The 288,358-nt window shown below is 41.1% G+C and overlaps 3 protein-coding genes across 7 annotated transcripts; 1 reads left to right on the top strand and 2 right to left on the bottom strand.

The window, feature by feature from the left end:
• Window positions 1-29,970: 29,970 nt before the first annotated feature.
• On the bottom strand, window positions 29,971-36,137 carry LOC122904346. Its single transcript, XM_044245049.1, is given in 2 exon segments — window positions 29,971-35,738; window positions 35,796-36,137. Coding segments are annotated over 2 exon segments (5,244 nt in total). The 3' UTR covers window positions 29,971-30,836.
• Window positions 36,138-59,671: 23,534 nt separating this feature from the next.
• Window positions 59,672-67,135, top strand: CCN3 (cellular communication network factor 3). Its single transcript, XM_044245048.1, has 5 exons — window positions 59,672-59,832; window positions 59,964-60,189; window positions 61,292-61,543; window positions 62,527-62,741; window positions 65,622-67,135. Exons 1-5 carry the CDS (start codon window positions 59,761-59,763, stop codon window positions 65,916-65,918), a joined length of 1,062 nt encoding a protein of 353 aa, XP_044100983.1. The 5' UTR covers window positions 59,672-59,760; the 3' UTR covers window positions 65,919-67,135.
• Window positions 67,136-138,385: 71,250 nt separating this feature from the next.
• Window positions 138,386-245,620, bottom strand: ENPP2 (ectonucleotide pyrophosphatase/phosphodiesterase 2). Of its 5 annotated transcripts, none has more exons than XM_044245042.1 (26): window positions 245,357-245,620; window positions 217,873-217,975; window positions 207,717-207,872; window positions 203,008-203,133; window positions 200,945-201,005; window positions 198,855-198,952; window positions 198,556-198,635; window positions 197,399-197,518; window positions 189,083-189,138; window positions 183,450-183,515; window positions 182,723-182,795; window positions 175,997-176,105; window positions 173,111-173,236; window positions 169,483-169,514; window positions 168,450-168,577; window positions 166,264-166,351; window positions 166,010-166,097; window positions 164,699-164,883; window positions 161,929-161,980; window positions 152,424-152,498; window positions 150,965-151,101; window positions 149,766-149,901; window positions 148,631-148,708; window positions 145,473-145,605; window positions 143,568-143,724; window positions 138,386-138,988 (listed from the first exon to the last, which is right to left on the bottom strand). In XM_044245042.1, the coding sequence occupies exons 1-26, from the start codon at window positions 245,603-245,605 to the stop codon at window positions 138,818-138,820; spliced, it is 2,883 nt and encodes a 960-aa protein (XP_044100977.1). In that variant the 5' UTR covers window positions 245,606-245,620; the 3' UTR covers window positions 138,386-138,817. The 5 variants fall into 5 exon arrangements, with proteins under 5 accessions (XP_044100977.1, XP_044100978.1, XP_044100982.1 ...); XM_044245043.1 differs by having other exon boundaries at window positions 164,711-164,883; XM_044245047.1 differs by lacking the exon at window positions 245,357-245,620 and adding an exon at window positions 218,190-218,406.
• Window positions 245,621-288,358: the final 42,738 nt, after the last annotated feature.

Below are 288,358 nucleotides of genomic sequence, written 5' to 3'. Positions count from 1 at the left end.
TTATTATATGGATACAGGGGATTTTGGTTTCTCACTTCTTGTTCTTAACAAGGTATTTTATCTATATACCTATCTTTCTATTTATTCTCTAGTGGATGGACAATTAGTTTCTCTGTAGTTACCTTGTAAACAGTATTACAATAAAAATCCTTAAATAAGTATTTCTTTTACACAAATGAAAGAGAGTTTCTTTAAGGTTTTAAACTAAGTATTTTCAAACTGTATGTCTAAAATAAATGTTTAAAACATTTAAACTAAACTTAGATTTAGAGCGAGCATACATTCAACTTTCCAAATTGCCAACTGAGACACAAATTAAGTTGCATCAAAAGCAGTAACAGTCAGTGTTCAGCAAGAGACACAGAGCAGTAGTTCATGTATATTAAGGAATGTGTTGCAACTAATTGGCTTATGCTCCTGAGGGGTCTGGCGAGTCCAGGCCATCAGTGAGGGAAACCTGAACTTCTTGGGTAGAAGCTAAAGTGCAGTAGACAAGTGAAATTTCTTCTTTTTTTCCCAAGGAAAATCTCAGCTCTACTCTTAAGAACATTTATTTATTTATTTATTTATTTATTTATTTATTTATTTTGAATTTTATCTGATCTTTTCAGTGTTCCAAGGTTCATTGTTTATGCACCACCCCCAGTGCTCCATGCAATAGTGCCCTCTTTAGTACCCACCACCAGGCTCACCGAACCCCCCATCCCCCTCCCCTCCAAAACCCTAGTTTTTTTCTCAGAGTCCACAGTCTCTCATGGTTTGTCTCCCCCTCCGGTTTCCCCCAACTCACTTCTTCTCTCCTTCACCAATGTCCTCTGTGTTATTCCTTATGCTCCACAAGTAAGTGAAACCATATGATAATTGACTCTCTCTGCTTGACTTATTTCACTCAGCATAATCTCCTCCAGTCCCGTCCATGTTGCTACAAAAGTTGGGTATTCATCCTTTCAGATGGGGGCATAATACTCCATTGTACATGTAGATCATATCTTCTTTATCCATTCGTCTGTTGAAGGGCATCTTGGCTCTTTCCACAGTTTGGCAAACTTTTAATTGATTGAACCAGGCCCAGCCCAATTATCTAGGATAATCTTTACTTAAAGTCAACTGATTATGAATATTAATCACACCTACAAAATATCTTCATAGCAACTCCTAGATTTGTGTTTGAGTGAATAAATGGGGTCTACAGCCTAGCCAAGCTGACACAAAAAACTGGCCATCATAACAATGTGAAGTTACTACTGCTCCCTGTTTGTGTTCCTTGCTGGAAATTGCCAGACAAAGAATGTGTATGGGAATGGATCCTAATGCTATTGAACCAGGGTGAAAGGATGTTGCTATCATTCATTGATATAAGCGCACTAAGTAGAGTCCAGATTCTGTGCCTATCTCAAACGTCATGAACTGGCTTAACATTGTGTTTGGTTTGTTCACTCAAACTTGGACCCAAAGTTGACAACACTAAGTAATACTTAAATGCCAGAATGTTCTTGTATGTTGTAGAATAAGGCACCCAAAGACTTAGAATGACTTTGGAAGACTAGAATGGATTTTTTTGAGTACAATCTGCTCACCCAACTTCCAAGACTCTTCCTCCAGTGGGTTCAGAGTACACTCCCTTCCCCGAAGCTATGAGAAATATGTTCCTGAGCTGGCTCTGGCATCTCAGAAGCTCTAGAGGGTGGCTCTTCTCTGCAGCATAGGAATGACAGTAGGAAGTGCCACTGTCTAACAGGGCACTGTTAGACAAATAAAATAAAGATTTTATTTATTTATTTGACAGACAGAGATTACAAGTAGGCAGAGAGGCAGGCAGAGAGAGAGGGGAAGCAGTTACCCCACTGAGCAGAGAGCCGGATGCAGGGCTCAATCCCAGGACCCTGAGATCATGACCTGAGCCGAAGGCAGAAGCTTTAACCCACTGAGCCACCCAGGCACCCCACCTGATATGTTTATAATTTCATTGTATTATATTTTCTATATTGTCTGTGTAGGGTTGGAAATTTCAAGATAAGTGGATGTTTCTTCTCAGCTGGCTTCAGAGACACTGTTGTAGATTTCTATACAGTACCTCTTCAAGGATTCCTGCATGATACAAAGCTTACAAAACCCCAGTTACCTAATTATCTAACATTTAATGTGCACTGTGCATATGTTTGTCTTCAATACACAATGAAGCTATGAGAATTTCAGACAAATTATGTTCTTTTTTCTTTCATACCTCAATGAATATGAGCTATAATGTAAAGAAACTATGAAATACAGTATTATGTTCAGGGTACACAATGAAAGCAAATAATGCTTCAGTTAAAAAAACCAGAGACAAAAGGTTCAGAACTACTTAAAGAGTTGCTTGAATGAGAAGAGGGAGAGGGAGTTGATAGTCACAGGAGCCCCTTGGTAATGAGTGAAGTTTAGCTAAGAGTGAGCTGGTGGGGAAAAAAAAAAAAGTGAAAAAATAAATGCCTGAGATATAAAGATCTCATTTATTGGCACTCAATAGTGCCAATACTTCAAGTATTGGAGTACTTCAAAAACAGACTGCCATGAGAAACCATAGGCAAGGTATTGGGATGGAAGTCTCATTAATAATTTCTTTAAAGTCCTTCAGCTGCAATTATATAGATCCTGGTAATATGAGATGGTGTTTGTCATCCCCTTTTAAAATATGATGTTGCTATTCAGGTCATGGTCACCTTCACGAGCAATAACAATGATTTTGTCTGCATCATCTAAATTTTCTTTTCTTTTATTTTTTTTAAAGATTTTATTTATTTATTTGACAGAGAGAAATTACAAGTAGATGGAGAGGCAGGCAGAGAGAGAGAGAGGGAAGCAGGCTCCCTGCTGAGCAGAGAGCCCGATGCGGGACTCAATCCCAGGACCCTGAGATCATGACCTGAGCCGAAGGCAGCGGCTTAACCCACTGAGCCACCCAGGCGCCCATCTAAATTTTCTTTTAAAGGTTTGTCATCACTCTTCATGGCTCTGCTCCTTTTTCATCAATGGTTACATCTACTCCACTGGGAAATATTCATTCATCTTCACTTTAAGTAGAAACTACTTTGACCATAATCAGCATTGCTCTTAGGTATCAGCAAACCTGCCCTGGGCTTAGCTCTGACCTTCCTCCTGCCAGAAGAGCCAACAGTCCTAGAATTCAAGAGACCATGACCACCCCAGTGTCTCTGTCCCTCCTTTAGATCAAAGTTAGGGAAAGACTGAGGAATTCCCTGCCCAAATGGACACGAGCCCCCTGCTAGGGCCTGCACAAATTGTCTCACGAGGGGTGGCAATGCCATGGTTCTTTGTTAAGGCCAGGGATGGAAGACAGCCCGTAGATGGAGCTTTGAAGTATGGGTTGGAGCATCCACATCCGTGTGTGCAAGATCCCTCACAGTGTGGGTTGCAACTGGTGGGGGGAAGTTTGGATGAGCGGTGGGCTGGACCCTCCTTTTCACTCTGCCACAGGCTCTGTAGTTGTTAGGGGTGGGTCTCCCAATGGTCCTCAAATTATAAAATCTTGCAGCTTTTCAGATTTCTGAAACCATTCACTTGCTTTGAAACTCGGCTCCCCCACCTAATCACTCCCTTTCTCTACTACCTTCTTCAGATCTTTAGGGATGTCTAGAGCCTTCTGCTATTTCAACATGGGGTTAAAGGTTATCCCGTGCTGAGTGTGGCTTTTAATCCATTACATAAGGCATTTCTTTAGTTATTAAAAAATATTATCCTGGACTCAAGTAACACAGTGAAGCTCTCCAGCATCAACATCTATACAGTACCGCTTCAAGGATTCCTGCATAATACAAAGCTTACAAAACCCCAGTTATTTTCTCACAATATTTATTTTCTTATCATGTGCACAATGGGTATATACATGCCCATGGACAAGCGTTATACATTTAATGCATTCATTTTGCTCAATATAGTTTATTACCTCCAGCCTGTCTTTTAAGTATATGAGCTTTTCTAGACAACTATTTTCTTTAGATTTCTTTTACTAATTCTCTTTAAAAGCATTTTTACTTAATAATGGTGTGCACACAATAGATACATACAACAGTTTAAAAAAAGGAGCATGAGACACCAACCTAACAGGACAGCGAAGATATAGGCGTAGTGTTCTCTAAATCCTCCAGTGCAGATTCCAACCCAAACAATATTTGCTAGTGCATGTATGTAGATACACTAGCATGGATTTCAACGAAAGTAATAAGCTTGGGTAAATATTTTATAAGAAGTTAAGAGAGTATTTGGATAGTGAGCATTCACATAATAAGGGAAACCTCTACTTCTCTCTGATGCGTACTTTCTGTGCTGCTGAAAGATTCATGTTTCCAATGCAAATGCTATTCTAATTTAAAAATTTCCCTAGTTAAACCATGATTTTTTTCACAAATATGAAAAAAATCCTAAATCATGAGCATGCCATAACCTGATCTCAACCTAACTTTCTAGCCTATCCTAATCTCTTCTGGAGTTGAAGAAAGTGAAAGGAGTTCATGGCAGGGACTGTTGGGTGTACTACAAAGCAGTGTCCTGAGGTTCAACAGCAAGGTCATATCATATGCAGGGGAGAGTTATTTGCCTTTTGAAGAAAATTCTTAGAGAGTTAGTGGGCCTTGGTAGCGATGGAATACTTGACCATGGGACACCAAAAACCACACCTGAATTTCCCATCAAGAGCTGAGTTCTATAGGAACCATCAAGTCACAAAATCAAATAGTCCCAGGAGCAATTCACTCTAAGATAAAAATGGTAGGTACATCCAGTATTAAGCTCTAGCAAGACCAGAGGGTACAAACAAGCTATCGGATTAAACATAGCAGACCCCCATGTTATCTTGCTGGCTGCGTGCCCCTCCATCAGCCCACACGAATGACCCTATAGGAGAGGGTATCTACAAAACCATCAGTAGTGAAAAGAAACAGCCTGAACTTAGTTAATGAATAGTTCAGCATATGGGTGCAAGCCAAAATTAAATGGTAACTACACTATAGCCACACTCAGAAATGATTTTGAAAGACAGTAGAGAGAAAAATCTTTCAGCTGGGCAGAATCTTAACCAGTAAAACTGGCTTATCCACTTTTAATGGAAAGGTAAGTGACCTACGGTGAGACTACATGTGGAATCAACATCAGTGGCCTGTAAGCCTGGCAAGTTGGTCAGGAGTCTGAAGGAAAAGAAGTTAGAAGGTTGGAGATCAGTCCTTGAAAAGAAGACTTAGAGACAAAAATTTCAGTGTAGAGGGTAAAGAAGCATATATGGGAGTGAGCATTCTGTCTTTGAAATATATTCTCATCATGTTAATAACTTCCAGAAAGTATCCATAAATGAAAAGGCTTTGAACAAACAGGCAGAAAAAAATCGCCTGAGCCAGGTGACATTAGGCAGTTTTTGCCATCAGCCACCCTTGAACTGGCATAATGGCTCCTTGAATAGAGTGTTTACAGCCACAGAAATGAAGCTTAATCATGGGCTCACCCTTACCAATGCCTCTGAATATCTAACCCTTAACGACAGAGCCCAAAAGCATATCCCCCATATAGGCCTACTCCTTGAGGAGACTGCCCCGCCACTTGGTGACAAGAGGATTATATTGGATCCCCGAGAACCCCATGTCTGCTATGTATCTGACTGCTTCTCTCTCATGAGAATAATACCCTCTATTTCTCTTCCTGTTCCCAAATCTCAAAAGCACGCCTTTCTTTGGAAAATGATCCAGGAACCAGTTAAGGCAGAGAATTCAGGACAGACAGTTCCTACCTTTTCTTTTGTGATGCAGAGAAGACCTTACAAGGAGGTGCCTATGAGGCCAAGTTAACGGAAGACCATGGTCTATCCCATGTCAACCAGGCATTGATACCAACCCTGTTGTCCAACAAGTTCAACTTCCAAGTTAAAGCAATAATAATTGCTGACGGCTGACTTTATAACAATCTTCAACTATGATATGAGTATCAACGAGGGAAAAAAAGGAAGTTGACCCAGGCAAAAAAAAAAAAAAAAGATTTGTCTTTTGATGAGAGAGCTATAGATTTTCTTTGTAGAAGTTAAATAGAGTCAGGAGAGCAGCGTGGTTAAAAAGCGTGGACACACAAGCCAGATTGTTAGGGTTCGATCTTATCTCTGCTTCCTAGCTTGTGGCATTCTGCCAGTCACTTAGCTTCTTGGCGTCTCACTCTCCTTTTTTCCTAACATAGAGATAATAATGTACCTATTTCATAAATAATAACAGAAAGAATAAACATGTCCGAGTAGCTCGGTGCTGGCAGATAGTGAACAGTCTGTAAGTTTGCTTGTGATTATTCCCATCTTGAGGACAGTTTGTGGTTATGTTTGCAGGCAAGAGAATGACCAAATGACCTCTTTTTTTTTTTTTTTTTAAGATTTTATTTGTTTATTTGAGAGAGAGAGAAAAAAAGAGCATGAAGGTGGAGGCAGAAGGAGAGGGAGAATCAGACTGCCCACTGAGCAGGGAGCGCAATGCGAGGCTCAGTACCAGAACACTGAACCCATGACCTGAGCTGAAGGCAGATGCGTAACCAACTGAGCCACGCAGGCGCCCCTAAATGACCTCTTATAGTCTCTTTTAATGCAGACGTTCAAAGATTCTGTGGTTTGAAAGTTGCTGAATTTGCCCAGTCCTGAAAGTTTCCCTGGCCCTCCTACCTCACCCTTTTCTTCACTGTCCTCTCCACGGACAGATGCTCTTAGCGGCGTATGGGAACCATCACTGACTCATGCTCTCCTCTGCCGCCATCCCCTACCATCAATCAGCCCATCTGGTCAGGTCACCTTCTCATCAACCCACCTTATTTCTTTTCTTTCTCCCATTCCAAAAAATTTTCCATGCCTCCTCGGGTGTTTGAGGTTTTTCTCGTCTTCCTAGACGGTAGCTCTGGTTTAGTCCAGGGAAGAATAACGTCAAGCATACTCCTAGGATGGAAACTGCAAAGGCTCAAATGTAATGCCAGCATTCCAATTTGGAACCCAGAGGGTCAGGAGTTCCATAGCTGGTGCACACTCAGCACTTTGCTCCCTTGTATTATTGGTGCACATCGGTTTATAAACTCTTTTAAGGACATGGCTTGTGTTTTATTCATCTTTGTATCTTTCCTAGCACATGGCACAATGTTTTGCTCAGTAAAGGGTTAGTAAATGGAAATAAATAAAATAAAATGGATCATAATGTCCTTGGAAATTTATGAATACTTTAATTGCATAGCAATGAGGTTATTTTTGACATTTTCTTTTTGAGTAAATTATTTTTAATATAGAAAAATTATAAATACAACAGAGATGATAATGCTATTATCCAGAGGTAGCCACTGTTTTCACTTCTTTTGCATTTCATTCTAATACTTTGATTTTTTTTTACTTAGCTATTAATATCCTTTTCCGTATGTTATAGTGTTTTTTTTTTAAGATTTTATTTATTTACTTGACAGAGAGAGATCACAAGGAGGCAGAGAGGCAGGCAGAGAGAGAGGAGGAAGCAGGCTCCCCACGGAGCAGAGAGCCCGATGCGGGGCTCAATCCCAGGACCCTGGGACCATGACCTGAGCCGAAGGCAGAAGCTTAACCCACTGAGCCACCCAGGCGCCCCACTATCGTGTTTTTTTAACTGAACTTATTTTCTATTATTATCCTAAGAAATAATATTGGATATATCAGATCCACCTCTTTAATTTGAAAAAGGCTAAATGTCAAAAACCTACTGTGAACCTCCTATTACTGGGCAAATGTTAGATCAAGTCTCTTTTTTCATCTAGAACAAGATGAAAACATCAGTAGTTTTATTTATTCCTTCATTTCTTTACTTATCAACAAATGGTTATAAGACTCCTTCTAAATGCCAGACACAGTTATATGCATTGAGGATATTCTAGTAAGCTACAGAGACAAAAAAGTCTGCCTCATAGACTTTATATACATATACATGTACATATACATTCATACGTATATATGAATATTCATATGTATATGTCTACATATACATTCATACATATATATGAATATTCATATATGTACATGTATATGTAGACATATACATAGACATATACATATCATGGGGTGTGCTAAGCAGTTAAAAAAGCTGCAGAGAACAATAAAGCACGAAAGAAGGATAGAAAGTGCTTGTAGGCATCCATTTTAAATGTCCTGAGAAGGGGCTGTTGAAGAAAAGACTAGAAAAACGTGAGGGGATAAGCCATGCAGATATTTGGGATAAGAGCTTTACTGCGAAACACAAACTAAGTGAAAAGCAGAGCTTGGACTAGAGTACGGTAAGTGAGGGGCCTTGGCTATAAAATTGAAGGAAGACCCCACTCTCACTTCATGCAAATACAGTTGATCTTGAAAAGGCTGGGAGGCAGACTGCCTGCAGAAAATTTCAGAACCAGTGAGGTGCTCAGTGTGCCTGATGCAAAGGGACCCATGTAGACAGCAGCTCACTGGGTCAGAGGTGTAAGGCAACCACAGAGATGCCTTCGGGCCATTGCAAGTGGTTGGCTTTGATCTGAGTAAGATGGGCAGCCACTGTGGGGTGTTGAGCTGAGGAGTACTCTAATTACAACTTAAAAAAAGGAAAAAAGGAATGAGGATATAAAAGAATGAGATAAATCTGCCATTATTTGCAGATGATAAAATTCACATAGAAAACCTGAAAAAAAAGTCAACAGAAAATATGTTGGAAAAATTAGAGATGAGCAGGGTTGCTGGATTTGAGGTCAATATGTGAAACCAACAGTGCTCCTCCATGACAAAAACATCAATTAGAAAATATTGTGAAACAACAACATGTGATTTAAAAGAGCATACAAAGACATCTGTACATTGTCTAGGCACTAAATGAACAAAAATGTCTATAGTTTTTATGGAACACAATTTTAAAGTTTATTAAAAACATAAACAAGATTGGAAAAAGTTGAGTTGAAGCTTAAGTTAAGGATTTAATATTTAACGATATCAGCTGTATCCAAAGAAATCAATAAATTTAATACAAAAAAATCAAGTTTCCTTTACCAGTCATGATCAATTAGAAAATATAATAGAGGGACACCTGGGTGCTCAGTCGGTTAAGTGGCTCCATTCGGCTCAGGTCATGATCCCAGGGTCCTGGGATCTAGTCCCGCATCAGGCTCCTTGCTCGGCAGGCAGCCTGCTTCTCTCTCTGCTTCTGCCTGTCACTCTGTCTGCTTGTGTGCTCTCTCTCTCTGACAAATAAATAAATAAATAAATAAAATCTTAAAAAAAAAAATAGAAATTTAAATACTCTGCAAATAGCAACAAATCCTCTCAACAGCTTTATAAATGTTGATCAAGCTTTCATGGAGAAACATTTTAAACTTCAATACAATATGTAAAAGAACACTTACAAAAGATGGAAGTATACCATATTCATGAATGGGACTAACTAGCATCATAAACATATTACTTTTTCTCAAATTATTTTATAAATCTAATGCTATTCCAATCAAAATTCAACACAGATTTATTCCAAAATTTACATGAGATATACAGATACAAGAATACTTTTCAGTTTTAAAAAGAAAAGGAAAGAGAGAAGTTCATCTTGGTTACACATGATTTACAATAAAGACTTAGAAAGAGTTTGGGTCTAGAACATAAGAACAAGTAAATTAACCAATAAAACATAATAGCAGGTCAAAAAATAGATCTATGTAATATGGGGACGTGATTTCTCATGCTCATGCAGCCTAACTAGGATAAACACCTATAATGTGAAAAGCTGACATAGGTTAATATCTATAATACTGAAAGAATTCTTACAAATATACATTAAAAACTAGTGTGCTGAACTGAAAAATGGGCAAATTTATCAATAGGCAATTCACAATGAATTCAAAAAAGCTAACAAGTATAAGCTGAGATGCCTGAAATAAGAGAAATGTAACACAAAATAACATTCGACTACTTTATACCCACTAATTTGGCAAAAATCAAAAAGAGCGTTGAGGTGTAAGTGCCTGACAGTTAGCTTTTTTGAATGTAATAGAAGTACTGGACATTAAGCCTTTGATCGCTGAGGCACCCCTTTCAAAGATATCTGTCTTGAATGAACACATCTGGATAGAGCCAGGTCCCTCCACCCATTAAGTTCCCATTTTAGAGAGCCCCAAGTGAGTTAGATAACTGACCACTTGAGTGACCCTGTTTCCCTTCTCACGCTTTCTTACTCTTTGTTCTAAATTTACCAGTCAAGAGTGATCCTGTGAAATCCTAGGCACCCTACCCTCAATCGATAAAGAGAGTCCCTGGTCCATGCACACTCTGTCTCTCCCTCTGTGACCTGGCTGTGTGTCTCTGGTTGTGTTGCTGAGGTAGATCCCACAATCATAATAAGCACCACAAGAGCAGGTCCAGCCACAACACTGGCTCTGTTAGGCAAGTGTCCACAGGGACTTGCCTCAGTAGTGGAGGCTCAGATGAGTGCCTCCAGGCATTCCCAGTTCCTGGCATCCCTGTAGATAGGCTGAGACCTACCCAAAACGAGGGTAATGCCACATTTGAAACACACCTGCAGGTGGAATTGGAAGCTAATACAGTCATCTGGAGAGCAATTTGAAGCATTTAATGCAATGAAATATTAATAAATCCTGGTAATCCTCTCTTTTGTATATATCCCAGGGAGAACTGTCCACGGATCCATAAACAGGCTTATCTAAGAATGATCAGCTGAGCACTGTGTATGAACATGGGGGATTGATGACAACCAAGGTGTGCATCTGTGGATGGACAGATAAATAGAAAGTGGTGTGTTCAGTGGCTTACCTAGGCTATCAGAAGCAACACTAAATACAAATATACAAAATACTGTTGATGGGGAAAAAAAACTAAGAATCATAAGATGCAATTTACCTTGTCTTCATGCAAATTCAAAATAATAACATTCGTTTTCCAAAGAACCATACAACTTTAAAAAGACTTCAGCCTATACCCATGCCCATGACAGCAAGAGGAGAACAGAGAGAGAGAGGTGATTAAGGAGAAAATACTGAAAGGAGATAAAATAAGAGGAGGGCATTGTCTCTAATGATAATATTAATTACTAGAAAATAAGATTAACCTGATTTTTTTATACTGGAGCTCTAGAAGAAAGAGAAGAAAAAGGAAGAAAAAGGTTTTAATTAAAAAACTAGATAAAATCAGGGGGAAGTCTAGATTTTGAGAGTCACTTCTCATTCTAACAGTCTGGTTTTCTAGGATACATGAGATCCTTCTGTAGTGTGTAAGCCTTGAGAGACGATTTGTATCATTTTCCATTAATGGGATGAAGCCAAACACCTGCAAATCCAGTAAATTCAGGCAAACTAGGCTCAGGGGAGCTAGTTTCACATTATCTGTCAACAAGGACATCAAAGGGAGGTGGGAAATCAGAATCATCTGTCTCTGGGCTCCAAGCCCTGGCTATGACTCCCCAAACAGCAATTATAATAATTCTCAGTGTTCCTATAACCCTCAGCATCTGTTAATTGTTTAGGGCTTCATATTCTACCCTGGAGGCCTCTTGGTGTTTTCAGTTTAGTTAAGGAGTGAACTAAAATAATAGACAGGTATGTTAAAAAACATTGAGTCAGTGAGCAAATGTTCTGTCCCATGAATCCCCGGGTTGGTGTGCAGATAGCCACAAAAAATTAATTTTTACAGCTGATTTTAATCCAGTGAGGTTTAATTAGGACTCCAAAGAGGAGTTTGTAAAGAGAAGATACCCTGCTCAAAATGAGGAAGACAAAAAAAATCCTTAACAACTGGAACAGGCAACATAAAATTTGCAACCATGGGATACAGTTGGGTTACTATACTGTACACTTTTCTAACAGAATGAGATATTTTGAAAGGTTATAGATGGTATGGAGGGTGTTTATGACTCAGTGAGCCTTTCTGGACTACAGGTCTCTTTCGAGCATGGAGATTCCATGGTCCCATGATGGTGTGTTACGCATGAAGACCACAGACTAAAACAGATACTGCTTCACAGGACTCTGAGTGAAGTTACACTGTCCAACTTTGTAGAGCTCTTCCCATCTCACTGGTGTGGGAGCTACTGGAAAAGCCTCAGGACATGAAAGTCAAAGAATGCAGACCAGAATGGAAAATATTCCTTTGGGAGATGTATCAACTTCAGAACTAGAAATCAATGGTACTGGCTATCTTGAGAGATGGTCACCTACATGTCCCTGTGGGCCTTAGCTGCTAAGTGAAGAGGAATGTGTGACCGGAATTTATTCTCAGTGTGACTGGAATGTGTGACTGGAATTTATTTCTCAGTAGGTGTCCTTCATAGTTTCTTACATACACAGTGTAAACAGTTTACTGCTGTCTTTTTCAGGTGGTAGGTCAGGCATTCTCAACAAATACTCACGTCATCGTCATAAAATCTTTAGTTAGAAACTTTTTGAGGTATTGCTCTGTGTACAATCCAACTTCACTAATACTTGGAATCAGTATTCCATCCAAAGAGAGACAGGCAGCACACAGTAGGTTTGTTTTGAGAAGACATTTCTTTCTCTCCAGATGAGCTATGTGCTCTTCTAGGAACTCCATATTCTTTGGGCGCAGGAAGCAGATACCAAGTAACATTCTTGCCTTTCTTCTCTGAGTTTCCTTAGCATTTATTTCTCTAATCAGCAATCCATAGTCAACCTGCAGATCCATGAGTATGGAAATTACTTACTTTATAATCCTTTGTTGTATAGCAAAAGACCATTCATACCCTAAATAGTTGATAATTTCTGCATATTCAAAACCTCCCCAAAATCATAGCACCTCTTTGAGAGATGGATACTAAGGGTTCTTTTTTTTTTTTTTTAAGATTTTATTTATTTATTTGACGGAGAGAGATCAAAAGTAGGCAGAGAGGCAGGCAGAGAGAGAGGGGGAAGCAGGCTCCCTGCTGAGCAGAGAGCCCGATATGGGACTCGATCCCAGGACCCCGAGATCATGACCTGATCCAAAGGCAGTGGCTTAACCCACTGAGCCACCCAGGCGCCCCAGTACTAAGGGTTCTAATAGCTGTTGCCCTTAAACACAATTCAAGGGTAGCTACCTTTGGTGACAGAAGTTCTCCCCCTACCCTCCAAGATCTCCTTCAAAATCACACCAGGCCTCTTTTACCCATGTCCCCAAGAAGATGAAGGAAAGACAAGAGAATAATCCAGTTGCTTACTTACAAATTCAACAAGCATGGTAGTCCCTGACAGTGTGTCCTATTCTATAATACCCCTTTCCTGGTGGTATTATATAATTGTAAGAATTGGAATCCTGTAGGCATTAATTTCCTGCAAATCTCTACTAGTATGGAGAAAACACAAGACACTCTTCATCAATAATCCCCCTTGCAAAATCTAGTCTAAACAAAATGAAGTAAAATCCCCCATGATTTTATCATCAACAGTCAACATGAAACCATGAAGGCCCTGGTGGGGTAAGAGGGTGTTGAGGAGAAGTGGAAAGGGTACCCACTAGCACTACTTCTGACAGCAGCATGGAAGTGATGGTGAGGCTTGGGGTCTAGGAGAGAGAATACAGCTCACTAGAGATTAAAATCTACATTCTAATACCAAAACAATATGTGTTTACTTACTACCCCCAAACCCAGGTTTGGCAGGAAATTAGGTCCATAAGAATGTACCTATGTTGCTTTTAGTTACATGGATTAGGTGAATCTCTTCATCTTTCTGAGTTATGGTATCTTTTTTTTTTTTTTTTTTAAAGATTTTATTTATTTGTCAGAGAGAGAGAGGGAGAGAGAGCGAGCACAGGCAGACAGAACGGCAGGCAGAGGCAGAGGGAGAAGCAGGCTCCCTGCCGAGCAAGGAGCCCGATGTGGGACTCGATCCCAGGACGCTGGGATCATGACCTGAGCCGAAGGCAGCTGCTTAACCCACTGAGCCACCCAGGCGTCCCTCTGAGTTATGGTATCTTAAACTGCAGTTTAGAGATGATACTGGATCAATATTAGATTGACAATTGAGGCAAATGAGATTTTGGAAGACAGATTTGAAAACTGAAAGGAACACTTACAAATTAAATGAAACAAGATAGTAATGATTAGGACATTTTATATTGTGTCGATTCCAACACAGTCTATTTTAAACTCATAGTTGTATATTTAAAGGCTAACTCGTGTTAGGATTTTGAGAAAAAACATTCTTATTGGAAAAAAATAAAAACAAGAAAAGAAAAAAGAAAACACATATATTAAAATGGAATCAATCTGTCATCAAACAGTTGAAATGTATATGGGGGGAATTGATGGATGCTGGTCTCTATCTTATCTGGGTCAATCTATAAATGGTGTCAGACAGTGCCTGTAAGCCAATACCATAAAATTCAACTTTGTTTCACTTCCATTTCAAATGTAATTCAAGTGCCTTTCAACAGAGATTTACTTTGAAGTTGGCTCTTTCACATCCCATTAAGTTAGTGTATTTTATTTGCGTGAAAATCCAAATTGATCTGATGTTGAGGTCCGGCCACTTAACAAATAGAAGGCAGAAAAGATCTGCTAAAGATAAAAATTGCCCAAGGGGAGACAGACATAATTTTTTAGTTTTTGCTGTAAACAGCACTCTTTTTCCATTATCAGATTGTCATTAGAGTTTCCAAAGAACTGCCTAAGGCCAGACCTGTGTCCAGCTTGGACTCCAACCTTTCACCCAGCTTGACATCATTCTCTGAGCAATGCTCTGCCCTCCCCTCCCCCCCTGCAATTGCATCAGCTACCATAAATGAGGGAAACGTATTAATAACAATGTAGGGAATATTTCCACACAATCGCAACATTTAAGAACTTCCAGGGTAAATTCCAAGAAAAGCTTAGAATTCCAAGCTCCCAAGTAAATCAGCTATCAACAGTGTACTGTCCTTTCAGCTTTGTTAGAATCTAGTTTCTCAACTTCGTTGTTTGGATGTATAATAAGGTAGGAATTTGGTTTGAGAATATATAAAGGAAAACTAGAATTTGTCTATAAAACACACTTATTTTTTTTTCATCTGTATCTCCTTGTTCAGTTTAGCACAAATATTTCCCAATATTCCAAGCTATAGGTCAAGACATGGTTCTAAGATATTGAGAAAAGCCTGGAAAAGAACTGAAATGTATTCTGAGATGATAGAAATAAACATTTATCTAGCGGTTAGCATATGCTAAGCACTTAATTGGATGATTTGTCTACACATGCTCAAATAATCCTCATAATTACTCTCTAAGGTATAAGTAATCCGCCTTTTATGAGGACAAAAAGGACTCAAAGAGTCTATGTCAACTCTCCAAGGTCATGTAGCCATTAAGTGGCAAAGGAGGTGTTTAAAACATTGGCCTTTTTATTTCGTATCTCACATTTCTTCCACCTAGCCCTCTACCTTCAATGACCAATAGTCCAGGTTCAAGGATAGAATGGCCAGAGGTCCCCATTCAGAAAACCAAAAGGAGAAATTGGTAGAAAAAAATATTTTTACAGTTGGTACCTTGAATTCTTTTGAAGAAAGAATTATGTCAGGAAGTTACAATGTCTAGTCACTTAAGCAGGGGAAGGTGAGAACATGATTTGAGTGAGAAGAAGCTTGACTGCTCTGTTTGAGAGGAAAACAGGAATCTGGATTTGGAATAAATAATGAACATGAAAGGGAAAGAACAAAAGAGAGAGGGGAGCTGGATGACATGGCGGTGGTCTATTGCCTATAAAGCAATGTTGTCTATGAGAAATCTCCAGCAGCCAATTGTTCAGAAGATTTTTCATAACAAGAGATTACCTGAGTTGAGTACCACGTTATTTGCAATGTGTCATTACAAAAGCATTTTTTATCTTCCCAAACCTCCAGTAAAATCAACTCCACTCACAACCCTGGTATAAAAAGTGTCTAAAAAGCAAAAGAGATGCATTTCCATGTCTGCATCAGAAGAGATTGGTGAGAGAAGAGGAAGAAGACATTGGGGTCAGAAGGCACAGGGAATTAGAAGTAGAAATGCCCATGCGACTGTAAGAGGTCAGTGTGCATCCCCTGGATGTGGAAGAGGAAATGAGTTAATTTATGTAAATGTCAAGGAAATCACACTCCTGAATTATACCGGACCAGCTAGATTCTATTGTCATGATATCGGTTCCTTCTGCCCACCAGAGTCATGTAGGTAGAGGACATGTTTAGAAAGTTACTGACATCATGCCCTTTCAAATGCTCTGACACATGGCTGAGATTGGAAAATAGGACCAAAATTCCTTTCCCACACTCCTGCCTTTTACATGAAAACAACCGTAAGGAAATTAAGAGAATCTCCTTAGAAAAAAGCTGAGGATCCAAGGTCCAGGAAATTGTTGTGCTGTCCACTACCAATGGCACTATCATTGCATAAGATATTGCCCCCTTTGCAAAAAGTCCTTCAAATCATCCCTTTCTCCTGAATGCCTCGAAGTAGACTCTCTGCATAGTGTTTCTTCTCCTACAGCCTCTAAACACTGTATTTTGGCCACCAAGCTGAAAGAACCCTGATTATAACAATAATAATAGATTGGAAGGAAACAGAAATATCTAATTTTACCTTCCAGTGATTGCAAGAATCCTTTCTCCAATCGCCCCAGTGGGATTGTTATTCATCTTCGTGAACACATCCAATGATAAGGACATTTCTTAAGGAAATTCTACCTTTGGATAACATGAACCATCAGCAAGCATTTCCTCATACTGAGCCTAAATTTCACCTCTGGTGCTAGATTAGTTCAGGTATAGGTATTCTTCCTCTATCTGTCCTTAATTATCTGATGACAACTCTCGTGTCATTATTTAAGCCATATTCGATTAAGCCGTGTTCAGTTCTTTCAATCATTTGCAGATGATTTGTTATACATACCAGGAACCAATTTGGGGTACGTTTCATTTGCCAGTATTGCTCACAAATGTGTCATGTGTAGAAGGGTAACTATGCCCCAGAGGTGTTCTTACCTGAGCAAAATTCAATGATACCTTTATGGCTCTCTTCTGCAAACAGGTCCTTTAATAAAGCAAACTACAATGACTTTAGCTTTTCGTGTCATTATATCAAACTCCAAAGGTACTGAGATCGCCATTGTTCTACTATTCAACCTCGTTTTTTCTTTTCTGATTTTTTTAACCCTGTTTCTTTATATACATTATTTTTTACCCATTTGAAAAGTTTAACATGACTCAATGGATAATATCTTCCATTTACTAATTTTATAAGTACTAGGACCTATGTCATAATACTTCATAATCCTAGGGTAACATAGAAGAGTCAAAGAAATCATGTAGCTACGAGAATTTTACAGATTTTATACAATATTACTCAGGCTCATGGTTCCAACGATAGCATGGGGGTCACAGGGCTTAACTGCAACTCAGAAAAACGTGTACAAAGGTTTTATAGGTCTTATTAGTATAACCTATTGTTAATTCTGAGCTCAATTTTGTCCTCTCTTTACCATGGTTGTTCACTTAAAGTAAAGGCAGGGAAATAAAAACCTACCACTATCTCACCCAGGAACTTTGTCTCTTCCTTGGAGATTCTAGTATGTTTAAATGATCCCAAGGTAACTGAATTTTCTAGATGAGAAGAGATTTTCCTTATCGGAGAGATATTAGGAAGACAAAGTCATAGTATTGTTAAGAAAATAACTAGAAAAAAATAGAAAATGCTATTATCCAAAAATGTTGAAGAATGAACTAGACAGTGGGAGGAGAGAGAAATATGAGCTTCTCTAAGTATGCTTCTAATACTGCTTTAATATTAAATCTTTTTGTAAAGATTAATACCAGACCTCTGAGTCACTAGGCCTCTTTCCACAACACTATACTTCCATTTATATCATCTCAAAACAAGGCCCACCTCTCTGTCATAAATGTTTGAGTAACTTTTACATTATCTCTTCCAAGTAATCATCTAGATTCTGCTTAGAAGATCCCAGGGTAGGAAACTCACAGATTTTAAGTCAGCTCAGCCCATCACTGAAAAATTCATACCTCATTCTCATAGGAAGCTGTTGACTTATTGTTAAATTTAGAAAGTAAAATATAGAATTGTCTCTGGTCCTTATAATCACCATAGAGATTACATGTCCATATTAAGAAAGACTCAGAGTGAATAGGGACGAATGAAAAGAACAGGGGAACCATATATTAAATGACTTTTAAGAATCCTATCTAGAATAAATAACATTAATTATGGAAGAGGAAGAATGGCTTTCTTTATTTTAAACTATATCTCACTGCACTGGAATCCAGGGTCTAAATCTCCACCCACCACATGACACTCAACAAACATTTCATGGAGTGAATGAATGAATGTGAGATCTTCCTGTTAATACATCAGATCATTGAGACTTCACACAACAGGTGGATTTACTCTTCCACACAACAGGTACCATGTTCTCTTTCTTTGTTGGGAATGAGCTATTCTGAGTCCTTTAATAGTTCCTAAGATAATGTATTTTATTAACCCTTTTCATCCCCCAGTTGTAGCACTCACAAAGCAATATTCTAGGTGGGGTCTGGCCAAGGTAGATATGGGGGAGGGGAGGGTAAGGATGGTTGCCATGAAGAGAAGCCAAATCTTTCTGCCATTTGCCTGACTTGCCCTCTCAAAATCTCCTGAGAGTCTTTCATAGTATCATTCTCCACAAGCATTCTCAACATTCTTTTTCTACTCCCAAAGCAGTCACATGAAGACCTTTTATCTTCCACCTCTCCCCTGCCACAATATTGGATGTTCTTTCCATATTCTCACAGAACCATGAGCTCCCCTCATCCCTCAATTCCTTACCCTAATCTCTCCTTTGAGTGTCCTATGATGTAAAGGTACCCAAGGAAATGGGGAAAGCAGTTTCGAATACAGATCTTAATTGTTTGATCATTCATTTTTGACATCTTTTTGAAACTTGGAGAAAAAATATACTGTGAGGCTTCTTATGTATCTCCAAAACGAATTTAGCAAATCAATCCTTTGGAGGCCAACTCTTTTCTCCCCAGTAGAATGAAATACAGCTTCCAGCTTGAGTTATGTATCTAAGAATATAGCTTAACAAGACAAAAACTAAAAGAAAAACACATTCAGCTAAATTTCAAACTACAAAAGCATGGCACCCTCAGTATCGATGGGTAAACTTTATAATGACAGCTTTAATTAGCCTGGAATTTCACCAAGACATAAATTTACTCTTACCTATTTTTAAAAACAAGAATATTGATTTTGGACCAGCAATACATTCCTGTAATATCTGTCTTCAGTAAAAAGCCAAGACAATTCTAGTCCATTTCTTTTTGTCTTGAAAATGTTATGCCAAAATCATCATTTTGTTGGCGGCATACATTCTGATTTATATTCAATGAGAGTTGTAAAAGGCTTTTATAGAGGAGACAGCCGAGTGACATTTTTCTATAAATCACGACCATTTTTACTGCCACAGAGTTCTAGGGCTGAACTTCAAATGTAACCGTGCCGTAAACTCTGTGGATGGGACCACATTCTTGCTGAATGAGAAACATGTTTCCCCTTCCACCGTGAGCAACTGCACATTCCAATCAGTCTCTGGCAAATGAGAGCATCACAGAAACCCAGGGAACCATGCTCAGCTCTAAGGCAGCAGCCCATGAAATGCAGGTCACCCAGGACGCCTTTGAATACAGCTGTGCTTTAAGTTTCATGAGTCACTCAGATCGGTACAGATACTGGGCATTGAGCTGGAATAAATTAGGCATTAAGGACACCAAGAAGGAGGCAAGAGTAGGGGAAGCTAATTTTGTCGCACAGCAGTATTGTGGATCAGAAATAAAACCCTAGAGAAAGGAATCCTTTTTCATTCAAAAGGAGTCCTCCTTGGGATTTCTTCTAGCCACAGAAGTGTCATCGTTGTACATAACTCTCCTGAACACTCCAGTGACCACACCTGATAAAGGTAACTCTCTTTTATAAGAAAGTGGTCGAAAGAGAAAGGTACTGGAAATTAGAAGCTCTAAATTTTCTTGCAATCTGTCCTAGTGAAAAGAACCTGGGTTTGGAAGGCAGAAGGATGGCTTCTTTGATCTTGGAAAAGATATTAAATCTTCACATGCCTAGAGTCCTTATCTAGTTATAATAAGGTGAGGTGGTGGTGGGAGAAAGCCTGCCCTTTCTCCCGTGTTACAAGCATCCTCGAATGCACCGGCACATGGCGCCATCATCTAGCCAGAAACCTAGGTGTTACCCTTGAAGGCTCCGCCTTTCTTAGTCCACATATATTCAACCACAGGCCCTACTGATGCTACAATCTTAAAATAGTTTAAATCTGCTCACCCCTCTCCTATCGCCCCAGGTCACTCCAACCTCCTGAGTTGCTAGTATAGCCTCTTGATTGACCTTCCTCCTCCTAATGTTGTTCTGGACTTATTCTCATCCAAACTGAATTCTGGCCAGAATGCTATCTCTAGGATACCTGCAGCGTGCCTCCTGCAATCTCACAGAATGCTTTTTGTCTGATTTCAGCACGGCTCCCCTGCTTCCTTCTGGTTATGTGCTACCTGCAATGTCCTTCTCCATTTGTATTTGTTAGAATAAGCTAAGATAGCATAGCAAATGTTAAATAGGCAAATAAAACCCATTCCTCTCTTCTGTATCACCTGCCAGATAACAGTCCTGAGGAAGTATCAGTTCTCTTGGGATGATTCTGTTAAAGCTGTTATTCAGGGACCCCATTTGCTTCCATCTTGTGACTCTGACAATTCCTAGGGTCCCCCTCATATTTGTATCCAGCTGGATCGAGGGGACAGATCCTGGTGGACGGTACAGGATGATTAATGGGCCAATCCTGGAAATGACACCTATTGTTTCTACTCCTATCAAACACACCCTGGCCAACAGCAAAGGAGCCTAGTTAAGTGCCCAAGAAGAAAGGGGCATGAATTTTTTGCAGATGACCTGTATATGTCCTTTAAGTTAAAGGAGAGAGAAGACGATTTGTCATCACTCTTGCTTTTTGTTAGAAAAGGTTTCCAAGTGGCAGAAGGGGAAGAGTATTAAGAATGTGGGTTTCTGAGACAGACTAGTTTAAATCTTGGCTCTGCTGCTTACTGGTTGGGTGATTTGGAATAAATCACTTGGCATCCATGAGCCTCAGTCAGGATAATAATATGGCATGGACTTTTTTGCAAGGTCTAAGGAAAATTAAATATTTAAAAGCAATTAGCTCAATACTCATCAAAAAGTGGTTTTACCAAATGGAAGTCATTATTAATAGCTATTGACTGGGAGAAATGGAATTAGGAAGAAAGATGAGAAAGAAAGGCTTTGGGATTAAGTGGATTCTGCTCTCAAATACATTTGGCAAAGTATTTAACATATTCTAGACCTTTGTTTTTTCATTAATGAGAATAAAAATGCCTTATACCGTAAGGAATTATGAGGTTCATATGAGGTTCATAGACTAATGTAGGAATTGAATGAAATATGCACATAAAGTGTTTTATATCATGTTCCACATACAGTAAGTGGTTATGCATGACAATTTTGATTAAAGAAGTAAACTTAGTGTATCAGGAAGAAGAAATGACTTATGTGGTAAAAACATTTTTCTCCTTCCAGAGGGTGGGCATAACTGAAAATTTCAAACTCTCCCCTCTCTCTTTCAACTCCTGTTAAGATTTTTAAATTTTCAAACCACAAAACTCAAGTATGCAAAAAATGTAAGTGTTTTTCCTAGTTTCTGTCCAAAACTCCTATGGCACCTAGAGCAGAAATTGGATTTTGCAATTTCAAGGAAAATTCAGTCACTCTAATTCAAAGTAAACTCAGTCGATGTATAGTTCACACTGAAAAAATAAAATAATAAAATAAAATAAAACGTATGGTTTAACACCTGCCCCATTTGTGGTAGCCTCCAACAATCAAGGGGTCTTCAAAGTTACGTAGCATCCAGAGTAAGACATGGTTCTCGGTCCTCAGTTATCCTTGCTGACTTCCACTGAGGCTTATAAAGCCCCATTCGATTTGGGTTTTCCTTAGACTTCCGTTGTCTTCATTTCTATCATTCATGTTTGGTCCCTGGCTTTTATTGTCTGTTTCACCCACTTCCATACTCCCATCCACTGCTGGTATCTTGATTTTAGGGGTCCCATGGTATGGCTGGATTGTCTAACCCAATTCTCTGTAGCTAAAGCAGGACGGCCTCACCTGTCTCTGTTCTGGCCCCCATGTAGCCATCTCCTCTACTGTTTCCAAGCCACATGGTTCCCAGGCTTCAAAGGAGAAGATCAAAGCCGTGTTCCATTTATTTGAATTTACCTCAAATTGCTTGGGAGGTGTATTTTCCCTCCCTTTATGACTAATCCTAGAAGGAAAAGGGCAGAGCCCCTCAGAGAACCATTAGCATCACACTAATTGGCTTTCCTTCAGAGTATCTCTTTCCTTCCCCAGCTCAGAGAATTGTTTCAAGTTTAAGATATTTCATTAAACTTCACTTTTGAGACTTGAAAGTCATGAATTGTATGTCTGTTTCATTGTGACATTTCTTTCGTGAAAGAAAGAAGGCTTAGGTCACACTTCCAGGATCACTCTATGCCTACATTAGGTAACTTACCTGTCATTGAGAAAAGAGGCATAATGGAGAGTGATATTGTCCTACAGTCACCAAACTCAAGACACTTAAGTGCAATGTTTAACGTCTTCCAGGTCTACTGATTAAGCTTCCCTAACCCTATGAGAAGCCAGTCCCTCTGGGACTCAGATGCATTCCCTTTCGAAGTTATGCTCACTTATTTTCTTCTACACTTTTTTCTCTGAAGTCCCAGAGAGTAAATACTTGAAGCTATGCTGGCCATACAGTCTCTGTCTTGACATCCAAACTGTGCCATCTTAACCTAAAAGCCTAAAAGACAATACAGAAACTAATTGGTATAACTGTGTTCTAATAAAATTTTATTGATGTACACTAAAATCTGATTTTTTTTATTTTCCACATATCACTAAATAGTATTCATTTTTTTAAAAAAATGTTTAAACTATTTACAAACATAAAAACAATTCCTTGCTCCTGGACCATTAATAGTCTACAAAAATAGGGAAAAAGCCAAATTTGGCCCGTGGGCCATAGTTTGCCAGTCTCTGCTCTTCATTATTTCTCTCTTAGTACTTAGCAGACTAGTGACAATTATTTTACATGCTGTAGTGTCTTAAATTCTTAAAAAAATTTGTGTCCTCTTAACTCTTCATGCCTTTCTCGCTAATATATTATTTCTTTGTTGATCTTCTCAACAAAATTTCTTAAATTTTTTTCTACACATTCTTCCACATATTCCTCTCTCAATTATTTTTCCCATCATCCTAATGTAGTTTTCATTCTGCCACCATAAAACAAACAAACAAACAAACAAGCAAACTTCTCTTGCAAAGGTCATCAATTACCTCTATGTTTTCCAATATAATGGTACTTTTCAGTCCACATTTTGTTTAATTTCTTAGCGGTTTTCAACACAGCTGACCACTCCCTCTCTGAAACACTCTCTTCTTACATATGAAAATAGCTGTATGCTTAAATCATTGAAATTACACTGTGTGTAATGCGTCTCTCAACTAACATGTTCCTTCATTAAGATTTAAAGAAGAAAAAAATAAGTCACCAGAGATATACCAGCAAACCAGGAAAAATTCTTTGATTGTCACTGCCTGCTTTCACTTCAGGGAAAGATCCTTGGACCCTGATGTCAGAAACCTTCTCAAATGGCTACACCCAGAAGGGAGAAACTGGTTTATAATTTACTACACTTGTTAACCATTGTTTCTTATTTATCTGAATAGAAATACCTGTAATTTATTACATGATTCCTTGAGCCTAAGGCCTAACTTTGGGGACACACCAGCATCACCACCTCCTGAACTAAGTTGAATCCAACTGACCCATTGTCAGGACTTAGAACTCATTCTATGAGACAGAACAAACAGCTTTTAGGATGTGAATATTCCAGGGGAGTTTTAGAGAAAGAAACTCTAGTGCCTTTGGGCAGTCCACCACAAAATGTTTCCCAGTGACATATTGATTATTTTGAACTAAGTTACTTAAGAAATTTCCATGGCAAGAAGAATACTATGACCTTCCTTTTCTCCAGAAAGAAGGAAGTAAATCTCCCATTTGAAAGATACCACCTCAAACACCGGGAAGAAGAGAGACATTCTCATTGTCAAAGAATTCAGGTCCAAGAATTCTGTATAAGTAAATTTTGTTACTTTTATCAATTTGTAATCCCAGATCAAATCATCTTTAGAACTCCTTACTAATTTTAGCATCTGAAAATGAAAAACATAATTGTCTCATAAATTATCCAAGATTTATACTTCTTTGTCTAAAATGTAGACAATCTGCCTTCCCTGATCATTCTTTTTTTCTCAATTTCATCAGCGGGACTTTGTGCACATGCAATAAAACTTAAGTGTTTTTATCCTATTCAAAGAAAGAAGGAAAGAAAGAAAAAAACACTGTTTTTGCTTATGTGACTTTTAGCCCAACTACCCCACTAGTCATCCCTTCTCAGCCTTTGCAGCTTACTCTCCCACTTATGCCCCAATTTCTGGGTCTTCTTCCCTACTTTCACCCTCTATCAGTGTCCTCAGAGTCTTATCTACAACCCGTATTCCAGCAATTCCAAAAATGTATACCTCTTCTGCCCAGACCACTCCTTTGATCTCCAGACTCCTCTAACCAATTATCTACTTAGTGTGTCCCTGCACATGTCTAAGGGACATCTCAAACTTGACAAGATCAAACTGAATCACTGATTTCTGTCCCCATCTGACTCCTCTTCTTCCTCCAGCCTTCCCCAATATATGGCTCTAATCATCTCTAACCTTGACTTTGCTCTTAGCCCCCCCGCTGGACCTACCATGTGCTATTAAGTCCTATCAACACCACCTCTAAAATTTCTCTTAAATCTACTCAGTCCTTTTCATTTCCAATGTGTAACTCTCATCCAAGCCACCACCTCACTTAACAAAATTTTTGCAATTATTTTTTCCCAGTCTGCCTTCTGTGCCTTGGCCTTGCTACATTCTCTCTACACAGAATTGAGGGTAATCTTTTTAAAACACTAATTAAACCATGACATTCATTTGTTTTAAAGTTTCCTTTGGCTTCTCATTGCCCATGGGAAAAATCCAAACTGCCTCCCCTGATCTGCAGTATCTTGCAAGACCTGCTCTGTCCTCATTTTATGCCTCCTTTCCTTTGATCCCTATCTCCCAGCCACTGTCACCTTCTGTCAGGTAGTCAAGTATAGCAAACTCTTTCTGACCACAGTACCTTTGCATATGATGCCTTCTCTGCTAGGCACATTGTTCCTATGTCTATTTAAATGTTTTCCTTGAGGTTTGAGGTCTTCCATGGATGAGATTCAAAGGAGGCCTTCCTCTCTTGACATTGACTCTACTCTCCAACCTAGCTTAGCTCCTATCACTAGTTATATTAAAAATAAACTAAAAATAGTTTATTTCTATGGATAAAATGTAATAAGTTATCTACTAGTGTTTTCTGTTTACTCTTTGTCTCTCTAAGTTCCACGAGGTCAGAGATCATATTTTTCTTCTTCATGCTTGTGTGTACAACATCACGCATGATACCTGATGCATAGAGAGTAGTTAATGAATGAACATGCGTGCTCATAAAAAAAAAAGGTTCAGTCTTAGAATGTTAAATATGATGAACTGTTAGAGACACTCCATCTAACCTAATTTCCTCATTTTCCAGGTAAATAAACTGAAACCCAGAGCATTGTTAGCAAGTTGAATAAAGTCATAGCTTAAACAGGATTAGGATCCGGTTCTTGCATTTCCAGCCCAGGGCTGTTGGTTCTACATCACAGAGGGCAAGGCTTAGAGATCATAGGAGTAATCTTGGTTCCGTGTTTCATTCCCTTTTCTTTATTAAGGTTAATGTTTTCAACCTTTAAATAAGTTCCTAGAGGAGGGGCACAGTCCTATTAATCTACCTAATGTGGCAAAAAGAGAGATAGCTGCATAAATTTTTCCAGACATTTTGTTTATAGCCCTGAAGTCAGTGTCCAATAGCATGTAAATTGAATTTAACCTATTTTTAATATTTCGAACCATAGTTGGTTCATGTTTTCCATATAAAAACTGCAGTTCCATCTTCGCCTTTTGCATTTCCATCCTCTTTTTCCACCGTCAAGTGGTCTGGCTCTTCCATGAGCGTGGCAGCCAGATGACAGATGCTCTTCCAAATAACCCCAGGAGTGGTTTCTCTCGCTGCACCGGGGCTGGGCCGCCAGCTCAAGAGGATGGAAAGGAGTTAGAAGCTGGGTGCCCCACTTTATAACTCTGGCTCTGCAGCAGATTCCCTGGGTCACTCTGGACAATTTGCTTAAAACACCCTGGCCATGGGACCCTGATGTGTAGAACTCAGAACTCAGAATCAGCTCTTCCCAAAGTTTCCAGCCAGCTCTAGTCTTCTAAATGTAATTTTCTGTGTGTGTTTCTACACATAACATGAGACTTTGTACCCTAAGATGAATGCATCTGGTCTGACTCTCTCCTACTGAGAACTCGTTTTCTTCCTTGATCACGTGACCTTCTTAAGGAATTTTAGGATTCCTAAAAATCTTAGGCACCCCTTAAGGAGCCTCTTCTCAAAATCCAAACCACTTCTAAGAATGTTCATTTCCTTTTCACAGTTTTGCTCCAGCTGCCCCAAGGTGATGTTTGAAGCAAGAAAATGCTTGATGCATAGTGGAAATTGATTACCCAGTAGGCAGCCTCAGCACCTGCTCTGGGCAACATTGAGCTCAACCTTTCTCCCCAGGAATTGCAGTCTCTGAATATTTCTGGGAAATGCCTAACAGATGCCTTTCCGGACCCCTGAGGGCTGTTCTTCCACTACCAATGACAGGTAGATATATGTTTAAGTACCCAAGAAGAATGAACACTTTTTTCTGAAGTATTTCCTTTCTTGCTTAAACTGAAGGCACTAAAATGACATAGTAATATCCTTACCCTTATGTCAAAGGCCACTCGATAGACAGGCTGCAGTAAAATGAAGTCATTCGTTCTTCCATTCACTCATATATTTAACAAAAAAAATTTTTTTTGGTAATTACTGCATGCCAGGCATTGTGTTATGTGCTGAATAAAGTATTAATCAATGCTCTCAGAAAACTTGGTCTCCTACCAATGCTGGACAAATAAACAAGCAACTAAGTTCAAAGTAAAAATTGCTATAATTTCCTTTTACAGACTTCATGGCTGTATTTTTGTTTGCTTGTTTTAGAAGGGTTTTTATTTTTTTTTAATTTTTTATTGTGTTATGTTAGTCCCCATACAGTACATCGCTAGTTTTTGATACAGTGCTCCATGTAATCCATGCTCTCCTTAATACCCATTACCGGTCTGTTTTGAATGATGTATTGGGGGTCAGGGGGTCTGGATGTCATCACGGTATTCTTAGTGTGAAAGCCTAGAAAGGAATTAATCCAGTCATGTGTTCCATGAGAAGTACAAGATGGGTCCAGAGTGAGAAGGTGGAGGAGTGGTGATTTCCCCGTTATGATGTTAGAGAATATCATTACTCCTGGGTGAGGTGTGACCTTCATTTCAGCCTTCAATTTAATACAAAAAAAATGGTTTGGGGTTTAAATAATATTCAATATACATACCATAAAGCTGAGGAATGAGAGATGAAGAAGCAAAAACAATATTTATGGTTAGTTAATTTTTTTGATTAAAAAATGTATTTTTAGGTTCACAACCAACATCTTGAAAGACTCACTTGTGTTTAAGCTATAAAAAATAAATGGAGAAAGTTGAAGTCATGTGGCCATGCCCAGACCGCTCAAATGACAGGAAAACTGACATAGCCGGTTGCTATCTAGTCTACTTTTTCTACTGCTCTGGATTTCGGTGTTATCCATCCAGGGCAGAAGAGTATAACAAATTTAAATAATAGTCAATGATTCTTGGCTCACTCTTGTAGGCTCAATAATGGCACCCCCAAAGTGTTTACATCATGCTTTCCAGAATCTTACAAACATATTATTTTATATATATGACAAAAAGGACTTTGAAGAAATTTTTAAATTAAGATGGGGAGATTATTTTGGGCTATCCAAAAGGGCCAGTGTAATCGCAGTGGTCCTTATAAGAAAGAAGCAGGAAGATCAAAGTCGGTAAGAGAGAACTCACCCAGGGAAGCAGGGTTTGGAGCGATGTGGCCATGGGCCAAGAAATGCTGGCAGCCTCTGGCTGGGCCAGGCAAGGAATAGAGTCTCCTTGAGAGCCCTTAAAACCAAGCAGTCCAGCCTGAAAGATCCCCCCCGGGGCTCCAAGCACCCCGGAATGGACCCCGTTTTAGGAGGAGACCCCCGGACCCAAAAACCAAGCCGAGTCCGCTGATCAGATGCAAACAGCACGAGGTTTATTGAGTAGACACAGGTACCTGCGGGCGGTCAAGTCTTAGGAGGACTCTCGCGCGCCAGCCCTTTGTTCAGGGCCTTTTTATGGGGTACGGGGAAGCGAAAACATACGTACAGAAACAGAAACATAGTTACAAAGTTTTCATTGGCTGGTTTGAATATAAGGCATACTCGGTGTTTGTAGATTGGCTTTGAAGGACCCCAGCGAGCGAAGAGAAAGGTGGGGAGGGGGAGTGAGGAGGGGGAGTTGGATCTTATTACTCAGCAGAGAAACATCCTGCCTACGTGACTAGGTCCACATACTTAGGCGACCCCCCCCCTTGCCTACGTGACTATCTGCGCGTAACAGGCCGTGCGCAGCAAGTGTACCTATTTCCCCCGCAACATGCCGTTGCCCCCCCCCCTAACTCCAGGGCTGTGCTGGGATAAGGGAGGATTGTCCAAGTAGGGGGAAGGGAAGAGGGGTCTCTTCATTCCCCCATTTTCTTTTTGGCCTGAGTAAAACCTTTTACTTTATTAGGGGCCAGTCTCTCGCTGCCCTACTGCATGATATTGTTGGGTTAATACCATGGTTTGGACAAGCGACAATCTATCTTTTATAAATTGGGTTAACCTGTTAATGATGCATGGCCCAAATGTTAGAATTAACATTAAGAGTATTATAGGTCCTATTAAGGAGGTTATTAGGGAAGTAAACCAGGGTGAACGATTCCAAACTCCTTCATACCAAGACTGTTGGGATTCAAAGTCTCTCTTACGCTTATCTAGCCTTTCCTTCAATTTGTCTAGAGTTTCTGTTACTACTCCAGTCTGGTCAGCAAAAAAACAGCATTCTTCTCTAAGAGCAGCACATAGGCCACCCTCTTTTAGGAACAGTAGATCTAAGCCTCTTCTGTTTTGTAGCACCACTTCTGACAGGGAGGTTAGGGATTCCTTGAGGGCTCGAACTGACTGTTCTAAGGCCCTAAGATCTTCATTCATAGCATGATGTAGAAGTAGGTATTGGTCTGTTCGGACCAGGGCGGCTGCCCCAGTACCAACCCCGGCTGCAATGCCTCCTACTCCCAGTAACGTAGCCAGGGTGATTAGGGTGACAGGTTCACGCCTTACTCGGCGAAGATCACTCCATTCATGATAGCTAAGAACCAATTCATCTGAATGGTAGGTTATTCGAGGCCATAGTTGAACTAACACACAATAGTCAGTAGTCTGGTTTAAGGCAGCAGTAGATACACAAGGGGTTAAGCCTGTGCTACATGCCCAATAGGTTCCATTGGGTGGGATCAAATAATAGGAGCCAGCCCATATTTTATGGGTCGAATTACAAAGTGTTTTTTAACATAGTGAGGCGGGGTGCCTATACATAGTCCCGCTCCTGAAACTTGTGAGAGGGTTAGGCTATGATCTTGTCCATAGCATATAGCGCTGGGGACAGTGGAGTTAGTATAGTTGGCAGAGAGGGCTATGCCCTCATAGTATGGAGGGCTTGGGTTAAGACATAGCCAGCAATTGTTTGCTCTTTCAGGACTGGAAAGATTAAGTGCCTGATAGGCCCCTTTTACTAGGTTGATAAGCCTGTCTCCTGTTTCAAGTATTTCCGGGGCCTTTTTGGTTTGTATAGCTGTGGGAGTTGCGGAGGTTAAAAGTGGTGTTGGTCTTGGTGTTGACCTTAATCTTTGGGGAGGCCTTTGAGGTGGTGAGGCGAGAACTGGATTGGGTCCTATGGCGGCCCTTGGGGTTTCTATAAGAAGTTTTATGGTGAACGTTAGGCCGTCATCATAACGTTCTTTATAGAGTCTGAGGCCCCAAGTATATCCCTTTACCCAATTAAGTTGTTTCTTTCCTGCTTCGGTGAAGGCTATTTCAAGTGGGTGACACCATTGATTGTGACAGGCTGGGTTTTGTGTCCATTTGGGGCTGCTCCTGGCGTGAGAATAATTTGCCCTTACGGTGATATAGTCCCAACCTGAGGTGGGCTTCCAATAAGTGTCACCAGTGGTTTCGCAGCCCCAATTGTGACAGAAAAAGTGGGATGCCCCCCTGCATGAGGTCCACTCTCTGGGTCTGTGAAACCCAGGGCATACATAGAAGGTGAGTGTCCTTAACATACTTCGCTGACTCCAGTCCCCACAGCCTCCCCAAGGATCCAACCCGAGTCGTCCCCGTGGGGACGGTTGTGAAGGCGGCTTCTGTAGGTCAAAGTAATTTTCTATATCCCAGTTGGCTGGAGCTCCCATGGCTAACTTACAAATGTCAGGGTATAAGTTAGGCCACCAAGTGAATGGGGCATGCTGCTGAGAGGTGTTCCAAATTATTTGTCCTGTTTGCGACAGGACTTGCCAGGTGAGCTGTTTTACATGGTGAGGGGACCCATGGGAACTCGGAATGCCTATAACAAGAATAGTCAGTGTTATGATCGCACGAGTCTTATCTTTAGCGGATTTTGGGTGCGTTGAACTCGCCATCCCTCCTTGAGATCGGGTGTTTCCGAGTCGTCTGGTCCCAGATGGGCTGGTTTCACATGAGAGGCGTGGATCCAGGCCGCGATGCCGTCGACTTTTAGCGCCGTCGGGGTGGTTAGGAGTACAGTGTAGGGTCCCTTCCATCGGGGTTCAAGGCTCTTGATCTGATGCCTGCGGACCCAGACGAGGTCGCCGATCTGGAATTGATGTGGCACAGTAGGATTTTTTAGCTGTTCCCTATAAGCTGCAGCCAGTGGCTTCCAGACTTCTTTCTGACCGATCTGGAGTGCCTGGAGGTGAGCTTGTAGGGTAGCACGATCAGCAAAAGAAGAAACATAAGAATCAATAGGATTGAAAAGGTTTACAATAGGGGGTGGGGCCCCATACAATATTTCAAAAGGAGTTAATCCTAGGGGCCCGGGGGTATTCCTGGCCCTATATAGGGCCAGGGGCAGGAGGAGGACCCAGTCTCTAGAGCCAGTTGCAAGCGTTAATTTAGTCAAAGTCTCCTTGATTGTTTTATTCATTCTTTCTACTTGTCCTGAGCTCTGGGGTCTATATGCACAATGCAATTTCCAATTAATCCCCAATAACTTGGCCACTTTCTGACTTACCTGGGAGACGAAGGCTGGACCATTGTCGGTGCCTAATATCTGGGGCATTCCATACCTGGGGAAGATTTCTTCAAGTAGTTTTTTGGTGACCACATTCGAAGTCTCGTGCTTGGTGGGGAAGGTTTCTACCCATCCTGAAAAAGTGTCTACGAAAACTAATAAATATCTATAGCCATAGAGTCCAGGTTTTATTTTCGTGAAGTCGATTTCCCAGTGAACACCAGGGCGATGTCCTCGAATGCGCACTCCAGGGGCAGCATAGGTTTTTCTGGTATTTACTTGTGCACAGACTAAGCAATTTTTAATTATGGATCGCAACGCCTTGTCTTGGTTTAGTAACAAGTACGGTTGGTGCTCATTATTTAGGAGGGTTTTCATTTTGTTTTCGCTCAGATGGGTCAGTGAGTGCAAAGATTGGACTATATGGTGAGAATACAGAGTGGGCATAACAATTTTTTCGTCCATGGTATACACCCCTTCTTTTGGGTCCCATGTAGCCCCCATTTTCTTTAGCAGCTCCTGATCCTCAGAACTGTATTCCATAGGTTTAATATTTTCTTGTGGGGGCCATGTGCTCAGGGTAAGAATGGGCCCGGTCTCTTTTTCCCCTAGGGCAGCTTCCTTAGCAGCTTGATCTGCCAGTCGGTTTCCCCTTGCCACTGGGCTATTATCCTTTTGGTGACTCGGGCAATGCATAATGCTCAACTTTTGGGGCAGGAACAAAGCTTTGAGCAGAGCCAATATTTCAGGTTTATTTTTAATTTCTTTTCCTTCGGAGGTGAGGAGCCCTCTCCTCCGATAGATTTCACCATGTACGTGGGCCGTAGCAAAGGCATAGCGACTGTCGGTATAAACGTTCAGTTTCTTACCTTCTGCCATCTGTAGAGCCTGAGTCAGGGCGATGAGCTCTGCCCGCTGAGCTGATGTCCCAGGGGATAGCATCTTGGACCAGATCACCTCTGTCTCATTAGTTATTGCAGCTCCGGCTCTTCGCTCGCCATTGTGCAGGAAGCTACTGCCATCTGTATACCAGGTGTAGTCCGCTCCCTTGAGGGGCTGGTCCGTCAGATCCTTTTGGGTGCCATGGACCTCAGCTAGGATCTGGAGGCAATCATGTGTTTCCGTAACCTCGGGTAAGGGGAGTAGGGTGGCAGGGTTGAGCGCCACCACGGGTCCGAACTGTACACGATCAGTGTCCAGAAGCATGGCCTGATAATGAGTCAGGCGAGCATTGGAAAGCCACCTGTCTGGGGGTTGCTTGACCAAAGCTTCGACCGCATGGGGGGCCAAGATGGTTAGTGATTGGCCCAAAGTTAGTTTGCCCGCGTCTTTGACTAAGATGGCGATGGCAGCCACCATCCGCAGACAGGGTGGCCAACCAGTGGCCACAGGGTCTAGCTTTTTTGACAGGTAGGCCACTGGGCGCTTCCAAGGCCCTAGCCTTTGGGTTAGTACTCCCTTGGCATAGCCCTGTTTTTCATCTACGAACAGTTCGAAGGCCTTAGTCACATCTGGGAGTCCCAGGGCTGGGGATTCTAATAAGGCCTTTTTGATGTCGGAAAAGGCCCGTTGCTGCTCTTCGCCCCAGTGGAACTGAGCCCCCTGCTTAGTGAGGGAGTATAAAGGGGCTGCCATTTCCGCAAACCCAGGGATCCATAAGCGGCAAAATCCAGCAGTTCCCAGGAATTCCCTTAGGTGGCGTGGGGTGGTAGGTGTGGGAATGCGGAGAATAGTCTGCTTTCGTGCCTCAGTGAGCCATCTCTGTCCTTCTCTCAGCTGATATCCCAAGTAGGTGACTTGTTTTTGGCATATTTGGGCCTTTTTGGCTGAGGCCCGATACCCTAATTGTCCCAGTGCCTGTAAGAGGGCTTTAGTGCCGTTCAGGCAATTTTCCTTGGAGTTAGCAGCCAAGAGGAGGTCATCGACATACTGAAGAAGTACCAGGGAAGGATGCTGCACCCGGAAATCAGCTAAGTCTCTGTGCAGCGCCTCATCAAACAGAGTGGGACTGTTCTTGAAACCCTGGGGAAGCCGGGTCCAAGTTAACTGTCCTGAGAGCCCTAGATCTGGGTCCCTCCACTCAAAGGCGAAGAGTGGCTGGCTCACTGGATGTAGCCTTAAACAGAAAAAGGCATCCTTTAAATCTAGCACCGTATACCATTTATGGGAAGGGGGCAGGGTGCTCAGTAGATTATATGGGTTGGGCACAGAGGGATGTATGTCCTCAACTCTTTTGTTGACTTCTCTTAGATCCTGTACTGGCCGGTAATCTCCTGTGCCAGGTTTTTTTACTGGTAAGAGAGGTGTATTCCAAGGTGACCGGCAGGGAATTAGGATTCCTTGATCAAGAAGCCTCTTAATATGGGGCCTTATGCCTTGGCGGGCTTCCTGTGACATTGGATACTGCTTTATTGACACTGGGGTGGCTGTTGCCTTAAGTTGGATTAAGAGAGGGGGCTGTTGACGAGCCATCCCCATGCCCCCCGTTTCCGCCCAGGCCATAGGGAATTCTCTCAGCCAAGCTTCATTTTGGACCTCTGGGGTCTGTTCAGGTTCATATAGTCTATATTCCTCCTCCAAATGGAGGGTCAAGACCTGTAAGGGTCCTCCATTGGGGCCTGTTATTGCCGCCCCTTCTGGGTTGAAGTGGATTTGGGCCTTTAGTTTGGTTAGAAGGTCTCTCCCCAGTAACGGGTAGGGGCAATCGGGTACGTGTAGAAATGAATGCGTCACCTTACCGGTAGCCAGCTGGACCCTGCGTTCCGTGGTCCATCGATAGTTCTTTCCTCCAGTTGCTCCTTGTACCCAAGCAGTTCGGTTGCTAAGTGGTCCTAGAGTCTGGGTTAGGACTGAATGCTGGGCCCCGGTGTCGACTAGGAAGGTAACTGGCTGCCCCCCGACGCTTAAAGTTATCCTGGGCTCAGGGGGGGGCTCCTGGCCCTGACTTCCCTAGTCTTCCAACGTCAGTAGGGAAGTCAATGGTTTGGGCGTCAAGGGTCCTCTGAGATTCTTGGGGTTCCTGGGACACTCTCGGGCCCAGTGTCCTCTTTCCTTGCAATAGGCACATTGGTCTCTGTCTAATTTGGTCCTTCTTCGTTCTCGCTCTCCCATCCTGACTCCCTCTCTGTCCTGTCCCTGAGTAACTACGGTGGCCAATACCTTAGTCAATTCCCTGCTCCGCTTTTTATCTCTTTCATCCTGTGCCTCTTTCATTCTTAACCATATTCTCTCCTCTTTTTCTTCCGGAGTTTCTCTTTTATTGAACACCTTTTCTGCCTCTTTTAATAAGTCAGAAAGTGTATACCCCTGTAGCCCTTCTAATCTCTGTAATTTGCCCCTAATATCAGGGCTTGACTGCCAGATAAAGGACATTGATACACTAGTTGCTTGCCCTTTATTATCAGGGTCATACGGGGTGTACATTCTATAAGCCTCCTTAAGTCTCTCTAGAAAGGCAGAAGGTGTCTCTTCCTTTCCCTGTATTACTTGCTTAACCTGAGCCAAATTAGTGGGCCGCCTTGCGGCTGCTCGGAGACCCGCTATGAGCAACTGGCGATAGAGACGAAGGTGCTCCCTACCTGCAGAAGTGGCGAAGTCCCAGTTAGGGCGGGTTAAGGGAAAAGCTATGTCGATCTCATTAGGCAACTGGGTTGGTCGCCCGTCATCGCCCGGTACGTTCTTTCGGGCTTTCAGAAGAACTTTCTGCTTTTCCTCCGAGGTCAGCAGGGTCTGCAACAGCTGTTGACAATCATCCCAAGTGGGTTGATGGGTAACTAGAATAGATTTAATCAAGTTAGTCAGGGTGGCGGGGTCCTTAGAGAAGGGAGGGTTATGTTGTTTTCAGTTATAGAGATCAGAAGCAGTAAAGGGCCAGTACTGTGGCCGACCGTTAGGACCTTCCCTCAAGGGGAAAGCTTGGGAGACTTGACTTGGTGGCTGTGCACGTCGGTCCCTGAGTCGCCCCGCAATGGGTGACGCCAGGGAACTAGGCTTTCGCTCTTCTGTTGTGGCCTCCGGGTAGGGAGGGGGTTCTTCCGTTAACAGGTCGATAAGAGGGGACTCAGTGTCTGGAGGCAAAACGGGAGCAGACTGAACAGGCTCGGGAGCAGGCTGAACAGGCTTGGGAGCAGGCTGAACAGGCTTGGGAAGTTTTGGGGATTTATCCTGGAGTGGGGTAAGGGCAGGGTAAAGAGAAGAGGAAGTGGGAGTAGGTGGGGGAGGGGTGGGTTGCGCAGTCTCCCTGGAGGGCGTGGTTTGGGGGTGGGACAGTTGCTTTTTTAGGGGAGGCGGCGCAGTGGGGGTGATAGGGGAGGAGCAGGGTTTGGGAAGGAGAACAAAGGGCTGGACCCAGAGTGGGGGGTCTGAAACCAGAGCCCTCCAGGTGACGATGTAGGGCACCTGATCGGGATGCCCATGGGGTCCGGGGCTGAAAACTTTGGCTTCCACCTGAGAAATAATATCAAGGTTAAAAGTGCCATCGCGTGGCCATCCCACATTGAAAGTGGGCCACTCGGAGGAACAAAGGGTGACCCATTTCTTTTTCTGTATTTCCACCGATTGGTTGTTTGCCCAGTCTCGGACGTCGCTCCAGTGGCTTAGGGTCAGACTTAAAGGAGTAGTCACTGTCTGTTCCATAATTTTAAGAAAAAAAGAGTTATTATTACAGAGACAAAGACTAGACTCAGACACAGAACAAACAAACGCGCTGCGCGATTTTGGCGCCAAACCGAAAGCAAAAACTCAAGCGGAGATTCAGGGGGTCCGGATTCCCCCTCTCCAACTAAGGCCGTGTATCCCTCCGATACTGGCCGAGCTCCAAATGCCCCGCTGCCCCGGGGCATAGATGTCCCGAAGGACTCAAATGTCCCGCCCGGCGGGACTACAAACGCCTCTGGAACGTCTTCCAGGGCTGTGAGGGAGAAGTCCGAGCCCGTCAGCTCCTTCTGGCCCTCACCAAATACAAATGGATCCGATCGAACCCCAAACCAAAACCAAACGCGTGCGCGAAATTACAAGTAACAGATCCAGACACCACTACAGACACAACGCGAAATCACAAGTAACAGGTCTAACTATAACCACAAACACAACGAATATAGCGCTGGCCAGCTTACCTCCTGACAGTGGGTCGGTGGTCCCTGGGTGGGGGTCTCACATCCCGGACGAGCCCCCAATGAAAGATCCCCCCCGGGGCTCCAAGCACCCCGGAATGGACCCCGTTTTAGGAGGAGACCCCCGGACCCAAAAACCAAGCCGAGTCCGCTGATCAGATGCAAACAGCACGAGGTTTATTGAGTAGACACAGGTACCTGCGGGCGGTCAAGTCTTAGGAGGACTCTCGCGCGCCAGCCCTTTGTTCAGGGCCTTTTTATGGGGTACGGGGAAGCGAAAACATACGTACAGAAACAGAAACATAGTTACAAAGTTTTCATTGGCTGGTTTGAATATAAGGCATACTCGGTGTTTGTAGATTGGCTTTGAAGGACCCCAGCGAGCGAAGAGAAAGGTGGGGAGGGGGAGTGAGGAGGGGGAGTTGGATCTTATTACTCAGCAGAGAAACATCCTGCCTACGTGACTAGGTCCACATACTTAGGCGACCCCCCCCCTTGCCTACGTGACTATCTGCGCGTAACAGGCCGTGCGCAGCAAGTGTACCTATTTCCCCCGCAACATGCCGTTGCCCCCCCCCCCTAACTCCAGGGCTGTGCTGGGATAAGGGAGGATTGTCCAAGTAGGGGGAAGGGAAGAGGGGTCTCTTCAAGCCTACACCTTGATTTTAACCCCAGAAGACTTATTTTGAACTTCTGACCTCTAGAACTATAAAAGAATACGTTTGTGTTAAAATATTTCTTTGTGGGGTCCCTGGGTGGCTCAGTGGGTTCAGTGACCAACTCTTGATTTCAGCTCAGATCATGATCTCAGGGTCATAGGATCCTGACTGCAATGGGTTCCCTGCTCAGCAGGGAGTCTGAGATTGTCTCTCTTCCTCTGCCTCTCCCTGCTGCCTGCATGTTCTCTCTCTCCTTAAAATAAATAAATAAGTCTTTAAAATGTATGGAGGAAAATGTTCACCCTCTTTCTCATTTTTCTACTGACTTTTTTATATTTTTCATTCTTGTTTATTGGAGTCTCTTGCATGTTAAGAACATTAACATTTAGTCAAATAGTTTGCAAATATCATTACAATTTGTTTTTTCCTCTTTAGTTCACTGAGATTTTTAAATAGACAATTTTTCTTATTTTTATAATATTAAATATTTTATCAAATCTTTCTTCAGCAACATGCTTTGAAAATGTTGCTCCAAGGTTTCACGTTCATTCTTATTTATTCCCCTCCCCCCCAAATTTGATGGCTTTACTACCTAAGCTTCTAAGGATATAGGGCTGAATTAGGCACAGATCCTATTTTCAAGAAGTATATAGTTTAATGGTGAGACACATCAAGTGGAAACAGCAAGAGATTTTAGGTATTAATATTTACAGTGGTTTGTTGAATCTCACTAAATTAAGTACTCCATAAACATCTCATTTCACCCTCAAGACAATGTCGGCAATATATTGATTCTCATTTTTCATCACCATTTTCCGTTTGCCAGTGATTAAAGGAGCAAGTGTTTCAGATATTGAGATTGACCGGTATGATGTCATAAAAAAATGGGCCACACTGAGAAAGTTGCTGGAGTAAATAGGGTAAGAGAAGAGATCTGTAGTTTGTGGCTTCTGACAAGTCTGTGGGGCAGCTGTTTTGCTCCAAAGGTCAGCATGAGTGCCAGGGGCCACCACATCCATGCATACGGTGGTCTGACTGGTACTCATCTTGTTGGCAGGGAACAACGTCCAGGCCCACAACTCCTCCTTCAACTTCTCAGTCCAATGGCAGGCATGTGTGCGGTTCCATAGCAAGAGGCAGCAGCTCCTTCCATTTCACCATCATTGTCAAGGTTGGAGGCAGTGAAGGATGGATGAACATTCCTTTTTGTTCTCATTTCACCTCACTTTGCATCTGGTTTGTGTTCTTAACTGCCAGTTCTACTAACCAACAATGACTTCAAGCCCAGATGCAGAGGCAATAGACTCCCACTTCTTCCAGAGCACCTACAAACCACATAAAATCAAATCCTCATCACAAATCCCATATTCTACATCACTCATAGTCATTCTGTTTCTCCACTGGAACAGTAAGAATACAATATGTTTGAATCTTAAATAATAAATACAGGTTAGAGATAGCCTTTGGGGAAAGAGCGAAGAAAATGGATTGTCTGTAATTCACCAAGGTCTTCAGCATTATGTTTGTAATAACCTATAAATTTCTTCATAATTTACTTGTTATAATAAACAGTAAAAATTTTGTGTTATACTAAATTATAAAATTATATGTTATTTTAACTTAAAAATTATAAATTTATTAAGCTGGTGGCTGAGGACACAATGATTGTGTCAACCCCTCTTCTTTTTAATGTATTCATCTGTAAAATAATAGGGTCAAATCATAGTTATATGCCTTCTAGATCTAAAAACTCTTGAGTTCCATCAGTACAATCTGTTGACTTATAACATATTGGGGAAATGAAGTATCTGTTTCCAAATATTTGAAGGCCATTATGAAGCTGTACATCTACTCTAACTTATGTTGTTTTTGAGAGCAATGAGTTTTATTCAACAGGAGAAATAATCTCCCACCAGTTAAAATTGCCTATCAAAGGAAAAAGATGACTTTAGAATCAATGTGTTCTTTCTTCCTGGAACAATCTAGGCAAAAGACAATTATTTATTATGGGGACTACTAAGGATCTTATCCTCTTGGGAGAGTGACCAAGCTAGATGGCTTCTAACAACTCCCCAAACTTCAATTGGCTATGTTTTTTTGTATAAATATTTTCCACGTAAACTATTAGCTTAGATGGTTACAAAAGAATAGAACAGTTCCAATTTTTTTTCAATTATGACAGATCTAGCATTACAGTTTATAATAGTTGATCAGAGCATTAGCAATTTCGTGCTTGTTAATTTGAACATGTAGCCAGGAATAAATAGCACACAGTATATGTAATACAATCTTAAAAGTGTTTTATTGGAACAATTCTTAGACCTCATACAAAGAAATGAAAAAATAAGAAATGTAAATGAACGTGATGTCAGACTGATGAAGCAAATCTCTAGAGATCTTTGGAAGTTAGAATGGATTTTAAAATTCATTATGATTGAATTATAAAGTAAATGAAAACCAGCAGGGTTAAACATGAGGTTACTGAGAGCATAAGAAGGAAGTTCTTTGAATATCCATGACAGGGAGCAAGCAAGTTCAGGTTCCCCTCTAGGACAAGGAGGAATTTTCTTCCAGGTTCTTCTCCTTCAGTGTTACCTCTGTATGAGGTACTGTACCAGTCACTTGAAATACAAAGGCCAAGAAAATATAGTATCAATCATGTAGAAGCTCATGCTTTCAAGGGAGGGGCAGGGATAGACACTAAGAGCATGTAATAGTAATACTAAAGTAAAAAAATAAAACCAGCTGAGTGCTTACCATGTGCCAGATACTTTTCTAAGCCCTTTATATATATTAACTCATTTCATTCTTGCACAGTCCCCTTGAGGTAGGTACTGTTAAAATACCTGTTTTATGGATACTAAAAGTGGGGCACAGATGGGTTAAGTAGCTTACTCAGGTCGCACTGCTTATAAATGGCAGAGGCAGGATTCAGACCGAAGCAACTCAAGATCCAGAGTCTGTGCTCCTGACAATCCACCTTATTCCCTCCTCAACGTGATGCTGTCTCGGGGCTAAGAAGTCTAGAGATCACTACTTTAGAGTGATAGAAGGATTAAAATAACTCTCTTGACCTGAAGAAGCTTATACTCCCATAGGAAAGATAAACCAAGTACACAAATAATCACGGTATAGAGCAGGTTGTGGTAAGTGCCATTAAAAAGGTACAAAGTATTGAAGAAGTTAAGAGGAAAAAAAAGTTTTCATTTAGGGCAAGGATCAGAAAAATTCTTCCTGGAAGAGGTGACATCTTGAAGTCTCTTGAGTACTAGGTAGGATCTTTAGAGGAGAGAAGGAATAGAGGATTAAAGACATTCTGACAAGGGAAACAGTGGAGTTAAAATATAGAGTGGGAACCTAAGACATGTTCTCGGTAATGAATTAATCCTGCTGATTGGTTGGAGGAAGTTGAAGATATGGGTGGAAAAGTGGGTTGGGCCACTGTGGAATGACTGCCAGGGAGATAACAACTCAGAACTTTTTGGATAAAACCTTTCATTTACTGAGACCAGGTCACATTTGGACTGATGCTAGTCTATGACCTTTCTAGCATTTGTGTTTAATCAATCTTTCTTTCTTTCTTTCTTTCTCTCTCTCTCTCTCTCCTTCCTTTCTCCCTTCCTTCCTCTTTCTTTCTTCCTTTCTTTCTCTTTCTTTCTTTCTTTTCTCTTTCTTTCTTTCCTTCCTTTCTTTTGTCTCTCTCTTTCTCTTTCTTTCAAGAGCCTAGGGTAGCTAGCTAACAAGACCACTAAACACTTCAATTAAAATCTTATACAATTAAAATGATTATTTTTTTTCCTTAGGACATACATAAAAATATCTCTTTGGTCAAATATTAGAACATGACATTAAAAACGTGCCTGCTTATGGTGTGTAAGATATTAAAATATGTACATAACTGAAAATCGAATGTCATCCTAGAATTTGATTATTCATTAAAAAAATCTTTACTAGAGACAACTATGTATTCACTGAGTAAGAAACTCTGAGAGTTCTGAGGCATATCCAAATCAAAATTCATGCCTTCTAGGTGTTCACGAAGTGGGGTAAAGAGACAAGAATGAGTTGTTAAAAGTACTGAAAGATATAATGGAGAGTTAGGAGGGTGATGAGGATGGTGGAAAAAAGGCTACCTGTCTGGATGTCCTGTGAGCACAAGAGAAATTGGTTGGGTGTCCACAAAGGGAGTTGGGCTTCTTTGCAAAGGGAACAACATGTGTGAAAAGACAAGGAGGAAGGCCTAGCTTATGTGAGGAACCACAAGAAGTAACAGCAGCATAGGATGCAGGAAGGGAAGTGTCAGGAATGTGACTATAGGGGGAAAATGGAGTCAACTGGTGAAAGGCCTAGGCTGGCAAGTAGAAGGCATTGAACTTGTGCTTGAGGCCCTTGAAAGCCAGAAGAAAAGATTGATTTGATCTCAGTTTTTAGGCAGAGAACTGTGCTGGCAATATGGAGGCTAAGTTCAACTGGGAGAAAAAAATGTTAGAAAATCAAGTGAGAAGGTGATTGGAATAGTCCATATCATAAATGACAATGTCTATGATTTTGAAATGAGAATCAACAAACATTTATTTAAAAAGTCAATGTTTAGTAGAGTGCTAAAGATCCAATATGAACTACCCCTCTCAAGAAAATGAATGAGCTTTAGAGCTTTGCTCTAAACCATGAGAAGTCAGGAATCAGGGTGAAGACTCTGGGATGCGGAGCAGGGAAATTCTTGAAGTTTCTAGAGTGGGAGAATGGCCATCCATGGGTACTAGCTGCTAAAAGAAGGAAAACAGAAAGAAGGATGATTTGGGGGTAAGGTCACAGGTTTAGCTCTGTATTTGTGCTTGCCAAATTTTTATTACACAACTGATAAATACTTCTAAAATTAATTAAATTGACTGGCATGGCTGATCATCAGAGTAGACAATCCCTCAGTAGTCTTCAAATACCACTATCACCCCTAAATTATTATTTGACCCGTGGAATAACACATTTCAGTGATAGCAGCTCAAGAGTTCATCTTATTGCAAAATTTCTCCATCAAATGCCCACTAACCACAACTTTTCTCCACTTTATTCGAAAGGTTCTACTTATCTAGAGTTCTTCTTTTCTGAGAATTCAATGTTCTGCAGTTACATTTATAGTCTTTCCTTGCCAAAGTTGACATTGTAATAATGTAAGCAAAAGATGAGGAAAACCAAAACTCAATAATAAGACTGTAGATGTAAAGAGAAGGATAGGTCAAATAATTTCAAAGGTAAGTTCAATTTGCCTTGGGGACCAATGGGAAATATCAGAAAATCTGAAGGGAACAATCTTCTCTGCTTTCAAGGTTTCTAACTTAGATAAGCATGCTGATGATAGAATCACTCATCTAAACAAAAATTAATGTAGAAGCAACTTCAGAGTGGGAAGGAAAATACTTAGTTTTAATTGAGGTCACAATGACCTTGAAATATTTATGGAGCACCCCAGTATCTAAGAGACAGAAAGATAAACAACTGAAACAGAAACTGAGAAATATAAAATGGGACAATTTGGGAGGTAACCAGAAATTATTGGCTTGGGTCAAATCAACCCAGGAGAGTCTAAGAGTGATAGGTCTGAGATACAAATCCTAAGGATACAATAATTGGAAAAATTGCTGCAAACATAGGTATCTGGGAAGAATAAGAAGTGCATAGAGATTAAGGAGGGAAACAAGCATAAGAAAGCCAAGGGAAGGGAAGAGTTTTGAGAAAGAAAGAAAAATAAACATGCTCTGATGCTTTGAAGCATCCATCAATAATGACTAAAAGGATTGTTGAGTTTTAGAAGATTCAGGTTTTCCAGTGGTTTTTGAAAAGACAGCTGCAAAGGAACAGCAAAGTGAGGTTAGTTGAGGCCAGGAGAAAACTGCAGGTAATAAATTGAAAGCTCAAGTAGAGAGGATTCTTTTAATAATTTTGGTTAAGAAAGGAGGTAAGGGGAGAACGGGAATAGTTCAAAGAGGGAACAAGAATCCATTTCCAGAAGAAACACTGCTTGGAAGTCAAAAAGCTTTTGTCTCTTTTTTCCCTTTAAGGTCTGTTTGTAAAGTGCTATTTTTGTGCATATGAAGAAATTTATGAGGATTTCTGTAAAATTTATATGACAGCCAATGCTCATCATTTCAATTAATGTAAATTAATATAAAATATCTTCTCACTGATGTCTACAGGATCAAATTTCCTGGAATCATAAAATTATGTTTATTTTTATTTAGTCAGCATTTATTTATTTATATGAAATTTCTGTAGAGTATTATTAAATTATTAAATTAAATACCTAGAAACACAACAATAACCCAAAGTAATATTTTTTGAGCATTTCCAGCATTCCAGGTACTGTTCTAAGTGTACTTATTTAATTTACCTTTACCTCTTCTTAGAATCCATGAAGTAGGTCCTGTTTTTTTATCTCCATTTCACAGAAGCACACTGGGAGGCTCCCTTCCTTCCTAGCATCGCGTACTTGTGGCGGATTTGGGTTCACAGCCAGCAGCACCAGGGCTCTTGCTTCTAACCATCATACCATCTTGTGTCTTGGTCATAAGTTGTTAAGTATCATTACGTCTAAAGAGACATCTCTGGCGATACTTTCTTGTTCTCTGACTTCTGTCTTCATTAACTTTCAGGAGCTTATTTCTCCCTCCTGACTTCATGTCGAACAATAAAGAAGGATAGCTAAGTCATTCGTGTAATTATACTAGTATTCAGACAAATTTAAACTTGGATATGTTTATCCCTCTGTTTAAGAAGGTTCCTTAGCTACTCTAGCTCAGTCTCCAGCTGGGAAGAGAAGATGGATCCAATTGGCATGAAAAGGTCATGGCCGTTAGACCATTGGGCAGGGTATGTAATTGGGAGATTTTAAAAATGATTTCTGATTGTCAGAGTTAGAACTGAGGTCCAGGGGGAAAGCAAAATTTATTTCACATGAAATCCATTCAAGACATTTGTACAAAAAACACTACGAAGAACAAAACTCTTTCTTTGGACTTGAAATCCAAATGTTGAGAGTGTTTCAATAATACAAATAAAACAAAGGGGGAGCTACTTCTCTCCCAGCTCATATTAAATGCATGGGTCACAGTTTGTAGCATGATTGCACACACATTTTTCCAATTTCCTTATGAGCTACACAGCTAGCAACATAAAATAATATAAAGTTGAACAATAAATGAAAAAAACATGAAGCCAAAATTCTCCAGTGGAACTGAAACAATATACAGAAAAACTGATGTATGGACATTATAATAAGAGAGGGATTTAATGGCTTTCTAAGCTCCCCATAATTCTAAATATATACTGTGCTAAGGAATACGGGTATTCTTATCATCATCCTTAGATACACTACTGCAAGTAATTCATAAACCTGACGTTAAATTAGCAACGAACAAAATCTAATCTACACACACATTAGTTGCTCACTGAGCATTGAGAAACTGGTAAATAAAAAAGAAGATTTAATACTTTTAATTCACAGAACAATATATCTGCTTGGCATGATTTCTCACTAAAATTTTTGGAGACAAAACTAAATGTACTAATTAGAAAAAGGGCAATAACACATGTTACGAGCCTTTAGGTATCATAATGTACATTAGGAGTTTTGCGTGTGCTTTCTCAGTATTCCTCACTACATCTCTCTCTCTCTCTGAAAGTTTCTGTTATCACTCCCAATTTCAAAAGCAAACAGTTGAGGCTCAGAGTTAAATAACTAGTTCAAGCTCACTGAGCTAGCAAGTAGCAGAGCTAAATTGGAACCCAGTTCAGTCTGTTTCCAAAATTCCTTCCACTTCAAACGTTCTCTCTGTGAGTAATAAAAACCATGGTCTCTCAAAATTTGGATATAATGGAAATGTAGAAATTAAATAATGGATTTAAATAGCAAAAAGTTGAATTCAGCTTTATAGTAAGTGAACACTCATGTTCTTGTTTACGTTAAAAAGTGAAATAAACCATAAAAGAAAAACTAATTTGTGTGTAGGAATATCTTTACCCACTGATAGCCCCTGAGAACTGCAGCGTAATTACTAAAAGAGTCACTAATTTTTGAAAGACCACATTGTCCTCGAGTTTGGTTTATACTGAAAAAAATTATTGACTATTTAATGACATAACATCCATTGATTCTTATATTAATGGAATTTCTAGAAAAAATTATTAAAAGAATATTGTATTTCTGTCAGTATATATTTGATATGAAGTGGACAGATTGCATTCTCAATAAAAACTATGTATAAAATAAGATCATATAATCCCAACTTAAATTAGTTTAAACAACATGTGAAATGTATTAGCTCACATATTGCGAAGGTCAGAAACACAACTAGTTTCAGGCAGGACTGAATCCAGGGGCTCAAAAAAATATCACCTTGAACTTCATTCTTAAGCCTCTCTCTGCTTTGACCCTCGGGGTCTCCTTCAGGACTCTCTTAGCCAACCTTCTAGCAGCAATGGTTTCACAGATACCAAACTCACGACTTCACCTCTTATGATTGTGGGGAAAAGTGATGATCTCTCCTCAGTGTTTCCATAGAGGAGAGAAAAAAGTCCCAAATTATTGCATATTTCATTTCAACTCTGGTGAGACTCCCAGACTCCCTAAGATGGGGGGGATGAAATATAGAATACAGGCTTTGACAGTAAGTCTCCGGAGTGGTACCCTGTAACTGGGAATGGACATCTCGCTCAAAACACTTGGACTAAAAAAAAAAAAAGCAAAAACAACCAAACAAAAAACCCAACCCTTGGATTCAGAATTAGGAAAAGCTAGTATCTCAGAGGAAAACTCAGGATACAATTAAGATGGGAAAGGGTGTTTAGTGTCGGTGTTTAGTGTCCTTCAAGTTGAAGGACACTACAAATGTCTAGTAAAAATTGAGAGATTTTTGTACGGGACAATGACATGAGTACAAATAATCTCACAGGCTGAAATAATACCCATAACAACAATAAAAATAATAATTACATTGGGTAATAAGTATTGATGGCCTCCCAAATCAAAAGGTAAGCACTTCATATATTGTACTCAATTGAAACCTCACAACTACCTATGAAGTGGAGGAGGGGTGTTATTATACCTATGAGGAAATTGAGACCCAAAATTTTTAAGTAATTTTTCCAACATAAAAATAGATAGCCAGAATTACCTCTGTAAATTATGGAAGGGTGCCATCTAGAGGACAGAAAATTTGAAGGAAAATTGCTGGATAGAGATCTGTCTAGATTCATTCAACGAATATTTATTGAGCACCTACTACAAATAGGTACTGGGTTGGACACTGGAGTCATTCTGTTGAATGATGAAGAAAAAACAGCTTGTGACTCCAGCCTGCGAATGGTGTTCCCAATCTAGACTTCTCACGGTGCCTCAAACCCACCAAATCTCTCCCGCCTCAGGGCCTTTACACATGCTGCTCTTTCTATTTTCTCTCTACCCATAAGTCTCCCCGATCTTCTCATCCTTAATATGAATGGTCCATCACTATCTAATAACTAAACTCTTTGTGCCCCTGTCAATTTGAAGATTAGTACTACCATAAATTGAAATTTGTCATCCCAGCTGGGCTCTCAATGTTACCTAGGGTCATAAGAAGTCTCTCTACTCAGTCTCTCTCTTTTTGAATTTATAATTTCTAACCTTAACCTGCCTCCTGAAATCTTTGACTCTATGATGTTCTCTTATTCCCAACAATTACCACATCTACCTCTTCATGAGGAAATAAGAATCATGAGATTATTTTTGGTCAAGATTTTATTTATTTATTTTAGAGAAAAAGGTGTGGCAGGGGGGATGAAGAGAGAAAGGGAGAGAATCTCAAGAAGACTCTGTGCCCAACCCCACAACCCTGAGATCATGATGCAAACTGAAACCAAGAGCCAGAGGCTCAACCAACTGAGTTATCCAGGCACCCCCAAAGTCATTAGATTTTTAACCCTAACGTTAGCCCCATTCAATATGGTGCATGCTCAGAATCTTATTTTTACCATAAAGCTTCTCCCTGAATCCACTTAAAAAGATTCAAAGTGGACCAGCCACCCTGGTTCGCACTCTTGAAGAATTTGAATTGAAACTAAAAAATTAAAAAACACAGTTTTGCAGGCTTCCTTTTCAATACAGGAGAAGTAGAAATGTGGGTGATGTGCTATGGCCATCTTCCACCATATATACATGGAGTAGATTCAGCCAATGTGCATAGATACAGAAAGCAGTGACAATTTAGAAACAGAAATGAGAGATAAAAACAAGTTAATGCATAAGTTTCCTAAGACTTTCCATTTGTTGGTTCCAGGCACTTTCTAAATCTCAGCTATATACTTCATTTCCTTGGAGGCATCCCCGTAATCTTGTAATTAGGCTTGTTCTTCAGTTTTGCTTGGTTTCTGTCACTTCTGCTAAAAATCATAAATCCAATGCATTTGCTTTATAATTGTGTGAAACGTTTTCTCTTCTCCCCATCTCTATTGCCAGACGCTGGTCCAGGCCATCCATCATCTCTCAGCTGGTCAGCGGCAGTGGTCTTCTAACTGGTCTCCCGACACACCCTCTTGTTCCACCCAGTCAACTCCTAAGTTGGATTACAATAGTCCCCTTACTTATCTGTGGTTTCACTTTTCATGATTTCAATTCTCCACAGTCAAGAGTCATGGAAGTAGATGACACTCCTTCTGATGTAGCATCAGAAGGTCAATACTAGCCTAATGCTATGTCACAAGGCTTACATCATTCATATCACTTCATCTCATTACAGAGGCATTTTGCCTTCTCACATCATCTTAAGTAGAAGGATGAGTACAGTACAGTGAGATATTTTGAGATATTTGAGAGAAAGGCCACATTTACATAACTTTTATAACAGCATATTGTGACTGTTGTTCTATTCTGTTATTAGTTGTCATTAATTTCTTACTATGTCTAATTTATAAATTAAATTTCACCATAGATATGTACGTATAAGAAAAACACAATATACAGAGGGTTCAGAACTATTAGCAGTTTCAGACATCCACGGGGGTCTGTAAACTTATCCCCTGCAGACAAAGGGACTACTGTATTTGTAGATCATTTCATTTGACTACTTAACTATTACTGATACAGCTCTACCTAAATAGAAGTTATTATCTAAAGTGTAACATGATATCTGGGATTTAAAAAATAGAAGACTCGGCACGGTAATGTAGTGAAAGGAGGTCCCGGATGTAAGGAGCTCTCAGTACAAGAACGAGTAAGCGGATTTGGAACGTACCATTTCAATTTGAAATAAAAGTTTGTAGAGTCCCAAGTAAGATGTAGCCAAGAAAAAGAAAAAGCAACTAGTGATCTATCTGAAGTACTTGGCCATGTGTTGAGGAATTATTTCATGAAATTTAAAGTTTAATTACTAGTAAGTACAAAGAAAAGCAAATTTAAAAATGAAACAATAACTCTAGGAGAAACAAAAGGTTTTACGAGAAAGGAAATGTAGCAGCCTCCTGGGTGCTTCAGGCAGTTAGGATTTGACTCTTGATTTCGGCATGGGTCATGATTTCCAAGTCAAGATTGGGCCCCACATCGGACTCTCCACTCAGCTTGGAGGGAGTGTGATTAAGATTCTTCCTTCTCTCTCTGCCCCCCATTCACATTCTCTCTCTAAAAGAAAATTTTAAAAAGGAAATGTAGGTACGGTACATTGTCACCTGTAACTCATATTACAATAGTCAGATAAGGAAAACAGTATGTATTTTTTTAAATTAAAAAAATAATTTTATAAAAGAGCATTTATTTAAACAGAAATTATGACAACTGGAAAAAGGAAGGAAGAGAGAATTAATGGGAAGAGGTAAGTTGTGGTTGTGATGTAAAAAAGCTAAACCCTCATCTTGCAAAGAAGAAAGTCAGTGAGTGACAGGAAAATCTGGAAATGCAAAAAAAAAAAAAAGCGGCATAAGCTAATATGGAGATATAGTATGGGAAGATACATGGGCAAATATTTGAAGATGAATATGGCTAAAAGATTTTTAAATGTTTGACTATAAAGAATGAAAATTAATGTAAGCATAGGGCAGAAGACTATTGTTCCTTACAATTACATAGTACTTGTTGACATTTTTAGACTAAGTAAAATTTTCATAAATACTAACTTTAAAAAACCATTATATTTTTCACTTAAAAGATGGAAATTTTTAAAAAAATTATTAAAAGAGCTACTTGAATGGAAAAAAAACACAAAGGAAATATCTATGAATGTATTGACTTAAATTTATAAAACTCTGTACATCAAAAATCATGAAAATTAAATTTAAAGGTACAGGAAAAGCTAGAAATTCACTCCTTGTATATGGACAGTTAGCAGTTATTTTATCATTGAACCTTTCTATCCATTTTGGGGGAAAGTTCCCACTTTGGGTAGTACTGATGGGATAGCAGAGGATGAAGGGGCAACCTCTTCACAAAGCTAAAAGAATCTCCTCTCTTTTAGCTATAAGACTGAAATAAACAGGGATGCCTGGGTCGCTCATTGGGTTAAGCCGCTACCTTCGGCTCAGGTCATGATCCCAGGATCCTGGGATCAAATCCCGCATCAGGCTCCTAGCTGGGCAGGGAGCCTGCCTCTCTCTCCGCCTCTGCCTGCTTGTGTGCCTTCTCTCTCTCTCTTTCTGACCAATAAATAAATAAATAATATCTTTAAAAAAAAAAAAGACAAATAAACACAACCAAACCCAACATTTTCACAGTGGAGAAATGTCAGTGGAATCAATATCAGAGCCTTAGCAGTATCCTGGAGAAGGAAAATGCTGGATGCTGATAAATGGAATTGAAATGGGAAGACCTATGAGCTTAGGGGCTACAGATCCCTCCAAGAATAGCTTAGCAACTAAAGGAACTCCTCCTTCCTTGTCTAATAGAGATGTTTTCTCTCCTCCTTAAAGGTAGGCCTCCTTTTTCCCTCAGACTCTAACCTTGCCCATGTGATCTGGCTCTCTTTCTGTCCTAAACTCCCATTCCTCAGAATCCAGAAGAAGGAGGAACAGACTTACAATTACTAAAATTATTGTCAAATGGGTCACCAATTTCAAACAGAATCATGCTAAGGTTCACAGTAGTTAATATCACACCAAAAAAAAATCTATAAGCTTTCTCTTGAGGATATTCTTGCAATGGGTAAGAAGAAGATTAGTATACATTTAATTCTTCTTCTCGTGGTATTCAAGATGGAAGTTTTCAACGTTAACACCATCCTTTGATAATATCCCCTTAGACCATTACACTTGTCATTATCTACTGGAGTTATCATGTGGAATAGCATTTAAAATGGCCTCTTCCTTCCATTGAGAATAAACTCATTATTTTGTGTCATGTTCATATATTTTAAATATTATCTCCAAGTAAACTGCTCCTTGATACAGAGAATTAAAGTTTTGACTATCATCTGATGTATATACATTTGTAATTTAATAATGCTACATTTACTAAATTAAAATTAAAACATTTAAGTGTTAAAAAACAGGGATAAAATAATTGCCAAGCTTTGGGAAAAAATATGGGATGGTTGCTGATAACTTAGGAGGAAGGAAGCATCATTTGAGAGAAGACTGAATTTATGGCTGTGGTTGAGTTTACCAGATATTCTGAATTCAGTTTTCTAACTTAGGTAGATGGGGGTGAATAATGAATATCTAGAATCGGGGCTGAGCTGTGCCAATCAAATTGAAATTTCTTGGTCTAAGGAAAAGGAAGAAATTCTAAGATGGAGAAAAGAGCAATGCAGGAACAGATTAATTATGTTACCATTCACCTCCCCTAACCAAGGAGACAGTCCTCTATCAGTAAGAAGCTAAAACATTAATTTAGAGCATCATGACAAGCTTTTTATTTAAATAGAAGAGACTAGAATAGTAAATATCCAAACACGGGCCATGTAGTAAAGACATACTTTTTGGTGAAACTTATAATTATGGGTGTGAAATTATTTGTATAAACCAGTATGTGTATATGTGAACATGGGTTTATGCATTTTTGTTCATGACATAAATTTTCAGTATACTTCTCCCTAAGTGTCATGGTCAGAAATACGTGAGAGCCATCGTTCAAGTTGGTCTACAGGTGACCTGGCACACATAGGCTAGCACCAGCAAGAGGAGATTCTTCTAAAAGAAGACTCACAGTATCTAGCAGGACACTGGGAAGTCCAGAAAGACAATGGAAAAGAGAATTTTGATTAGTGACAGCATGTTGTCCAGTTAACCTGAAGGAAACATGACTTGAAGGAATGAATGATAGCCATTCCTGATTAGTGATATGAGGATGACAAATGGTCAGGACTGGGTAACAAGAAAAAAGTGATTCACGGTGTTGGCTGGTATTGTTGATTTCAATCAACAGGAAAGGAAAGGAAAAAAGAGTCTGCTAATGGAGGAAGGAGGGAAGAATAGTGGGAAGGAATGATATGCATGACTTAAGTGACTAGCAAATTCAGCAGTAAAGCCTAATGAAAGAGAACCAACTATGTAGAACCACTAAAAGCATCAAAGTTTGGGTCATTTTTTTAAAAAAGATTTTTTTAAACTTTTTATTTTTTATAAACACATATTTTTATCCCCAGGGGTACAGGTCTGTGAATCACCAGGTTTACACACTTCACAGCACTCACCAAAGCACATGCCCTCCCCAATGTCCATAACCCCATCCCCCCTTCTCCCAACCCCCCTCCCCCCAGCAACCCTCAGTTTGTTTTGTGAGATTAAGAGTCACTTATGGTTTGTCTTCCTCCCAATCCCATCTAAAAAAAGATTTTTATTTATTTTGAGAAAGAGATAGCGAGTGCAACTGGTGGGGGCTGGGGGGGTGTTGGTGGGCAGAGGGAGAGGGAGAGAGAATCCTAAACAAACTCCTTGTTGAGCGCAAAGCCTGACACGGGGCTTAATCTCACAACCCTGAGATCATGACCTGAGCTGAAATCAAGAGTCGGACACTTAACCAACTGAGCCACCCAGGTGCCCCAAAGATTTGGGTCATTCTAACTAATCACCCCAAGCACCCAAGGGACTGGCTTTCTGGAAACTGTCCGACATTTAGCCCACTATCCTACACTGCTAGCAGAAGAGTACACTGATACACACTCCTTGAAAGCAAATCATGAATTTGTGTTCAAACCCATAAATTACTTAAACATTTCCTTTGACAATTCTACTTCTACTCATCTCAGAGAAAAAATCTAAGCTATTCACAAGAAGAAGAAGAAAAAAGCAGCCCTGACTTATAACTGTTGCTACCAACTAGGTTGTGAGTTTCCTCTCTGTGATTTACCAACATTTGATAAGGACTCTCCATGACAAGACCACTCTCTCATCATGTGTGACAGAAATTAAAGACACTGTGCAACCACAAAAATGACCAAGGTTTCCTTGATCCAGCTAACCCGGCAACTATCATTTCTTCCTCCAAAATGATTCTATCCAAGCTATGTTCATCCTGCCTTTGCAATAAAGATTACTAAGATAACCAATTGTGAGATTGCTTCTACTTCCTGTTAGCCCCCAATCCAGAACAGAACTCAAGCTCCTTGAATTGTCCTCAAGATCACCTAACCCAATGCCTGGATGTCATAAGAAGTCTCTACTAACTTCTTTCTAAGATGACCCGTGGTTTCCCATAGTGTGTGTTACATGCTAACCCTGTTTAAGATGCAGAAAAGAGAAGTCAGTTCATCAAATGGGATGCCTCATGGAGTTAGGGCTTCATTTTTTGACAGAACCCCATTGAGAAGAGCTGCAGGACTTTCCATCTATCACATTATTTATACTATCAACAATCCCAGAAAGAAAAAACAATTATTACCATTTTTATTTTACAAACAGAGAAAGAAACTGAGGCCCAGACCAGCCAGGTAAACTGTCTAAGATCTCAGAACTGGAACCCAGGTAGTCTGTTGGGAGAGGTGTTTTATCACAGAAGCTATTCAACTTCTACTAAATGCTATCACACATACATAGTCATCTAGGGTCAAAACCTAGAATCATACTTATATAATCACTATCCCATACTTCCACAGCCATCCAGAGCTCCGTGTAAAGGTGATTACCTTTTATCCCCAACCTCCTCTTTCCGTGCCCAGTACCACTCTGCCTGTTCCAGTCATCATCTTTCCTTGCACTGCTATAAAAACAGTGTATCTGCATTACTTATCCCCAGTCACATTCTTTGGTAATCAAGCATAAGTTTTTGAAGAAAATGTTCCTAAATATGGCCCTGACCATGCAGTTCCTTGCTAACAGATAGATGATAAAGAGAGAGAGTGATAGATAGGTAGATAGATAGATTAGATGGATAATATATGAATAGATATTTTTTAAAAAACAAACTAAACTCTACAGTTTGGCATTTATATTCTTCCCAGGGTTGGTGGCTGTGGTCCACTTTTCCAACCTTATTTCCCATTACCTTGCTCTGTTCCAGATAAATTAAGCCACTCTTCATTTCCTGAACAAGTTCTGAATTTTCCTATCCTTATACTTTTCTTCCATTGTCTCTGTTCAACCCACATCTCCAGGTTTCAAAATCCCACCCATGCATTATCCAACTCAATGTTATTTAGCCTTCAGGGCAAGAAGGCTTAGTGAAAAGACAAACAATGAACATGGAATGATTAGTTTTCCCAACACTCACTCCCCAACCTCTACTACTCCCATGTTCTCCCAGGAGTTAATTTCATCTTCCTTTATGCTCCATGTTACTTTTCCTAGATTCATGGACAGAAATGATCACGTTCTGCCTTATGTGGGAATTGGTTTTTTTTTTTTTTATCTCATTTTCCTCCTAGGTAATAAAATCCTTGAAAATATAAAACATCTCATTCATTTTTTATTCATGCCATGAGGTATAAGAAATTATCATGTAATAAATCAGACATAGGAACATTGTCAAGAGAAACACAATTCTGTGGTCACACCTCTCCTAAAAGTCTCTATTATTTGTTGCTGAGAATTCATAAATTGGGTAGGAGAGGCTGTACAAGTTTGTTTGGGCTCTGTGATATTATTTGGGAATAGGGACTTGTCCCAAGAAGAATCGTTTCTTTTTTCAGAAACAGTCATTTAAAATTGCTTAGGACTTTGCCTGTATTCAAGTGGTATCATTTTCCTTCTCTGTGCTCTCCTGGCCACCAGCAATTATGAGTTGGATCCACTGCCATCCAGTCTGGAGCACTCCTGAAATGCTGCTATTGGCTATACGGATGTCCAATCCTTATGCATGTGCCTTTGTCTCTGACACAAATTCCTGGTCCAAAGGATTCTGGTCCATGGAGCAGAACTGGTTATATTCTACCTGGCTGTTATACGCCATAGAGAAGTCACATAGAAAGGATTGCTTAGGGCCACTTGGTTCAGCTGGGGTGGGCATGAGTAATGCTGGTGCCTAGAGCCTGGGAATGTGGCATGTACCTAAAGCTTGACAGACTACAATCCAGTTCAAAACTCTTTTTTTTTTTTTTTTCCTTAAGTGGGCTCCATCCCCAGTGCAGGAGCCCAATGCAGGACTTAAACTCACACCCCTGAGATCAAGACCTCAGCTGAGATCAAGAGTTGGATGCTTAACCAACTAAACCACTTAGGCACCCCCCAGTTCAAAAACTTTTTAAAAAAATTATTTCAGTTTCAAAAAGCCCATTTCCCTATAAGGAGGTCATTTAGCAGTGGGAGAAATTAACTTATTTCTCACATTTTTAGCCGATTTCTGGCTTGAATTTCTTTGTACTTAATCTTCTGGATTTTTGTTTTGTCTAAGAAATACACTAAAAAATAATCTTTAAAAGTGTGGGCGATGAGCAGATGTTTCTGAAGGGGATAACACTCAACATTATATATTTAATATTTCACCTCCTGTCACTGCTTCTTCTCTGTCCCTCCTCAATTCCAGAAAAGCAAGAACAGAAGAGGTCTGTTAGAGAAGCGAGAGGGTGTGATTGAAATTAGCCATAGAACTGTATATCTTGTAGAGCTGACTGGCCTAACATATAATGGGAACTACCTTGTGTTCTACCAACTCCCTGGGACCACAGGAAGGGGACATATGAAGGAAATTTAGAAAAAAGCAACTGAGTCATTAAAGAGCTGTGACGTTGATTTAGGAGGCACATTCCCAGAGCTAAGTACACGTGGCTTCACTAAATAATGACTGAATGAAGATGCAAACTCTATGCGTTTGTGGAGAATGTAATCACTGAGGAGAGAAGAGTGATAGAGTTGTCCTGGAAGTGAAAACATCATAGTCACTGCTTTTTCTTTGTTTCACTTTTAATATGGGGTTCTGTGCTTTACATTTATTTTGCCTGCTACAGAAGTTAGTGCCAGTATATTTTTTAAATCTTTTCTAAAAAGGAGAAAAAATAGGACAACAATGGAAACTTCTATAAAATTTTACCTTTATAAAAGATAAAGAGTTCTCTACATGTACTCGGGATAGGAGTATTGACTAATGAGTAATAAGAATATAAATCAGGGGCACCTGGATGGCTCAGTCAGTCAAGTGTCCAACTCTTAATTTCGGCTCAGGCCACGATGTCAGGGTCATGAGATCGAACCTGTATGGGGTTCCACACTCAGCACGGAGACTGTTTAAGATTCTCTCTCTCCCTCCACCCCTCCCCTTGTTTGCTCTCTCTCAAAATAAATAAAATCTTTAAAATGTATCTATATAAATCAGTTAACAACCTGTCTGATATAGAGAAGGAGCAATAAGTCTCTGGTGTCACATCTGCAGTGAGGGAAAAAGAAGAGAGAAAGAGATGAACTGGAATGAAGAGATGAATCCACCGGTACTTGCACCTCATAACCAAGCGGAGCTGCCATCTTGGTTGGCAGCCAAGACCAGCAATTCATGCAGAATTTCTAAGGTAACATTCCTTGACTTCCTCAGACATCTCGGCTGACACAGGGTTTATTTCCAACAAGAAGACGTCACCAGCCTATATGCCATCCTTTGGACTCAGCACCAAGAAAGACTGGGAGAAGGTCCATGTCGGAAGCAGATGGTGATGGTGGATAGCTGTGGCTAAAGAAAAACATGTCCAGTTCTTTCTTACCTGAACCAGAAACAAGGGACAAAACTCAAAGCGAGGTCTGCAGTATCTCAGAAGGTCCAAGAACAACCGACCACTTGTACATCCCTGGGAGTGTTATGGAAACTATGACGGACTCTCTGTTCTCAAGGGCTCCTGGTCAGGAGAGGGAGATGAGCACAGAAACAGTCACATCATTGTTATTCAGTGAGTTTAGAGATAGAAAGGAAAAGCACTGGTGCCAGGCCAATGGAGAAGACAAAATCTATCCCAGCATGTGGGGTTTGACAGAAGAGACAGCAAGCATGAGCTGATTATCATCAGATGGGTTCACTTTCAATTTCCAGTTGTTGTAATGTAGCTCCTTATCCAGGAGCGTTTACAGCAGACAGTAGAGTGGAAATGTCCTCTTCTGCCTGTCACACATGCGTTCTTCTTAAAGAATCATCCCTTCTTTCCTAGGGAGCTGCTCATCCATCCCATTCCAACTGTGTGGTGTCAGCTAATCCCCATTCCTCATCTTTCTCTCCTTCAATTAACCCAGGGTGAGCTCCTCCAGCTCCTCTCCTGGAACTTTCCAAATTGAGCCAAGGGAGAGGGACACTCTTTCTGTGGTGATCAGGTCACAATGTAAGAGGTTAGGGAGACCTTAAGGTCGACACTTCCTTTACATGGGAGAAGCTGGTTTGCAGTAAGACTGAGTAAAGTTGACACCCAGAAGAGCAATGAAAACAGATAGGGGGATGGAGTCTTGTTGGCTCCCAAGCCCTGGTCCTGGTGGCCTCTGAGGCTTAGTAGCACCTTTCCCATTAGTTATCTGTGAAATACCACAGCATTTCTCCACTCCAGAAGTCCTCTTGCCGAAGCCAGTTCTGATTTGGTTTCCGTTGCGTGCAATCAAGAGGCTCAGGTTAGCTGTGATATCTCGACATTTTCATCCTTAATCTGGAATTCACGTTTCTCCTCTCATCTTCCCTCTTCCCAAGAAAAGTCAACCCAACCCCAGTGCTGCCGATTTCTCCTTATTGTGGCTATTCATACTTTTGAAAACCTGGCCAAGATTCTTGCCTCCCCATTAGCTATGCTTCCAATTGTTCCATGACCACAGGTTTCCCTCAGACAGCTCCCATTTTGAAATGCACTAAAGTGCTGCCTACCAAGAGCCCTCACCAGAGACTCTAACTGAGTAGGTCAAGGGTCAGGCAGAAGAATCTGTTTTGTTTTGTTTTGTTTTTAATACACGCTGGTTGATTCAGATGTTCGGCGGAGTAGAAGCATCACTGGGCCAGATGTCCAGGGAAGCTTGTCCAGAGTATACGAGGGTCCTAGACAGGGTGCAGATTAACTGTTCCATTTCTTTTTTTTTTTTTTTCCAATTTATTTATTTTCAGAAAAACAGTATTCATTATTTTTTCACCACACCCAGTGCTCCATGCAAGCTGTGCCCTCTATAATACCCACCACCTGGTACCCCCAACCTCCCACCCCCCCCGCCACTTCAAACCCCTCAGACTGTTTTTCAGAGTCCATAGTCTCTCATGGTTCATCTCCCCTTCCAATTTACCCAAAAGCACATACCCTCCCAATGTCCATAACCTTCCCCCCTTCTCCCAACCCCCCTCCCCCCAGCAACCCACAGTTTGTTTCGTGAGATTAAGAGTCACTTATGGTTTGTCTCCCTCCCTATCCCATCTTGTTTCATGGATTCTTCTCCTACCCACTTAAGCCCCCATGTTGCATCACCACTCCCTCATATCAGGGAGATCATATGATAGTTGTCTTTCTCCGCTTGACTTATGGAATACTATGCAGCCATCAAAAGAAACGAAATCTTGCCATTTGCGACAACATGGATGGAACTAGAGCGTATCATGCTTAACTGTTCCATTTCTTGTCAAGCTTTGAGTACTGCTGAGTCTGGCTTACCTCAAAGAAAGGAGAATTATCGGAGGCTTGGGAATACATAATAGTAGTTTCAAGGTGCTCCGAGAACTCTCCTCAAGGGATTTGGGATGACTTCAGCCCGAGGAACAGGCATTGCCAGAGCAGGCCTGGTGCCTTCCACCAGCTGCCTTCACTTTCCTTCATGCTGGGCATGGATGATGTAGAGGAAATCTGCTCCCTTTTTCAAGTCCAGAGTTACATCACAAGACTGTATAATTTTTCTTATAAAGTGTCTTTCCAAGGCTGCTCTCCTCAGAGGAGCTGGGCATAGTTATCCCAGAGGCAGCGGCGAAGTTGAAGTAGGGGAGAAATTTTCTTTTACTCCGTCAAGCAATTTCACCTTTGGAGAGATGACGAGGGCTTGGAAGCAGCCCTTTTTTAAAGGCGGATGCCAGGTGGGAGAGAGATGTGATTTGCTGGAGGGGTCGGCCAAGTAAACCAAACCCATACTTCCCCCCTCCCTAATTCACTGAGGTTTGGACAGTAGCTGAGCTGAATCTGTCTCACCAACTCTCAAGGGTTCCTGGGTTTTGACACGCTCTGATTTAGGGCAGGCCTGAAGCAACAGGTGTTTCAAGACTTTCTTCTATCAGGAAGAAAGCTTGTATTTACCTCGAGCTTTATGCTCTGATTTTATTATGTTTTCAATTTATTTTTTCCAAGCCTGCGGAATCGGGAGGAGGAGTAAGGGTTAAGAATCAGTGGAATCTTGGAATGATTCGAATCGAAGGAACTTTCTGCCCCGTTGAGCCAATAGCATCCCTCATCCTAACGGGCTGGGATGCTTTGTTTGCCTTTGTCTTCTCTTTTCTTTTCTTTTCTTGCTTTCCCCCCTCGACTTTCTTTCTTCTCTCCTTCTGCTTCCCTCCCCTCTCCTCCCCTCCACACGTTCAAAGAGCGCCCTAAAGGGTGACAAACTTGCATGTGCTTCCCTTATGACTAACCCGCTGGGCCGCTCGCCAACCCCCCGCGGATGGCCCCAGACTGCAGGCACCCCTCGAGGCGAGCCCCACGTTTGCAGCCCTGCCTGGAAGGGCCGGCTCGCAGCGCGGGGGGGAGTGCCGGTGTCTCGGTCCCGGGGGAAGGCCGAGCGGCTTCCAGGAGGAAACGGGCGTTTCCTTCCCACGCGCTCGAGCGAGCCCCGGGTCCCGGCCGCGCGACTCCACCCTGCCCCTCCCGGCGCTCCGGGAAGAGCCAGTCGCCACACACAGGCACACGCAGGCCCCAGGGCCGCGCCCTAAGGAGAGCGGCACCCACGGCCAATTGCCATGGCAACCCCGGGGTTCGTTCCATTCCCCACCCAGCCGGTCCCCCCTCCTCCTCCCTGCCCTGCAGCCAACCGGCTCGAGCGCGTCCCGCGAGCGCGCTATAAAACCTAAGCCGGTGCCGCCGGGGAGCAGAGGCGGGCGCCCGACCTGCAGCGGGGCCAGCGGGGTGGATCTGGGGCGCCCGGTCTTGTTCCGTCCACGCCGGAGGGGAAAGCCTGACCATGCAGAGCGTGCGGTGTCTGCCCAAGCGGTGCATCGGCCTGGCCTTCCTGCTGCTCCAGGTCCTGGGGCAGGTGAGTGGCGCACCCCTCAGGTGCCTCTGGCTACTTTGCCCTCCAGGGCGGCCCCTGCCCGGGCGCTCGGGTCGCTCAGCCTTCGGTCGTCCCCGCTGAGAGCTTTCTCCTTCTTGTCCCGCTCGCGCCAGGTCGCTGCCACCCAGCGCTGTCCCACCCAGTGCCCGGCCCGGTGTCCCAAGACGCCGCCAACCTGCGCCCCCGGGGTGCGAGCGGTGCTGGACGACTGCTCCTGCTGTCTGGTGTGCGCCCGCCAGCGGGGCGAGAGCTGCTCCCTGCTGGAGCCGTGCGAGGAGAGCCGCGGCCTCTTCTGCGACCGCAGAGCGGACCCCAGCGCGGGAACCGGCATCTGCATGGGTAATCCGGGCCCCTGCGCTCACCGCCCTCGGCTCCCGCCCGAGCCCCCTTTCCTCCCCTTCTCCCCTTCCCAGAGGGTAACAACGGGGATGCTGCTGGGAGTGAAGTTTGTGGAGAGTTTACTGGGCGCGAGGCACGGTCTGCGGAAGGGTGGGGAAGGGGGTGCTTCCAGGTTTGGGGAAGCCGGAGGGGGAAACTGAGGACAAAGTTGAGAAGCATTCATCGCTTGTCTCCTTACAGTGGAATCTAGGTATCCTAGGCGGGGAGCAGAGCAGAGTTTAGGGCCTGTGAAATAATTTCCTTTGGACATTTCCAAGGGGATGCTTGGGGGCAATGAAATCTTGCGTTGACTCACAAGCTCACAGTTTCCCCCACCTGCCGCCCAGCAGGTTTGTTTTCACACCTGAAATGCTCCTATTTGAGCTAAAGCAGCCTTTGGTCTCCTGAGACCACTCTGTCAGCCCAGTCTGGACTGTGAATAAAATAAAGCGCAGGCAACTAACCAATTCGGGCTGGTGGCACTGATTGGGAGGTCATTTTTCCACCTGGTGCACCATTTAGTTGGAGGCTGTCCCCACCTCCCCCCCCCACACCCCCATAAGAGGGCTTGGAATAGGCTTTTACTTTATTCCCTAAGTTAGTGATGATTTATTGTGCTGGAATGCCAAGGAATCCTACCTCTCTTCTCGATTTGACCAGTTAACCTATTTGGAGTGTTCGACGTGCACCTTTTTCTTTCTAATTCTAAGCTGCTGGAGTAGGAGAATTGACTTCATGATTGGGAACAACAGCCGAGGCACCTTGGGACTGTCACTCCTCAGTGGTGCACTCCCTGCCTCATCTGTGGGGGAAAAAAAAAGACAAAAACAAAAACAAAACAAAAAACCAGTGGCAGCATTGGATGGTCTTCAAGGTTTCTTCTAGCTGTGGGAGGCCTCCATGGGGACATATCCCTGCCAGAGAGAGAAGAAACAGATAGCTTAAAAAGAGAAAAAAAGGGGCGCCTGGGTTTGCATGTAGCTTGTATAGCTTCTCCATCACACTCTGTTCTTGATTTTTCTCTCTGCCCTTCCCTCTCTGCCTTGCTTCCCCGATGCTCTAGCGGTAGAAGGAGACAACTGTGTGTTTGATGGGGTCATTTACCAAAGCGGGGAGACCTTTCAGCCAAGCTGCAAATACCAGTGTGCCTGCAGAGATGGACAGATTGGCTGTGTGCCCCGCTGCGGAGAGGACCTGCTCCTGCCCCAGCCCGACTGCCCAGCTCCCAGAAAAGTTGAAGTGCCGGGGGAGTGCTGTGAAAAGTGGATCTGTGACTCAAATGAGAAGGGGGAGTTGGGAGGCCTCGCCCTTCCAGGTAAGAAACTCAGGATACCTGAAAGTCATCACCGCACAAGGGAAAGGCAGGCAGGAAGCATGTGTGCTCTTTTGGATTCTCCATGAGAAACTGGCCTCGGTTTCTGGCCATCCAGTGGTGGATTCCAGATGCCCACGGAGATCAAACACATCACGTGTGTGTGAATCCTTGCCAAGTTATTGAAGTAGGCGCGCGGTTCCTCCGAAAGAGAACCTGCTGCGTTCAGTGGTTCTTTTGAGCAAGGGGACTGATTTTGTCTTACTGCATGACCAGCCTCTCTAAAGAATGCTGCTTTTCCCTGGACAGGTGTCCCAGAGAAATGCCACCTTTCCAGATGCTCTAGGAAGGGTCAAGGAGCTTTGTTTTGCTTCTCTTTGTGCTTTATCTTCTAAAGGAAATGTTTTTTTGGAAAAAAAAAAAAAATTCAAGAGCCAATATCAGCCAGATACTGAATTAGCCAGATTTACATCCTAAATGCCAGATTTAGGATGACAGTATACAGACCTTGGCAGGTTTTCTGAGGTCAGACATTATCAAACATGCCTTGCGGATCAAACATGCCTACACTTCCGTGTAGAAGTGCCCCCAAGCCATACCTATTAAGTGTTGAGAAAGAAATGTTTGTAATCAAAGTCCAAGTGTCTATATCCCATGTTGAGAACATGACAGCTGACCGGATGGTTGTTGATGCCATCCTGTTCTATGTTCTTCAAACTGCTAGGCTTCTTAAAAACAGGGCCTCCTAAGCTAGTTCAGGACAAGTTGGAGAGTCATCCCCTAGACCTTTCTGGAAGGCCCAGAACGTGCCGGCATTGTGGCTCCTCTTTAGGGTTTATAAACAGAGATCCGGTTCTGAGAGCACCCGGGTTTAGTAGGTACAGAATTGAATGAGACCCCCTTTCCAAGGATGATTGAAAGCATTCTTCCACAATCCGCATGTTTTACTCAATATGGCCACCTCTGTTGGTCCCTCCCGTACGTAGCCTACAGGACAGAAGCCACGCTAGGAGTTGCGGTCTCCGACTCCAGCATCAACTGCATTGAACAGACCACAGAGTGGAGCGCATGTTCCAAGAGCTGTGGCATGGGTTTTTCCACCCGGGTCACCAACAGGAACCCACAGTGTGAAATGGTGAAGCAGACTCGGCTCTGCATTGTGCGACCCTGTGAGCAAGAGCCCAAGCAGCCCACAGATAAGGTAAGAACGTGTGGGCAGCCTCCCGACCCAGAGGAAGCAGCTTTGCCTCCTGGGTGTCTTGGGCTCTAGAAAATCTCCCTGACACTAGTCGACACAGAGGCCAGCTCTAGCTGGGAGTGAAGCCCAGAAAAAAGGGGAAGTGGTTCCTGCAGTGAGGGAGTTTACCTTCTTTTATTTTTCCTCTTTCATATATTGAAATATCCAAGCAACTCACAGCAGGTCTAGCGGCAGAGGGAGAAGCTGGCAATAGAAGTGTCCCCAGATGAGAAGGTCTGGCAAATCTCCTCCCATTCCTGGAAAAAACTGGCCTCTTGCTTGCCAAGCTCAGTTGATTTGAAAGTGGTCGCTTCTGACCTCCGTATTTTACACCCCTTAGGCTCCATCTATAGGAAGCACAGGGTAGAAATGGAATCTTCTGCACTCAAGCCTCCGTCCCCAACATCCTACCTGGTCCCTGCTGTGCACCTGATAAACAGTTGTTGATGGATAAATGAATGGGTGTCTGGGAATTATTTTCAGTGCTTCAAAAAGTCTAGAGGGAATAGTACATTTGCCAGCAAAAGGCGATATGTGCCAAATAAAATAGCACATTTCTTTCCTTTTTTGCTGGAAGTGAATCAACTCAGTGTGTTAACACTGACCATAAGGCATGCGGATCAGAAGCTCTGATTGGTTCCTGATGACATCACAGGCTTCCTCCCCGAGCCATAGATCAGAAAATGCAATACCCAAACTGACCATTATATGGAAATTTGTACAACCCTAAAGCCAAAAAGTGTCTAACAATGAATGATTTACATATCTCTACACCATATCACCTAATACCTAAGGGTGCGACTTTGGAGCCAGACAGCCTAACTCCTGGCTTACACTGCAGGAACTAGCTGTGGGATCTGGATGAATTTTCTTAACCTCTAAGCCTCAATTCCTTCCCCCATATAATGAGGCCATTGACAGTACCTACCTCAAAGTTGTCATGGAGGATTAAATAGAATGAATTCACAAAGTGGCTGGGAAGAGATGACTCCATTAGCATTAGGCATCATTTCTGTTTATCGCTCATAGAAGTCTCCGGCAATCATATTAGTTATATGGCTACATGGCTATATGATTTTGGGGGGTCCATCCTAATTTATATTTCTTCCACCAATTTTGAAAGAACACATAGAAACATCCCTAAAATTATATGCTAGAAGCTGACCTTCCCCCCACTTAGGGGAATTGCAATATGCATGGGATGTGTGGTTTCACACATCCCATGTGGGTTCACCCACAAAGCTGCCTCTCTCTGTCTCTCTCTCCCTGTGTCTGTTCCTGTCTCTGCTTCTCTCTCTCTCTCTCTCTCTCTCAACCCCCACCCCCTCACACACACACACACACACACACACACACACACACACAGATGTGGCTGACCTTGTACCTTTGTGAGGACATTGGCAAGAATGTAGGTTACACATTAAATATCAAAAAGGAAGAAACAAAGGACCTTTAACATTGTCAAGGACACACTTCTTTATTAAATAAGGCTTTTCCATGCATGCCTCCAAAACTTTGTTTTTTCTATTGTTTCTTTTGCCAAAATTTTTATTTGTTTGTGTAACTTGCACCCAGTTTTATATTGGGAGATACTATATTTAAGATACATACATTTCATAAAGGTTCCAAAATCTATTTGGAAGCTAGGGAAATAACAGCATAATAATCATTACATCCTATCACCAAGAGATGCTTTAAAATGGGCTAGTGCTTCTCAAAGTGTGGCTCCCTAGACCAGCAGCATCATCTAAGAACCTGTTGGAAAAGCAAATTATTGGGACCCACATCAGACCCATTGAATCAGAAACTCTGGGTGTAATGCCCAACACTTTCTGTTTTAGCAGACCTTCTAGAAGATTCTGATGTAATGTTTGAGAGGCACAGATTTAAGAGAATCCCAAGCCTCATCACTCCACAGCTGTGGGCTGTGCCTAGGAAAGTGAAAAGCAGAAGAGAATTATTGCAAATTTTAGTCGGTGAAGAAATCTGAGTGGGAAATAAACATAGAGTCAGTGTTGTGCTGAATCTGTATGAGGGTTCCTCATCAGCCATTACTAATGGAAACTGAATAAATTCTTCACTTACCCTGTGAAAGGGTAAAGAACTGTACCCTGTCTTCATGGAAAATAACCTTAAATCCCATTATCTTAGATGTTCCTGAGGTTATAGTACAATAGAAGACATGGGCTTGTGTCAGATGTTCAGTAACTTGATGTTTCTGGTGACTTTAGGCCTTTGAGACTCCATTTACTCATCTGTGAAGCTTGTACAGCTGTTCTTTACGTGAATAATTGATCCTTGTAGGACTGAATGTTAGTAACGTTAAGTGAGTTAATGTCTGAAAAGTATTTGAAGTATTTGAAGCATTAGGAGGTGTGCAATGCTGCCAGGTGTATTCCATTTCTTTTTATAATGCCTAAGAATGCATTGGCTATAACATCAAAGTCTGTTTCAGTGCCTTGAAAAAATAGATTTCTTCATATACACTTTACCCTCATGCTTATCGCCACGTCAAAGGATAGTTATGTACCTGTAGGCATGGTTTCCACATTCTAGGCAGGAAGATAGTGAATGCAGGAAGCAATAAAGAACTGTACCTGTCTGAAGGTCAAAGAATTTCCCAGAATCCCTTGGTTTATGTATCATTGGCCAGAACTTGATCACAAAGCCATCGCAAGCACTCAGATATTCTGCTGACCAAATTGTCCTAACACAATAATGTCATGTTAACAAAGAAGAACAATGGATAAGGGTTAGGCAGCTAGAAATTTACTCCATATCCCTAAAATGGTTCTTTGGAGAAATGGTAGCCATTCCATGAATCCGCTTTTTCTTCTTTCTTAGAAAGGAAAGAAGTGTCTCCGCACCACGAAGTCACTCAAAGCCATCCACCTGCAATTCAAGAACTGCACCAGCCTCCACACCTACAAGCCCAGGTTCTGTGGGGTCTGTAGTGATGGCCGATGCTGCACCCCCCACAACACCAAAACCATCCAGGTGGAGTTCCAGTGCTCCCCAGGGCAGATCATCAAGAAACCAGTGATGGTCATCGGGACCTGCACCTGTCACAGCAACTGTCCTCATAACCACGAGGCCTTCCTCCAAGAGTTAAAGCCAAACACCAGCAGAGGGGAAATGTAACATGTAATCCTTGAGAAGCATACCTACAGAGGCAAACTGTAGCTACCCACCATCAAATGAATATAAGAAAAATTAGGAAGAATTATTATTTTACCCCTGAATCCTATGTATTTTCTGTGGTCATATGAGGTCAGTTATATCTGTCTTTTTTTTTTTAATGAAAGATATGATTAACTGTAAACTTGAAATCAAGGTAAGCTCAGGATAGTACTTAGGGATGACTTACTTTTCTGTGGTATTTACTACAAACAAAAATTTGTATAAATTTAAGAAATAAGGTACATGTTTTACTGTGTAGACTATCACATTACACTCATCTTATTTTGTTATACACTAGTGCAATATCAAGAAAATGTCAGTCATGAACATCACAGTGAGGTTCAATATCATACTGAACATGTTGTCATATGAATATTTTGCCATATAGTGAGGTTTGACTTGATGGGGTTTCTGTTGAACTCTCTTTTTGAGTGGCTCAACTCTCAACTTCCGAGTTCAAGATCTGAGGAAATGTGTAGCTCTTCAGTTTGAAAGCCGGAGACTGTTAGTCTTCTGTTGTGTTGCATACTAGGAAACAAGATGTATCTACAGGAGTGGAATATTTGTTAGTTAAGTGGACTGGTGTGGTAAACTTGTTCCATTGGAGACAGTTGACTCCTTTCCAAAGAAAGAAACCAAACAGAAAACTCCCCCTAATACAGAGATGGCCCACCTCTCAGCCCTCATACATTTCTATATGCTGGAGGCCAGTGGGACTCACTGCTTTTTCACTCAGAAGAGGCAGAACACATCAGCAGAGATTTTCTTTACCTTACTGATGAGTAAACTGGGACCCAAAGCACCTGATTACAACCTTTGATGACTTTCAAGTGTGCTGGTCTTAGATTCTGAGAAAGAAGGACAAATCAACATGATTGTGGTGGAAAAATACCACAAATTTTATGGGAGTTCAGAATGATGGTAGACATACCCAGAACTTATCGTTGGGCCCTAATTATGCAAACTCACGAACAAGATATATGTGTATACATATGTGTATCTAATTTTTCAGGCTACAAGATAGGCTGCAAACTTAAATGTATACATTCTTTTGTCACCACATGTGTTCAGCTTTTCTCTTTTAAAGTATTTATATATAAGTTATACATTTTTTAGAAAATATTCTTTTTACTTTCTCTGTTTGTCAGACCTCACTAAATAAACATGATTTTATCAAAGTGTGACTGCCATTACTTATGTGCTTATGAGTTGCTTACTGAAAATATAAATAACAGATGGATCTAGAGAGTATAATGCTAAGTGAAATAAGTCAGACAGAGAAAGACAAATGCCATATAGTTTCACTCATATGGGGAACCTAAGAAACAAAACAAAGGAAAAAAGACAAACGAAAGAAACCAGACTCTTAAATACAGAGAACAAACTGGTGGTTTTCAGTGGGGAGGTGAGTAGGAAGTGCATGAAATAGAGTGAGGGGAATAAGAGTACACTTCTTGAGATGAGTAGTGAGTGATGTATAGAATTGTTGTCTCATTATATTGTATACCTGAAACTAATATAACACTTTATGTTTATTCAACTTCCATATAAAAAAGAAATACAAATAAAATTAAAATTTACAAATTAAATCAGACACCAAGCGACAGCATCTATTGAAAACAAGGTGGATATTTTTAGATGAGCTTACAATTTCTTATCAGGAGGGAAACAAAAGATAGTTCTGAGTTAGATGATCTCTATTGCCAAGGCCTCAGATAATCCCACACTGCTTACTCAAGCCCACATCTTGAGCTCTGATACTTTTTTCTGGACAACCTGCTAGACACATTTATGTATTAAAAATTGAATGTGGACCAAGCAAAACTTGTCTTCCTGGTTTCAAATTGCCCTCCATCCTCCCAATTACCCGGCTTAAACCGCCAGCATTATCTTGATCAACTTACTCTTCACTGTGTGCTTAGAAAACCATATTTCCAGAGGCAATGCAGAGCCCAGCAGTGAATAGGGCTGCCATTTGGGCAATGTGAGGGTCAAAGTTAATATAGGCTTTATATTTAAGTTTCTTGTTCATTCAGTGGGGCTATAGTTCTTCCACATAAAAAAAAAAAAAAAAATCTTGTCCTCTTCTCCCCAACTTCATTTCTACTACCTGTAGCTTCCTGCCTGACCCATATATTTAACAAGTTTGTATTTGTCCCTTATGATAAATTGGAAAGCCAATTTGATTTCTAGATTTTAATCAAAGAACATTATTAAGGACAGTTAACATTTATTGCACACTTATTTGCAGAACACATTATCTTCATTAACAACATCTAATTTGCCCAATGGCCCTGTGAAGAACACTCCTCCCCCATTTTACACATGAGGAAACTTAAACTTTTTTAAACAAAGGGTTAAAAGACACTGGTGGATCGTGAACTCAAATCAAAGTCCTTTTGTTTCTACTTCAAGCTATCACATGAATTCATGCAAAAATAATCTGTGAGGCTGTTCAGTCCAGTATTGTCCACAATGGCAAAATGGGACTATCTGAAGGCCTGACAATATAGATTTGGCTTGATAAATCCAGTACCGCCATTACAATGAAGAAAAAAGCTATCTTTAAAACGAAAATATAAAAAAATACTAACCTACCACAGAAAGAATAGAACTGTGACTGTGGGAAAAGTGATTTGTTTTTGTTCAAAAGTATCTCTGAACACAAATGTAAAGAGAACTAGGAGACAATATAAAGTATGATAGTGTTATGCCAAATTGGGCCTTTTTGTTGTTGTTCGTGATTTCTTTATCTTTTTCTTTTCTTTTTTTTTTTCTAACTTAGAACGTACTACTTTAAAAGCAGGGGGGATAAAAGGATAAGGCTAAATTCAGATATCCCTTCAAGCATACCTCTGCTCATTCATGTTGAGTTGGCTGCCCCTTCCAGCATCTGAAACACTTGCTAATTCATTCATTTTGTTCATTCAAAAACACTTACTGACTGCTTCTGGGTGCCTGGTATTGTTTTAAGCTCTGGGAAAGTAAAACAAACGATAAAATAAACAAGCCACCTCTCCTTCCTGGAATTTACACTCTTTCTCTGTTGGCAGAAGCAGGCAAAAACAAGGAAAGGATCAATGAAAAGAAATATCAAAGAGTGATAAATAAACCCTATGAAGATCATCAAAACAGGGCAATCTAACAGAGAATTTCTTGGTGGCCATTTTAGCTGGAGGTGGTCAAGGAAGCTCTTTCTGAAGAGGTCACATTTCATCCTAGATCTGAATGACCAAGATGAGGAGAAAGAATCTTCTAGACAGAAGTAACAGCTAATGCAAAAAAAAAGAAAAGAAAAGAAAAAGAAAAAAACAAAAACTAGCATCAGGAATAAGCTTGGCGCTTCCTTAGAGAAAATTTGCTGGTCTTGAGTGTGCCAGGGGATGTGGGAATGATGGAAGGCTTTCCCCACCATGTCACAGTATTTTACAACCCATTCTTTAAATTCCATTACATTGAGCATCTTGAGGCCAGCATCTTAATCTTCTTTGTATCTGGCACACAGTAAAACTTCACTATATACCCACTGAACACATGAATGAATAAATGAATGAATTGACAAAATGAATGAATGGACAATACACAGAACATTCTTTGAAATAAATGCTAGGCTTTTAAACAATCATTTTCATGATCACAGTCTCTTGGAGAGCAATCCCCGACTCTCAGGCCCACCCAGACACACACATGAATGCATGCAGTCCTGAAATGACAATTTAAAGACATTTAAAAAATATGATCTGATCTATAAATATCTGTGAAGTCCAGAATGTTCTAGTAAGATGGCAAGGAATGCAACATTTACTGAGCAGGGCTGAGGGCTGCAGAAAGAGTGCAGGTTTGGTACTTGGTCAAGCCTAGATTTGAATACCAGCCCTACTCTTTCCCTGCTATGGGATACTGAGTAATTTGCACATACACTCTGAGCCTCAGTTTCCACACCTGTAAGAGGAGACCATAATATTGATCCACCTTCGTTTGTCCCGAACTGAGAGGGTTGCTGGGACTCGGGACTTTTGGTTGTAAGATCAGACAATCCTAGGAAAACTGGGCCAAAGTGGTTACTCTGTTTATCAGCCACACATTGTTGTAAGATAATATGTGCTCATAAGCACTTCACTGTGCCAGACACATAGTAGGTTGGCAAATGACAGCCCTTATCATAAGAAACATCCAGTAGAGTGAAGCTTTGCCCCGTATTCTCTGCTTGTCATATTCAGAGGTAGATATTACTGACCTCATTTTTACAGGGAAATACCGAGAGTATAAAGGAAGCTAATTGCCTATTAAGGACACAGTAAATGAAGGAGCCAGGGTTCAAACTCAGGGTCCGCCTGAGCTCAGAGCCAAAGATCTTTGCTTTCTTCAGCGCTGCAGCCATGAGGCCAAGTGTATTTTCAGCAACCAAAACAATTCCAACAGTTTTCATTTTTGTGCTATTTTCCCAAACTAGAAATGTTCTCTTTTAGAAACAACATTGCAAAGGAGTGAGATGGCTGAGATCATTCTGTGAATGTGAAATTTTGAAAGCACTTAATTGCTTTTTAGTGATAAGACACACTTCATTGAAAATTATTTGGGAATTTTTCTTCCAACCCATAAGGATGCAGTTCAAGAATGTGGCAAGGACGTCTTTACACAAGGAAATAATTTGTCACATACATATCTGTGCTTGATGAGATTATCAATAGAACTTTTGACAGAGATTTCTAGGCAGGACTGGATTTTTCTTCCAGGATCTTCCTGTAGGTACACATTGTCATGTTTCTGCACAAGTTTCAATCCAAATGCTCAATATCATAAATCAAATTATCAAAACAGTATGTCCTTTTGGCTGTGTGCTATCGAGCTTGGTTTGAAGATTCATTATTGTTGGAAACGTATTCATCTTAACCACACCGCATGGCTCTTGCTGGCAGTGCTATACTGTCTGGACCACAGAGGGTCCACCAAATTCAATTACCACTTCAATAACACTACTGGCACTTTCTGAACTCTGAATAATGATGAATTCTCTGCAGCTATCCAGCTGAGGACTGTGAATTACTGTTTCACTAAGCCAGCTGTTCTGTGGATAATCAGGACGTGTAAAGGGTAAGGATGTCACTGTTGTCCCATTCTTCCTAAAGATGTGTGTCTGTTCTTAGGACAAGAAATTGAAGGTCTGAATTTCAGCCCAGGGAGCACTACAAAAGAAGATATAGTTCCATTCAAATGGCAGAATTTCACACAATGAACTGACCACCGGTTCTACTGGAAGGAGCCTGGAAATAAATGTTTTATAATCCAAGATGAGGATGTTGCTTGGATTTATATTTTATTAGCAAAATCTGAGAAGCAGGCTTTGCCTGTAGCAGAGGTTCATAAGTCTGGAAGAGGTTACAAAGTTCTTTGTGTGGGTTAAATAAAGGTCAGTATGCTCCTAACGGACACAGATTTGTCCTCCTGAAGCAAGGCCACCCGCAAGATCCTTGGAAGACCTTGGCAGAGGAGACATCAGTAAATCCAAGTTCTGGTTCCTCTAAAAATTTCTAAACCTCAGCAGTGAGAATCTTCCCTGACACTTTGCAGAGCATCTCAGCCCCCAGAAGAAAGGGACAAAGACTACAAGGATCCTCTTGGATGGACCCCGTCATCTCCCCAAACTCCATATCCTTGCTCAAGAATCTACTTTTAAGTTCACCTTCTCTGAGAAGACTTCCTGACTGGCACCTCCCCCAGCCCCCAGAACAGAACTGACCATGCCCTCCTTCCTGCTTAACTGCATCTCATAACAATTACTATCACAGCAGCTAAAACACCACACCTCTGTCATTAGTTTTCAAGTCCGTCCCCCCTTTAGACTCTAAGTTCCATGACAGCAGAGACCTTGTCTGATTTTCTCACCACTGCTTCTCATTGCGTGCCTCATATTTTTCTCTCACATTACTCCAAGCAGCTAAGTGTAATGAACACTTACAGCAGAAATCCAGCATTTCAGGCCAAAGTGTCTATGGCATGCCACATTTTTCAATGAAAATTTCAGGTAAATCTTGATCTCTCTTTACTATATCCATGTTTGTTAAATATAAAAAAATAACATTAAAGAATTCTAATTGGTTAGTGTATTCAACTTTTCCTACCCAAATCTTCAGGTGAATCTGATGCCCCAGAATGATGTACAATGTCTACACTGAAGTCACATATCTCCTTGCATACTTCACATAGTCAAATTAGTAGTAACAACAATAATTTCCAATTTCATCTCATTTTAGATGCCATCAATTATAAGATATATTTTTAATTTATGTAACAAAAAGAAATAAAAATTATGCCAATTCACTTAGGACACACCCTCAAATGTGAGATTTATCTTAATTTCATAAACAGTGAAATATTTTAAATGTTGATTTTAGAATATATATAATTTAAAATACAAGATTTTTTAAAGGGACAAAGTAGAGGAAAAAGAGAAATAATATTTACAAGATTATTAAGTACCAGAACATATTGGAAAACACTGAACTTGGAAAAAACCATGCTTTACTTGGGTACCTTCCAGACTTCTATGTACACAAAAGAAGAATATTGAATTCACCAACTTATGTGATCCCATCCATATTGACTTACAGACTACCTATACTATGTGCCATGCACTTATAAATATCATCTTTACAACCTAACATTTCTTCATAACAGTGTTACAAGATGAGTACCATTGTCCTATTTTACAGATCAGATAGGTAAGGCCTCACCCAGGGACATCGGCTGTGACCAGGCAGACAAGGCTGCCTGCAGCATGACATCCCACCAGCTCCCAAGAGCTTGAAATGTCCTTCCTCTTTCTTTCCTCTTTTATTATAATGAGCATTCTGAAGCCTGAACTCATTACAATAAAAGCACTTCTGGTTTCTCGATTAGAAAATAACCATAGACTTCAGATTTATTCTGGTCTCTATAGGCAGTGTGGTAATGAAATGAGCAAAGCAAATATTAATAAACTGTATCTACATAACATCCCTCAAAGTGGTAGAGATATGAAAAAGTCAACCAAGGAAACCATCTATAAAATGACATCGTACCAACCTTACAGCAAAAGTAAACTTGAACAAGAAGAACAAAGCTGGAGGTTTCACAATCCCAGATTTCAAGAGATACTGCAAAGCTATGTAATCCAGAGAGCATTGTACTGACCCCAAAACAGACGCATAGATCAATGGAACAGAATAGAAAACCCAGGATAGAGCAACATTATATAGACAATCTATAACAGAGAAGGCAAGAATATGCAATGGGGAAAAACAATCTTTTTAATAGACAGCGTCAGAAAAACTGGACAACTACATGCAAAAGAATGAAAATGAACCACTTACACCATATACAAAAATAAATTCAAAATGAATTAAAAACCTAAATGGGAGACCTCTTAGAAGAAAACAGAAGCAGTAAGCTCTTTGATATTGGCTTTAGCAATATTTTTCTAGATATGTCTCCTAGGCAAAGGAAACAAAAGCAAAAATAAACTATTGGGACTTCTCCAAAATGAAAAGCTTCTGCATAACAAAGAAAACTATCGACAAAAATGAAAAGGGAACGTACTGAATGGGAAGTTATTTGCAAATGACATATCTGATAAAGGGTTAATATTAAAAATATAGAAAAAAGACTTAACACCAAAAAAAACACAAATTATCCAATTAAGAAAATGGGTAGAAGACCCAAATAACATTTATCCAAGAAAAACAAAGATGAGCAACAGACACATGAAAAGATACTCAAGTTCACTTGTCATCAGAGAAAGCAAATTAAAACCAAAATGAGATATCACCTTACATCTGTCAGGATGACTAGAATCAAAAAGACAAGAGATAAGAAGTGTTGGCCAGGATGCAGAGAAAAAGGAAACCTTGTGCACTGTTGGTAATGCACACTGATGGAAAATAGTATGAAAGTTCCTCAAAAAATTAAAAAATAGAATTTACCATATGATCTAGTAATTCCACTACTGGGTATTTACCCAAAGAAAACAAAAACACTAATCTGAACAGATATATGCATCCCTATGTTTATCACAGCATTATTTATAATAGCCCAGATACAGAAGCAACCCAAATGTTCACTGACAGATAAAGAAGATGTGATATATACACATATACAATGAAGTATTACTCAGCCATGAAAAATGATGAGCTCTTGCCATTTGCAACAACATGGATGGATCTGGAAGATATTATGCTAACTGAAATAAGTCAGACAGAGAAAGACAAATACCATATGCTTTCACTTACATGTGGAATCTAAAAAATACAGCAAATAAACAGATAGCAAACTGTTCTCTCTGTTAAATGCAGAGAAAACCTGGTAGTTGCCAGAGGGGAGGTGGTTCTGGGGAATGAGTGAAACAGATAAAAGAGATTAAGAAGTACAAACTACCAGTAATAGAATGAATGTCGTGGACATGTAAAGTGCAACATAAGAAATGCAGTCAATAATATTGTAATAATGCTATATGGTGATGGATGGTAACTGTACTTATCTTGATGAGCACTGAGTAATATAAGAATTGTTGGATCAATACGTGTACACCTGAAACTAATATAACATTGTACTTTAATTATACTTCAATTTTTAAAGTTTCATTTTATAAATAGCCATAAAAAGAAACTATACTAAATAATCAATGAATTTGACTTTTTTTTAATGGGACCACTTGCTTTGTCAGGCTTCTCAAACAAAGTATCAAGATGTATCCATAAATACAAAGTTTTGTAGACAGAATTGTTGAATTAGATCTTTTTTTTATTTTTTTATTTTTATTTTTTTTTAAGATTTTATTTATTTATTTGACAGACAGAGATCACAAGTAGGCAGAGAGGCAGGCAGAGAGAGACGAGGAAGCAGGCTCCCTGCTGAGCAGAGAGCCCGATGCGGGACTCGATCCCAGGACCCCGGGATCATGACCTGAGCTGAAGGCAGAGGCTTTAACCCACTGAGCCACCCAGGCGCCCTAGATCTTTTTTTTTAAATGGAAGATTTCACTCAATCAATTCCTTTATAACCCAAGTTACTTACTAGGTACCACTCATTCAATATATCGAAAACAATTCATCCACTTGATAGGCCTTCACTGACATTTTTTTAAATCAACCTGCACTACATATCCAAGAAAAATGCATTAATTAGTTAATACTCTTACTTAACTGAAGCTTTGGATTGTCTAAGGTCTGAGCACGTACCTCTTGTCATATTAGATTGGTCATCACAGATTCATTCTTACAATGTTGGACACAGTTTCTTTAACAAAAGAGCTGAACTCCATACCACACCAAGAGGTTGAATGCAACACAGATTTCTCAAACTTGGAGCACAATTAAAGTACAAGTACTATTTTCTAAAAGCCCTGCTGTTTTATGGGCATCTTCTTCTACCAAGACTTTGTATTGATTTACACACTTCTTCAATCCTACATAAGTTAGCTGTGGGTTTATAAGGGCCTCAAATTTCATAAGCTGCACATCATTATCTTCCACTACTCTTTTAGTTTCGTGTCTTTCTCTTCTTTGATGAGTGAATAGCTTGAAAATGTCCACGGAAGATATTTTATTGTATTCTGAGGAGGGGAGTGACATGATTCGACTTCAGTATTCCCTGAACTCTGCAGTCTCACTCTGAAATATATAGTAACAGTCAAGACCCCCTGACTTTTCTATAAGTCTCAGCCCCACCCTGGTTAGCTAGCTGTATATAGCATGTACAGGGGCAGTTAATCCAGAGGCAAATGTGCTTTTATTGGTTATATAGAGTTCCTGTAGACACGTGGCCAAATTTTAAACTACTCATGATTTATGACTTGTATAGTATAAAAGCTTATTTAGGTGTTCTTTGCTATTTCAGATTCCCCTGCTAGTTACATGATTGGGTTTTAAGGGAGAGTTGATACATCACAAATCATGAAGAACCACCTAGAGGAATAGTAAAAAGGTGCTGCTTTATTTCCAAGCTTTTATGTTTGCCTCCCACTCTTCTCTCTCCAACTTACCAGTTTCTTGCTTTCTTTTCTTCAAAAGATTTTTGGAAAGTGCAAGCAGTCCCTAGTCCATAGGTCCTCAGGGATGACAGTGAGTTGTAACATTTGCTCTGTATGCCCACTAATGACCTCTTTTCTAGGCTAACCCTTCAAATTGCCTTTATTGAGTCATCTTGGCATCATCCCTAAACTTAAGAGGTGGAAAGTAAACACAGGAGTAATCTCTACACAAGCACAACTAAGAAAAAACCTTTATCCATCCATAATAGGGTCCACTGAGCAGTCTCATACTCAATCTGAAATTATCATAGCTATTATTATGGGTCATAGGTAATACCTCATGGGCTGTATTTAACTCTCTTCACTCCTCTATGAAACATTAAGCAATAATTCTATACAAGCTGGGTACTCAATATGTACTGGATAAAAAACAAAAGAATAAATTGAGAGGATGAAAGGATCATTAGAGAGATTATATGAGTGGAAATTGATTAGATTAATTAATTGATGAGAAAAATTAATTGATGAGAAAACAGATAAGCAAACAAATAGAACTGAAACTTTATGACTGTCATTCCCTGGCCCTTTTTAAAAAATAGTTTACCATTGTAAAGTTGTTGCTAAAATTCTGGAAAGTTCCATCAGTGATGATCACAGGAATCTGTCCAGTATTCACGCCTGCCCACACCTACTTCTCCATGCTCCCCTTTCTGGTTCACAGCAAACCTCCTTTTAGTTATATGTCTTAGTTTGGACTGTTCCTGTTGATTCTTGTCCCTAGACTTAACCTGGTCCAATTTCTGATGTATGTCATCCAAACATGCTCTCCCTAAATTTGCCCTTTCTGTCTCTTTGACCCTAGCCAGCAAGGTTGGACGGTTATCCCCCAACTTACCCATCAAGGCAAGATGTAGGAATTAGATAGTTTCCTTAAACTAGACTTAACACCAACACAGTTGTAAATGATATTGTTGATTCCCTTTGTCCATGCCTGAATAACAAAAGGCTCTCACATCACTGTGTTTAAAGGTTCTTCTTTGCAACCTGACACCCAATTTTTATAAGGACTAAGGCCATAGTGGCTTTAAAAAGGTACTACTCTCTTCAACTCTAGGTGGGGAGATGTCTGTAAAAGTAATCTGTAAATTCTAAATTCCCATTTGGCATAAGTTATTATTAGGGGTCATTAACTGTCTATGCAACTCTAAGACATTTGGATATTAATTCAAATTTTTCATCATCCAGATGCTTGATATTTGAAAAAGCCCATTTGGCATTCTACTCCCAACTCTCTGGATGGTTAATGGATCAATAAGGAGGAAAAGTCAATGTTTGTCATCTTGTAGACATTTTCCCTATAAAGTTTAAGTACCTTACCTGTGCTGCAAACAGAAAAGGAAATATTAAAGTTAGGCTTTAAAATTTTTGACCATATGCAAAAATGGTCATGTGAGTCATTTAGCTAAAAGAATCAACGACCACTAGCAGACAATACACTTATCTTGGTGGTTTGGGATATGTTTCTGTGCTTTGCGAAAGATCGTATCAAGTTTATTAGAGTGTCACTCCTGTTACAAATATTCTTTATGTGACAGAAGATGATGTGTCACAAATAACACCTCTCTATCTTGATGCAGTTGAACAAGACAATATTTATGAAGCAATCAGTGAAGGTAAGGTCATTCCCAAGAAGGTGATATGTAAAATGCCCTATGATTTTAATGTCTGGAATCCCCAAACTTAATTCTATGAAAACGTGTTGTATCGTAAGGTGAGAATTAATTAACCTGACATTTACTGAGCACATATGAAACTCAAATACAGCAAGATCCTCCTTTCCTATTGCAGAAGACACTCATTGCTAACCTATGTAGGGTACTCAAAGAATTCACTTTTATTTTCTCTCCAGTCTGGAAGGAACTTTCCTGATGCTATAACCAGATTCTGGGCCTCTGACCTGCTTCCATCATGCCAATAGTTCTAACGGCTTCATTTGGTAATCTATGTATGTGAGGGATAACATAAGGGGAAATGTTTTCTCCTAATTATATTACCACAAGTGTCTACAAGATGACTCGGAAACTAATACTTTCTCTTCCTTGAAAGCCACCTTATCTTTCTTCCTTCTACCAAATATTTACCAGGCTATGATGGAAACATGCAAAGGGATAGGTAGAGTAGATCTCAAAAGAAGAGTACAGAGTAATAAAGGAGAGGTTAACTTTGTCCAACTTAGGCATTCCTTTGTGCCTCATTATCAAAGGAAACTTTGAAAAGGTGCTCCAAATGAATTCTTTATATTAACATTATATAACAAGAATATTAATATTCTCTCAAGCCCTCTACTCCAAAGTCCAGTATGGTTTCTTAGATAACTCCACCACTCCCCAATAAAGTCCCTTTAGGGCTACTTAACTTTTACAAACTCAAGTGTCTGACGATTTAGCCCGAGGCTAATAGAAGTTCTACTCAACTCGACCTATTTGACTTATGAGGATAGAACTGGATCTGAGTCCTGTGAATGAGACAAAAAATGAATGTTCTGAGTTTCACCTTTGGTCCTCAAGAGATTCAACTAATATCCTCAGGAGTTAATCTAAGAAGGAAGAGTATCTCAGGGCAAGAATTGATTTTCCTCAAAAACAAAATAAGCTCAAAGCAAAAAGCAAAAAAAAAGTTTATTGTGATACATGAAAACTGATGTATTTCCTTTCAGGATGACTCTGACCTCACCCTTTGTGGAAACAATGACCACGGAATTATTGAGGAAGGAGCCTTGGATTCTTAGGTCTGATATATGCTCTTCCATCCTAATGAGATCGCTCCAACTTTAATTAGGTTGGTTCTCATTCCAAATTCTCCTTAGACACATTATCTCATCCAATTCTCATAACTACTCACTGAGGTACTGATTTTTCTGCCCATTTTACTTGTTAAGATCCCTTAGAGTTCCAGTGCTCTCACATTTTACTTAATGATGCTGGCATTTGAGAGAAAAATATGCAGTCTGTAAGCTCTAAAGAAATAACTTATAATAAGTTCATTTGAACCATCAGTCATGTTTCCCACAAATGATGTAAACTTTTAATTGCCTAACTTTTCCAAAGGAACAGTAAAGAATCCTGCTGGTTTTGTGGCTTATGGCCTTTTCTAGAAAGCTCTTAAACAGTATCCATTAGAGAACTTGGAGAAGACTATCTTCATTAAACGGGTATTGCCCCATGGTCATACACAGGCATATTGGGAATATGCCTATTTCTCTGTATTGTTAGGCATAGCAAAATATGTTCTACAGCACTACTCTTACAGGCTTTACAAATTATAACCATTTTGCAGGTGACAGATCTAGCCAAGAAAAAGAAAGAAGGGTGAGATTTCCTTTCTTCCCAAATAATGCTTCATTTCAATGAATCTTCAATATCAGAAAAGGATAAGTGACACTATTTGGATGAGCTCATTTAAACATGTGCAACTTTTTCCACAAAGATTAATTAGAGCATGTCAGCTACACTGGTGGCAAAGCCATCTTGTTTCTAAATCTACAAGAAGTAATATACAAAGTAGGATTACAACTGCTCAATCTTTAGCATGACATGCATAAAATCAATATTTCAAGCTCTTTTGGGAGTTACAGCCCAACATGCTGCTAATGAATCGTCATAATGACCTCAGCCAGCCCCTCCTGTCCAGTGGGGAAATGAGATTACTCAGCCTGCAAGGAGGGACTCAAAGACTGGGCAGTTCACAGGGACTGTGGACAGGCAGCTGGTTTTCCAGAAGACAAATATCAGATGTACAAGTTTCCTAGATGCCATGCCATTATCAGCCCCAGCCGCTCTGAACTCAGCCAGCCAAACTCAGTCATTTGCAAGACTTTGGGGAGAGCAGAGCCGGGGCATGTTCTGAGACCATCCCGAATGTCTTCTCATTAAGCAAGAGATCTCAATAGCAGGACTTCTGAATATGCCATACAGAAAGAGACCTCAAAATTTCCTATGGGAGATCCTATTTTGCTTCTCACTGAATGGAAGCGATGCTTGTTTAACGTTATCTCTGTGCTTATCATCAATGTTTTATGTTCTAAATTTCCTAACTTTGTGAAAAACTGAAGTTCTCTTTTACAACTTGAATAATCTAGAATCTCCAGAATTTCTCCCATTAGTGTTTTGAAACTCGAGCTCTTCTTGAGAATGCTCTAAGAATAATCTGGAAAAATAATACATATATATGGTTAAATATTGACTAGCACAATGTTTTCAACAGAGGATAATTTTGCTCCCCAGAGGATGTTTGGTAATATCCAAAGACATTTTTGATCTTAATCACGGGGGGGTGGGGAGGGGGGGCTGCTATTGGCATCTAGTGCATAAAGGCCAAAGATTCTTCTCAACACCCTCCAGCACACAAGCATCCCACACAACAAGGAATCATCGATCCCAAAATATCAATAATTCCACTGTTAGAAAGCCTTGCACTGGCATAATGACAAAAGCCTAAGTTTCATCAGTGACAAAAGCTCAAATTCAACCACAGGTTAAAAACTCCCTCAGACCGTGGTACAGGAGGCAAAGAGAAAGGCAGTCTAATCATCTCAATGTTGACTAATATGAAATCTCTTAGAGGAGGTGTTGCAGAAACCGCTTCTGTGAAAAGAGCAAGCAAGCCAAAAAATGCATTTGGCCTTACAGTTGGCCATGAGAACACAGTGTAAAACAGTAAATTCCAGGGATAACTGGAAGAGAGAATTGATACCCGAACAGATTTCTCCCTTGTGACATATGCTAGCTGACTTAAGGACCCCCCCAGCCCCCAAAGTGTTAATTTCCAGAAAAAAACGATAAAGGAGTTATGATAAACATCAGCTGTGAGTTGTTCTCAGGCCACAGTCAAAGAAGGATCTTGAAATATATTTTTCATTCATTTTCTCTCTGTCTCTCCCCTATGTGAGAAACATGGCATGCACAATTGGCGCCTATATTATCCTTTGGCCAATACTTTATCCCAGTTGCCTTAGTAACTGTCAATATTTGTCTGGTATGTCACAGTCCCAGTTGGCTGATGTCTGGTTCCACATTTCCTTGTAAAGTTTAGGGAAGAGAGACACCCAGTGGTCTGAATCAACTGAGCTGCTGAAAACCATCTCCTGCTTCGTTTTATTTTCACTTGAGAGATGTTCATTAATTCTTTTTTTTTTTAACTTTAAAAAAACTTTATTTATTTTCAGAAAAACATTATTCATTATTTTTTCACCACACCCAGTGCTCCATGCAAGCCGTGCCCTCTATAATACCCACCACCTGGTTTTTTGTTTGTTTGTTTTTTTGTTTTGTTTTGTTTTTCAATTTATTTATTTTCAGAAAAACAGTATTCATTATTTTTTCACCACACCCAGTGCTCCATGCAATCCGTGCCCTCTATAATACCCACCACCTGGTACCCCGACCTCCCACCCCCCCCCCCCGCCACTTCAAACCCCTCAGATGTTCATTAATTCTTAAATCTAATCCTCTTTTAATGATCAACAATCCCCACAGTTAAACTTTTGTTTAATTTTTTAAAATTTATTTGATAGAGAGAGAGAGAGCACGAGCAGGCAGGGAGGCAGAGGGAGAAGCAACCTCCTCACTGAGCAGGGAGTCCAATGCGGGGCTTGATCCCGGGACACCGGGATCACGGTCTGAGCCGAAGGCAGAGGCTCAACCCACTGAGCCATCCAGGCGCCTCCCTACAGCTAAACTTATGGAAACAGTAGAAGCACAGAAGTTAGACCACTTACTTGCTTTTTCTATAAAAGACGAAACAGTAAATATTGCAGGCCTTGCGAGGGATGTGGTCCCTGTCGCAGTTACTCAACTCTACCATCGTAGCACAAAAGCAGCCTTAGACAGTGCAGAAACAAAATAAGCGTATCTGTATTACACTGTAATTTTATTTACAAAAGCAGCAGCAGGCCAGATTTGGCCTGAAAGCAATAGTTTACCAGCCCCTGCAAAGGAAGACAGTATTTCCATCCTCTCTCAATCTGTACGAGCAACGGTCCCTTCCACCCCGCCCCCAATTTCAAGACTACTTGAGAGAAACACTGCAAAAAGAAACGACATCAACAGTTCATCAATAACATTGGTACAATTATTTATTGGATGTGTACTATGTGTTGGTCACTGTTCTAAATACCAGGGTAACAGCAACAGATGGGACAGTCACAAGTCCCTACCATTGTGGAGCTTATATTTACAGTCAGTAATATGATCTATGAAATACAATGTCTGGTAAGGGAAAGGACAGTAAAATGGAATGCAGAAAATTCCAAAGGGGAATAGGTAAGAAATATTGTGCAGCAGAAGCGTTACAGAGTGAATTGTATCCCCCAAAACATAGACCAAAGTCCTAACCCCTGGTACCTGTGAACGTGATCTTATTTGGAAAGAAGGTCATCGCACATGTCAGCCGGTTAAGATGATGTCTTTAGAGTGGACCCTGATCCAATCCAATAGGTGTCCTTATAAGGAGACAAAACGCCATGTGAAGACAGAGATCCACTGGAAGGACCCTCAGTGACGACAGAGGAAGATGCTGGGATGATGCAGCCACCAGCCAAGGAATACCAGGGATCACCTACCCTGACCAGAGCGAGGAAGAGGCAGAAAAGGATTCTACCCAGAGATGGAGTAGAGATGACCTCTACTCCTGACGACTGCATTTCAGACACCTAGTCTCCAGAACTGTGAAAGAACACATTTCTGTTGTTTTAAGCCACACATTGTGTGGTAATTTGGTACAATAGCCCAAGAAACTCATACAGGAAGGAAGGGAATTGCCATTGGAAGAAGGGTGGGAAGGAAAAGCTTCAGTGAGAAGATGGAGGAGTGACTCACATGGATAACTGTGGGATGGGAAACCCAGCAGAGGAAACAGCAGTGTGAAGGCCCTGAGGTGGGAGAAAACACAAGGATGCCCTTGTGCCCTTGTGGGCAGAGTGAGCAGTGAGGAGAAAAGGAAGCAGTCACCTCAGAGGGGTAAAGAAGGAAGATAACAGCGGGTCTGTACATCACTGTGTGGAGTTGGGGGCTTATGCTGAGATACGATATTAAAGAATTATGAACAGAAGAGTGTCGCATGCTATGACGCATTTGTGGAAAGGATTGCTCAGGCCGGTCTGTTGAGAGACTATCCTATGAAAGCAAAGGCCTATTGTGAGGATACCACAGGAATCCCGGTGAGAAATACATGCATGTAGTGGAGGAAGAGAGAAATGTAGGGCTTGCTGTTAGAACACGATCTGATGACATATTGGGAGAGAGATATGAGAGAAAATGAGGCTCAAAGATTAGATCAAGGTGTTCACTTCCTGCAAACTGTGGTTGGTACTTATGATGGGAAGATTGGGGTAAGCAATTTTTTTGTGTGGGAGTATGTCGGAAGTTCACTTCTGGATATGTTATGATGGAATGCTATCAGTTAAATAGTATATGAGTCTGAAGGTCAGGGGAAACTTCTAGAATAAAGATATAAATGCAGGTGTAGTTAATACATAAAAGGTGTTTAAAGCCAAGAGACCAGATGAGATAACCAAGAGAATAAGTATAGATGAGTAGAGAAGAACAGGGTTCAAAGGATTGATCCCTAGGGCACTGCAACCTTCACCAACTGGGGAGATGAGGAGGAATCAGTTAAGGACACTTAGGAGAAGCTACTAGAAAGACAAGAGGAGAACCACATGAGATCCTGGAAGACAAGTGAAGAAAGAAAGATGTGATACTATGCACATCTTGGTTCAAGTATAATGAGCATTGAGAGGCTGTATTTAGCTGGATTTATCAGTGTGAAGGTCAAAAATAGGGTGAACATATAATTTATCATCCAAATCAAGGCACTTTGAGAGTGAAAAATTAATCCTGGAGAACAGGCAGAGGCCAGGACTGTCTGTACAAACTGAGACATGAGTCACCCTAGTCATGGAAATATTGACAGGCGCAGTTTCATGGGTGTGATGGGGTGATTGCCTGAATGGATTGGATTCAATAGAGAATGGGTGGAGATAAATCAGAAATAGTGATTCCAGATAACATTTCAGGGAGCTGGCAATAAAATGAAGTAAAGAGAATGATATTGGGCAAAGAGGTTATTTTGTTTTGTATTGTTTTGTTTATACTACGGAAGGATTTATAAAAATTTTGTGTGCTAATGGGAATGAACTAGAGAAGGAGAGAAAAAATTCCCTGAATCAGGGGTTGGAAAGAAGAGAATTGCCAGAGCTCTGGCATCTAAGACATAAGCAGAAGAACTGACCTTAGATATGTAGATAGACATTTTATCCATAATAACAGGAGGCAAGGCAGAGAAAGTAAGCGCCAATTAAGGTAGATGGACAGGTAGTGTGTTAAGAATTTGTTGAACTTCTCTCATTGCCCCAAATTTCCCACTCTGGTAAAAGTGAGAAGGGGGCAATAAGAAGAAGGAGGTAGACATAGGGTTGTGGGCCATAGGATGAGTGGTGGTAGACATAGGATGACATAGGATGAGTGGTTGCTATCCAACTAAGATTGGTTAGATTCAATAAGGGACCATCCTTTGCATTGGGGGTGTGGTCAAGCCAATTCAAAGCAATCCATGAACTACATGTGGGAAAGCACTGTTTCCCAAGAACAACTGGACTGAAGTGGTACTTACAAAGATGAATGAAAGTTAGCAAGACAAGCTTAATAGACCATACGTTCAGGTCCTAGCTCTTCCATTTATTATCTATGTTAAATTTGAACAAGTTCGCAGATCTTCATACCTACCTCACCAATGAACAAGATCATTGTATATACAAATATCAGATACCTTTCTTTTCATAAGGACTTTGAATTCAAAGATGGCCTAATTCTGTTACTTTATAAAGACAATAATTACTATCATCATCAATATTATTATAAATCAACAGAATAGGTGATGTTGAAAATTCAGAAGATACGGAAAACAGTATTATGATTAATTCATAATGAATTAATTAATTCATAATCAAATTAGGAAATTATGTAATGATAATAGTTGTAATATGTTATTTTCATTATTATGCTTCCAAAATATTAGGCCATGGTCTATAACCTGAGTTTATTAATCTCAAATTCCAGTTAATGTTAGAGAAACTTGTGTGAAATGTTCATAAAATATTTGCATTCTGTAAGAAGGCTACATTTTTAGGAAAACAGAGAATATAATCTTTTTTTTTATCATTCTGAGGCCAGGATGAGGGAAATGATTGCCTTTGCTACCAAGAAAATTGTTCTCCTTTAAGCCAGAGGGCTAAAGTATACGACCTCTAAGAATCCTTCTAACTCTAAGCTTCTATATTCAAGTCTACTCAGGTTTATTCAAATCGATGGCTTATCAGTTCTGCACAAATTACTCCCTGGATTGAGCACCGCTGTAACTCAAAGTCACTGGTTCCTTCTTGTCTGCAGATACAAATGAAGTGACCTTTATGTTCATAATCAAAGTTTCTGTTCTTGACCTTGAACTACATCTGCAGAATCCTTCACACACACACACACACACCCAGATTTTTCCCTCAAGCATTTTGAGAATCCTCCAAATTAAATGTTTGTGTATCCCCACGTTCAATCTGTTAGCTATGGAAAACATTTGAAAATCTGCAATATTCTTTCTACCTGGCTCTGATTTCCTTGAGTCAATACTTGTTCATTAAATTGCTTGAGATAGGTTTTCCATTGTCATTGTCAACAACTCTCCTGAAAATATGAATATAATACCCCAAAAAAGCTGTCTCTGCAAGCTCCCAAACTAGTCAGGTTGGAAGTGTCAGACAAGTGCTGGGTCTTGAGCAGGGCTGGGAAGTGGACTTTGTGATTAAGAGTAAGGACTTTGGTGGAAACAAACCTGTATTCAAATCCTACTCTGGCTTTGTGAGCTTGATCAAGACCCTTATTCTCTCTGATCCTCAGTTTATTTTTCTGCCAAAAGAAAATCTAAGAGACCTCTCTCACAGGTTTATTATGAAAATTAAATGTGATAATATATGTAATGTTGGAACCATGATCAAAACATAGCAGCTTTCATCCTCACCTAGGTTTCTGATGTTAGATAGTTCTGGGGAGACAATCTACATTACATCTGCTGCCTCGGGTTGTCTTAAGCACACCCAACATGCACACTCATGAACCAGGCCAAAGCCAATTATAGGCCTCTCTAGGTAGATTTGAGAGTTACTCTGGCCCAGTGTCCTTTCCATGCATTTCATACACTGGCTTCAGAAGGTCTTCATCTTGTTTCGCTTCATACTTTGACCTCTTCCCTTTGCCTGGATACTTTTGGGGACAGTGAAAAACTTTCATCCTGTCCTTAGTCCTATCATCTTTACTACTTTCTAAACATAGTTTGAGTTGTCACCTGTCTCCCCATTGCCTCCTTGCTGGTTTATAGCACAAGCAACTCTTGCCTGAATGACTTAGAAGGGTTTCTGACTCATCTTCCCATTGCTTCTCTAACCCTGCTCAGTCGTTTTCATAACAAAGCATGTGAATAGTCCACTCCTCTGTCCAGTTAGCAGCTTCCCATTGTATTTTAACTATAATCCAAGTTAATTACCATAAGGTAGAGAAAATCATTCAACTTGCTATCTACTGAAATCTATTCTCTTCTAGAGTAATAGATTTGTGGCAGAGATGCAGCTACCCAACCAGCTCATGGTCTTAAGTGTTAGTCATAAAATGGGGCATAACAAATTATCCCCAAACTTAGTGACTTAAAATCATGCCCATTTTTTTTTTATTATTGCAGAGTTTCTGTGAATCAGGAATTCGGGAATAACTCAGCTGCAGTCCAAATTTTGGACAGGGCTACAGCCATCTGAAGGTTTCATTGGGACTGAAAGACTCTATTCCAGTCTTACTAATGTGGTGTTGGTAGAAAGGCTCAGCCCCTACTATCTGATGGCCAGAGAATTTACTTCTTTGCCATGTGGATTTCTTCATAAATGAGTGTCTTCATAATACAGCAGCTTCCCCCAGAACAAATGATCCAAGGAAGACACCAAGCAGGAACCCCCAGTGCCTTTTACAACCTAGTCTCTGAAGACACAAATGATCAATTCCATTCTTGCCCACTCATTGGATGTGATCCTTAAATCAACCACACTCAAAGGGTGGGGAATTCCCCCACAGATATAACAGCACTCTAGACCTCTCTTTCTTGAGTTCCAGACTCATATTTCCAAATGCCTAGTAAGAGCTCTCTCAACATATATTGTAGATGTCTCATACTGAACCTACTTCCAAATAAATTCATTGTCCTTATTATGATTGACCTTTGCCCATGTCTGCTGCTGTCTTTATATTTTTAATCTAGGTTAGCAGTATTTTATCCATGCAGACAGTTAACAGCTTTCACCATCTTCCCACATCCTACGTTCAGTTGGTCGCCAAGTCCATCCAAGGATATCACAAAGTCTCTCTAGAATTATTATCCTGCTCTCCTTCACTACTGCAACATTCTAGATAGGCACCTTATAATTTCTTTACCGGAATGTTACAACAGATTTGTACTACTAATGCCCCTCCAACCCCTCCTCCACACCAATACCAGAGATCTTTCATAAAAAACAAATCTAATCGCTGTCCAGATTAAAGTTTATCTGTGATCTTCCATTGCTAACATACAAACTCAAATTCCCTCATGCGATAAGCATGTTTTTGCATTATTTGACTCCTGTGCTCACCTCCTTCCGATATTTTCTGCAAGAGTTCCACATGTAACCCACGTGAAAGCCTCTACCAGAAAGTGCCTGAGAAGGTGTGGTTTTTTTGTTTGTTTTTTGTTTTTTTTTGTCTCTTCAAGATTTTGTACCATGCCCTTCATCTCCTGGAATCCCCTTCTTCTACTGCTCTATTTAGTAGAAGCATACCTACACTTCAAAGCATAAATCAAAGATCAATTCATCTTTAAATCTCAATAGCATCCTTAATCTACTGTATTTCTGCTCTTTGGATTTCGTACAAATTATTATTAAATTTGTCTCAGTGAGCAGGGGTTTTTATTCAAATGTATGTATCCTCACCATATTTTGATCTTTTGGGAAGCGGGGTCATCAGTTATTCAACTTCTTGACTGTCAAAGAGCAAAAGTCCATATGTGGATGGTATTTTGATCTTTTTGGAAGCGGGGTCATCAGTTATTCAACTTCTTGACTGTCAAAGAGCAAAAGTCCATATGTGGATGGGGAAAGAAGATTTTATTATGTAAAATTGCTTTTTTAAAGGATTTTATTGTTGTAACAATAGAATGTTTTATAGAGAGAGGAAATTTTTTTAGATTTCTGTATAGGCAGTTTTGATTTAAAAATATTGTAACTATTTGCTAACTAACTAGAAGTTAACTAAAAACTTGAAAAATTAAAGAAAATATTATAGTCTTTGCATGTCAGAATTCCCAACACTTCTGTTTGCTGAACTCTGAAATTCTTTTCTTTGCTCTGGCAGAAAATGGCCACCAGGGAGCATCATAGTTACATATACTTTGTACAATTCAAGTGATTTTCTTTAGGGCAAAATCAGTTTTGATAATGAAAAGTTCTTCTAGGTCCCAATTTGTTTCGCTGTTTGTGATTTTTCAAAGAAAATCAGCATGTGAACTTCCTGACCCTTCCCTCCATTCTTCATGCCATTCAGAAATCTCTCCACAAACATATTTGGAATATTTCTAAAGAAGAAAATTCAGCTCCCATTTTTCTCTAACTCTAGCAAACTCGTCATTAAATAAACATCTCCAAATCTCCAACTATGTGCAGTTTACCTATATAGAAAATATGGAAGGTAGAAAAATTTCAACCAACATTTATCAGGGACAAGGCACTGTGCTGAAGTATAAAGACACAAAAAATTAAGAAGTGGTACATATTTTTTTAAAAGATTTTATTTGTTTCTTTGACAGAGAGAGAGAGAGAGAGAGAGATGACAAGTAGGCAGAGAGAGAGGCAGAGAGGGAGGGGGAAGCAGGCTTCCCGCCGAGCAGAGAGCCTGATGTGGGGCTCAATCCCAGAACCCTGAGATCGTGACCAGAGCTGAAGGCAGAGGCTTAACCCACTGAGCCACCCAGGCATCCCGTGAGGTGATACAAAGTTACCTTTAGTAAAAAAGGATCATTTTAAAGAGATCAGTAATATATTAGAAGAATATATATGCAAAGAAGGTAGCAAAGAACTGTGTTGAGTCCATTAGAGTTGGACAAGATGAGGGGAGGGGAAAACCAATTTAGAAATTTAAATGGATAGGCATGAATTCCTACTATTTAAGGCCTATTTCTTTTTTTGAAAAAAAGAAATCAATTCTGCGCAAAAATGTGCTTTTAAAATGAGTGAAGAAAAGGAAATTTCCAAGATTGTCTTTAAAGAATAATAACGGGGTGCCTGGGTGGCTCAGTGGGTTAAAGCCTCTGCCTTCAGCTCAGAGGATCAAGGCCTGCATCGGGCTTTCTACTCCACAGGGGGTCTGCTTCCTCCTCTCTCTCTGCCTGCCTCTCTGCCTACTTGTGATCTCTGTCTGTCAAATAAAATCTTAAAAAAAAAAAAGAAGAATAGCAGAATAGGCTAAACTAATTGAAGGACAAATAAGTAAAGACAAAAGCAAAGGTTGCCTTAAGGATATATTTCCATGCAAATCAGAAACTAGCTTTGGAACAGAAGGAGGGTTCCAGGGATAGAGATAAAATTACCAATAAACTACACTTACCAATGATCATAGAGGATCCCAAGTGGGAATCAACTTTTGCAGTCCAGCAGAAGCAAATATAAATCATCTCTGGAGGGTAGCATCCTTCATTTCCACAAATGCAAAGCAGATTATACTCAAAGGGCGCCAAGTACAGAAGATAAGCCACCATGAATGAAGGCTACCAACAGCAACCAATGATTTAGATCTCCTAAGACTTTGGAGCACAGAACTATCAGGTCCAGAATATAAAATAGCTTAGATATAAATTGTTTGAATAAATTAAAATTTGGTGTGACTCCAATAAAATATGTCTGGATCTGTATGCTGAAAACCATATAAAAAATCGAAAGACTCAACATGGTACAGATGTCAATTATCGCCAAATTGATATAAAGTTTTAATGTAATTGCTATCAAAATCTGTGCAAGATTTTTTTTTGTAGATATAAACAGGATTACTCAAAAAGTTATCTAAGAAAGCAAAGGAAATAAAATAGCTAAAACAATTTTGAGAAACAAGAATATTATTTACTATATAGCTCCAGGAATCAAGACTAGGTGGTACTGGCAGAGGAGTAGGTCTATAGAACTAATTTTTTCCAAAACTGAAAAAGCAATTAAAGGAAGGGAAAATAGCCTTTTTAACAATGGCACTGGGCCGAGTGGACATTCACAGACAAAAAGGATAAACCTTGGTCTAAACCTCACACCTTAAAAACAAAACAAAACCAAAACAAAACAAACAAAAAAAAAACAACTACCACAAAATGGATCACAAACTAAGATGTAAATGTGAAATGATGTAACCTTTAGAAAACTGTACAAGAAAATCCTCAGGATCAAAAGCTAGACTTGACACTAAAAGCATGACCCATAAAAGGAAAAACTGATAAACTGGATTCTTTCCAAATTAAAAACATTTGCTTTTGCAAATGATCCTGTCAGGAGGATGAAAAGACAAGCTATTGTGTGGGATAAAATATTATCAAACCACAAATCTGACCAAGAAGTATTATTTAGAATATATAAGGACACATGGAAAAACTCAACATTAAAAAGCAAGCAATTAAATTAGAAATCAGGCAAAAGACATGAAAAGACATTTCGTCAAAGAGAGTGTACAGTTGGAAAAGAAGCAGATGTTCAACATTAGCCATAAGGGAAATGTAAATTAAAACCACAGAGGGATATTGCTACACTCCCTTCAGAATGACTCATAAAAAGTAGTGACAACACCAAATGCTGGAGACGTGGAGAAAATGGATCACTCAGATATTGCTGTGTGGAAGTGTAAAATGGTACAGTCAATCTGGAAAGCCTTGTAGAATTTTGTCTAAAATATTAAACACGTAACAATCATACAACCTAGTAATTACACTCCTTCTCATTTATCCTAGACGTGTGAAAATATGTTCACATGAAAACTTTCACGTACATGTTCATAGAAGCTTTATACATAGTACTCAAAATAATGAACTATTTATTCAGTGGGATAATACTAATAAATAATGGAACTGTTCTGCATGTTATTGATAGTAGATTCATGATTTTATGTGTTTTTAAAAACTCATAAAACTATACCTCACAAGAAGTGAATTTTAGCATATGCAAAATTTAAAGACTCAACCAAGATAGTGAAGAGAAACCAAGATGAAATGCAGAGTTTAACAAGTAAATCTAACTCTGTTACAGATGAAGGACATCACCCAACTGGAGCAGATGGGGAAGAAATGAGCTGGCCTTAATAACTTTGTAAAAAAACGTATTGGGCTGAGAGGACACAGCTATTAAGAAAAAGAAAAGTGTTCTGACTATATGCTATAAGGTTAAAGACAAAAACTGTATGCAAACATTTTATTCTAGTTGGAAAATTTTTTTTCTTGGAAATATGGATAACCATTCCAAAAGTATTTTATGTGTATGATAGGTATGAACAACTTCATAAATAAGGTGTAGGTAATGAAAGCCAGGTTTCTCACTGTTGGAATGCCACTGGATTGGGGTCAGAGATACAGTGTGACCTCATGTTTGTTCTGATGTGTGTGCTTATATTAGGATCTGTATATTACCTGTATCAGGTACATACAAATAGATAGATACAAAAATAAATATAGATGTAAGTATATACATGGGTTAGTAGAAGCACATATATTTCCCTGATGTTAATAGGGTTTTTAGGAACTCTTTGTAATCTTATTGCCATTTTCCGTAAGCCTAGATTATTTCAAAATAAAAAATTTAAAGAATAAATTACATGAACTTACAATTAAATGTGGGGTGCCTGGCTGGCTTAGTCGGTTGGGCATCGACCCTTCATTTTGGCTCAGGTCATGATCTCAGAGCCATGAGGTGGAGCCCCTGTGGAGCTCCATGTTCAGCTGGGAGTCAATGTGAGATTCTCTCCCTTGCCCTCTGCCTCTCCCCCATGTTCTCCCTCTTTCTCTCTCTCTCTCTAGATAAATAAATCTTTAAAAAGACTTATAATTAAGTGTTATATTAACAATGGAAAATAATGATGAACTACCGATAGAGGCAAGAACATCAGTGAATCTCCAAGAAACTATGCTAAGCAAAAGAAGCTAGACCTAAGAGGACACACTGTATGACTCCAGTTATATGAGCTTCAAGAATGGACAAAAGTATTGGTGATAGAAACCTTACCAGCAAGTGCCCCTAGACTGAGAGAAAATGACTGCAAAAGGATGAGAGGGAACTTCCTAGGATACTCGAAATATCCTGTCTTAACTGGAGTGATGTTTGTATGGGTGTTTACATTTGTAAAATCTCATCAAACTGTATTTTCAAAGGTGAATTATTGTATGTAAGTTATGCCTCAATAAAGTTGCTTCTGAAAAAAAGATTGTAGAATGGAAAATGAATAAAAAAGAAATATTGATAAAATATATGGGGCAGGGGTGCCTGGGTGGCTCAGTAGGTTAAGCCTCTGCCATGATCTCAGGGTCCTGGGATCAAGCCCTGAATTGGGCTCTCTGCACAACAGGGATTCTGCTTCACCACCCCCCAACCCCTGTCTCTCTGCCTGCCTCTCTGCCTACTTGTAATCTCTCTCTCTGTCAAATAAATAAATAATCTTTTTTAAAAAAAAGAATATATGGGGCATAAATAAAATAACATTAACTTGATCAAGAAAAAGATCCAAGAATAAGCTTAGGCTTGTTTAAAGGTTTGAAAATAACTATAACCTTCAAATTGACCCTAAACTTCCAAACACTGAGAATGGAAAATGCTCTAAATTTTCAGGAAGCAAGGGTAAAAGTAGTCTGTTCCCACCCCTCCAGCTAGTTCTGGCCTCCATGTATATTTGACATTAATTTACAACTATTGAAGCTCAAATAAATGGTCAGTACTCATGGCTTTGACACCATGCAGGGGCTTACTTTGAAGTTTGTGCCATTTCCTGTCTTTGTTTGGAAGTACTGGAGGCCAAATACTGCTGCCTTATCCAAAGAGTCTGTGAAACTGACCTGAAATGAGACTGGGCGGTACAAAGAGTTAATCCAAGCACACCCTGGTGTCGCCATCATCCATGCCTCCAACACCAAACAAGTACCCTCAGGGGAGCTGCCAAGTCCAGGAAGCCACTGTCAGGGAAAAAATCTAGCTGAGAAAAGAAAATATGAAGAGAAGACCTGGAAAAAGTTGGCTTTGAGAGCTTTGGCTTGGGCCATTAGCATCATAGGAGTAGAAAGGGGAAGAGAGGAATCTGACATGGAGAAAGGATCCCAGGTTTAAGTGTCAGAGGGGCCAGAAACCTACAAAACACATTCTTTTTTTTTTCTTCTTTTTAAGATTTTATTTGTTTGAGAGAGAGAGAGAGAGAAAGACAGTGGGGGAGGGGGAAGGACTGAGAGAGAGAAAGAGAAGCAGACTTCCTGTTCAGCAAGGAGCCCAACCACACAGGGTGATCCCAGGATCCTGAGATCATGACCTGAGCTGTAGACAGACACTCAACCGACTGAGCTACCCAGGTGCCCCTGGAAAATGCATTATTTAAACTATCCGGGATTTAGTTTCCTCATCTGAAAAAAAAAAAGCATATTTATGCGGAAGGTGAACCCACATTATTTTAGTAACCCTCCCTGGAAGTCTAATGAGTACAGTGAATCTAGGCGAGGGTTTTCATGCCTCCTAATCCAGTGATTGGATTGAAATGATTTCGATCTATACATCTATCTCTAATTGATACACACAAAAACCTGCACATAAATGTTAAGGACACTCTTATTCATAATCACCAAAACTCAGAAGCAACCAGGACGTTCATCAGTTTGTGAATGGATGAAGTGAATGGATGTGATACATCCAGACAAGGGACTCTTATTCAGTGCTATTACTTGGCTAGGGCACCTGGGCGGCTGGGTCGGTTAAGCTTCAGACTCATGATTTCGGCTCAGGTCATGATCTCAGGGTTCTGAGATGGAGCCCTGTATCAGCTCAGCGGGGAGTCTGCTTGAGATTCTCACTCTCCCTCTGCCCCTCCCCCTGCTTATGTTCGCTCTCTTTCTGTCTCTCTCTCTAAAATAAATAATTAGAATTAAAAAAAAAAAAAGAAAGAAAGAAAGAGGAGCGCCTGGGTGGCTCAGTGGGTTAAAGCCTCTGCCTTCGGCTCAGGTCATGGTCCCGGGGTCCTGGGATCAAGCCCCGCATCGGGCTCTCTGCTCTGCAGGGAGCCTGCTTCCTCTCTCTCTGCCTGCCTCTCTGCCTACTTGTGGTCTTTCTCTGTCAAATAAATAAATAAAATCTTTAAAAAAAAATAGAAATAAAAAAATTTTTAAAAAGAAAGAAAGAAAAGAAAAGAAATGGGCTATCAAGCCATGAAAAGACATGGTGGAAATGTAAATATATAATACTAAGTGAGGGAAACCAATCCAAAAAGGCTAAATTCTGTATGATTCCAACTACACAACATCCTGGAAAAGACAAAACTATAGAGATAGTAAAACTATTAGTGTTACCAGAGGTTGGAATCTCTTCCAAGAGATGAATGCCCAGGACATAGAGGATTTTTAGGGCAGTGAAAGTGCTCTGCATGAAACCAGAATGATGGCTACATACCATTATCCATTTGTCCAAACCCAGGCAATGTACAGCACCAAGTTCATCAACTGTAACAAATGTAGTGCCCTGGTGGGGAGTATAGTGGGCAAAATTGTGTGTATGTAGGGCAGAGGGTATATGGGAAATCTTGTACCTTCTCCTCAATTTTACTGTGAACTTAAAACTACTCTAAAACAATAATGCCATATATATTTACATATAGTTTTTAAAAAATTTTTTGGAATAATCACAAACTTACAGAAAAATGGCAAACACAGTAAAATGAATCTTTTTAAGGAAACATTTAAGATTCATTTGCAAGTATGTTCCAGCCTCCCAAGGGTGCACATCCTAGAAACAGGGACATCTATATGACCATAGTGCAACCATCAAAATCAGGAGTGACTGACACCCTCCAACCTTCACACTTCTGGCCTCACTTAACCTTTACCATTTGTCCCAGTGAGATCATCACTACTGAAAAAATTACTTATTGCAATAGTCGTCAAGTCTTTTTGAGAATTCTTCAATTTTAAGTTCTCTGCTTTTTTCTTGACCTCAACTTCTCTGCTTTTTTCTTGGCTTTCATGACCTTGTTTCTTTTGAAGATTACAGGCAAGTTACTTTGTATAATAGTCCTCAATTTGGGTCTATCTAATAATGGATCCTCATGATTAAATTCAAGTTACCCACCTTAGGCAGGGATATCACAAATGTGATGTTGAGATTTTTTTCATTACACTTAATCAAGTAGCACATGATTTCCGTTTGTCCTCCTAGAGATGGTGTGTCCTTTATCTCTTATTTGGAATGGGGTCTTCCAGGCTCCTCTGTTGTAAAGTAATTCTTTTCCCTTGAAATTAATAAATATTTGGGGGGAAAGTGGTTTGAAAACTGTGTAAATGTCCCATTCCTCAGCAAACTCTCATTTTATTCATACACACACACACACACATATGGAATCTGGTTTCTTATTTTACTTGGGTTTATCTATTACCCCCTATTTATGCAAATGTATACATTACCACCCATGAACATCATCCTCCCTGTGTTCCCAGCAGGAAGCACTTCAGACTGCTTCAGCATCCCCTTGCTTGCTTACAAAAGAAGTTCTAGTTCTAGGCTCATGTTGCATTTTCCCTGCCCCAGACTTGGAATCAGCCATTTCTCTGAGGATTCCGGGTTCTTTCTAGTAGAGAACAAATTTTAGAAGCCAAGATCTTGGTGCTAGGTATGCTTCCTACTACAAGGATGTCCCTATTCTCAGGCCCTCTCAATGAACAGAAATGGAGAACAGATACACACACATACACACACACACACACATGCACACTGTATTTCTATATACCTATATATTGAATGCCATGAGTTCACAATTATACTTCACACACACACACACACGCACACTGTATTTCTATATACCTATATATTGAATGCCATGAGTTCACAATTATACTTCAAGTCGAGTTCAACACCATCAAGTTAATTTTGATATTCTTTCTTTCCATATTTGTAACTCCTTTTGACATAATTAATCCCATTTTAGGTAACAAATCTTCCATCTTCTCAGCAACGCTTCCCTCAGATAGATGTCCTCCCATCTACTCAGGCATTAACATTGCCCACTGGAAGCCCTCCTCAATGCATTTGGATTCTGACTTCCCACACTAGACTCTCTCACCCAAGTGGGTGCTCCTCTCACCCGGAGTCCCCATAGTTCACTCCACCTTGGAATGTCCTTCTTACTCTGCCCCATGCATGGATTGACGCCTCCACCCAATCATACTACAGCAGTATCTGTCTGCATGATAGCTTTCTGGGCCAGCCTTTGATAAAGTTCATTCAGATTTCAGCATCCAGCCTGAGGTGGGAATCGGGAGCGAGGGATGAGAGGGGTTTTGGCATTTGTAGCAGTCAACATTTTTAGCATGAAGTCAACCCAAACAAAGTTATGTGAACACCAGCTATAAAAAAAATCATGGTGGATATTGTTGATTCAATTCTCAATCCCAGGCCAAACCATGAGCTTCTCTGCTTTCTTCTTCCTTTAGGGAACACTGGTCACTTGGAAAAATGGGACACAAAATTTATATTTCAATTTGCAATTCAGTTAAAGTAAAATAGCTGCTAAGGAACATATTTACTGTTACCCTTTGCCAGGTTTTGTCAGGAGTCTAAGAGCAGACCACCCACTGCATGTATTGGCCTTTTGCTTCCGGGAAAAAGAGAAAATTCTTAGTATTCTTTTATTATTATTACTGAAATAGAGTTGACATAGAAGGTTATATTAGTTTCTGCTGTCCAATATAGTGATTCAACAATTCCATACACTACATGATACTCAGCATGCTAAGTGTAGTAGCTACTGGTCACTGAACAGCATTATTCCGATATTATTGACTGTGTTCCCTAAGCTTTACTTTTCATCCCTAAGGCTCATTTATTAGTATTCTTTTATTAAAAAGTATACAAAGTCAACTTTGTTTTGTTTTGTTTAGAGAGAGTGCAAGGGGAGGGGGCAGAAGGAGAGGGAGAGAGAGAATCTTAAGTAGGTTCCATCCTCATCACAGAGCCTGACATGGGGCTCGGTACCACCACCCTGAGATCATGACCTGAGCAGAAATCAAGAGTCAGATGCTTAATCAACCGACCCCCCTGGGCGCCCCCAAGTCAACTTTGTATGGATCCTGTTTGTTTGTTTTTCCTAAGTAGAGTCCTGTGTATGGAAATGTAAGAGTGGTGTCTGCCAGCCCCGGGTCATTGGCAAGCCTCTCCTAGACAGCGCACAGCCAGAGAAGTTGTCTGAAGATGCCAGCAAAGATGTCACAAGAACAAAGCAGGCAAGAAGCAGGAGCTGAGAGAAAAGCATAAAGCAAGATGACCAAGGCATGGGGCGGGGGTGGGTGGGAATGGGGGGGATGGACAGCAGACAGTAGATGACACATGTTCCAGGACCATCCAGTCGTCCAACTTGGGCCACTCACTGGGCCAGTCTTCCTCCTTAATAGCTGAGCTGCTCATCCCTATGAGCATTTTGTCAACACACCAGCATTTCTAAGCCTCTTCCAAGTATAGGTCCCTTCACCACGTATAGTCCTTCCATTAGTATGCTTTCTCTATCATCTACTACCTTTAAAAAGGTATTCAGGACTCCCTGTGCCACTTCCTCACCTCCATTCACTTTCCTCAATGCTCGGCCAGCTTCTTCCCCTGCGATCCCCAAAGTTGCCATTGCCAAGATCAACTATTGCCATCCTGAAGCTAAATCCAATAGACAAATATTTATCCTTCTCCACGTGTTAGTCTTTCAGCAGCATCTGGCTCTGTGTAGCACTTCCTCTTTAAGTCTCTCTGCAGTGGGTTAGCCGAGTGTCCCCAACCCTGGTCATCTTACTAACCTCTATGGCTACTTCCTTTAAATGTCTCTGCTTTGACCCACCATCCCCTGCTCTGTGTTCATCAAGTTCCATCCTCTATCCTCTGTGTGATCCTGTGTCTTCCCTCCCCTGCCTATATGAGTACAAATCTACACCTTCCACCTGGGGCTCATTCCTCCTGCCCCGTCTTCTAGAAAACACTGCCAGGGTGGATCTCTGCCTGTTCTCAGCCTGCTTGAAACTGAACCCCTGAGCTTCAAACACAGAACTACCCCTCTTGTACCTCCTCCCTTCTTTCAGGTCACCATCAACTCCATCCCCCAAACCAGGAACCTGGGTTCTTTCTGAACTCACCCCTCTCCCTCCCTGTTCTCACCAAGCCCTCTGAGGCTGCCTGCTAAATATCATTTGAATCCCTCTTCTGTATTTCTGTTATCAGTGATATAAATCATCATGTCTCTCTCAAATCCCTAAAAGAACCTCTCAAGAAACATGAATTTATCCACTTTTGCCTTTTTTTCTAACAGCATAGTCTTTCTAAACCACAATTGGATTATGCTAATCCTCTGCTTAAACTTGCTCAAAAAACCCCAACACTGCAGAATCAAGTGCAAAATCCTTAGCACGATGTTCAAGGCCCTTTGTGATTTGGCACCAACTTAGTTCTTCAGCTTCATTCCTCAGTACTCCATAACTTGTAGGCAGCCTTCGTTTCTTCTAAATTACATCCAGATCCCCCAACAAATCCTGCCTCATGCATGTCCCTGACTTTGGACAGGCAGGGTCCTTAGCCAAGAACATGCGATCCACTCTCCCTCCTTCTAACCAGCCAGTATGGTGAAGACATTCACACCCATGCCGCCTCCTCTGGAAAGCCTGTCTTGACTTCCTGTGCCAGGATGAGTGCCTGCCTCTGCTCACACAACATCTAGACCTTTCCTATCATAACGCACATCAAAATGGTATAGGATTTTTCTTCTCCTTTTTTTTTTTAAGTTTTTTTATTTATTCATTTGACAGACAGAGATCACAAGTAGGCAGAGAAGCAGGCAGAGAGAGAGGAGGAAGCAGACTCCCCTCTGAGCAGAGAGCCCGATGCGGGGCTTGATCCTAGGACCCTGGGATCATGACCTGAGCTGAAGGCAGAGGTTTTAACCCACTCAGCCACCCAGGTGCCTCTTCTTCTTTTTAAAGATATTAAAGTTTATTGACTTCTTCTTTTTAAAGATATAAAAGTTTATTGACTACACTGCAAGAGAGCAGCAGGCTGGACAACAGAAGATCACCGTCCTTCTTATCTTTCTCCCTTTGGAGAAATCACAAAATGATTTCTCTCACTCTGTATCCAACCTATATATGTATTTTATTTTTAGCCAAACAAGGCTCTAAAATAACACTTTAGTTGACAACATTATAAATCTGGAGATTTTCCACAATTTTTTAAATTGGATTTTTAGTATTTCTTTAAACATCAGGCCACACTGTTCCAACCTTCTGAATAGCAACGATTTTTTCTGGAGTTGAGTTGTGGATGCCTCTTTCTATTGAGGATCTGCTCTCCAAAACTCCACAATCCCCACATGACTTTCTTCCCTCACTGACCTTACCTGCCTGGGCTCCACGTAGACATTTGACTGTGTAATCTTCCCAAGAGACTGTGTGCTCCCTAGGAACAGGGATGACATTTTATGTCTTTTTCTGTCCTTAGTGTACCATCATAATCTTTCTTGGTTTGCCCCACTTGCTACCATGAGCCCAACAGAACACTCAGCATCCAATGGACACTGACTAAATGCTTCTGATTGCTTGAACCACCACACCATAGAAGTGACCAGGATGGCTGGCTCTGGGCCACCATACAGACTGGCCAAATAGGCAAAAGGGTGGAGTGGGGCAGGAGGCATGCTGGAGGACCGTAAGAAAGAAAGGTGGCAAGCTAAGACATTCCTGCTACTGGTTTTTTGGGCATCCTACCCAGGTAACATTGGATGTTTGGTGAATGAAAGTTGACCCACAACTTCTAAACACAATCTGGAGAAGGAAAATAAATTTAACTTTCTGAGGAGATGACATTTTTCTTTCTCTTTGCAGAACAGACCAAGTCCAAAGATCAGTTCCTCAAAGAGCTGAAGTTTTGGTTTGTTTTCTTTTCTTTTTTTCCTGTATATATAACTGTTCCATATTGAATCTGTAACAGCAATCCTTCTTATTTCATTGCCAAGTTAGTCCATATTATTGAAGAGTAATACTCAAAGCTTTGGCTTTCTGGGAGGGAGAAAAAAAGCCCCGATTCCTAAGAATAACAGAATAATAGTTGAAGGGGAACAAATGTTATTTCAAAGGGTTTCCACATGACCAGCCATACAGCCCAGGTGAACACATGGTGCTCTACTCCAGCCCTGGAGTGAACAAGCCAGCAGCATCCTTTTATTTGTCTAAGGGGCGGCTCATTCAACCTTGAGCTGCAAATGCACTGAAGCCTTGATTCCAAAATGAAGACTGCTCTTTGTACCCTGTCCCTCAGTCAGCTGGGCCAAGCAAAACTTATTTTTACACTTTTTATTCTTTCTCACACCCAGCACACACACAACCATTTTCTTTCTTTCCCTAGCTGAGAACATTGGCAGTTTCAGATTTATGCCCTATCCTTGCAGAGTAACAGTTCCTTCTTTATTTTCCTTATGCGTTCAGAGATAGAGATTTTGGGTAACTACAACACAGGTATTTCCTCTTTTAGGCAATATTGTATTAATGGCATAAGTTTTGAGGTCAGGGAGAACCACGTTCATACCCTGGTGTCAACATTTCCTGGGTGAGCTAATTCACATCACTGAAGTTCACATCCCTAATTACTTAGGATATATCAGTTTTGTAGAATATTTGCATTAGACAGAATAAGTATGAGAACTATGAAATAGGAAAAATATTTACAATACTATATGACCACAAAAGTTCTCTCATTATTAGTAAAACTAGCATTCATAGTATGTTTTTTAGCTTACAAAGTCCTTTACACACAGCTGATCTAAATGAGATAATAAACAATACCACACACTGATCTTAATAAGGTGATACCATCATAAATCTTATTTTACAGATCAAGAAACCCAAATTGTCAATAGTTAGGTAACTTGTTAAGAGTCATACACTAACGAAGTAACAGAATTAAGACTTGACTTCTGGAACCCATGTAATAGCTTTCATCTTAAAGATAATTTTAAAAGTCAAACAATAAGGGAACCTGGATGGCTTAGTCCATTAAGGCTCTGACCCTTGATTTCTGCTCTGGTCATGATCTCAGGGTTGCACCAGTCTCTAGCACTGGGCGTGGAGCCTGCTTAAGATTCTCTCGCTTTTAAAAGAAATAAAAATTAAAAAAACAAAAGTAAAAAAAGAATCTGACATCGTTACAGAAATTTTGGAAGATTGAGAGAAATTGTCTCAAGTCTTGTACTGTTAAAAATAAATAAATAAATGATTTCTCCCACTGACCTCTCATCCACCACATTTATTTCATAGAATGGAAGATCATTCCGCTACTCTTCCACCACTATCTAGCAAATCCCGCATTGGTAAATTCACGCCATCTTCATACCATTTTCTTCTCCCTAAGGGTATCTATCAACCTCAGAATTTTAAGTTATTTTCATTAAGGACTAAATATTTATTGAGTATGTGATAATAGTGTGATGAAGGTTGGACAAATGTTCTGTGACTCTGGCTTGTGATTTCTTTGTTACCCCAGCAACTGCCAAGATATCATCATCTACACATCTGCAGGCCTGACATTTGTCCATTTCTTCTAATTTGGTAACTTCATGTTACTCGATTGTAGTCACACACATGTTCAAGGCTATTATTTCTCAAAATAAATTCTCTTCTGTAGTCATTCCATTTTTAAATGGCAGAAAACTTAGAGCCTAAGAAGTCCAGCACATCTGAGGTTAACCCTTGAATCTACCACTTACTAATATCGTGACGTGGGCAAATCAGTTAATAGTAGCTATCCCCAGTTTACAAATGCAAATTGGGAGATGATTATATGTAATATTTGATCCTTACTAGGTCAACTTGAAGTTATATTCAATGATAGAATTTCTGTATTTTGAATAAGTCTCAATATGGTCCAGTCTCAACTAAATGTGGTAACCAAAGCAACAGATCAGTTATAAAAACCATTACTAATATAATTGAGTGAATTATATTCATCTCTTAGAGAAAATTTAGTCAACAATGCAAGGCAAATTCTTTTAAGTCCCCTTCCCTCTTTTTTATCCTCCTAAACTATAACTGTTCCAAAAAGGGGTCTCTCCCTTTTTCTCTGTCCCTTCTGCCATTTTGTGAGGTTTTTTTCCTACTTGCTCTTAGCTCTTTGATATGCATGTTGGCCTAGCTTCACTGATAACTTCTTTCAAGTTTAACACTCAGCATGATCTATCCTTCAGATTCTCCATAACAAAGGAGAGTCTGAGGAATTATTCTTTTCCATTTCCTTCCACTCCTCCAGGCCTCTCTTTGTCTCTTCTTATTTTCATAAGAATACTTTAAAAAAAAAAATCAGATTGATCAGGATAAAACAATCTTTGCTAGGCAGGTGAGGGCATAGAATTGAGGAGTTCATACAAAATGTAAGGGGTGGAGAAAGAAAAAGTTGGAGAAAACATATATGCCCAAAGGGAGGGGCTTCCTAAACTTTAATTATCCATTTTAAAGGTAGCAAACTGTGAAATTGCCCTCTCTGTCCCTAATGTCCCATCTTGACTTCTCTTCCTGATCTGTGTTCAGTGTGACCACAGGCACTCATTTCTTCCTATTTTCTCATATTTTAACCTTCTCCTGGCTGCACTGTTCTCCTAAACTGGCCTCTTCCTAGAACCTTAGAATCCTTATTTCCTCAAATTTTCATTTCTCTTTCTTGTTTTATCCAAGACTGAGATGGTCTTAGGCTTTTTTTTTTTTTTTTAGAAAATTGTGGCAAGAACACGTAATATGAGATATATCCTCCTAAATGTTTAAGTGTAGAGCACAATATTGTTATCCATAAGCACAATGATGTACAGCAGAGCTCTGCAACTTATTCATCTTGCATGACTGAAATTTTTATCCATTGAACAAAAACTCTCCATATCTCCCTGCCTTCAGCCCCTGGTGACCACCATTCTCCTTTCTGCTTCTGAGTTTGATTATTTTTAGATACCTCACATAATTTGAAACAACCTAAAGCCATTGATGGATGAATGGATAAAGAAATTGTGGGGTGTGTGTGTGTGTGTGTGTGTGTGGTGGGGGGATTATTCAACTGTAAAAGAGAAGGAAGTCCTGCCATATGCAATAACGTAAGTGAACATTGAGGACATTATGGTAAACGGAATAAGCTAGATTATTTTTGTTCTTATAGTTGGCCTTTGAGTGCAGAAATTTCATGGAGAAGTCTTATTTGTCTTTGCACAACCATACATAGAAGGTACTTAATAGTGTTAAACACATACACAACAGGATGAATGAATTTGATTCTACTAAAATTCCTACCACCAAACCTGTGCTAGATAGTGCCTAATTGATGATAATATTTGTACTCATCAGGGTGCCTGGGTGGCTCAGACATTAAGCATCTGCCTTCAGCTCAGGTCATGATCCCAGGGTCCTGGGTTCGAGCCCCGCATTTGGCTCCCTGCTCAGTAGGAAGCTTGCTTCTCGTTCTCGCATTCCCTCTGTTTGTGTTCCTTCTGTGGCTGTGTTTCTCTCTGTCAAATAAAATAAAATAAAAATATATGTACTCATCAACAGCCAATTCCTTATTAAATGTCCATGGGGCTGTTTCAACCCTTTTATGTACCCTCCATCATATGGCATTTCCCCACCACCATCAACCCTCTTTTAGGGAACCTCTTCCCTCCTCTGAAGTTCCCTGGTGAGAACAATATTTGCATATCAACATTTAAGTTATGATTCAGAATCCCCAGCTATCCACTGGGTTTTCTGCTGATAGAAAATTCTTCCAAATCAAACTATTGTGATTAAGTCCACACTTTTTCCTACTGAATACCTAAAACATATTTTGAACCACATGGAACAGTTTTTAAACTCAATATTTTCTCACAAAAGTCTTCATTCCTCTTCAAGTTACCAGCCTCGAGAAATTGCCTTATGAGAAACCAAAGAAAAAGGAAAGAAAAAATCTATGCAAATATATCAACCAGTTTAGTCTAAAAGTATTTGCTTCTAGAAGCCTACCAACTTCAAAAAACAGGCTCATCCACAGCAAGAAACCTCACACGTTCTTTCTGGGTTTTAGATAGCCTCTAATTTCCTAACAAACTATAGAAGGGTAGAAGTAAAATGGCATTCACAGAGAGGCACAAAGGTATCAACCCTGCAGAGTTATTCCTTTAAACAAATAAAAAGACTGATTGCTTTGGGTGAAAAGTCCCTAGTAATCAAGCAAGTTTCCTGGGGCCATGGCAGAATGGAGGAATTTTTGAGTTGACTCAAGATAGAAAAAGACATTAGGCAGTTTCTGTAGGAAATGTCGAAAGATTTTAAGGATAATTATTTTATCTTGGTCTCTTTGCTAAGTATGTAAGGTCTGGATCTCTCAAAGCAGGAATTGGTGTGGCCAATAAATGTGATTTATAGAAGGAACACTCTTTGGGAAGAACCTCTAAGGAAGCAAGGCAAGAAGAAAGAACGTTGAGATAAAGCCTAGACTTAGCCTTACACGCGGTGGCCCCCGGAGCATAAATTGCATCTCAGAGTTATCTCTCATTAAAGCCAAGGTCAATCTTTTGTACTCCCATATCCATCAGTCACTGAGTCCAGTGGTATGTACCCTTCTGGTCTAGATGGCTTTTCCTTGCCTAGGAAGGGGGCAGGGAGTCGTGAGATGTTTATAGTGCATACTCACAGTAGTTGGGAATGAGAACGAGGAGAACAAAATTAAACTGTATGTATTATCTTCTGCCATATGTGGTCTTGTGTAATCTTCCCAAACCTACTAACCCTTGTTCCACAAGTAAGTAAACTGAAGTTCAGAAGAGTTAGGTAAATAGTCTAAGATTATTTCAGTGGTTGGGGTAACTGAACCGACCTTCTAGAGAGTCCCTGAAGCATCTCTTCTCTAGATTTTAGGATCCAACTCAGTCATTGGCAGACCTCTGAGTAGGCAAAGATGAAAATACCCTTAAGCAGCCAATTTTTTTTCCTAACTCACATCTCAGAGGTAACTGAAATTTCCTGCATTAAAGAGATGGGAGTGCCACAATCCCAAAATATAGGTGAGAACTCTCCTGAATGAATATTCTTATGCTAATATCCTTTAAATTCAAAGTTTACAAAATTAGCTGACTTCCCTGGGAGTTAAGAACTGATTTAATGCCTATCAACAATTATGTTAATTGTTGTTAATTGTTAATTGTCCATTGTTAATTATTAATATAACAATTATATTAAACCCTCAAATGGTTTCTGAGTCTATTCAGGCTGTCATAACAAAATACCATAGACTGGGTAACAAACAACAGAAATTTATTTCTCATGATTCTGGAAGCTGGGAAGTCCAAGATCGAGGCACAGGGAGATTCTATATCTAGTGGGAACCTGCTTCCTGGTTCACAGACATCCTTCTTGCTATGTCCTCACATGCTGAAGGACCCAGGAAGCTCTCTCTGGCCTCTTTTTTAAGGATACTAATCCCATTCATAAAAGCTCCACTCTCATATCTTAATCACCTCCTAAAGGCTCTACTCCAAATACACTGGGGATGAGGTTTCAACATCTGAATATTGAGGAGACATAGTGTTCAGTCTATAGCAATTAGGCAAAGCTTTGTTGACTGATTTCTATCATCCAAGCATTATGCTAAGCCACCACACACAAAGTTTCATTAATTTTCACAGTCATCCTATGAGATAGGTTCTAACATCCCAATTTTATCAATGAAGAAACTAAAGCCCAGAGAGACTTGAGTTTTCTAAAGTAACAAATAGTGGGAATGTCAATTAGCAATAGGAGCAACAAATCCATTGTAAATGGCAACCGCATTGACTGCCTATCTATGTCAGAGTCTGAGCAGAAATGCAGACTTTCTTTGCATTTTCCACTAAGTATCTGGAAAGCAGCACATTTGTTTGCTGCTCTGGGAGGTATTATGGCAGAAGTGACTATCTCTATCAAACCCCTAAATCCTTCTGTTCTTATACTCCTATATTTTTGCTTTCTATCATCAGCCTTGCCCAACTTAGGTTTTTTTATAGATCTAGACTCTACTGAGGTCAGCCAGATGGTTAACACGAACTCCATGATCCATCACTGACGGCAATCATACAGTGTTCCAAAAGGCTAGACGTGAAATTTGCCAGACCCGATGAACATGGATTATATCTAGAACTGGCAGTGTTACTCCTACCATATTCTGTTGGTCAAAGAAGTCCCAGGACACTCTCAGATTCAAGGGGTCAGAAAACTTAATTCCACCCTTTGTTGGGGGGCTTAGATGGCAAGGTCATGTTACATGTGGGAAGGGAGTTGTTGTTTTGCCATTTTGAGAAACTATAATCTGCAACAGTTATTTTTATACTTAAGAAGTTAAGTGACTTGCTAAAGGCCACAGATGTTGTAGGTGATGGAACCATATTTTGAACACAAGCACATAATCCCTACACTCTACTGACCATGCATTGCTCTGGCACTAAATTTACACAGTACACTGCAAACATCGGTTTACTTGCCTCTCTCTTCCAGGAGATGATGAGCTCTTTGAGGGTTGTGTCTAATACCTCTTTACATTCTTCCCAATATCTGGTACAAATCCTGTCACAGAGTGGGTTGGTGAGGTAATAATTGAATCATATAGTATCACTCAATCTCGGTCTCACCAAGCTAAGATGGAGTTCTTTCCTGAGATGACTTGTTTTCTAGCCCATCTGGGTATAATGATGCTAATGAGAAAGGAATTCCAGAAGCAACCAACCAGTCATCCCTTTGCAAGTCACTGTGGAGCACAGATATGACCCCATACTGAAGAGCTTGTAGTATGTTTATTTGTTCTTATTGCAAATGTTGACTGTAAAAATAAAGAGCTAAAAAAAAAAAAAGAGTGGTGCCATTGCTCAGAAAAAAGCAAAAACAAAAAACCAGCTTTGTAAAATTACTCTAGTCCTATGTGTATAAAATTATACCCAACAGTAACATTTACATTTTCACTCAATTCCTGAATTTTAAAAGGTATACTATATGCTACCATAACCTATATGTTCTATACTGTTCAATCTTGCTCAGGGGCCAAAAAGGCTGACCTTTGTCAACAGCATCTTTGAGTTTCCTTTCTGTCCAGTTAGTACTGGCCAATGGGAAGCAGCAATCAGGGAGAAAAGGACAGGAGGAGAATGTTGGGACAGTTAGCCCCCTAGAACTCTTTCCGGGCAGGCCATGGTTAGGCAGGGACCAGGTTCCTCTGTTGAAGCCATCCCACTGTTCCAGACAGTTAGCCTTCTCCTCCAGGTGTAGCCCACTTTCCAGATTCCAGTGTTGGCTCCCACTCCTCGGTCTTCAAGGTAGGGGCCAGGTTAGGGTTCCTGCTGGCTCCAGGCTACTTTACTCTTCTGAGTTGGTTTCCCTTAAATGGACCCTTACCCTCATCATTATTCCATTCACTTAACTCACCTCAATCACCTTATATCAATCTGTTTCCTGTCAAACCTTGACTGATAAAAGTGGTATTAAGAATTTGAAAGTTTTTAAATGCCTTGGAATGTACTTCTGATGAGTTGCTCACTACTTTGGTTAATGTTCTAAATCCATGGGAAATTAAGTGAACAAACATTTACTTAGTTGATACCATGGGCCACGCACAGGATCAAGCTCTGAAAATAGATTCATTGATAAAATACACACACACACACACACACACATACTTTATAACGGCTTTATTGAAATATAATTTATATCCCATTCTGAATTAAATGAAGTGAAATCGCATTGTTTTCTGTACGAAATAAATGCAAATAACTTGAATGCCCATGAATAATAGAATAGAATAACACGGGGCACCTGGGTGGCTCAGTGGGTTAAAGCCTCTGCCTTCGGCTCAGGTCATGATCTCAGGGTCCTGGAATCGAGCCACGCATCGGGCTCTCTGCTCAGAAGGGAGCCTGCTTCCCCCTCTGTCTCTGCCTGCCTCTCTGCCTACTTGTGATCTCTCTCTCTGTCAAATAAAATAAATAAAATCTTTAAAAAAATCTTTAAAAAAAAAGAATAGAATAACACAACAAGTTTTGTAGTACATATTCCAAATTGGGATCTACTAAAAAAAAAAAAATTAATCTACAGCTATTGATATGGAAATATAGCAATGATGTATTTTTAAGTGAGAAAAGATATTTATAATGTGTATATTTCATTTTTTTATTTAAAAAACTGAGCCAAAACAACTCTACACATGCAGTTATGCTCTTTGTGGGTAAAAAACATGGAAAGTACATAGTAAGGTGTTAATATAAATTATCTCTCGGGTAATTAAGATAGAGAAAAAATTTGACATTTGCTTTACATAACTTTGTACTTATGCAGTGAATGTAGTATGAACATTTTCTTGTCATTTTCTGTATATGTGTATTTTTATAGGGAAATGTAATAAGAAATTTTTTAAGGAAAAACAAGACAGAACCCCAAAGCTAGAGCTGCTCCTGAACTCTTTTTTGACCAGAAATAGTGACTATAGTGACGTACATTATCTGCCTCAACATTGTGTGGAAGGTGAACTAGGAATTTGTAAACTGTTCAGTTAAGTAGAGGCAGAATCAGCATGCAAATAAGATTAATGTTGTTTAAAATAGTGTAGCTAATTTTCTTACATGTAAGTATTTCTCCCCATGACCAAAAATTAGATAGTTCTGACTGGTTGATTCTATTTTGCTCCTACCTCTGAAGTAGATGATGCAGCTCCAGGCTTAGCCTCCATTGGGCCGGCCCCCATTTACTACAAAACAAGCACTATAGCCAAAGAATCCCATTTTCAGCATGGCTTAGGCACCAGCTATGCATCCAGTCCTGAAACAATTACTACAGAAACAGAGTGGAGATTATACTCACTGACTTAAGCCAGTCTGGACCCATTCCTGGAGCTGGTGGAGTTAAGCTCTTCCAGTTCACATGGCAACCATGGTTGACTCATAGACGTGGTCATGTCTAAATTGGTCATAGTTAAGCAAAGGACTTTGGTTAAATGGTGGAGAGAAGACTCCCTTTTTCTTTCCCAGATGTAAACAAGAAATCTTTTGGCTTGAGTTGCTGCCAGCACCCAGTTTAAACCATGAGAGGACTTTATAATGAGGTTAAACCCTTGGAAGGTGAAGCAGAATGGGAAGAAACTGATGCCTTGGTTCCATCATTGAGCCCCTGGATCAAACCCAGCCTAAAGAACACACAATCGCTGGACTTCACCATTATTTAAATTAATATATTTTCTTTATGATTACAACTTGAGTTTATGTTTCCGCTATGTGCAAGCAAAAACATCCTAAAAATTACCCACCCCCATACACACACATACCATCTATATATACCCGATCTTTTAAAAATATCAAAGTTGTATTTCTCCCCATAAGGTTGAGGAAGTCTGGCATTTTCTAAAGCACCTTAAAGAACGTGTCCCACTCAGAAGAAGCAACGAAGAAACAAAACCTGGACTGAAGAAGGAAGTGGAAAAGAACCAAAACCTGGACCATAAAGACCATGATGGTTTTTGTTTGTTTGTTTGTTTAGGGCTGACATCCTCAGCGGGCATTACAATAGCTAGGATGTACTCTACACCAGTTTTATATTCACTCACTGCAATCCTGTTTCCTGGCGTCTGGTTTTCTCAGAAGTAGGAAAGGCCACAGACAGAGTTCTTGGTATGTCATAAAACTGCTCGGCAGGCAGGTCCTTGTCTCCACAGCTAATAAACATCACAGCCCTCGCACGCTGTTCTGTGCGAGGGAAAGTCTGTGTTTGTTAAACTCATCTTCTCTTTGGCTTCCCAGGTTACTAAGTCTCACCCCGCGTTTGGTCTGAAAAGCACAGACACCTACCAAGTTCTCCCAGAAGGTTTGGAGGCCACGGCTAGAAGGCTGGAACCTGGAGACGGTTTAGCAACTTCTCGGCAAGCAAGCTCCTTCAGCAGCTTCTAGGTGGAGACAGTTTTGTTTAATGTGATGAGTGGGGTTTCTGGAGTCATACACTCCTGGGTTGGAACAGCCTTTGCTTCTTCCTAGTTCTAGGACCCTGGACACGTTTCTTAACCCGTGCCTACTTCACATGCTCACATGTACGTGGAGATAGTGATTAATACCCAGCTCCTGGGCTTGGAGGGCTTTGGCAAAGCGACCTTCCCAAATCAGTTAACACCGCGTCTAGCAAGTGGTGATTACTTGAGAAATATTGGCTATGAGAAAGTCGGGGAGGGGTGCCAGGGTGGTGCAGTCAGTTAAACAAATGACCTCTTGGTTTTGAGTCATGATCTCAAGGTGGTAAGACAGAGCCCCAGTAGACTCCGTGCTCAGCAGAGTCTGCTTAGAACACTCTCTCTCTCTGCCTTAATCTCCCTCCATGCACACATGCACGTGTTCTCTCTCTCTCTCAATCTCGCTTAAATAAATAAATAAATAAATAAATAAATCTTTAAAAAAAAAAAAAAGGCAGGGGATGCCTGGATGGTTCAGATAGTTAAGCATCTGCCTTCGGCTAAGGTCATGATCCCAGGGTCCTTGGATCGAGTCCTGTATATGGCTCCCTGCTCCTTCAGGAGCCTGCTTCTCTCTCTGCCTCTGTTTCTGCCTCTCTCCTTCTCTATTTGTCTCTCATGAATAAATAAATAAAATCTTTTTAAAAAGGTAGGGAAGTGGAAATAATAATAGAAATCTCCAGCCCCACTGAAATGGTTAAAAGTCTCTGTAAGGCTTTCAGACGAGTAATAGGGAGCAGGGAATACAGATGTTTAAGAAGTATTACCCAGACCTCATAAGAAGACTATACTGACATTATCTTGCCTTATCCTTTGCCAGTTCTCCCACATTATCAATAATGAATTTGCCTTTCAGGCACTTCCCTCCTCCATCAATAAATTGAAATTGTTTTTCCAGTGCGCGTGCGTGTGTGTGCACGCACACACAGGCACACAGAGTCCTCCACTTACTGAAGTATATTTTGTGCATGACAGTGGGTAAAGAGAAAAAAGGAACTATTAATTAAGATCAAACATTGTTTTCCAGTCTAGGTTAGCATTCCTGGAAAATCCATCCATGATACTTTTCAGGCAGGTTAAAAATCTCTGAGCTGGGATCAGATAGTGTGCCAAGAACATGGTTAGACAGAAAGGCTTGGAAAACTGGAAAGGAAGATTTGTTTCCAAATGAAAAGTATAGCAGGGTCACAGTTGGTGTTCTGGCATGAAGAGTTCTGTGGGTAAGACCATGCTCTGGGGAGACATTAATCAGTTTTGAGCTTGGGGCTAGCCAGATCACTATCAGGATACTATTTGGTTCTTTTTTCAAGAAGGACTCTTTCTTCTCTCCTTCCCCAATTTTAAAGAAATAGCTTCATTATGGTGCTTTTGCTTCCATGGTAGTTGGATAAAATTGTCAAATTTGAATCAGTGCAGATGGCCCATCCATGCCCTTTTACTTAGTTTTGCTTTTCCTACCTTAGTTAAGAATTTGATTCCCATGACAAATATCCATAAATCCTATGAATTGGAGGTACCATCCACGTGAAGATAGGCTTCTATTTCATCCAGGAGTTTTTCCAGAAAAAGCGAGACAGCCAGGCAATAGGACTGAGAAACCTTAGTCTTCCAAGGGCATCACAGAAAGAAACTTGGTTTCAGATTTGGTAAAGAAGACGGATCTCACTGCACAGTGGTTTATGCTAGAAACTGACCTGTCCCTCCCTACCTGGCAACCCAAATGTGCCAGCAGTTCTAGGTTTTTGCTTCATCAATATAATATTAAAAAAGAAAAAAAGAGCATGCAATTTAGAATCAAACACAAGAATTTGACTCCTGAGCCTCTGTTTGCTGGCTGTGTAATTTGGGTTGGAAAAGGTTATGTTCTGTCAGTTTCATCAGCTATGAAATAGAAATCGTAAGAATGGCCTCATAGCATTGTAGACATCAAATGAGAGAGTGGAAGTCATTCTTCTTCGCAGAACCAAACAAAATAAGCGCAGCTAACACTGAGATGGTTATGATTATTATGCAGTACACTTCCCATTTCTATTACCAATATCAGCTAAAACAATATTTTCCCTTTGAGAACAGCGCTTTAGCCACATTGTCTTTGTGCACTGTAATGTGAATGAAGAATAAAAGGGGTGAAGAGATGACCAAAGAAGGGCTCTAAGAAACAAAAATGTGAGACTACACCAAAAAAGCAAAAAAAGGGGTGCCTGGGTAGCTCAGTTGGTTGAGTGACAGACTTTTGTTTCAGTCAGGTCATGATCTCAGGGTCTCAAGATAGATCCCTGCATCAGGCTCTGTGCTCAGCACAGAGTCTGCTTGAGATTCTTTCTCCCCACCCTCTTCCTTCCCTGCTGCATCTCCCACTGCTTATGCACATGCACACATGCTCTCTTGCTCTCTCTCTCACTCAAATAAATAAATAAATAAAATTTTTAAAGGGGTTAAAAAAAAAAAAAAACAGGTCACCTCAGAAACTTAACATAAATCTTCCTCTCCAAAACTTTTCCATGCAGCTACTAGGTTAGCTTTCTTTTCCCCAACAGGGAAATAAATATAAAGGGTATGAACTTGCAGTCAATAAAATGAATATTTGTTGAGTGGCTACTAAGTGCCGAGCACTGCCATAGATGTTGGGGATATAACAAACAGACTTGTCAACTGACATTGAAGCTGACAACTCAAGTTGGTGGTTGACACCATCTAGAAAAGATGGCCTGGGACAAAGCCCTGAGGTACTCCCATATTTAAGGATTGGGATATGTAAGAAACTTGAGGAAGAGGGTGAAGACAGGTCTGCAGAGAAGCGAGAGCAGATGAGAATAGATGGGATCCAGAATAGGAGTAGTGATCCCTCTTAGGGAAGAGATGGTTAGCCTCTCTGTTTATAAAAGGAATCACTCCATTTTTCAGCAAGTGCATTTTTGCACTTAACTCTAACCTAACCCAGTTCTTCAATTTAGTTATCAGAATACAGTGTTTCCCAGGAAACAGACTCTGAGATGGAGATCTGCATGTAGGAGGCTTCTTAAGGAGTTTATTAAGATCAATACCTGATAAAGGGAGAGGGTTGGGAGAAGCAAGGTTGGGCAGAGAGGGGTGTCAAGCTGTAATGCATGGTCAGTGACAGCCTCAGCAAACCTCACAGGGAGTCCTAGAGTTCGAATGGCCCTTCAGACTTGTCCCCATTGGGGCTGACAGGGCCACATCCACCAGTCCTTTGATGGGAGCCATCCTGGGGTATGGACTTGGCAAGGTGGCTCTCTACGGATGGGGCCGTCACTGAAGGGGCTGACAGCCAAAGGTGATCTACCAACAGACTCCTAGCATCTCAGGGAACAAATCCTTCATTGATGGAGAATTGGGGGAGACACCCCACAGTGCTCACCCTAGTAGAGTTTCTACTTCCTAGAGGTCCTGATCTCCCCAGAGATACAAAAGGGAAACAACAGGTCCAGCAGATGGCAGCATTATGACTGTGGTTGGCTAGCCTGGATTAAAAGATTTTGTTGGGTCAGTGTTCTTGGATGCAAATGACCCAAACAGACTCTGGTTACCCAAAGCATAAGAGGATTTATGGAAAGGCATGAATTCCTTCAGGAAGTTGATGGGTCACCCCAACAAACAAGCTAAAAAATGGGCAGGAATATTGGGACACCTAGGTAACTCAGGTCATGATCCCAGAGTCCAGGGATGGAGCCCCGCATCGGGCTCCTTGCTCAGTGGGGAGCCTGCTTGTCCCTCTGCCTGCCGCTCCCGCTCACCTTACTTGTGCACTAGCTCTCTCTCTCTCTGTCAAATAAATAAGTTAAGATCTTTAAAAGAAAATGGGTAGAAATAGCAAAGAGTGGGCAAGTGTCTAAAATCTCAACCACATTTCTCCCAGGGAAACAGCCTGGACTCGGGGCCACTTCTGATGCCAGGACACAATACAGGCCACCACTTCCACCCCTGCAGTCAATTCTGACCTCTCCCTGCTCCTCGGAATCACTGCCTCCAAATTCAGAGACCCGGACAGAAGCTTCTGTTTGAGCAAATGTAGTCAAGCGCCCATCTTCTAGCTGCCAGGGCTGAGGAAGGGGAAACATCCAGGCTGTCAGCTTCCTTAGCAGGAGGTGGGGTCCTGCCTCCTACCTCAACTTATGGGAAGTATCATCCAAATCAGAAGGGGATAAGATAGGGAACTGATGTGAAAAAAAATATGCAAAGAACAAAGACCTGACAATCACCTTGGCTCCGCACATGTGAGAAGCGGTAAATGAGTCATGCAGGTGTCAAGGCCTACTACAGAGAAAAGGGAGACAGATAACGGGCTGATAAAACCAAACAACAAAGAGACAGAAACCCTAGACTCCAGGCCATGTCTTGGTGAGAAGGAGTTAACCAGGTTTATGCAGATGCCAAGCCCAGCTGCATAGATGTGGTGTTGACAGCAAACTTCACTCTCGACCAAGTAACGGAAATGCACTCAGGAAGGGAGGTCAAGGCAGGCAGAAGGAGAGGAGAACTGAAGCTCAGAGGGTGAGCAGCCCCCCATGGTCCACCCCCGCCCCCAACACAACACTGGCAACGGCCCTAATTCCAAGTTCTTCTCAATGGTAAGGGGAGGACCGTTAAAACATGGCCACATTTGGCCAAGACCAAGCAGGGGCTGAGTCTTTGAGTTGAAAGTGTTCTGTTCCAGCCAATGAGTGGGGCTGTAGACAGCGACACTAGGAAGGTAAATGACCCAGAAAGAGCCTTGAATAGCTTTCTTCTCTTTACGGCCATCTCTTCCAGAGCCCTCCTTCACATGAAAAGCAAGTAACATTTCTTTACTGCCAACGATGCTAAACCCGGGCTAAGTGATTTTGCAAATATGCTGTCTTTAAAATCTCACAGTGAAGTCTGTGATCCTCATTTCCCCCCATGCAGAGGCTGAATGTCAGAAGTGTTAAATAACTGTCCCAACTCTCACAGATTCAGGATGCAAACCTGGTCTGCCCGAAGACAGGTCATGTTCGTTTTCTATCAGTTGAACTCTCTCTCATCTCTTCCTTTATTCCACATCTTTCATTCCCCACTTGAATTTGATAGCACTTTGTGCTTCTCAGAGTTGTGCTTCTCAGCCTGGAATTTATATTCTTACAATGTTTAAGGTTTTTTTGAAGTTGTGGACTTAGCATAAAGCACCTTCTATAATGATAATTTTATTTGAGGATTTTGCAGGGCTGGGACTGCACGTTGTGGGGACAGTAGAAGATTAATTTAATTGGTTAGCATTTAAAATATTTTCTCCTTAAAATAAACCTGGATTCACTTAAGATATAAATATTTAAGGGGTGCCTGCGTGGCTCAGCTGATTCAGGGTCTGCCTTTGGCTTATGTCATGATCCCTGAGTCTCAGGATCAAAGTCCACATTGGGCTCCCTGCTCAGTGGGGAGTCTGCCCCTCCCCCCACCTGTGCTCCTCTCTCTCTCACATAATAAATAAAATCTTTTTAAAGTTATATAAACATTTAATACAAAATAGATGATGTCAAAGAAATCTCAAGATACCTTGCACTACCTAAAGATCTCTCTAAGAGGAGCGCCTGGGTGGCTCAGTGGGTTAAAGCTTCTGTCTTCAGCTCAGGTCACGGTCTCAGGGTCCTGGGATCGGGCCCCACATCAGGCTCTCTGCTCAGCGGGGAGCCTTCCTCCCCCTTCACTCTCTGCCTGCCTCTCTGCCTACTTGTGATCTCTCTCTGTCAAAATAAATAAAATTAAAAAAAAAAAAAGATCTCTCTGAGATACAGGTCTTTGGAGAGTGATAGAACACCCATCATTTTACTTGTCAAAATTCATTGAGCCCTGGCTATACACCAGCAACTGTACTAGAGCCTATACATACATTTTCTCATTTCATTCTCTCAGTCGTGCTCTGGGGGAGGTTCAGTGGTGTTCTTTGAAATATGTTAATATGTCTTTAGGACATATTAACAGCAACTTCTAAGAAATACTAGCTATGAAGAGAACACCTGGGGAAAACCCAGCTAGGCTGGCTACCACTACCCAGGTCCTCTTGTGTGTCAGTCTTGGGGCTTCATGCTGGAGGTTCCCTAGCTTGGAGAAGGTGAAGCGCTGGTGAACATTAAAAACAGCCACGGCTTGCATGGAGCACTGGGTGTGGTGAAAAAATAATGAATACTGTTTTTCTGAAAATAAATAAATTGGGAAAAAAAAAAAAAGAAGATAGAATATAAGACATTATTTATTAAAAAAAAAAAAAAAAAAACCAGCCAGGGGGCGCCTGGGTGGCTCAGTTGGTTAAGCAACTGCCTTGGGCTCAGGTCATGATCCTGGAGTCCTGTGATGATGGAGTCCCAGATCGAGTCCTGCCACTGGGCTCCCTGCTCAGCGGGGAGTCTGCTTCTCCCTCTGACCCTCCCCCCTCTCATGTTCTCTTTCTCACAAATAAATAAATAAACAAACAGCCAAGGGCCCTGGGGAAACTCCCCAAGACTGAGAGACTTTGGGAACAGTGGAAACTGCTAGAGACAAAAGAATGAGTCAGAGGCCCAGCAGCATAAAGGAGGAATAATTAAATGAAACACAACAAAGGAAAACTTTGACTTGGGGTTGGGAAAATCTCCAAGTACTAAGAACTCTTCAGTGTCCAACTCACAGAGGAGGGAAACAAGGAGTCCCCCAACGCTTGGCTCATGGAACCCCATGGAGCTAAGGCAGCCTCATCCCCGGGGAGCCATCTGGACTGGGTCTGGAAGGGCAAGATGGCCAAGCAGGTCATTTTCAGCTCTTGTTTCTGTGACTCTATGGAACAGGGGTGATTCAAACCGTATGTCTTTAAAACCACTCTTCATCTCAGTGGTTTGGTTGTTTGGGTTCTTTCAAAGTACACGTGACAAAGGCCCTTGTGACAAAACAAAGCACTCTCACAAACAAAGTTTGTTTCAAACCTAACTCCCTGAACTTCTCTTCCCCATGCATGTAAAGTAATGTGCTTTCTTTTAGAACTCGGTCCAGGGTAAACCGGATTGATGTTGTGCTTTATGTAAACCGTGAGGCCAAAGAACAGAAAAATATGAAAGATCCCACACTGGGTAGGATCAAATTTCAGGGCAGCCTGGGGTTCTGAATCTGACAGTGGTACCCAGGGACAAGTGGTTAAAAAAAATAAATAAATAAAAACAAAACACTAGTTGTTGTTAACCTCAAAAGGGCAGGGATGAGCTCTGAGCAAACATGCCTATCTTGCGGGCAGACATTTCATGGATGTTTTGCTCCATCTCTAGTAAAAACAGCCTGGGCTGCAGAATCAGACAGAACTGGGTTCTGACGTACCCTGTCTCACAGAAAAGAGGCTTTGACAAGTGACTTTATCTTCTCTGAGCCTCATTTGTAAAATGAACACCATTGAACCTCCTCCAGAGCATGGCTGAGAGAATGAAATGAGAAAATGTATGTATAGGCTTAAGCATAGTCGGGGGCGTATAGCCGGGGCTCAGTGAATTTTGACAAGTAAAAAGATGGATGTTCTGTCTATCACTCTCCTAAGACTATAGGTTTCTCAGTTTGTGGTAGTTGAGTTGGTTATGAGATCCAAGCCATTACTATAATCATATTCCCTTAGTGAATGGTTTCCCATCTTCCCAAGAAAAACCTGCTGCCATCTTAGTCCAAAGTCGTCTTGGTCTTCGTCTGCTCAGGCTGCTATGGCAGAATATGGTGGACTGTCTCTTAATCAACAATTATTTATTTCTCATAGTTCTAGAGGCTAGACAGTCCAAGATCTTTCTAGCTGGATGGCTAGTTTGATTCCCGCTGAGGGCCCTTCCCCAGTATGCAGATGGCTGTCCTCTGGCTATGTCCCACATGGTGAAGAGAGAGAGAGAGAGAGAGAGAGAGAGAGCTCTCACATGTCTCTTCTTAAAAGGGCACTAATCTCATTCATGAGGGCTTCACCCAAGTTACCTCCCGAAGGTCCCTGCTCTAAATGCCACCAGGAATTAGGACTTGAAGATTTGACTATGGGAATGTGGGGACAGGGGGACACAAACATTCAGTCCATAGTGGAAGGGAATATTAGTGTTTTGCTAGCAGTGCCCCAACTTTAGACCACAAAGAAATTCTGCTCTGTTCATTCTTGGTCCCTAGGATGGTCTTTATAGCTCAGACTTCCTGTCTCAATCCCTTCCTGGATCCTAAGGGATTAACTATTCCCTACCTTTCAGGTGCTATGAGTTAACTTGCCCATTTTATGGATTAACTGAAACAAACATAACACTCTGTAACATGCTCTGCATTTATGTAAGAGGAGATGTGTTACTCACCTGTTCCAATGGGAATGTCATAAGAGTTAAGAAGAAATGTACGTGTAAAAGTTTGTGGTCTTGGCAGCCTGTTTGAGGTCTGCCAAGCAACCTCTTTTCTTGCCATTGCTATGGTTTTCATAAATCTGATCTATAAATTTGAGAATGCATCTAAGTGAGTGAATTGGGGTTTTGCTTTGATGAGGAGAAAGTCAACAGCTCTCAAGTTCTGACTGGAAGGATCCAACACATTTCTTCGTGTCTGCCAGTTTTATAGCTGTGGCAGAAATGGAAAAATGGCCCTGGGTCCCTCACTTAGTGATCAGTCCTAGTCTATGATCTAACTGCTCCTCAGTTCACTGGCAATCACTTGTAAATAAAATCAGTTTTGTTTTGTTTTGTTTCATTTTTAGGGAGTGGGGTATCTAAGGTATATTCCTGCCAACACAAAATATCCCAGTGTCACTTATAATCAGGGAAAACAGAGAATAAAGACTACAAGGAACAGAGTCAAGGCCACAGAACAGTAAGTCCCTATCACTTATATTCATTGGCCTATCACTGAGTCATTTTCTTCACCGCAAAGTCCCAGGCTTCTTAGGTCAAAGAACAAGGAAGTATTTTTACACGAAGATCTCAGTATTGTGGAAGTGCTCATTCCCTTCTATCTCCAGCTACCTTGCACTGATCTGCCTTAAAACTCAGTGCCTAATCTACTCAACCCCATTAGGTATCGATACTCCTAGAACTTATGAGTGTCCTGGGATATTTGTACGCCTAGCTAGAGCTTGGAATGCAAATTACAGAGACAGATTCTGCCTAACTCAAGAAAGGGAATTGACTGCACAGGCATTAGAAACTTTACAGAATCGACAAGAAGTTGAGACAACTGGGAACCAAAGGAAACCTAGCCAAGGTCTTGCCTAGAGATAGTCTGCCTAGAATGCCACCCTTGTATGTGGAATGCTCCTTAGCCACCAAATTCTTGCGATAATGACACTGGACTTGTGAGTTTGCTGTGGTCTGCAGGAACTACTATGAACTGACCATGCTATTTGTGTCATTGCATCAACATTTAAAGTTTGATGTTAGAGAATCTCATTGGTTACATATGGGTCCCAAGTCACCGCCCCAGCAACTAGATGGCCAAGATAAGGAGAGGATGGTCCACCTCTTTGAGTTCTGTAGAACTCAATCTCCTCCCACCTCTCCCAGGACTTTCCCTCAAAGTACAAAGGACATTCTTCGATTCCAGGCAGCCAAAATGACTAATGTTCATCACAGTTCTCCACTTTGCCTAACATCTTCCCAGATTCTTCTTCCCTTCTCAACATTTCCAAAAATATTGCTCCTAACACAATGGCAACCAAATGACAACCAAACGACAACCAAACTCTCACCACCTCCTGATGGGAGGCAGAACATGGCCTCGTCTAGTACTGTCATTAGCTCCAGGTCCAGAATCTTAGGATGATGTCTATTTTTCTTCCTCATATCCTGCCACTTTGACTAAACTAAAACCCAGCCCCCGACACACACAAAATTTTCATACATATAAAGATGGGCTAGAGTGAGAGAGAAGAAAAGGGAAAACAAGTACAACACACGCACACACACACACTCACACGCACATGCACAGGCACACTAAGGAAAGTGATTTGGTTTCAGATTACTTCTCTCATTTTTGTACCTCAGATGAGGCTATAACTGGTGCTACCTGTTGGTTCTTTAGAAAGTAGATTCTGAGATGGCATTTAGTTTCCAAGATGCTTTATTTAGGAGAGCCCTTGGGATCAACACCTATGGAAAAGTGAGGAAGGAAGCTTAGTAAACAAACAAAAGAGTCAAGCTGCAGTGTGAACCCTTTGCAAGACCATGACTAGGCAATGAGTGAATGAGTCATATATAATCAATCTGTTTCAACCTTCCTATCTCTGAAAGTCTTTGAATTCCATTTCTATGACAGTATTGGTATCTTTCTCATGTAGACCCAGATTTCAGTCAACAAAGTGAACAATTAGAACCACTCCCAGATGTTCAGTCTTGTCCAATGAGCCCACAGTAACCAGGAAAGAGACCAATATCAATGAATTCAGCCTGAAATAAAATTATCTTCTCTCCTTAATACGACACCCTCAGAATACATTCCTGCATATACATCTTGGATTTTTTTTGTCCACATAAATTAGTAAATTCTTGTAATACTTTTGGAGTAAAAGATGTCTCCTCTCAGATTTAATTTTTTAAATTTGTTTTTCTATCCCATGTATTTTAGGGGCAAACTTTACAGACAGAAAGTCAATGAGGTCGGTGGAGAGAGGACAAAGGAAGAATTGGCTTTCCCTTGCAAGAGTTAGGGAGTTAGTCACAAAGTCTTCCAGCAAGCTTGGAAAGGGAGGTGCTGTTTCAAGTGAACATGAAGGCTCACTTCAACTATACCAAATTCTCCTACGTATTTCCAATCTAATCTAGGAGTCTCTTCCTATTTCGTTGTGCCAGTTTTAGGAGAAGTCTAATAAAATTTTGAACTGAATTGATTAGAATTTGTCAAATCATAGAATGAAATTGGTTTTTGACCTATCCCAGTCCTAAGCCTCTAAGACATGAGACATTCTTTATTCATAGAAAATTCCTCTCTTGCAAGTTTTTCCCTGAGCCAAGAATGTAGGATTTTGAATTGGTCAGTTTCTTCAAAGCTATCTAGTGTCATTAGAATTAGCTGTCCTGTGATGTTCATTTCCATTTGCCCATCCTGATCTACACTTTGTTTTTTCCCTCCTTGTTCTTTGCCCCAAAAAAGTGACCATGTACTGTATCAACCAGGTGACCTTAACTTTACCACTTCAGGTTCTGAACAATGAAATGCATGTGAGGAAAATTAGATGAAGATAGGGTACACTTTTTTCCCTGACCCCCCTCCACCTGCCAGACCATGAGTTAGCAGTGACTGGATTCTTCTACCAAAGTCCACAGTTCCTATCGGAAAACCTTACAGCTACAGCTGCAGCTATGGTTCTCTCTAAGTTCTAGTAATTGGACCTTGCTCTTTCAGGCATAGGGGGCAGTAAGGGATCTTGTAGCTCAAATCCCTAACCTACTTGTTGATTTTTCTTAGCCCTGCCCACAATATTGTAAATAAGCCTGTTAAATTCTCTTCAAAACTCCCACTAGAGTGTACCATCTCTTTCCTGCTGAGATCCCAAATAACACACAACTCAACCCATAGTTCTCAAATTCCTGTGGGTCCTTATTGCATTTTAGGACATTAAACTACTCACTGTACTGAATTCTTGCCTTAATTGGCAGATTCCCAACTGCATGCCATGAACTTCCAGATTATCATCCCTGAATTTGAACTGAACTTCGATTGCTTTTAATTCTAATTGATTCAGATTGCCCCATATTTTTCACAATTTCCTGAGATATACCTGCATGTACTCAGACCAGTATCTGTAATGGTCAAGTTTCTTGTTTATAAATGACAGAACATAACCCTGAATAACTTAAGCAAAAATAGTAATTTAGTGGAATAAAATTGGTAGCTCTCTGAATGGACAGGAAAGCTAGAAAATGATGTTCCAAAGAAAATAAAATGAGACAAAACAATCAGAACACCATTACCACGACCAATGATATCACTGCCATAGAATTCTCACTGTCATCAGAGATGGCACCAGTGCCCCTGGACTTGAACCCTTCTGCCATTGGCTACTCAACTCCACTGCAGCTGTCCCAATAACCTGTAACTTCATGGACGTTCTTTCACTAGTCCATTGGCCCCAACATTTTCACATCAGCAACAGATCAACCCTGGTCCCCTTCTTGGACTCAGAGCTCTGTTGCCTTTCCTGTCACCTCACTTTTGTCCATTTCTTTCTCTTTAAGACATTCTAACAGAAGACAATTCTTTCTATTCCTTTTCTCTGACAATAGAGTAAAATATAGCCTTCCTGGGTATTTGTAAATCATATGTTCATAAATTCATTATTATTATCTAATTGTTTAGATTTCTTTTTTATATCTATTCAGTATTCAAATGTCAGAACAAATGTCTGTTCCCATACAGAAGTCTTATTCAAATACTTGTGTCACACTAAGGCTTTCAACTTTTTCAGTAGTCTGCAATACTGTTATATCAAGTTGCCTTGGCAGGCAAACACCAAAGCTCAAACCTTAGTTTTTGCTATGTAAAAAATTTGAGGAAGTACCTTCTTGACTTCTTGATTTCAGGAAGAATCACTTAAAATGCCTGAGATAGGTAAAGATACGGTGAGAGGACATTTTTAAATGGAATCATTTGGGGGTATTTACCAAAACACTTCCCCTCCTGATATTCTGTTGTGTCAAAGACATCGCTGTGATTAGATGAGAAACTTAGCACAGAGGTTAAGGAACTTTTAGATACATAGGTGGTAGAGGCTTCAACTTCCATTCCAATGTTCAACATTAACCCCTCTTTGATAGATTATAATTATGTCAATCTAAGTCCACCAAAGCCTTCAAGATGGAGTTCACAATGAAGAAAGGTGGAGCCTGGACTTAAAATTTAGGTTCAAAGCCAAGGTCTACTGCTCATAGGAAGAGCACTGATTTTTGCTGATGTTAAATTCTTCCCGATCCAAGAGTCATTATGAGCAACTGTGAAAATAACATCTTCCCACGAGAATAAACCAAAGAGCCATAACAATTGTAAATTCTTTAGCAGCAGATAACAATGAGGGTTCAGACTGGTCTCTCTTGAAAAATCACTGCAGCAGGTACAATAATCTAGACCAGAAATACCATTCTGCTAAAGCAACTTGAGAGGCAATTAATTTGAATATCAAAAAAATCAAAGAAGGAGCTTCATTTATACCATTAAGCTGGTAAGGCAGATCATCTTTGTTAAATGAAATTTCTACCCATAAAAGATTACCATCACAGTCACTTCTTATTCTTTATGGAGCCCTTTCTGTCTTGGAAGGAGATGCCTGGTATATGTATGATAAGCTGATGTGCATTTGGACTAGTGGATCTGTAAGGCCACCATTGAGCTGACAAGAAGATACACCAAAGCTCAAACCTTAAAGAGCAAAGCCATTGTCTTTTGTGCTTTTTCTATCCTCATTAGGCCTGCCTGCCTAAATCTGTCATATGGACATTATCTGCTGCAAAGACTGAGTTGTCATTTATTCAATGAGTATATTTTAAAGCTTCACCATGTAAGTCCTCATGGTTAAGTATAATAAGCACTAGACTGGGAATGAGTAGACCAAGTTGATTCCCAGGCCTCATAAACATTTAATTATCTGTGCAAATATGGACATACAAATTACTCTCTTTAAACCTAGTTCTCATCTGTAAAACCCATAAAATGGAAAAAGCAAGGCCATTCTTGACTACAACCCAGAGTTACTATGAGGATCAAATGGGATAATGCATGTGACATTACATTGCAAATTGGATTAAACAATGTATAAATGTGAGAGGTGACCTAATTCATCTTCAAATTTTAACTGGTGCATTTGGAATTGGCAACTACTCGTTTGAAATAACATTTCTCAGAGGAGTTTGGTGCCTCTTGATCATCAGTTCCCCAAGGCTTTTATAAAGAGTCACAAGGCTAAACCTTCACCGCCACACTCAGAGTATGAAAAGCCCATTTAGCTGTCATCCCCTGCTCTTGGCAGACTTTCAGGGAATGCCAGCAAAACGTCTGAAATTGGAACGGCAACCCACCAAGTACATCCAAATCTTTCATCAAACTGTGCTTAGTTTAGAAGCAATATTATGTTAACATTACCCCCACCATGGATTATTTCTAATGAAACCAATCTGCCAAGGTGAAATGAGAGCATGTGTTACGGAGAAGCATAATTGGATTGACCTGAAAATTGAGTTTAAAAGTAAATATCCTTTCAATTAAAGATGAGCAGAAAGATTCCAGAAAATATCAGGACTTCTGACTCCTTTAAATTTGTGGCTTATCCCTTAGACCAAAATATAATCAAATCTTTTAAGGTTTCTGAACGTAATTAGAATAGAAATTTATAATTCTGCTTATTGAGTCAGAGTCTCCTGATGGCTAAGCTCTCCTAATTGCAGGCTAGCTAACTTCAAAGGCAGATCCAGCCCTTTCAAGCCAGGCAGTGCCATTCAGGATGTGGAAGATACCAAAGCAGTCTTTAAGTTCAACCTCTGAATGGTCATCATTTCCTTCCTCTCCTTCATTGCTTCATGCTCCTCTACTTCCCTTTGTAGCCACCTCTTTCTAGAGCCCGACATTTTGTAGACACCATAAGGGTTCTAGGAATAGAAAGATGATTAAGACATAAGTCTTCGCATTGATCTGCTTTCATCCAACCACCTCCCATGCTCATTCTTTCAGTCTCAAGGCAAATAGCTCTTCTATGATGCTTACCCTTATTCACCCAGGAAGACATAAAAGTTCCTTCCTTATGATTTAACTGCTCTTTGAACATAAGCCCATTCCAATATTTATGTTGTATTCATTACAATTGTTAACTTATATAGTTCCTTGAAATCAATAATCAAGTCTTTTCATCTTTGTACTACAAGACACCATGTAATATCTGGCACAAAACAGGTATTAAAAATATTTGTTGAATAAATCATTCCCCAATCCAATTACTCCCAAGTTGCCAAACATTTATTTCTACCTCAAGGTGATTTCCAAGTCCTTTTTCTTTACTGCAGTTAGTGCCCAGCTTTGACCCTCCATCACCTCTTACTGTATCTGTTTCAAGTACATTTCTCATATACTCTTCTTACATACCTCAGATCCATGTCTGTCCTACAGAATTATTGAAAGTTGTGTTTCATCTTACTTCATTCAATAAATAGTCTCTTCTAATTAGATAATCTAAAAAAATGGTCTAATTTACAATCTCCAACCTATTTCTGCCCTCTCCTACCAAGTTCCTTGTGATCTAAACAATTTATGCATTTTTGATATCTCTCTGGCCCTGCTCATGTCCCTAAAGCTTAGTGGGCCCTCCTACGCATGTTGAAAACCCAACCTACCTTTAATAATTTAGCCAGAAGATCCCACAAAAACCACCAAGTTCAAGCTAGTAAGAGCCTCATCTTTCAAACTTACTAAAGTAACTCACCACTATCAAATCTAAAAGCAGAGCTGGAACTACTACTGAAGGCTCCTAACTCTAACCCTCTTTACACTGGCCCTGTTGCCTTGCCTATAAACAGGATGTCCAAATCATGTGTGGTTCAATGTCAGAGACAGTTAAAGAGGGCATGATGAACAATCACACTGTTAACAATTACATTCAGACAACAAGTGTAAATCAGGACCTATGGTCAACTTACATCTAAGCCTCCTTAAGCTATGACAAAATTTCATGGTCCCTGTTTAACAATAAACACACACACACACAGGGCATTGTGAATAAGCAGCTTCACTGGTCACTGCACAAGTCATTGTATATCAGGTATTTCTTGGGTTCTAGAGTCTGATATACCCATGTTAGTGTACCCAATGCTATCACTTATTCTGTAAGTCACACAATGAAGACAATGGAGCCTAACAGGACTTTTGGTTCACTCATTCTACAAATATTTGTTGTATGCTTAACAAGTCTGAGATAGTGTTCTGAATACTGGGACAACAATGCTGAGCAAATCACTGCTCTCCATTATGGTCTAGTCAGACAGACAGATATGAAGCCCAGATGAATGCGCTATCCCATGTAAAGATGAATGCTGCAATACTATTCTACCACATAAGAAAAGACTCTGATCGATATTGTGACATCATGAAATGCTTGAGGACATGATGCTTATCTCGCAAGCTAAAGAGTAAATGTTACTGAACTAGACAGAAGAAGAAAGGAAGTTTATTCCAGGGAACAGCATGTGCAAAAGCCCTGTGTCCAGGTAGAACCCAACCTAAACAAGAAACAAAAGAAGGGCCCATGTGACAGAAGTGCACAAAGTGAAGAAGGAAGTGATGGCTGATGGAGCTGGAGAGGGTATCAGGGACCAGTACAAAAGAATGATTCTGTTGGTCATATTAAAGTTCTCTGTTTTTTGGCAAAGAGCAATGAAATATTAAAGACTTTTAAGTAGATAGTTGACATGGGGAAGAGGAAGGAGAAGACTGGTACCCATAATTAGGTTTGCATGTGGAAAGATCATTCTGTTGCATGAATTGTGGGTTGGAAAACGACCACAACGTATGCAGGAAGTCCAAATAGAAAGCAGTTACCGTAACTCCGGGAAGCAGTAAGGGTTAAACAAGCAAAGGATGAAGCAGACAAAGTGCCAAAAGGAAAAAGAAAAGGGGGTAAAATGGACAAGTTTAGTGATGGTGGAATAGATCAAAGATAATGGCAAAATTGACTCAACTTTTTGCCATTCTTTGAAATAGCAAATAATACCAAAAAAGTGGGTTTAGGGAAAGTTTATACATTGTCTTGGATATTGTGTGTCTAAGGTGGCCTTGATATGCAATAGAAATCTGGTCATGGGGATGCCTGGCTGTCTCAGTTGTTTAAGTGTCTGCTTTCACCTTAGGTCATGATCCCAGGGTCGTGGGATCGAGCCTTACATCAGACTTTGTGCTCAGTGGAGAGTCTGCTTCTCCTTCTCCCTCTTCCTCTGCCTGCCTCACCCCAGCTTCCATGCGCTCTAACTCTCTCTCAAATAAATAAATAAAGTCTATTTTTAAAAAAGAAGTTTTGATACACAAGTGTAAGGATCTGAAGTAAGATCTGGATTAGAGACTAAGTGAGAGGTTGTCCCTGATTAAATGCTAATGGCAGTCACATAATCAGAGAAATTCCAGAGAGAAAAGATACACAGAAAAAAAAAAAAAAAAAGGAAGAGAAGGGTACTTCAGATCAAGCCTTGAGAAACTTTAATACTTAATGGCAGGTTAGAAAAGCAACCTGGGTGGCTCAGTCGGTTAAGTGTCTGTCTTTGGCTCAGGTCATGATCCTAGGGTCTTGGGATTGAGCCCCACATTGGACTCCCTGCTCAACGGGGACTCTACTTCTCCTTCTCCGTCTGCCTGCTCCTCTGCCCACCCCACTCATGCTCTCTCTCTCTCTCTCAAATAAATAAGTAAAATCTTTAAAAAAAAAAAAAAAAAGCAACATGCTACAAAGAGAAAGAAGACTCAGCCAAAGATGAAGGAGGCAGTTCAAAAAAGTGTGGCATTTCAGAATGATGGTGAAGGAGAGAGGCCGTGGTATCAAATACTGCTGAGAGGTCAAGAAAATGTGAACTAATGAGCTTCCATTGGAGTAAATAGCATGAAGAGCATTAGTGGACTTAGCGAACTCTGTCGGAGCCGTGAGAGGACAGAAGCCAGGTGCAGAGTACAGAGGAAATGGAGGCCCCAAGTGTAGACAGATTTTTTTTTTTTTGAGAAGTTTGGCTCTGAAAATTGGAAAGGATTAGACTATTGGAAGAAAAATAGTAAGAAGAAGCTGTAAGAGAAGATATGTTTAATATAAAAGAAATTTTAATTTAATTTTATTTTTTTGCAGGCTGGAGAGAGTTAAGCATGCTTAACTATTTATGAAAAGATTTCATTGTGGGGACTCATTGATAGTGTAAGTTCTCTAGGAAGATGGAAGAATGCAGAACTTAAGCACAATGGGAGGGATTGACCTTAAGAGGAGAGATACCTCAATAATATAACTGGAAGTAAAGATGGGTTCTGCTATTGGGCAGGTACAGACAGGTACAGAGTTTAAAGAAATTTCTAATCTGATGGTTCCAATGGCCACTGAAAGTAAAAGAAGAAATCAAAAGCTCAGAGCAAAGAGGCTTGAAACATGGTCAACTGTTGGGGCAGAGTGATGGTGGGTATTCTAGAAAGTCATTAAGAGAGCTGATGGACCAGATGGAGAGCCCATTTGAGGGATGATCATGAATGCTGTGACTCCACTATGTCCCTCCCAGGTGGCTTTCTCCAGGATCACCACACTGCTCGGACACAGACCTGGAAAAGCAGATGTAAGTTAGGATTTTGCCATAGCAATGTGAGACAACGGCGGTGATGAAGAAAGTAGGAAAGGGAGAAGAGCAAGTATGAGGACCGTCACTGAAGCTCTCTTTTTACATGTAGGTGTTACAGGCTACTGAGTAGCCCTTTTCCCAGCATCCCAGAGTTGCAATGAAGGCCAAAAGCTATGGACCTAATTACCATTTGTAAGCCACATTCTAAAGGGAGTGTCCACCACAGGCTGCCAGCAACTGGGGCCAGGTTCTTGTCTCCCTCCCTTTCCCTACTTCTACCACCAGGACTTATTAAGAGGAGATGGAACAGGCCCAGTGACCATGGGACTTCCTTCCTAACTTTTATCACTAACACCAACCTACACAAGGATCTACACACACCTCATCATTTTAAAAAAGAAAAGACTGAACAGGAGAGGCATGCACTTTCTGGAACATGTAGAAATGGTCAGGAAGTTACAGTCTTTGCTCAAGGCCATTAAAAAAAGAAGAAGAAGAAGTAGTGTCATAGAACATGACTGCTCTGCCCCCCCACATGAGTTATCTCCACTTCAGCACATCAGTCACATCAGCACTACATATGACCTGTAACACACGGGTAGCATGAGTTCACATGAAGCAAGGGTTACATAAGGAACTGGGGGTTTTGCTGAATAGTCCCATCCATTGTTGTTGTTTTTCCCTTTCTTGGGCTTGTGTCTCTCTCTCATGCTTCTGAGTCAATAGTTGTGCTTTCTCACTTACCAAACTCAGCAAGGGGAGCAGACATATGGGCCAAGGGTGGAAATGTCTAGCAAGATTCTCTCTTACAGCTGCATTTCATCTGCAGCTCACATTTGCCTAGATGAACCAAGTGACACATGCCCTCCCTATCTTCCTCTTGGCCAGTGTGGTGGGACAGAAGGTGAGGCTGGTCCCCTTTCTGTCTTAAGGGAATTGAAGCTTCACTTTGCAGACAGCAGCATGGTCCTTGGAGGCACAGGAGGTGTTACCTTTGGAAGGCTTACGCTCAATATTTTCTGATGGCCAGTACGTCACCCCACTCCTGGATCTGGGGGACATGGCACCTCTCCCGGGCTCAGAAAAGAGCAAGGGATTACTGCCAATATTTCAGTCCCACTGGTGCGATGAGATCGCACCTTAGTGCAAATCCATCATTGAGCTCCAAAGCAGTGACTTCCTCTGCCTTTTCCAAAACCAACACTCGACTATTTGATGAGTCATCGGTTCCCTGACATTTGTAGAATACGCTTGAACTGCTCCCAGAGGGAGGAAAATTATACTGTGATCACACCACATTCTGGCTCTCCTTTGCCTCCCCTTCTTCTCCAGCCTCTACAAGCAAGGAATCTGTGAGCTTCACAGTGGAAGCCTCTGGAGCTCCTCTGATCTAATTCAACTGAATGAGCTGAGCTGGTCTGTGGGTTTGCAAGAAAGAAAGGAACTAAGGCTATCACCAGCCTCATGCAAGATCTGCACACTCAGGTTTATCCTTATAACTGAGAAATCTCAGGAGGAACGTGATGGGACCAGTTGCTAGATTAGTATCAGTTATGTGTTTGTTCACTATTGCCCTTGAAGGGTGTGGGAGGCCAGGTTAGAGTCAGTCAAAGACCAGTAGCTACTGATGGCACTGGGAGGGAGCTCATAGGAGGATATGACTGTGCCCAGAAAGGTCATAGACAAGATGAATTAATGGAGGTGGTAGTGTGGCAAAAAGAAGTTGAAGCAAGAGCTTTGAGATGAAGGAGTTAATGATGGTAGAGGTGAAAGGGGGCTGTGTCACTACGACTACTTTCTCAGTCTGAGATTGATTCTTATACCTTAATCTGGAGAAGGACAAATGGACAAAATGACCAGCTCCTGTGTGAGTCTGAACTCTTTCAATTATGTGTCAAATTCAAGCCCAAACTAGCTGAAGTAAAAAAGACATTTGTTGGCCCATGAAAAGGTTAGTGGTAATGTTTGGCTTAGGCAGGGAACCAGGTTGTTTCTATTTACCTTGTTCTATGCCCACTATAATACACCATACCTGGAGTGGTCTTTTCTCCAGGAAGAATATCTCGTTCTAGCTTTACATCCTCCTGGGTTCAAGTCTAGTGGGAAAGAGAATCTCTCTGGATGTTCGAACCAAAGTCCCACTGTGTCTCTGGTCCTGATTAGGTCCCATGCCATTCAGAACCACTCACTGTGCCCAGGGATAAACAAATCAAAACTGGTCAGGTCTGAGTAACATGCCCATAAAACTGGAGTGGATCCTTATCACTCAAATTGTGTGAATTCAGAGTGATAAGGGAAGGTGGTATCTGAGGAGGAGATTGGAGTTCTTCTACCCAAAGGGGTAAAGGTGGATCCCAGCGCCAAAGACACTGTAAATCCCCCTCACAGTTTACCGAGTCTTTTTTATAATCTGTATATTCTGATAGCTTCAATGAAGATAAACAAGAGTCAACTAAATAGTCTGACTTATGTGACAGTTTAATTGTGTGTGTGTGTGTGTGTGTGTGTGTGTGTGTTGGCCAATCTTCATGCCAGCTTTATCGCAATTATCTAATAGAATTCTCATAATGCTCCCTTGAGGTAGGTGCTTTATTAACCCCATTTTACAGATAGGAAAGTGAGCTTTGGTGAAGTTAAGCAACTGTTGCAACTTTTCATTGCTAATAAGTGAATGAGTCAATATTTTCAACCAGTCCAACCTAAGCTAGAGATCGTGTTTGAAATTTAAGAATCATAAAATCTGGTCCAGAGTTTTCACAAGGATTTTCTCTTCATAATCCCTGGGGGACAAGATGTCTTGCCCGTAGTCAGGTAGGGAATATGTGTAAAAGAACCTATATAATTTAAAATCACATAAAAGAGCTAGAGTGCCCAGATCACTGCTAAGAATTCTTTGAATTTATTTTGTCTCAAAGTTAAAGGAAGGCAAAAACTTGACTACAAAGACAAAATGTCACTGGGTTCTAGAATTCATTCCATCTTGCTGGATGAGTCAAGTCTCTCCAAGCAGCTGACTAGGGAAGAAGAAATACAAAAGGAATAAAGATCAAGAGGGAAGTGTGAGAAGAGATGGGTATTGAAATGCCCAACCATTGTCAATGTCCCTAGGCAGTGAAAATCTAAAAGCAATTTATGTTATACATGTTTTGTTAAGTAAGGTAATTTGATGTTCTTTCCTCCCTATGAAAATCACTTAAAACTCCTTGTTCTTAGGCATGGATAGCAAGAATACACTGATGCATAATGGAGACTTTTTTAAAATTTAAATTCAAATAGCCAACCGATAGTACATTACTAGTAATGGAGATTATGATCCAAATAGCCCCAGCCAGGGAGGAAGCAGTGGCAAACAACTCACCAAAAAGTGTCAAGATAAATATCATCTCTTTGATAGATTGTGATGGAAACACAAAGATGGGAGTAAATAATCTTGACTTTGGAACAAACTATTGGTGAAAGTTATATAAAGAATTCTACATTTAAATTGAGTTGACAAAAAAGTAAAAAAATAAATAAATAAATTGAGTAGACGAAGATCCAGAGATTAGGGGTGGAGTGGGATGTAAAGTCCAGAAATTCAAAAACAAAATTCTAATCATTGACTTCAGCTAGAGAGATTCTCCAACTTGCTCTCCTTTTATGTTTGAGACAAGGCACATAATTCCAAAAATTAGTGGCATTTTAAGATGAGAACCCTGGTTTTTAAATTCATGATTTAACCTGGGGCTTATCTTACTGCTGATTCATTGAATAGCTGATGAGTCATTGAATCAGACATAATACTAGGTGCTGAATATTCATTATCTTTACTTTTCACAATATCTGAAGATGTACCTATGACCATCCCTATGTTACAGGATGAGCTGGTCATAATGTGAGAAACATATCTGAGAACCAGCACATGGTGGAGTCCAGACTGGAACCCACATCTGATTTCAAAGCCATAGAGTCTTTCCTCATGTCCCTGATTCAGGCTGTTTATGTGAAAGGGGACAGTGGAGAGGCTGGATTCATTTGACCAAGTCTGAAACTGGGTTTTAGCAAAGGAGGGGAACAGGACAAAAAAACTTCAGGTTTCTGGCTGGGGTATTTTCAAGGCCCAGAGAGGATGTCACCAACACAAAGAAGAAACAGAGTTCTCATTTCAGGAAGACGGAAGTTGTAAGTAAGATGGGGGCCTCTATAGATTACCATTAGATCTTCATCTCAGCCCAGTTTTTCACCCATAATGACATTAACTGTCTCAGAAGGTGAAGAGAGAATGAGGTTCATCAGTCACCATCTATCACTTGATGATAAGAGACCCTTCGGAGGCACTATGCAAAGGGCTCTGAATAGATAATGAACGAGACAAGATCTGCCACTTTGGAGATGAGGGAGATAAAGAGATTAAAGTACAACACTGGCTAAAGTTACTGAGAGATGGCAAACAAAGCCCTATGCAAGGAAAGAGATGAAAGATGATTGAAGATTATTACATGAGCTATTTAGGGGACTCCTGGGTGGCTCAGTGGGTTAAAGCCTCTGCCTTCGGCACAGGTCATGATCCCAGGGGCCTGGGATTGAGCCCCGAATCAGGCTCTCTGCTTGGCAGGGAGCCTGCTTCCTCCTCTCCCTCCGCCTGCCTCTCTGCCTACGTGTAATCTCTGTCTGTCAAATAAATAAATAAAATCTTTTAAAAAATGAGCTATTTAAAAAAAAAATAAAATAAAATAAAATAAAATAAAATAAAAAATGAGCTCTTTAAGATGCAATGCCTTTCCAAAGGCAAAGTACTAACAGAAATGTAAAATAATGTAAACTAGCTCCTCATGGTTTGCCCAAAACTTTCCTGGTTTTAGTACTGACAGTCCTTCAATCCAAGGCATCTGGTAACCCTACATGGGGATCAAAGTCAAATGCCTAAAGGCAAGCAAAGTAAATTGATGTAGTAGGGCAAGTTGGAGAAAAACAAGTTGAAACAAAATTAAAATGCAAAACACAATTAAAAATGGAATTGTACACTATCTAGAGTGGAAAGAACAATGGGACAAGTGGTGATCCAAAGCAGCAGTTAGGAACTACCCAGCCAACCACCTGTTTCTATCTGGCTACAACACTTAGAACAGTGGAAAATTTGTCATGGTTGGGAAAAAAGCCAAAGAGCAATATTTCTTGATGCATGAAAATGAAATGAAATTGAAATTTCAGTGTCCACAATAAAGTTTAGTGGGACAAAGCAAAGATCCTTCATTGACGTGGTGCCCATGGCTCCTTTTGCACCTACAATGGCAGAAATGAGTAATTAGAAACTAGATGGCAAAACCTTTTATGGAAAATATTTATGGCCAACCGCTGCTCTAGAGAATGATGGCCTTAAGAGCAGCCAAATGGGCTTCCACTGATTGTTGACAGAAACAATTGCTTTCAGGGACTAACCAAAAAACTCTTAATGTTTTAAGAGAAGTCAAAAAGCTGGATTTTTATGTGAAATCTGTTGATTTTCAAATTTGGCATCTAACTCCTTTTTTTTAAAATACCCCATGGGCACAACAAAGCAATCTGTGCTATGTATCCAGACTTCAGGCTACTATTTTGCAAAGTGTGATGTACACAATGTGTGCTATGCTAACACTTACCCCAAGAGGTAATTCTATGAGTTCCTTAATTTGAAGGCAGATCTATTACCACTGCCTTCATCAATTGCTTTCAATTTCAAATGTGTTTGCCATGCAACTGCTTTACCCAGTAGTGCTTTTGCAGGGTTGTCAAATCTCAACAGCCTGTACAAGCTTTTTCCCATCCTAGATAGAATCAAATCCTCCCTCAACTCTACCCTCAGCCTGCATTTTTGTCTATTTATCCTATTTCTTATGTCTTATTTCTTCAAAGAGTTGTGTCTACTTACTGCCTCCAGTGTACTCTCCCATTTTCTCCTCAACCCAGTGCAATTTGACCATTCTTCAGGCCACTTCACTGAATGTCCTTTCAGGATGGTCAAAGATGACCACCTTATTGCAAAATTCAACAGATGCTTTCAAATTCCCATCTAACTTCTCTCTGGCATTTGATGTCACTGACCACCACCTCCATGTTGAAAGTGTCTTTATCCTTGAGTTTCATAATACCCACTGTTTCCTAACTCTCAGGCTGCTCTTTCCATGCCTTTTTCTTTTTTTTTTTTTTTTTTTTTTTCTGAGCTTGATTTTGTCCCAGTAATATTTATTGAACACCTGGCATGTAGCAAGCATGGTGCTAAGCATTTTCCAAATGTAGCTGGTAGATATCTCACTCCACAGGAAGTAAAACTTTATTTACCTTAAATAAATTTCATTTCTAACCTATGTGTCCAGCTTACATGGCTTACATCATGTTTTCATTTAGTCTTTCTTCAGGTTCCCTTCATCCCACCCAGGGTGATGCCAGAATCTAGTAATGGAAAAATGATATGAGAAGTTCGGTTGATGTGCATATCTTCACTGTGCATGTGTCTAGGTCCCTTGAGGTTTATTGATTTCCTGTTTTCAAGCTCTGGCCAAGACCCCCAGGGTCTAAGATTCCAGCTCCCCAAAAGGATCACAAAGCACATCCTGGAGTGTAACCATAAGCTCAGATCCACAGACTGCTCTCCAGTTCTGAATCCAAGGAAAGGACCCTCCTAAAAGCTATTTCTTTTCACCTATTCAGTGGATTTCTGTTTCACAAAAGACAAGAAATCTATTCATTTCAGACTACTTCAGCTCCTTGCCCCTACTCTGCAAAAAGACCCAAAGCCAAAAAAATACTTCAAGAGGGTATATCTTACTTGGCGGGAAATAGAGATAAAAGTGAAGAAGCAAATTTACAAATTAGGTTTCAATGAGATATCCTACCATAATTCTTATACCAACTCTGAGAAATAGGTATTATTATCAGTGTTTTACAGTGTTTTAACATTCAATCGCTCAATGGCGCACTGATCATCACCACTTGAGGTTTTCTGGGAGGAACTACCTAAATGCGGGAAGGAATTAGAGGGAACAGGGCCCAGTGTCACACAAGAACTGGAGTTTTGCCTGCTCCCAATAGCCAGAGTGCAAAATTTCAAAGGGCAGGGTCATCGTTTCCATTTTTATATTCCAGCCAAAATGGAACATCCCTGCCAAGAGGGGTCAAGGACATGTGCTTCCTAGAAACGCAGCCCAAACAGGAACTCCCGCCGCTCTTGGTGGGCCCTCCGGCAATGTTCTATTTACCCCAACCTACAAACTCAAAACATCTAACACTGGTTCCTCACTGTCCCATACTGTCCCTCTGCTCAAAGTCATGGGAGAATTCCCATTGCCTTAACCACTTCCCACCCACAAGGCAGCCTGGTCCTGACTCAGCAGAGACACAGTGAGAGACAGTTGAAGTGAGAGAAATCCAAACAGGAGGAGTCATCGGGACCTACCGCACCCACCCTCTTCCCAACCACCACAAGGAATCATGGGCACTGGATTTGGGGGCAGTGGCTCTTGGGGCAGTTCTACAAACCCAACTGGCCCCAAATCTTACTTTTGTTCAGAGCTTTTTTTTTTTTTAAAGTTAACTCTCCTAAAAACAATTCCGAATGTTTTTCCTCTTGGGAAACTATGTGGCTGCTTTCCTGGTTTACACTATTTACAATGAGCTCATTTTAGAGGCAGTTTCTGAATCCATCCCCATGCACAGGACCACCATGCTAGCGAGCCGCTGGCAACTTGCTCAATGAAAGCATGAATGGACTAAGGTCTCAATATAAAAAAATAACAAATACCCCAACTTAAAATAGTCTTTCAGGCCTCATTTTAATAGACGCCCTGTCCATTCAGGGACTTTTGTAAATAGCCCCACAATTAATGACATGTGTTTATCGGCAAAGCCACTTACCTGAAATACAGAGTGGTTGATGTTCTCTCTGGGGATAAAGAAAGATTTGACCTCCAGATAAAAATAGAGCAGTGGTACTCAACTAAATTTGCCACCACTCACCCCAAAAGCCTCGCATATAACCTATTTTGAGAAGAGTTCAACTTGAGGTGATACAGAAAGCCAGCTAAGCAAGGAGGTTGCAATGGTTGCCGCTATTAACAAAAAACAGAATTGACCCCTTTCTTGTAATGTTACTGTTGGGAAACAGCATCATAGCACTTAATAGGTATCAGGTGTATTTTACGTGGAATTACAGTTAGAACATACCATGTCATTGTTGCAGATGTATGTCAATAATACTGAAACACTAAATCAGATTCTGTCTCACCTTTGCTTGACATTTCTTCATTTTCCATCCAAATGCCTCAGTGGGCCTCTAAGGATCTAGTCGCCTGGTCCCTACCCACCTCGCCGCTGTGCTCAGGTACATCTATCCCTTTTTGGGTCCTAACACATTCCAAGATCTTTCCCACCCCCAGTCCTCGGCCACACTCTGCTTTCTGGTCCCTGCCCCTCTCACCCTCCAAGTGTTGGCTGCCATGTCATCTACAAGGCTCTTCTCTTCCTACCCCTTGTCCCCCTGCACCTGTCTAATTTCTTCACAGCATATACCACAAGCACAACATCAGGAACCACATCTATATTTTACAATGTTGTCCCCAACAGAAAGTATCAGTACCAGCATGTAGCAAGTGATCAGTACATCATTATTGCCTATCAGATGAAGACTGGGTCATATTCCAATTCATTTCTTTCATACTTTCACCCTCATGCAAACTAAAAAGCTCAATGCAAGCATTCTTCCCCATTGCCATCCTCATTTTTCTCCTTTCTGTAAAATCTCCCCTGAACTCCTCATTTTTCAGTGTTTAGAGACAAGGCATACGAAGGGCTAGAGATATGCGTGGAACATAGTGGGCGCTCAGTAATTACAACAGTCTTTAGTATCTTCATGTTCACTTCTTCCCAGGGATTCCAACAGCTGGTTTCCAATTATGGCTTTCTTCCCTTACTACTGTTGTCGTGGTTCCCATATCCCAGTCAAATCTCTCCTACTTCTGCTGTAATGGGTTTTTTATTTGACACAACGTTCTCCTTCTTAATTTTTAAAGGAAACAAACTTTATAAAAATTAAAACCCCATTTCACTGACCATAAAAGGGACAACTATAAAAATTCACATAATGAAAACAAAGCCATATGTTTTCTTCTTCTCTTTTTTAAAGGGGGATTAGCAACTATTAGAGATATGAGGACACTAATGTGATCCTTTCTCCAAGACACAATCAGAAGGACTGAAAATCTCTCAATGACTTCCTCACTCTGTGTTTCATTACTTAAAGCTGTGTCCATCTACAATCACCCCATCTACCATTACGACCCTTGTCCTATTCTATTATTACTAACACTTTTCACTTGGCATTTATTATTTTCTACCTAAATGGGTTAGTTACACTTTTATAACTATCCTCCATCCCACTATCTTATTTCTCTAGGTTGACCTTAAGCAAAATATATCCTTAAGAGAGTCTCAGTTGAGTTTAATACTTAGAGCTTTGAACGAACTTATCAAAAGAACCTACTCCTCCAAAAGTCAAAATATTTTTGAAAGAGATTGGTGAGAGAGGGTATTCAGAAGGTCTTCTGGTTCCCCTCCCCCTCTGCCCTCCTGATTTCTCAGAGATGCGTACCTAAACTATTTCATCCAGGCCCCTGTAACTAAATATCATGGATGTCCCTTTGAATATTTGCATTCTATTCAGCAAGGTAGAGGGCTCAATACAAAAAAAAAAAAAAAAAAAAAAGGATGCTTTTTGTGCATGAATATACCCGAAGCAAACCCTCTAAGCTATAAGTGAAACAAAGGCCAAATAAACCAGAAAAAAACTGAATGTGTGATTTATTATATTTAAGATTGGTCTATAAGGCTTAAATATGTCTGTCATAATTAACAGTAAATGAATGCAACTTTACAAAATCAGTATTTTGATACAGTACAGGACTACATGTGGCAATTGTGCATTGGAAAATTAATATTTCCTCAATGCAAATATCAAATTTGCAGCACCATTTAGAAGCTTCCACTAAAAATGCAAGCTGCAGTATTTATTACAAGCTCTACTCAGAACACAAGACTACCTAAATCAAGCGTTAGAGAAAAACAGTGGAGTCATTCAGGCGTAACATGTCAGATTTGGTACAGGATTAAAATACTAACATTTTTTTTTTAATGTCCCGGTTTCAAATTAATAAATACAAAAACAATATAAAAATATACACCAGTTGATAAGACTGCACTGCAGGTGATCAGATAGTTAGATCTCACTCTCGTATGTATGCAGGTATGTCTTTAGTGCCAGAATTTCTGGATAGCTGCGGCTTGTCTTTCGGAAGAAATCCAGACTGGTGAGCTGTTCGATGTCCCGCACCCGAGCGGTATGCATCTTCATGAGTTCTTCTACCCATTGTGACTCGTCCTCCGAGCTCTGCAGTGGAAACAGAGGACAATCAGAGCCAGACTTTTCCAGAGCAGGTTCTCCAAACAGTCAATTTGCTGTGAGTCCACAAATGAGCCCTCCATCCTCCTGAACCCAGAACCGGTGTGTCTTGTTCCTTCCTGGCCTCCGCAGCCACTCTACCACATTCCTGCTGGGAATGTGCCACAAATATGTGCCCTTGGCTGTGAATGTTTTCAACAGCAATTAGCTGTACCAGATAAATGAGACATGTGGTGTGAAAGGGCATTTGACTCAATAGGTTTTCAGAACATAAAATTACAAAAACAAAAGGCCCTGGAGGATTCAGCAATGTGTTTCTTTCCCCACTATTGTTAAACCACACAGGTGAGCACAGAGCAAGGGTAATCTGGAATGCTCTTCTGGCTCCTGAGGAAAGCAAAGAGCTGATGCCCCATGCACAAAATCTCACACGTGCTTTCTTAGTCTTTCAGAAGAGCCCACAATATCGAGTACATACGTGGTCTATCAAATGGCAAGGAATTGATATTTTAATAATGAGTTCAACTTAAAGCAGCTCAGTAGCTACATCTGGTGCATTAAAGTCCAAGAAACCAAGGTTGGAATTGTGGCTTTATGACTCTCTAAAGAGGAGACCCTGGCCAAACTACTTAACCTTTCTAGGCTTTCTTCATTGGTTCCCATGGTAAATATACTTACTTCATCAGCTTTTTTGGATAGTGGGAAGAAGAAGAAAAAGGAAGGCGGGGGTGGGGGGGGCAAAGATAAAGTAAGGAAACAGCGTCATAGAAAAAAGGAAGGAAATCTCTTTCTGTCTTAGCAATTTGCCAATATGGCCTCCTTGGCACAAATTCCAATGACGGATGTTCAGATGTACCACACCAAATAATTCATTCATATCTATGATGAAAATAAAAAGTAATTCAGGAGGAGTAGTACTTTGCATTTTATAAATATCTTCTTTCACTTTTGTGAGAAGTCAAGAGAAAGAATGAGATCTGAGAGCCCTGAGAATTCTGGGGAATAAGCCTACCTTCATCAGTAGACCTGAGCAAATAATTTCATTCCCAAATGCCGCCCAGGACTGCAATAGCTCCCAAGAGCCATTCTACAAGTTGAAGGGTGGCTGTGTGTCCCAAGGCTGAGCGTGTTCAAAAATGCCCTCGCCCAACTCCTTCACCGCACGTGTTCTCAATGAATTCGCCACCAGAGCCCGAGAACCTGCAATGGGTTTTCTCGGAAAGCTCCAACCCACACAGACCTGGACATAGAGCTCCAGCAGCTTTTGCCAGTGCTAAAAATGTACCACGAGGGTGTTGGTTCAGGAAGCTGATGCCTGGCCATCCCGGGGAAAATGAAGAAATAGGAAGAAATTGCTTTTCAGGCTGGGGAAGTAAGGATTTTAACCCTCCATGCCCCACCCTCCTAACCCAAGCTAACCAAGTTCTCTGCGATTCACAGGAAGAGACAGGCCTAAATATAACTCTGCCCACAACGGTACTGACCAATCCTCACTGTGACCATATAATTAACGAAGTAGGAGGTCTCCAAATGGATCAGGACCCCCTCAGAGTAAGCAGAGTAAGCGTGAAGCTATATTTTGGGAGAATTTTCATATTCAACTCTTTATTTTTCAGTGGTCTAATTTCTCTTTTGTAAATGCAGTCACTCAAATGTACAAAGGGGTGGAAAGGTTTTTCCTAATTTAAATAGTGGCCAGCTGGGATTATAAGGATTCAAAGAAGAAAAAAAACTGTCTTTTGCTATTTCTTTCCTTGGGAAGTAATTTGCCAATTTCACTTGAAGGGCATTTTCTTCTGGTTCTCACATGCACAAATCTCGCTTGCCACTAGTGGTTAGGAAATACTGGCCATACAACACAGGAAGAAAATATCTTCTGCCTGATGCAAGCTGGCAACCCACAGAAATATTTGCTAGGGGAGACTTTGGTGTGAAAGGCAAAACTAGGAAAATTCAAATTAAAATTCATGTGCACCAAGGGAAAGGAAGGAAATGCTTTCAAAATAAATAATTAAGAAGATAAATGCAAACAAAAAGCCCACCCATCAACTTGCTTATTGTCTTTCTTGCTACAGACATTTACTCTTCACCTGCCTTTTCTCCCTGACTTTCTCCTAAATAAGTTTGTGATTTCAACCCCCGGCAGTTGTAAGGTGACCTTCAAAGCAAGGACAGGCATCTGTGCAGGCAGAATAAGCATAAGACACAGGCTCGCCACGAACTCTACAAGAAATATCTTTAAGTTCTACGCAGAGTCCAGAGCCAGAAAGGGTCGGAAGACCTGGGAGGATGTCTGTGGATTTCATTTGTGCAATTTGGGGTGACTGAAGAATGCCATTGAACTGAGCGTCCCATCACCAAATTCTCCTAATGACAGAGAGACCGGAACATATACTCCCCAGGAATCTGGGTGTACCTTGAGTGGCCCACTATCAGTCTGGAATGTCTTTGTAGTCCTCTGTCTTAAAAAGGCATGGCAATTTAGAATTTCACCCCATAATGTATGGGTTTTTTTTTTTTTTTTTTGCAGAAATTTTCACCTCCCCATAAGTTTGTAGTAAAACTCAAGTCCAAAGACAGTATATCACATTTTGCCGAGGCATTACATCACGCTGGTACACTGCTGGCTACACTTGTGGTTACGAGTAATCAAAATGGAGGACATTGAGCTAACAAATTGACGACTGCCTTTCACTTTCAGTTCCCCCGCTTCTCCACCTCCCATCAAATTACTGATAAGATCTTACTGATCCTTCAGTATTATACTGCTGCCTTCCACCCTCTTTTTGAAATCCCCAAGACCATAACCTCACTTCCTGTTCTATGACCTCAATCCTGTGAATCTTGCCAAAGCACTTTGAGCACCATGCTTGACCCATTCCAACTTCAATTTATTTCCCTAAAGCCTAAAATGTTGCTGTTATGTGTCAGCATTTTTCATGGCTACGTAATGCCTGTGCAACTGGAAGTTTCTAAGGTCCCAAGGTTCTGCTACAGAAATCTGATAATCTTGAAAGAGGATGGGCTTTTGAAGTCAGAAGACTTGAATCTGAAGTTCTGCTCTCCTACTGACTGGCCAGGTAACATTGGATCATACTTTTCCTTTATTACCTAGAGCTTTCAAAACAGTGAATAAAATGGGAGTGGAGGGAAGACCATATACGCCTGCCTGGTAGAGTAAAGAGATGATTAGAAATAATTTATGAGGAGGAACAGCACAGTTCTTGGCTGGCAACACAGACTCAGAAAATGGCGGCAGTGATTACCTCTGCCACTATGGCTACTATTGCTACTATTTTTATTTAAGTTTGATTCCAAACAACTTTTCAAACCTTATGTCCCACCATTACCCTCATTTTCAATATTCTGGTCAAGCTTCATTAGCTTTCTTGGCCATATTTCAAATTTCCATTTTTTCCTGTATTGCTTACTTGGCTTTGGATATATCCACAGCCGCCATCTTTACCCACAGCTGAAGCCATAGTCCAATAGGTACCTTGCCCATGAAGCTGATAATCTGTGGTGAAGCTATTTTTTTAATTCAATTAGCCAACATAGTACCTCATTAACTTTTGATGTGGTTTTCAATGATTCATTAGTTGTGTATAACACCCAGTGCTCATTCTTACAGCTCTTTGCCTTTTGTAGCCGTTTCTGCCCCTGTTTTATTTGCTCTGGCCCACAACAGACCCCTCGAGCAGTAAGTATGTTTAGCAGACTGCTGCTTTTCCCACCACCACAATGTACACAATTTAGGAAGTGAGTAGGATTTGTGACTAAAACCCTTTTCCCCAGATTACATTCCTGCTCCTTCTAGTCTACAAAGCAAAATCATAGGGACTATTCTAAAATCAATCTTGGACTGCAGCTGTTCTGTCACATTAAAGAGATCTGGGGAAGTAATGTGATCGGTCCCCAAGTGTAGGCAGAATGAGCCCAGAGCCAGGAGCCCACAGCATGGCTCTATCCCCTGCCAGGGTGTTCCTCAAGATGCCTTCCTGCCTCTGTGGACAAGTCATCTGTGCTATTTAAGAATGGGGTCACCTGTTACAACTGTTCTCATAACTAGCAGTAGGTGAAAAATCTGATTTATATTGTATTTATGCCTCTGTGTATGTGTCTTTAAAAAAAGTTCCTATTAGAGACACTTTCAAACGTCCACAAAAGTAGAGACTAATATAAAGAACCCCTGTGAATTCTTACCTAGTTTCCACAAGAATCATAATGTTGTTCCTGTCATCCTACCTTTACAAAGTATGTCTCTTGCAAAAGCAAAGACATTTGGGTACTTTGATCAGTGGACAAAATTGAACACATAATTAGAACCACAGAAAATAACACCCTCACACTCCTCCTCCCTACACCCTTACACTGAAGGTTGACAAAGCATTTCAAACACCAAGTTCCCAGGTAATAAGTCAGGTTTTGAGTGGATCCTTTCTTCGTTCTACTTGGTTACACTGTATAGTCCAAAAGGCTCATAGTAAGTGTGTAAGTTTCCCTGGTGGGAATCTACATCAAGAAACAAAGGTGACTCCTTTTAAAGGACTTGGTCTTTTGAACTCACACTGCAGCTCTCGTCATTGTCAGGTCGGTGAGGGAGGATGAAGGAGGAGACGGAGAGGGGGCCGTCACACTTGTCGGCCGGCTGAGTGAAATCCAGGCAGCTGGTGATGATGCTGTAGTAGTGAGTGGGTACGGGAATAGAACTGCCCTCCACGTACCTGGAGAGAGAAGGAAAAATAAAATGATCACTGATGTAGTTTGTCGTAGTAGCTTTCTTTTTAAAATGGTGACCCATGAATATTGCCCAAGTCGTTAAAATTAACTCCCATTCAACAGAATCATTTTTCACTTCTAAGAACTAGCCTTCTTCTGTGTTTTGAACCTAATGCTTTTGCTGCCTGAATCCCCTCTTTCTGTAGACTTGGCAGAGTGAAAGTGATGGTCCAGGCAAAGAGAACACCACGAGCCAAGACGTAGAAGCTGGACAGGATGAACATATCAAGAGAGTAGAAATATGAGGCTGGAAGAGTCAATAAAAAGCCATAATTTGGGGTGCCTGGGGGCTCAATCTGTTAAACATCTGCCTTCAGCTCAGGGCATGATCCGAGGGTCCTGGGATCAAGCCCCACATTGGGCTCCACGCTCTGCCTCTCCTCCCAACTTGTGCGTTCTCTCACTACCTCTCTCTCTCTCTCTCTCAAATAAATAAATAAAACCTTAAAAAAAAAAGAGCCATAATTTGGTGACTTCTGAGGGCTAAGTTGTGGGATTTGGGCATTATGGTTTAAGGAGTAAGATCTCATTGAAGGTTTCTGTGCCAGGAAGAGTCATCACGAGATCCCATGTTTCAGGAAGATAGCTTGCACAAAATTGTGTAAAGTGGACCTGAGGGAGGAGATACTGGAGAAAGGGGAATAACAAGCCCTTTCAAACCACAATGAGATGCTGAACTTGGTACAAAGACCTCATTTACTCAAGGAAATACTAAGGACTGATGAGCTAGTGACGAGCCAAGAAATTAAAAAAAAAAAAAATCTTTTCCAGTAAACTGAAGTACAGAAACTCACAATTCCTTACCTGGCTTTTATTGCCTTAATTTCAATCATTTTCAAAATATATGATTGAAATATGATAACTTAATTTTGGCTAAAAACTGTTACAATGATTAGCAATAAAATAAATGTATAAGTAAGATGAAATTTCTCTTATGGATGATAAGAAAGGGAGTAGGATAACTCCTGTTTTATTAATTATATATATGAAAAAATAGCTTTTTATTCCTAAGTATCTGTAAAGCACAATTAAACCCTCCCATATTTTATGCCACTCTCTGTTTCATGCATGTATAAAATTAAATGACTTCTAAAGAGGGGAGGCTGGGTGGCTCAGTTGGTTAAGCAGCAGACTCCTGATTTCCACTCAGGTCATATCTGAGGATCCTGGAACTGGGCCCCGTGGCGGGCTCCCTGCTCAGTGGAGAGTCTACAACCCCCCCTCCTTCTGCCTCTCTCCCTCCACTCATTCTCCACTCATTCTCTCACTTTCTCTCTCTCTCTCAAATAAATAAATAAAATCTTAAAAAAAAAAAAAAAAGACATGCTGAACCAGAAAATCTAAGGGATTCCAAAAGCCCCCCCCCACAAAAAAATAGAGATAAGGGAAAATGATCATCTTTCCACTGAAGAGTTGTTAAAGAATAAATGACAAATTAAAAAAAAATCTTTTGGTGCATTTCTCTCATGGAATGGAAAAGTCTATGTTTTCACCACAAAACTCCATTCCATTCCAGCCACCATTAACATGTTTCATCAAAGGTCCAAAAGCACCAAAGAAATCATAAGGAGATTCAAAGAGCAAAGTATTTCAGGGGTATCAGCTCTTCTTGAGTGTGTGAATATTTGAAAAAGAGCCTTAAGTGAGCTCTTAGAATTTAAAACTACACCCTGAACAGAAATGACAAACTTACTGTTTGATTTTATCCTGTGTGTCATGTAAGCCATCGTAGTCATAGTCAAAAATTGGTCCACTTATCACATTAACTCCATTTCTTTCTGAAGCATATTTCTTCACCAATACCCTTTGGAAATAATTCCAAATTCCTGTGGGGGGAAAAATTCTGTAATTTATGAACAAAAACTCCTTGCTGTGGTTGAATTCTCTTTAGGATGCATTCTACAAGCCAAAGGTCACAAGCCAAGAGACAGTAGAGCTGTTGCAATTCTTGAAAAGAATTCGCCCTGAAGTATCAGCTGTGTGTGTGTCATTTATGAGCCAGCAAAGGGAAAGGTATGGAGACATTGGTAGGGGAGTTTAGCTCACCTAGCCCAGTAAGTCAGGGAAGGGTTTCTCACTGAAATTGCTCCTGAGTTCTGAAGGATAAGTGGGTGTTTTCTAGGCAAAAGGGTAGAAACACACCAGGCAAGGGGAACCATGTGTACAAAAGAGGAAGTACAGTGTTTGTGAGAAACTGAAAAAAAGGCCTTCATCTACCTTTTCTTCCTTCCTTCCTTCTACAAGCTTATTTCCAAGTTTGTGTCTCTAGCCCTGACCCTTCAAAGGAGCTCCAGATGTGTTATTCAAGCACGCATTTCATGGTCCTCTTGAATACCTAATAATCATGGCTCGCAAAAATTTATCAGAACAGAATTCTTGGTCTTCATTCCCAATCTTGCTTGAACTTCTGGCTTCTCCATCAGTTAATTTCACTCACTCACTCACGTGATCAGGTCCAAATCCTAGGAGTCATTGTCAAGTGGCTCCTTTCACATACACGGGAACAAGCCCTTCCAGGTTTACCTCTGTAATACTCTGCCATCATCCAAACCTGACCACCTCTCACCATCTTCACAGCATCCAACCCATCTCAGCTACTACCTTCTTAGCAAAGAACTACCGCAGAAGACAGCTTCCCAGTTAGAAACCCTTACTTTTCCACATCCCATTACATAACAGCCATTGGGATTATTTTGCACTATAATCAGATTGTTTCACGTTCTTCCCAACTTCCTGTTCCTAACATTCCAGGTGGTATGTTACTGTAATTAGAATAAAGTCCCAACTTTCCACTGTGGCCCCTGCCTATCTGCATAACTTTACGTCCTACTTCTTTTCCCCTTGGGTACATGGCTTTCTTCCTGTCTTCCTATTTGCCGAACTTGCTTCAGACTAAGCTTTTGCATTTGTTCTTCCTTTTGCTGGGAAACCTCCCTGATCTGTGCATGTCTGCTTTGTCCTCCTTCATCATTTCTCATTTTCAACATCACCCCTGGAAAGGACTTCCCTGCTCACCTTAGCTCCAGTTTATAGTATGGTCAGTCGGAAAGATGAAAAGAAGCAGAGTGGGGGAAAAGGAAAAGTGAAAGAAGGAAATGACAAGAGAACAGGAAAGGCACGTAATGTTAGGTATAACTTAACTGCACTCTGCTCTACATGAGGATGGGGACCAACGATTATCACTTCTTATCTCCCCTTATTAAAAAGCACTTGGCTATTTTTCTCATGGTGCTACTACTGTTCTTTATACCTCCTGATACTCTACTCTGAATGAGAAAGAGCAGCCCACCAGAGCCCAAATGCCCCAGATATTTGTAAGAGAAAGGAGGCCAGTGGGAGAGTATTTCAAATGTTAAGCAGAAAAACTGGAAAGGCAGAGAGGGAAAGAAATAACAATGAGAACAGTCAAAAGACCAAACCCACAGACATGTGGCATGTGAAAAAACCATTCCCCTAGGGAAGAACAGGAAGCCCTCTGTGAAAGGCCTCTTGCCATGCCAGCCTCAGGGTGGTACTGTGTGTTTCCTTTATTACACTTGGTCAAAAGAGCATCAGCAAAGAATAAAGAAATCCAGGAAGCCCTGATTTGTGGAAATTAAATGAAGATGCATTCCATGTAATATGATGGCAAATGTATCTATGTGGGTTTCTGAAACATTTCTCAGTGGGGCCTAAGAAAAAACCCAGGAAATCTCCTTTTAAAAGCTTACTTTAATTTTCACTCATAAGCCATGGATTCTACACCCTTGAATAAACCTTCACTTACTAGCTAGGACATCAAATAAACATTTTTTTTCTCTAAATGATGTTGGCCATTTCACTGATGTCAAATTGGTGGAGATTATCACTTTTGATGGCACTCTACAGTCACATGTTTGGATTCTGAAACTTTATTTCAGCCCCAAGGGTCCTGTAACACAGTCAGTGCTCCTTTGCCAAGTAGAAGCTGGTAGACGTGCTTACCTTTCCTATCTTCTCTATAAGCATATAAGTCTCTTCACTAGAAAGGGAGGTAAATGTTATTCCAGAATGTTTTCTCTATCTCTGAATACATGGATGGATGGATGGATAGATGGTTGGATGGATGGATGGATGGGCAATTGAGTGGATTCTTTGTAATCAGAAATAGGAAATGGATTATTCTGGCCATTGGACAATTAAGTCATAAACCTATATAAGCCATAGAGATCATGCAATCAAATCTCATAATTTTATAAATGAGAGGTTAAATGACATTTTTATGATTATATAGCTAAGTGGTCATACTCGGGGGACTAGAACTTGGTTTTGGGGGCAGGGCTTGCTATGCCATTCATAGCATCACTATCATTCACCATCATGTCATATATAAAGAAATTACAAGTGTTCAATGAAACTAGAATAATTTGCAAAGCTCTTTCTGAATTTCACAGTCAACAGTCAGAATACATCATCACCATCAACCCTAAAAGAGAGAAGTGCTAGTAGCTTTTAACAGTCAGTAAATAAATGTAGGTGTTGTTAAATGTCAAGTGGCCTCCATAACAGTTGATTAAGCTTCTGTCTTTAGCTCAGGTTATGATCTCAGGGTCCTGTGATTGAACCCTGCATCTGTCCCCCCACCCCCTCAGTGGGGAGTCTGCTTCTTCCTCTCCCTCTGCCCCTCCCCCCGACTCCTGCTCTCCCTCTCTCACTCTCAAATAAATAAACAAAATCTTTAAAAAAAAGTAAGGTTTTTAAAAAATAGAAAATATAAACACATGAAAGATACTATTATTATCAAAATTAATATAGAGGCAGAAAATGTAAGCAGTAAATTTAGAAATATTTCTTTTCATAAGTAGTAGTTTACTAGGTAAATATCAGACTTACGTTTGAAAGCAGGGTACATCGGAACCATATTGGTTACAAGGAATGCATCATATTTAGCTTCTGGTGAAGAGCTCAGATCTAAACATTAGGCAAACAAACAGTGTCCATCATTTACCAAAATCTACATCAATAAAAAATCAATTTTCTAAAATGGTCTAAACAGCATGAAGTGAATGGCGAATGGATCTACTCCTTATTTCTACTCATTCCCTACTTGATACAGCATTCCCTGCTTCCCCTCCCACCCAATCTCTTTTCTTCACCAAGAGCTCTCTCCCCCAAATTTTTACAATGTTTCTTCTTCCTACAGAGTTTTGGGTCAACTAAGTATTATGTAAAAGAATTCCTTGATTTCACTCGTCTAATTTGGACTTAGAAATGTCATCAAGCGGGGCGCCTGGGTGGCTCAGTGGGTTAAGCCGCTGCCTTCAGCTCAGGTCATGATCTCAGGGTCCTGGGATCGAGTCCCGCATCGGGCTCTCTGCTCAGCGGAAAGCCTGCTTCCCTCTCTCTCTCTCTCTGCCTGCCTCTCCATCTACTTGTGATTTCTCTCTGTCAAATAAATAAATAAAATCTTTAAAAAAAAATGTCATCAAGCTATTCAGAAATAATAAAAACACTTCCCATATTCTTAAGCGATCACCTGTATAGAATTTAAAACATTAAAGTCTTAATGATATACTATTTCACTTTCAGGTTCCCACTTAATGATGTGAAGGCTCATTATTATTTCTTTCCCTCTCTGCCTTCCAGTTTTTCTGCTTAACATTTGAAATACTCTCCCACTGGCCTCCTTTCTCTCTTACAAATATCTGGGGCATTTGGGCTCTGGTGGGCTGCTCTGTCTTTCTCATTCAGAGTAGAGTATCAGGAGGTATAAATAAATCGCATGTAAATAAATATATATATACAATGTATATTCCCTTGTACTTCAAAATGCTCCTAGAGAACAGGATTTGTGAAAGGTGGTCTCTCTTCTGACTGATTTTTGGAAAGATCCCACAGAAGTTCACCTCTTCAATCTCTTCAGTGCCTCTCCAGAAGAAAACATGAAGACCACTGAAATCTTAACAGTCCAAATTCCAGAAAATAATATCCCTCAAGAATGATCAGATCCTGATGTTCTATAACTTACAAGGAGGGAAGAGGAATCCATAGGACATCTGTTTATCATTTTTGTAGGCCAAACAGCTTTGACTGAAACTCGGAGACACACGGAAATCAGGCCGAACGCAGCTGGTCAGGTACTCAGGGACGCCTGAGACCTCTGCCTGCATGGTGAGTCAGAGGTAGTTAGGAATGCCATCACAAAGACTTTGCTAAAGCAATGGGGGACTACAGAAGCCAGGCTGCCATGTCACCACAAGCCAGAACCAAAACCCCTCTAGCTTTCCCTAGAGCTCATACTCTGATATCCTGACTCCAAAACAAAAGCCTCGGTTTCAAATACAGTAAGCCAGGAATTTTCAAACTCCTGTATTATTTAGTGACAGAACTCTTTTATCAAAATCCTAAGTAAAACAACAATATAAAAAGCAGAAATTGCACTGTTGAAAAAAATGGGTAGGATTCCGCTGAAGATAGCTTAAAAAATAAGAATAAAAATATAGACATTTCATCTATACAAAGAGATACTGCACATATAGCTGTACCAGGGGCACAAAAGAACAGGAAGTTGGATTTGCAGCACTGGAAGTATTCACTTTCTAATAAAAAATCAAAAACATGCCTCAACTGCCAAATACATTTTTTTATTCCAGATATAAATTTACCTATCTCATCTTCACCAAAACTGAGACTCCCAACATCTTTATTAAATTAAATCTTTATTAAATATTTTAAATCTTTATTAATTAATCTTATTAATCTTTAATTAAATTAAATCTTTATTAAAAAAGAAGATGTTGGCAGTCAAGGAGGCCGTGCAGGGGTGAGGCCAGGGGTATATGGGAACTCTGTGTCCCGATGCAATTTTGCCGTGAGCTTAAAACTGCTATAATAAATAAATAAATAAATAAATAAAGGCTATTAAAACAAACAGCCAAATCTGGGTGTCTTCAGTAACTACTGGGCAACAGCAAGCAGAGTTAAAGCAATGACAAGCATTAGAATCCTCCTTTGATGTGTCGATAATTGAACATATTCCCATGAAGTTGTTAGAACATTGAATAGAGCCTAATTCAAAATATCTTGCAATAGATTCAATGTCAGATTTCCTTCATCAAGAAAAATTAAAATCTTTTCCAAGACAGATTTCTGTTAAGCAAGCAATCATTACGTGAGTGCAAGGCACATAATCGCAAGACGAATATAAAACCCGATTTTTTCAATGACCTGTTTGGAAATAGTGTATGATGTCCAGAGTGGCATTAGGAATATTTCACTATAACCACTTTCAAAATCAGTGTGATATAAGATATCATATCTCGTCCGATAAAGCACTGCGGGCCGACCGTAGAGGAGGTGTCTCTCTAGGAAAAAGAAAGTAGACTGTGTTAGACACACATTAAACTTTACAACAAATGTGAAAGAAATATTGGAAGAGTCAAGTTGTCCAAAATTTTCTTGCTTACTTATTAATAGTGTGGTTCCTTCTTCTTAATTTAATCAAGTTAGTTTTCCTAACACTTTGTGGTTTATCTGACCACCTAAGCATGGGTCAAAGCTCACTGTTACCAAAAGCATTATGTAAACGCCATATTTGTTTTGAATGCTTTTTTTTTTTTTTTTTAGTTGTAAAGAATTTTAATCTGTAGAGGAAGGAAACATGATAGAGGAAGGAAACATGATAGTAAATATTGAAATGATTCAGCTGAATGCAAAGTCGATAGGATTGATTATTATAGAATTCATTCATTTGACCCCTGAAAAGGCTCATCAAATCAACCAATGATTTAATTAAGAGGAAGGCACTCTTTGATCATTATTTGCAAACTGCAACTCAAATGATGCATTATTTCAGCATAAACGGTGAGTAGTAATGAGCATTTAAAGTAAGCAGCTTTGTCACATGGAGGAGAACTCTTTAGGTAAGAACTTAAAGGAACATGTATATATAAATTAAGTGGGCATTCAGGAGGGTCCTTTAAATACAGAAGAGGGAACATCATCACGGACCAAAGAATTCAGTTAAGACCCAAGAATGGGGACCTCCAAGAGAAAGCTCTCCTCTTGGGAGGGGGGAGGGTCTAAAACCTTACTCTTCTAAGCAGAAGAGAAGGGACTTTATTGTGCAAACCTTTATTCCACACCCATGATAAATGCCTGGAGTGTGAGCTGCCCGTTTTGGATAGGCTAAAGTCAGAACTTCCATAGATTCTTAGAAATTGAATGGACCAAAATGTTTAGAGATTGAGGCTTAGGCAATTCACAATTCCCTAAGTGATCATCAAAAAAATTTTTTATGATTATTTTTATTACAGGAAATCAGTTCTGGCAATCACTTATTAAATTATGTATACATGTTGCTTTAATTAAAGTATTACCATTCTATGCAAGTAACAGAGAAAACTCTTTGTAGAATGTTTTGCAAGACTTTCCCAAGTAGAACTGCTGATTTGAGGCAAAGTGACCCACACTGCTATCGCAAAAGCCTGGCTTCTTCAGCATTGCAGTAAATGGAGAAGCCTTGTTCAAGCTGCCAAATTTGGGGACCCACCCTAAGAATTAGGACATAATAGGATAACCTTATATAAACAAAATATAATGAAGAAATAAGAAGCCAGCAAATCATAACAGTAGTACTTGGGGACAGTTAACCAAGTCAGACTTTCCTTCAAAACTCAAACCAAACCTTTTCTAGGTTCAAAATTTCCATTAACGTTTTCCTTGTTTTCATTTTTGCTGCCTCTGAACTTCCTGGTTTCAGCTGGAAGCAGAAGTATCAAAATTCTTTGAGAAGCTATTCTCTTTTTATCATTCAAGTTTTAATGCTTACCAAACACATTCCTCCAAATTCAAATGCAGGGCTAGCATCCAATCTATCCCATTAAGAGACAACAAAACAGCAGCCATGTTTTTCCTTACAACACCCCTCCTATAATCAGCCACCAACAATAGTCTTGGGCAATCTAGGTTCCACCAAATCTGGCTTCCTCTCCAGTCCTCATTTACTTCTGTGAAGCCTGGTTTATTTATAATACTCTGGTCATTATCATCCTTAGTAATTCTATGCTGATTTGTTTTCTTTCTACCAGGAATGGCTTCTCCAGCAGTCCTGTCACTGATCTCCCTTCAAATTTTTCATTAATGTATTCTCTCTCATCAAACTTTTACTGAGCACCTTTTTTGTGCCAGCCCTTGGGCTATAATCAAGAGATACTGGACCAAGATAATGATGAGAGAGTTCTTACTGATGTAGGAAAGATGTTAGGGCTCAGAGTTGAAGGCCAAGAAAAGATTCTTGAAACACCTTTGGTGCAAAAAGGTGGTTTTATTAAAGCACAGGGGCAGGACCCGTAGGCAGAAAGAGCTGCCCGGGGGTTGTGAAGAGTAGCCCCGGTTATCTACTTTCAAGTTGGGAGAGCTGTTAGGGATAGCATAAGTCTCTAAGGAATTTGAAAGCAAGGTTTCCAGGACCTTGAGGGGGCTAGCTGTTGTTAGGAAAATGTCATTTATCTAATAAAACCTTAGTCATGAGACCCTTCAGATGTGTATCAGTGGGTCATATGCTTGGGGGATGATTGCCAACATGTATCTTGGGGGGTAGAGATAAAGGAAATTTCCAAAGGAATTTTTACATGTTAAAGTAGACTTGCAGGATCCTGGGGGATCAGGCTAAGATTGCCTTTTGCCTTTAGCAAAGTATCAACTTCGAAGCAGCTGTGTTCCTAGAGGAATGTCACTCTGCCTGTTTCAAGGACTTGTCAATGGGCTATAAGTGGTCAGGAAATTTAATTTTTCTTTTGCCTGTTTCCCACAACATTACCTTTGAAAAGCTCACAGTTCAATGGGAGAGACCAACATAGCACAAATAACTCAAGTGCAATAATGTATGAACTTCATCAGAGATATTTACAGGCATGATGGGAACCCAGAGCATCATAACTGCCATGGATGGGGGTGACGTGGCATCAGTACAGTCCTTACAGAAGGTAGAAAGCTAAGCCTGCTTCCCTAGCATAATTGTTAACACTGCCCCTTTCCATACTCAAATGTGGATGACAAATGACACACTCACATAGTCCAGTGCCCCATGGAAGAGAAATGAAGGAGTGAGGGAGAGAGGAAAGGAAAAGTGATACGTTAAGATTCACTTTCTTCTGAAAGATTTCCCCAGTTGAGCATCTCCATCTCTATTCACTCTTCTGCTCTGAATTTAGAGAAATGTGCACTTCAGTTGTGCCTGGGTGGCTCAGCTGGTTAACGGTCTGCCTTTGGCTCAGGTCGTGATCTCAGGGTCCTGGGATCCAGCCCTATGTCAGCTCACTGTTGAGTGTCTCTCCCTCTGCCACTGCCCCTCCCCCAACTTGTGTGCACTCTCTCTCTCTCTCATATAATTAAATAAACTCTTGAAAAAAATTAAAAAAAGAAATGTGCACTTCATCATAGCTCCCAAGCTAAGCACAACTGCTGTTTTGAGCACATAGCTGATCACAAACATATTATGCGACTAATTTCTTAACTATTAACTGATATATACAGCATGAAGGAAAAACAATACAGTGGTTTTGACGGTTTCCTAAAATCTAACCAATTTCCCTGATTAACCCAAAGAATTTACCTGGGTCTTCCTAAAGCATAATTGTTTCATCTAAGAAAGAGGTCAAATAATCTTTGCAGAAAGAAACACAAGTTTTATGGTCCAGAGTCAAAATTTAGATTTTCCTTTTTCAGTTTGTCAGAGTAGAAAAGAACCACTGATTCTTGGTCACAGCCTGACTCTGCTACTCTTTGTAACATCTTGGACAAGCCACCCATTGCATTTCTGTTTAGCAAAGAGCTCCTGCTTGAGCCATAAAACCGTACTTAAGTCTCAGTCTCTGGACACATAAGCTCTTCATCTTGAGACCAGTCATCCCAGAGAGGAGACTGCAAGTCTCCACTTGTGAAATACGTTCCTCTTCATTTCTTGATATGGGTCTAGACTCCATGTCTTCTCAGGCTGGGTTCCTGTTCCATGGGATTCCAGACAGAGTCTTCATTCCATACCCCAGTTCCCTGTTTACAGTAATCTCTGGCATTGTGGGTACATGCTAAGGTTCTCCTCCAGATACCACATTTGGCAAAATAGTGTGAGGCAAATCTTTTTAAGTGGTGTGGACTTCCTCAGGGCTCATTCTTTTGTCTTCCAAAATTTGGTCATCCAGACATTGAGTTTGTATTTCTTTTCCCTCCTCAGCTTCCTGATTCATATTCCCACAGATTAGGAGGCTGACTTGAGAACCACACGAAAATCTCTCTTTTTTAGTCTTTAAAAAAAAAAAAATTCACTCCTACGTAATATGCTGTTGTATTTTACCACATAATCTCTATCCAAGGTCTTTCCTTTTCCTTCATCCTTTCTCTTCCTTTCCCTTGAAGGGCCTGCTATCATTTATCACCATGTCAACCTCCTCTGAGATTTGATTCAATGCCTGTTAATGTCCTGTTCTATCTTATCTTAACCCTTAATATACTATGCTGTAATTCATCAACTGGCTAAATCTCATGATAAAACAATAACTTAATGAGATAAAGATTTTCTCTGTTTTGTTCATCATTGTATCTCTACCTCTAACAATACCAAATGCATAATATCTACCTGGTAAATACCTGTTGAATACATGCATGATTGTATTATTCTTTTTTAAAACACGGTTCTTTATGACTCTCAAGAACTAACTTTTTATATATGACCTGCCTAATAAAACCCTGAAAGATACACTAGCCAGATCAATATCATCTTCATTTTACTAATGAAGGAACTGGAGGCTCATGATTTGTACAAGATAATTCAGCTACAAAGCAGTACCCAGAATCTGTAGGCCTCTATCCTCCTGGTCCATTATTCCTCTTTAGCATTTTGGGTGGCCTCCAAATCGATGCTAACTCCTGGGTTATCTAAGGAGGGCATACTGGAATGAAGATCTGGCTACTCCCAGGCATGAGTTCTACCTGACTCGTGCTTGGCAAGAAGCTAATAAGAATAGCAATGTGCCTTGAGAAAGAGAAACAAACATGGAGGCATCACAATTCTGGACTTCAAGTTATACTACAAAGCTGTAGTAATTAAAACAGTATGGTACTGCCACAAAAACAGACCCACAGAACAAAGGACCAGAATAGAAAACCCAGAAATGAACCCACAACTATATTGTCAATTAATCTTCAACAAAGGTGGGAAGAACGTCCAATGGAAAAAGACAGTCTCTTTAACAAATGGTGTTGGGAAAACTGGACAGCAACTCACAAAAGAATGAAACTGGACCACGTTCTGTCACCATACACAAAAATAAATTTGAAATGGATTAAAGACCTAAATATGAGATAAAAAAACCATTAAAATCCCAGAAGAGAACACAGGCAGTAACCTCTTTGACATCTGCTATTGCAACATTTTTCTAGATATGTCTCCTGAGGCAAGGGAAACAAAAGCAAAAATAAATTATTGGGACTTCTTCAAAATAAAAAGCTCTGCACAACAAAGGAAATAATCAACAAAACTAAAAAGAATGGGAGAAGATATCTGCAAATGATATATCTGATAAAGGGCTAGTATCCAAAATATATAAAGAACTTAACTCCATACCCAAAAAACAAATAATTCCATTTAAAAATGGGAACAAGACATGAATAGACATTTTTCCAAAGAAGACATACAGATAAAAGACACATGAAAAGATATTCAACGTCACTGATCATCAGGGAAATGCAAATCAAAACTACAACGATATATCACCTCATACCTATCAAAGTGGCTAAAATCAACAACACAAGAAACAGGTGTTGGTGAGGAGGTACAGAAAAAGGAACCCTCATGCATTTTTGGTAGGAATGCAAACTGGTACAGCAACTCTGGAAAACATTATTGAGTTTCCTCAACAAGTTAAAAATAGAACTACCCTAAGACCCAACAATTGCACTACTAGGTATTTACCCAAAGAATAGAAAAATAACGATTCAAAGGGATACATGCACCCAATGTTTATAGCAGCATATCTACAATAGCTAAATTATGGACAGAGCCCAAGTGTCCATTGACTGATGAATATATATATATATATAAATGAAATATATATATAAAATGAAATATATATATAATGAAATATATATATATAATAATACATATAAAATGAAACATCACTCAGTCATGAAAAATAATGAAATCTTGCCATTTGCCGCCACATGGATGGAGCTAAAAAGTATTATGCTAAACAAAATAAGTCACCAGAGAAAGATAAATGCCATATGATTTCATTCATATGTGGCATTTGAGGAACAAAACAATGGATCAAAGGGCAAAAAAAAAGAGAAAGGCAAACCAAGAAACAGACTCTTTTTTTTTTTTTTTTTATTTGACAGAGAGAAATCACAAGTAGATGGAGAGGCAGGCAGAGAGAGAGGGAAGCAGGCTCCCCGCTGAGCAGAGAGCCCGATGCGGGACTCGATCCCAGGACCCTGAGATCATGACCTGAGCCAAAGGCAGCGGCTTAACCCACTGAACCACCCAGGTGCCCAAGAAACAGACTCTTAAGTATAGAGAACAGATTGATGGTTAGCAGAGGGGAGGTGGGTGGGAGTTGAGCTGAGTAGGTGATGGGAATTAAGGAGAGAATCTGTGATAAGCACCGGGTGTTGTATCAAGTACTGAAACACCTGAAACTAATATACTATCTGTTAATTAACTGGAATTTAAGTAAATCTATTAATTTTCAAAGAAAGAAGAGCAATTTGTATCAAAGCATTTAGTACTTCAGAAACCACTTCCAGACCCTGAGAAGCACTGAGATTCTCTTGATGTTTTCTCTTTATATCAGCCCTTAGAATGGGAAGTATTTACAGAGAAAAGCACAAGGGCTTTAGTGCCACGTAGAACTGAAGTCAAATCTCATCTCACCTCTTGAAAGCTCTACGATTCCGTTAACTTAACCTCCCAAAGCTTCCTATCTCCCTGGGACATCGCACTGTTTAGAGACAGGTAGGTAAAGCACCTAGCTCACTCTTGATCCAAAAGTGGTTGTAGTTGTAACTGCAGTGATTTTGTAAAAGGCATATCCTTAACTTCAACAGCACCATGAATACTGGTAGGCAGAGGCTATTAAATTTCAGTGTCTGTTCCATCTAATTCATCTTGAATCTTGCTATAAATCATAAAGAATTATACTATTTATTGATTTCTTCCAAATCTTCCACAACCCACACAGAAGGATAAACACACAGAGAACACAAGTGTATCTCCTTTCTCTAGCATAGCTAACATCTCCAGAAATAACAAAAATTAAAAGATCTCAGCATCAAAAAGAGCTACACAGAAGATTCCCTGCTAGTCTAGTCCCTTTTTGCTTTAAAATTCACAAGAGTTATTAGTGTTTCAGTCATTTTTCTATGTAAACTACCTTCTTATTGTATGTGATAAAGGGTCCAATATATTTGGTGTTAAAATGATTTTTAATTCCTTCCTTCATGAAGATGATAGTGAATGTTAATCTAACAAATTATACAACATTTTTATACCAATGTAAATAGAGGAAAGACTAAGGTAATAATAAATAGTATGATTATTCTGAAAGTGAAAATTATACCTGGCTAGGGTGCCCAAATTGCTTGCTGTAAGAAATTTAAAATTTTCCATCTTATTAATTAATTAATTCATTCATCCATCTATTGACTCGATGGCTCAAACAAACAAGTTTTCATTGCACAGCAAATTTGTTAAGACGTGACATACATGTGATTTGGAAACAACAGTAGTCATGCAGTTAAAATCCAGAAATCTCCACAAACCTTAAAATATTAAGGCTTTAGCAAGCAGTTTAGATCACTGCCTTTGAAGGTTATCTATGTTTTTTCCTCTACATTTTAGTGAAAGACGAGATCCTGTAACAGTTTAAATATTTACAGCAAAACACTGCCTGAGATTAATTTAATAGACCTCAAGTATCCCCTGGGTTGTTTCACTACCGTGATGTACAGCTTGTACACATGTATTATGTGTAAGGAAGTTTGTAGCATATGACATTAAAATAGCCACATATGAAGGTTATGAATGGAATGTGCAAAGTACATGATTTCCTATGAAAGAAAAAATTAGCTACCTATAAGTGTATTAAGAAAAAAAACTAGGAATAAAAATAATACAACTTTATATTTGTACGTGACTTTAGGTCTGCAAAATGCTTTAAAAGTCTCAACATATATTCAAAGATATCCAGAAGGGAGAGGTGATATTCTGAACATGACATTGGCATGTGCTCACACACACAGGGATTCAGCCTTGTGAAGATCTCCTCTGGTGGAGGACACATCCAAGATTTCAAGTGGGAGACTAGATTTATGACCCCAGAAACACCATAAAGACTGGAGAGAATTCTGACAAAGAAAATGTCACCTTGTAGCTTCATAAATGACTGAGACAGGACCTGTCAGGAGACAGCTAATGACCAAGAGGCAGAGATACAGGAAGACAAGGGAGAGACTACAGAGACTTACGCATTATCCAGAGTCTAAACAAGGAAATGCTTTGCACATAATAAGATAATGGCATATAATTATTTTTATTCCATGTCATAGTGCTAACGTCTCTCTTGTACCATTAAAGACTATCCAGTTAGGTCAGGAGCAGACCAAAGAGAGAGGCTACCATGATTCTCCCTTAAAATTTTCTGTCACCAGTGTGATGCCCATATGCACGAAACTATCAGTGTCATAGCTGACAGAACCAAATTTTCTCAGAGAAATCAGTTTCCAGTCAGGCTGGCCCTCAACTCACACCTGGGAAGGTTTAGTTCCATGAAAGCATATCAGCTTTAAGCTTCAGGGATGTGAAATTATCTTGAAATAAGACACTTACATTGACTTCTGAGTGGAGCCATGAGGAGGAAAAGTCACTAACTATAGCTCCTTTCAGCCCTGAAAGTCTGTGCTTCACCTGAAGGTACTTCTTTTCATGCTCAGAAATCTGAGACGGCTGTTTATGCTGAGTCGTGAGACCGGTTCTGTCACATGAGCACACTGCCACCAAGATAAATGCAGGATTTTTTCCCCCCCCAAAATGGAAATGACTTAGTATCCTGAATAGCCAGAGCCTGAACCAGCAAAAACACAAGAGTCCATTAAGTTATCATATTTAACTATTTTATGAGTGCCTTCTAGAGGAGAAACATCTAGTATTATTTCTCTGCCTTTGTGACTGAATATTTGAAAAACTCTGATCATAAGACTCTGTACACTTTGACCCTGGCAACGTTTCCATTTTTCTAAGTATAAGGACAGTGTAGTTCACTAGCAGCTAGGTGGCAAACATTTCAAATCACTTTTAGAGTTTGTGAAGGATGTGCAGACCTTCTACCAACTGAATCCTATTTTCAAAGCTGTTTATCCAATTACATACCCAAGAGTCTGTGGGCTCCGTGAGGCAGAAAGGGAAAGAGGAAGAAGATGAAAATCTTCCTCAAAAGGGCAAATAAAGGGGGGGGGTTCCTGGGGGCTCAGTCTGCTAAGTGTCTGACTTCAGCTCAGGTCGTAATCTCAGGGTCCTGGGATGGAGCCTGAGGTGAGCCCCATCTTGGGCTCCCCGCCTTGCCAGAGAGTTTGCCCATCTCTCTCCCTCTGCCCCTCTCCTTTCTTGTGTTTTCTCTGTGCCTCTTTCTCTCAAATAAATAAATAAAATATTTTTTTTTAAAAAAGGGGAAAGTAAGGGGCACCTGGGTGGCTCAGTTGGATTAGTGTCCGACTCTTCATTTCCGCTCAGATCGTGATCTCAGGGTTCTGAGGTCAAGCCCAGAGTGAGGCTCTGTGTTGGGTGTGGAGTCTGCATTAAGATTCTCTCTCTCCCTCTGCCCTCCCCCAAGCTCTCTCACACTCTCTTTAAAAAAAAGAAAGAAAAGAAAAGGGAGTCAAGTAAATAAAATCTACTGGTTTCCTTGTCCTTCACGTAATCAGACTGAAAACAACACATATGATAAACAAGGCCCCACCTAAGCTAATAACCCACATAATGCTCTCAGGAGAATTCCACAATGTGTCTCTCTTCACTGCCTGACTTGGAGCCACTGTGTTTGAGTTCTGTCTGCTTCGTAATATACTTCTTGTCATTCCTTTGCTGTTGTAAGAAGCTATGCCATCTCCTGTAGTAACCTACACTGAAGCCTTCCCCTCCCTTTCTATGTTCTTCTCATTTTCTGGAATTTTGAAACCAGAAGGAAGAGCCTGCGAGGCAGCCTGCATTATTGTTCCTTCTTATTGACTGCCTTTCTGGAAAGGACTACATACGACCACCTATTGGCACGTGTCTTACTGGACAGCATCCCTGTGGAAAGAAGACGTCCCTGCTCCCTTGGTCTCAAGTGCCCTGGTTTTACCAGTCCACCGGGAACCGTCATCACAAACACCTCATAAAAGCAGAAGTACTGAGGATCACTTCATGGGCCTGCTCTTCCTCTCTTCCCTCTTCCGGAAAAAGGGCGTGCCCCAGCGGGCGGGCTGTTCCCTCAGCCTGGATTCCGGAATAAAGCGTACCCACAGCCACACCAGGCCTATGGTCAGCCTCCCGGAGTGCGAGCAAGAAACGCAGCTTTCTTGGTACAAACCACTGAGACTCTCTTCTTTAGTCATAAGCTTGCAAAAGTTGACTAATACACACATGTTATCATTGTATATAGTATTTTTGTACATAAAATAAGAGAAGAATGAGTTAGAGGGCTCAAGAGGATCTTTCTAGAAAGGGGGAGTTCTGATTTGGTTCGTTCTGCATGTCTCTCCCCATGACATATCATTGCCTCTCTGGTACCTCAGCTCTCTCATAGGTACCAGCTGCAATTAGGTATTACTGTGACTTCCAGTCCCTTCATAGACGTCCCCATCAGCACCTTCACTTACGGCCCACCAGATCACAGTGCTGTGCCTGTTTGTTCAGAGAGCCTAGAAGCGACTGAGAAACAAAGCTAACAGCATTTTCCCGGCTATTAAAAACCGGCATGTTGCATACGCAGAATAAACCAATACCCTTTGCCAGATGGATATGAAAATCACGTCACAACCCAAACTTTAATTTTCAAAAATATTATGCTTACACTATGAAATAAATAAGAAGTCTCTTCAATCTCTGAAAACTAAAACCGAAAACTTATCTGATTGTTTTTCCCCCATCAACTCCTCACCTTCTGTAGACCCTTTTATATGAAGGCGTCTGTTGAGTTCATCCAATTTGTTCTTCATGTGTGAAAACCAGAAAAGGAAAGGAGAAAAAAAAAAAAAAAAGCAAATCAGAAATGTCCTGTCTTTCCTGCAGGCTTCTTTCTACTTAGCATCTTGCTAAATTCAAAAGAAGACCCTAAATTCCGTGGATTCTGTGGAGGAATTACTATGGGCATCTCAAACTGACATTTCAGGTTCTACCTCCTAGATCTATGATCACGAGCACCTTCTTTAATCTCTCCATGACTTTGTTTCCTTTCCCTAAAGCTGTGGATAATCATGGAAGCAAGTTCCAAACTACCTGATAAGAATGGTTATCTGGGCAGATATGTAAATTAATTAGAATATTACCTCAATATTTCAGATTAATCCTAGGTACACTAAGGTGATTCCTAAACTAATGAACAAAATCACTTTTTCTAAGATTGGAAAGTAATGGCTCAGCAACTCTATCCTTCGTTATACGTCCTACAGACACTCACGCATACGAGTATGAGAACATGGGCCATAATGTCTACTGCAGCCTTGTTTGGAGGATCTAACAACTGGAAATTACCAAATGTTCTCAAATAGGAAAACGAATAAAATTATGGTATATTTACACAATTAAATATTAACGATTAGAAGTAAAAATGAATGAGCTAAAATTATGTATTAATGTGCATAAATCTCAAAACACGATGAACAAAATAATCCTAAAATGTGTCCTAATTGCAGGACACATTTAATATAGTAGTGTTTACATACAAATGTATAATATACAAAACTACACTACAAATTATTTTAGGGAACTATGTTAGAGATTAATTAATATACTATTTAAGAGATATATATGTATGGAGTAGAAGTACAGAGACCTGCCTGGCAGTTATATATACTATATTCAAGATGCTAATTACATTTAGGGCAGGAACAAAGTGGGATTGGCAGGAAGGATATACACATAGAGCTTCCCCAGAATCTGTGACATTTTCTTTCTCATGAATTGTGTATTGTGGTATTTATTTTATTAATCTGTATACCTTCTCAGGATGTCTGCTTTTTTTTTTTTTTTTTAAAGAAAAAGAATGAAGTCTCTTGGGAAAACCCAGGGACCAAATAAAGACAATCCAGAATTTATCTAAAATGGTTTCAGATAACAAATGCAAAATATCTCTTGTTTTCCAGAAGAAAGGTAATTCAGAAAGCAAGATACAACTACAAGATTCCTCTAAAGTTATATTTGGAATCCAAATCAAAGGCTACTTCCTATTGCCTTTGGCAATGCAACACCTGCAGCTCAGGTCTAAGAAATTGCCTGCCTTATAGTAATTAGCTTTGTTGGTTCTTGTCAGGAGCAAAAGTAGGAAGGAGAGATAAAAGGGGATGGGGGAAGAAGAGAAAACTGAATTCCTCCAGTGGTGAGCTTTTCCCATCCTGTGGCTCCCAGGTCCCTAGGAATCCTGGAAGGTAGGAAATAGTAGGAGGGAATAGGGCAGGCAGGAGAACTATGTTCCATTTTTCCAAGGTCTAATAGACAGTTCACACATTTATCCATAATAAAACCACACATGCAAAAATAACAGATATTTTTTTCTTTTTTCTTTTTCTTTTTCTTTTTTTTTTTTGCTTTGCGTTGGAATCACATCAACTCAGTGTGGTAACACTGATTATTTCTTGCTGTCAAAACACGGATTGGTAACTATAAAGGTCTTTGATCAATATAAAATTCAATAAGCAAATTGTTGCTTAACACTTGCAGTTTGGTGTTCAAAAACTATCCAAACACAATGTGCTGGGTGGTTTTCTATTTGCACCATCCTCCTCCCCAGCCATGCTACACCCACCTCTACCCTGCTCTGCACCCCGGGAGACTGACCTTGCACCAAAAAGCCAGCTTGCCCTCCAGCTCCCTGTCAGCCTCCACCCACACAAGGCACCAGCGGGGCATTAGAGGAGGAACTACAGAGAAACAATTTCCTACCTAAACGGAAATCAGGTACCCTCCTCTTATCTCATGCTTGCACTGAGCAAAGCATTTGTCACAGGTCATGTTCTGTCTTCCTCTGTGCTTCGCTAGCTCCAAAACTGTAAGATTTTCCACTCTGGAGCCATATTTGTCCTTCACAGTAGGGATATAGGAGTGAATAATGCCAGTTCCCCCCCACCAGGTTGCAGTGTACTAGAAGCACCCACCTATCCCGTAACTCCTCCCTATATAGTCCTCTCTCCATGTTCTAGTCCCTTTGTTGTTCAAGGTCAGGATTGATACCCCGCTAACCCCCAGGTGCTATACCATCCCTCACTACCTTGCCTCCACCCAGCCCAGCCTGTGTAAATAACCCTTTCAGTAAACATAATTCACATAATCCCTTTAAATGCTCTTTAAAAACCTTTGTGAATAAGCCATCTGTTTCCTATTGGGACCATGACAGACACATGATCCAGGTTGAAAAAAAGAAAGCATCTTTGGTTGGGAATTGTGACTACAGAACAGCATCATGAATTCTACTTTTCTGCCTTTGTTCTCTCTACACCTATGAGCCCAAAATGGTGGCCACAGGCCATATACGGCTCTTTCAATTTAAAGTAATTAAACAAAATGTAAATTTTTGTTCCAAGAGCTTAAAAACCATATCTGCCCAGTGGCCAGCACAGATTCAGACTATTTACATCATTACAGAAAGTTCTAGTGGACAACACTGCTCTACACCCAGCAAGTTCTTCCATGATAAACATAAAGATGATTTCTACCTTTGGCTCTACCTTATCATCACAGTTACAGCCCAGGTCAAAATCAGATTGAAGGTACATAATCCCTGGGTAGTTAGGCCTGGTAACTTCCTCTGGCATGGTTGGCCTGAAGGTGTTAGTGCGCAGGAGATGATTCAAACTTCCGTGGGTCCCATTATTAGGAGCTGGCTTCAACCCCAGGAGATCTGGTGAGAAGAAAGAAATAAAGCCAGGTGCTTTACAAACATTTTTTCATGAGATTCAGTAAGCGTAGAAAACACTTATATTCCAAGGGTCTGAAAACTCTGAACACAAATCCCAATTAGATAAAGCCAAAATTAGTTGTAGGCACTCTCTTCTTAGTTCCCAAACCATGCTAGCCTGACCATGTCTTGCCACAGCTTTCTGAAATAGCCACAATCATTGCCCGACCATAGAGAGAGACATTCCTAAAAAGAAAAAGGGAAGGAATGGGGCCCTGCCTAGTTATGGCTATGTCTGTGACCTCTACAGGGACTACCAGCGTCAGGGTCAATGCCTTTCTATGGCACTGAGACTTTTTATCCCAGCTTTTGAAATGAGAGACTTATGATCAATAAGTAATCTCGAGCCTGCCCTCTAATGCACTCCACAGAAGTATGGGGAGAAGAGGAGGCTTTGGCCCGGTGCCTTGAAAGGCTGCTGTGAAATGAACAGGCTGATTTCATAGCAAGTGAACAGTTGCCAAGCGGGCACACAGTGACTTGCCTAAGCTGAGAGGCAGGACAGGGGAGTGCTAGCAGCCAAGATGGGAAAAGAACCCAGGAGACCCGACTTTCAGACTCCCCCTCTAACCACCAGACTGGCACTCCCTTACTAAATAGGAAAAGTTGTCCTCAACTCAGTGACTAGAAGCTCAAGGAAGAAAAATAATTAGCATCACATAAATAGCTGGCCAGGATGCGAGCTGGCAACAGTTTAACTGGGCTGCAGCACGAGAAATGGAGGCGGGGAAACTCTGTGAGGAACTCTTCTTGCTTCACCAGGTCTCTGACCAGTGGTGTCAAATTGTAATGTGATGTGAGATCAATCAGAGGCTGCCAACAGCAACACCATGAAAACTCCCCATTAGTCAACTGTTAAAGGAAGACAAAGGAGCCTTAGAAGGGGATGAGATTCTGTCCTTTGAACCAATGGGCATGTTACCACCATTTTTTTTTTTCTTTTTGTTTTTTCTGGCAGGGAGGTGAAGTGGTCCTAGAAAACAGACACCTCAGTTCTTTCTCTGACCTTGAAGAAGTTCATATGATAACTCAGATTGCTTCATTGGCCTTGATTAGATAAGTGACTTACCACACATAACATTGTAAAGTTCAATGTTTTCAAATGGAGGCACTTTAGTCTTGTACTTAAAAGTTGGGCCGTAGCCTACAAAAACAGTCTTCCAAAAGAAAAGAAAATGAACAAAAACAATTAGACATTGCTACTATCTAGTAGCCACCCCTCCCCTGTTCATGAACACTGTATAACTTCATTCATGCCCCTCTTCTCCAGCCAGGCTGAGAATCACCAAAATGCATTTTCAATGCATAGGTCTGTGGTCATACCTGCATGCTGTTAACCTTGTTATCAAATCCATGGTCTCCCTGGAAAAAGCATTTTCCTGATGGTTTCTTATATACATCCAAAGGTTTCCTACATTGAAATAATTGTAGGATTAGCCAGGATTTCTCTTGAAAGCCCTCATAAAAAGCCCATTTAGGCACACAAAATATCCCTCAGAAGCAGATTTTACAGGCATATTTGTCTCTATTTTAATTGTATCATTCTTGCAGTGTTGAAAAGATGATGCTATTTATTTTCCCTAAGTGGCTTTATTTTGACAATTGGCCCCCAACAAATGGGAACCCTGAACAGAAATCAGGTACCTTCCTCTTACCTCATGCTTGCACTGAGCAAAGTTTTTGTCAAAGGTCATGTTCTGTCTGCCTATATGCTTCTCTAGCTCCAAAACTGTAAGATTCTCCACTCTGGAGCCATGTTTGTCCCTCATGATAGAGATATAGGAGTGAACAATGCCAAGGCCATAATAGGCTTGCTATTACAACATGGGATGTTTCATCAATGAATGGAGGTCAGTATTTTATAAAAATATTTGCACACAAATTTACCTATCAGTAGACTACAACTAGAGAGTATAGCTGAGTATAACTGAGTGGTAAACCTAACATATAATAGTAACATGTTTCACCAAAGCCCAGACTCACCTAGAAAACATCTCTATCTAGAAAGAGCAAGTGAAAACATTGCTCTCTAGGCATCAAAACCACTTGACCTTCCTCCCTGACAGGAAGATGCCTTTTGCTTTGTGTCACAAAGCACTTTTCCAAAAACACTTTAATGTTTATTAATACCAATTTTCTCATGGGTCCCATATTTATGGATCCTTGTAAGCATTTACTGGGTCTATTGCATGGAGCTAAAGTGCTTGGTGGGAAACAAATTGAACATTTGGTATCCCAGTCTTAGAAAAAGAACTTTCCACTTGGGATAATGAGATATGTGCATATGATAACACAACAATGCAAGAGTTTGCAATGCAAGAATTAAAAAGATTTACTGATGATTAAAATATCTGGCTTCAGTCTCCTCTAATTTGGTCAATTGCTATCATCTCTTACTTCTGCTCAACTCCCAGTTTTCCATCATTATCAACCTACCAATTGCACCGAAGTTGCTCTCTTTTCCAAGCCCCCCATATGTAAAAGGCCCTGCAGAGGACACACTCAGCCAAGCCCATGTCTTCCACATCTTCCTAACTATTCCATGAAGATGCTCTATATCCATTATAAATGATTTCAATAATTTCTGGAATTCAGATGTCTCTCCTCATAACCCTACTATTTAATTCTTTGTAGCCCCCTGACAATTGCTGTAGGATATTTATGTATTTGTCACATGTGTCCCACCAGGTGTTTCATACTGATGTCATTTTCTGGAGGACCACCATCTTCTCGTCATCTTTGCTCCCTTATAAACTCATTGAAGTTCCTAACGAGAGTGTATATAGTACTTCAATTATTACCACAGACCAGCTCACAAAGCTTTTCTTAAGGAGAAAGTCAGAGCAGGAATGAGCGGAAAAGGGCTTCTGCCAGGTCTGTTTGAGAATGGACAAACTTTTAATGACTAATTCTGCAGAAGTGCTTAGAATTTCCAGATACATCCTATACCAGATTCAAGGGCAAAAAATAGTCTCTTAAATATTGGAAAGTCTTTTATAGTTCAAAAGAAGGCAGACATCTGAAATATTTAAGGCAATATAAAACATGCCCACAGTAACAGAAATTTTAAGATGAACAACATTTTCTAAACTCTTCTACAAATGCTGCTACAGGGTAAGTCTTGTCAACCCAGACCAAATCAGTCCAGTTGTGGTAAGTTAATGTCCCAGGCACACTTTTGACCTGATAGGTAATAAGAATAGAGGCTAGGTTGTAAATTTAAAAAATAAAAGAAGAGAGAAAGAGAGAGAGAGACCACACAGAGATGCACTGAGAGACTTCAAAGAGACACCAAGAGGCTGGGATTCAGAAAACAGAGATGCGTTGGCTCAGCACTTAAGTGTTTATCTAGCATAAAAAGTCTTTGCAAATGGTGGGATTTCCAACAGAGATTTTTTTTTCTTTTTCTTTTATTTTTTCTTCTGAATGCTTGAAGACCTTATAGTACTCCAGTTACCAAAGAGTTGGTTACGAAGATCAAAAACAGTCCCTGCCAATCCCCAAGTTACCTTGCGACGTGCCATCTACGGTCCACCAATAAATGGATGTCTTCAATTCTTCTGTTGTTGGCATAGTGCAAGCGTTTGGGAAGGTGCTGTTTCATGTAAGGCTTAAAGTGCTGATCTGGTTTCTTACACTGAAACAGAAATGCAAATTGGACTTTATATGGAGTATTTTCTAGGAAAAGTCCTACTAGATAGTCTGTCTCTCTCTAGAAAGTCAAAGGAGGTTTTTTAAGTCAAACAAAAGTTTCGTCAGTGAATAAATGGAATTTGTTATCCCCCATCAAATAACACAAGCTGGAAACAATTGGGTTGAAAGGGGATTTGACAGCTTGGTAGATGACACAGAAGGTTATCAGAGGGAGTTAGGAATTTTTTTTTTTTAAGATTTTATTTATTTGACAGGCAGAGATTACAAGTAGGCTGAGAGGCAGGCAGAGAGAGAGGAGGAAGCAGGCTCCCTGCTGAGCAGAGAGCCCGATGCGGGGCTCGATCCCAGGACCCTGGGATCATGACCTGAGCTGAAGGCAGAGGCTTTAACCCACTGAGCCACCCAGGCACCCCAGAGTTAGGAATTTTTTAAGATACATTCTTGACTTGTGAGACTGTCACTAAGAGCAACTCAAACTCTAAAGCCTTTTCCAACTACTTTAAGTCAAGGGATGGGAGGTTGGGGGGAGGAGGACGCTGACCTGGGCCTGTGTGATGACATCCTGTATGGGGCATTAGGGGGGAGGTGATGGAATGGGGTGATGGGCAGATCTGGTTCAGAGAGAGTAAGGATCTGTTTACTCATGAATGAGTATTTTTCAGTTCTAATGGAAAGATCAAATATTCTGTTTGTATCACTGCCAAGACCATTAGGGAGCCTGCAGCTGTCCACAGTTTTGAAGTTTTGAAAACTCTTAGAGAAACAAATATATGGGATCGCCGGGCAGTAAGGAAAATGTTCCTCCTGCCCCACAGGGTAAGGGATCCTAGGAAGTGAGCATGTGGAAGCTACTCTGAGGGCAGAGGCCGGGTGACCTTCAATACTTACTGTGAGGTTAGCAATAATGGCTTTGGGGTCATCTGTTCAAAGAGAGAAGGAGAACAATTTCAAAAGAGATGACAATAATCACTAAGAGAAATAATTTTTACAGCAAGACTAAATTCTTTCTCTTTCTCCCCGCCCCAAAGAGTTATCACTTTAAGATTTGTTTAAAATATATATATAATTGGGGCACCTGGGTGGCTGAGTCAGTTAAGAATCTGACTCTTGGTTTCAGTTCAGGTCATGATCTCAGGGTCCTGAGACCCAGCCCTGCATCAGGCTCCCCACTAAGCAGGGAATCTACTTGTCTCCCTCTCCCTCCCCCTGCTCTCTCTCTCTCTTAAAGAAATGAGTCTCTAAAACACACACACACACACATATATAAAATTGCATGTTGGTATTTTAAAATTTTGGCCAGTGAAATGGAGTGGAAATACTCCAGTGGTAAATTTCCCTGCTAGATCTGGTTCTCCTCTTCTGGAAGGGAGTTCCTCCTCCCAGAGAACAAGGCTAATGGAAGATAAACATCATTAAGTTACCCCCAAATGGTCCCTCCAGATCTTGGCTTTAGTTTATTTGCAATTTGACATCAGGAACCCAACTGGGCATTTGGGGCTTTTAGCATAACTTCCTATTTATCTGCATATCTAGGAAACAAGTTATCAACTTTAAGATGAAACTTTAATCCATTGAGTTATTTTTCTCCACAGAGAGTTTGGTTTCCTCAGTAACACCATGGGTCTAATTCCACAGGTAGTTGTCCCTCTCCAGACACACACACACACACACACACACACACACACACATGAACCTCCTTTATTTTCACTACCAGTGGACAAAAGATATTTTAGTCAGTACTCTGGAAGAGCTAAAAGCAAAACTATGTAAATGATGGCTATGTATAAACTGTGGACAGGATTATATTATCTGAAGGCCCCTTTTCAGGGAGGGAGTGTGGAGAGAAACAGCAGATTGTAGGTTGGTTGGATTTCATTTTGTTTTCAAAAAATCTGCTTTAGTGTGTCATTATAGAAACAGCAGAAAAGGAAAGCAGCATACAGAAGAGATAGCAACTCTCAAGAAGCAATCCTCCCTGAAATTTACATGTCAGTAGAGTAGGTCATGTCTATACCCCAGGGCCTCCTTCATACTAGGCGCTCAATAAACATGTTAATAAATACAAATAAATATTTGTATTTTGTTGAAAATGCATGACTAAGCTTGCCTTGCAGTGTAAGTACACACTTGTCAAAGACCGTTTTCAGAATCTTGGTTCTAAAGCTATGAAATCTGAAGCTAAAATGTGTATCCCATTCTACTTAAATTTCTACTTAAATTGGGGTTCAATTTTAGGTGCACCTTTTTTAAAAAAGATTTTATTTATTTATTTGAGAGAGAACCCAAGCGGGTGCTAGGTGGGCAGAGGGAAGGGAGGAAGCAGACTTCTCACCGAGCAGGGACCCTGATGTGGGATGGGCTCCATCCCAGGACCCCGGATCAGGACCTGAGCTGAAGGCAGATGTTTAACTGACTGAGCCACCCAGGCATTTCTTAGTTGCGTCTTTTAATGGAAAGCAAGTAAGGAATCATGGTAGCAAAATGATTAGCCCAAATTGTGTCCCAATCATGTGCAAGCTTTGCAGACACTTTCTCTCTGGTCTCCCAGCTACTCTGGGAGGCAGTTGCTATTAGAATCTTCACAAATCCAATGGGCATTTAGAAGAGAGGGGCTTGCCCACGGGGACTCTAGCAAACTGAGAATACCATGCTTCAAAGCTCTGCACTCTGTGAGCTCATAAACCACAGTCCTCAAAGGGACCACAGTGGGCAAGTTCACGTTCTTTGATAATGAAGAAAAATAAATAGCATGGGGCAATCTTGTGCTCAGATAAATCCCAGAGAATGACTGGAAAAAACAAATGCCCAAGCCCATGCTTAAGACACCAACCCTTCAGTCCTGAAGTTCTCAGGCCTCTCTTGCTGACAGCTCCCACTTTGCCTGTGGGAAGAGGTCCCCCAGCACAGGCTGGTGCTTGAAGACCGGGAGTCTGGTTTCACATCCAGCTCTGCCACTCCCTAGCTCTCATCCTCCTAGTCGGTGATGTCACCTCTCTCTGGGCCTTGATTTCTACTCTGCAAAATGGGACAGTAACACTTGGCCCACAAGGTTATTAGAAGGATTAAAGAAGACTGCATGTTTAGGTGAAATAGTGATATGACCAAGATGTCATCACTGTAGCGAACATTTATACAACTCTATGTGCTAAACACTAATTCATGTGGCATGCAGATAATCTCTCATTAATCTTTCCAAAAATCCTTACTTTGTAGATGAGGAAACCAAGGCATGGAGTGTATAAGTAGCTCATCCAAGGTCATGGAGGGACCACCTGGCAGAGCTAGGATTTGAACCCGGACATCCCACCACCAATGTCTATACTGTGCACCACCCCCTCTACTAACCCTCACCAAAAGAAATCACATATCTGCAAGTGTTTGTATGGTATGAAATATTTAATTATTGGTGCTTATTATTTCATTGGCCCCAAGAAAATTTTCCTTTTCCCCTAAAATGGCTTTCCCATTACATTTACTGATGTGTGAAGGACTTTTCAAAATAGACAAAGCCTTTCTTGCCTAAGCTCTAATATAGAAGTACTAAATCAAGAGGTACCCTAGTGACTTGTGTCCTGTCTCTGGCCGGGGCCGGCCTGTCTCAAGTAAGCAGAGAAATGGGGAGGACACGGAGGACAGAAAGGGCATGGAGAGAAGCAGCAGAAACACTGATCATTTGTTTATTTTACAACGTTGCCTGGAGCTGACCTTGGAATAGTTCCCTTTCGTGTTGACTCAGGAACGCAGTTCGGGAAAAACTTAATTTTCCAAAGCTTTGCACTTGTGCCAATGGTTTCTTATTCCCAAGGCTAAAACCTCTAAAAGATTTTCTTCCCCCCAAAATGCAGCATGTCTCCAACAAAACTGTGGACTTTTCAGAAGTTACATGGGCACCACCTAAAACACCTTAGTCTATAAATAAAAGTTCTCGTCAGTAGCATATGTAACCTGAATGTGTACAACATAAGGGACCAGATTGTTCCTGTTCATATCTTGTAGAACGGCCACGATTTCCCGAGGGCGTCATCATTCTCCTGCGTTCTGTCAATCACTTTCATAAAGGTGAAGAGTCCCCTTCAGCTGGGCTCCTAGGGGCATCCAGGGTCTGAGTGTGGTTCTGCCAACCCTGTCCTAGACTCCCCAGCTTCAGCGAGAGGGCAAGCCTGCGCCTCTTGTTGAAACAGTCCTCTCCTGTAAAAGCTTATGGTTGTATGCATGTCTCAAATTAAGTGTATTTTCCACATAAAGAAAACAAGAGAAAATATTTACATAATGCTACCATGTGCCAGGACGCACTCTAAGGGATGTGCACAGATTCACTTTCACAATAACTCAAAGCTTCCGATTTTTCAGATGAAAAAAATGAGGCTTAGACCTTACATGACTTATTCAAGGCCACCAAGCTAAGAAGTAGCAAAATTAGGATTTTTACGCAAGTAGTCCAGCTTCAGAGAAAAAGCCTTTACATACTCTACTATATTATCATTCTGACAACATAGTATTTTAAGACTCAACTTACATTTTGCATTATTGTTAAATTTGGGCCGAATTCTTCCTAGAGTTCCGGGCACTAACGTAATGTCATCCACATTAGTCAGATAATTGCTCAAGAACTCCGTTCTGTCGCATGTGACATCTTCCATTCCTAAGGGAGAAAAAAAAGAAGGGTTTTCAGGCCACTGTAAACTTAAAATCCTAACACAGACACTAAAAATATCATCCACGCATCTCCTTAGTTCGTTTGTCACAACTTAATGTGAGGACCCTTCTTAATTTTAAATTTTTTAATGCTTCTTTATATCACTTTTCACCAGGTTTTGATTTTGTCACATCATCTCGCAGTGCTAGAATATTGAAAATGCATCATCTCAACGATCATCTTAAGTCATCCAGCAAAAACAGCAAGACAAAGGAAGTAACTATGATCTTTCTTTTAAGGTACTTACATAGCCATCATGAAAAAGATCTACTCTAAAAAACAAAACAAAACGAAACAAAACACAAAGAATCCTAGATTTCCTCAAACTCTTCCCACTGGGGGTGGTATAAATGACCAGAATATATATATAGTTCTGTATCTCTTTTATAAAATGTAATTTTTCAATTCTCTTTCTCTCCAATATATCTCCTGACTTGAGTACATAATCACCAGTCCTCACTCTGTCTCCGCTGCTGACCTTGGATGTTACTGACAAAACAATACTGGCAAGAAGCGATGAGGAAAAAAAAAAAAAATGTCAGCCCCAATGACCACCCAAACTGAAAAACAAAATATTGCTGAAAACAAGTTGTAAACAATACAATCAGTCAAAACTAAAGGCTAGTGACTAGAATACAAAAGGGTCTAGATAGGGAATTTTTTTAACCAAAAAGTATTCCTCCTTCATACAAGATTTGTTTCCTGTCCCCTTACAAAAAAATGTCTTGATCAATGTTAAAAATAAATAAATAAAAAACAACACAAACTCAAATCTCAGAATAACAGACTAGGGAGGCTGGTCATTTTGAAATTTCTGAGATGACATGGAAATGTGAAGATTTAATATCTTGCTTGGCACAATCTAATAGATAGATATTCTCTAAGAGCAGGGAAATAAGGGATTCTGTAAAGGACATCCTAAGGTTTTGAAATAAAGAAATATAACCCAGAGTGGCACAGACCTGATAAAATCCAAATTATTCCCTCTTGAGAGTCCCAGATCAAGACACCCCCACCTCTTTCTTTAATACAAACTGGAATGAAAAAAGACAAAACCATATTCCAACATAGCATAAAGGGTATAGAACTTGTCTTTTAACATTTAAACTCCCAGAAAGAAAAAGTAAAACAGTGAACAGCTACTGTTTTAGCACACTGTTAATTCAGGAAAAGGATGTCTCCAAATCCATAGAAGTGGAAGACTGGAGAGATCTTCCATTGGTTATATGTCTAGGAAGTAACTTCTGCTGCCCCGGGGTGAACCATCCCTCTTGTTCTCAAAGACCATATGCGAAGGGCTTCTCAAGCATCATCCCCTCTCATCCTTCTGACTAACTCTGTGTAGAAAGTGTCAAGTGTTCTCTTTCTGCATAGGAGAAGGCCACATCTCACGGCTCTTGAGTGGCACAGTGCAATTTGAACTCCATTGAAATCCACTCTTACTCCAAATCCCAGGTTCTGAAACACTAAACCACACTACCTTTCTAGAAAGGGATGCTATGGCTTTCCAAAGCCAACATGATCTACTCAACTCAGAAGCCTGCTCCTGGTAAGACAAGGTTTTAATCTAAGACCTTTAAATGCTCTAGTATATGACTGGGACCCATCCACTTCTTAGACATCAAGCTTCCGCCTGTGAGCAAATGCTCTTGACACGTCTGGGCAACTTAAATTGAATCAGCTGGGTTCCATGTTCCAGATTCTCTGTCTTATCTGTAGCTCTCCACCAAGTCAAATTCATGGAGCATGATTTCAGAGAGGGTTGCATTTAGCCCCTGCCAAAGAGCAAGTTAGTCCCACAACTTTTTAAAAAATTTCTCCTAAATGTTCTAGAATATTCTGGGAAGAAAATTACATACCCAAAGCAGACCTTTGACTAGGGAGACTTGTCTGCCTTTCTTAATATCAAAGAGTCTGCCAATTTTTTCCCCCAAATGCTCTCCTAGAAGGAAACATGAGACCACATTCCAGGGTCACTCTTTCAAACTGAGAATTCTAGAATGCAGGAGGTACTCTCTAGAACTCAAGATGCACAGCTAGGAGATACAAATGCTCTCTGAGGACCTCCTTCCAGCTCTCAAATATCTAATGTTTAGGATGTTTAAAAAAGTGGTCATGAATTTTTCTCCTTTATACAGTGCTTTAGAAAAAATCTGCTTCTTCCTCTCTTTAACAGTTTCTGTAACTGAAGTAGGGCCCTCTGGTTTGGGTTTCAAATTCCCTCAGTGAATACGGGGTTATCATTTGATTTAAACACCTCTTCTTTGCTAAAAACCCTATGTCTCTTCTTCCTTATATTTAGATTCATTTTTTTGGGGGGGCACATAAACTGATAGGATCCTTTGGGGAGAGGTGACTAACAGAGATGAGGTAGTAGGCTCGATATGTCACATTCATGGAGGAAGTGATTAACACCACAAGCAAATCTTTAGTAAGACACACACTTTAGTAAGAGACAGAATTTTGTAGAAAGACTTCCTTTCCTGCAAAGAAAAGGAAGACACAGGAAGTCCCCAGTTTTGATCAAAACGGTTGGATCATCTCATACCTTGAGTCATGGCCTGATTTTTTTCCCTACCCTGAAGAAAGGGGAAGGTGGTGAAGAATGCAATCTGGGATTCTGAGGGCAAGAGTTCCTCCCCCAAACATCATCAGAAACATGATCTATGTGGGTGCCCTATTAGCAAAGAGAAAACAAAGCTTTACCATGGTCTCCAACAAAGATGACATTGACACAGCGATGCAGCTTCAGCTGTTTCAGTCCATCCATTAATTGCCCCACTGTTTTGTCAATTTCCCTCAGAGGATTTGTCATCTGGAAAAAGGAGCAAATTAGTCCCTGCAGGTATTTTTTTATCCTTCCAGTTTCTCTTAGTTCTTCTATCCCTAGAACATTCTGGAAAGAAAACTTTGGGCCCAGAGGCAGAGCTTTGCCTGCCACTCTTAATGGAAGACTGTTCTGAGCACTTTTATTTGTATTATTTCAGGAACATAAAACCTCTCCTCATCCAATCCCTTTCAAAATTCTGTGATACAAAAATATCAGAAATATGAAGGATAATTCTTTTCTTTTTCAGAGATAAGATGACCTTTCTAAAATGTAAAAATGTTATTTAAATCCAAGAATTTTGAGAGTGAGAAGAAAGTCAGATGGATAGTTAAAGCCTCTTGTTCATTAGGTGAAATCACATCAGGTTTTGAACCATGGCGAGAAGATGGAAGCTAAGTGAAATCAAAAGCAGTTCTGAGGTAAAATGGTACCCTTCCACTGGATGCTAAAACAGAATCTTATTACTACAACGGAATCCATCTAATATTTCAAAGAACTGAACTGTCAATGTCTGAGAACAATTGATTCTTGATAGAAGAACCACTTCCAAGAAATAAGCTGCTATTTCTCAATTTAGTCCCTTTCAAGCTGATTTTGAGTTTAAAAAAAAAAAAAAGATTCTATAAAAGTCCTAACTTCACAAGAAGGGAACCACTAAGCTTGTTCTAGATTTCTTATTCAGCCTGAGGAAACGCAAGAACTCAGTTCCCTGAGGAACATTTCCAAAGTCGAAGAAACATAATCCGTCTCTCATATTCTTGCTTCCAGTGGAAGCATCTAAGAGAATGAATGCTCCCGCACAATAAAGGCTTCCCCTCTCATGGCATCTCTGTGCAATGGAAAGGTTTCCAGGAAACACCTCATCAGACAAACACTTGACAGTACTCTGGATGAATGTTACAACTTAGCTTCAGCCAAACACATACACACCGGAAGACTGGTCAGAACAGCGGGGACTGCGTATCATTTCCTTAAATTTCAGACATACAATAATATTATCTTCCATTAGCATCTTCTCAGATGACCCAAGACCTTTCTTCATATCATGTCCTCGGTAAAAATTAGGTGTAAACTTGTTTTTCTTCATGACAGGGGTCAGTGTTTCAAACTCTGTCCCAAAGAGTAAGCCACAAGTGCAAGTCTCAGGATGATACGTGAAAGGAGCATCTGAAGCGTTAATACGTGTGGGACTAACTGGTATTTGCTTCTGAGAAAAGCAAGCTCTCCTCTAAGACCTTCACCTCAACAAAAAAAAATGTGCAATATATATCAGTCCTTGGCGATGACTTGTTCTCACCAGACAACTCAGCTGAAATCTAGGACCTCCTTCCAGGGATTAGCTCAGATAGTCATAAGCAAGACAGTGCCTTGGAGATATCAGAAGGTTTCAAGAGAAGTGACAACCTATAGCCTGTTCTGAATGTACTGAAAAGAACAAATATCACTCATGTATCTATGAGAAAATACACACAATGCCAACTTTCCATTGTTTTCTCTTTCCTTCTGTCTCAGCCGTTCTCTTACCTACACACTAGGACCTTTTCTGAAAGGTACAGGCCATTAATCTAAGACAATTTTCTGTTGAATTCTAATTTACATTGTCTTTGAAGAAGACTCCCCTCACTGCTTTTCTGGATTGTTCTCAAGAACCAAGGCTACAAAGCATCGTAACAGATTCCATGAATAAGTGCAAGTAAATCCAATAGCCTTCCTAACAGCCATTCAGGCCTAAATGTTAATACCCGTTTTAGGGCAACTAATTCTAGAAGGTTCTTTTTTCCTATTTTGCTGAAAGCTCAGGAGGGCCTCACATTAATGTTAACCTCTGAAGTATCAGATTTTTCTGGACTCCAAGCCAAGGATGACGCAACCTGAGTTTTTCTGAAACTTATTCAGCTGATTTTCAAACCAAGGCACTGAAGGAAACCTTTGACTCAGACCTGCCCGCCACAAAGCTTTGGAACAATAGATAAACTTACTTTGTCCTGACGAGTTTCCGCAGCATAATGATCCATCCTATGTAATTTTCTTCTTCTTTTCTTTGGAGGAGCAACTGGTCTTTCCTGTCTCCTCTTAGGGATAACCTTCCTCTTAGGTCTCTTAGCCGGAGTAAGAGGTGAGCCATAACTACTCTCCTGTACTGGCGGATAGAGATGTCTGGACTCAGAAGTCGTCTGTCCCTCTGGGTCAGATAATAAAGCTCACACTTTGCCATCTGGGGTCAGCAGAGCCTTAGTTAGAAAAACTAAGGCTCCTTAAGTGAGAAAAAGTGGGTATGAGGAGTGATTCCAGGAACTCTATAGAGAGAAGCCTCCTCAATCCACCTTGACACAGTCATCAGTCGCTTCACGAGAGCAAGACAGTCTAAGAGAATCTATTTATGTGGGTGACATACTGTTCGGCATTCCATAACTCCTGCCTTGGGGAGAAGCTGGTCCTTCATTATCCAAACTCTCCATTTTTAAAGTACTAGAAGAAAACCAAATAGAACACTAGCCATTTGGTCATTTCAAGGTGACAGCGGGATACATATAGGTGACTCCGGTTCAGAATCCGATGGATATCTGTTCACACCACCGATATATATCAAAACAAGGGTCACCTTCACTGGTGAGGATTAGGAAAAAATATTTTTAAACCAAGGGTGGAGTGGCACATAAATAATAAGCAATCCTCCTTGGTCATGAATGTGTACTTACACAAATAGTGACTTTCAGCAGGAGAGAGAACTTCTCACTGATAATTTAGGTTTTCAGCACAGGGGAACTTTAACCCCAAGATAACCATAAATAAGACTGTCTTTTAAAAAATTATCTTATAAAATTAGGTAAAATATAAAAAGTCATCAAGATCTCTTCATCTTGGTCTTACATATGAAGAAAGAATCAACAGGCTGATACTCTTCCTATCAGAAATCCCCTTGTTGTGGGAAGTGAGGACAGTACTTGGTGTCCTATTTTGAAAATCTAGAGAGCAGTGAAAGTGACACAGAAGCTGAATAAGAAAGATAACTTTTTGGGATTTCCAAACGCTGGAGAAAAACGGGCCCCTGATTTGTTGATGGTGCAAAGGTGAATTAAAGCAGCAAGCCCTAGGGTCTCCCTAATTGAGCCTCTCTCTTGCTGGGACTGCTCCAAGAACCATTCAGTTGCAGGAAGGGGCAGGAGGAGGAACAATGTTAGTGTATCCAAGGAGGAGGCCATCCGCCATGCCAGGTCACTGATTCTAGAGCAAGCGACTGCAAAGGCTTTTCTACCTCATCCTCTCTCCCCCGCAGAGCGATGGAAAGACCCAGCCCCACAGACTCCGGTTTGGTTTGGTTTTTTTTAAAATGCATCTAGTATTCAGGCAGTTCTCCATGAGAAGAGAAGCAAAAGAAAAAGAGGGTTTCCCAGTTCATGGTCACCGAACCCATTTCGTCGGCCCATCAGACACTCGGCCATTCGCAAGACAAGAGATCTCAACATTCCGAAGACTCCGCAAGCGGGCCCGGGTGGTTGCAGCGGGTTAGAGGAGCAGTGGGAGAAATAGAATTTAGTCAAAATGAGTTTCCATCCAAGGATTACATCTCAGGTAGTTTCTTCTTCGAATGTTAGAGGTAGACGAAAGCTAAGTCTTCACTGACCAGCCGTACTTTAGTCTGACTTAGAAGATTTAGCCTGAGGTTATTAGGAGAATGGAAGATAGAGGGGCAAATTTCCCTGCTTTTCAGAAGGATACTTTGCCATCTGAAGGTAGAAACTAGCCAGCCAAAGCTCTGCCTCTAGGCCTGGAACAGCAGCCGAACGAGGAGTCATAGAGAAAGCACAGAATGTCAAGGAGAAAAAGATTGCGCCAATAATCAAAAGCAAGCATGTTTCTGAACATTCACCATTACACTACAAAACCAGGAGCAATACACCATTTCTTGCGGCTATTAGCTCACTGTTTGGTCATCTCATTTAATAGCCTTTGAGAATCGTCCTGAAAAAAGTATACTCAGATAGTAAGCAAATAAAGCACAGATTTTTAACTGCATCATAGCACGTAACATTCTGCCAGACTGAATTTCTTCAGTTCAACTTCAAATATAAGGTATTTTCTCCTTAGATGTAAATGATGACATGTCACTGATTTTATAAATAATATTTTGGCTCATAAAGTCTTTAGTCACATACCACATGTATATAATTGACAGAAACCAATTAGTCGACTACAGAAGAGAGGTTTTGCTGGCTTGTTTTGGTTTCATGTTTTTAAAGTGTAAACAGTTTTGCTTTTCACTCATTAAAAATAAGATTCCTAGAACCAAACGAAAAAGAGTTGAAATCTGAAAATATTCCTTGCCTTACCAGAAGAAAGTGGCCAGGTTTCCAGGTTAACCAGAACTGAAGATACATTCCAAAATATCTAATTAAGAGTGTTTTACCCAGTGCATATATGAGAATATTCCAGCTTACAAGAGGTATTAATATTAGAAAGAACATAGCATGAATATTTCCAAGTCTTAATTCGAAACTTCTAGAGGGGGAAAAAAAAAATCTTTGTATATTTCTGAGCAGCCTTGAGCACAATGCCATCATTAACAACAAATTCAAGCATCCTCTACTGTGTTCAGTTATGACTGCTCAGCACTTAAAAAAAAAATAAGCTTTTCGCTTTATTTCTTGATTAAAACACACACGCACATACACTTTCGAGTATGTTAATTGCAACGGAACTACATGTATGAGAAATCCAGGGATGTCTGTGGGTCACGAATGCTTATTGCTGAGCTGTATAACTTTCAAAGAACTGAGAACTGTGACAGTTCCGCCTGTTCATAATGTAAAAAGCCAACTTTTGACGTAAAGAATATCTTCTGTCTGAATCGAACATGGCTGTTTACCTGACCGCTCTGCTCATCTCCTGGAGGTTCAAAGGGTTCCATGGGAAGAACCCAGGAGCTCTGAGATTCTGCCTCTAAGTCCACTTAAAGGCCAGGTGACCCGAGCCACCCCATATCTCTTTAGGTACCAACCTCCTGCTTTTAAGAGAGTGGTTATACCAACCTCTGGCTTGCCTAACCCATACCATCTTCTAGGGGACATTAGTATCAAAGCAAAGTTTAACTTTTAAATAAGGCACATGGAACGGCTTAGGATTTTTTTTTTAACATTTTAATAAAATGTGGTTCCTTTGGTTCACTTTAGATTAATCTCAAAGAAAGTTATCCTAAAGATAAAACAGCCCTGCTTGCACTGGCAAGAGTAAGATTTGCGTTTCATACAGATGTTTATCTCATTTTATCATTTGTGTTTCATAATCTTGTGACACTCGTTAAACATCAAAGGGAGAGGAAAAAGAGCATCAGACTTATAGAGCTGCAATGATTTAAGGCAAACCAAGAATGCTTTCACATAGCCATTACGTTGCAGTGTTTGAAAGAAATCACCACAGCATTGATGCTCAAACATTCAAAAATATTTGGGTATTTCTGGTGTATGTAGTATTTACTGCCTTTAGCTAGATATGCTGCATTTTGTTCAAAAATATTTAAACCAAGACACACTTCTCTATGTTTCTTACTCAATCTTATGCTGAACACAGTGAACTTAATTATCATCAATGATGCTATTATAGGCTATTAGAGAATGGGAGCCCGTTTCCATCAGCAGAGTTTTTGAAATGATTTCTCCTCCCCAATCAAGTTCAAGCATTGATGTAGACCTCACCACTCTAGTTAGAATGAGATATGGAAACCATTTTAGATTTGCAAATCCCATCCTGTCTTAAAATGATCTACACTGCAACACCAGGAAGGTTTCCATCTCCAGATGACTGAGGGACATCATAAATTACAGCCCTCCTCTTTTTCCCATCTCTGAATTTGAAATTCGACTGGTTAGCGTCTAACAAAGAGATGGTTTTCAACTGAGATTCCTGACTGTTAGAGAAAAGGGCATTACATTGCTCTGCTAAATAGATTCGTTCGGTAGCGCGTTTCCCTTAATTAAGAATCAATTTCATTTGGAGGAGTGATGGATATGTTCACAGTTTTGATTGTGGTGATGGCTTCACAGGTGTCTATATCCCTGTGTCAAAATTTATCAAACAAAAAAGTGTCCAATGCTAGAACAGATGCCAGGTTGACTGTACCTGCTAAGGCTATTAGAGCTACTTAGCTGACCTACCTTCTCTGAAATGCATAATCCTTTCAAGGGAACTGAAATTCAGCTTGAGTGTTTTGTACTGCGGGTTTCAACCTCAGATGCCTTTCCATTCCGAAGCCAGGGATGGCAAATGCCAACCTTTCCTGATCCCCTGCTTTCTGATGCCTTCAGGGATGGCACATACCCCTCGTATGAACACCAACTTTAGGCTAGATTTGAATAGCAAATCAATCGGAACGGAAATTCCTGCTCAAGAAGTAGGTGTGTGTAAGATTTTTTAAAATGTTTTTAATCTTGTAGTTTGAGAAGTAGGTGTGTTTAAGATTTTTTTTAAATGTTTTTAATCTTGTAGTTCTTTGACTATATATAAACCTGCAGATGCAAATACCCAAGAGACTTTGTACAAATCCAGAAATCCAGTCAGTAGCCCGGGGGCCCAGGTTCTCCTCAGGAAGATGATAAGCTACTAACCTCAGGGCCAAAAGGGCCATACTTGTGTCCGGAGAAATCAGGTTGTTCGGAATAGAAGGCATAGACCGAAGGCCTGCGGGGAAATTGGAAGGTTCAGAATCTCTCCCAAACCACAGATAGCAAAGAATATCAAGTATCCCTCCACACTGAGAAAAACTCCTCTCAAATCTAGTTAAGTAATCTCGCAACCACTATTAATCTTAACACAGAAAAGATCTTTTTTGTTTCTTGGGGGGGGGGGATTCTATTCTTTCCACATCTACCACCCCCTCCCCTACCCCCACTGTGCTAACTGCCTGGTACCACCTTCAGGGAGCAAATGTCACAAAGGATTATCTGAACGCATATTCAGGTCTTTGATCCTCAAGATAATAGAGCCCAGTGGAAAGTCACATGGACCACAGGCCCAGTGAGGGAGAACTCAGTCTTACTGCTTCCCGAGTCCTTGGGAGGCTACTGCTGGCTCATTTATCAAAGCCAGGAACCGCCCAGAGCTCTGCTGTAGTGGCCGGGATGAACAGTTGTACTAACCCCTATAATTAAGGGGTCCCCTATGGTCTATGTCACCATATCTTTCTTAGGGAACTAAGGCTCAAGGCTGAGAACCACAAAACTTAGGAATCCCACACCTCGACCGTGCCCATCTAGTCCTCATCCTGTTCTGACCAAGGATGGAAATGTGCTAGAAGGAAGAAAGAGGGCAAGTCAGGGGGACAGCAATAAATACCTTTCGTCGTCTGGTAGGGTGAGCCACTGCAGAATGGTTAATATTCTCCGCTCATGAGGGATGACCCTGGTGTGGGGTGGGGGAGATCATAACAAGCAAACATGAGATGAGGTCGCAGTTCTTTCTACACCCTCCAGCCTGCTTAGTCCTTGCTCTGGTAGCCAGGACAAGGGCTCTCCATCTACCACCACCTGTTTTCACTTCCTTGTTGCAAAAGGCCCTCTTTCAAATTCGTGTTTAAACTTCCAATCCATCTGCAACATACTGTATGGCTCAACCTCTGTCGCATTAGAGAGACCAGAAACTCTGGTTCACAGTCAAATGCGGAACCTGCCCCGTTGATCAGAGACTCTGCTGTAGGTGGAAAGGACCCCAGAAGCATCACCATTGAGTGAGTAAAGCCATCAGCTGTGGCCACAGAGGGACCAGAACATTTATCCCCAGTCAGCATCTTGCTGGGGCTGTGACCACACTTGACCTCTATGCCACTTTGACCTCTCCGGGCCTTAGTTTACTTATTGGTAAAAGAAAGATGACTGTGAAGATAAAATAAGACAAGACAGAGGTACCTGGGTGGCCCAGTCAGTTAAGTGCCCGCCTTCGGCTCAGGTCATGATCTCAGGGTCCTGGGATGGAGCCCGCATGGGGCTTTCTGCTCAGCAGGGAGCCTGCTTCTCCCTCTTCCTCTGCCCCTCCACACCCCATGCACACATGTACACCCTCTCTCTCAAACAAGTAAATAAAGTCTTTTAAAAAATGAGACAACCCAGGCAAAAGGGCACGTCCAGTGCCTACCACATAGTATGTTCCAAAAAATTTTTAATTTTTATTAATGATCATGAGATATCATTCTAACTCTAAAGACCTATATGACTTTCGAAACGTTAATCTGAAACTGCACTCTTCCTCTATAAAATAAGGGGTTAGGAAAGGTAGTCTTGAGATTCTCTTCTAGCTCTATAAAAATCTATCAAGAACAGGCCCATATAATTATGAGACTGACAAAAAGGGTATAATCTTCATCCACAATGACTTTTGTGTTTAAGTCTCATTCCTCTGTTGAAATATAATTACCCGAGATCTGGCACCAGCTTTAAGGGCTCTCTGCTAACAGGACAGCACCGGAGCCGGGGCTGAGTTTCGTTAAGACGTTCATGCGCAGAGCAATGTTTTTATTTATGGGGGAGATTGGTTTGCTGTTTCCTAACAAGGAGCACCATGGGCTTTTCTGCTCCCCCATCTGAGACCGGGAGTTAGAACTTGTTTATGGCAAACTCAAACTATACCCCAAGTTTAACCATGGTTACTCATTCTTGGCTGCGGCCAAGAATGAGCCCTAGCAAAAATGACGTTCCCCAGGGGGTAATGATGTGTCAGTGTGGGTTCGTGGGTTGTAACACACACACACACACACACGACTCTGGTAGGGGACACTATAATGGTGAGCATGTGTCGTGGGGGCCGGCGGTCTATGAGGATTCTCTGTACCATCTGCTCAATTTGCTACGAACCCAAAACTACTCTAAAAAATAAACTCTACTGGAAACTTACTGTGGGATGCTGGTGAGCGATCTACACTTCTACTCTTGGTGGATGTGAACAAGGGCAAGCCACGAGAAAGACACATCTTTCTCCAAGGCAGAAACCTCCAGCTGGCAGGAGCTCTAATCCTGGAGCTCTTCCCCTATGTCCACCCTCTACCAGCCACACTCGCCAACTCCTAGATGGGAGATTTGTCATTCCTCTGGCCCCCTCTCAGACGAGGACTATCCCACCAGCCCAGAAAAAGAGTCCTAATTTAAACAAAATCCAATGCCCTTGAATAAACAGGCCCCTGTTTATTATATCCTATAATGGAATTAGAACTAGGCACAGCAAAGCTGTGTTAATCACTTCAGGTATTTAATTCAGCAGCCTCAGAAATCCCCTGTATCTGGACAAAATAAGTACATATTTAGAATTCTTTCCTAACTTAGAAAAAAGCAAATGCTATTGCCCTTCCATTTTACCTCACTTCCCTACCTACCTACAAGCTGCTTCGTATTGTGTAATTGGTGTTAAAGTCACAAACGTGGACTCTGATGGACTTGCTTGATGCCAGTGGAAAAACACAAGCTAATGGAACTTGTGTGGCACTCACAACACACACCTGCTCACACCTCTGCTAGACGGGGTTTGTCCAGTGGTGAACAAGGAATAAAAGTGTCCACCCCAAGGCCAGAAGGTTTGGGGTTGAATCCTGACTCCAACGTATGTTGGTGATGAGACTTTGCCAAGTTACTTAACCTTTCAGGGCCTCTATAAAATGAGGATAATAATAATTCCTATCTCATAAGTTTGTTGTAAGGATTCACAGAGAGAACACATGTAAATCACTTCGGAGAGTGCCCAGGACACTGAGTTTAGAGAACGTTAGCTTTTGTCCTCATGTACTGGCTTCACTGGTCCACAGAGACGACACACTCATTCGTGACATACTTGTTAAACATATGTGATGTTCAAGGCTTTTGTGTGAATGTGAATAAAGATACAAAATACTCCTACTAAAAAGACCCTTACAGAAGAGTCACAGTCCTCTGTTTAGGAAGACAAGGACGGGATTGTCACTTCTGGGCAGGGGCTGAGTGTGTGTGCGTGGTAAGACCCGGAGAGGGGCACTGTTGAGGACTGAGTATCCTTCCTAAGTATGATCCTGGGCACAACACTTTACTTCTCTCAGCCCCAGTGTCCTAATCTCTCCAATGAGGAGGTGGACAGAGTGGTCTTGAACTTTCCTAGGAGTTCTAGATTATCTCTATGAGATTATCCCAGGAACCAAAAAGACATGGGCCCTAGCCATTAGTGTTTTTTTTTTTTTTTAATATTTTATTCATTTATTTGACACAGAGAGAGATCACAAGTAGGCAGAGCAGCAGGCGGGGGGAGGGGGGAAGCAGGCTCCCCGCAGAGAGCAGAGAGCCTGATCCCAAGACCCTGAGATCATGACCTGCGCTGAAGGCAGAGGCTTAACCCACTGAGCCAACAAGGTGCCCCGCCATTAGTGTTTAAAATCCAACAGAGAGAAAGCACAAACTGACGTGGCAAAGGAAGACTGTGAGCCCAAACAGAAAGGAAAATGGAGCTCATGCTGTTGTCTTCACCATCAGTGTTTGATAGAGAAATTGTCAGGAGACCAAGTACGTCAGACATGGTTGGAAAAGATAAAACTGACTGGGGGGCTCAGTCAGTTAAGCATCTGCCTCTGGCTCAGGTCGTGATCCTGGGGTCCTGGGACTGAGTCTCCCATGGTCTCCCTGCTCGGCAGAGAACCTGCTTCTCCCTCTTCCTGCCGCTGCCCTTGCCTGCTTTCTCTCTCTCACGTGCATGTTCTCTGTCACTCTCAAATAAATAAATTAAATTTTTTTTAAAGTTTGTTTTTTTTTTTTAAAGGAGGAATGGAAAAGGAAGGGCTAGATGAGGTATTTAGTGTTCAAGGGGGACAAATTACCTTAGGACACATATCATCATTGCCCAGTCAATGTCGAAAGAGATGATGTGAATTAGAAAACAAATACCATTTATCGGTTACTTTCTATGTACTAAGTACCCTCTTACTCTCTTTTGATAAGTTAGCCCATGCCATCTTCACAACACTCTATGATGAAGATGTTCTCATTGCCATTTAAAGATGAGGACATTAATATATTGAGAGATTTAACTACTTGTTCACAGTCAGCAGACTATGAACTGGCAAGGTGGGGATTAGAACCAATGTAAATATGAGTACATTCAGGGAATTACTGCCTTTGAACATGAATTCACACACACACACACACACACACACACACACACGCAATGTAATGGGGCATCAGCTGAGGATGACTTTGGAATAAAATGTTATCATGTAGGGACACCTGGGTGGCTCAGTGGGTTAAAGCCTCTGCCTTTGGCTCAGGTCATGATCTCAAGGTCCTGGGATCAAGCCCCGCATCGGGCTCTCTGCTCAGCAGGGAGCCTGCTTTCCCCCCCTCTCTGTCTGTCAAATAAAGAAATAAAATCTTTAAAAAATTTTTAAAAATAAAATGTTATCATGTAAAAAGCAAGAATAATTCTAGGTTGCAGTCCAGAGCCACGTTAAAAAGATGGCCTTCAGAGTCTAAGTCTACAGTCTAAATCTGGTTCTAAATTTAGGAATTTTCAGAATGTGCCATGTGTCGATTCCCCGGATATATATTTCATTAAATAACTGAAAGTAAAACCCTGGCTTGTTTTGTTTTGTTTTGTTTGTTTAGTTATAAAAAAAAAAGCTAAAAAAAAAGAAAGAAAGAAAGGAAAAAACTGACTCCAAGTCACTCCCAGAATACAGAGACAAAAGAACAATAGCCTGGAAAGCAAAGCAAAACTAAAGACATGTTTAGAGCACACAAAAGCTACCTTCTTAGAAGTAGCCTGAAATGGGTGGAGAAAATTACCATTCAAAATCAGAACACTGGGCCTTTTCAATGAAGCTCCGCAACAGTTTCGGGGGGCCAGGGTGGGGACTAGGTATTAATTATGTTATTGGCCTCTTTCCATTCTGCCAAACAAGTATGTTGTGGGGCAGAAGAAATCATTTCTGTAAGCATCTATGACAGTCCAGGGTTAAATTGGTAGATCAACATGTCATTTACGTGTCATTTCTAACATACCCACACTTAATTCTCAACTCAAAAAACCTCTTTAAAAAAAAAATAGGCAGGAAAAGGAGACTTTTACAAGGTCACTGTCTTACCTTCAAATCACCACACCCAATTTCAATTTAGTCCTTCAAATCTGAAAAAGCTACTTTTATTCCCGAATTTGGAGAATATAGACGGTCCCATTCTGAACCTGTGATTGCTTTCAGCACACTACTATTATAGAATAGTCAGATTTTTGTTAAGGCATAAGAGGCAAATATGGAAAGAGCTTTAGGTGGTTAAAAAAAAAAAATGGAAAGAACATCTCAGTGGGAACAAAATCCCCATGAAAGTTGAAACAGATTCCTTTTCTTACTAAGGAGCCTTAAAAATAATCAACATGTTGACACTTTTATTAGGTAAGTTTCATCATAAGACTATTTTATGAACATTAACTACTAATACCCCGTTGCCTCTGTGGGGAGAAGTAGTTCCATTTTTCTTATTAGGGAAATCCTAGTGTTTGGTGGAAAATGGATTGGAAATCCATTTGTCTCCTATCTGGAATTTCCAATCTCTAGTCCTCTACATCAGCTGTCTGAGACCACACTAGACTTTTAATGTTGTCAGCCAAAATAAATATAGCAAGTTATAATATATTGAAAGAAAATGATAATGCAAACCCCTACAATAAATAGTCTAAGAGAAACATACATTCCCCAGGTGGTAAGTTACCAAAATCAACAGGGACAGAAAAATCTTTAGGATGACAAGAAGAAGAGAAAATATTCTTTACATTCTGTTAAGAAATGATGGGGGAAAAAAAGAGAGAGAAGATCTCTAAAAAAAATACTTGGAAGATCATGCTAATTAGAAAATATTTAACAGCTCGAGTTCTTTTAGATTTAACTGAAGTAAAACCAAACTGAGTTCCTATTTCATCAGCTAAATCATGACTGCAATTTTACAAACATTGACAAAATAAAGATAACTTACACCGACCAGAAGAATGTCCCAGCTTTCACCCCTTGCTTGATGGCTGTAATCCATAGCTAATGAGGAAAATATAAGAGGCTTATAAAATGTTCTGAGTTTTGGTCAAAGAAGTTTTTAAAATATATTAGGTCAGATATCTTATACTTTACCCACATCCCACCATAAATTTCACATTATTTGTAATCATTCACTTTTCACATCTGGAAGTCAGAATCATTATTTTCATAAATGCCATTTAATACATTCTCTGCAAAAGCTTTCAAAAACTCTTCTGTGATCCTAGTGGCATTTTTAACTCTTATTTCATCTCAAAAGTCTCTCTGTACCTGTCTTTTCTGATCATTGTTTTGAACATTTCACTTATAGGACGGAATTCTGCTCATCAAAGGACCCAGGAGTGGACCATATGTTTCCTGTACTATTGAAAGCCAACAGAGGAAAACCCCAATGGTACACAGATGCCAGAATCTTGGAACTTAGTTTCGTCTTGTTTTAAACAAGGTGAATGAAAATGACGAAAAGAAAAAAAAAAAAAAGCTATTTTTTATCCTGGATTTTCTCATGTATCTTTTATTTAGCCTTTCAATAAATAGAATTTAAGGAATAAGCTCCTGGGATAAGTTAGGGGAACCAAGCATTTCATTGAGGCTTTTAAAATATTCTTTCCAGCACATGTTGTAGGGCACAGAAGATTCAGTGGTTAAGAACCTGAGCTCTGCAACCAGATCACTGGGTTTTAAGCCTTGCCTCTGTCACTTACCAATGGTGCAGTCCTCCAGTGAGTTCCTTAAGCTCTCTGGGCTTTGGTTTCTTTAAAATGTAGATAGTATTACCAAGCACGTGGGATTATTCTAAGCTTTAATGAGTTAATACTTTTAAAGTCCTTAAAGCAGTGTCTTAGCATTTGGTGACCGCTGGATCGATTTTAATCTTAATTATGATGCAATGGAAAGAAATATAATCCACTTATTCTAGGAACATTAAAAACAGCTTAGGATGGCCAGTGTCCCACTGAACTTAAGTGTGTACAAAGAACCTTCCCTCCACTCCTCAGGAGGCAAGCAGGAAATGTAGCTGCTTTGTTATAAGACCCAAGCAGAAATGGTCTAGGAATTGCAGCAAGCCCCTTTTCAGGTTTCCTTGTATCCAAACTTCCAGAGGGTCTTACAGACTCCAGGGGAAACCTCTGGGGTTTGAGGAAAGGGGAAAATTGGGAGGTGTGGTGTTTCCATGAAGTTCTATGTCTTCAGAAGAGTCTGAGACATCCGGCCTTGGGGAATTCTGCAGATTCCCAAACCCCTGAGGAAGGACTGAAGATCTCCAGCCTGGCAGAATCATAGCTCTTGCAGTTGACAAGTAAGGGATGAGCAGGAGAGCTTGGAGAACTCTCAGACTGGAGGAGGTGTGAGCTGCCTTGGGATCACCAGCATGGGGGAGGTGGTACCCTCATCCCATAGGGATGGGTCATAGCGATAAGGATCTCTGATAGCTCTGACTGCCCTTCCAGACTTTAGTTAAGAGCATCCGTCTGCTTTACAGACAAACTCTGACATGCTGGTCCACAGGCCAACCAGGATTCAAAATTCATTTAGTTTCAACCAGAATTCATTCATTTTTTTTCCCCTTGGTGATCATGTTTTTGAAAGGGTTAGGAAAAAAAAGATGCCCTTTAGTTTATGAATTTTTGAGTTATCTGCAAGCCAACTTATTTTGGGAGTGGAAGAATCCTTGGTCATTATTTCTTAATCTCAAAATCTGGGCAGGGTTCTCTTTTGAATGTCTTCTACACTTGAAGATGCCATCATGCAGATCTCCCATTTTCCATACACGGTAAATTCTTTGTTTCAGCTAACTCTTCAGAGAGGTCAATTAGTACAACATCATGTCCCCAAACAAAGAGCATCGGGAATATTCCAGTTTATTGATCTATATATCTCCGTGTGTTTTCTCATCGATTTCTATAGTAGTCACAGTTTCTTCCACAGTTCCCAGTATCATATTTAAATGTTGATCATAAGAATGTAATCTGCCTCAAATTTCTCTGTCCTTTCTCATTTCCATATGAATTCGTTCATCTAGACCAAGCCTGGTGATACCCAAGGACTCTTCTAGAGTGTAGGTAGTTTGCTGCTGGTCCACGTGGTCTACCAAGTTTCAAACCTTGTGCTCTATCCCACCTCTGGCAAGAGAACACGAGCCCGTCCCCTACCCACCCCAACTGCCTCTGGAAACTGAGAAAATGCAATGTCAGGGAAGTAGAAAGAATTTTGCCATGCACCCTTTTGCTTTGTAGAGTTTGCATTGGTCATTTGAGACTGGGGCAGATCTTCTGGGGGGAGGCATAAGCTGGGCCCATAAGGAAAGGTCATGTCCAGGCCTGGGCACATCCATTCTTTCTCATTGGCAGCAACCCTACCATCAAGATTCAGTCAAAACTAAGTGCTGGGCATCCACCAAGTGACTCAAAACCACATCAGATCCCAGAGAGACCATTTCACACACACACACACACACACACACACACACACACATATATAAAGAGAGAGAGAGAGAGAGAGAGGAGGATAAGGAGGAGTTCAGAAGGACAGAGAGAATTTCAGCCAGACTCCCATCTCAGCTTGAAGCCCTCACCTGCCTTCTGGATCCCACGACCCTGAGATCATGACCTGAGCTAAATCAAAAGTCAGATGCTTAACGAATTGAGTCACCCAGGTGCCCCAACCAGTTTCTTACATTAAATGATCTATTTCCAAACTTACTTTAATTTCAGAGACTCACGCTAGTGTTTTCCTATCCAAACAACTGCATACAAAATCCAGTGCCTTCATATTTACAAAGAAGTTGTACTAGGCATTATCCTGCAGTTGCGAAATATAAGATTAATCTGGGGTTTTCTAACGGAAATTTTTTAATGCAATTTTGCCAAATCATGAGCTCGCACTTTCAAAAGTTATGTTGTAGAATTATGCTGATGTTGGCATTATCTGGGCAACAGGAAGCCCCATGGGTAACCTTTAGCTCAGCAATGCACAAGGAAAAGAGCACCAGAAGGATTTTTGCAATGGTATAAGGAAAGAGCACGGGAAGAGAGAGTGGCAGAAGGGAATATGCTAGAATGTTCCCAAGGGTAAAGTTAGGGTCATATGCCCTTTATACTTTTGTGCACTTCCCCAGATTTTTACAGTGACAATTAACATCTTTGTAATTAGAAAAAAAAAAAAGGTCAACTGTAAGAAGCAAGCAAACCATGAAGACAATTAAATGGTAATTGTTTATTTATATACAATTGTTTACATATCTAATTTTATGTGTGTGTGTGTGTGTGTGTGTGTGTATTTTCTTTTTTTAATTTAATTTAATTTTTTTTTCTGGAGCACCTGGATGGCTCAATTGGTTGAGCGTCTGACTCTTGATTTTGGCCAGGTCATGATCTCAGAGTCCTGGGATTGAATCCATGGCAGGCTCAGTGATCAGCAGGGAGTCTGCTTGAGGATTCTTTCTCCCTCTCCCTCTGCTCATCTCCCCAGCCCCCTAACACTCTGTCTCTCTCAAATAAATAAATAAATCATTTTTAAAAAATTTATTTCTTCTCAAAAAAAAAGGAAGCAAAAACATTCTTCCTGCTTTTTTTTTTTTTAAAGATTTTATTTATTTATTTGACAGAGAAAGATCACAAGTAGGCAGAGAGGCAGGCAGAGAGAGAGAGAGGAGGAGGAAGCAGGCTCCCTGCTGAGCAGAGAGCCCGATGCAGGACTCAATCCCAGGACCCTGAGATCATGACCTGAGCCGAAGGCAGCGGCTTAACCCACTGAGCCACCCAGGCGCCCTCTTCCTGCTTTTTGGTACAAATAATATTGGCCATATTTTCCAAAAGAAAAGTAGGAGCATGGTCAGAAAAGCGCAAAAAGTGAACAAATGAAAGAATATTTAAAATTTTAAAACATTTAAAAACCTCAAACAAAGGGATCCTCGTGGTAATGCAGCCATTCTGTCAGGGTTTAGCAAATGGTGGGAGATTGAAGCATGATATTCTTAAGTTAAATCAGATCATAAGTAGCTCTAAAAGCTCCTTTGTAGGTCATATGTATATATTATATTTCTGAACACAGAAATTAATTCTAGTAATTACAGAGGAAAAAAGTCACTAAAATGTTGTTTTAAAAAAAAAATTGAAACTGAGCTTCTGGGGCTATTAGAGAAAGAGAGAGAGAAGTTTCAAGTTCCTTGTTAATTCAGAGAAAAGGGAATCAGTATTTCTCTGAATTTGAATGAATATAAATTTCCCCCAAGACTGGTAAAATAGCACAACAAAAATAACCTGACAGGACACTGGTTTGGTTTCCCCACCTTTAATGCCAATAATTCTCCATTGCTCTGCTTTATCTAGAGGCAGTTTTCAACATTTATGTCTTAGTTACGACATTTTGAAGAGGGAACAAGTAGGAAAATTTTTGCACCTACTTGATAGGTTATTAGGAATTTTTTTTAAAAAATGCTTTCTCATTGGAATCAGAGGATTTAAATGTGAAATCCAACACATGATCACATTAAATTAAATGTGAATAGGAGAAGGGGAGAAGTTTTGAAAAACAAAATAAGCAAAGAAGTTTTTCAAAGACAGGAGCTACTATTGTAGTGTTTCTGGCAGTTCTTCGCAGGGAAGTTATTACTTTGCATTCAAAAGCACGGAGCCAGGATGAATGGAATTCCGGGAGACCAGAGAGATGGCTGGGGCTGTAGTCTGCTGTAGGAAATCACTTACTGAGATTCAGATCAGAACAAGCTACCATATGAGGACTGGGGTTGCAGCAGAGCAGACTGTGGGCCCGTGTGGCTCTTTGGAAGTGCTCAGGGCCTGAAGACAGTGACTGATAAACTACAAGGAAAAAGTACAGGCAAACATGCCTCAGATATGGTCCAGTTCAAGTTCAATCCAGGACACAGTAGTGGGGCCCCTGAATGCATCAGGCTGTGGATTACAGCTTGAAAATAAAGAGATTGTACCCCCATGGGGTCCAAAGTCTATATTTCAAAAATATATGGTCAAATTTATGACAGAAATAATGTGAAAACCCAAAAGAGGGTCCCTGAGCTTAGCCAGGGCTGGAGGAGCTTAGCGACCACCTGGGGACAGATATTTCAACTGAAATTTGAAAGATAACTAGGAGTCTAGGAGCAAAGCGGCTAAGTGAGCTTAGAGACCCCTCAGTGCAGAGCAAAGTCCAACTTAAGTACCTTAGGATACAGTAAAAAGAGCGGGAGAGAAGCCCAGATTTATAGCAATCTATAGGAAAGAAACAACAGAATAAGTAAAAAGTAAAATTTTCCTGAAAAGACAGCAAAACCTCCCACTAGCAGGATAATGAAATAGGCAGGAAGAGAGGTAAACAGTGACTGGCCCTTTCCATCAAGCTAACCCTTTAGGGCCGGAATTTCACGCCTGCTCTAATGTCATCCTGCTTCTCTTTGCCATCGTTCTAGCATTTTCCCACTACAGTAATTCACGAGGGTGGTCTCCGGACCAACTCACTGCGTGACCGCTGCTGGCAGACGCAGCAGCAGACCAAGCCTCTCGAGGAGTGGTAAGAAAGCACCTGCTCTTCCTGGACACGCCTTGCTCTAGAAACTGTGGCTTCAGAGGACTTGCATTGTTGGAGGTGGGGGGTGTTGGACTTCTCAAATCCCCATCTTTTGTGGAGTTGGAGTCTCGTAGGGAGTCTCATTCATTGTCCACTTTGCTGAGTCTGGATTTAAACCAAACGGGGAATTTCCCACTGAGATATCTTCGGTAATTGCAGGAGTAGAGCGGAGAGATTTTTCAAAGAAATGAACACGCTTAAGGAATTTCAGTAAAAGTATGGAGCGTGCTGTCGTAATCAGAACCGAGTATAATTTTAAAGCAATGACAACAACAAAAAGAATCCCATTAAAATATGTATGAGAACTGTAGCATCATAAAGTGAATGACAACTTTTAGTAGCCCATTGTGAGGACTAACAGATTAAAAGCAGACCTGAGTTGGCTAAAATGGCTATATCTGGGCTACCAAAAAAAAGGGGGGGGAGGGGTGAAATTAAATTAAAGAAATTATTTTTGGAAGCCTAATGTAAGATTCAAATTTTCAGATGCATGATATACGAATGCCTCACCCCATCTATTAAATTTTAAAGTAGGATTAGAGTGGTTCTTATTTACCATTTACTCTGACTCCTTTCTTATTTAGCCAAATGTCTTTCATGGTTTCATCATTCAGTAAAAATAAACTGAGTTTAATTTCATTACCTAAGATTTTTATAAATATTTTCTCAACCCCAGTTATTTTTTTCCACTGGTGATTTTGGGAAATGCAGAAGCCTCTGAGAGGATAGGGTAAATGCCTGAGAAACATTTATTAAGGCTCATCTCTTCTTCTAATATTTCTAGTTTCTTATATTCTTATTCTATAGTTCCTTACAGTTTCTGTCACTATATTCTTTGTATATGCTTAATTTCAATAATAAATAGGTGTTTAAATTATAGCTACTATGTTCCTTGAAATTTTTATGGTGTCCCCTTTGTTCAAGAAGATAGAAGTACAAATCAAGAAGAAGACCGAAGTACAGATTCCACTGTAAGTCGTTGTCAACACTAGGAAAACACTAAACTTGGTCAAATCTGTCAACATTGAGAATCAGGAAAGAGGCAAACAGAATTGAAAATGACTTCATCCCATTGGGCACCTTAGCAGCATTCCCTCTGCTCTGTTTCTGCAGAAGTTAGTGAAGGTGTGGACGGATCTTCTGAGCCACGCCAACCCAGAGAGAAAGTAATGTCAACACTTGGGTAAGGTGATCCAATTTGATAAAATTCCTATTGCTCTCTATCTCCTGTGTGGTTCCTCAGGCAACTTCGTTTCCATGACAAAACGAATATAAAAAACCAATGAGCAATACTTGACAGAACTCTCATGTTAATAATTTTATTTACACATAAAATGTTCCTCTACCGTAAACTTTGTGAAATCCACCCTGTAAACCAATTTCACTAAGCTCACAGCTCAGGTCATCACAGACTTCTGGGAGTCCAGCCTGAACAAAGACAGCAGAATCAGAACCTCTACTATAAAGAAACACTTCTACAGACATACAAGGAGTCTTCCAATACTTTTTTTTTTTTTTAAATGAGAAGCCTATGTTTAGCTTTGCATACGGTTTTGTTAGGCATGCATCTATTTTTGTAATCATGAATGACCTTTAATCAAAGCAATACCATTTTTTTCTGACTTTTTGTTCTCTAGCTTGCCCGCAGATTGGAGCAAAGATTTCTGGGTATGGAACTGTTCAAGGATGGTAGATTCACGGACGTGTGCAGACAATGGCCATCTGCATGTCATGGCCGATACACAGGGTCTCAGCCCTCTGTCCTAACCAGAGATCCAGGAGGTCGTGGCCTCCAGTCAGAGTTGACATAAGGTGGGACCATTTGCTGTCTTTCTTCTACATGTTTTTCATTGGCTGTGTATACTGGGCTGTGTTCCTGTGGGGATCTTGGCCCTTTTACCCTGGGGCGTGTGCCCTTGGTTCAATTCTGCACATTCAACAACCTTGTCTCACGTTGCCCATTTGCTCATATCTGACCAAATCAAGTTGCCTAACCTCGCGTACAGTCATAGGAAAAATATGATGTAGAAAGCCACCTACATCCTTTTTTTACTTTCTGCCTATCCATTAGATCCGAAGTAAACAGGATGAGTTCTTTCAAAGTATTAATTTGCTGGTCCAAAATGAAGATAGGGTTCCACTTACATGTAACTTCCAAGAATTTCAAAAAATGGATTAAACAAAAGAATTCAAGAATTTCCAGTGGGTTCATTGAGCTCCTTCTTATCAGCAAGTTTCTCTGTCTCTGTTCATATGGTACCTGGGCCAAAATTTTGGAGTAGTCCTAATCATTCACTTCTCTTTTTCATCATACCCCTAAATCTAGCAAATCAGTAAGATCTGACTATATATTCCTTTCTCAAAATGCCTCTGAAATTTGCCTTTCTGTCACCATTTCCATCACCAGCATCTAATGAAGACATTTATCCCCTGGCACATTTATAATCATAACCTCACCTACACATACACACACATATATAGAGACATACATGGACAAAGAAATATACACATTATTTACACATATATATAGGTATTCTGTGCACAGATATATATACACAACACTAAAGGGCAGAAACATTGCCAAGTCTGAGGAAATTATATGCATCTTTTATGCAGGTAAAAATTTGGGGATGAAATGGTTCAGTGCACAGACACACACACAAAATGCAGAACTTACTGGTTGACCTCCCCACCATCTGTGATTGAACTTCTCTCGTCCTCGAAGGTGGAAAGTGGCATCAAATACAGGATCATACATTGAATTGCCAACAATTCCATGTGATTCTGGATACAGTCCCTTTGTGTAAAAGAACATTTATTGTTAAACTACCAATATGATAATCTGTACATATGAGTTTTATCATATATTTTCTTATCATAGGAAGTTTTATAGCAATGTTTAATTTCCAAATTTATATAAGATACATGTAGACTCTGTGTGTGTCTGAGAAAACATGAATGTTGTCTTATTAATCATAAGCGATCTGAGAGACTTAACATGATGATAAGAAAGTTAATATTTGGGGTTTTTTAACTGTTGCGATTTAGTAAGATGCCAAGAACTTTTATTGCAATAAGTTAACCTGCAGATTGAAATTTACTTATGTGCCTCCAAAGAAGCTTCTATTTATAAATACACTTTTCCTTTTCCCTAAGTTCTACTTCTACCTCAGAACCCCTCGAATTCATCATAATAACAAAATAAATAAACAAATTGTGTTTTTAAAGAAGAAAACAGGGTAGGGCTGGGAGTATCTGAAAACGAAAACAAAGAGCCCCAAAGTCAATATTTTTATTTGAAAACCCAGAAAATAAACAACAGATCCTGTGGTATCTGACAGAAGCTTAATGTATGTGTTCAAACAGAACGGTACCTGAAAAAAAGTTTTCAGTTTTGAAGTGACCGTGAGGTTCGGTCTCCGACAAAGCTGTAAAAGACACTTACCGTGAACAGCTCAGGCAGACAAGATAGAAAACAGATTTTCTTGGACCACCGAGAAACATGTTTTTTTTTTTTTTAAATCTCCCTTTAAGTCATTTCAGGATGAAATCTACACCCACACCCTTTGAATCTACATCCTTTGAAAAAATACTTAGGAGGCACCCTGGTGGCTCAGGCAGTTAAGTGTGTGCCCTTGGCTCAGGTAATGATCTCGGGGTCCTGGGATGGAGCCCCATATGGGGACCTCCCTCCCTGCTCAGCAGGGAGTCTGTTTTTCTCTCTCCCTCTTCCCTTCCCCACCCCGCTCTTGTGCTCTCTCTCTCTCAAATAAATAAATAAATAAAATTAAAATTTTTTTTAAAAAAGAAAGAAAAGAGAGAAAAAATACTTACAGTGGCCAAAGTGTATAAGTTAGGGAAAGTTTTTGTGGGGTACACGGGTCTCATGTAGGGAGAGTGTGTGCCGCAAGACCCTAGGGACAGAATTTCAGACATTAGGACAAGAGACCCAACAGGAGTCACTTCACGTATGGGACTCCACTTCAGAAACCCCCAAAGACTTGAGTTGCAATCACTTCTGAATTTCAAATAATAGACTACATCTACTTGTCCAGAGCTCTCAAAGGTCATAGCTGAGCATGCACTGGGCAGATCATGGATACTGACGAGAATACAGTATGAAAAGGACTTACGTAGCTTTTCAATGTTAGGCATGACCTTGCTGCCTTTCTTCATATATGATGCACGGAAACCATCCACCGAAAAGATGATTAACGGAGGGCGAACAAACCTTCAAGAATAACATATTAAGCTTTAGAAAACATCCCGCTACAAAGTTTCCATTGTGCCTTCTCATTCTGCACAACTGAGACCAGGAGATTCCAAGATGAAACTTCAAGTGAGGCTATTGGTTAAGGCCTGGGCTGCCAGCCACAGGGCATTTGTGATGACCAAAGTCCAGAGTTAAGTGACCAAGGTCATAAAATGGCCAGGGAAGGGACTGGACTCTAGATTTCCCTTGCTGCCTCTCACACTGCAAACAAGGTTTTTCACACCGTATAAAGTTGTTTTATTTGCCTGGAATAGGTGTTCTCCCATTTGCTACCCATAAAACTCCTATTCATTCCTTAAAACCCACCTCAAGGTTTTCTTTTCTATAACATTAGCTGCTCACACTTCTGAATTCCTTTAAGATATTAATTCATACCTCTTTTTTCATTCACATACATACTACATTACTTTGATGCATAGTTTATGTCTTATCCATCTTTCTATTTCATAGACCTTTAGTAGGGCTTCAATAAATGCTTATCAAATACATGAATGAATGAATGAGTAAATGAGCATGAAATTTATAGCAGTGGTACTCTTGTTCCTAAAACTTATAGAAGAATTCTTTTAGGTTTAATCAGAAAATAACTTTAAAAATAATCAAAATTGATGAAGACCTTTAAAAAGCTCATCAATAAAGGACCAGACAATTCATTTAACTAGAGCAGGATCTGATCAAATAGGTCCTCTGTTATAGTCTGAGGCCAGTCAGACTTGAGAATACTAAACTGCAGGAAAACATTTTTTCCTGATATTTGACTTGAGTTTATTGAAGCCACATAACAAATAAGGCGTATTTCAGATGCGTCACAGATAAAGCACATAGAATGATACTATCGAAGAGTTCATTATAGTTGTGACTATTCTCCATTAACAGGGCTTCTACTGCGAGACTGCTTTGTCCCCCAAAATAACTGAACACATGTTAAACAGTCAGAAACGACGGCCATTCCATTCAGAAAGTCCAAAGAGGTACAAGTGGCTCATTAAAGCCAAAGGAGGAGATGAAAATCAAGACAATATCGAAATACTCGGATTTTGCATCGCAGGCTATGCTGCCGAGAAAAAAAAATCCACTTGAACAAATACATTCATGATAACACACTTGTTGATAATTTATTTTCTGCCAGGCATTTTAAGAGTCCATGAATTTTCAGCAGTTTTCTGGAAGACGTAGTAAGTATCTCACACCGGTCGCCCTTGAGCTGTGGGGGTCACTCAAGCCTGGCTACACCCCAGCGATCAGTAGTTGTCAAGTTCCTGCAGCATCCAGTAGGAGTTACCAGCTTGGATGATATTTTTTAGAAGTTCTGTAGTCCTCCCCAGCCCCCTGCCCAAAAAGGCAGAAGCAGCCTTCCCAGAAAAAAACAAAAACAAAAACAAAAAACAAAAAAAACTCCAAAAAAAAAAAAAAAAAGAACACCAAAAAATAAATAACAAATAACAAATCAATGCCAGAAATGTATCTTTCCTTCTCTGGTGGTATTTACATACACTTTGTAAAATCTTCAGCTACGGTGAAGTATAGAGATATTCAGTCTTTAATATGTGCAGAGGCAATAGAAGAAAAGGTTTTAAAAAGTCCCTACTTTGGGGCTCAGTGGTTAAACCTCTGCCTTCAGCTCAGGTCATGATCCCAGCATCCTGGGATCGAGCCCTGCGTCAGGCTCTCTGCTCAGCAAGGAAACTGCTTCTCCCTTTTCCTCTGCTCCTCCCCCTCTCTCAAATAAATAAATGAAATCTTAAAAAAAAAAAAAAATAAAAGTGCACTACTTTAAGATGTGCATTCTAGCTTTCAATGAATTAATCACTTACAAGTACTTGAGTATAAGTTTACCTGTACAAGATGATCGTAGCTTTTACATTGTTTGTCACCATTTACCTATCTGCATCCTGGGATGTTTTATCAACTAATATGTAAAACTTCATCATGTTTATAAAAGGCACTTACCCTGCAGGGCATTCTGGGGTCTTTATCTCCTCACAGTTGTCATCTACCCAGTGTGTCTCTCCTATAAGGGAAAGTGGGTAAATTCACTTGTGAATCTCATGGTCAATGCCAGCCACAGCCCTAAAGACCGCAACCCCAGGCCCCGTCCGTGTCTTGCTGGATACTCCTTGCTTATGGAACACCATCTAAACAGAAACTCTGAAATAAAGTCCAGTGTTGGTTTGGCTTACTAAAGTACACCCATACATAATGGAAAAGCTAATATTTAATAGCCCCAAGTGGTGTTTATGCGAGCCTTCTGAGTCTAAATGGTTTGTAGATAAAAACACCAGTGGCGTCAGTGAACAAAATTTCATGTTTGTTTCCCTCCAGAAATAAACTCTTTGGTCATTAGATGGAACATTCTTTTCTCCACCACTGAACATCTCAGAGCCATAGAAACTATGGCACAACTTCCCTTCAGTTGCGGGGAAAGGCTTAGAATACTCAGGAATGATAGATTGGAAGATTGCAAGAGAAAGATGATTTGCCACTGGATCAGCGTTCAGCCCGTGAATTTAGGAAAAAAAAAATCAATGCTCTTTCAATTTTCTCTTCCTCCAAGGTCTAAGAGCTTTCCTGAGTTACCCTGTCAAGAATGGAGAACAGAAAAGAGTTCAGGTTTAAAACTAAAGAAACATTAACAACGAGGCTTCCTTAGGAGAAAATGATAATTATCAAAAAGCATTTGCTTTAAATGTCCCCTAAGGCAAATAAACATCACGTATTTTGACCATCAGAAATCGGAAATCGCCCTGGTCAATAAGAATCTGACGCCTGACGGCTGGGTAGGTTAGTAACATGCTCCTTAAACTGGGGAGAGTTTTACCACATATCTAGTAACCCAGGGTTCTTACAAAAGTACTACAACTAGAAGTTTTAACCAGCAAAATCCAATGTTGAATGGTTCAATGACCAGCGACACCTAGGACTTTTTCTGGTCTTTTCTCTTCTAATAGCCTCTGTGGTTTATTGTTACATTTACTACATGGGGAGGGGGAATAAGTGTCTCAGTTGATTTTATGCTTTATCAAAAGTTACAATAACTGTTTGGGCAGGGGAAAGTTTCCAAATTCAGGATTTATGGAATACCTTCCCGCCACAAACTGAACACGAAACACATTCAGAACGGATTTGCTTTTTTCCTGAAATCTTTTCACAGAAACTCTTCTTAAATGTTCCATGGCACAGCTAGGAAGAAGGACTTAATTTTGACAATAAAGTGACTTGCAAAGTTTACATAAAGATTCTCGGATCTTTCCATTAACCTCTGTAATTGGGTGCTATGGTAACTTCAAATCCTTAGAGACAGAAACATCATCTTTTACACTTTTGTTAGTTCACCGACTGGTATTTACTATTAGAATAAAACCATCATAGTCCACAATCGACCATACCAAGAGAACAGATATGCGTGCAGAGCTTTGGGGTACAAAAGGAACTGTGCATGACCCGACCCTCTTTACCAGCTGGTATACACATCTTCAGGCTGCTGCTAGTGCCTCAGTTTATAGCTTACATCCAATGGGTACAAAAGCCATGTTCCCCCCGCCTCAAAGGGTAAGAACGCTATTATTTACCTTCCAGACCTTGCAGTAAATCACACCAAGGTGAGACTTCCCCTAAAACCACATCCTTGCTGGCTGCCCCCTGCCCTGACCTCTTTCTTGCTCCCTTACGTGGTTTTCCCACAGAGCATTCCCTCAATACATTCCACGCATGGAATTCCATCTCAGGCTCTGCTTTCAGACAACCTGATCTAAGTCCAAGACAGGAACTTTAGTAAACTCTTCATTATTAGGATTCTACCACATTCTGGAATTGGGGGCGATTTCCTTGTTATTTCAGATTCGTGAAATGCAGGGAAGCAAAACCAAGAAAAAAGCATGAGAAATTTAAAAACCCAACCCCTTCCCTCCTTCCAAACCCATATCCAAGGTGTTATAGCCCCAAATCCAAGACTCCTTGGAGCATCTCCAGTTTTTAATCTTTTAAAGCTCTAGCCAACCCACGGAAACATGTACCTTTGCAAACCACTTGGTAATTAGTACAGCAGTCTCCCCTGGCCAGGCAGTCTTCCGAGCAGTGACAAGCATTGTCTTCGTTTCTTACTTCTCCGCATCTGTCCTTAGTACACTCCCAGCCGCCCGCTGAAATCGGCACAATAAAACACTGTCACTGCTTCTCACAAACCAAATGAAAGAGGCCACAATTGCTCACAAGTGTTGCCAACAAAAAGAGCTAAAAATCCCACATCATTTAATCTGCTTGTGAAATTAGAGTTGGCCTGAGGCCTAGATGATATTTGGAGGACTTACAAATAGGTTGAATTCCTATTTTTCAAATCAGAGTACGAAGCCAAACATAATTGGGCTCCTTTGGAAAAATGGAACCCTTACCATTTGTACACTGTACTAAAAAAAAAAAAAAAAAAAAAAAAAACAGGAAAATGTATGGTATGTAAGGTTTGTGCTGGGTGTTTCCACCATCTTAGGCAGAGTAATTACAGCTGGGCTCTTTTATTTCCCAAAGTAGCTTTGCTTGACATTAATGAGCTTGAGTTAATTACAAACAATAGTGCAACCAAATCTTCTCCTGCTCTAAGTTGCAGCTGGAGGGTCCAGTTCTAAACAGAGAGCTGTAGAGTTTTGTTTTTTTTTTTTTTTAAGATTTTATTTATTTATTTGACAGAGAGAGATCACAAGTAGGCAGAGAGGCAGGCAGAGAGAGAGGAGGAAGCAGGCTCCCTGCTGAGCAGAGAGCCCGATGCGGGACTCGATCCCAGGACCCTGAGATCATGACCTGAGCCGAAGGCAGCGGCTTAGCCCAGTGAGCCACCCAGGTGCCCAGATGTAGAGTTTAAGGGGATATGAAAAACACTCGCAGTGCCAACCATCAACCAAAATATGGCCTCATCTACAATGAGGGGTCATAGCCCCTCCTCTCCGGAGGCCAGTAGATGGGTTACAGATTTCTGTCTGAACATACTTGATTCAGAGCTCATGGTTTAACTCTATCAACAGTAAATATTTAAGAAAATTAACATTTTCATTTAAAAGATAGTGCTAGGCGCGTACCGGCACGGAGGTTTAAAGACCCTTTAGGGGTCGCCCGTCCACCTCAGGTTGGGGCGGTCGGCCAGTGGGGAGGAGGGTTCCCTTCTCCCAGACTCCGCCACCCACCCCCCCCCCGGGGCCGGGGTTGCTGCGCCACGCCACAGTCCTTGCGCGGCCATCGGGAGGGGGCTACCCGGCGGCCCCGTCGGGTCGTGCGTGTGCGTGTGCCCCGCGTCCCTTGGTGGGGGGGGGGGTAGGTGGGAACCCACTGGGAAAAAAAAAATAAAAATAAAAGAGAGTGCTAGGGGCACCTGGGTGGCTCAGTGGGTTAAAGCCTCTGCCAGGGTCCTGGGATCGAACCCTGCATCAGGCTCTCTGCTCAGGAGGGAGCCTGTTTCCCCCCTCTCTCTTTGCCTGCCTCTCTGCCTACTTGTGATCTCTGTTTGTCAAATAAATAATCAAAAAAATCTTTAAAAAATCTTAAAATATTAAAAAAATAAATAAAAGAGAGTGCTATATTTTTTTGCTTGCATTTTCATCTACTAGACTGGAAGTTCCATAGCAGGAGGGGAAAAGAAAAACACATCTCTCTTCACCGTTATGTCTCCAGTATCTGAGACTGTGCTCCACACATGCTAGGTGTTCCCTGAACATGCATTCCATCTACTTGCAAATTACCATGAAAATAAAACACAACTCTTTAAATTCGGGGTTGATGTACTAAGAAACTTCATAATAAATTCATTTATTCAATACATATTTCTATTATGTTTTCCATGTTCCAGGTGCTGGGGTTGTGGGTCATGAAGAACAAGAAAGACAAGACAAGACATCTTCGTGGAGCTTCTATTCCAATTGGGAAAGACAGACCATAGGCAAGCAGACCAGGAGAAACAAGATAATTTTAGCTCATGTCAAGTGCTATGAAGGAAATAATACAATGGTACTGATAGAGAGTTACAGGGTGGAAACTCTCCTGAGGCTCTAGATTGGTCAAGAAAACCCTCTCTGAGCTAAGGACACTTGAGGTCTTCATCCCTTACTTTATGTTGTAAGTGGAAGGCAATGGTCTTAGGAAGCTATGCTGCTACTTAGTAATATTCTACCAATAGACACTTTGCTAAATGAATAAATGAATAAAGAAGTACTAGTTGCCATGCTAGAAAACCATACAACTATTGTTTAATTTCCCTTCTTTTAGAATTACATTTGTATCCAAGTTTTCTCTGATTTTTTGATATCCCCTCTTCCTCTGCCTTTGCTTCCCAAGCAGATGAAATGCTTGAAATTCCTTTATCCGGGACCTGCTATTCTCAATGGTTAGCAAATTTCCAAGGTTACTTAGACTGATTTTTTTTTCCCCAATTCAAGGATAATTCATATAACACATATACTTTTATTGCTGCTCTAGTTTCATAAGAAAATCCCTTTGTTTATAAAAAAAAATCACTATTAACAAGCTAAACTTATTGATGAACTACTGGCTTTGTGTAAAAATGGAATTTTTAAAAGCCCGGGTTCAGAGTGAACCACAAGCAAGGTAGGAGTCAGTCAGCTGTATAATTCTGAAAACAAACATGGAAATAAACAGAAAAGAAATTAACCTTATGGAATAATAAGAAAATTACCTATTAGATCAGAAAAAGCAATTTTTTAGTGAAAATATGTATTTTAAAAGTGAGAATATGTTGAAAAGGGAGTGCTGAAAGGCTCTTGTGCCTTTTGAGAGGAATATAAACTTTGAGAAGTGTCAATTGTGTATCATATATTTATATTTTTAACATGTACACTTTACTTCAAAATCCCACCCCTAGGAATTTGTCTTAAGGAAAACATACAAAATTCAAATAATCGTGAACCACATTCATTGATACATTCTTCATAATACCAACAATTGGGGAAATCTAAATAATGATCAGTTACTCAAAAAGCAGGTTGCATCTGTTCAATGGAAGACTATTTACACATTCAAAAGGACAGTGTGTAAAGAGATATATGAGTATAGACACATCCCCTTCCAAACATATACATATATACACTCATATAAATACACATACACACACACTCATAGTAGTCAAGGTCAACACTGAAACATTGTGCTTATCTCTGGCAAGTGGCCTGTAGGCCATCTCTGAGGCCTGTAGGATCTCAGGGACTTTTATTTTTTCCTTCAACCTTCTGTTATTGTTTGATATTTGATTCTTCCACATTTGGCATATGTTATCTTGGTACACAGGAAAATAAACTACTTCAAAAATGTTGTTATCATCTGTATTTATTACATCTGGAAAGAGAGGCATGAACGACATTGGGAAAGAGCTAAGGTAGAGTGGGGACATCCACTAAACTTTGCAAAGAGCTCTATGATCAGGAATCTGGACCTCAGAGGACATGTCAGAGGCCAGATGCTCGTGGCGCAAAGGAAACGAACATCGGTTAGGTCCCCATTGCCAAGCAATCATAGGCTGCTGGTTTGAAATAATGTTTCGGAGCCAAAGAGCGCTACTAGAACATCTGTTCCATCCATATGTTCAGTTTACAAGGTTCTCAGCATTTAAGTTTTCAGACCCACGGCTAAGGAACCTGGGAGAAGTTCCAAAGAAAAGTAACAAGAAAAAAATGGCTACATGTTTGGAAAATGTATTATACAGAAAACAGCCTAATAAAACTCTTCTTGTTTGGTGGGGGAAAAGCAAACAAACCAGAACTGGTAAGGGAGTTGGCATCGGTTTTTATATAAATCAAGGGCTATTTCTTTAGTAAAGGAGAATAACGTCTCTGTTTCTAATGATATCATTAGAAATATAAGGCTAATATCAATGATAATATGAGTCAGATTTTTGAAAGAATCATTTAAATCATAAAAGTCCAAAAAACAAGTCATAACTTATCAAGGAAGCTGTGTCTAGAGATCTTAGCACTGTTGACAGTCATCTTTTCAGAGTTTACATACAGTGCTGCCCAGAGGCGTGCTGGATAGCCTACAAGGTTTCTCCAGGGTCCTGCTTAAAGTGTTGGGCTTTGGAAACAGAGCAGGTGGGGTGGCAAATGTCTCCAAACTGCTTCTTCTCAACTCAAGTGTATTCATTCTGAAGTCCATATATTCTACTGATGGTTCCAGTAGAGCAGACATGGCAAGAAAGGCCAGGATGACTGAGAGGAATATTTCGGAGCTACCCTGAGCATGAGACCCCAAGTAGAACTCCATAACAACTTTCCACCTGCACAGAGAATGGGGAATTACATCAGAGCAGGCCAATAGTTACTACATGATAAGACGAAATAACGCAAATGTTGTACACTGAGCGGGGAAGCAAAAATTTAAAAAATTAAAATTAAAACAGAAAATTACAAATAAGAATGCTGTTAGTTTCAGTCCATGTACCCTAGCAGTGAATGTAGGAATTGATAGCAAGATACAGATGATGAAGATTAGGGGGGGAAAAAAGCCTGGCCATAAATATTTCTAAAATCAGTAAATAATGACCGCAGTTGCAAAGAACGTTCTTTGAGTGGGCTTGGTATGCAAACAACAGTCACAATCAATAATCATCCAAGAAACAAAACTAACACACACAGTTTGGTTTGACTAAAGCAAGGTGCAAATGCCAGGGAGAATAACAGTGAGGGCATTTAGCTCTCCAACCAAGTCTCCAGAGGACTCAACATTTACCCACCTGTCTTCAGACAAAGCTCATCGAAGTCATGGCAGCAACTGCTATAGCTCTTACATAGGTTATCACAACGACAGTCAGGGGGCCCAACTTCTTGAAGTTCAAAGCATCTGCCCTTGCATGATCCAGAAGTGTTGGTCCAGGGGGAGTCCGATAACACTGCAAGATATAAGAGGCAACGGCAATGGGATTGGGAAATGGGTCCTGTCATCATGGAGAAGGGGCCGTGGGAAGGAGCACAGCATGGTGACACAGTCAGGCTCTAGCTGAGCAGCCTGGCACCATCACTTTCTAGCTGTGAACCCTGGGCAGGTCGCTGTGGACCCTTGGCAGGTCGCCAAACCTCCTGCCAGTTTCCTCATCTGCAAAGTAGGGGGATTAACAAAAGTAACTGGAGATTATAATGAGAATTCAAGGAAACAATCCAAGCAGAACACTTAGCAGTCTGTCAAACACAGTAAGTGCAATGAATGTTGGCCGATGGTTTTATTTTACTGTTTACAATTATTATTACTACAAATCTGGGAGGGTTGGTGTCTCTGCGGATGTTAACGATGCCAACAGAGAAGAGATCATTGATGTACACACTTAGAAACAAGAGTTCATGTCCCTCTTTGAAAAGCTGTAACTTTTTGTGAGGAGATTTGAGCCTAAATGATCGGAGAACAGTCTGAGCATACGGAACTGAAATAGAAGACTTGTAAGACCTCTTCCAGCCATTAAATAAATCTACACTCATAACTGGAGTTACACAAACATGAACACCATAATCTCAGCTTGTCAAAAATAAATCCTTTTTATTTTCTAAGATATGACTATATACCTAGAAATCTCAGGATCAACTAAAATTTTAGGGAAAAAATAGGTGAGACAAAAATTCTACATGTTTGTATTATATAAGTTCAAAAATTCAATGGAATTTCCATTCCTCATAGTTCTTAAAAGATACAATATTAGGTATAAATTTCATCAGACGTGTAGGACGTATCTGAAGAACACATTAAAACTCTACAAGAAGGTATTTCAAAAGATTTCATTAAATGGAAAGATATACCATCTTGGAGATAAAAATAATATTATAAAAATATCAGTTTTTCCTAAATGAACCTAAAGGTTCAATGCAACCACAATAAAAATATAAAGAGGAGTTTTTTAAACTGGAGAGGATATTAAAAATTTATAAAAAATGAATAAATGAAATGAAAAGTACTTGAAAGTAAGAGTAATTTGGTGAAGACTAGATAGTAAAGTCTATTCTGGAGTTAAATAATTAAAACAGTTTATACCAGGAAATAAGTAGATCAATGCTGAAGGTGGGAATGGGAAATAGAGTCAAATAGATGAGAATTTATTTATGATTAAAGCAATTGGAGAAAGAAAGAGGCATTAATCAGGAGGTAAAAGAAGGATTAATTAGTAAGTAGTGCTGGAATAACTGGCCAACTGGAAAAAATTCAACTCTGTTGTCATCCTAGCTTACAAAATAATTAATTTCTGATGAATGGAAAGCATAAGCAGTGTCCTACCTGTTGCTAGGAATGAAATTTTTTGTAAAATAGAACACATTTTGGTAATGCATATGTATCTTTCACCCAGAAATTCCATTACTAGGAATTCACCTCTCATGTATATTTGTACAAGTTTACCAAGATATATATAAAAGAATCACTGTATCCATTAATGGAATATTGCCCAGCCTTTAAAAAGAATGAGTTAGAGCTGTGTAGGGTACTATGGAAAGATCTATAAAATTATATTAATGTGGTTTTTTTTAAGAGCAAAGCAACAGAACAGTATGATAGTATTAAACATCATATTTTGTGTCATAAATAGAGGTAAAGAGAGCAATAAGGATATAAATAAATATAAAAATAAAAACAGAGCCAGAGAAGGGGGGGCAGAGGCATTGAGGAAAGGTACAGGTGTCAATAACCTTCCTCCCTCCCCCCCCCACCCTCCTCATAAGAAACTCTTTACAGGAATTATATTTGAGCAAAATGACTGAGAAAGAGAGAAGCAGAGGGATTTTTCTTTTCCTTTCTGTAGTTTGAAACTTCTAGGATTTTATCAATTCTTTTGTTTGTTTGCTTATTTCTATCCCTCTTATACATATAACATATATATTTATATCCCTGTGTACATATTTATGTATAAAGTATATATTATATAATATATACTATATAGAAATAGCTTAACAATTGTTATTGATGACATGCTATGTATACTCTTACTTCCTTATTTCTGTGTATGAATTTTTCATTTTTTTACAACTGGCATGTATTACTTTTGAAAACAAGCAAACAGAAGAAGCAGGCAGAGAACAGAAGTTAAATAACATTTCCAGGTTCACTGAAGCCCTTCATCTGAACATCCCGTCCATCCCTCAGTCCTTTGTCCTTTTAAAAGTTGGAGTCACCCAATCCTAGCCTTTATGGCATCAGATCAGTTCAAGTAAAGCAAACAGCTTCACTAGACCATGAGATGTGAAACACTTGTGCATGGTTGATTCTGGGATGTTGAAACACGTACAAACCGCACCAGCTCAGTTTAGGAAATAATGTCGGGTTTCCAATGCAGTGCCGTACCTCTGGTTCAAAAACCACATTTTTCTATTGACTTTGGCCAACCTAGCAACAGTGCATGCTGGGCCATAAGAAACTGCAGGGGGAGGAGAGGTTGAGATGTGCAAAAAGTAGAGAAAGCCCTATAATAAAAACAAAGATAGGAAAAGCGCTTGTAATTGAATTATTCTTTTATTTAGGGGTACCGCTTAGACAGACCCTGTGGCCATTTAATAAATTCTGAGCAGAATTCACTCCCATGAGCTACATACACAAATATGCTCAGCTAGGCTTATCGCTGAGATGATGCTTCGAGGTCCAAAGGCACATGGTTCGTAGTTGCTGACTCGTCCTGTCTTCTCTTCTTTATGGCGTCCACCCCGCATTTGAAATATTCCTCTGGGCATGCCCTTTGCTTTTCCTGCATCACGACCTCTTCCCTGTTGCTCTCTTTACTTTTAAAACATCTGTGTGGAATTTTAGCCATTTTAAGCCTTTCTCCATCCATGTCAGTCACGTGATTTTTACTGCATCCCTACCACATTGATTATTCTCTGACGGTATCCCCCACTTTGTTTTTGAAAATCACTGACTCTCTCTCAGTTGCTCCCCCTCATGATAATCTTTGCCAAGCCTTAAACGGAAGACAGCTTTGTGAAGGAAGTGTTGCTCATGTGTTCATCATGCAAACACACAGATGGTAAAAAGTGTTGGACTCAAGGTTTACCAACAGCTTGCAAGTAAGGCTAAGTTCGGGGGCCAGGACGGAATGGGGACACACAGGCCAAATTCGTTCTTGGCTGGCTTGGACTCTGCTGACAATGGCAGCAAGAGAAATGGGAAGATGAATTGATCCATGTAGTCCTGCCAGCCCAATAATCTGAAGAATTTGAACTTCCGCACCTCTGTGAGTCAAATCAGGTGGTAGAGTAGAGCCACATTCACTTTGCCTTTCCAGGGCCTATCCCATCCCTGCCATCTTCCTAATAAGCTCTGACCCCCATACTCTTTTTTTGGCTTTTTCATTCCATACCCATGTCTCATGTCTTTCCCTCCGCCCCACACCGGCCTAAGGACAGATATTAGGTCTTGGCTTTTTATTGGAAAATGTTAAACCTGATTCCATACAGAAAGATTCTCTGACTTATTATATGTCTAAATTCTAAAATCTGTAAAGCTTTCTTGTATGTGACCTAAACCAGGAGTACATCGATCTGAGCGCTCAGGTTCTATAACTTATTGAATGGGGTGATAAAAACTGCAGGATCAGTTTGATGAGGACTTGTGGTGTCTCATAATTACGGAGACGCCCATAAAAGTTCAGAACCAACAAGGAAGACAAATGACAAAAACAAACACCTAGAAAGGATCAAGTCGAAAATGTGGGGAAAGTATGGAGGTTTAGAATTTCATATGAGACATCTGCCAGTGCTTTTGTGAGATTCAAATTCTATCGCTGCCTTCCTCATTACATATTTAAATAATGCTATTTTGCTTAAAGTTGCAACTCAGTTCCAGAATCTTAAGAAATAACTCTTACAGTCTCTAGAGACCCTTTTCTTAAAATAGGGACTTCAAATTTTAAAACAGGTATATATGTACATAAATGACAGGCATAAAAGTGTTACACGTTCCTTATTTTTCACAGAAGCGTTTCGTGATTTAAAAAACACCAATGTAAAAATGTGATTTATTACACTCAAATTCATAATTCTGATAGACCCAAGTGAAATTGTTTACATTTAGGTAAGTAAAATCTTATTTCTAAAACATTCCATTGGGACGCCTGGGTGACTCAGTCAGTTGAACATCTGACTCTTGTTTTCAACTCAGGTCATGAGCTCGGGGTCATTGGGTTCCACATTGGGCTCCACAGTCAGCAAGAGTGTTTGCTGTGTTTGAGATTCTCTGTCTCCCTCTTCCCTCTACCCCTCCCCTCCACCCACTCTCTAAATAAATAAATAAATAAATAAATAAAGTCTTTCTAAATGGGTAAAACAAAAAATACAATGGGGGTGCCTGGGTGGCTCAGTGGGTTAAAGCCTCTGCCTTTGACTCAGGTCATGATCCCAGGGTCCTGGAATTGAGCCCTGCATCGGGCTCTCTGCTCCATGGGCAGCCTGCTCCCTCCTCTTTCTCTCTGCCTGCCTCTCTGCCTGCTTGTGATCTCTGTCTGTCAAATAAATAAATAAAATCTTTAAAAAAAAAAAACCACAATGTTCCATCTTACCATACATAGGCATCTTACCACACAGAGGCAGTGTCATAGAATTCTGGTGCCATTTATATGGGGAAAAACTACCGATAATATAATAGGCCATTGGGAAAGGACGTAATCCATGACAAGAATGGTGACCTACCCATGAGTTCATCCCTGATGCCCAATCCTATCATCCTCTAATCCCTATCAATCCTCTAAATCCCTCTGCAAAACGGAAATTTTCATATTTGGATGTTGATCAGTGAGGGAAGCAGTACTGAAGTTTGAAAACCTTTCATTTCCTAAAGCTGGAAGACTCTCTTCAAGCTTTGTGTGGTGGCCCTGTGTCCAGGGTCTGAGAGATGGCGCCCTGTCTCTTCCTCCCGTTCTCTGAGGTCTTCAGCCCGAGTGCTTCCTGAAAGTGAGAGGGAAGCCTTACAAGGGGCTGTGGGCAGTGGTTATGCGGCCTCCTGTTTAAGGGCACTGACACAGAATCGGTTCTCCTCTGTCTGCCTGCCGTGTCTGAAGTAGAAACCACAGGGAAAGGAGGCTGTCAACATGGACGACATTCAAGATGCTGACCAACTCTAGCATTTCATGTTCTCTTCGCCTCTTCTGAAGTATATGATTCATCCTTTCTGGTCATACTCTCTCATACATCCATGGCCATGTGTTCCTGATACAACTGACCATATCCCACAGGGAGTAACCCTTACAGACAAGTCTCCATGTCAGTATCTCTGCTTCCTAAAGACATCAGTTCCTATAGATGCCCACTCTGGCGACGCCACTTTTCTCTCCTCCTTGTCAGATTCTGGACCAGCTGTCATGGACAACTTTTTCAGTAAATGGGCCTACCTGGGAAGTTTTCAGACACCTGCACTTTTAAAGAATTTATTAACATAACATTCTCATGTAGAAAGCTCTCATATACTAGAAGAAAACTGATTTATGTGACGTAAATAAAATAGATTAAAAACTTTAGCTCAACTTTTGAACCCCTCGGGTAGCATTTAGGATGGTAGTCAGTAGAGTATGTCTGAATGGTTTGCAAATCTGCCCCCAAACAAGGAAATATTGTTGTCGAAATCACAGGTACTAGCGACTTGAAAAGGTAAAAGTTTAGACACTGGCCTTCAAACATAAGTGAAGATAAATTAAATGTATCTTCGTATACTTAACACCTTATATTCTCATCACCCCTAATACGGCATTTTGTTTTCAAAAAACGTTTTCCGATAAAAAGATAACCTTATCCCTGTTTTCCTGATTGGAAAATCCGAACCCTCAGGCTAATCTGAGCTAAAAAGGGCCTGGTTAAAATTTTAGATCATCTGAATACAACTATAGCACTGTTTTTGTTCACAAAGGATCTTTCCAAATTCTGTACACAGTCTATGACTCTGATGAAGACATGATTTGGAAAGGTTTTTGGTTTGAGAATCTGTGTGGTAACTATGGGGGACTAAGATTTCTGGGTATACCGACAAGATAGAGAATTCTGTGTAGTTTTAAGATAAATGAAAAACCCCTATTCCAGAGCTTCATTTAACAAAACCCTGAATGACCTGTGCCTTCTTTAGACTCTACTCTGCAAAGTTTTATTCCATTTACTTCAATCACCCCATGACTCGAGGTGCCTCGGTGGCTCAGTCGGTTAAGCGACCGACTCTTGATTTCGGCTTAGGTCATGATCTCACTGTTGCGAGATCAAGCCCTGCGTCAGGCTCCATCCTGGGTACAGAGTTTGCTTAAGATTCTCTCTCTCCCTCTTCCACTGTCCCTCCCCTCCTTGCCTTTCTCTGTCTGTCTCTCTCTCAATAAACAAACACCCCTGACTCCACATTTTATTTAACATCAAGTCCCAAAACATGATCTTAAGTCATGACAGGGTCTTCCTTCCAGAATCATGGCTGCTGTATCTGTCTGCTTTGCAGCTTCCTACATGCTGCTCTGCCATCATTGAGACCGTTTTTTTATTGTAGAAGGCGATTCTCAGACTTATTGGACGAACACAAAGCTTCTCGTCGCTCTTACCATGGCTGTCTTCTCTGCGATCCACAAAGACTCACTTTCCTCATAAAGCTGTGAGAGATACTCCTCCTTGTCTATCTGCCCACGAATTTCATTCACACTCACACACTTTTAAGCTTTGGAGTCACTAAAAATGATGACGACTTGGGTCGAGCTTTCGAGTCTCTCTTTGCCAGTTACTCACAAGCTCACAAACTTCCCTGGGCCTTGAAAGTATTAAGTGGCTTGAGTTTCAGAGGATAGCCCATTTCCATCCGGAGACTGAAAGGGAATCTACCACAGATTTCAGTGAAATCGCCTCCACTCCGCACCACAAACATACGCATACACATATGTCTGTGAGTACACACACACACACACACACACCCCTGTATGCATACCAATTCCCTCACAACCTTAAAGGTAAATCAAGCTGGCTACCCCCCAGACATATGCAACAAAGATGTCAAACGATGTGCACTTCCTATTTACGTTTTCTTTGAAAACATATTCCATCCATCCCGTGCCCCTGATTGCCCATTATATTTATCCAAGAGAATTATACTTAGCTCTGCTCGTTTCATATCTCCTAAGAAATCCGCGGATCTCTTACCATCTGGTAGAAGAAATCCCATTCTAGCATTACTTCCGATGGGTCACTAGGCCCTAACAATAAACCAGCCAACAAGTGTGCTAGTTAGTTAATTATAACATTCTGTTTGCACAGCCACAGCCTTGAAACTAACATCCCAGTCCAGAGTACAGCAGTGAGGGTCTGCCCCACTTTCTCACCTATGCCTGAGGACTCTGAGAAACTACATTTATGAAGCAAGAAGGTGCATACTTTTGAATGGGAACTCTTACTCTGGACAGTCTGAAGCTAGCCATAAATTAATACCCTTGGAGTTCCATTTGGTTACACGATCTTGGAGCACTGGGCTTCTCTGGATTTCTCTGGAATGTGAAAGCATTGCTGAAAATTGGCATGGCTGTCTTTCCTTTTTAGTATCTTGTCCTAATACATATATAAAAGTTCGCCCAGTGTTTTCTGATGTGAAGGCCTTGCTTACAGAGTAACCGGCCTCATACATTCTCTGAGGGAGGCCCTTTCAGGACACATAGAATATTTAAAAAGATGAACATGATTAAACTCTCTGCACGATGCACTCATCCTGGTTTCCAAAGTACATCTCTAGGCTTTATTCAGGAGAAATCAACCATTAATTCCCCAAACCCTGGTAAACTACCGAAACAGATAAATTAAAAATAAAAAGTGTTCAGGCATATCAAAACCATAAAAACTCAGACATAAATGTCATCATATCCCCCACTAAGATTCAAAGAGGTATGATTTCCACTAAGATTATTCTAGGAGATACCATAAATTAAATAATCCACAATTTAGTTAAATAGTTCAAGAAGAAAATATGCTGTACTACATTTAAGATCACTTAGATGGACACATTACAATATAGATTACATTATTTTTACAGACATAACATAGACTCAGTAGTTCTTAGAGCTGCTTCTTAGAATGTATGGAGATAATTATGCATAAATATTTACATATTTCCGGATTAATAAATCTGTTTTATACTTTCTAAGTTCTCCAGTAGAGCACACCCAAATTCAAGGATCAATGAAACAGAATGGATAGAATCATGAGCTTTTTAATTTTTTTTTTTTTAATCCAGAAGGAAAATTAGAAATCATCTAGGCCTGCTTCTCGTTATACAGCTAAGGACACAGACATCCCAAGTGACTTGCCCAAGGCCACACAGCAGATTCTAAGGATCCAAGTAGTCAGTCCAGGACCTCACGACTGTTTGCCCAAAAAAATCAACTATGAAAATAATGAGTTACTTCATTTTACACATTCATTAAGAAAACAGCTTGTCCTCTTGGTTTTGGCTGAAGTAATATAGGACTCTGAGGCAGAAAAGAGGTTCCTTCTAGGATGCACTAGAAAGAACCAGCAGTGGGCTCTCAAGGGGCTCGCTTGCCCACAGGATAACACTAAGGCTCCAATCCTCCTGTCAGTCTGCGCAGTTACAGTCAGCGCTAATGGGAGTTATACTTGTCTAGAACAAGAAAAAGAGGTCTTTGAAGACAGCATTTGTTACCAGTAAAAACAGGATTCTCCAGCCCAGTGATCTCCTCTCCTCTTTCTCCCCAACAGAAGACAACTCATTTTGCCCATTTGGCTCCCTGGGGGTGCAATTTTTATGATCTATTTTCTCACTTTGCACCCCAACCACACCCCACTTGGACTCACTAAACTACTCCCCATATTATTCTTTCAATCTTCTGGCATGACTCAAAAAGCAACTTACTTGAGGCGAGGATGACCTAGTATTCCATATATATATTTTTATATATTTATATATATATATAAATATATATATTTATATATATATCATGACTTGGTTAATAAAAGTTCATGCTGGCTCAGTAGAGACAGGTGATCGTCTTTGAGATCAGTCAGGTCAAAAAATACGGAGAAATTCAAAATCCGCAGAAAGGTAGACAAACATGCTGAGATGTCAGAGAAAGTCAAGAAAATATTGCCCCCTAGAGTACCCATTACTTAATATGTAATTTTTATTTATAAAACCATCAGCAGCTCCAATTTCCAGGAAATTAACCAACTCATTACTTAAGACCTGGTCAGTTAAGCCCCCTCGGTCTGCACAAGGAGCTCCTTTATAAGAATTCCCACACTGCTTATGGCACAGTGTATTGTAAAAGGAAACTCTTTCACTTTGGTTCTATTAGTTAAGTCAAGGTACACTATTAAAACTTACCTGCCTTTATGCCAAAAGAGAAAGCTGGTGCAAGTCAATCCTGGGAGCTCTTCAAAGCATCTCCTCTCTCTTATATTTTTCCTATTCTAGGTAAATCATAATCTCATAGTCCTAAATTCTGAAGTCTCAGAAAGACAGTTCACTGCTTTTTCCTCACTGACACCCCCTTTATAATTTTTTTTTTGGTAGATCAGAAGTTTCTGGAGACAAATTCTACATTCTATGTCATGTGACAATAAATCAAGGTTATGTCTCTCCAATATTAAACCAGCACCTGTTCCCACCACTTCGCTCTCAGCCTTGTCTGCTAACCAGAGTTTTAATTTTATCTTAAAATGTGTGAGTTTCAGAGTACAGAGATTGAAATAGCCTGTTATCACGGAGCGAGCCTACATGTTGTCATCAAAACCACATTCTCTCACCTGAATTAAACACAGAGCTATTTTTACTCTGAAGAAATCTAGGACTCAATTAGTTACACTGCAAGGTTAGCTTAAAGATGCATTTCGTTAGCAGCTGACATGGACTACCCCGTGCCTCGTATTTTAAACAGACTGACAGCACGAGCTGACCACACTTACCTGTAGGAGGGCCTTCATCCCAACCTTCTGCCCTCTTGATTCGATGTGCTGTGAATCCTAAGCAGATGTTGACTCCGACAGCAAAAGTGAACAGGGATATGACCTAAAGGAATAAGGAGATTGAGGTGTCAAACCAAGGAGTCAGATGTCAGGAAGGCAACCGGAAGGACTTCAACATCGCCACCTTACCCTATGACTTCCGAAATGCACCACAAAGCGCCGTCTTCAGTTTTAAAACAAAAAGAGAAAAAAAATCCCAAATCAGGAACCAGTTCTCCCCTCCAGTCCTTCCCCAGCGATGCCGTAATCTCTCCTACCTGATAGGGCCGGCCCGGGCTTCTCCTGGCCATGGCCGAGGGTTCTTGGAAAGCCTTCTGCAGCGCGCGTTCTCTTTTGCCTACACTGAATGCACTGCTTTTTGGGGCTCTGAGTCCAGTCTATTAACTACAAGTAATCCCACCTGGGAGGTTGACAGCCGCCTCTGATTTGTCCCGAGCTTGATTTCATCACGATTGGTTCACAAATGGCAGCTCTGAGCCCGAGAGGCTTGAAACATCCCTCTCCTTCTCTCCACCCCCTTATCGGTCCCGCCCCTAACACACACACACACACTTTCATGTGGTTTCCTCTGGTAACATGAGGGTTTCTTATGTTGCTGTGGTTAATAACAGTGCATGTTCATTTTCCTTCCCTCACAAAAACATGGTTTTTAAAAAAGAAACCAAATGTATTTGATCCGATCAAAATGAAACAGAGCTGCAAAAGGGTTTCCACCAGCTTTAAGCTTTTAAGGTTTACAATGTCATTATTCAATGTAGTCAACCTCACGGCTTTATTTTAAAACACACACACACACACACACACACACACGGAAAGTTTTATAATTTATGAACCTAACAACTTTCCCTGTCTTTCCCATTTATTTATTTTCTCTGGCAGTTTAAATGACCCTGTCCCTACTGCCACATTCTCAGCTACTCCCGACTACTCAAATATTTCTCACGATAAAATCTCCCAAGATTGTAACTAAACACCAGAGATAGCATTATTTTTCCTCGTGGTATTGTTAGCGTTTAAAGATGTAACTTTTATCAAAATGCTGGGAATGCCAGCTAAGCAGCAGAGAGTCCTTCTGCCCTGTGAGGAAGGACAAAATAACTTCAGCCTGTCTCTTCTTCCTGAAAAAATACTGTCAGCTTGGTTTATATTTGGAGGGGGAGGGGAGAGAAGGGGAGGACGAAGGGGAAGGGGTACTGGATGGGGAAGCTTTATTAGTGATTGAATTTAGGAAGGAAATCCCAATGGCAGCAAGAAGTTAGCTTTAAAAATTGTTGCCCTGATTATTCCCCAGTTGTGCTGTCCTCTAGCCGCGCCCCCCCCCACCCCGAATGCTGTCCTCTAAGGCCGTTAAAATGTTATAAGTTTCTTTAGGAAGCATTTGGCAACCAGGAGGCTTCTGAAAGAAATCAAGGTCTCTAAATCTGAAAGTTATTTAAATATTGTCTGCTTTTAGGATTCAGAGGAGGGAAGAAGGCTTGCCTTCGGTTTCCCTTGCGCCCGGGAGGGGGGGGGCGGGGCGGGGGGACCATCAATCTCGGCTGAGGGCATGTGTGTACATTAACAAATACAGCACTTAGCATGCAACAGATTGCGAACCGGGCAGTAGCTCTGCTCAAATCAAACACGAGAGCACAAAAGCAAGACCTTGTTTACAGCGGGTTGCACAGTCGGCCTGGGTTTCATTATATATTCTAGAATTCAGTAACAGCTAATTGAGAAAAGGAAAACACACTGCCAAACTTCAAGTTGCCTTTTTAGAATCCGTTCAGCTTTGTACTCTCACAGAGAGGGCAGGCTTGTGAATTTTTCTCCAGAAGTCCCTTGCTTTATTTTCGGTGCCATACTGAAATGATTTGGAGTCGGGTATTGAGCAAGGCTTAGGAACGATGTTCGCCCCGTGTAAGAGTCCTCTACTCCTCAGGTTCGAGTTCAAGGTGCAGCTTTGCTTTTTACAGCAGAAAACGATACACTGAAAAGGAAAAGCTCAAGGCAAACCTGGGATTGCCTCGCATTGTATGCCAGTGGTGTTCCGAATGTTCCCCCAAAACCCTGCTTCCCCTACTCTCTAACCTCTCTGGCCCTTGCCAACAACTTCAGATTCTGTCTGACATTTGATTATAGAAACCCAGCTTGAGGATAATGAAGCCTCCCCTTGAGGGGGGAAAAAAAGACTCAGAAGCTGAGCATCGTCCATTAATTTTTTTTTTTACATACAGTGAAGCTGTGCAGAGAAAAAAGCCTTAAGTGTAATAGTCGATCCATAATTGGCTTCTGTACAGCACTTGTTACCAATTATCTAAGAGGACTGAGCTCAGGCATTATTTCCATCAACCGCTCTGTCAAGGAGTTTTGTCTTCAGGTCGTTGTGCACACGGAACCCATTAAAACACACATATTCCCATGTGCATGTGTGCATGCGCGCGCACACACACACACCATCTAACCATACAGAGTTAAACAGAATTTTATTACAAGATATCATGATGAATTACCTCTCGGGGGATGACCGAAGTCCCCACCTCAGGCATCAGATCGACTACAAAATACAATTACTTTTCATTATCAAAAACAGAAAACCAAAAAAATCTGGAAAAGCGTACCATAGGTCTAGAAATGCAACCAAGTGACTGCAATGTGGTCCCAAACCTTCTGGTAACACAACCCAATTATAAGATTCTGGAATAACGCCCCCCGTGGCTGGGTCAGTAAACAAGGAAGTGTAGAAGAAAGACTCAAATTAACTTCCAGAATGGTTTATCAATCCAGCCATATGTCAGAGAACACTGCCCCCTGGCAGAAAAAAAAAACAAACCCAGAACTATAACAAATCTTGCGACAGACTCAGGCCTTAGTAATCACTCTGTGGTTCTTAAGCTTTATTGGGCATTAGAATCAGGCCAGGATTTGTGGCCTGCTCCCCAAGATTTGGATTCACCCCTCTGGATGTAGGGGGCAAGGCGAAGAAATGAGGATTCTAGAGGTCAGACAAGAACTTTGCAGTAGGTTTTTCTGACACAAGGAATGTCAGAAACACATTGAGAGAACAGGGCATTGTAATAAATTATTCTGAGTTAATAGGTTTATGTCTTGTGTGTTGAATTGCTTGGTCTCCTTCGTAATGTAATTTTCATACATGATGAAAAGCACTCATTCCCTATTAAGTGGACATAAAAGTCGAGAGTTCTTCATGACACACCATGGCTGTTCCTCCATGGGAATCATCTCCAAACTGTAAGCAGCAGAACAGAATTTTATTTACTTTGCTGGTGGCACAAAGCGGCAGTGTGTGTGTTGCCTGATCACGATACAGTAGTTGCATTTATACTAACTAACGCACAGTCTATCTTTCATGAAATGGTTCTGTGAATCCTTGTTCCAGAGCCCTGATGAAGGTAAGAGGGCTTGAGGTTCGTAGTGAGATTCGAAAGATACATAATTGAAGGTTGTCATTCTAACCTCCTGCGGTAATTACAGAATGTTCATGAACTGATTCAGCCTTTATTGACATCCACTTTCTCGTGATGCAGAATTAACTGCATCATGGCATCTTGACTGCAGCTTGACCCTATTCCTGGAATTCCCTTAGAGGTCGGTGTTGGGCAGTTACTGACCACCTGATTTTTCAGCGGCATCTCTTGGCATAAATACAGCACATATGCTCAGAAAGTACAAAAAGAGCAGCCACGTGTCTTCTCCCTATTTTAATTTAAAACTCTCTGAGCTGAGTCTTGCTTTTAAATTCTGCTGTGGTTGCCGCTGTTAGAAAGTTCAGGAGAAAAACAGGATAGCAGTCTTTGCGAAAGGGGTTTACCAATCTAAATTGAGCAAAAAATTATGGTGGCTAATGGAGGAGCGAGTGGGCACAATTGCTCCCACAAGTCGGGACAGCAGATGTGTACAAAGCAGACACCACTTAAGATTCTAAACCACCGATGCAAGGTTTTATGGGTAATCTATGGCCCCAGGGGGTTCTCCAGTGGAGAAATAGCATACATCTATTCAAATGCGAACAGGACTTATGTTATTAGTTATTACACCATTGAAAGCTGAAATCAACACTGGCACATCTTTCAATGACCACAATTTATATAGTAAATCTCTCTGCATGACACTTATTTCCAATGGAATCTAAGCATATGCCCCCCCCAACTGCACACACACCAGAACAATCTCTTTCCTCTAAGAATCTTCATTCATTGCACAAATATTCATTAGTTTCCACTGCATGCCAAGCACTGTTCTGAGCACTAGGAGTATATGGGGAATTGAACCAAGCATAGCCCCCTGAGCCCCCTAAAATCAATCAAACAGACACAGAAATAAAAGCAAAGTTGCACCTGGCTACGTGTAGAAATGCAGAGGTAATTGGCTATGAGAGCATACAATTTCGCATTGATCTAGTTAGGAGGCTCATGGAAGACTTTGTGGGGTATCAGTGGGGTGGGGATGTGCAGGGTAAGTGGGACCAATGAGGTAAGAGAGGAGAAGATACTAGACAGAGCATACAGCATGAGCAAAGCTTCCATGTAGGGTGGAGGGCCAGCGCACCCATGATATGGAAAGACAGCTGGTCGACTAGAGCCGCAAAACACAAATGAGTATGTCGCGCAAGGACGGAGGGGTTAGCAGGGGCCAGCTCGGTGGGGCTTCATCTGTCATGTGGGGTGTTATTGCCTGGCCCTATGAGCAATGGAAAACCATAGAAGGGCTTATGCAGGTGATTTACCCAGATTTGAAGGACAAATCTCTGTACAGTGTAGACGGGAAGTGGAGGGAGTCAAGGGCAGATCCCGTCAATCGGGTGGGAGTGATGGAGCTAGTGACAACTGGCACCAAGCCAGGTCATAGCTATGGGGACGGAGAACACTGGGAGAGTTGGGGAAAGACCCGTCAACGAACTGGGTATAAGGAACGAGGCGCAGGAAGGTGTGAAGCGCGACTCCCGAGCGAATGAAGCTGGAATTGGATGGTGATGACCAAGTACACAGAGAGCTCAGGAAAGTCACTCCTTCAGCGCCAACTGGATTAGAAAACAGACGTGGAGATACGCACCCGCTTGCTAACACTCCAGAATTAGTTCAAATGAAGGGATATGGCTAATAGCTTTAACACTAATAGCTTTAACACCTTTGTCCGTAATTGTAAAAAATCACCTAAGGCAATTGCATTCAAGTTACCTTGGACTTCAAATACTGAAGATACACGCATTCATGGCTGAGGTTCAAAAGGAACTGCTGCCAGGAAACCTCCACTCCGTTGCTAGCTCTAGCTCATAATACAAACATTTTAAAACGTAGAAGTCCGTTTGTCTACTTGTTCTCGGCTACTCTCAAAGCCGCATGCTCGATTTCCAGGTACGCGGAGGAAGGACGTAACAGGTGAGCGAAATGGCTCCCCTGCGTGTGCAGGAGCTCGAGCGAGGTTCTGTGGGTGTGTCGCGCTGTACGGAGCTGCGGAACACGCTGCACGTATGGCCGCGTGTGCGACTGCAGAAAAGCCATCCACCCCCGAGCTAAAGGCTCATCCTTTGCCTTCCCATCTCTCACCCCAGCAGGCTGCGAAGCTGCCGCCCGTTCCACTCGCAGATGAAGAAATGGGAGATCCAAAATTAAGGGACATCTCCAAGCCAGGTCTAGAACCCAGGTCACCTAAGCCAGCTTCCTTCCCTCTCCCACCCTCGCATGACTTCCCTCTGTTACACCACATGAGGGCCTCGACTCTACACATGCAGAATGCAGCCGCCCAGGCAACGGGCTCACCTCCCAAGTTCACTCCTTCTCATGAAAACCTCCTGTAATCCCTCCCTCTCTTGTTCCTTATCATTAGACACCAAGTCTATGGGTTCTAGATATTCTTTCCAGCTATTACCATCCTTTCTCAGAGCTGGCTGAGCGTTACTAATATCTAAATGGTCTTCCCATGTGAATATTTTATTTTATTTTTTTTAATATTTTATTTATTTATTTGACAGAGAGATCACAAGTAGGCAGAGAGGCAGGCAGAGAGAGAGAGAGGAGGAAGCAGGCTCCGTGCTGAGCAGAGAGCCCGATGTGGGACTCGATCCCAGGACCCCGAGATCATGACCTGAGCCGAAGGCAGCGGCTTAACCCACTGAGCCACCCAGGCGCCCCCCATGTGAATATTTTAGATGGCCCCCTCATCTTCATTCTTTGGGACACGCATGGGCAGTTTGTCTCATGCAAATGGCTCTACCTGTTTGCATCTTCTGTCCCCTCCAATCACCCTTTCTTTGAGACCTCTCTTTTTTTATATATAAGATTTATTTATTTATTTGAAAAAGAGAGCATGAGCAGGAGGAGCAGAGGGAGAAGGAGAGAATCTCAAGCGGACTCCATGCTGAGTGCAAAGCTGCAAGGAGCTTTTGACCCTGAGATCACCACGTGAGCTGAAGCCTAGAGTCTGCCGCTTAACCCACTGTACCACCCAGGTGACCCAAGTCGTGGTCATTAATTAAGCCTCTTTTAATTCATTCCCATTTAGTGCCCAGAGAAGCTGGCATAAAATGCAGATCTGCTGATTTTCCTCCCAATCTCAAAATCTGCAGCAGTTCTCCAAGTGCGATCCCTGGGCCAGTAGAGTCGGGGTCACCTGGAAAGGTATTACAAATGCAAACCCTTAGGTCCTACCTCACTTCTACCTAATCAGAAACTCAGGGAGTTGCAGTGGTAGAGCCACCACTCTGTGTTAACAGCCCCCCCCCCGCCATGCGATTCTGCTGCAAGTTTGAGAACCACTGACCTAAAGCATAAAATCCAAAGTCCTTGGCAAGGCAAATAAGATTCTAAATCCAAAATTAAGTTCCCCGGATTGAGATCCCAGCTCTACTACTGTTTAACTGTGAGACCTTACGTTACCTTTGGCGAACTGCTTCTCCACCCTAAGACTCTGTTTTCTCATCTGTATCCAGCTATCCAGCTCATAGGATTCCTAAGAGAATTACCTGGAATAATCTGGGCAAATTGCCTAGCTCAATGCCCGGCACAGAAGAATGTTTAGTAAATGTTAAGTTTTTTTAACTAGGGAAAGATTTGCTGTTCCTCGATTAAGGTATGCCCTCTCACACATCCATTCTTTAATATAGATTGTTGCTTTGGCCTAGAATGCCCTTCTCCACCAAATCTCCCCGGCAAACTCCAACATATTCATGAAAATTCAGGTCAGGGGTCACTCCTCTGAAAAACCCTCCCTGATTTTGCCTCTCCTCTACAGACCAATGGACTCTTCAGCTCTGCTCCCTTATTGCTAATAAATCCCTTTGGAGGCCTCTCTGTCCCTCAGGATCTCTTTGAACTCAGGGACCAGTCATCCTTGTACTCCATAGAGCTTTGCATCTTTCCTGGGATTTAACAGGCAGACAATAAACATTTGTTGAAGGAAGTACTTGGTGTCAAGAACTTTGAATTGGAACTTCAAATGAACTTCAACCAAACTTCAACCCTTGCTCTCTTACTAACTACTACCTGGGTCACTTCAAGCCCATGTTTCTGCATCTAGAAAGCAGAACTCTTGGGTGAATGTAGTGGTTTGTAACATTTTTAAGCATTAAAACCTTATTTTCAAATAAAATCTCAAAATGAATAGGGAACATCTAAATTGGGAGCTGCTCCGCTTTAAGTGGGGGGAGCCAGGATCCTGTCCCACCAGCCACCTCCCCTTCTCCAAGTACAAGCTAATTTCCACACAATTCCTCATGCCATTTTTCAGCTCTGAAGTCCTCTCTTTCCATGGTGCTCACCCGAATCTCAGTCGACTCATAGACTTTCCCAAGGCTATGGGTTATTAACAAAAATAACGTGAGTTCTTACCACACTGAGCTGATGTGAAGACGAACTGATAAGAATGCATAGTAAGCAAGTATGTTTGAAACACTGCTTGAAACATAGAAAATGTACAAATATTAGCTATTATTACATACAGGAGGCTAACGAGTACATCTGTTATCATATTCTCAGCATTCAGCAAAGATCTGAGCACGTAGTAGGTGCTTAGTTGTGACACAGGTTCTTGGAAAATTCCTTTACTTTTTGAGAGATGATATGTAGCTTAAAGTTGGAAATGTTACAAACCAGCCTTGTCACATTCTCTCTGACCTCAAGAGAAAATGAGCAGCTTTTATTTGGCAGAGGGTGGGGTGACCCTGGGGACAGCCTTGAAGGCATGAGTTTGAATTACAATAACAAAGAGCCTCCACTCAGATTGGAAAGCCCCAAGAATTTGAGCTTCAACTCAAGAAATTTGTTTGAACACAAACCTCAAAGGAAGTTTATGCTTGCTACTGGAATGGTATCATCACATGCTTAGCAGCACTATGGTACCCTCTTGGAGAGGAAGCAAAACTGCTCCTTCTGTGATTTCCCCTGCAAGCAAACAAGAGCTAGTAACATCCAACCAACTCAGAACAGAAGGGAATTTCCTCCGCCTGAGAAAAGATTTCTGTGAAAACCTACAGCCAACATCATACTTAATGCTGAAAGACTGAATGCTTTCCCTCCAAGACCCAGAACAAGACAAGAATGCCTTTTCTCACCACTTCTAATCAACACTGCACTCCTCACCAGAGCAATCAGGCAAGAAAACAAACAAAAGGCATTCCACTTGGAAAGGAACAAATAAAATACAGCTATCTCTATTCACAAGACAACATGAACTTGTAGGTAGAAATCTTAATGAATCTATTTTAAAAACTCTTCAAATAGCTAAATTCTGAAAAGTTGCATGATACAAGCTAAATACTTTAAAAAATCACTTGTGTTTCTGTACACTAGCAATGGACAATCTAAAATAAAGTTAAGAAAACAATTGCACTGATAGCAGGATCAGAAGGTATACACTACTATGAATCAATTTAACAAAAGAAGTATTAGATTTGTAAACTGAAAACTAGAGAATGTCACTGTAATACATTGTGGAAGACCTAAATAAATGGGAAGACATCCATGTTCATAGATTGGATGACATTATTGTCAAGATAGCAAGAACATGGAAAAGGTGGTCCACAGCATGGGAGAAAATATTTGCAAGTCATACATCTACTAAGGGGCTAATACCCAGAATATACAAAGAACTCTTGCAACTCAGCAGTTAAAAAAAAACACATAACCCACATTTTTTAATGGACTGGAATAGACATTTCTAGAAAGAAGACATATAAATGGACAATGAGTACAAGAAAAGATGCTCAACAACATTAGTCATTAGGGAAATACAAGTTAAAACAACAATAAAATACCACTTCACACCAACTAGGCTGGCTAAAATTAAAAACATACAATAACAAGTGTTGGAAAGGATGTGACAATAATCGGAACCCTAATATATTATTGATAGGATTGTAAAATAGTGCAGCCACTTTGGAAAACAATTTGGTAGTTCCTCAAAATGTTAAACATGGAGTTCCCATAGGACCCAGCAATTCCACTCCTACGTACACCCTAGAGAACTGAAAACATATGCTCATATAAAACCTTGTAGACAAATGTTCATAGCAGAATTATCAACTCATGAATGGATAACTAATCTAAGTATATCCATACAATTAAATATTACTCAGCAATAGAAGGGAATGAAGTCCCAAAGCACATTATAATATGAATGAACTTTGAAAGAAAATCAGGCAAAAAAAAAACTAAACACAAAGACCACATATTGTATTGTTTCATTTATATAAAACTTCCAGAATAGACAAGCCCATAGAGAAAGAAAGTAGATTAGTGGTTGTCCGGTGATGTCGGAGTGACTGCTTTGGGTATGAAGTTCTGTTTGGGGGTGATGAAAACATTCTAAAATTACACAGTGATGATGTTTGCATATCTCCATGAAAGTAATAAAAACCACTGAAATGTACAGTTCAAAAGGATTGGTTTGGATGGTTTGTGAATTATATCTCAAAAAATGCTGCTTAAAAAAAAGAGAGAGAGAGACAGAGAGAGCTAGTGAGATTATTCCTGCCGTGAAGCAAATTCCAAAGCATCTGGACCCACAGGAAAGGAACATTAACCCTGACCTTCAGCTCTCAGGTCAGTGCCTTCCAAGCTGTGTACAGAGTCACCTCAGTTACCCTCCAAACCTTTCAATTAACAGGGACAAGCATTTGAGTCGTGGTGTGGACCTATTTAAACCAGCCCCTGTGTGTGATGAAACCCTTTGCATTCCTAAAAATAGGAGGATCTCTTTCGGACTACTTCAGTCTCAGTCATAATACTTTAATCAAGTTCCCTGTTTCCTTTTTACTTTAAAATAAAATGAAAACCCAGTTCTCGCCTACAGATCTCAAGGGGTTTGGATCTTAATGGCAACACACTGTAATCAGAGTTTGTGGGACAGTTGTGGGAATTCAAGAACAATGTCTTGGAACAACATGGATGGCCCTTGAGGACGTTATGCTCAGTGAAATAAGTCAGACAGAAAAGACAAACACGGAATGAACTCTCTTAATGGCTGGAATCTAAAAAAAGCTCATACACCCAGAGGCGGGGGACGAGGAGTAGGCAAAATGGGTGAAGGGGGTCAAAAAGTACAAACTTCTAGATACAAAATGCATAAGTCATAGGGATATAATACACAGCATAGTGACAATAATAATACTGTATTGCATATCTGAAAGTCAACAAAAAGGTAGACCTTAAAAGTTCTCATCTCAACAAAAAGAATTCTCTAGCTATGTTTGCTGACAGATATTAACTAAACTTATTGGGGTGATCATTTTGTAATGCATACCAATAGAGAATCATTCTGTTGGACACCTGAAACTATATAATGTTATATGTCAAGGCATTTTTTAAATTTAAAAATTAATTAAATTTTTAACTTTAACAATTAAAAAAAAAAAAGCCCTATGAGAAGAACCAAGGCCCGCTCACTCTTTCTACTTTGTGATCAGGAAAACCAGAAGTCTACTCATAGGCAAGATCACAGAGCTAACATACCTTTGACTGGATCACGGCAAATCAGACAAGGTGGAGGGAAAGGGGAAAGCAAGTATGTATGCATGATACCACACCTGGCATGGACAAGACGCTCCTTAAGTGATAGCTAGTAATTATGTTGTCTGCTCTTTGCCAGACAACATAATAGAGACATTTATATACATATGTATTGCCTTCTTTAACCTTCTTTAAAACTTTCACGGTATTGGTATTGTTAGTATATGAGAAAACAAGCTCAAGTATATCAGGAGACCTGCCCGAGTTCAAGTATCAGTTAAATGGGGGACTCCTCTGTTCTCCATGATTTCCTAATGAGGATTATAAAACTGGGAAAATCTAGAAGGGATGGGAACATTAACTATTTGCTGGGAGAAACATGAGTCTATTCAAAGTAGAGAATCTGATGAATGTTTGATAAGTCTTAATACTTGATAATGTCTCCGGATTCAGAACATATCAGAAGCCAGAGATTAAATTCTATTCTAAGCTGACTTAGTTCTCACCCAAAAAAAAAAAAAAAAAAAAAAAAAAAATTGGTTAGAAGTGAGGAAGTGACTGACCATAACTGTGGGCATCAAACCCATGTCATTTCAAGGGTCCCAGGAGATTAGAGAGAAGGCCCGTCATTGTCAGACAATTGCCCTCAACTTTGAGAATCCAGAGTTTTACAAATTCATATAACATTGATTCAAGGAAGATTTCACAAGCACTCACTACAACATAAGCTAACGGTTATCGCGAGTGTAGGCTATGGCAGGGCTATGGGGATACTGACATAAAAAACATGTTTTGACTGGGAGATGTGGAAGTCAACAGTCTGTTAAGCACACTCTGCTGAGTTCTGTCTCAGAGGTATGCAACGGGTATGTGAGGGGGACACTGAGAGCTGGCTCATTCCATCTCTGCTCCACTCCACTCCCAGGGAGCCCTCTCGTCTTGCAGATTTTTTGTTGGAGTCATTATAGATGCAATTTACATATTCTGCCAATTATATTCCTGAGATTGTCTTTCTGCACAGGATATCTGAACGGCAGAATGGGACACGATCCATCTTCCTGCCCTTTTAGCTTTTCCTCCGATAACAATTTTTGTAAAAGAGAGCTGGGAATTTTTGTTACCTGCAGGTTCTGTGGAAGGCGATGCTTGACCACAGCTCTCAATGACCTCATTATACCTTGGGTTCCTTTCAAAGGCAATTACTCCCCAATCCAGGAGAGAGAAGTTCAGCTGAGCCTGGCACAGCCTGGACTCCCATCTGGATTGGGTTTACTTGGGAGGTCGTTTCAGTACTTGAGAAAGGCTTTAGTAGGATGATGAGGAGTCCATGTTACCCAATCGCCTCATTAATTCACTCACTCATTAGCTTATTTAAACTTTTATTGAGCCCTTAGTATGCATCAGGCATTAAGGACACAAAAGGAACAGGACAAAGCCTCTTCCCGAAGATCCCACACTCCAGTGGGAGAAGAAATGTTATCATAGTGCCAGATAGTTGATAAGTGATAAGGAAAACAAAGCTGAGTAGAGAACAAAAAGGAAAGGGGGCAGCTATTTTCAATTGGATGGTAATGAGGCTTCTCTGCAGAGAGGACATCTGAACAAAAATCTAGATAAAGTGAGGGAAGAACCATTTGATGGACTTAAGTAAGAGATAAAGCAATCCACTCTGGGTAGATCTAAAATATAGGCATAAAATGAGCTGACCTTACACCTCTTCTCCTAGCCTTACAGGTCTCTTATAATACTCTGTAAACAGAGGGCCACTGCAAAGTTGAAATACAATGACCTCAGCTTGCCAATAGAGCATTATGCAAGAGAATGCAGACGTTCTGAACCTTACAGCATCCCACTAAACTTCAGGGGCTCTAATGAGAGATGTTATACAACTTGGTAATTTTTAAAATACTGGGCTGTCAGGCTTAGTTAAGGTCATAACTCAGATGTTCACTAGCTGTGTGGCCTGAGTTAGGATACCTCACTAGACCTCTGCTTCAAATATGTAAAATGGGAGTGAAACCAACACCTCCCTCACAGAGTTGTTGTGGGGATTAAGTAAAAAGGTCCTTGTGACATTAATTGTTAATTATAACAGCTACCATCTATTGAGCACTTAGAATATGCCAGACATGGCTCAGAGATTCTCTCAACAGTCTTGCAAAGTACATATTGATTTCTCTTTTTGACAGAGGCTCATAGAAGTTGAAGGAATTTGCCCAAGTTCATGCAAATTCACTCAAACTCAGGTCTGTCTAACCAGAGTCTAGATTCTAAGAACTTCTATTAACCTTCTAGTTAATATAGAACATAGTCCACTGTGCTTTGATATATTGAGTTTATTACTTAAAAAAAAAAAAGTCATCCAATCTCACATGTAGAGGGCAGTTGAGGGGGTTTTCTCTTGGTATCTTTAAGAGTTCAGATACAGGGGCGCCTGGGTGGCTCAGTCAATTAAGCACTGGACTCTTGATTTCAGCTCAGGTCATGATCTCAGGGTTGTGGGATTGATCCCCGCATCTGGCTCTGTGCTCAGTGGGGAGTCTGCTTGAGATTTTCTCTCTCCCTCTGCCCCTTCCCTGCCACTCTCTCTCTAAAATAAAGAAGTCTTTTTTTTTTTTTTTTTTTTTAAGTTCAGATACAGAACAGACTCTGTAAAGAACAGTTTCTCATTTTGGCACCAACTGCTGGTTGGAACGATTCTACCGATGCTTTCTTTTTGCGTCCCCTGATCAAGGCAGCTGGTTTTGCATGCCTTCAAGGTTTGGAGCTGGCTGAGCTCAGTCACAGCTATGTAGCCGATGGCCTCGGGTCACAGAGCACTTTGCAAAAGATGCCGCTTTCTCCTCTTCCCAGTCTGCTCTCCCTTTCGGCTGCTGCTTCCCCTTCTTCCTGAGAATTGACCAAAATGCTCTAACTCTTATTTTTGCAGTTAATCTCATGTGACCTTACTATTGACAATGACCCAGTTGTTTTACCCAATGACAACACCGTTGATGAGATGCCAGCGCTAAGGCCAAAGATCGCCACTTGACAGAGCTGGGAGCAAACTCTGTGTATTGGTTCCTCTCACTGCACACAATACATTCTAATCATAATAATGGCCCCGAACGCAGTCACCCCTACCGAGAGCAAACCATGGGCCAAACATTTAACATAGGGGTCAGCACGCTTTCGCTCGTTCATCCATTTAGGCAGCAAATACTCTTTTAGGCAGAAAAGGCACCGGCAATTAAGAAAAGAACCCGAAAGCCTGCTCGAGGAGCTTATATTTTGTTGGATGGAAAAGAAATAAAATATACAAATATGTCAATTAGTGTTAAAAGCTCTGAGTAAAGGATAAAACAGGATGGTGGGAAGGATGCGAGACCACAGCCAGCCCTGGAACCGCACAAATAAAGCCATTCAGATTATCCGATTTTACAGATGAAGAGTTTGAGTAATTGCCAAAAGTCATCCAAAAGTCATCCTTGTTAAAACAAGAATCTGCCTACTCTGATAATGACAATAATAGATATAACAATGATTATAATAATTAACCACCTGCGAAGGTCCTATATAATGACCTTATATGATCGCATGACCTTCTATCATTGAATCCTATTTTATGAGCGAAGAACCAAGAACAGCTACACAGGAAGTGGTGGGGAAAGGATTTACACCTCGTCTGAATGGTTCCAAGTCCCTGATCTCTCCACAGCACCTTGCCCTCTCTGTTGTGTTCGTTCTGTCCAAAATTCTCCCTGAACCAAAAGTGTCTTGAGGATGGGGACTGCATCTCCACCACCTCTTGAAAGTTCACCAGCATCGAGCTGAAGCTCCTGCCTCTGGACCGGCCACATTCCCCAGACAGATAGAGAGATGGCTTCCCACACAACCTTGCTTGGCAGTGGGTCCCCGTGTGTAATTAGCATGGCGGGCAATGCTACCCTTGAACCCCAGAGTGCCGGGGGACCTTTAGAGCTCACGGTGCAGCGGCAGCTGGCTAGACACAGCCTAACGTCTTGGAAACACCTGCATTCCCAGGCGGACTTGTGTCCTGCATTGCCTCGTTTGCCTCTTTATTAGACTGGTGTTTGTTTAGGAATGAAAGGAACACACAAGTGGGAGGCACATGGCCTGCATTTTAATGAGGGCCGATCCTATGGAGTCAAGGATGCATTGTGAAGAACTCGAAGGGCATGCCGACTGGCAGCATCACGTCAGCTCCAGCCTGACAAGGCTTTCCTCAGCACCCGAGGTCGTGGTGCTCACAGCTGCGATTTGCGCTTCCACGCGCCGTGTGGCCCACCCCTCGTCGATGACCACACGGGGTGAATGAATGATTTCCTTCATGCAGTTCAAGCTGCTTCATGGCAGTCCAACACAGACAAATGGAAACATTCTGAGAGCAAGTATGATTCTTTTGGTTATAATTTAGGGAAAAGTAGAGAGTTCTCAGAGTCAGGCATGAACCTAGGTTCAATGTTCAGCATTGCCTCTTTCTGTGAAATGGCGGCAGGGTTGGCTGGCACCTTCTCCTTCTGTCCTTCCCCAGCCTGGTCCCCGAGGCTGGAGTTCTCAAGAATTCTCTAGATCCCAGGGGAGCGCTAAGGCTCAACCTTAGAAAATATGGCCACTTTCTTGTCCCTGTCCCCACACACCCAAGACAGGCTGGGGAAACTCCAGACCCATGTTGCTGATGTCCGCACACACGTACGCCTCTTCACTGGAACAAGGCTTCCAGGAGCCTCGGCCGTGTCTTCAGTTACTTCAAATTGACTAGCCAAAGTGTTTGTACACAGCATCAAAAATTTTTCCAGGCTTTTCAAGCCTGCTGGAGACTCCCATCCCTCTCAGGGAACAACTTCATCTGCTCATCTCCTCGACAGATCAAGGCTATTCTAAGACGCTCAATACATCCTACCTACAAATTTTATTCCTAGGGATTCCACACAGAAAATTTGCTTTGGAGGGTGAGAATACTGGTAAAAACTGTTTTTTTTTTTTTCCTTGTTTTTGCCTAAGGATCAAGTTATAGATTGAGGTGTTTCTTGGGAAAATTGCTTGTCTTGTGTTATTTAGGAAGGTCATTCCCTGGCAGGCTGACTACATTTTTAGTCAGTTTAGAGCCACTGGGAGTGGATGGTAAGACTATAAATAATCGGGGGTAATAGTAATAAGGGGTTTAGGATCCAGCGAACTCGGGATGAACATCCTGTAACATCTCACTACACGCCTTCCCAAGGCAAACATGGCCAGCCAAGAACTAAAAGACATGCTCAGACCAAAGACGTCTGTGCCAGTGAAGTTGGAAGAGCATCCTTCCTAACTGTTATCCAGCCCTCAGGGGTAGCTATGCTAGGCAGACTTCCTGGTTGAGGTGTTCTGTCCACCAACCATGGCAAATGTTCCCAACTTTCCCAAACTCTTTTTTAACCCCAAATTTGAAATAATAGTCATTGGAACTAAAAATAACAGATGTTGTGTGGACTACATGCACTCTGCTAATTTCTTCTTAGACACCATCTCATTGAATCTGGGGTAACAATCACACCTTTGGTACTATTATCATCTGTAAATTACGAGGGCAGAAGCAGAGGTACAGAGAATGAAGGGGTGTAAACAGAGCCTGAGTGCTTGAACCACTACCCATCCCATCTTCCTGGTCTCAGAGATGGATGGCCTTTAATTGTTATCAAATCACAACTCATATTCTGCATGGTTACGCCCACTTAAGACAGGTACAATCTAAAATCAGCCTTCGGATCAGCTGTACAAAGAACAGAAGTTTTGGAATTCAGTAGACCTTTGATCGAATTCGAAGAGCTGTGAGAAGCCCCCATCGCTTCACGTCGAAGGCACTCCTAAGAGCTAAGAGACCTTGCCGAATTATTGAAACCCTTGAGGTCTTCATTTTTTCTCATTCTAAAAATGAGAATATCAGTAAGTCCTTCAAAGGGTGGTTTTGAGCAGGTGCGGGCAATCTTTGTCTATAAAAGTCCAGATCATTATATCTTCAGTCTTGCAGGCCACGCAGTGATCCTTCTCATAAGTACCCAACTTGCTCTTACAGCGTGAAAGCACACACAGACTCTCCAGAAACAAAGGGGTTTGGCTGTGTCCCAAGAAAATTTTATTTACCAAAGAGGCAGCAGCCAGATTTGGCCTACGGGCTATAATTTGCCAGCCTCTGGTTTTGAAGATTACACGAGATAATGTATGTGCTCTGCATGATCCCTAGCATACAACAAGTCATCACAAAAGATAGTATAATTATGGTTTCAGCATGAGATGACCAGTGCTTTCAACTTGGGTCAAAAAAATTCCAACCTCAAAATCAAGTAAATTTAACATTGTTAGGAACTTCTGAAGCCTTACTTGGGTAAATGGATAACTTTCATAGACTTTTTTGAAATGTTGAAAAATTACCAACCCTCTACCCCTAACGTTACTTTATAAGTAGGGCTGCTGGAGACCATCATCTTTTAGTATTTGCAATATTGAGGACACGTTCACAGTAAAAAGGTATTCATTGATTATTTAAAATTGAAGTTTAACCAGAGAATCTTGGGGTTTTCTGTTGTTATTGTGGCCTGTTTTGGTTTGCTAGTTTTTTCCCAAATCTGACAAACTTACCTATAGACCTCTATGATTCCACAATTTGGAAGCCACTGGTCTTGTCCCATAACAAGAATAACCCAACACAAGCAACATTTTGTTCCTTCAGGGAGGAAAAGAATTACATTCTTATGGAATTATCCCCAAGGTTCAAAACTAATAAGTCCCCTGGGTAGAAGCCACTGAAACACTATGAGACAACCAGTGCTCTGAGCTCACGGGTGCCAAGAACAAGCTTAGGTCACCCAAGGAAAAAGTGCAATAATCTTGCATTTGTTCCTGCTGATTAAAGTCAAGCAGCTTCTGGAAACTCTGAGGCACCCCTCACGACACTCTGTTGAATTAATATCTGAGCGGTATTAATGATGGAAAAACCCAATTATATCCAACATGTCCAAATTTTGCAACTGGATTTGTCAGCAATCAAACTGTGCACTGAGAAAGCCCGGTTTGTCAGTAAACAAAGCTTCTGAGTGGAGGAGAAATATTCTGCACGCATAAACACAGGCGCCTCAAGTCCTGATAAATATTTGATAATGAAGACGTGGGAGAAGTAGGTGCCTTTAGGCATCAGATATCTTCCAACAAGTAGGATTATAAAATCTTTCTCAGGGGATTTAGAAATAAAAAAGAGGGAGAGAGAGAGAGAAATGTGACTCAGCATGCCACAACCCATGTCTTTTCAAACTTTAAGACAAAAGATGGTATTTGACATGCCCATGAAGGTGAAAGTAACGAAGTATTTAGTATTTAGTATCAAAAGGTCTATGTTTGAGTTTCAGCTCTACCACGTCTAACTGTGTAACCTTGAATCTCTCTGAACCTCCAATTCCTATTCCTAAAACAGAGATATAAGAATTATCATCTCTCATGCTTTGGTCAGGGTCAAAGGAGATTGTGAATATGGAAATGCTTCACTAACTAAGAACAGCAATACATTGTCATCTATCATTCCTGCAAATAACAGCAGAATCTCAGAAATAAATAAATAAATAACAGTGACTGAAGAGCAAAATAATAATAATGAGTGTTACTAGCTGAAACCATGCCGAGGAATTAAGCGCTCATGAAATCTATACTAATTTAAGTCTGTATTAAGCCATAACAAAGTATCACATACCAAATGGCTTGAGTAACGGAAACTTATTAACTCCCAGTGCTGGAGGCTGGAAGTCCAAAATCAAGGTGTGGGCAGGGTGGGTTCCCTCTAAGGGCTGTGAGGGAGGGATCTGTTCCAGGACTCTCTTCTTGGCTTTATAGATGGCCATATTCTCCCTGTGTTTCTTCCCTTCCTCTTCTCTATTTGTATCTCTGTGTCAAATTTCCCCTTTATGTAAGGACACCAGTCCTGTTGGATTAGGATTCACCCTGTTGATCTCACTTTACTTTGATTACCTCTGTGAAGACCCTGTGATGATTAGTCTTATGTGACAATTGGATTGGGCTAAGAGATGACCCAATACTTGGTAAAACATTTCTGGGTATGTCTATGAGGATGTTTTTGGAAGAGATTAGCATTTAGGTCGAATCAAATAAAGATCACCCTCACCAATGCATCACCCAATCCACTGAGGTCCTGAATAGAATAAAAAGGTGGAGGAAGGGCACATTTGCCCTTTTTGCTTAAGCGGGGACATCCATCTTCTTCTTCTGCCCTCAAGCATCTATGCCCCTGATTCTCACACCTTTGGACTTAGACTGGGACTTACACCATCAGCCTCCCATTCTTTGTACTCAAACTAAATTACACCACCAGTTTTCCTGATTCTCCAGCTTGCATACAACAGACCTTGGGACTTTTGGCCTCCATAATCATGTGAGCCATTTCTCACCTCCAAATAAGGTCAAATTCTGAGGTACTCAAGGGTTAGGATTTCACATGGGAGGTAAAGGAAAAACACAATTCAACCCATGAAAACATCTTTCATTTATTTTGTTAAGAAGTACCAAACCGATTCACAGTGTTTCCTAATCAAGGCCTGCTTCTCAGATGAACACATTTCACTCTACAGTGGAGACCTGTTTGCTGAGTGTCTAAGATGATAAATTATTTACTTCAGAATAAGGATCTAAAGCCATGGCCATATACCTTCCCTAGAGAACAAAATATTAGGTAGTGTCCTTCATTTTAGAGAATTATCTTTATCCTGTAACATACATGTTATCATTTTTCCTTATATTTAGCATAGAAATAAAAATTTGTCACACTGATACTCACAGAGATGTTGAAGTTTTTAGATTTCCATCTCAGTTCTTTAAAAAATGTATTTATTGGTTATCTCTCACTTCTGCATCAAGCTTACTAACCGTTACCACATCTCCAAATCAGAAGCTTTCATTAAATCTTTCTAAAACATTAGTAAATATATACTCACATAAAAATTTTAAAATCTTGGGATGCCAGGGTGGGTCAGTTGGTTAAGCCACTGCCTTCAGTTCAGGTCATGATCCCAGGGTCCTGGGGATCGAGTCCCACATCAGGCTTGTTGCTCAGCGGGGAACCTGCTTCTCTCTCTCCCTCTGCCTGCCATTCTGCCTGCCTGTGCTCTCTCTCTCTTCTCTCTCTCTCTGACAAATAAATAAATAAATAAAATCTTTAAAATAAACAAATAAATAAATAAATTTAAATGCCTTATATATTATATATCTATATAGCATGGAATAGGAATGAAGTTTTTTAAAGTAAAATCAGGGGAGCCTGGGTGGCTACATCAGTTGAGTGCTTGACTCTTGATGTGGGCACAGCTCATGATTTCAAGGTCATGATCTCAGGTTTATGAGATCAAGTCCCATGTCAGTGGGCCACTGTGGGGAGTCTGCTGGAGATTCTCTCTCTCCTTCTCCCTCTGCCCCTCCCCCCTGTACCTGTGCTTTCTCTGTCTCTATCTCTAAAATAAGTACGTAAATCTTTATAAAAATTTTTAAAAATTAAAGTAAACTTTTTTTTAAAATTCTTACTTTCTTAGCAACTCAGTATCCTTATTTTAGTCATAAACCATCTTGTCATTAGAGAAATTATAAACATCCCATATAGAACAGATATGTGGGTGCCTGGGGACCTGTCTTGGGGGTAATTATAACATCATTTGTGCTATCAAAAAAGTAGAAACAGCCTGATGTCCACCAAGAGGAGTTTCTTCAACAAGTTATGAGACAGCAGAATGGAACACAATGCACCCATTAAAAATCACGTTTTTGAAAAATATATAGTGTCTTGGGATAATACTCTTGGTATATTATTAAGTGAAAAACAGGCTATGGAAGGATTCGCAGGATTTTAAGACTAAATGTGCATAAAAGCATAGGCGGGTGTTTACCCATGTGTTCATATGCTTATCTCCAGGTACTGAGACTGTAGACAATTTTTTGTTTCTTCTGGATAATTTCCTTATTTAGCTTTTTCCTACAAAATGCATGTATCCCTTATAAAATGAAAATAGGACTTTTTTAACAAGTGGAAATTTCCTTCTGAAAGGTTCTTGCCTTAGACCTAACACCGTTCATACCCCAGGGTTACTGGATGTTTCATAGATGTCAGTACTGGACTTTTAGGGGATAACAGAAGGAGCCCAAGTACGTGTAAAAATCATTAGGTACTCAACACTATAATTCAGCCTAGGATGCTAAAGGAAGCCTTGATGAAGGACTCAGCATTTGATTTAGGTCAAGCCTTGAAGAAAAAAGTATCTTCTCAATGAGGTAAAGAGGTTGGGCAGAGGAGGGGTGTTCCTGACATAGGAAAGGGCAAAAGTAAACAAACACACAGCAAAACGCCGAGTCTCCTCGGAGAGTAACAAATAGTTCAGTATGCTTCGTTTCTAGGGTTTCTAACAGGATGCCAGGGGACTAGGCAGGAATATTAAAGCAGGGGGATGAATGGTCAGAAAATTCATTGTTCCAGCTAAGACCCTTGGACAGTGAATGTGGGAATTCTCAAGAGCTACCAGGAGACAGCAGGCCAGCACTAGGACTGCTTGGGGAAACCAGGACCTACGGGTGCCGCACAAAGGCCCGGATCACCCCGGCCCTTAAATGCCGGGCTGAGATAGTGGAACTTCACACACAGAACCCTGGAATCTCGGAGTTGGAAAGAAATGTCAGTGCCCACCCAGCCCGGCCTCCTCTTAACAATACAGTTGACAAGAATAGTTACCTCGTGCTTATTTTTGTTCACATACCTCGGTGACAAAATGCTTGTTGCCTTGGAAGAGGTCTGTTAGAAAATTTCTCCTTGTATGGAGCTGAAATTTATCTCCCTGTATCTCCCACCCATTTGGCCCAGCTCTGCCATCTCAGAGACACAAGCACAACGCTAATCACCCTTCCACATGAGAGTGAAAGATGGAAAGACATCAGACCCCTCTAAGTCTTCCCTTTGGCAGGCAGAGGTCCTGGGCCACCTTCTTACAGCATTCCCGCAGGTGGTCACTCTGCTTAATGTCTCCTTGAGAGCTTCTGAATCGTTCCACTCTTGTTCTCTTCTCTCTACCATGGGGTTGGGGCCATCATCCTCTCTAGTTTATGGTATCACAACACCTCCCCTCCTCAACCATCCCTCCAGCCCATTGTCCATTCTGCGGCCTGAATGATTTTTCCGAAACTTAAAACTGATCGAGACTGCGCCTTGCTCACAGTGTTAATGATTCCCTTAATGAATCCCTCCCAGGGATCAACTACAGCTGTGCTACAGGAAGGCCCAGCCCCTCCCTCCCCTCTGTCTCTTCTCTCTCATCCCCTTATCTCTCTTCCCCCTGTCTCAGTTCGCCTACTGAAGGCACCGTCTCCTATGTTTCCCTCCATCACTTGCACCTTGAGAACCCCGACTCACCCTAAACATCACTTCCTCTAAAAAGTCTACCCTGATCCCACCAAGTCTGAACTAAATATCCCTTGTTAGGTGGTTCCACAGGGACCTAAGTTTCCCCTATTATCACACTGGATTTGAATCAGCTGCTTATTCTTCTAGTACCTTTGCTATATTCTGAACTCCATGAAAGCAAGTCTGTATTTTTTAGCACCATTATCATCAGCATCTGGTACAATGATTGGTGCATAATAAATGCTTTAAAAATGCTAATGGATGAGGAAGTGGTGATGCAACATGGGGGCTTAAGTGGGTAGGAGAAGAATCAATGAAACAAGATGGGATTGGGAGGGAGACAAACCATAAGTGACTCTTAATCTCACAAAACAAACTGAGGGTTACTGGGGGGAGGAGGGTTGGGAGAAGGGGGGGTGGGGTTATGGACATTGGGGAGGGTATGTGCTTTGGTGAGTGCTGTGAAGTGTGTAAACCTGGCAAGTCACAGACCTGTACCCCTGGGGATAAAAATATATGTTTATAAAAAATAAAAAAAAATGCTAATGGATTAATATGTATCAACCAGAACTAGAAACAATAGTTCCGATATGGTCTGCACAATACAAAGGAGAATGACTATCACCCTCCGTGTTCTATATACTATAACTTTTTAAATAAAACCTAACATTATTTTAGAGGCTACATCTCACTATTGATTCTGTTGTCAAATTCCTAAACCTTAATTGCACAAAGCCATGACTTTTATCTTAAACTTTCCCTCTCTGTCTCTTCCTGCCCCCTGCCTCTCTGCCCCTCCTTTCTTCCCCTCTCATTCTCCCTCTTCCTCTTCCTCTCTCTACTTTTCACTCCCCCACCCCTCTTCCTCTCACACAGATGCACCCAATCCTTTGCAGTTGACTTTTAGGACTCATGCACAATACATTTTATATCGATTTCTGCGTACATCCCCACAATGTAAAAAGCTAAAATAGACCATAACTGATTATTAGTTTTTGGACTCCTACTCCTTATGCCTTTTTCTAAGCAAATGTGATCAGTGTATTATGCCTTTATGGATGTCAGTGATATTGAATAAAAGAGGGGTAAGGACAGAGCCCAGAGCATACCAGCAAAGACATCAACCTATTAATCCAGTAGCCTTTAACAAACACACTCAACCAGGTCATCATTTAGCCCACATGCCTCCTTCTAATCCAGAAGAAGAGGTAAGATCTGGGCCCTTCCTGAGATCAAGGTTTTGAACTGATTGGTGATCATTAGGTATAGCCATATTCCAGGTGCTTTATTTTAGTAAAAATCTCCAAAACCTATTATCCCTCCTTAATACAAAATTGACCATGATCCAGAGAGAAAGTCTCACAACTAGTGAGTGCCAGCGCAGGAATGTGAGCCCAGGTCCTGTGACTCAGGTTCAACACCACACATTACACTGGGATCCTCTCAAAAGAGAAAATATACTTAATTGGATATATGTTAATCACCACCTGCCCTCCCAAATATCTGTCCAATGAATTAACCCTTTGAGTAGAGATGCTTTTTTTTGTTAACCCTTGACTAGAGATTCTTTTTTTTTTAAGATTTTATTTATTTATTTATTTGACAGACAGAGATCACAAGTAGGCAGAGAGGCAGGCAGAGAGAGAGAGGAGGAAGCAGACTCCCTGCTGAGCAGAGAGCCCAATGCGGGACTCGATCCCAGGACCCTGAGATCACGACCTGAGCCGAAGGCAGCGGCTTAACCCACTGAGCCACCCAGGCGCCCCTTGACTAGAGATTCTTAATCTGAGGTTCATGTCAACTCAAAGGAATCCGAGAGTGTGGACTTGCAAGAACTTTCTTAGAGTTTACAGAAAGTGGCCTGTGCTGCATCTTGTCATTTTTGCTAAGAAGAGTCGGGTCCATCCAGATCTCGAAAGTACCACAGTTCTAACAAAAACAACTTGCAGTTTCAGTAATTCTTTATAGAACCCATTCATCACTCACCTCTGTCTAGAGGTTCAGCCGCACATATTTCTCTCTTTGGAAAAGAGAGAAGCTCTTTGGAAAAGAGAGAAAGCTGCATTTTCTGCTCTCTAGTCTCTCCAAACTTCTACCACACTCGAGCCACACTTAACTCATCTGCTGGTCCCTCCCAAGGCCTTGCAGACCTGGTATCAGAAGATACCAGCTTGCATCTTTGGAAGCAGCTTAACAGAAGGCTCTCCTAGAAGCCCACCCATCTTGGCCTTCAGGACCCTCTTGCCATGCCAGGTTCCAGCTGAAAAGGATTCATTCGCCTTCACAAAGCCAAAGCAAACCTGCAAAAGGGTTTTCCTGCAGCTCTTCCCGACCTTGAACAAGGTTAGGATAGATGCAGGGAGTAATCAGAGAAACTCAGAAGTTGAGATGTGGATTGGAGAGTGAGCTGGGAGACTTGAGGGATTATCTCAAATACCCAGAAAGTCTAAACCCTTCCTTTGTTAAAAAGGTGAAGACCATGCCTTTTCCTGATAATCACAGTTGACCTTCGCTCTCCATCCTGTACCATACTGTATTTGTAGATTGTATCTCTCTCATCCTATTCAAGGCCTGAACATAATAGTCATGAAAAGAACTGCCCCAGAATTGAAACAAATTCACTCAGCATCCCAGTCGAGTCTAGGTTATCGGCTCCAAGGACGCTAAGGCAAAAAGCTCTGATCCCTGCCCTTGAGGGGTTCCCAGGCAGGTAGGAAACAGACAGATAAAGAGATACGTGAAAGAGGACTGGTAAATGCACTGACAGAAGGACTAAAGTAAGATCTAGAAGAATATGGGAGGGCCATCTCACCCATTCTGGAGGATGGGGAGCAGATGGTCTGGGTAGTTTCCAAGAGAAAGTTGCTCTCAGCTGATTCTTCAAGGAAAAATATAGACACAGACCCAAGAGAAGGGCAAGGAGGAAAAGTCATGTTTCCTAAATAGTTTAGGAAATTTGCAATTTCCAATTTGCACGTTTGCAAGCAACGTGCGTAAAATGTGGAGAGGAAGTAAAGGATAAGAGATGAGATTGTGGGGCAGGGTAAAAGGCAAGGCCTGGAAACACCTGTGCACACGGACTCAACAGGAAAAAAAGAGGAACCTACTGAAGACTGCAAAAAAGTATGATGATATTTACATTGTAGCAAGATCATTGGACGTAGTGTGGTGGGTAAGATAGGATAGGTAGGATGGGCTCCGGAGCGGGAAACTGTAACCCAGATGGAATCGGGGAGGTACTGACTTCAACTAAGACAAGGCCCAGTAAGATGGAGACACAGGGACGGATGTGAATTGTATGATGTGGTAGAAGAGAGACTTGGTACAGTAGGGACTCGGAGACTGATCGGGTTGAATGAAACAGAGGCGGTCCCTCAGGATGAGATTGGGAGGCCCCATTTGAGTAGGGGCGAATGGAAGAGGAGGAACAGGCCCAGAAGGAGGAGGGAGAAGACAAACTCAGTTTAGAACACCTTGATCTGAAACCCCACACACCAAGTACACCACCACCCCCCACCACCCCCCACCCCCGTCAAAGTGAAGATCTTCCTTATAAAAGATTGCTACTTAGGAGAAAGATCAGACTAAGCCATAGGTTTGTACCTAATGGTTGCAGCCTTGGGAACCAATGAGATTTCCCAAGGGAGGAAAGGGGAAGAGAATGAAGAATTCTAGGGGTGCACCAGCACTGCTGAAGGGGAGACTTTTTGAGGTCTTCAGTTTTCACTCGGAAAGTCAGAGGGGATCCAGGACAGAGTCATGAGATAGAGAGGGGGTGGGGGAGAGGACGACCAACCATTCAAAACCACACAGAGAAGCCCGGAGAAAGCTGAACTTGCTCTAGGGCTCACAGAGGTCTTGGGTGGCCCTGCCCAAGCTTTGCCCCTTCAAAGCCATCCCAGAGGCGGGCCAGCTGACAGGGTGCAAAGCCGTCACTGGGCAGGGAGGGAGTGGAGACAGCCGGTGTCACCCACTCTCAAGAAGTTTGGTGTGGAAGGTGGAGGGCAAAATGGAGATGGCGAGGAGCAGAAGTTCCAGTAACATCTAAGGGACTGAAGAGTGGAGAACCTCCTCCCCTCTGTGGCACTGGCGATAAACACACCAACAAACACCACCGCCGCTTCCCTCTCCGTCCTGCTGAGCTCCTGCTGAGCGCGAGAAAGGCTTTTGTTTTCATTCCCTTTATCAGGGAGAAATGGTTCTGGGCTTAACCTGTTAAAATGAAACCAGAGCGTGGCAGGGCAGCGAAGGCAACCCTTTGACCCAGCGCTCACGCCCGCACACCGGCTGTGCCCACCTGCTCTATCTGCCCTCGGAGATGGCCAAGTCCGGATCAAAAGCACGCCTGCTCCGTGGAGACCCCAGGCTCCCTCAACTCCTATCCCAAATTAGCCGGATCCCTTTGAAAGACCTGTTCAAATCGTTAAGTTCAAAGGGCCCATAGACTGGCTTGCCCGGCTGCGTGCACGCCAATCAAATCTTTCCTTTGTGGAGCCCGGGAGGGGCCCCGGCCCTGCGGAAGGGGCTCCCTCCAGCTGCGAGATGATTCCCTTTCCTCTGGACACAAGTGTGGGATCCCAGAGAACATTACCGAAACAGATGGCTTTAAAAATCCCCATCCTTCCTGCAAAGCCCTTGTGCAACAGGTAATAAACAAAACGCGGAGCGTCCCGCGGCCCCGGGAGCGCACGGCTCACAGCACCCTGAGCCGGGCCGCGGCCCGGGGAGCTCCCCTCCGACACGGGTTCGAGCACTTGGGTGAACGGAGGCTCGTCCACGACCCCTCTCCGCAAGTTCCACCGGCTCGTTTTCCAGAAACGAGATACACAGTGCTTACAAACCCAAACATTCCCTGGCCACGAAAACTCGACACGAGTTAAGCTCTGCATCTTGCGCGCCTGGAAATTGCTCCAGCTGAGTGCACGGGAACGCAGCCCAACAGGGACCGTTTTCCGGCAAATCTGGAGGCCCTTTGCAAGGTTTCCCCGGGCGGACGGAACAGCGGCTTGAACTCGGGAGCCCCAGCAATGGAGGACGGGGAGAGAGAGTGGGGCGCCTACCGTACCCGATCGGCGCGGCGGGTCATGCTGCGGGCGTCTGGGCGCCTGGTCCGGGCCCCCGCGCTGCGGATGCGGCCTCTGCTGCGGGGCCGGCGGACCTGTGAGCTCTGCCCCGGGACGGCTGCCCCGGGCTGCTCTTGTTTGCACTGGGCCGTTTGCTTTTGGGATTTCTCCAATGCAGATGTAGTCAGGGGGCCGCTGTCCCGGGGGACAATGATTCCATTGGAAGCTGGCCTTTGACAAGACTCACACATGACCTTTGACTAAAATGGCTTTGGGGAAGGAAAAGTGTCCGGAGGCTGAAGACGGGGGCATCCAGGGCAGCCGTCCACATTCCCGCCCCCAACAGTGCCAAGTTAATTTTTCATCCCGTAATCTTTCAAGGAGAGTCTCCACGAGGTTTGATTTGCGGTTCTATCTCGTTCGGTGGGATTCTCCCCCTGCTTCCAAAAGGATTTTGCTGCACGAGTTTCCTGCCGTGCTGCTGCTGAGTTCCCCGAATTAGCCTCTCCAGGTGAAACCTGGGTGGGGGGGAGCGGTTTGCTGGAGAAGCGCCTCTAACGGTCTCCGGAATAATACCATTTCCCCCCTCTCCTTTAGAGCATGCTATGGTTTACAAAGCGCTTTTCACAATCCTGCTGTCATCTGGCCTCAAACAATGCCGGGGAGGCTCTCCCACGCCTGCCATTTTACACACAGAGAGAAACAGGAGCTCCAGAGAAATAAGGTCTTTACCCCAATCACCCAACCAGAAAGTGAAATCTCCGTCCTCGGAAGTGGCGGCCTGGCCACTTCCCCAAAGCACCCGCCTCCCTGCGGGGGGCCCAGAGCCGGAGGTCAGTTAGGGCACAAACACACACACTGGAACACATAATTGTAGCATGTACTATAAAGTAGTCGTGGCCTCAACTATTTTCATTTTTGAATTACGAAAGTGTTGGAAATTGCTTTAGTATAATAGCTGTGATATCATATCCATATCATGATACCCACAGATGTCTCAAATTTATTGAGTACATTTTTTTTTAAATTGTCTGGTTCCCCCTGACCCCCTTTAGCAGCTGCTAAAAGGAGGCTAAGGGACCAGCCCGGCCACTTTGAGGTCTGGGTACAAACCAGGGGTTCCTGAGGCTGCTACCAGAGGCCATCACTGGTGATGATCAGAGCCTGTTCCCCCTCTCTTTTCCGGGTCCTTCTAGATGATGAACGGGAATGGGGATGTGGGATTGTGAGCAGAGCCCTGAACAAGGAGTCGGGATCCCACAATTTTATTGTGCAGAGAAGAGCTGTGATGCTGGATGGTCTATAGCGATGGCGTGGAGACAGGTGGTATGGCTCTCATTTTTTTTAGCTTAGGGAAGGGGAAAGCAGGTGATACTCACATTCATTTTGGAAGGATTCTAAGAAGTCAGCCAGGAGGAGAAGAAGGGGAAGGACATCACTTGAGCCAGACACCAACACCTACAAAAGCTGTCCTGGTGCCTTGGGAGACTGAAAATAATTCCTGCAGACACACGCACCAGGTGTGGGAGGCTGAGCCTCGTGAGGAGGGTGTGGGTTTGGACTCTGGCCAGGCACCTGTATCACTCCAGGGTATCTGGACATCATCCCGCCGTGGTGAATGGATAAATACAGCCAGCCTGGGTGACCAGCTCACATCAGGATACAGGAGCCATAGAGGTGTTCCTACAATAAGAAAAAAATCTCTACCAACCCAGCTTGGAAGTTAGGGGCATTAGCGTCATCAGACACATGTGGTTTCCTCTTCCCAGCTACAAGAACAGGAGCAAGCTATTCAACCTCACCGTGCCTCAGTTTTCTCATCAATAAAATGGGGGTTATGGTATCTGCTATGAAAATGAAATGAAATTGGGTAGGGAAAACTCTTCCCTTTTCTTCTGATACACACACTATAAAAAGTAGCTCTTGTTGGATTTTATAGTATTTGGATGTGTGCAGTGCCTCCCGTGGAGAAACGAGGAGAAGCAAGGATCTCCGTCCCTTCCAGTTCACTCATTCCCTTCTCTCCGCCACACTTTGGCCTTCGACTCAGGAAGGTTTGCCCTTTGTTCCCTCCTCTTGTTACCTCTCAGCTCTTCTACACGACTTCCTTAATAATAGTTTCAATCTTTCTCTCACTCCAAACTCGGAGTGTGTTCATTTCCTTGTCCTACACCACGGGCACACCCATCCGCCAGCAGCCCCCCAAACGCAGTTATGCGGTCATGTCCACGCTACCACCATCTGCATGTGGTCCGCAGCCTCGGCTGGGCGCACACACCCACGCTTGTGATCTTTCCAAATGTCCCTGACCATCCCACCTCCCCAGTTACACAAAGTCACTCTTCCCACCTCCTGAGAACTCTGAGCTCACGTCCCCCTGGCTCCCTTTGAGCAAACACCCTCCTCTCCCCAGCGGAACACTGTAGATCTCAGGAGGGAACGTCACTTCCTGTCTCTGCACTAGGAACCGTGTTTCCTGCCCGGGCTCCTTCACTCCCACCTCAGGGGCACCCCTCCTGCTGTGTGCTTTGGAGTCTGCCTCTTCTCATTTCCTCTGGAACATTCTTTGATCCACCATCACCCTATCTTTCAGTTTCTTCTCTACTGACTTCATTAGTTCATTTATTCGGTAAATATTTACAAAACAACCATAACATGCAGTCAGCACCTTTGATTCTGGGCATAAAAGGATAAATAAAACACCATAACCTATAAACACATTCAGGTCTCTTCTATACAATGAACTCCTTTTTCTCCTAATGGGATTTGAATATGTGCCTGTTCCTTATGATGAAAACAACAATGAACATCACACACACACACACACACACACACACACGTCCCCACTGCCTGGAACATACTTCTCATGAATCTTCTTAGGCCAGTTTTTTCTTTTAGAACCCAGCTGAAAGTCACCGCAAAGAGACCACCCTTGACTGGCCGATCTAATGACTGGCCGATCTAATGAACCATCCTCTGCCTCGTGGTTGGCTGTTAATCTTTATTTACTTTCTATCATTTATTTCACATTGTAATGAGACTCCTCTGTTTGCTGGCTTGCCTATTTTCTGTTCCTTCCACGAGTCTGACCCCTGTGGGGTCTGGGGCTCTTATTCACTACTGTATTCCCAGTGTCCAGGATGTACCTGGTGGGTTCTCAGAAAACATCTGTTGAGTGTGAATTCGCAAGTGGCAGGACCATCGTTGCTCTGATCTTTGGTTTTTGTTTTTGTTTCATCTCCATTGTACAGTCTTTTGGTTTCCAGGGCTGACTGCAAACAGAATTCCCTGAGCAGCTTTAGAAATTCTGATTGAAGCACCCTAACACCAGTTACTCCTAGGGTGAGACCCAGCTATCAGTTTTTGTAAGCTTTCCAGGCAATTCCGAGAGCCAACCTTAACACCACTATAAGCTAACCTCTGCCTTAGACACAGGTGTTGATCAATAAAGAAATGAATGGATGAATGAATACTGAAGGAATGGAGTCACTTAGCTCCTGCTTGTCTTGCAATCTCCTTCTTCCCGGTCTTCCCACACAATGGGCTGTTATCCAGGCACATAAACCACCAGATACTCACCGGCGCTCTCATTTCTCCAAGCTGTCGCATGCAGCAATTTCTACCTAGAACACCCAGATGCCATCTTGGCTACCTGCTGCTGGTCTCCCTGGTAAGGTCTAGGTTTGGGTTCAATACTACCCCTTCTCCCAGGTTATCCCAGTGCACCCACAGGGCTCTGAGCCTCCTCTCTCCTTGCATGTATGTCTGTGAGACAAGGCTTGCTTTTGCCTGCTGTTGTGTCAGGACTCTTCTTGGGGGGGGGGGGTGACGGGCCTCCGTGTCTACTCCTGTGTAGCAGACTCCCCAGCCAGAGATGGCTCTCCACGGACACCGTGGAATAAATTCACAGATTAACAGATCACACATAGATGAATTTTTAGAGAGATAAGCCCTAGGCTTACTTTTTATTTTTTGTTTTTGATTTTTGTTTTTTAAGAGCTATATTGAGTTATAAATCATATAACACCACAATTCCTCAATCTAGATCATACAACTCAGTGGTTTTCCAGATATTTACAGAATTCTAGAATATTCTAGAACAATCTCTAGATTCTAGAATTCTAGAGTCTAGATTCTAGAATCTATAGATCTCTATCTATAGGGTCTAGGTTCTAGAGCTCTAGAATAATCCATTCTAGAATTGATATTTCTAGAATATTTTTATTACTTCAGGATGAAACCTCATATCCATTAACAGTCACCACCTCCACCCCTGTTGTCTCCCCAGTTTTGCAATCCCAGGTAACCACTAACCTCTACTTTCTGTCTCTGTAGATTTGCCTACTCTGGACCCTTCATATAAATGGAATCATGTAATAACTGTTTGCGGTGTGTGTGTGTGTGTGTATGTGTGTGTGATTGGCATCTACTTCCACTTCTGAAGACCTTTTTAACCTCAAGCATTCCTTTCACATTGAGTTGCTATGACAGAATACAGACTCTGGAAGAGATCTTAGAGGACAAATCAAGGCAGTATTTCTTAGACCTTACTACACAGCAGTCTGGTCAATTATCCCAGTTCCTGAGCTGGGAGAAAGGAGATATAGAAGCTTAGCTACACCTGCTACCACAGAAGAAAGTAAAAGGGGACAGATCCTGGGATGGCTCAACTGTGCCTCACCAGCCCTGTCTGAGCTCCCCTACTGGGGCAGGACCTTCTGTGCAATAGAGAGTCCACACTAAGGGCCAATGGCCTAGGTCAGACTTGAGTTTTGTGATGCATTAGCTATAACTCTTCATTCCCTGCCTCCTCATCTCTAAAAAAGATGATAAAAACAATTCCTGTCTTAAAGCCACACATCATGGTATTGTTATAAGAGTAAATGAGGGGATGAAGATCAAGTGCATAGCACTGCGCCTGAGACATTATCAGTGCCTCATAAACATTTATGCTGCTGTAGCTCTTGAAATTTGGCCCTAGCTGTTTATATACTGTTCTTCTAAGCAAAATTTAATGTAGAAAGTTGGTTCTAGTGCTTTAAAAAATAATGCAAGTCACTCTTCAAGGAAAGTTTCATACACCATGCATATACCCAATCCCAGATGGTGATCTGCATTCTGCTTGGTGAGAGTGGGGGACAGTGGCAAGATTTAGCTGAAGCTGAAGAGGAATTACAAATAGTGAGGGGGGTTGGGTAGCAGGTTAGGTCCATTCCTGGCATAAGAAGCTGACAGAAATCACCTCGTTCTTCCCACCAAATGTATATCAGCTCCTCTAGCAAGCAGGGGTTATAGGCTCCATGGACCTGAGGGACTACACTCTAGTGATTTCTTTCTTTTCCTTCTACTGTTCTTACATATGGACCTGCCTATGGCATCCTCTGCTAAGCCCTCCTGGGGTGTCTCTTCAATACACCTCAAATCAGCACTTGGTGGCTGACCCTCGGTGGCCAAGCTCATGACCAGACAGACATAATCATCGGTAGCAAGTAGACACAGGCTGTACCGAATTTACTACCAGCTGATCTGACACTTCTCCTTCTGGCTTTAAGGGCAGCTGTCCTTTCATGGAGGCATTAAGGGTCTTAGTAGATCCTTCCCTGATTGCACTGCTTTGCATGGTCTTTCCTTTACATCTGGCCAGCCTCCATTCAGATTCTACTCAACTGTCTCTTTCTTGACTTACCCCCTCTGTGACCTCAGAGTCCTCTGTACGTGCCTGTGGGAGAGCTCTCTAATTCCAGTTATCACCTGGACAAATGACTACGAACAACTACAACCCAAGGACATTTTTTCACTTATCTTTGTGTCCCCCAAGCATAGCCCTGGGCCAAGCACACAACGGACATTCCTTTCATTTTAAAGATATTACCTTGGGAGCCTACTCGGTGCTGATACTTCAAAGTGCCAACATTCACAGACGCATGGAATTTTCACTCTGAAAGAAATTTCAGATTTCCAAGGCCATGAGGCCCGGGAAAGGTCGTGTCTTATCAAGCATCCTGATGCCTGAGTATGGACGATGCTGGAGATAGAATTCAGCTCTCCTGACACCTTGTTCTTGTATGATAGTTTTTCCCCCTTTGGTTAAAATAACGGATTTTTTATGTGTTTAGGAAACCAGAGAAAATATGAATGATTATTTTGTTCATTAATGGTTTTTTGAACTCAAGAATTAGCCCTCAAAGCACCACTGAGTTGGTGACTGAGGATATTAACACAGACCAACCCAAATTGCCATATAGCTAATGCCACTAGGGTCTGACTCTCCGTGCTTCTCACACCCCCGCCCTGCAGGCTCACATCTCACCCACGCCAGGCCAACAGAGGGCCTGTAAAAATTTAACTTGATGTGATTGCACAACCGTGAAAGCCCAAGTTGCTTTTTGAGGTAATGAATGAGATCCTCTAATTGCCTCGTGAAAATGTTTCCAGTGGGAGGAAATATAGAACACGTTGTCACAAACATAAATGTCCCTGTCAGGCTCTGGTGAGGTTATTCTCCTATTAAAAGAGGTAGGGGGCACTGATTTGGGGCCAGCTTGGGAGACAGACAATCTCGTTCTGCTTTTCTTCCTACTCCTTCGTTGAATTTTTATTGTTAAGAGTTGTTTTTGGGGTGATGGATAGATTTATTACTTCAACTGGTGTATGCATATGTGCAAACTCCCCAAATCCCATTCATTAGATACAGGCAGGTTTTTTATATCAGTTATAAACTGAAATAAATTCAACAGTTTTGTTGTTGTTGTTTTAAAAAAACAAAAACAAAAACAAAAAACTTTTTCAGGGCACCTGGGTGGCTCAGTGGGTTAAAGCCTCTGCTTTTGGCTCAGGTCATGATCCCAAGGTCCTGGGATCGAGACCCACATCAGACTCTCTGCTGAGCAGAGTCTGCTTCCCCCTCCCTCTCTGCCTGCCTCTCTGCCTACTTGTGGTCTCTGTCAAATAAATAAAATAAAAATCTTAAAAAAATAAAATAAAAAATAAAAAAACCTTTCTTCACTGAGTTGAAATCATGGTCCAACAAGCCCAGAGTTCTGTGCCTCTCAGGAAGGCAGACTTTTGGTGAGAAAGAGCAAGACTGTAATTCCCACCAACTCCTTAACCTCTGCTGCTCAATTTCTCTTAATGACTCATGATGGCCCTAATTCCAGTGAATGCCTCTACCTGAAATTAGGCCACCATCATCTCTCAGCTGGACCACCAAGAAAGTCTCCTGGAAGACTTTGAAGTCTTCTAACTTACTTTCCAAGATACAGCTAGAGAGATGGTTTGAAAATTCTAACCTAACCACCTAAGACCTCTGCTGAATACCCTGCAGGGTGTTCCATTGTCCTGAAGATAAAAGATCAACTCCTTAAACCAATTTAGCAACAATCTGGTCAAAGTGCTTCCTATAGATAAAGGTGTTGTCAGTAGCTAAGGAGCTCAGTGAGCTGGAGCCCAGTCCGTGTTCCACAGGCTCAGCCAGGAGCCTGGGCACTGTCCCAATGGAGGGCCTATTACTTCCTGCTGTAGATTCGTATCTAATCCCCACATTTGCTTCTATCCTAACCTCGGGCACTGTAATCCCACCACATTAGCATCTCGAAATTTCCCTCTGTCTTGCTTCTGAGCCTTTGCCCATGTTTTCCACCACTTGAACTTCTCTTCATTCTTCTTTTCATCGAGGTAAGTCATATTTTCTTTCTGCTCTCCACTTCAACATACCTTCCCCGACCTTCCTTGGACTGCGTTAGGTGCTCCTAATATGTGTTCTCTAAACACCATGTGTTTTTTCACAACAGAGCGCTCATTCTTTGGTCTTATAATTGCCTATTTATCTGTCTTTCCTTGAGAGCAGAGACTGTATCACAGTATTCTGTAACTCCATTGTCTAGGTGTTCAATAGTTATCTGTTGATCAAAGAAGTGAATGAATAAATGGATGGATGCATAAGTATGTTATGAAAAAAAACCTTGAATTCATGCTTCCAATAAACATCACATTTTGACTAAAAGAGTTCCAAAACTCATTACTTTGTCTTAAATCTATTTTTTTCTGCCTTCACAGAATGCAGTTATGGCTAGAAGAGAGACAAAGGAAAGAAATGCTGGGAGATGAGATTGGGCAAGGTCATCTAGGCTAGGTTGTTAAGTGTTTACCATGGCGGATGGATCTCTAGGAACTGGGAACTCATCTTAGTTCATCCAAAACCACAGCTTCCCCATTTTACAGAGCTTTGGATATTTCCAAATAAAAAGATGGTCTTTATATGGTGTCTTCACTTATGAGTCTGCCCATTCTCCCTCACTTGGCAGCCAAGGCAGTATAGTGGAAGGCTTTGGAAAGTCTTGAATATTCTGGCATTCATCCTGTGTGTGATAGTGAGTTCATGAAGTGTTTGAAGCAGGGAAGTGACATATCCTACTTCTGCTTTGAGTAACTGCTCAAGCAGGGATAAGGGAGATGAGAGCTTGGGGGCAGGGAGCTGAGAGAGAAAGCTACTAGAACCTTCAAGGCAAGAGATGAAGTCCTGAACCAGAGAAAAGACCATGGCAATGGAGATGAGGATGCAAAATAAAGAAATCTTTAGGAGAAAATGTATCGCTTGGATATGCTCTATTATTACAGTTATAAATGAGGGAGAAGAATAACAGATGATTCCCATAGTTTGAGCTTCAGCAACTGGATTCCTGCTGGTGTCATCAACAAAACTCAGGTCAGTGAAGATAGTGAGTTCACTGTCAGATATGTTCGGGTTAAGTGATGGACTATTATACAAAATCAAGGTAGTAACCATCTCTGTATCCCCATTTTCCCACATACCTCATATATGGTAGGTACTCAGAACGTTTCTTGATGTTACAATACATCCTACATACAGAATTCTCAATATCTAACTTCAACTGTGTGTTTCGTCAAATTCCAAGCAGAGACCTATCTGAACGTACTGCTCTATAGTAACACAATATAACATTTATCCATATGACAAGCGAAGAAATTTCAACCCCCTGGAAAGTATGACTAAGAGATTTTACTGCAATAATAATTTTCACTAAGTGGTGGAAGGAGTCAGGAAAGGGGATATTATAGCAACCGCAAATAGGTCCCGGGCTACACTTGGCTTGCAATTTCCCTACAAATTTCAGAGAAGCCATAAAAGATTCAAGTAAAATCTGGTTGGTTGATTAGAAACATGTGAAGGAACCCCGAACAGGCACGTGTTTCACATTTCCTACTCTGAAGTTGGCCAAGTATTAATCATCATCTTCCCTGTGTTATTCCAGAAAACAGAATCGCTCCAGCTGGCCTTTTTGAAGGACAGGACCTGGGTCAGGAGAACATCCACAAATCCGGGACTTCCAGAGGGAAGGAATTAGCAAATAAATGCCATATTGAACTTTCTCCATCTGCCATAATGTTACTCCTTATGTTATCCTCCACACCTCTGCCCTCAGCCCAATCTATGTTCACCTCCATATGACAAACCAAGAGAGACTTTGGGATATAGCCTCTCAATGAGAACACTGTTATTTCATCCTGAATCCCCCTCCCTCCACAGAACACAGATTCCAGAAAGGAACAGGCACAGACTTTGAAGCCAGAAAGTCCCAAATTTGAAACCAAACTCTACCATTTACATTGGGTGATTCACCCAACCTCTTTGAGCCTCAGCCTTTTTCATTTACAAAACAAGGCTAATAAGACCGACTTTGAAGGGTCAAGACCAAACAAGGTAATTTATGTAAAACACATACATGTGTATCTGCAAACATGTTTTTGGAGCCTTCCTGCCCCTTCCTTCTGTATGATGACTTGCCCAAGCAAATGTGAAGTCCAAACTGTCCTTCAACACAGACCTCACTCACGGAAGTCTCAGAGGCATGGTTCCAATGCACACAGCAACTGGAGACCTGATCAGGCTGCTCTGTAGAGAATCCGCTTCATCTAGTCCTCCTGGGACTCACAGAGCAGGTGATATGACAACAAATCTAGCCTCCCTCAGAGGAAAGTGCTGTGAGGGCAAGGAGGATGGATGAGCTCCTATGGGGTCTGAACAGTCAGGTCAGACCTCAGAGATGAGGCCTCATTTGAACTTGGCTTTAAAGGATGAGTACCATTTCCTGGGATAGAATCAGAGATTTCATACAAAAGTGGAAAATAAAGACACTGAAGTCATGATGTGCTCAAGAAGTGATAACTGGTTAGTTATGTCTAGAAGAGAGACAAAGGAAAGAAACGCCAATAGACCAGATGGGCAAGATTCACTAGGTTAGGTGGTTAAGTGTTTACCATGGTAGGCGGGGCTTCTGAACTTAATCCTATAAATAATGCAGGTGCATTAAAGGGATCTGAAATTTTCTCTCTTGCATCTCATTGTATTTTGTTTTTAGCATTTTTCTATTCTCACTATGAAAACCAAGCATATATTAGAAAGCATTCAAACAGTACAGAGGGATATAATAAAAAGTGAATCTCTGTCCTTATCCCACATTACTGTGTCTACTCCTTAGTCTATCTCCTTTCATATAAATACATAAAAATACTCTTAAAATTTGCCTGTAAGCAAATACTTACACACTGCATTGTATGCGCTTATTTCCTGCTTTGTGATGTATTGTGGAGATCTTTATAATTCAGCATATATAATTCCATCTCATTATTTTTTTAAAGATTTTATATATGTATGTATGTATGTATGTATTTAGAGAGTGAGCACAAGCAGGGAAGGAGGAGGGACAGAAGGAAAGGGAGAAAATCTTAAGCAGACTCTGGGCTGAGTGTGGAGGGTGATGCTGGGGTTGACCTTGAGATCATGACCTGGGCCAAAATCAAGAGTCAGACACTCAACCTGGGTGACTGAGCCCGCCAGACTCCCCTAACCTCGTTTTTTGAATAGCAGTATGGTATTCCATACTTTAGTTGTTGCATATCTTTTGTTTAACTCATTCTCAACTGGTAGATATTTAAGTTGTTCCCAATGGTTTCTTATTACCAACAAGGCTGAAATCCATCCTCATATCTTTGGAAGTATGTGAGAATATTCCTGTGTGGGGGGGGAGACACTAAAAGCAAAATTGCTGGATCAAAAGGTATGTGGCTTTTAAAATCTGAGAACTACTTTCAGCTTGCCCACTAGAAAAAGTACCTATTTATACTCCCATCACCGGAGTATGACTGAATCTGTTGCCACATATCCTTGACATTACTCTGTTATCAAACTTCTAAATCTCGGCCACTCTAGTAAGTTAACCTTTCTTAACTTCCTGTTTTGACTGATAATTCTTTCACTGAGTGAAGATGAGCAACGGCTTGTATGTTCATAAACCATTTTTGCTTTTTTTCTCTGGGAATGGGTTTTTATTTTCCTTGCCAATTTTTCTATTAGTTTGTGGTCTTTTCCTTGCTGATTTATAAGAGCTCTTTATATATTGGGAAAATAAGCAAATTGACCATGATTTTATTTATGGCTTCTGGGCCCCATCCAGGTCTTAGAAATGTCTCTTCCACTCCAATATTTTTTTAAAATCCACCCATGTTTTCTTTCATACTTCTAGGACTTCCATTTTATGTTTCCAATTTTGATCAACAAAGAGTTCATTTTGCTACAAGGTATCAGATATGGATTTTGTTTTGTTATTCATTCTCTGTGTCTTTCTTTTAACAGATGATTTTAGCCCCATTTAAATTTATTAACAATAGATGTGCTCATTCTTTGTTGCCTTCTCTTAGTTATGTTTTCTATTTTTAATGCTTCCTTTGTTTTCTAATTTTTACTACATGGTCTGTTTTTATCTTCTTTGATATAGCTGCTTTTTTTTTTTCCTTTTTCTTTCTGGAGAACTATGGGATGGAAGAACAAGATCTGACTGGCACACATATGAAGCCTCACATATGCGAGAAGTGTTTTGCATGTGTCTGCTTATATATAACAAATGGCTCGGACGGGATTGCCACCTACCATCTCTACTGTACTCTCTCCTCTGAGAATTCTTGTAAAGATGGCACGTCTGCAGGATTCTCTCCTGGCTCTGCTTCTTATGACATTTCCCAGGGCAGAACAGGGATTTGGACACTTACCTAGGCTGCCCACAACCCCACATATGCTGTTCCAGACACAACTGTCTCTTCAACAATGTGCTGTCTCTTTCTGGAGACCACTATGGAAAAGTGGATTTACTCTAAGTATCTTCCTTCAATTAAATCCAACTGTTAACTGAGTTCAGCAATTATTTTTCAGAGCTTAGGATTGTGGGTATTTTCCAAGTTATTTGAAGATGAAAACTTTCTTTCCCTTTTTTTCAGTTGCTCTTAGAAGACAGAGTTGGGGCAGAAAGAGCTTTACTGCCCTGTTTTAGCCAGAACTTCTCCAGTGAAGATCATTAGGCAGGAGAGAATATATCGATCTAAATTTAATTATGATTTTAACAGGCACACTAGAGGGGGGAAGAGAAGGGAGACAGGGGAACCAGTTAGAAAGCTAGCATGGACATTGAAAATGGAAGAGGTCAAGCTAACCTGGGCTAAAGTAGTATGGGGAAGAAGACAAGTCTGGGGAAAATCCTGTGGTTCAATCAACAGGAGTTTGTAACTGATTAAAAAGAATGGTTAAAGAAAGGTAAGTTGGTAGATGGCCATGCACTCGTTGAGAGAGGAAATCTAGCAGAGGGAAGAGTTCGTGCTTTCGTATGCCGAAGTTGCTGGGACATTCAGAGGAAGATACAGAGCAGCTGCTGGAACCCAAGGTTTGGAAAGAAGGCAGTGGGTATGGATTTACGTCTCCAGCAGATTGAAAGCTCTGGTGGCTGGAGCCATGAAATAGATTAACTTGCCAAGAAAAACAGGATGAAGTAAGAGGGTGAAGATAGAAACTGGAGAATACCAGTCTTTCAGGGGCTGGTGCAGAAAGCTGCTTCAGCCATGGGTAGAATGGTAGGTAAGAAGAAAACAAGAGATGGTGGCCTTGTGCAAAACAATGGGAGAGGGTGCCCAGAAAGGATGTATGGTCAGCCGTGTCTAATGTTGAGAAGGCTTAGGAGGCAAGCACTAAAAGTCGCCCACAGAATTTGGTCATTGGGGAGAGCAATCTGGGGGACAAGGAAGGCAAGTGGAGGAGAAGATGTAAACTAGTATTAAGTACCTAATACCTTCCAGACAATCCACTGATTTGCACATGTCATTCCAGTTAATTTCCACAAAAATCCCCCAGAAGAGGAAACAGAAGCTAACAAACAGTAAGTAACTCTTGCACCATCCCAAGGAAGCCAAGGAGGCAGCTGGATTTACACCCAAATCCTGCAGTCAAAGCACAATCCTGTCTCCACTATGTTATCTTTCAAGTCAGATTATGGTAAATCAACGAATGCCTGCAGCCTAAAAACATGTAATGTGTTTCAGAGCATCGTTTCCTAGTGACTTCTATTAGAAAATTATTGCTGGACTCCGGCTGTCATGCAAAACACAATCACGGCGCTCAGCACTGTGTCGGTACGAGGCTAGCACACCAGGCTCCCTGCAGAACAGGCAGACTGCCTTGGCTTCCATCCTGGCAATGGTGAGAGCCCAGAAAATGCTAACAGACTACTAGAGGTCACAAAATTAGTATCCAAAGAGAGGCAACAAGGCAAATATCTCTATGTTTTCCCTACCCATTCTTTAGTAGAAATTTCTCCATCCTGAGTTCTGTATAATTTCCAGCTATGTATAGAATGATGAGTACGTAACCTTTCTTGACCTGTGAGCTTATGTTTTAATTCCTCTTTCTCAGGGTATCATCTGTCTTGGATTCTGTCTCTCCTACAAGACATCAGTGCTCTTTGGGGCTTAATACAGTGCCCGACACATAGCAGGGTTTAATGAATGTTTGTTCTCCTGAGGGTTGTGTGTTTGTTCTTTTTTTTTTTTTTGTCCAGGCTGAGGTCACTGCAGGTGGTTCTCTAACCCATTTGCCCGTCTTTTAAAAAAGTATAAAAACATCAAGGCTGGGGCACATCATTGGTGCTCAAGTTCATTGCTCCACTAATCCACAACCAACCAACCAACAAAACTGGCTGGAAGGGGTACCAGCAACTTTTTCTCCTTATGGGAAAAAGATGTTTAATGGACATACTTAATAAGGGGAACATATTTAAGGGTTCTGGAATTCCTCTATGCCATTTCTATCCAGAGCACCTAGCTCCAAAATACACAGAATCCCACATGTAATGACATTTCCCATGGGGCCACAGGTCAGGACCCATATATACAGAATATTCACAGAAACAATTCCCCATGCCAGCTCATCAGAAGGAAAGAATAATTCCTTGCTTTTGGCACTTTGGTGAGTGAGTTTATAAAGCATCCTCTAGCTGATGGGAGAATGATGAAATCCTCACATCTTTTATAGATGTGTTTTGGGGTATACATGTTCTCAAAGGGGAAATTAATAAGAAAAAATGACAACAAACACCATCATTTATTGCTGATGGCAAATGTGCCAGGACTGTGGTTTCATTTATCCAATAATCCTACAAGTTAAGGTCCTTAACCAAAGTCACACACATGTAGTAATCGGCAGAGCCAGGGTTCAATCTGTTTCTTACTAAACCTACAATCTTTATCACAAGACCAAAGACTACTGGCCCCCATTAAAAACAAACCAAAACTAAAAACCAACCAAAGAAACAAAAACCTGAAATACCACAGTGAAACTTTCCTTTCAAGAGCTTGGAGTTGTGACAGATCCTGTCAGTTTTCTTCCTGACCCTCCCTCTCCTTCCCTAATGGAATCCCTCTAAAGGTTGGCCTGTGACTCCCTCAGGAGAAAAAGACTACATTTCCTACCCTCCTTTGCAGCTAGCTATGGCCGTGACTGAATTTTGGCTATTGTGTTATAAGCAGAAGTTGTGTATGTAGTTTCTTGGAAGTATTCTTACATTTTTTTTAAAGATTTTTTTTTTAATTTATTTCACAGAGAGCGATCACAAGTAGGCAGAGAGGCAGGCAAAGAGAGAGAGTGGAGGAAGCAGGTCCCTGCTGAGCAGAGAGCCCGAAGCGGGACTCGATCCCAGGATCCTGAGATCATGACCTGAGCCGAAGGCAGTGGCTTAACCCACTGAACCACCCAGGGGCCCTCTTGGAAGTATTCTTAAATGGAGAGGGCACATCGTTCTTCATCACTTCCCCCCTTCTTATTTGCTAGAATTTACATGTAATCACTGGAGTTCTCACAGCCATTTTGGAGCGGAAGCCATACTCCACAGTTTATAAGAAAGAACTGTCTCTTGGTCACTTGCACCATGAAGTGTTGGCTACCGCCTATGAACATCTTGAATGTGGGGTAGGAAACATTTCTACTTGTTTAAGTACTGCCTTTATTTCCTGTTCCTCCCCCATTGGTTCTAATTCTAACCAATGTAGGAGTCTTATGATATCCTGTTCACTAGGACATCTTTTATTGTTGTTGAATGTGAGTTTGTTAAGTTAAACTGGTATTGGGCATGCGAAGTATTATAGATAAAAGTGATTGAGATACAGTCTTGCTTCCAGAAGGTTTCAATTTGTGGATGGAGAGAGGAGACATGTCCACGACACTACAATAAAAGAAATACCTGGTATGTGAGTTCGTTTTATGCACTGTGTATTTTTAGGTATGCTTGGAAATGTTTTTAATCTAGTTTCCCCACACTGAGAAGGAAGAGAGCACAAAATCATTTTTCTGTTTTGTTTTGTTTTTGATCCTTGCTTGCAAGCAGGTAGTCTATACTTGAGAAACACATTCTTCAAAGGATCCACCACACTTAAATAAAGTTGGAACTTTGTCTGTGTCCTTGTTGGAATCTCAAACCCTGTCCTATCTCCCTTCTTCTGTACAAAAGGAAGATAAATAGTACAAGAAGAGGAGTCCCAAACCCTGTGCTTCCTATCCTTACTGTAAGATAAGGACTAGGGGCCCTTTTCAGTACGTTTGTGCATAGGAGACACACAGGAGGTGCTGGGAGAAATCCTGGAAGGGTGTTCTCAGAACTTGGAGACTAAAAATGCAGGCTCCACTTCCTACCTTCAATTCCCTGTGACCTCAACAGATTGTCTCGCCTTTCTGGGCCACAGGGCCCTTAATTAATAATAATCAATGAATTAATAGTAAGAAGAGGGGTTGACTCAATGGTCTCCAAGGTCCCATTTGGCACATGCTCTGTGACTCTAAGGCTAGAACAAGCCCTAAGTAGGGAGATGGGGGAACCTTGGATTCAGTTGGGTTGAATCTTGATTCTTTCACTGAGAAAGAGAGGGGCAACATCTGCTAACCTCAGGTTCTTCCCTATAAGATAAGGAAGATGAACAAGATAGGCATTTTATAATATCTCCTAGAATTCAACTACTCTAGGAATACTTTATACAAAGTTGTCTTCTTCATGGGAAAAAAAAAAAAAAAACCAAACTGGTAATATTATTAGACTTAAAATCAGTAGGTGGCACTATTTAAAATAACCCCAAACTCTGCTCCATGCACAAAATAAGGATTTTTTTTTTTTTAAGTTGCCACACTATGATAATAACAAAATTGGCTCAGGGATGGAATTTTGCAGTATCTTTCATCATTTCACACAGGCACTTAAAGGTCATGACTAAGGTCAGAAATGAAAATGTCCTCTATGGGAACAGAAGTGACTTTAACAAGCATAGAGGTTCCTGTTGATAAGCATAACGAACAATCTTAATGTCATGTTGTTCCCCTTGATCCCAAGTCAAAATGTTTCCTCTTATCCAAGTCCAAAAAAATGCGTCTCCATCCACTGGAAGAAAATCATGCAGCATCATTTATCTCTTCTCTTAACACCATTGAAATCCTCCTTTATAGTAAATTTCAGCCTAAGGCCAGCAAAGTATGTTTTTTCCTCTTTCAGAGCTTGTACACTGTGTACACATTGCTAGAGCAAGACATTCTACGTCAGCTCTAGGCTGTAACTAAGGACTTAGTAAACAAAACAGGGCTGGTTAACATAGCTTAGTGCCAAAAAAACTGAAAAATTACTATCTTAATCAAACAATAAAATCCTGAGTAAATGGAAAACTTTAACGCTTTGGCTTTTTCAAGTTGGTTTTCATTTTGTTGAGGAACATGGATTTACTTACCTATTAAAGGTAAACTTTCATAAAATAAACACCCCCACGCTACTCCCCCTCCTGTACTGAGGCTGTGAGTTTGAAGTTCATGTAATGGGCTGAACTGTGTCTTCTCAAAATTCACAGGTTCAAGTCTTAACCCTTAGTGCCTTAGAAGGTAACTGTGGAAACAGGACTTTTAAGGCCATAATTAAGCAAAATGAGGTCATGAGGGGGAGCCCTAGTCCAGTCTGACTGGTGTTCTTATAAGAAGAGATCAGGACACAGGCAACACACAGGGAGCTGTGAAGCCAAGAGAAGGGGGCCATTTGCAAGCCAAAGAGAGAGGTTTCAGGGGGGGAAAAAAAAACCAGACAACAAAACAAAAACAACAACAAATAAAAACAAACAAAAAAAACACGGCTGACACCTTGATCTTGGACTACTAGCCTTTAGAACTGTGAGAAAATAAATTTCTGTGGTTTAAGCCACCCAGTCTGTGGTACTTGGTAATGGCGGCCCCAACAAACTAATACACTTTGCATTCTCTATCTCAGATTTAATTACACAAACGGGGAGATGCTAGGGTCTCTCAGAGCTCGGCACACTGCCTGAGTCATCACAGACGCTCCACTTGCTTGTCGAACGAAGTAACTAGCTCGTTTTAAAGCAGAACCCCCCCCCACTCACCTAGACCTTCCATGCTTCCTTCTCTGTGAGGAGACACATGGCAATGAAAGGACCCGCTGTTTCTGCTTTCATCCTCCTCGCCCTTCCCCTCAATCTCTGGCCAGCTCTTGCCCTTGAGTTCTTGCTCTGTCTGTGATGAGAACCAACACTTTCTATATTGTTTTTATTCATGTTTGGGGTTCTCCTGGCTAGACACATGGCTACCCAAAAATCAGGATGTGATCTGAGCCTCTCAAATGGATAAGATGCCAGAGGGGTGAAGGAAACCCAAGAACCAGCATCCAAGGCCTAAGGAAACTGATCCACTTTGAGAGTGGAGGGGCTGATAGGGGGGAAAAAAAATCGTCTGGCTCTCTGGGGCCATATTTGCCCATTCTATGTCTTCTCTTTTGATTTTATCGAGTTGAGAATTTACTTGCACTCTTCCTTCCGGTCCACCCAAATTGGGAGGGCCTCAATTACATTTCTCTTGAGGCATTCTTCCCTTCCCACTTTACATTTCCGCAATTTATGATTACACCTCTACGGGATGTTGGAGTTGTGTGAAAGCAGCGTCAGGATCATTTTCCTCTATGCGAGGAGTGCCTGGCCCCCAAAGGGACTGATAGAGTTGTTGTGGTGGTGGTTGTTTAAATGAATGAACATCTCCAAAATATGTCAACCATTCATCCAACCCATCATCTATTTAGTGCATCATCAGGGCTGGCACTGTGCCAGATATGGAGATCTACAAGTGTCATTGAGGAACTCCAGACCCCATGAAAGTGCCATTAAGTGAAAGGCCCTGATGTGTCACGAAGAGACCTATAATGTGTGTGCAGTGCTAAAGGGAACGCAGCAAAACGAAAAACCAGATGATACAAGGGCAAGGGCTCCCCTCTTGCTCCCCACCTCTCCTAGCTGTCCTTCAGCTTGAATACTCCCCTCATGACAGAGAGCATGGATTCATCTTATAAATGTTTATTAAGTCCAGTTGTCTGAACTTTTAAAAAGCCCAGCTTTTTTTTAATCCCCTTGGGGGAACTCCTAGATGGCACCAGGATTATGTTATCTCTCTGCCTTCCTTACAGTCTTTCTCATTGATTTAGCGCCGACTCCCAGACCACCTAGAGAGATACTTCACTTCTTCACTTGAACTTCTACTTTGGACCATGCATTGCTTGTGTTTTTCACACCTGCTGGGAGATCGCGAGCTTCCTGAAGCAGGCCCCATGAATACTCGTAGAATGTTAGAAACTCGATGAACTTCATGGTCATTTGATCCAACTCCATCTTTCCCGGGGGAGAGAACCCAGAGTTAAGGACACTGACACATGCCCGTATGAACATACAGAGTTAGTGAGAGAACAAAACTAAAATGCAAAGCCAAAATGATTTGAAACAGTTATTAGGAAGCTGAGTGAGAGTCCTGACCTACTTTTTCCAAGGGCCAACATACTGGGGGGCGAGGGGCTGTTTCTTTCCTCTACCATCCTCTCTCTCTTGAACCTGATCCCTATAAAATGAAATAAAGCAATATTTTGTCCCTAATAATCATCCATCTGTGTGGGCACATAGCAAAATGCTATGTCTACAAGCCTAGGGTTGTGTTAACTCTACAGACTTTGAAATCAGATGGTCTTGGTTCCTATCACATATTTTCAACCGCTTTTTGTCGTTCTTGTTAACTTCGGACATCTCCAAGTCTCAGTTTTCTCTCTATAAAATAAAAATGACAGTACCTACCCCTTTTGATCTCTTAACAAGATCAGACTTCCAAAGCACTGGCACTGCTCCGGACAGAGTAAACGCTCCTTACATTTGTAAATGTTACAAAATCACCTTTGATACAATCTTCACTTGATGAACATGACAAGTAGAGATAAAAATGATAAGAAAGCTCACGATGATCATGTAAACCTTTCTTGTGCAGTTATACAATTCAAACCTCAGCATTCATATAGGACTACTGTTCTAAAAACAAATTCTTTTAAAGATTCCTGGGTGGCTCAGTGGGTTAAGCCGCTGCCTTCGGCCCAGGTCGTGATCTCAGGGTCCTGGGATCGAGTCCCACATCGGGCTCTCTGCTCAGCGGGGAGCCTGCTTCCCTCTCTCTCTCTCTCTCTCTCTGCCTGCCTCTCTGTCTACTGTGATCTCTCTCTGTCAAATAAATAAATAAAATCTTTAAAAAAAAAAAAAAAGGATACAAAAATCCTGCCTTTCCAACCAGAAACCACACCACTAGAGAGGTCCTGTCACTAGTTAGACTAGTGCTCTCAGAAAATTCCTCAGGGAGGGTGTTTGTGTTTGCAGGATTGGAGCGCAGGCATTTAAGGTGAAAGCCATTATTTGTCCGTATCTAATGCCCTTTCCACTCAATACAAAAACAGGAATCAATTAATTTCCTTCAGACATTAATCAGGCAAGTCGGCCTGGCAGCACTAGAAGTTTCTAAGGACTTTCTTTTGTAAATGATGTCATTAAGAGCCTTGTGAGTTTCCTTCCTCCCTGGCATGTGTCCTTCTTAAAGAGTAGAACATTCAATTTACTGCTCTTTTTCTTTCCTGATGGGTAAATAAAAATTTATGGTAAAAGTATGGAGAATAACCCCCATTACAGTTTCCCTTCGGCTCTGCCAAAACAAAACAAAACAAAACAAAGCAAAGGTTTGCCGCAGAACTTAAGGAGTACACATACCAGGAAAGGGATTGAGCGAGTTTCTGAGTTAGAGCAGATTGCATTAAAGCTCACTGGATACCTTTTTGCCATGTACCGAGGATCTTGTAAGAAGCTGCTAAATGCTTTTTCTCTCCTCCTTGAAAGTCCAAACAAAACAATCCAGATATGCTTACAGTGGTATCCTAGGAACACAAGGGAGATCAAAGGACATGTGTCTTCCTACCTGGGAGGTGATGTAGAATAAGGAGTCAGAGTAGAGGGAACAAGAAAGGGCATCCTCCCCTCTCTTCCCACCTCTCCATCTCCGCCAGTCAGTGCACTCAACCCGCAAGCACTAGAGACCTACAGCAGGATGTACTCCCGCAACATGGTTGGGACACAGTAGATGAATTTCGTCTTCGGGTGCAATCACCTAAGCAGATCTATCATATATTTGGCAGCTTAAAACGACACGTGGTTGACCCCATGGACCCTCCAACCCGGGCTGGGACTGAAACAAAACTGTGATAAAATTACCCTAATGGTTTGTTAAACACAAAGATGTCCAGATCTTGCCCCTGGAGACTGATTTGGTGGGACAAAGAAATCTGAATTCTTGGGGCACCTGGGTGGCTCACTTGGTTAAGCATCTGCCTTTGGCTCAGGTCATGATTCCCGGGTCCTGGGATTGAGCTCCATATCAGGCTCCCTGCTCAGCGGGGAGCCTGCTTCTCCCTCTCCCTCTGCCTCTTCCCTCCACCCAATCCCCCCGCAACTCATGCGCACGCTCTCTCTCTCTTAGATAAAGAAATAATATCTGTAGAAGAAAAATCTGAATTCTCTGTAAGTGGCCGAGGTAGAATGATGATATAGTTGCTCAGAGCGTACTTACTGAAAGACTTCCCAGGAGAGTGTGTCAGGCACCACGTCCTCCTCTTTCAAACTTCATGAGCCCCAAGTCCTTCCTCCCACTCTCAACCTGTTGTCTCATTGGAAATCAGTAGTTTGACACAGCTAAGGACGTAATAGCTGGAAAAGTCCTCTCCCAGAAATGTTATCTATTTTAAGAGAGAGAGAGGTTGGTTGGTTGGTTTTAAAACAACAACAACAACCAAAAAAAAACCCACCTTCACATAAAGGAAAGGTGGACACCCAAAGTAATGAGGAGCATTTCTTCGCAGGTGAAAGAAGTGGACAGTTTAGGCTTGAGCTGATTAATTAGAGGGACACCTGCTCATAAGTCACCGCAGGTACAGCCCTGTCTCGCAGAACAGATGAACCCAGAAAGCCCATATCTGGTTCGTTGGGTGAGCCCAGGGCTGGTGATCCTATCCGGCGGTCTCATCCACCATAACCCCGAGGGAGACACTGTGCCTGGCATTTCTACCTATGTGTCCTGAAATCTGAAATCTCTCTTTCCTCATTCTCAGAGTTTCTCAGGAGACCTAAGCTCACAGTACAACAGACTCCTATCCCACTTTCTACCCGCCAGAGTTGTGAGTCACACCTGCTTTGTTGGGGATCACCGGTAACCAATTTCTTTCACCACTGTGTTTTATCTGGCACTCTACCAATGCGGAATGTCACTGATCTCTGGAAAGCCCCGGAAAGTGCAGAAGATGATAACCTCCGTTCTCTGTGGCATTTGCCTCCCAGCACCTGCCACGTGGTAAGAAAATGAAGATTGCTCTTCCCGAACCCAAGACACGTAATGCATGTGTCGTTGATGCAGGAGGTTCAAATCTGACTAATTATTTTTGCTGACCAAGGCCATTAAGAGAGTAAGGCATGGCAATTCTGGTGCCAGCGCATCCACTAATGAATCCCCAGACACTGGGCTAAGTATGCAACACCCATGATGCAGTCTGAATTTCCTGGCTGCTCTGCTCTGAGTAGGAGATATTATGCCCATTTAACAGATGAAGAAAGAGGAGTTCAGAGAGATTCAAGTGGCCTTGATGAGGCCTGGAAAGCAGACAGCTGGAACTTGTTCTTCAGACTTTGCATCCTTAAGCACACTGAGAATTCTTTTTTTTTTTTTTTTTAAGATTTTATTTATTTGACACAGAGAGAGAGAGATCACAAGTAGGCAGAGAGAGAGGGGGAAGCAGGCTCCCCGCTGAGCAGAGAGCCCGGCTCGGGACTCGATCCCAGGACCCTGAGATCATGATCTAAGCTGAAGGTAGAGGCTTAACCCACTGAGCCAGCCAGGCGACCCTGAGAATTCTTGAATAAAAGTGATTCCTTTGCAAGTACCAATGTCCTGAACCAGGGGAGTGGGCGCTCTTTAAAAGCATGTCCCTTGAAGTCCCCCAAACCCACACTCTGTGGGTGTGTTAGGCACAACGGTTCCCCAGAATTGTGAATATAATTTAATCAAAACCATAATGTGCCTAAACACCCAACAGACATTCGTAAAGTGTTTAACGCTCCAGAGAAGGGTATGTGACAACATAAAACCCATCCAAGCAACAAGCTTAAAATTGCATTTGCAAACTTCAGTCTCTCTTCAGCCGGAGACGGGCCGGCTCTTTAATCCCAGGGCATCAGTTCAAGTACTGTTCGCGATCTGACCTGACCGAAAGTGGTTCCTCCTGGCAGCCACTCGGCAGTCTGGGCAGACTCTCGGGAAACTGGGGCTCCAGGGGGAGGGGGCAGAGTGGCCTGCACACAAGCTGACTGCCACTGGCCTTTGCCAAAGCCCAGGGCAGAGCTGGGGAAACCTCAGGGAAAGATCATCTTCCATTAACAACGTCCCCCAAGGGGACCCCATGCTTAAGGCAAAACAGCTGCTCCTCAGAATCACTGTCTGGCTTGTGGGGAGCTCGTGTCCTGCCACAAGCTCTGCCTCAATTCCTCATCGTGCCCAAGGCTCCCTCTTTCTCCAGTCCTCTTCTTTTTGAGGGCTTGGAGGCAGTGTCTGCAGGTACACCAAAGGGACCAGAAGTGCTGGTGTCAGATTTCTTCAACAGCAAATCTCCAGATGATGCAGAACCTTCTAGTTTTGTACCCAGTTTGCTGCACGGGACCCTATCCGAGAACAACATGAACTGCTATGGTTTCTGAGCACTTAGTGCCAGGCCACCTGGGCCAAGAGCTTCCAGGAGGGGTGTAGTTGAGGGAAGGAAGACTTACAGACGTGATTTCCAAGATCACGCATCTCACCAGTGGTGGTCCCGTGGTACAAGCTCGGTGAATCTGACTCAAAACCCAAGCTCTCCGTCCCCAACCTCTACAACCTCCCAAGTCACAGCCCCTCCACAAGAGAGCTTCGTGTGAAAAATGGGCAAATCAAACCAATTCGAGATTTTAAAGGGCCAAACCGGGAATAGGTAAGGCATTGTAGGAGGCAATTTGTTTCTTTACTTTGCCTGTGCTTGGTCGTTGTTTGCCAGAAGTGTTTCTAAATTTTGAATCGGAATGCACATCCACATTCTGTCTTCCCACTTTTGGCCATGCCCTTAGCCTCCTACATGCCTGTCTTCTGAAGGCATTGGAGTTTTGAGTCCCTGAAAAATCTCTAAAAATTTCCTTGGCTTGACCATTGCATAATCTCTACATGGCTGACCATCTGCAGCTATGGAGGCAGGGTAGGTGCGAAGTGGGAACCAGTGAAGTTGGAGAGGCTCTGAAAGTAACTGATGGCTATGTGATGAGCTGCGGAGCTGGGCCTTACAGGAGGAATGACAGGTAGTGTTCATGGGAAGGGCCAGTACTGACCTGTTACTAGAACGTGAGTGGAATACTGTGTTGAGGACTCAGGCTTCCCCCTACTCAGCAAAGAGTGCCAGGATTTATTCATAACTTGTTATTTAACCACAGAACCCTTTCTTGGAACAAAAGCTTTTAAAGACTCCATTAATACGACAGATAAAAGTGGACTTGCTCAGACCCAAGGAGAGTTGAGAAGCCTGAAGCACACGCTATTGGCTTCGTTGAATTCCTATAATTACTGGCATCTTACTTTCACAGAGATCCTGTGGCTCCTTCGAGAATAATTTAAAAATTATCGATGAGATTGTTCTCCAGGGTTCTTTTATGCGCTGACTGTGATTCCCTGAGACACCGAGAGCTCTTACAGATCATTGGAAGCATCCACAAAGAAAAATGGAGGCTTTAGCTGAAATCCATTGAATCATTCTTAACAAAGAGGTGAAATGACCTCAGGCAAAGACAGGTTTCCATTTCAGCCATTCCACAGATGTTTATGTGGTGAGCCCCACCACCTGCGCCTTCCAGCTGTCATGATCTCACTTGGACCTACTGGGCCTGCGTCCTCCTTGGCCTCTTTGCTCATGCTGGGCCCCTGCAGTCTGTCTCCATATAGACAGAGAACAGGTCTTCTAAAGGTCAGACCAACACACTTCACCACTCAGCACTTTACAGGGACTTCACCTTTGACTGAGAACAAATTTCCAAGTGCTCACCACAAGCCACAAGCTCCTACATGTGCTCCCTGATGGCCTCTTCACCCATTTTTCCTCACTTACTCTTCTCTTAGAGCAACGGTTCTCAAAGTGTAGTTCCTGACACCTTTCCAGGGGTCTGGAGGTCACAGTTACTTTTATTCTAATACTAAGATGTTGTTTTCATGCTTATTTTGTCACAGGGGTACACGGAACAAATACTTTCTTGATATAGTTTCAGATTCCACATTGCAACTACCCTCTAAAGACAACCACGTGTTGAGTTTTGATGTACAGTTTATAGCAATGCATGGTTTAGGGGCCCTGGCCCCTGCGTATAACTTTGACTCCCCAACAACTTAACTACTGATAGCCTACTGTTGACCAGAAATCTTACCAATAGTCAATTAATACATATTTTTCTTTTTTTTAAAAAAAGATCTTATTTATTGACAGAGAGAGAAAGAGAGAAGGAGCACAAGTAGGGAGAGCCAGGCAGAGGGAGAGGGAGAAGCAGGATCCCTGCTGAGCAGAGAGCCTGATACGGGGCTCAATCGCAGGACCTTGGGATCATGACCTGACCTGAAGGCAGCTACTTAATGGACTAAGCCACCCAGCTGCCCCAGTACATATTTTCTATGTTATATTAATATGCTGTATTCGTACAATAAACTAAGCTAGAGAAAAGAAAATGTTGTTGAGGAGATTATAAGGAGTTACTAAACCAAATAAATAAATGCACTTAAAAAGGGGGGGGGCAGGAGAGTGCCTGGCTGGCTCAGTCGGAAGAGCATGTGATTCTTGATCTCAGGGTCATGAGTTTAAGCCCCATGTTGCATTTAGAGTTTATAAAACTAAATTAAAAAAGTAAAAAATGAAAATTTAAAGAAAAGAAAATCACAAGGAGGAGAAAATGCGTTTACTGCACTGGACTGTATTTATTGGGAAAAAAATCCATGTGTAAGTGGACCCACGAAGTTTGAACCCATGTTATTCAAGGGTCAGCTATAATAGCAAAGAAGAACAACTGCAAATATATAAAAGGTTATTAAAATACTTCCATTTTCCAACTATGTATCTGTGTGCGGCCAGATTTTCTTCATACACTCAAATCAAAACAACATACTACAACAGATTGGATGCAGAAGCAGCTATGAGACTCTAGCTGTCCTTTAGCAAGCCAGACATTGAAAAGATTAGCAAAAATGCAAAACAATGTTATCCTTCTCATTAGTTTTTGTTTTGGAAAATAGTTATTTTTCATAAAATTTTTATATCAGCATATGATAGGTTTATTATTGTAATTTTAAATGAATCAATACATATTTTCAGATTTTCTGTTTCAACTTCTAATATGTCAAATATAGATAGACTCCATGTAACCAAAACTCTCAAGGATCCTCAATAATTTTTAGGAATGCAGTAGGGTCCTGAGACCAAAAAGTTTGAGAACCACTGCTCTAAACTCACCGGATCTCCCACTGTTCCTTCCTGTGCCAAAAAGAGATTTGCTCTAAGGAATTGGTTCACATGAATTCCAAGTTCAAGATCTGCAGTCAACAACCTGGAGACCCAGGAGAGATGATGGAGTATGTTCCAGTCTGAGACTAAAGGCAAGAGAAAACTGATGTCCCAGCTAGAAGACATCCAGGCAAAATGAGTTCTTTCTTAGTCAGCCTTTTATTTTATTCAGGTCTTTAATAGATTGGGTGAGGCCCACCCACTTTAGGGAAGACAATCTGCTCTACTCCATCTACTGATTCAAATGTTAATCCCAACCAGAAACACCCCCACAAATACACACAGACATCTGGCCCAATCCAGTTGACATATAAAATGAGACATCACACTTTCCATTGATTTGGATCACTACTCAAACATTATTTTATCAGAAAGAGGTTCCTCTATACTACCCTAGGTAAAATAGTATTAGCACTCCACTATCTCTTCTATCTCTTTAACCATGCTTCTTCTTCATGTTTTCTTAGCATGTCTTACCATTTATAAATGATATACCTGTTCTTTTATTTCTCCTTGTCCAACTACAATGCAAGCTTCTTAGTCTGTTGAACATTTTGGTTCCCTGTTGCAGCCCCACTGCCTAGAACTGACACATAGTAGGTCTCAGTAAATATTTGTTGACTAGATGAATAACTACATCACACTATCTGGATAGACTAAAGATCATAATTAAGGTTGGGATGCCTGGATGGCTCAGTTGGTTAAGTGCCTGCCTTTGGCGCAGGTCATGATCTCAGGGTCCTGGGATTGACTCCCACATCAGCCTCCCTGCTCCGTGGGAGCCTACTTGTCCCTCTGCCTGCTGCCCACCCCCCTGCTTGTGCTCACGCTGTCTCTCTCTCTGACAAATAAATAATAAATATATTTTTTAAAAGATCATAATTAAGGTTTGAAAAAGCAGTTATCAGGGAGGAAGTACTGACTTGCCCTGAAGTGGACTGTGATGTGTTTGTATCAAACATGGTGCTTTAAGCAAGGGAGATAATTATTTCTCTTTCACCTCAAAGTTTGGAACTAGGCAGTTCAGAGAAGTGTGGCAGATCTGCTTGACAAAGCCCCCAGAGACTCTAACTCACGGACCTTTCTTCTTGGCCCAGTTTGGCAGGTCGAGCGCTAGCCATCCCATCTTAATTCCAAAAGAGAGGAGGGAAAAGACTAACAAGAAAAGTGAAGCAAAGGGTGCATAGCTATTTTTAAAGAAGGATTTCCAGAAGATGTTACACAGCAACTCTACATACATTCATTTGCCAGATTTCATCAAATGGCCACACCTGGTTGCAGGTGAGTCTAAGAAATATGCCTGTATTCTAGGTGGACACTACCTGGATAACACTGGGGGTTGCCACTTAAAGAGTAAGAGGGGAATAGATATGGAGCGACCATTAGCAGGCTCTATTACAGTAGCTACTGTTGGAGCCTGCCTGAGAAAGGAGCTCCTTTTTTATTAAGAAACTGCCTCAGCCTATACCATTTCTTGTGGCCCTGGAAATATGGTCTATCCAGTACTTTCTCTACCAGATGTGGGAATGTGACTCAGGTTGGATGAGTCATAACTGTCTATCCTCACCTCATTGATTGGTCAAGAGATGAGCACATGACCCATGCAAGGTCTGGGATGGGCAAAACATGGCCAGATAGAACGTTCTTTGAGATGTATATACAAATAGTGGAAAAGCTCTTTTGCCCTGGGACTCCTAACCTGGGAATTAGAGAATCTGGGTCTACTGACCTCCATTTCACCTCAGCTACATATAAGTTCTTATCAGCAATAGGAGGAAATGAAGCCACCATACAAAAGGCAGCAGATCCACAGGGTAGAGAGATGGCATCATTTGAATTCTTTGATCCAAGTGTGCCTGAAGCCTAATGTCTTATTCCCTCTTCGGCTTAAGTTGGTTTTTGTTGGGTATCTGTCCCTTTCATTTGAAATTCCTGCCTGAAATGTCTATCATTGACATGATTTCTTTAAAATTATTCTAAAATGTTATTTACTATCTAATAATGATTAATTTCTGAAAAGGAGAAATATGTGTTTGTACCTCAAACACATATTTTTGAAGTCTGGGTTGCCTCCTTTGAAAACTCCCTCTGACTGAGCTTTCCTTTCCACTTTCTCTGCCCACCCTTGCTGGCTTGATGCTCTCTACTTTTTCACAGAGCACCTGGGATTCCATTTAACACAATATCACACTGCACTGAAATTCCTTGTTTCCAGCACAAACTGTCCCTTGAGATGACAATTTCCTTGATGACAAGGGACTATCCTATCTTATTCACCTTCATATCTTCATTTTCCCAGAACTTACCTCACTACTGGGCATATAGTTATGCTTACATTAAACCTGATGCTGCAAATATGTATGCACAACTTACTATCATGACCTTGTGGTAGAGGGTCTAAATTACTCTTCCATTTCCTTTAGAAAGTATCAGTCAAATAAATCAAGTCACCTTGAAAGTGGAAACTACGAAACTCAAGTAATAAATTATAACACAATCACTGTTCAGCTGACTCAGTGAGAATAAAATTCTTGAAAATGGAATTGCTGAAAGGTTTCTAAGCAAAACCACCCAAAAATAGCCAACCAATGTCTTTAATTTTAAATAAAACTCAACAAGGATCAAATCATAGGAATATATTTTGACAGGTAAAGCTTGATTTATAATTGTAAAATTCATAATGCATTAAAGGATTTTTAAAATATTCTGATTCATTTTTGCAAAAAAAAAAAAAAAATGGTTTGAGGTCAGTAAATTTCCAGTAGTTTCTCTCCTTGAGTTGAAAAGCAAGTTCTGATGCAATCACGGAGCCTAAGCAACCAATTATTCCAACTGGCTGCATTTCAGTGTCAAAAAATAAGTGTGCCTTTTGGGACACAAGTAGATATTAAATCAACTATGAATTTTTCCAGTTTACAAAAGAGGAAAACATGCAACTTAAAGCGTTGTGACTGCCAGCATTTGTAGGTCCTGTAGGGGACTCTTTTGATTTTCTCAAATCTTAATATCCATTATGCCCCCTCCCACTCCTCACCTCTCTTTTTACTACCCAATGTCATTTCCTTACTTCAATACAACTTTGTTCCCACCAACTCCCATTGTGCTGTCACGTAAGATATATCACACTTCTCTATGTTTATAACTGTATAGATATTATTTGATACCATTGATTTTTAAATCAGGAAACTGAAAGGAAAAGAAATATACATTTATATTGCCTTTTATGATAATGTAATTACCATTCCCAGTGCTCACTGTTTTTTCTCAAGGGTTCATATTACCATCTGCAGTCATGTGCCTTTATCCTAAAGAATCTTCTTTATTATTTTTAGTAAAATGGGTCTTCTAGGAACAAATTCTCTCAGGTTTTATCTGGAAATGTCTGTATTTGGCCTTCATTTGTGAAGGATAGCTTTGCAAGACACAAGATTCTTGGTTGGCGGTTTTTTTCCTTCAACACTCCAAATATGCCATTCCACTGCCTTCTTTCCTCCATTGTTTCTGAGAAGTCAGCTATCACTCTTAGCAGGATTCATACACACACACACACACACGTGTGTGTGTGTAGGCCCCATTTCTTCTGATGCTTTCAAAATTTTCTCTTTGCCTTTGTATATCAATATTTCTACTGTGATGTGTCTCTTAGTAGATCTCTTTGTGTTTATCCTCCTTGCAATTCACTGAGTTTTTGAGATTCATTGATTGATTTTCATCAAATTTGTAATGTTTTCAGCTTCTTTGTGGCAGAGGCCCTTTCCTTTCTGCTCCTTTCTGCCTCTCTTTATCTCTTCCAGCACTCACATGACACATCTATTGGTATGGGTAACGATGTTCCTCATTTCGCTGAGGTTCTGTTCATTCTTCATCATTCTTTTTGTTTTCTGTCCTTTGGTTTGCGTAGTCCCTATCCATCTAACTTCCACTTCACTGATTCTTTTAAATTTGTTGGTTCCTCTAGTGAATTTTTCATTTCAGTTTGACTTTTCAACTACAGAGTTTCCATTTGGTTATTTTTAAAGTAAATTTCTCTTAATCGATATTCTTTCTTTGCTGAGATAGTGTCACCATAATTTCCTTTATTTCCTTAAGTGTGGTTTCTTCACTTCTTTGAACATACTTAAAACAGCTGCTTTGAAGTCTTTGCCCACTAATTTGACAACTAACCCCCCCTCACAGTTTCTGTTGCCTGTTTTTCTTCTATGTATGAGTCAGACTTTCCTGTTTCTGTCTTTTTTTTCTTTTTCTTCCAATGGGACACTTTAGGTAATGTATAGCAGCAATTCTGGGTAATGATTTCTCTCCTCCCTTTCTGGGCTTTTGTGTGAGCATACAGCATATATTTGTTTAGTCATTTGCATATATTATTTTAATGAAATGTAATTTCCTCCTCCTGCATCTGACAGTATGAAGCCCCAGCATATACCCAGTCATCCTGGAAAGGCAGTGGTTTTAGCAGGTTTTTTTTTTTTTATCTTCTCATTCCCTGACTTCTCTGTTTAGTTGTCTGCCTCTTTTATATCCCACTCAGCTATTGGACTCCATTGACTGCGTGTGATTTTTCTCTTCTTTCTCTCTTCACCATAAATTGCTCCTCGGGTTGATCTAATTAAATGCTCCTCGGGTAGTTGGGGTCCAATCTTTGAAACTTCTTTCTCACATCAGGGGGCTCATAGAAGCTACATGTTTTCCTGATTCTTTCTTGTAAACTAGCTGGCCTAGGTTTAGTTTGATGCTCAGAACTACCAGCCCCTCTTAATTTCTTTCTTCCAGATCTTCATTGCTTTAGACAATGCCCTTAGGTTTGAACTTCCCCTTCTTCTGTTTCAAATAAAGTCAGTTCCTTTTGGGGTGGGGGAGCTTCAGAGCTCTGTGTTTTTACTGGCTGCATCCCACCCCCTGGGCAAAATCTCTGAGCCACTGAACCAGGTGTTAGACAGTGACAAGGGCCTGCTTTTCTTAGAGAGACACCTCCGCTTTATAAGCAGAGACCTGGGGAGAGGTAGTAGCCTCTATCCTTCTCAGTTTGCCTCCGCTGGCATGGAATCTTCACCCTGTGTCAGCTGCGGTGAGGATAATCAGGGACCCATTATTCTCAGACTACCATGCTTGGAGTAAAGCCTCCAACCTATGAGTAGGGGCTGGATGGAGGACAGGAGTACCCAGCCTCCTGGAAGCACCCACCAAGAACTTAGTGTCTATAACTTGAAGTTGTATGGGATTAGAAATGTCGGCCTGTTGCTCCTGGTAAAATACTGTGCCCTTTCATTGGGAATGGAGCGGAATGGCAGCTCTTTCTGGCCACACCTGCCTAGAGCAGAGCTTCTACCAAGCTCAGCTAGTAAGGAGAGACAGGGAGGAAGAGGGTGATGATTTAAGGACCACCGATTCTCACTGATCTTACATATTTAGTAGATTTTGCTGAATAAATATTTCTCCCTTTGCTGTGCATTCTCAGGACAATTTCCAGAAACTCTAAAGAGTTATGGTTTGGTGTTTTTTTTTAAAAATCACTTTCACTAGTTATTTTGTAGCCCTGGAGAATATGTCTGTCAATCTCTTAACACCTTCCAAAAGTCTTAGCCCCTTTTAAAACACAGAATTCCATAAGCTAACATTATAATGGCTAGTTTGGGTTCTCTTTGCTGACTTTGATTTCAAGTTGTAATAATAATGGCTAGTAAGATAGAGAGATGCTATTTTTTCTTGATCAAGTGGACTTGATTCCTTTCAAATGAACTAACTTACAGGCAAATCTGAAACAGGAGCGGGGCGGGGGAGGGGAAGAGAAGCAAGTGGGAACAACATTCTATAATCTGTTATTAAAAGTATACAGTGTCCCCCCCCCACCCGTTTTAAAAAGCAAACACCAAGACTAAAGTGAACTTAGAGTTTATGAAGGAAATCAGGCATGTGGGTACCGCCTACCAAGTGGAGACCCCCATTTTTATTCTGACCCTACTCCATTTTAATGTAAGCAAATCACTATGAACCCACATATGAATTGCTGCATCTACTCCATGATGATCTTGTTTTCAACATGGTTTCACTAACTGGAACCACTTTGAGGAGGGTACATGTGAATTAATAAAAATGTTACTGTTGTAAGAGCAAACATTTGTCGAGTGCATATGCCAAACCCTTTAAAAACTGTTTTAAATTTATTATTCCAGTCAATTCTGATAACATTACTATGAGGGAATTTGGATTATTACTGTTCCCATCTCATAGATGAAGCAACTAAGGCACAGAGAGGTTAAGTTACTTGCTTAATATCACACAGTTTATCAGTTAGTGATGAGGCTAGATCAGAAGCAAGACAGACTAGTTTCTAGAACTTTACTGAAGCTTTGGACTATACTAATGCTTAAAAAAAAAAATGCTTCATTACCAAAGAGGGATATAGTAATCTTCTAAAAGTGGTGCTTAGGAAAATTCTCTAAGAGAGAAATTATCAACAAATATTCACTTATTCAACAAACTTTTCTGAGCAACTATTACAGCCATGAACCCGGATTGTTCAATTAAGCACAGAAACTAAATACCAACCTTTTGGGAGAAAAGTTGACTCCTCAGAATGGAAAATAACTTCATGAGAATCAAAACCCAGGAGTCACACTGTGAAGCAAAAGCTGGGATTGTGGAAAAGGTCTTAAGATTTTAATGAGCATGTACTACAAGCCAGGCACCATGTTAAGCTAAAATGCTTTATGTAAGTAATTTCATGTCCTTCCTCCAAAAACCACAAGTAGTTAAGAGTTCAGACTGTAAGTCAGCCTTGGGGGGGTGTCTGAATTACAATTCCATCAGAGACTAGCTGTGCAAATCAGATACATTACTTTGTAGCAGGTAGGACTGTATTTCGACGGCAAGTAAAGAAATATCTGGTAATAGTGGCCTAAACAAGTAAGGGTCTACTCCACGTAACAGAAAGCCCGAGAAACAGAGACTATAGGTATTGGCGTAGCATTTCCACAACATCAGGGCTGGCATCTGCAATGTTTTTCAGCCTTTTCTTGGGAGCACAGGCTAGCTGTTTCAGTTCCAGACATCATGTCAGTATTTAGGGCAGAATGAGAACAGAAGAGGGGGACCAGCCATGACGGTTCTCTTTGATCCATAAAACTAAGGCAGAACCAGCAGATTTCTGCTACATCTGCATGGCCAGAACTCTGTCCTATATGGTTACTCGAGCCACAAGTGAAGCCTGAAAAGCAAATACCTAAGAGACACCTTGTCACCCCCACAACATCGGGGTTCTAGAAGCAAGGGAGGGAGAATGAGTACTATGGGAGGAGCGCCCAGACATACGTCCACCACACGATTTCATGGAGGATTGAGAGAATTCATGGGGCAAACTTAAGACAATCTGAGGTCCTCATCCAGGGCCAATAGAGGTTAGCTATTTTATTTGCAAATGAAGAGATTGAACAGCTTACTTCAAGTCACAGTTTCTCTACAACAGAGACAAGATTTAAAGGCAGCCTTGTGGACGCCAAATCCTATGCAGTAACAAGTAGGTAAAGGGTATCTACAGTGCCCTTATCGTGATGAGCACTGGGAAATGTACAGAATTGTTGAATCATTATGTTATATGCCTCAAACTAGCACACGGTAATGATACCTCAATTAAAAAGAAAAGTCATTGGGGCAACTGTGTAGAGGCATTTACAGGGTGATGGGTATTGAGGAGGGCAGGTGCTGTGATAAGCACTGGGCGTTATGCTTAATGAATCGCTGATCACTGCATCAAAAACAAATCAGGTACCATATAGTGGCTAACCAAACATAATAAAAAATTAATAAAAAAGAAAGAGTTATTTCCCTCCCGAACTCCTTTTTGTGCTCTACTTAACAGTCATGGTTTTTTCCTCCATAGAGGGGCTAAGGTATAGCTCAGCCAGAGCCCCTGCAGTCATTCGTGGAAAAACAAGCAATGTAGCCAGCTCTTGTCCTAAGTCTTTGAATCACCAGACAACTACCTAAGATGAAGCAGAAAGACATCTGCATTTAACAAAAAACTCTTGTATTTAATAGAAAAATTGCCATGAAGCTCAATTGTTTGATTAAGCATGGAAGCCAAACACTGACCTTTTAGGATAAGAGTTGGCTTCTCTCCGAATGGAAAACAACTACATGAGAATCAAAACCTGATGTGTAAAGTGTCCCCTCAAAGCAAGATATTCGAAAGATGTTAGAAGCTTTAGCCAGGAAAACAGACATCTCTATTTTTCAGTTACAGAAACTTACCATTACTAATGAAAACCACAATATTGAAGTCGATGCCTCCCCTACCGCATGAAAGACTTGGTTCTGTCTTTGCAAGGTGTAAGGAGAACGTGAGGTCTAGTGACCTCATACATCATAACCCCACACATATAATTACTGTGTACAGAGGTGTCTGGAGAGCAGATTTTTAATCAATGCCAGGAAAAGCCTGCATTGCATTAATAGAAAATGTAGAACACATGGTTCCAAGTCTGTTTGCTTAACCATAAAATGAGCAGAGTCTTGCTGACTCGACTTCTTCCCATAGGGAGAAAGAGCAGAAGATAAATTTCCCGAAGACACAATCTATGTCCACAGGGCACCAATGGCAATGCTTATTATTCTTGAGAAGTTCAAGGACCATCAACTTTGACCTTGCCAAGTAGGAACATGAAACTGACAATCATAGCAACAATCAACCACCCACACAACAAACCACTGACCACCGCCATCACCATTTATTTCATAAAGGACATTTTGAACACCATGCTACCAGGATGGACTCACTTATGCACCAAGCAGAAGGCAGTACTTCACGTGGAATGAGTTTTACTGAAGTCTTACTGCCTCCTCCAAATTTTTCTTGCTTGATAGGCCACACATCAACATTTAGGTCACAGAGTCCATCCTGGCATTGTTTTCTCGGATGGACTATCGGGACACTGGGTTTCAAGGACAATCTCTGGGGCAGGATTATAGGCAGGACCCAGGAGTTTCAGGATGCAAGCAATTAAAATTCTGTATTAGGAAATTTTGACAGTGTTTATCCATAACCAGAGCAGAGAATTTGGCAAGGATTCCCCATGCGCCTCAGGGTCTGCCTTAAAGTAGCGCCATACTTTGTTTAGACTCTGGGTTCAAGTTCCTCATATATTCATTTTAATTCTATGCCTAGAACCTAGAACCTTTGAGGCAGCGGACTTATATACATGCAATGATATTTACTTACTGACCTGGTGTGAGTTTGATGACTGTGCATTCTGCAAAAATTCTAAATTTCTAATTCATCATAGCAGCTGATGAATGTCCCTGTAAGCGGGTCTGGGGTAAAGACAGGTCTGTCCAAAGAGCTGAGAAAAGAGAAAACTGTTTACTGTCCCTGGAAAACTTTCATGTTCACACACCCAGCTCCAAGTTGTCTCATGCACAGACCGAGCAGACGCAGATGGTCTGAGGCTGACAAAGAAGCTCTCTCTAGAAAATTCAAATAAAACTGTTCCAGGCTATCCACATTAAAAAGCTGAAATAAGGACTTTATAAGCTTATAAGCTACATTTTCTTAGACATGTGTGACCTTCTCCAGGTATTTATTGTGTAATGGTAACAGAATAATCACAGGAGATTGGCGCAGGCAGGAAACTTGGAGACCGTCTTAACCAGTCTTCTCATTTTTCAAGGAAACGGACCCCAGTGAGGTTGGTTGATTTATCTGAGGCCATCACAAGAGACACTCAAGAAGAAGCTGGGACATAAAACTCTGGTTTCCTGTTTTCCATGATCTTTCTACAGTTATTACTGACTCTCTGGCTGATAAAAACACCTTCTGCTTTCATATTCAATTCAATCAAAACAGCCCACGGTGAGTGCCAAGAGTGACTCGCAGTGGCAGTAGATAGTTGAGGGACAATAAGCATCATAAACAGGATAATGACATGACCTCCGCCCTCAGTGAGTCATAATTAAACGGGAAGGACTTCACACACCCAAGTAACATGTTTTTGGGGTAAAAGTGTATCTTGAGAAATAATAAAGTTGTTGAATTTTTCAACCCACCCAGTTTGCTGACTCCTTTCCTCTTTCCTACTATATTCCTAATATCTAACATGTGCGTGTTACACAGACTATCTGGTAGAGGTAACCAGATAGCCCTGTTGAAAAGAAAGTCCTCTAGTGTTTACTTCTCAGTGTTGGAAAGTAGGCACAAAATAATATCCTTTATGCAATTCTCCTTTGTACAAAACTCTGCACATTGATCTATCCTCTGGCATGCAGACTTAAAACTGTAATACCAATCAAAATAAGACTGTCACTCAAGTGAATGCACATTCATGTTCCAAATGAATACCATCACAGTAAAAGCCCTGAAGGAGACAACAGAACCTCCAGAACTATATGAAAAATTCCAGCAGCCTCTAGGAGGAGAAAGGCTATAAAATGTATTGCACCCTGCTGGACGTCTGTCCAGATATATATGCAGCTCATCGACTAAGATTAGCTTGGTTGACTAAATTCTTCTTTTAGGAGATAATTTGGGTAGAGGTGATGGTAGAAAAGAGAGGCAGTTCTAGAAATGACGGATCGGGTATAATTTTGTTGCTTCTGCTTACATAGCTGCATAAACTAAAATGCAAGCTCAGCGAGGGCAAAAACTGTGTCCCTCTCCTTCATGAATTTATCTCAGTGCCAAGACGCAGAATGTACCTACAAAATCGTGGATGATAGATTTTAATCATAGTAGACACTTTAGAGTTTCTCTACCTGCAAAAAAAGGATACTGCCACTCATTTCACAGGGTGTAAGGAGTCTGGAATGGGCAAATGCACACGTGGTAGGTAGCACGGTGCCAGGCTCATGGGAAAAGCTTAATGAGCAGCTGTGATTAGAGACAATAAGGCTTTGTACTTTCTTGAATGGGGATGTTCATCTAATTTTAATTAGAGATTTATAATAATATTCTCTCTTATAAGCCGAGAGACAGTAATGAGAGTCTGGAGTGAACAGTTAGCCCGAGAATTCTCAACTTGGGTACTACCCACTTCCAGGGGAGCACTGGAGATAGGCCAGGGATTGATTGTTCCAGAGACTGGGCCTGGTTAGCATGCTGGGACCAGAGTGTCAGACGTCCAGTAACAGGTGGGACAGTCCTGCACAAAATACCCCAACGGCCCCCATCGTGCTCCTACTGAGCAGCACAGTGTAATCTTGAGAGGCAATGCGGTTACTCGTTTCCTGCCACCTTTTGTTTTAAAACACAATGTAGGGGTGCCTGGGAGGCTCAGTCATTAAGGGTCTGCCTTCGGCTCAGGTCATGATCCCAGAGTCCTGGGATTGAGCCCCGTGTCGAGCTCCCTACTCAGCAGGGTGCCTGCTTCTCCCTCTCCTACTTCCCCTCTTGTGTTCCCTCTCTCACTCTCTGTCAAATAAATAAATAAAATCTTAAAAAAAAAACACACACACAATGTATATAACTTTATGAAAAGTATTTGCAAGTGAAATTACACTTATCCCTATTTTGTTGTCTCACATGCACACAAAGACATATCAGGTTCTATCACAGTATATGATAAATTCAGTTAAAATGTCATAATCATTTTTTATGATTGCACCAAGGAAAAAAGTTCTCGTGAAATAGTCAGTCAAAGAACACGGCCCTAAAAGCAGAAAGCGTGTTTGCAAAAGACATTAAGGATTTTCATCTTGTCAAAGAAGCAACTGAGATTTTTCATAAGAGTCAAAGAAAACCACTTTGAAGAACTCTTACTTCCCTCCTTCTGGCCCTGTATTCCATAGAGAGAACATCTGTGTCCCGTTAAGATTTTAGTTCCCCTGCTGAGCAACAGTCTTGCCAGTCTCAAGCCTAAGTTTTGCTTATTCTTTTGAAAAGAGGAAGCCTGAGGAGCGATGATACAAGAGCAAGGCACGGAAGAGGGAGAAACAGCTCGAAAATGTGAGATCGGAGATCTAGAATAGGGACCTTCCAAGAAGAGGGTTTGTGTATTCCAAAGAGCATACAAGAGATAGAAGACTGTACTTGAGCTCTACGTCTGTGTCTCTCTCTACATATAAAGGGACAGTGAGATCATCTCCTGAACCCTGTGTCCGACAACACTGTGAGCTATTTCACAGCATCAAGGGACTGGGGACAGGGGCGCCTCAGCCATTCCTCTACTTTGACATATTGCAGTTTATTGTGTTCAGTTAAATGGACTTATGGGTCATGTTACCTGTTTTAACTAAACCAAATACCGCAATGTAGACAATGGTCTTTCAAAGATTTCTACACATCACACCAGATTGAAGACCAAACCAATCAGGCGAGCACATGCAAACAAATGAGAAAGAGCTAAACCAATGCTTGCTTCATAGCACGAGGTCTACCAAAGCCACACCACTAGACAGAAACGTGATGACCAGCTGCCCGCGTCAGTGCTGCCTAAAAGGTCTGATGACAAAATGTTCTAGAGTGGTGCTGTCCAACATGGTAGCCACCACCCAGATCAAGTTATTAAACTTAAAAAAAAAAGTTATTAAACTTTTCAAATACACCTCATGACACTGAAAAACTAAAATTTTTTATTTTTCAAACTTAAATAGCCACAATTTAAATGGCTATTTAAATGTCTAGTGGCGGGACGCCTGGGTGGCGCAGTTGGTTGGACGACTGCCTTCGGCTCAGGGCGTGATCCTGGAGTCCCGGGATCGAGTCCCACATCGGGCTCCCAGCTCCATGGGGAGTCTGCTTCGCTCTCTGACCTTCTCCTCGCTCATGCTCTCTCTCACTGTCTCTCTCTCTCAAATAAATAAATAAAATCTAAAAAAAAAAAAAAAAAATGTCTAGTGGCTACTATCCTGGACAGTGAAAGTCTAAGAGGTAATAAATAGGGCCAAGTTCTTAGGTTTGAGTCCAAATGCTGCCACTTACAAGCTGTGTGACCTTTACCTTAACTTGTCCATGCTTCGATTTCTTCATCATAATCATACTGCCTATGTCATGGAGTTGTTGTTAAGATTAAGTTAGTTAATGCATAGTACTTAGAATATTGCATCATATATGGGGCATTTTTATTGGCCCTTAATCAGACTGGAGAAGAAAAAAAGAAATTCACTTGAAATACAAATTGACGAATGCTTAGTACTAACGAACCTTGAACAAAGTTTATAGTGGGCTGTAAGTTATTAAATAGTATGAAGATATCACAAACTTCAGGACATTTACAAATAATTTGTCTCATCTTTATCCTTCCTTGTATAATTTTCTTACAGATTTTCTTTACTTATCTGACAGAGATCATGAGTCAGGCAGAGAGAGAGGGGGAAGCAGGCTCCCTGCCGAGAAGAGAGCCCGATGCAGGGCTCCATTTCAGGACCCTGAGATCACGACCCGAGCCGAAGGCAGAGGCTTAACCCACTGAACCACTCAGGTGCCCCCCTTTTATAATTTTATGATGAATATTATAGCTATTAATCCAACTATATAAACTATGTAATTACTTTAAATGTGAATGACATTAAATACACCAATGAAAATACAAAGATCGTCAGCACAGATTTTAAAAACCACCATCCAAAACCAAACTATGTTATGCACTAATATATACTTATAAATATATACACATTAGATATATTTACTTTTTTTTTTTTTTAACTAATGGAGTAAACAACCAAAACTGTTTAGAGATTACTGGGTTAAACCAAAAGAAATGTTTATTTTAGCAAAGCAAAACAAAACAAAAAACAGTGCTGGGTCTATTAACCATTCGATTACTATGTTTAAGTCATATAGCTAGAGTTAAAAAAATTTTTTTAAGGATCAATGCCAAGACCTTTAAGTCTGTGATGAACAGAGGAGGCTCTCAATAATTACACTTTGTTTTTTTAAACAGTAAGGATATTCTTAAGTAAGGTCTGACCATTAAGGGACAATAAATGCTCTAGAATAATTGGTTGAGAAACCTCCATTTCAATGATAATATAGTCCAAATAGTATAAATACCAGGGAAACATTAAAAAAAATCAGACTTATGGAACAGCTTTTTCCAAGATTATAGTAGATGTTCCTTAGATTTTCACAGATGTGACAGAAGAAAGTTCCACATTCAGGTAAGTTTGGGAAAATACTGTGTTAAACAGGGTTCTTTACTACAGAACTTCTTGGAACTTGTGAGAGGCCTCTGACTGTTAAGTGAAACTCTAAGAGGGCATATGCATTTTCTCAATTATCTCCAATCACAAAAGTCTCACTTTTTTTTTTTTTTACAGTATCTAATTAGGGGGAAAAAATTTTTCCTTTTTTATGGTTAGCCCCTCGGCCTGTTCTTCTCTTCTCATAAGAACTTTTATATTTCTGCTCTTAAGTTTTCCAGCTGTCATCCTTTGGGTCTTTATCCTTGCTCTCTTTGACCTCTCTCCAAATATTCCTCTCTTGTAAAATGCTGAGGTGAGGAAAATGAATTTTTAGCTCTTCAAAAAGTAAATAATTTAGGTTATAAAAATGATCAAAATACACACTCATACCCTAGAAGGAATAAAATTCCAAGATTACAATTCCTTCTTCGCAAGTATTTCCACATACCCTTTCCCCAGTTTCCCATTAAGGTCGAAAATCACCGTAGTTCATTTGTCCAAACTAAAGAATGAACACCGGTGCATTAACGAAACTCCAGAATGTACTTGGATTTCACTAGTTTTTTCACTAATGTTCTTCTTCTGTTGCAGGATCCGAGCCAAGAAAACTCACTGCCTTGTCATGTCTCCCTCTTCGCCTCTGGTGGGACAGTCTCTCTGTCATTTTTTTTTTTCTTTTTTAATTTTTTATTTTTTATAACCATGTATTTTTATCCCCAGGGGTACAGGTCTGTGAATCGCCAGGTTTACACACTTCATAGCACTCACCATAGCACATACCCTCCCCAGTGTCCATAACCCCACCCCCCTTCTCCCAAGGCCAAATTTAAGGGCTTTGAGGAATAACAGTCAGGAATTTTGTAGTGTCCCTCTGTTGGGCTTGTCTGGTGTTTTTCTCCTGATTAGACCAGACAGACTGGCATCGTAGGGTTTTATATCCACAGAGGTGTCCTTCTCACCACATCATGCTAATGAGGACATATTAACATGACTTACCACTACTGCTATTTACCATGGTCACTTGGCTAATGATGCGTCTGTCAGCTTTAACTGGAAAGTTACTATTTTCCCCTTCCATACTCTATCCTTTGGAAGTGAGTCACTCAGTCCTGCTTACACTCAAAGGCAGGGTTGCCAGAAGTTGAAAGTTTTAAAAGGACTGTTCCACCTGGGCTGGAACACATGAGATATGTTGAAATTTCATTTCTTTATAGAGTAAAAGGTTGCAAACAGGAGAGATGAGTTAGGAGAGGCAGATGGGGAAACGAAGGAGCTTTCCAACTATTTACCAGACAAGGATTTCAAAGGAACAATGATACTTGAAAAATGTCTTTTTCAGGATTTTCTAAGACTTCAGTAGTGAAGGTAGTGTCTCCATTCTCTCCTTGATAATCACCCAAAGGAAACAAATATCATAAACTTCAACTTCAAACAAGGTGAAGAAGTGTGAAACACAATCCACAACCCATGAAGCAGAGAACGCAAAGCAGGATGTGAGATGATCAGAGACCATGCCATCCTGGCAACGGCTCAGGCCACTTCAGCAAAGAGAAAAGAAGTCAGACAAAAAAATAAATTAGAAAACTAAATTTATCGGGGCGCCTGGTTGGCTCAGTGGGTTAAGCTTCTGCCTTCGGCTCAGGTCCTAGGATCGAGTCCCGTGTTGGGCTCTCTGCTCAGCGGGGAGCCTGCTCCCCACCCCCCGCCCCGCCTGCCTCTCTGCCTCCTTGTGATCTCTGTCAAATAAATTAATAAAATCTTAAAAAGAAAACTAAATTTATCAACATTAGACAAGACGTAATAAAATTATCATCATTTACAGATAATGGATGCTTTTAAGTAAAACCCAAGAAATACATGTAAATGTCGCAAATAGTAAGAATTTAGTCATATAGTTATGCTGGCTAATTTTAGGTGTCAACTGGTCTGGGCCAATGGATGCCCCCCTACCTGGTTAAACATTACTCTGGGGTAATGTTCGTAAGGCTGGTTCATGAAGAGATTTGCATATCGGAATTAGTGGAATGAGTGAAGGCGCCAGCCCTTCCCACTGTGCATGGGCCTCACCAGAACTGCTGAGGGCTTCCACAGAACAGATGTAGGAAGCTTGAATCCCCTCTCTGACGAGTGGGGACAGAGACCTTCTGCTCTTTACAGTCTTGGTTCTCAGGACTTCAGACCCAGACTAGAATCTGTGCTGTAGGCTCTCTTGCTCTCAGGCTTTGGGACTATACCTCTAGGTTTGCTGGGTCTCTAGCACGCAGACAGCAGATTGTAGAACTTCCCAACCTCCAAAATTGCCAACACCTTATAACAAACATCTACATATTTCTCGAGAACCCTGATTAATGCAGTAGCTAAGCACAAAATCAGCATAGAATAATCTTATAACGAAAAGACTTCATTTCTAGACAACCAAACAAAAACAAACGACCCTATAGTGAAGTTAAAAAGGAATACCGTCCTAATAGATAGGAATATGGACATCACTAAGACAAATCATCAACCTCCAGATACCAATTCTAAGTTCACTCTTGATTTAACACACGACCAATACTCACTAGAAAACAA

This window comes from Neovison vison, chromosome 4 (genome assembly GCF_020171115.1).
Source record: "Neovison vison isolate M4711 chromosome 4, ASM_NN_V1, whole genome shotgun sequence".
NCBI classification, from domain to species: Eukaryota; Metazoa; Chordata; class Mammalia; order Carnivora; family Mustelidae; genus Neogale; species Neogale vison.
The sequence above is the reverse complement of the archived record's forward strand: the minus strand, read 5'-3'. Positions and strand labels throughout refer to the sequence as shown.

Excerpts from the sequence above, each read along its gene's own strand:
- CCN3 (XM_044245048.1), top strand. The coding sequence starts at position 59,761 with ATGCAGAGCGTGCGGTGTCTGCCCAAGCGGTGCATCGGCCTGGCCTTC. Across the intron at positions 60,190-61,291 it reads GGGAACCGGCATCTGCATGG|CGGTAGAAGGAGACAACTGT; the intron begins GTAATCCGGGCC and ends CCGATGCTCTAG. Across the intron at positions 62,742-65,621 it reads CCAAGCAGCCCACAGATAAG|AAAGGAAAGAAGTGTCTCCG; the intron begins GTAAGAACGTGT and ends CTTCTTTCTTAG.
- ENPP2 (XM_044245042.1), bottom strand. The coding sequence starts at position 245,605 with ATGTGTGAGTCTTGTCAAAGGCCAGCTTCCAATGGAATCATTGTCCCC. Across the intron at positions 164,884-166,009 it reads ACTTTACAATGTTATGTGTG|ATCTCCTGGGGTTGAAGCCA; the intron begins GTAAGTCACTTA and ends TCTTCTCACCAG. Across the intron at positions 138,989-143,567 it reads ACAATGACGAGAGCTGCAGT|AGCTCGGAGGACGAGTCACA; the intron begins GTGAGTTCAAAA and ends TTTCCACTGCAG.